Consider the following 250,464-nt stretch of genomic DNA (forward strand, 5'->3'; position numbering starts at 1 on the left):
TGAACGTTCGTTGAAAGAAGTGAAAATGGCTGTGTACAAAAACATGCTTTTATCTACCTTCTTATCTGGGACAGAGTCTAGATCTCAGTACTCCCATTGAGTTGGCTACATTATAAAGCTAACCATACTCTTGCTGGTAAAAGGAAATCAAGCCAGACGACAAATATTTAAGAACTCTCACAATATATTGTTTTATTGACATTAGCAGCATACATTTGGAATATAATAGTAACATTTTTGCGCAACCTTCCCCTTTGGAGATGAATTTCTTTTTTTCAAAAGACACAGATGTTCATAATACAGTTAAGGTAACAATTAAACTGCACAATACTGAAACAAATTTACAGGTACTTTCACCACTCTAGATTTTGTGGTTCAGGTCAGGTGATCAGCACTGAATGTACACATTCAGTTATCATCATCATCATCTTTTAACGTGGCTAATAGATACGAATCATTATAATAACCCATTTTGTTGATTCCATCTAAAAAGACCCCCAAATGTTTCAAGAATTGATCCTGCTTGCAAATGAGCCAGACCAAAATGGAAAGTGGACCTCTCCCAACCTTACAATTAACTGGGACATCAAGGGGCTTAATGTGTGGGAAGAACATCAGAAAGGGATCAATTGACTCACTCAACTAACCATCAGGAGGTGAACCCAAAACATAGTCCTGCGCAAGGTGAAACCATCAAGCCTGTTGTATTGTGGGAACACCCAAACCCAGCCAGGTGGCTTACCCAGAGATCCAACAGAAACAGCAGGCGAAGAAGAACAGCTGAAAAAGCAAGCTTCTGCATTACAGACTCATTGCCCAAATTTGGGAGCACAAAAGGCACCTCTTAAATGCTGGTCGGTTGCAATGGCAACTGCTGCCTGGCAGGCCAAAGAGAAAAGGACTAAGGATGCAATGAAGCCTTGCCAGTAGTAAGGGTTCATGGGATACTGGAGACTTACTTAAGAAACTTGACAAGGGTTGTGTCCCTCAACAATGCTTGGGTGATGACAAAACTCCTGACAAGGAGATTTGACTAGATTAGTGTCTGATTGGGTTAAATGCGTGAACAGAGCCAATGTGAAGGTTTCTCAGTCTATCCTTTCTTTATTTCAGCCTTTCTCAACCTTTTGACCTGGAGGAACTCTTGAAATATTTTTCAGGCCTTGGGGAACCCCTACACATTCAGGCCCAAATATAGGCCAGAAGTTACAAAATTATTATATTTGTTTCATGTGTAGGCTTGTATCTATGCTTTAACAGTGTTCTTAAACTAAAAATAAAGAATGAAGCTTACCTCTTTAATGTGAAGTTGCCTGAATTTAAAGTATTTTTAAATAAATCATGATCTCCCAGGGAACCCTTAGTGACCTCTCGTGGAACCCTAGGGTGCCACAGAACCCTGGTTGAGAAATCCTGCTCTATTTAGAAATATCTTCAATTGCCTTTAATCAGTTTTACTCCCAAGTAAAAGAGCTGCCTTAATTTTCTTCGTATAAGCCTGTCTTGGAAGGGGTTTATACAAAGGGATGTGGTTGTGTTACGTGATTATCTCTCTGTCACTTTCTAGTAGTCATCTCCAACTGAGATGATAGTCTGCATTTTAGATTGTCTTGTTTGAGCCCCAAGTTCACTTTGCCTTTTCATAAACTACACGTCTTTTATTTGTGGGCTATATAAAAATAATATTCAGTTAAGAGCTGCAGTCCATCTTTTTGCCCAGTGAGGAACAGTTCTAAAAAATGGCAAATGCAACTTTCAAATTCAGATTTCCTGCCATGCAGTAATTTTCTGCTTCCTACTGATTTCCTAGTCTTTCTATTTTTGATGGAAAAATACAGTCTTGAGATGTAAATGTTATTAAAATATTGCACACAATAAGTCTCATGGAATACAATCTCATTAGAACAGTGTAACTAAGATTATCAATTACTGAAGTCAGCTTTTTCAGCTTTTAGAATTTAAAAGCTGTTTTAAGTATTGGTGTACAAGATATTGAGGTCCTGCTGATCAAGAGGCAGACCTAAACAATATCTGAATAGAAATAATTTGTAGGCCTATTATAGCAGCCTGTTTACCCACAATAATGTATTTTATCAAAGACACAATTAGGGACCACAGTAAATTTCAGTTAATTACTGTACAATAATATGCAAATATTTTAAGTACTTCTATTTAACAATTGGGTGTAAGGCTGTCAACGGTTCATATTCCATCTCTAAAAGGTGCTTCGGCCTATGCCCAAACAGAGCACTCATCTTGAACATAATAAAACAGCAGTGTCTTTTCTTGAGGTTCGATAGCAGCTTCTGCAGCAACTGTGCAACTCTGGGATAGGGTGTGGCCTCCTTAAGAACTTAGAGACAAGTGCTACCTTCACATTCCCCCATGCTGCGAAACCTCTTTTGGAGATGAATGCCAAAGTGCGCATAGCTCTACTAGTTAAATGTCCACAGAAGGGCACTAATGATATGCAAAAAGATCCCTATGATCTCCTAGTGTGTTGCTGCCCCAAAGGATAGCTTCAGATCTAGATGTCTGAGTCATTCTTGGAAAACCAAAGTATCTCTTCTTCTTGGAGATACAAGAAAAGCTAATTGGCTTTTGGACTGACTAGGGGAATGAACTAAGAAAATGAAACAAAAGGAAGTATGTGAAGCATATTAATAACATTACACATTTCATACAATTTAAGGTTTTAATGTGCCATTATGTCTTTAAATGAAAAATATTAAGTATTATCTTTGCCTGATTATTCAGTATCTTAAGCCTAGAACCCAGACACTGAATATTTGTTACGATGAAAACAGGGACAGTAGAAATGTAAGAGGTGGAGGGACTTGTCCAGGCAATCACCAGGAGGACTAAGTTATATTTACACAATATTATATGAGGTAGATTGATGTACCAGATCTTCCACATTTGATGAAAATGGTGGGACTTAAAGATAACCGAGTGGCTCAGTTTCTGAACAAAACTTTGGAAAACATGCTGCGCACCTGTCATATCCAAGAACCCAACCAGCCATACATCGGTGTGCATGTGTATAAAGTAAATAGAAGTACTTGAGAACAAAGGATTTACACTTGCCACAAGTTGATTCGAATATGTGGCCAATGAAAATGCTATAAACTTGTACACATTATAAATCTGAGCTGTCATCTTCCATATTTGGTAACTTTTCCTACACTAACTCTTTAAAGTTCATTCCTCATCTCTCTTTCCATCCCAGTGTTTCAACATCTCTGTGTTTCTCAGACTTCTAACTACATAAGGTTAATATAAGATAACAGAATCTTGAGATGCTAGATAGATTGCACCACCACAGGTGAGAGATGCCATTCTGAATGTGTCCCACATGGAGAGGAACTAGAGCATGCAGGAGAAAATCCTTCCCCAAACAACATCTGTCTGCAAGAAAATTAGTTTTCACAAAAATGTGACCCTTGCACTACCATCTGCAGTCTGAAAGTTGAGCAGTTTGTCTTACCACCTCACAGTTTCTAACAACCAAGCGTCATATAGCATGCTTGGGACTGACCTCTGTCTGAGACATGGGGAGTGCTGCCAGTCAGCATAATTGAGTAATATCATGAGTGGCTGGTTTGAGTCAGATGGAAACAGATGAAATGTTTGCCACTGACTTCTTCCAGGCTATTTTCAATTTCCCAATCCAGCTTAGAATTCTGGTATTTCCTATACAGTATACCATCCAAGTACTAACAAGGCACAGTTCTTAACTTTATTTAAAAGGCTCATCAACAAATCAACATTGATTTTGTTGTGCAAAGGAAGCTCTGAGCACAAGATGACTCCTTTTCTGTCAGGGACATAATCTTTTAGTCAGTTCTCCTATACAGGAGAGTAAAATGAAATACCAAGTAAAATGAATAACCTTCACAAGATAAATGGATCTAATATTAGACACATGCGACAATAACATTTCTATGTGGGCTGTGCCTATGGAGTCATAGTGACATCTCTATAGCCAGGAAATCTATAAGCTTATGAATCTATTTGGGAACCCACCAATAACTTAAATCCAGAGCTGAAAGGTGCTTTTTCCAACTTCTGCATAACTATCATTTAACAGTGCAGGATATATTCAAAATAATACTCACACACAGTGATGTGTTTTACCTCCAGCTGACAAAAGCTGTAGTAAAAATTGGCTAAAACATCAATCCTATCCTGGAAGCTCAATTCCCCCACCCCATCATATGCCTTTTCTGCCCTGACAGTAAAAACCCGACAGACCTTGGTTTCTCCCTTTTTCCTTCATAGACCTACTTCCTCCATGCTTTTAGGAAGCTGCCTAGTCAGTTCATTATTATTCAGTCTTGTTAAACCTAGAAGCTTGAACACTTTTATTAGACAGTAGGTCACTTTGTATTTGATGGGATTTATGCCCACAAATGAGAGCGCCAGTTTGGTGTAGTGGTTAAGGAATCAGGCTAGAAACCAGGAGACCATGAGTTCTAGTCCCATCTTAGGCACAAAGCCAGCTGGGTGACCTTGGGCCAGTCACTCTCTTAGCCCTAGGAAGCAGGCAAGGGCAAACCACTTCTGAAAAACCTTGCCAAGAAAACTGCTGGGACTTGTCCAGGCAGTCACCAGGAGTCAAAAACTGACTCAAAGACACACACACAAAAAATGCTCATAAACACAATTGTACAACATGGAAAAATTAATAAAGAGAATCCAGAATCTACCATAGTTTTTAAGTTCAGCGTATAATTTCTCTGTTCTTTCTATCTCCCTCATTCTCTCTTTTTATGTACATTGAGAATCTATCATGCATATCATTTCTTATCTACTTAAAGAAAGGGGGGAAAAGGCAACTCCACTATTATAAAACCTATCCTGATTTCCTATCCAATTAGGATGATCAAAGGGAGGTGGTAACTTGCTGAAAATCAAAAATAAGTAAAAATAATATTTCTTTTTAACAAAACTTAGACTGAAGAGGTGTCTGAACTCCTTTTATGAAGATGGAGGGGAATTATGCAGTTCCCAAGGAAGCATGTTCTACAATTTTGGAACAGTTCAACCGGAGGCCCTTTTCTATATGACTGTCAAATAGGCTTCTGAAATGGGTACATTTACAAAAGGGCTTTTCCTGCAGACCTTTGTTCTAAATGGATTTATAAGGAGACAGGTAGTTCCTCAGATAACCAGGTTCTTAAGCCATTTCAGACCTTTAGAGGTTAAAACTAAGAAAATAATGATTCTGTATTACACAACAGACATATTCAGATAGACACCATTGTCACTTCCCGAAGCACTCCTCAAATTCTGAAAACTATTATCACAATGGCCAATTGTCCTCACCAGTCATGAAGCACTCTGGATGAACTGACTAGTAGTTCATCCATCTCACCAGTAGGGGGGTGCAAAAATCTAGCTGGTACCTTGTCCTGCACCTTCTCTTGCCAGGTTTGTTTTCATGGTTAAAAAAAAAAACCACCTCACAAAATAATAAGCCAATCATTAACTGCAATTATGTCCCTCTGCTTTACTGGCACAAGAATCGGATGATGCTATGGTGTTTTTGCAGCACTACAGAAGAGAAGATGGACAAGAATTCCTGCCAATGAGAAAATGTCTCAGCCCCAAGCTCCAACGTTGCCTCATAGAAAACAGATGTCTTACAATTTGCGTTGAGTCCACTGTTGTGGAGAGTATGGAAGACGGCCTTGATGGAAATATGCAAGAACTGTTATCTAAGCAAAAGGGGCCAAAACATTTTTTTTTTAAGTCCGGAGCAACGAGATAACATTTAGAAGCGCTTAGGGAGACACCTGTCTAATTCACTGGAGTATAAGGGAGAGGCGTCTTATGCTCAATCAGACTTGCAAGATCCTGCTATTCTAGCCAATCTCAATAACAGTAATTTAGCCTTCCTGTGGAGTTGATTTCCTGGTCTGGTCTACTTAGTGGGGCTGACAACCTCAGCCAGAAGTAAGTTGGCTTGACCATCTTATTTGTTGGTCTAATTTGTTACTTTCCACAGATGATTCTTGGCAGTTTATAATAACAGCCAATGAGTTAAAATACCCATGGCATAATATTAATTAAATAAAGGTAAAACTTGAATGTGTGTGTGTGTGTGTATGTATATAAATACATTTTAAAAGCCCTATAAAAACAGCCAAACAAATGAGCCAATGAAAAAGTAAATTGCAATAAGCACAATTCAAACACTTTTCTAAGTAACTGTTTTGAGTAATTTACAAAATATTCATGAAGTGGGGCTGATTGTATCTCAGGGAGAAGGTATACAGCAAAGCAGATACAGCCACAGAGAAGCAGCATCTGTGAGTTTCCATTCCTTTTGTCTTGCAAAAATGGGAGACCACTAAATGGCTCTCTGTGGACATCTGCATTGGTGGGTGGAGATACGTTGGAGAAGATGGTGCAGGAGATGCCTCAGAGCCAAACCATGTAGAGATTTAAAGGTCAAAACCAGTATTTTGAAGTGTACTTGGAAGCCAATAGGAAGCCAGTGGAGGGCCAGGAGCACAAATCTAATCTTCTCATGTTGGTGTACAGCCAGCCAGGCAGCCAGACCACTGCATTCTGCACTAGTTGAAGTTTCTGGATGGTTTTCAAAGCCAGTTTCATGTAAAGGGCACTGCAGTAATCAAGTGAATGGTGCTGAGGGCATAAGTCACTGTTGTGAGGTCCTTAGACTGCAACTGGCACACTAACTAAAGCTGGGCAAGGCCCATATGCCATCACAGGAACTCAATGCAATCCAGCATCATCAAAGCCTTACATGAAATTGTCCAACATCCATAAAGCCATTCTACCTTTCCCAAACAATTATATTCCTTAAATCTTAAAGTATTAGGGTAAATAAATATAAATTTACCACTACTTGAAGGAAAGAACATTACAAACTTGCAGGCAATCACGAAAGCAAAATCTGAAGGTTCATGAAAAATGGATAAGCTTTAAATCCAAAATTGTACATACAGAAAATGTTCATTCTGAGAACTAGGGATAACGTCTGGGTCAAAGTTTATGCAGCTTTAAGACTGACTTTTGAATCTGTCAATTCTTGTCAATTCTCCTTACAGCTGGACATCTGTCAATCTAGCGCTTAGGAAGCTGTCAATTCCTAGCCGCTAGATTCTGTAATGTCCAGCTGTAAGTAGAAATTTGACAAAGAGCTGGTGGATGTTCAGCCCTGAAAAATGTCACTATTGTGAGTCAGAACATAAAAGAGCTAAAAGTTGTTGACCTGCCGCATCAGACCATAAATGTTTAGCAAGCACTTTTTAAGAAGTGCTTAAAGCTGGTGCTTTTTTTTTTCAGAAAAAAAACAACTGCATGGGGCAGAAGCTCTAATCCAGTTCAGGACCAGTGTCCAGCACAGAGATCTAATCCTTCCTTCTCTGACCCATTTTCATGCTCAAAAGCTGCTCACTCATTCCTTACCCTCTCCCAAAGGTACTATTTGCAGTAAACAGCAGCTTTGGGGAAAATAACAAGCAAGCTGATTTTTTTTTTTTTACATGACAAGTTGCAGCACTCAGTTCTTTTCAGCTGCCTCCCTAGGAAAGCATATGTCTTTAAAACATATGCCTCCCGTACTGTGTTTAATTCTCATTGCCTAGGGCAGTGTTTCTCAACCTTGGCAGCTTGAAGTTGTGTGGACTACAACTCCCAGAATTCCCCAGCCAGCCTGGCTGGCTTGGGAATTCTGGGAGTTGAAGTCCACACATCCTCAAGTTGCCAAGGCTGAGAAACACCGGTATAGGGTGATCTTGGTTTTCAAAGACAGCCAGTAATTTAGGCATATATTTTGGTTTATTCTTGGGATGCTCAAAGAGCAGAAATCTCTTTTCCTGTGAAACTTCTGCAGATACTCAAATCTTGCAAAAGTGGAATAATCTACTGTTCAACCAATGCAAAAAAATAGAACCTTATTCTAACCCTCTCCTTTCTTCTTGCAAAGACAGTTGGGAGGCCCAGCAGAGTAGGAAATCCTTCCCCCACAGTGCATCTCTGGAGTTGTAATCTTATATGTTGTTGCCTCAGTGTTCTTGACACACAGTCAGATCATTGAAGACTGTTGACTCATGCAGTTGAAGGACCTATACAAGCAGCACCTCTCTCATACTGCAGCTCCACTATATGAATTCCTTGCAGGTGAACAGATCTCATTCATATTTCTACATCTCCCCTGGCTGAAGATTTGCAGAGATGCCAAAAGGTCTTTTGCTGATCTCCTTCCAAGAAATGAATAAGAGAAGTGCATCTTCAGGAAATGCATTCATATCTTTGGCTACCCAAGCAAAGGTTATGTGAATCAGGCTATAGCTATTGCAAAACCCTGAAAGTGTTAAAAGCATCCTTGTCTGTTCTCTATTGTCACCCACAATGGCTTCTGGCTAAACAACTTCTCGGGGATTTGTCACATTTGCAAAGCTAGGGAGAATAACAGAACAAAGGAAATTAATATCTGCAACATTAATTTATCTATCACCATCCATTTAACCCTAGATTTAAACCAAAAGAGAGAAGTCAACGGTCAGCACCCAGTATGACCTAAATAATAAAAGCAGCACACACAGTCACATTATTTTATTTTCTGAAAATGCAGAAAGTGTTTTCAGAGGACAGAATGTGGCACATTCTAATACTAACTGGGGCAGTGATGAGGTTCAGCTCTTCAGCTTCAGGAAATGGAAGTAAAGCCAAATCTTCCTATTTCCCAAGCTCCTTTTCTTAAATTCTCACATAATAACACTTCAAGGAGTCATTGTTGCAGTCACAGTAAACTAGATTATGATATTTTAACAAAAGAAATGAAAGAAGCCAGTTTAGGAGCCCCTCTGAGCAATTATCACAAATTTCTGTTTATGATACTCACTCCCGAAAGCAAGGTAAACACAGACCATTGTTAAAATGCACAACTAAGATGTTGAAAGCAGAACTCAATGAAGCCATCAAAGTTCCCAGGCCCCACAAGTTTAAAACAAACAAAAAAGCTGGATCAATGAATTTCAGCCTTAAGATATTTGCTATTACAAGAAGAAATTAAGTAACAAAAAAGAATTCAACTCAAGTAGGCTTAGATTGCTCACATGTACAGCTTCTGATCTCATGGAGATTTTACAAGCTTCCATCTCCAGAGAAAGTGAACTGCACTTAAGCCCACTGAAGCTGTCGGAAGGAAAACATCACAGCCATGATGGGTCTTCAGGGGCCCCAGAAGGGAACAGAACAGAACAGTTTTATTTCATTAGCCTTTTACATTCTAAACCTGGTTTGGGCAACTCTCCCAACCACACCCAACTTCTTCACAAGACCTGCAATCATTCAGAGGAGAAGGGGGAAGTGGCATAGGAAACTTTAATCAGGTACAGTTCTAAAAATTAGTTTGTGTTAGGGTTGGATATATGTATGTAGGAGGGAATGCATATACATCACAGCATCTAGCCAGCTTTGCCTATCTCCAAAAGTTAAGGGCTTGGTTAGTACTTGGGTGGGAGACCACTAGGACATCCCAGGTGGTTTGCACCAACCAATAGACATACAAACAAGCAAATCCTGTTTTGTTTCCCATGTTTTCAGATATTACCTTCCGAGGACTGTTTCTGGATTCCCCATATATCTGCTAATTTATAAATGTATTTTAAAAAGAAGGGATATGACTCTTTCCAAGGGTCTAAGGACAGAGTCTGGCTTTCAGAGCAAAACAGACCTTAGCAAGTCTCATTTTCTGACAGGGAGGTTGCTGTGAAAGAATATAAAAAGCTTGCACCAAAGCAAGTGAAATTACGTATCACAAAGTAACACAACAGAAAATAATTTTTCAAGCAAGTATGTTGCCCTTGTAGATTTTCTTGTGGAAACCAAACACGTTCAGCTGGCAAAGGATATAGATTTTCTTAAAAAGGTATTTCACATCTTAAGAGATCTATGTTTGGACTATTCGAAAAGCCCTATATAACAATCAAAACCAGTTTCTGTTCCAAGTCAAACAACAGCAACAATCTGCCAACTGCTTTTGTAAGTAAGCACACAGCTGCTAGGAGACCTTTATGCAATTCAAATTTATTTATGGTAAGATGGCAGTCTTTTTTCGTTTTAAAGAAAGCAAACCAAGCCTATGCAGGCTAAAACTGTTTGAAAAGAACCTCAGAAACTCCTCCAACTCACCTCCAACAGAACAGAAAAGAAAAATAAGAATTAGAAAAAATCTTATTTTTATAAGATCCTAAAGGAGCATTCTAATATGTGTTCCTACTCACATTCCGAAGTAATACAGACCCACAAGGACAAATTTGCTCTTCAATCATCATTGTATTAGGTACACAGCTTTGGAAAGGGACACATTTATTTACTCACTCACTCACTCACTGATTTACTATACTTGTCTACCACCCATTCCTAGAGGCTTGATTAACAACAATGACTGCCCCCAGTGGACATCCACAAGCAGGACCAAAAGCATTTAACTTGTACAGGCCTGGTTATCTGGTGGGAAATGGTGCAAGACAGAGATAAAATGCAAAGGCCTTTTAAGGAGGAATGAAAGACCTGGTAAATCAAAAGGGGTTGGGGACCACTTCATATGGACAAACGTAACTTTTGCCACCTACAGCCTGGCATCCAACTTGGTGCCCAGGTGCTAATATGCCTGGTACTCCCCTTGGCACACACCAGGTTGTCTGCCCCACTTGATGCCAATCCATCCATCCAAAGCTAGCATGCTGCAAAGCACCAGTTTCAAGCATAATCATTTTTTCAATAATTCCTATGTATGTTATTGTATTTCCAGGAAGATCCCACATAGACTCTAACAGCGAGTGATTGCAGAAATACGTCCACGCGTTAGAAAAAAACCTAAGTGTTAGAGAACATTCTGAAAGATTAGAAAATCACAGAGAGCAACCTTAACAATTTGCTTCTTGTGAAAGCTCATTTTCTAATTGGTTGGCTCCACCATTTTGAGAAAGTGCCCACAACATGCTTACAACATTCCAAAGATGCTTTCCAGCCCAGAACAGTTGGGAACCTCTGCCATACAGTAAACAACTTGTGTGTTCCACTAATGTTATGCAATTTGGCTGGACATCCGTTATGCAGGCCCAGTCATGCACCGTCCAAGATATTATAGAAAAAGTGAGCAGTATGTTTTTAGAGAAGTGAACTCTCCTGTTGCCCATAGAGAAGCTTTAGGTAACACTGCAATAGGATTTTACAAAGCAACATCATGAAAAATAGTTCTACTGGTGCTATACATAATCCACTGGCAGCTTGTTATCCATTGCTTCATAAAGGTTCTCGAAATAAAATGGAGGCAATAGTCCAACTGGACATTTTCAAGAATGGAGTTCCTCAAACACAGGGTGGAGGCAGACATCCAGCTCTGACGCATATCTGCGCCTGATGCACTATTAAACCCTCCATATAGCAGAATGATTCAAGCAGCCAAAAAGTCCTCGAGTGAAAGCAACCCTCAGAATAAATGGGCCATCTCAAGTTACCTACAGCCATAGATATTCTTTCATATGATTCCTGCATATCCTAAACTATATCACAGATAATTAGAGTTTCCTGAGTGTGAGAATGACAGCCTTACCAGGAGTGAGTCATATATGGATAAGCAGGAGGGGCTTCTTTTAAAGATGGTGATTTCAACAAAGTTCTGTCGGAAGCCTCTCTCTAGAGTCTAGACAGTAAGCAGTTAATCCAAGGAACAAGGATCTAAGCGCTCTGATTAACACAGTAATTCCAGCCAGGACTTTACTTTCACATGAGATAACTGTAAACATGCAATCTGTGGTGGCAAAATTCTGGTCTTTTCCTTGATACAAAGGGGAGATATGAAGGTTAGGCAAGATGCATCTGTGCACTGTTTTGGTAACTTCTATTCCTTTCATCAGTACAAGAAATAATGGTCACAGCTGCCAAGCTTGGAAGTCCATCTGGACCACAACTAAATGAAGGTCACTTGGGAGCTACTCTTTTAAAAAAAAAAAAGGGAAAAGGGAAGGAAAAGGGCTTATTAAAATTTTCCAGCTCTTCTGATTTTTTGGGAGATCAGCCAATTCTACAAAAGTGGTAATTGACACCATGGTTTCAATTATAAATAAAAAATATGTCAATCCAAATGTTTATCTGCTCTGGACATCTTCATATCCATAATTTCAAGGAGGTATTTTCTGTATCTATGTTTCATATATTTTGAAAATTATCTAGGGCAAGCACTTACACTTACCATGATAATTGTTTTCTTCTCTGCCTAAATTAACTGGTTCTGGAAGAAGTTGTAATTGTTTCCTTAAACTGCACTGTCTTTTATTTATTTTACTGTTTGAAAGAAAGATTTAATTTAATTAATAATATTTATTATAAATAATTATAATTATTTATTAATAAATAAAACAATTAATATAATATTAATTATAATTAATATTAACATCCAATGGACCACATCTCTTCGAATTATGGTCAAAATCCTTCTGTTTGTTTCTAGAATCTCTTGAATCCTACTAAGGGGAAGACAGAAATAGCATAAATATGTCTTCTTTGTCATATGTAAACATGTGTATGAGAGTATGTGTGTGTATAAAACTAGTGAACTCTTTGTGTGCATCTACCGTGTTGACCTATTCATAATGCTTAATGCATCATGTGGCTGTCTGCCTTTTGATGCCAGTTTTGTTAACATGATAAACACTAGTCATATGCACATTACAATTTTGTGTTTGCTTGGAAGAATACCTACCAATCTCTTCCTATTCATGTTTTATTGGGATTAAATTATGATTAGGTCCATATTTTATTGCAGAGTATGAAGAACTGTGGAGTCCTTGGTGCTCTCTGAGCTCAGAGTTACATATATTCTCTTCTATTAGAATATGAAGAAAGCAGGAGAGAGACAATGTTCAATGGCAGTTGGTTGATGAAACATTAAGCCCAGGGCAGGAATGTCCACAGTGTATGGCCATAAAACTGCAGCTGGCATCTGTGATGGTGCAATGGGATGTGATCATGTGATCAAAGTTCCTCGTGGTTTTATGTGTGTCACACATGGAACACATATAAAAACCTGGTGGAGCTGCCATCGCACCATCGCAGATGCCATTGACTTCACCATATTCTGCGGACACTCCTAGTACAGGGTGTGAGAAGCATTAAGGACAGAAGAGATGCAGCAACAGGAGACAGGAGAATAAACATTTTCCCTGGAAACCAAACATGGCAGAGCTGCTTTTCCTATCTTTTCCTTTTTAAGGTAAAGATCAAGGAAAAGTGCTGACTGTCCATGGGAGTCCAGTAGGACTAGTCCAAAGTAATCCTTAGAATTACTAACATTTGAGTCTAAAATGTTTGCACCAGTGAGTATGTTATCATAATATATTTGCAGACACCCTGACTTCACTTTTGTAGCTTTCCTCTGACATTACTGAATAATAAGGCCTATTCTCCTGATGGGGGTGGGCAATTGTTGGTGGCTGGAGGCCACCCTGAATTTTGGGTGTGTGTGTGTGAGAGAGAGAGAGAGAGAGAAAGAGAGAGAGAGAGAATGCTGGATGGAGACATGGTAGTGATGCAAAGAGGGCAGCTGACTGGGATGGATTCATGATCTTCTATTTTGTGGGGGAGTAGGAAAATATTTCTGGAATTTTTTTTTTATTTTGATGTTTTTATTTCCCATTTGGTAGTGACCAACAGTGATACAGTGACAAATTGTGCAGATGTGTTTATTATGGTTTAGTCCCAGGTCTAGATTACTGCCAGACCATATTTGCATAGAAAATGCTATAAATATTTGCAATGTGAACTACAAGAAGCAGGACCAACACTACAATGGTTAATGTATCAACTAATTTTACATTAAAATGCCCCTAAGGCTACTTAGCTTGCAACAAGGATCTCAACATGTTTCACCATTTTTATATTCAGGCTAAACCACATTAGAAATGAAGAAAGATATGCATGGCAAGCAAGAGAAGCATCTATCATTTTGGCACTTGCAGACTAAAAACAAAGGGAAATTAGTGATCTCTAATATAAGAATGTTACTTTCATCCAGTCCTCCCCAGTCTGCTGCCCTCCAGATGTTTTCAACTCCTGTATGACCTCCTGTGTACAAACTGGGAATGATGAGAATGTCATAAAATACAACAGAAGGCTGCAGTAGATGTTCCCAAAGTATCTTTCAACTCATATTCTCTGATTCTATGATCTGAGAAGCACTGGGTTGGGGAAGGGTGATCTAAATATTTCAAGGCATATATGAAGGATTTGAATCATAGGGTTGGAATATATGTTACAGACCATCTACTCCAAACCACTGTTCAGTACTGGATTCACTACAGCATTTCTGGCACATAACCATCCAGCCTCTGTTTTAAGACTTTGGGGAAAGACAACTCATCCCATCATATGGTGTTTTGTTCCACTGTCTGGCTGCTTATACACTCAGAAAGTTCTTAACGTAGTAATGTGTGTCCTATCTACCCAGTAAAGTCCCTAGGAGGTTCCCTTCAATGAGACAAGATCTAGTTCCAGCCTAAGTTAAGCATTTTTACATCTCATGTATATTTATCAGATGTTCTCCAAATGCCTAACCTTGACTAGATCCTATTCCTCACCTGTTAGCAAAAGACGGTTTGCATAGTTTACCACCTCTTCAAAAACCACCTATTCATGGGCATAATAACCCATATATTAGTAAATAAAATATATCTATCACATCCTTTGTATCATTCTTTTCATCCCTAAAGATTCACATATATAAAATTATTTAATTTATAATTACCTTTACAGTATACCCTTTCTGCTTATATAATCACTTAAGATTCTTTTGCTTCTCCTCTGACACAATTTATGGAGAAAATCTATCTATGTGGTTGCTCGGAGTCAAAAACTACTTGATGGCACATAATCAATCATCAGTCTGACACAATACCTGATGAAAACTGTAATATTCTGCTTACTTACTGGAAAATAAGCCCAATGACCCTAAGGGCATTTCCTTTTGAACATATAGGCATGAGATTGTGCTATCGATATATTTGTTAAAGGAAGGCCTGTACCAACAAAGATCTGGATAAACATCCAAGTAACAGGTGCCACAACCCACATTGGAGCATAAAGTGGTAAAGCCAGGTAAAGAAAATATAGATTACTACTTATCAGTGTACACATTTAGAAAAACCAGACCATTTTCTTGCACATCTGTATGCATCTGCAGTTGTTTTACATCCCATCTCTGTTCTTCCCAATGGCCCAATGGAGTTTGTTCATACAAAATGCCCTTAGGAGAGGGCCTGGAAGACACTATTTATAGCCTCCCTCCCTCCCCAACTTTTGCTGAATTAAAATAATCTAAGAATACCTGCCCTTCACCATGGGAAAATGAGCACATAGCTTTTTGTTTAAAAAATCAGCATTAAAAGACTCCTTTTTAAAAAATACTTTTAAAAGAAGAAACTCTGCATCCATACATGTTTAGAATACACTGCAGGGAAAAAAGAAGCTACTACATAGCAGCAGGACTACATTAGATTTTTCGATTTTTCCATGGTGTCCTTGGATAGATAAACCACCCAGTAGACCATGTTAAATGCTCCGAAAGTGACAGGAAACAAAATGCGTGCATATTTGTCTATCTTACTGGTGCCAGAGTTGCAGGCTGATGGAGCAGGAGGAGAACTCAGGCATGGGGATTTTGCGGGTGCTCCCAAAGCATTTGTGGCAGTCTGAATCTGCTCCAGTCTAGATCCAAGTAAATGATGGATGGATGGGGATCCCGTGATGCCCTGCTGGGCAATATAACCCGTTAAAACTGGGGTGGATGGAGGAGCTGAAGGAGTTGCTCTCGCTGAAGCCAACGTTTCTGATATACTAATCCGGCTGAACGGGTTTGGACTTGAAGCTGCAGGTGATCGGGGCATAACGTCCAAAGGCCCCTGGGTTACTGTAGAAGAAGGCATTGAATTGTTTCCTGGGTCAACCCTTTTGGCAGTCTCCAAGTCTGGTTGTACTGTGGTATTTGTTCTTTTCCTCACATTTGAATTTGAGTCTGTACACTGCAGTATTAAAAGAACAAGGTCAGTGGTTTTGGAAATCAATATTCACACAGAAGCCAACAATAACATTCTAGTACCATTTGACTTGATACTATTCTCTTTAACAGCAAACGAGTCAGCATAATTTTGATAACTGAGGAATGGCGCTTGGCTATTAGATGTAAATCTATTGGCTACCATCAAATCTCTTCTTTTTAATATATATGCTGTTCTTTTTTTTTCCAGGCCTATTTTATTTTGCTAATTCATTTATTTCTACGATGTATATAAGTCACCTTATCACAAACAGAGACAAAATAAAAAGTACAAAATCTATGTAAATCAAGCCACAGTTAAACAATGGATGTTGGAACAGGGATTTGCAGGAATCTCAGCTAGGTCACTGATCACTAAAGCCATGTTAACCCCATCCAAATAGGATCTTAGTTCATATATAAACTTAGGTTGGGCAAAGGCAAGTTTCTAACAAAGGGCATTAAATTGTGTCTCTAATAAGACAGATAAATTTCAAAGACACTCAGTTTTGATTCTTGATGCAGAACCTTCAAGAACACACTGTATACCATCCATCCAAAGAGATTAACTATCCTCTAAGAATAACAGTTTTATCTTGATTGGCTCTAGTTTATTGATCCTCGTCTAGCCCATTACTATACAGTCAGGCTTCGATTAAGTGCTTTCACTACCTTATCTGAATCTGATAAAAAGGGGGCATAAATGTATCTATCATCAGCATATTAATAGATCGTATTTTAAATCTTTGGCTGACCTCATTCATGAGTTACATGTAGCTATTAAACAACCTAGAGAAAAAGATGGAATTATACAGGATCTTAAAGTACAAGTGTCATGAAATTAAATCTCCCCATACAATCTTCTAGAGACATGATCCATATGTCGTAAAACCATTGCAAAGTGAAATCTTCATGTACTGCTCACACAATCTATCCAAGAGAATATCATGGGTGAAAATTTCAAACCCATTGAGAAGACCAGGAACAGAATTGCACCAATTCTAGAACAAAAGCTACAGATCAACCCAGATCCAACCTAATTTAAGCACCAAAATCTATTCCTAAGCTACTACTGAATTGGATCTAGAAAATCTATTTTATCTGACAATATTGCTGCCTCCCACAATCAGAGGTATGTTGTGTGTTTGTGCGAATAAGAGAAATGAATAGGATAGTCTAAATGAAGGCAGTCTGATCCTGTAAAGTGATGAACGTGACAGTTTAGGTTTAATGATGAACAAAAGATGTAAAATCTTTGTCAGAGTATGAATTAGTGTCTGTTGTAGATATATATGAAAACAAAAATTCATAAGTTAGTGATAATTGTCTTCATGCTTCAATGTACTATGATAATAAAACAATCAGGAATGTGCCACGGGATTATGTGCCACTGATATCAGCTCTTAGCAAACACATAGATAGATCTTCTCCAGGAGGATCTGTTCCCAACTGTCTTCTAGCAGTGCACGGATTGTCACTATAACTGGGTCCATCCACCTTGCTTCTGGTTGACCTCTTCTCTTTCCTTCCAATTTTCTCAGCATTATAGATTTCTCCAGAGAGCTAGGTCTTCACATAATATGCCCAAAATATGATAAATTGAACCTGGTCATTTGTGTCTTGAGTGAGAATTCTGGGTTGATTTGTTCAATGATCCATTTGTTTGTTGTCTTGGCTCTCCATGGTATTCTCAGGATCTTCTGCAACACCAAAGTTCAAAAGCATCAATACACTTCCTATCCTGCTTCTTCAAAGTCCAACTCTCACTTCTATAGAGTTTCATAGATAATATCATGGCTTGCACTTTTCTGATCTTTGTAGATATAGATACATCACAACATCTGAATGTTTTTTTCAAGGCCTTCATGGTTACTTTACCAAATGCTAGTCTGCAGCATATTTCTTGACTGCTGTTTCTTTACTGTTGAAAGTTTTATCCTGAAAAGCAGAACTATCCACTACTTCAATATCTTCATTGTCAATTCTTTGCCATTTCACTGAAGTGATCATCTGCCCCCAACATCTTCCAATATCAGTCCTGCCCAATAGAGATAGCTGCTTGCTTTAGCTGGGATGCCCTTCACGCCTGGGTGAACCTGTTGGGAATGTCAGCCACACTAGGTAGAAGAGGCCAGGAAATCAACTCCACCTGAAGGCTAAAACGACTTTTATTGAGATTAAAATAACAGAATCTTGCAAGTCTGATTGTATTGTACTTCTCTCCCTTCTAATACTCCAGTGAATTATAGAGGTGTCTGTCTGAGTCACTTCTGAATATTATCTGTCTGTTGCAGACTTAAAATAATTTTAGCCCTTTTTGCCTATGTAAGGGTTCCTGCATATTTTTGTTAAAGTCATCTTCCTTTCTCTCTACAAGGAAGTATATACTCTTGGCATAGACTCGTGGTATTCTTTGTTCATTCCACCCAGGAACACCCCTCCACCACAATAAGGCAGCATAGCAGGACTTGGGGCAAGGGGTGTGGAGAGAGCTGTGGGAGATAGACAGACAGACAGACAATGAATGTTTGGTAAATATCTCCTTAGAAAAAGGTCTGTGTGTTTTGAATATTGTTTTAAGCATATAGTAAACTTACTCCTGCCTACACATGGTAAAGGAATGAATCTAAAAACTGTCAGGCTCCCTTTTCTTGGTTTGCCTGCCATTAGAGGTTTCTACACACTTTAGTTGGCTTCACGCATCCACCACATTCCCAGAGAGAGAACCAACCCGTGTTAGCTTCACATTCCTTTGCTCCAGCCGTTTCTGCCAAGGACGCTCTGCTGCTGATAAGACACCTGGATTGATAATCACTCTGACGAACTGCTGAGGTGGGAGGGGGAAATTTAGGAGTGAGAAACAGCTTGTTTGCAAGACAGGGAGGAGGGATGAGATCAAAGGAGGGAAAGAATCACTTTGAATGTCTTGGCACCAAATCCTCACCTGGAACTTTGGCTACTATCCTGTGTTAATCAGATCCTTAATAAAGAATTATTTAAGCTTTCTGATGGACTGTCTGGAGAATTTCTAAGTTAAGATCTTGGTACTGGGACTGTCACAAAAACATAGTTGATTTGATTGTTTCTGGTAAAAGGCAAAATGGAAAGGTTTTGTCTTCTTTGCCCATCTAAAAGACTCAAATGATATCTTGTTCTATCAACACAGTCACAGAAATCTTGTCACAGTTGTTTGGCATAAAGGTAGGATATAAATGTATAAGTATTGTAATTAACAGCAAGGCCATATCTCTGTAAATGAAAGCATGTTTAATTGACCAAGCGTAATGCAATGGAATATGCTGTTGGCATAATTGGCTGCAAATTGGGCTAAAGTATTGTTCAATATTAGAGCTGTTCAGTTGAATAAAGGCTGTGCAACTCACCTTTTGAAACAAAACCTTGATTCCAGGAAATTAAAAGAGTTCATAATTTCTCTCTTACAAAAAAACTCAATGTTCCATCTGTGTTTCCAACCGCACCTTGCAACTCACTAAGTTGTGATTGCCACTGTGATAAAATGCTGCTCGAGCCCTTTAATTGTAAACAGGCTTTGCCTATTACAAACAGCTGTTCATCAGCAGTGCAAATTTTTGAAAAAGGAAAAAAAAAGGTCCTTTGAGTCTATAATCCTCCACTTGAGCCAGAAAAGAAAGTATTTGATTGCTTTGCATGTATTACTAGTTTATGATTAGCAGACCAATTTTACACTCCACTGAGTCAAATTGCAAATATAATAGGGGCTGAAAATGTGAATCCTAACAAGTGAGATTTACATGGTGGATAAACTGACATATTAATCAGAATTACTAAGACGATAAACATGAGACATATAATTTACCCACTAACAGAAAAAAGAAAACAAGCCTAAAAACACCATTTACACTACCCATATAGATGGTGGTAGTTAGTTTATACTCTTAATGATAGCTTACAGTTAGGTGGGCTGTTTTTATAAAAGGGAGCATTGAAACATGTGGTCCCTACTACTGATTTGATATGGCATAATCCAGTACCAAATATGAGCATAATATCTATTTGCTGAATATGAGACAGCCCCTTATTATATTTTCTACAGCAGCCAGACATGGGTGTCCATAAATATAATATTTTTCCAAATATCTAGTACTCACAAATATCTGTCCTCATGAAAAGAAAAGGATAATGACTTTATAACATCTGCCTGTTCATCCTGTCTGTCTTTCTGTCTATCTGTCACTGAACTGCAAAGGAGAGTGTGAAATTACAAGCAACTTTTAAGGACAGGAAATTAGTTGCGGGTGTTAAGGAGAGATGTTAAGGCATTCATCAAATAATGGTAGCCTTGCCTTCAGAACTAATACAGATATATGCTAAACAGCCATGGAATGTTCAAATAACGTTCTCTGCAAAGTTTCTTCTTTCTTTGTTAATGTTCAGGAAATAACAGTCAACAGCCCTGGAGCCTCAAGAAAGGGGAAGGATGCAAGATAGAATTGATAGAAGAGTGTGTGGGAGGGATGCGGCAAGATATAGCTTTCTCAGAAGAAACCATCTGTGCACAATCAATGTCTGGAATCTTGATCCCAAAGTCCATATATGATATAATCAACCACATCATCCTTACAAAGAAGGAGGCTACAAGTAAAAACTATTATGGAGTGAAGAGAATCATTATAGAAAAAATCAGAGGGCAAAGGAAATAATCCCATAATTTCTCAACTCATACTTCCACATCAACTCAAATTAAGAGGCTGTAACTATAATATTTTTCAAGAAATATAAATTGAAAGAATGTCTTAAAGAATGAATTTGGGCTGCTAATAATGCCCATTCACAAAAGTCAAGATAATTATAGAAAAGGTATCTGCAACTCAAGTGCTTGTTTCAGAACTGGATTTAGTCTCTTGAGACATTTCATATCCTTTTAAATACAAATATGACAGTTTCCTATAAAGCCAGCATCTGAATTTAATTTAATAAAAGTCAAGGGCAATCACTAAATAATGCTAGTTATATTCACAAGAACAAGTAGGGTCAGATCATCTGGAAATGCTGACAAACGTATTTTCCAGATAGCCACATAAGGAACATTTTCAGGGCCAAATCCAGGGGCAATGTGAAATGACTATCTAAATAGCTGCAGGTGACAGAGTATTTCTTTTCTAATAGAGTTGTCAAACAATTTGTTTTGCTCTGATATAGGAGGATTATAGAATGAGGAGGATGGAGAGAAAATAAAGCTTAGTTGTTGCTTCATAAGCAGCAAGTTCTGCCTCCCAAATAACCTAGAGCACTGTTTCTCAACCTTGGCGACTTTAAGACATGTGGACTTCAACTCCCAGAATTCCCTAGCCAGCCATGTTGCCACAGTTGAGAAACACTGGCCTAGAGTGTCTACACAGTAAAAAAAAAAATTGAGATCCCGGATTCTAGCAAACCAAGTTTTGGATGTAGACATTTAATAGCTGTGAAGTCTACTATATGTATCTTTTTAGATCTGTAATAATCAACAGACTTCTATATTCCTCCTAAAATCTCACCTGAATTAGATTGCAGTGAATCCAAATAAAATATTGGCTTGGATCAAGGAAAGGGTCTATCACAATAATTAAAATGACAGGCTTCTATTAGCTTCACATTACACATCATTACATAATGAGGGTGTCCCCATCTCTGTACAAAACAGACAAGAAACCGACACTATGTGAGGAAATACTGAAAGCATAATGTCAAAGGGGGAAGAAGATGCAGAATAGGAGAAGTCAGAGGGACTTAATGTATCCCTAATTCTCTTCTTCGTATTTCTGGACTTGTTTCCTCTAATTTGTATTCCAATTATTACCTCTTTTTCGGTATACATTTTCTTAAGAAAATTCTTCTGAGAGTTTCATTGTGAATCAGGATCAGAGCAAAACACTTCCTTTTCTAATATGCTCCTGATTTTTATTAGCATGATATTTAACTCTGATCATGTGCCCTTCAGAAAGCACATTTGAGAAACCAAGTCCGTTTCCAGAAAACTATGTTTTGCTACTCAAACTGTGGACTCCAAATTAAAGGAGTTGGTTTTTTTTCCAAACCAAAAGTTAGGGGAAATTCAAAACAGCCTGGGATCCAGCCCTGGATTAACCATTAAGCAAAATAAGCACATGCTTAGGACACCAAGGGAAGAGGGTCACCCCAGAGTTTTTTCCCCTAGCTATCATGCCCTTAACTTATTTTATCTTATAAACTTTGGGAGAGTTATTAAAAATCATTTTCAATAAATTCTTGAAGTTGCATTTTCCTCTAATAACAATTTTATTAAAAAGTGTTGAAAATCTGCATTGTTTCTGCTGCCTTAATTATAAGTAAATAATTTGCTTATATTGCTTACTGCTATTTAATGTTAAATATTTTTTAAAGTTTATATTTATTATAGTTGTGGGGCTGGCCTGGAAGAAAACTGAAATTTTAATCTCTTATTTCACCATCAGCACTTACGGAGTCTGGATGTCTTGTCAATTAAGCAATGGAAGGGCTGAGGGGCAACATTGTTGGGCTGTGCATAGGGCCTCAATCCAGCCATGTTGGTATCCAATTATCCTACATGTTATTGAAGCTAAATACCAGGTTTTGACTTGCAAAATCCAGTGCAAAGGGAAATCTTTGTTGCAAAGTGCTAAAATTTTGACTCAAAGACACACACACAAACTGTATCTTTAAAATGGAAAGTTTGTCTTAGATTTGTTGAGAATACTAGTGGGGGAAGACTTTTTATTTTTTGGCTATCTACAATCTTCTTGGGAGAGCTGTCTTACAATTATGATCTTCTTTCTTTCAAATAAATATAGCATGCTTCTGCTTTCTTATTCTGAAATTCATCCTGAGAGAATGGTTTTGAAAGCTGGCGAAGAAACAGATTAAATTATAAACACTGTGCCTGCCAAAGAAGCCACTGAACTTCGAGACTTGGGCAAACATTAGATAAGCATATTTCTGCTCCCTCACATGAGCCATATGTAGGGAAGTAAATTGGAAGTGACAGTATTTGCAGTTTTAGGAAGCAAGACATGGAGAGTGAGGGATAAACAAGAGCAGCTGGGAGGCTGAAGGCAGCTGCCCCGCCATCACCTTGGACGCTCTGACTTCTGAGGCACCATCTGCCTTGATTTGATAGAGGCTTGCCAAACGGTGTGCAACTGGTCAACAAGCAGCAGGCAAAACTAAAGCAAACAAGAGGAACAACTCGGCAGTAGCTTCTGTCCTGGTACCAAAAGGATAGATTTCGTTTTCTCTGTCAGGAAGGCATCACCTTTGCATTAATCTCTGGGGATTACCAGCCAGTGGAGGTGGGGCCTTAAACTGAAGCAAGCAGTGGCTGGGGTGAGAACTAAAAGTAGGTTGAATCTCCTTTTTTCTCTTTTTCTGACACTCCTTTCTCTCTCTTGTTCTTTTTCTCTTCCTGAAATGCTCTTCTCTTCTTTTCCAAATAGCCAGGAATGGAACCCAGAGCTGTTACCAGAAGTCTGAGTTAACCACCTTGCAGGCCCATTGCTGTTGCAGACTGCTGTAGATTGCAGTGACATCATTGGGGGGGAGGGGGGGAAGCAAGCATCTACCACTACAAAATAGCAACCGGTAAAACCAAAAGAGTAATAGAAAGCAGCCAAACTACCATTGGCCCAAGCAAAGTCCTGCATGAAGAATGGAATCTCGATCATTTGGCAAGATTACACCGCTGAAAACGCCAGATGCGTTCTGTTGTGCGTTCCTAGGCTGCATTCATAATGCTGCAGCCTCCCTGCTGGTCTTAATGCTAGATACCATCTGAGTTCAAAGACACAGCTTCTCTCAGAAGTCAGCCTTAGCATATATACTAATGAAACTCCTTCAATCTACCCTCTGCCAGAGACAGAAAAACATCTTGCAGACAGAACTTAGCTGCTGTACCTGAAAAGGGAAATACCATCTCCCCAACAACTCTGAAAAATGGCTGGAATTCCCCCAAGATTTGAGGGTAGGTCCAGAGAAAAGAAGCAAAGGACTTTTGCTTTGAAAGGATACTATTTAGGAAAAAATAGGTACCAAGCTTAGCCAGGATACTGTGTTAGAATTTTGATCTTTATTTGTCAGTGGGTGTTAGTTAAGCATTGCTGTCTTTCATATCGCTCTGCATAAGTAGGCCATTCTGCATAATTCCAGACTGTTTTCCAGAATATTTATTTTTTGGGAAATGAAAATTAGTTTGTAAGTAGAAATATTGTTCTATCTCACTAATTATAGCAGATCAGCACTGTCTTTTCTGCTGAGAACACAGCATGTATTTTTGCAAATCACATTTCATACAGTACAACATATGTTTCAGGTTCTCTTTTTTTAAATATAGTTTTATTTTCTTTCATTCTTATGAGATTAATTTTTCTCCAAAAGTGTGGAAGGAAGAGCCAAAATTTCTAGCCACACAACTCTGTGCTTAGGGCAGAAGGTTGCTATAGAAATTCATTGGGTGGGAGCATTGTACAGTATCTTTCTTGTATATTGGCTTAGGTAGAAGACATCAGGGTAGCACCCACTCAGCAAAGGAGATTTGAGATTTTAGTTCTGAATGAAGTTGCCCTTCCCAAGATAGAACCAGTACATAATTTGAAAGACTACCTGGATATGATGCTCCTGCTCAAAAAGCTGGTGGCATCTGTGGACATAAAGGCCATTGCACAGATTTATCTTGTGGACCAATTACACTGAGAGGCCTTTCTTATGGTCACGAATGCCTTGGTCACCTCGCAGGTGGACTAATGCAATGCGCTTTATATGTGGTTGCCCTTGAAGACTACTTCAGCTTTAGCTGGTCCAGAATGCAGCAGCATGAGCAGTTATGGGGCTGCCAGAATACCCTTTCTGTTACCCAAGCTGCACTGGTTACTAGTAGGCTTCTGTGTGCAATTCAAGATGCTGGTTATCACCTACAAAGCTCTATATGGCAAATGCTCTAATTATTTGAGGAACTGTCTCTTTCATGCTGTTATTGCACATCCTGTAAGATCAGGCAAAGATTTAGATCCCATCCATTAAACATTGTCATTCAACAACAGGAGGCATATCTTCTCTGTCCTCCTCATCCCCAAGACTCAAGTGGTCCTAGCCCTGGTCCCTTGTATGTGAGCTTTGAAGACCTCACTCTTTCTCCAAGGTTCAGGCTGGACTGGGCCATGGACTCCCCCTACAAGGGGTTTTACAGGTTTTTAAGTGATCTTTTTTTTCCAGTGGGATCACTGTCATTCTTCTTTGTTCTGTTTGATGTTTTGTATCTTTGATTTTAATTCTGAATGCCATCAAGAAGTTGGCCATCCTTAGAAATGCAAATAATAAATCAGGACGAGAGGGAGGGTAAAGGTGGAGTCAGCAGCCTATGGGCCCAAGGGTTCAAGTCCACTTTTGGATCACTCAGATCCCTGTCACCATGACTGCTGGACACTGACATCACCACTTTCTCCCATTTTTAACCAGGAAACAGATTAAAATTGTCTTGAAGGCCTCAGATAGGCATATAAGGCTTTAAAAAGCAAGGACACTTCCCCAATCCATCCAAACCAAGCCCTGTCTACATAAATGATGTGAGGTCCTACCACTCTGCAACTCTCAGACCCTCAAAAAGTGTTCCATGTGGCCCGTGATGTTCCAAACATTGTCCACCTAAGTAAAGACACACCACATGGTAAACCGAGACCGGCACTTGGCCATCCAATTGAGCTCTGGCCCATCTCTCCAACCATCTTTCAGCATGCTGTTAGCGGTCGTTTGGCTAGTAATGTGTATTACCGTGGATGTCTCCTCTGCACAACTTTCCTTCTGTACAGGTGCCGCCGAACATTCAGGGATGGATTTTACTCCCTTCCTTTTGGCTTTTTCTATCTGAATGTTTGTGAAATAGTTGACAGCTGCAAATTCAATCAGTGCAGAGAATACAAAGGCAAAGCACACAGCAATGAACCAATCCATGGCAGTGGCATAGGAGACTTTAGGCAAGGAATGCCTGGCGCTGATGCTCAGAGTTGTCATGGTCAACACAGTGGTTATTCCTTGGAAAGAAAAGAAATATAATAAATGTGGTTGTTGCCTTTATGGAATGAAAAAAACCCTAAAGCATAACTTACCTCCAAATGTGAAAAAAACTGAATATGAAGTGTGTCAGTTTATATTCTCCTCCACGAAGGGAGTCAAATGCTTTGAGGCATTTCAACAGAGCAAGTGGCAATACAAACTTGACTTTGGCTGATCTTGAAAAAGCTAAGCAGGTTCAGAGCTACTTGGATGGGAGACCACCAGGATTTCCCAGGGCTGTAGGATATATGGAGAAGTTAAAGAACATTCTTAAAGAGAGCAATGCCAACCACTTCTGCACTGTTGGCAAGAAAACACAGGGACGTGTTCATGTAGCCACCAGGAAGTGAGCTCAACTTGAAGGAGACTTCATTTACTTTTTATTGGAGAGGCAAATCTCCATTTGAAGATTTTATTTTAAAAGCACCAAGGCCAATTAATTCCCCATTTAATGGGGGAAGATGATGAAACAATGGTGTCTCGGGTTATAATGCTTTACACAATTACCAGGGGAAAATACCAGTGAATTCAATAGAATTTATTTCTGAACAAATGCGTATCAGTCAGATTGCAGCACGAAGGTCACAGAGATATTCCTGAAGGTGCTAACATCTGCAGTTTAACAGCACAATAGTTATTTTATATTGTTAAGGAAGCTACAATAATGTGTTGATCTAGAGAATACAGTCACAGTCTGTGTAACCCCTAGATCCATTCTGGCTGCCAGTGACCCTCCTATGACTCTCATAATATTTCATGCTTTTCCTGAAAACAACAAAATAATGGGTGGCACCTACTAAGCCTAAATTAGGTTTAAAGCATTTACCTTGCGTTAATCCTCCCCAACCCCAACTCCCCTCAAATTCCTGACATCACTGTATCCTTACTATTTTCCCTGTGGCTCCCTGAGACCCAGCCATAAGATTGTCTGCTCCTGAATTTAACCATTTATTATTTTGATCTGCCTCTAGGAAATGACAAAGGTCTACAAGACCCCATGGGAACTAGTGCTGAAGGATCAGAACCCACTCTGGATATAATCTCTACACAGCTGTTCTCATTCACTATGAACACTAATGTGGTTGTTTTTTCTTTGGTGTGTTGTGGTTTTTTTTCTGGACGCGCGTGATTTATGATTTGCTTTTTAAAGTGTAAGCTGCCCAGATTTAACCAAATGTTAAAAATAAATAAATAAAATTATGTTGATATTAAGTTGCAGTCATTGCATTGATTCAAGGATACTTGATCATGTGTAGAACGCATCTCTCACTCCAGTTGCAGTCAAGGAGCTACTGAAGGTAAAACTCACTTAAGAGGGTTTTTAAAAAGGATTTTATAATAATCTAAAACATTCTGTTGTAGATAAATGACAAGTGGCTCCACTGCAGAAACTATTTACACATCCCATTTTTTTCACCAAGCTATAAGAAGGACAAACTCAATATTGCTTTAAACTAATGTAAGAGACTATATATTTTAATAAAGCAGCTGAGGAGACAACAATATGTGACTGAACACAGCAATACAACATTTTTCCTGGCAGTTCAGTAATGTAGTTCTAATACAGTAATACAGACCACCCAGTCAAAGAACCTGGCCTGAAATTGCAATGTGAATTAGTATTAAAATCACCTTAGGGAGGCTATCTGCAATTCTGCACCCATGTGCACATGCCCATCCAGAAAGGTCCCTTGGACTACGTAGCCACAGTTTTATCTGTGGCCATAAAGCATCCAATATGGTGCTTTTTTTCCCTCAAAAAAAATGGATTTTAGATGTATAACAACACACAGGGGAAGGGGGAAAATATGAGAGCAGAGAAGAAAAAGGAAGTAATTGCAACAGGAGCTAGATGGATAATGACATGTTTGTCTCAGCTCCTTTTTCTTCTACGTGTAGATTATCTTTTCTATTTCTTGGATTTCTGGCTAGGGGATTCTGGGAATTGGAGTCTACACATCTTAAAGTTGCCAAGTTTGAAAAATTTGGTCTATACTTTGTTCTTCTCTAAACAGTGACAACTGGACTTGAATATTTTAGTGTAGGTGGATGAGGAAACAGATCAGACTGATTTATGAATGAATCTAGTATTCATTTTCTTCTGCAACAGGCACAATTTTAACTGACAAATCTATTAATGTAAGACCTCAGGGTCAGATATTGTTCTCAAACAAAACTCAGAAATAAAGGCCAATGAGGGTGGACAAAAAATACTTCTCCCATATAGAAACAATTCTTCAATTATATCAAGCCATATAGTTTTACAGGTAACCCTCACTTAGCAACAACAATTGGGATCAACAAATCCATTGCTAAGCAATGCAATTGTTAAGGAAGACATCATGTGACAGCAACTTGTGATTTCACTGCTGGCTTCTCCATTGATTCTGCTTGTCAGAAGCCAGCAGTGAAGCTTCCAAATGGCGATCATGTGACTATGGGGATGCTGTGACAGTCGCAGGTCCAAGGACCAGTTGTAAAGTTATCTTTTCAGTGCTGTCATAACTTCGAACAAACATTAAACAGGGGAGTCATTAAGCAAGTACTATCTGTATTCTTTTCCAAAGCTACTTAATACACCACACAGTTGTCATAAGCATGAACAAAGCACAATTGGCTGAGTCCAGTTTCTCCTGTAATTTATTGATGTGTGGGAACTCAACCGAAGCATCATTAAGCTTTGGCCCAACACAGTCATTCCAAAATGACATCTCTATGCCCGTATAACAGGTGGCAGTTTTACTTTTTAATTTTTGTTTAATCCTTTCCTAGTGAATAATGATTAAAAGAAAGAAAGAAAATCTGTCACACAGAAATATGAATTTTGCTTTTTCAAAAAATTCCCCATACAATCCTGCATACAAGCCACGCATACCGAAATGGGTTTTGTGCCTAGTTTGCAAACATTTAAGCAGCAATTAATACATCAGTCCAAAACCTGGGCCCTGTTACTACCTCCTCTTGAAATCCTAACTGTCCTAACAGTCAGGAACCACGCTGAGACAAGGAATAGGTCTCTAGTGTTTTATTACTGCTACATTAGACAGAAAATCCTAACAAACTGAAGAAGCGTGGGAAAAACCCAGACAGATAAACCCCAAAAGTCAAGGCGGGTCTGATCTGTGTCTCTTTGAATGGCTGCTTAACTCCTCAGTACTACGCATGCGTTTTCCCCCCTGGATAGGGGCCCTCTCCTGCTCACCATCAGTACCCATGATACTAACCTCTATACCAGTCTTCCCCAGTCTGACCCTCTTCTGATATCTTCTCCACAAACTCATCATCCTCTGCCAATTGATTGGAGGTAATGAACATTTTCATTCAATGCACTAAGAGAAGACCTGGTTTGCAAAGGTTACTCTGAGTTAATGTCTGGACAGAGATCTGGATTCTGTTAAAAGCCCAATTATGTGTTGCCATAGGAACAGAATAGGTAGAAAGTTGCTTCTTGATGCAAGAAGATATAGAAATACTCTGAGCAGGAAAACCAATCAGAAAAAGGGGTGGTCTTCCCCACTCCCTGGGCTTCCCAGAAAAAGACTAGGTAATTATGTCTTTATGGCTAAAGGGCACAGTGCCATTTGAAGAAGCAAACAAGGAGGTTAAGCATCTGAAGTTAGTGGCTGTCCCAGGTCTCAGCAGACTCAGCATGGAGCAGTGGATTTTGGTGACCCGTTGGAGTGCTTTATCTGTTCCCCTCCTAGGATCAACTTGCATATTTGCAAATATGCACAAACCCACAGCATGTGCACGTGAGACCTCCTTTCCAAGAAAAACCAAGCTGGCGTGATGCTTTCTTTTAGAAGACTCTCAACAGAGATTCCAGAGGGAAATAGTATCTTAAAACTCTTTTATTGCACAACAGTTTTAGTCTGCACACTCCCACAGCTGGTATTTTGTCTCTAAGTACAATTAAGCACAAGATCGTGACCTCACATGAGTATATCAGAATCACCCATCCACCAAACTGGCCTCTAAAAAAAAATCTCAGAGTTCTCTAGTTTGAAGAAGGGGGTGAAATACTTCTTTAACCACAATGGCCATCCCTGTCCTTTTAATTGTTTTACATGTTTGTTTTCTGGAGAAAACCTGTCAAGGGCTGGATGGGTGGAACTCTTAAAAGGAAAAAAAAGCCTCTTTAAAGGCAAATGGATTCAAAACAGCCATTCTTTTTTTGTTATAACAACTTTATTCAATTTCAAAATATATAGTTAAAGTACAAAATAGAAAATACAGGAAGGCAAGAAGATAGAGCTAAAGAGAAAAGAAAAAAACTACAAAAGTGAAGAAACAAAAGATGCTTTCCGACTTCAAACAGCCATTCTTCAGGGTCAAATGTAGTTGGACATCCACAGGCCTCCCTTCTGTGGGAGAAATGCAAAGCAGCAATGAATGCTGAGGAACAGTCCCGGGGGAGATGGAATTTTCCAAACTCAGCTCAAGCTTCTTGCTAGAAAATTTCCATAGAAACTGGAGTATTTTTGTAGTGTTTACACCTCTGAGCACAAAGGCTTGTTAACGTGTTTTAAAAGGCTTACTGTTGTCAGTGTTTTGCTACAGTTGGGTAAACGACCTGCTAATAGGGCATCCGTGGTGCTAACACAGAACAGTAAGACATTTGCAATGTATCTGAAATTATCTTTGACTGCTTTGGGTTTTACTTCTGAGTAACACTGCTGCTGCTGCCTTACTAAGCCACCACAGGAAGCAGAAGCATCTGCAGGGGATGGCTGGAAGTCAAGAGCATGTGCAACTCACATAAAATAAGGGGCAGGCCTTCAATCACAGCCGCCATCTTGAATTCTTTTTTTTTTATCTTCCCCCATGGACGACCCTGATGGGAAGGCTAGGCCCAACTTGCCTAGCCTTGGTAATTCTCCTTCATCTCTCTTACAATAAGCATTAAATCGGATGTGTGTGGGGGACATGCCTAAATTTTATCCCACTATCTTACCTACTTAAGCTTCTCTCTCTCTCTCGTATTTAAAAAAAAAATCAAAAGAAAATTCTGCACCAACTGTTTGACACAGGATGAGGAGAGCGGGCCCATACCTTCTAGAAGTAAGTTTCCCCGAATTCAATGGGGCTTACTTCAGAGGAGGCATGCCTACCCTTGTTATGGACATTTGCACAGCATAAGCAACTTTGGCTGTGCTGAAGCAAAACCAAATACAGTTTTGTTTCCCCACCACCCCCATCTTATCTGTTTCCAACTGAACCAACAAGAAGAGAGACCGATATCCAGGCTTGTAGTATTTAATGCATGTTTATTTCCTTTTAATTTAAAGATTTATATCCTATCTTTCATTGATGAGTTCAAAGCAACATACACAATGCTCCTAATTTTTCCTGTGAGGTAGTTTGAGCTGAGAAAGACTGACTGGCCCAAGAGAGCCAGTGACCTTCAATGGTGGAGCGTGGACTTAAGCCTAGGTTTCTGCAACCCTTGTCCAACCCCTTTGCTTCTACACCAGAAGCTCTCACTTCTGCAAAATGAAATGGTTGTATGGAATTGTTCAATTAACCTATTCATATTCATATTTCTCTTTCCATTAGAAACCATTTTTCCTTCAATTTCTACTTAAGCCTAATCTTTGCCTCCTTTATTAGATTCTTCAAAAGGAGCCATTTATTTCATTCTTGATTAATCCTTCACCAGCCTATGATAAAGCTTTGCTTTAGAAAGCCAATTTCTAGGCAGGCCCTGCTGCTTTGTCAGAAATCCAAATTTTCCCCACAGTTACTTGTGCCTGGCCCTCATGCAGTTTATCTTCTGGGCTTTGCAGTGTCCACTGTAACATCCTCTTTTAAATTGCATTTGAATGCATTTCACTCTAATATCCTGTCATTGATTTTCCTAATTGCTTTTCCAATTTACTATTTGCAAGGCAGAAGGAAAAAGAATAGGGTATCTTGTGAAGTTTCTGGTAGTAGATTCAGGGCCTGCAAGCACACTCCTTATCTTGGTCCTTGGGAGTTGGACTTCTCTTGAGAAAGGCCAAGGCTGACTTTCTGATCAGGGTGACTGCTTCAGTGCAGAAAGGCAATCTTCTCTTTTCAGTGCAATTCAAAGCAGTTCTCTATTCATAGGTAGTTCTGACTGAATTCAACGGGAATTTAAAGGAGAAGGGCACATAAGTTTTGTATCGGCCTCAAACTCCTCAGTGGCCCTCAACTATTTGTGCTGGTTGCCATTCCTGAGTTACAGTAAGGATCTGGTCCTCATCCATGTTTGTTCAAGTCTCTGGGAAGCTACAGGCTAGTTTGGGCCTGCCACAGAAATGAACTCAACATTGCATCACCCCCAAAGCTAAGCAAGGTTAGGCTCACAGGGAAGGCAGTCTTGGGGGAGGGGGGATAAAAGGCCCACACCACTTTATTGTGCCCTCTTTGGCATCTGCCTGAAGCACAGGTATCTCTTTTCCAGGCACCATTCTCAAAAAGACCCTCCGGCAAGATTTCATGAGCAATGATGGATGGAGTTAGAAGAACTCCAGCCACTGCACTATTTTCCATCTAAAACTAATGTATCTCCAGGTACAATGGCAGGGACTTTCTTTTATCTTCTTCCTACTGTGAACTGGTGTGGAAGAATTTAAGCAACCTGATTATCAATGTTTTAGCATAGAGCTCCTGAGCAGAGCCATTAATTAGCAAGCTTTTAGCATAGCTTTACCTCTGCATTAGTGGTTAGATTTCAAGAGTATTGTAGCCAAAAACTGGCTCCCTTAAATAAACCAAATCACTCTGAAGATACAACGTAAATGTATTAAGCATGCAGACAACTACAGCATACACCAAGGTCCCAGCAAAGTGTTGACAGCTCGTTGAGCAGCCTTGAGCAAAAGCAGATCCACACCTTATACAGTGTACCTTCGGCCCACTACATTACAAAGACAAGACAAAGAAAAGGCAGACACAGTGTAAATTACACCATGAAGTTGGGATAATTGATAAAACCATCTAAGTTACCTTCTTATTATTTATTACTTCCTACTAACTCGGTATACTATCTTGAGATATGGCCTTTCCCTGCTGCCACTCAAGGTCAGTTCAACTTGCTGTGAATGTTTTGTACATGTATATTTGGGATGGGGGGGTATCTTATAGTATTGGTAGTGGATGCAGCTCACATGGGGGGGGAGTACCTTATACCACCAAGAAGAAGAAGTTGGTCAGACAATTAGAACTAGTGGAAATATGTGGTTTGACTTTTAACAGATGTGATGCAGCACAGAGAATCTATTTTAAACCTTTTTATTTTTTATAATCAATCTGCAACCAGTCATGTTTATACCCCTGTAATTCCTTGTTGCCCAATTATAGACACCTTATTTTCTCTGTTTCAGCGTCTTGCCCTGAACTGTTACTGAACATGTCCACATGTGCTTGATCTGGCTTTGCAAACCCTTAATTAAATTTTAGAGACTGAAATACTCTTGTGTCATCCTGACTGAGTAGGAAAAATAAACCTCAGCTGGTCCCTGCAGGGCCACATAAGAAGGGAAAGGAAACTTATACCTCAAAAATGGGTTAAATAAATTGAGGAATTTCCCCTCATCATTTTTTCTCCCACTCTGGCGAAGGGGCAGGTCCCTCACTGCTAAAACAGGAGCTCACAGCTGGTTAGTGGTATAACCATCAGCCTGAGAACAAGCCATGGAATTTGCCACCTGCTATTTTTGGCAAGTCAACTTTCTATTGTTTTATGTTCGCTTTAGTAGTTATGCTGTGGTCAGCAATTTATTGTTTCTTGTTAGCATTGGGTTATGGGTTAATCTTATTGTTTGGTTTTAATTCCTCATATGCTGCCCAGAGTCACCCAGGGATGGGTAGCCATATAAATTGTATAAATAAGTAAATAAAGGATCTCTATTGTTTTTGCACTGATGTCTTACCATGGACATTTTATTGCAGCGTACGGTATGTTTTTTCTTGTTTGTCTGGAAAGATTCAGTGGCACACAAATTTTAATAGATGGAAATATAAAGAGAGGGGCCCAGGTTAAGTGTGTGGGCAGCACTGGGATTTTTTGCCTTTGGGAAGGGCATGAGTTGTCGCTTTTCAAACGTACTAAGCCCATTAAATAGCTCATGGTACACTTTTTGTTCATTCTCCCTCTCAAAACAGCAGGAAAGCAGCCACCGATTTTTGGCAATCATGCTGACAAAACGTGGCAGAGAGATCTCTGCAGGCAGCAAAAGGGGAGATAAAGACTTCGTTCTGCCCCAGGGCTACATCTTGACATGAATGGTAAAGGTAATACATGTATTATAACTGCATTTTTAATACCTGGCAGTAGGAGAGGCACTAAAATTCTGGCTTGGATGCCAAAGAGGTGAGAGAGTCCTCTCATTTTTAAATCCAGAGACTTCCCCAGTACCAACAAGCTCCCCAAATATTTCAGACTCTCTTCCTCTATTTGATCCCCCTACCATATTTTTATACACATAAAACTAGCCACACTCCACTGATTATGCCGTACTTGCCAGACTCTAGTCTTTGCATTACTTTGCACTTGGGTGGAAAATATTTATTCAGTTTCTTAGATTTATAGCCTGCCTTTCCTCCAGCATCTCAAGACAGCATACGTAGCACACTCTCTTCCAATATGTCTCAGCAACAACCATGTTGTCAGGAGGGAATGTTGCTTTCTCCCAGGAATATGAAGGAAAAAAAAGGTGTGTGCACGTATGTCTATCCATGATGAATGGGTGCTTATGTGTTGATTTCTCCACTCTCCCCCACCCCACTCGGTCCACGTCCACATGTCCCAGCATCACCCAGTCGACCTCTACCAGTTTTGACTGGGATTGATCTCAACAAGAAGGTCTTCATAGTTAGCACTGGTTTGGGGTTTTTTGGGTCACATTCTAATGCCATATTCTGCTACGGGTAAGGAGCTGGGTTTTCCAGATGGAAAACAGGGAACAGTCATGTTTGTTCTGCACCTCAATGCTTCTGATGCACTTCAGAATATGAAGTGTATCTTCATGTACAGAAACATGAGGAAGAGGACATAGGAACAAAACCTACTATTGAACTGGGGCACAATATGTCTTCCAGAGGATTCTTCTATTTTCAGATCCTCTTCCTCATCACACATCCAGTATAGGTGCTAAAAATTATTTTTTCTATTTTTGTAAGCATCACTTTTCCAGCAAAGGATTACGCTGAGGTATACGATGGCACATCATATATAATCTCCACCAGAACCCAACTTTCTTTCTCACAACAGACCTTGCAAAGTTTCTTAATATTTCTTCCACACGAATGTCGATTTGAAAAAGAGATGGCACAACTGTTTACAGCACATATAAAGTCAATGGTGGAGCTTACCAAAAACAGTTCTGGCAGGAACAGATTCTTTATTAATCCAAAATGACACCTGGGAGAGGATCACAGTCATGATGCATGGAATATACGTCTGTATCATAAAATAGCCCATTTTCCTTCGGAGATGGAAGTGTACTGTCATGACCACATATTCACCTTAAAAAAAAAAAGCAGAAAATCAATACTTTTTGTCCCATATGCCTTATGGGGTGAAAAAAAAAAAATCAAAACCCTGAGTCTAATATGTAACAAGAAAAAAATATATCAGAAAAGAAAATCTCCAGTGATTTCACCTGGAGACATCCTAAAATTACAAGATGCTAAAGTGAAATAGGTCACATCTTGTGTTAAAGCCTTTCTGGAATCCTTAGCTAACTCACTTTTATCTCTGCGAAGGAAATGAGGGATATGAAGTAATCCAGGCATGACAAGCTAAGCCCAAGGAATGGTAACAAATCTTAAAACTAAGAACAAATATGAATCAATCAGTACAGTTTGATATCCCTCAGGTCAGCCTTCCACAAGGTGGTGCCCTCCAAATGCTTTGAAATAAAACTCTCAGGCAGGTCCATCTAATGACAATGGACAATAGGGAAGAAGAAGGTCTGCACCTAAGCTATTTAAAGCTGCAGAAAGGCTGTTTAGGGCTTTAAAAGGCTGCTTGGGGCTTTGTAACTCTTCAGAAAGCCTCTTTGAGGCTTTTTAGATCTTCAAAGAGGCTTAGGGCTTATGGACTGACTTAAGGTAGATCACAGCAGCACTGCCACCATACCAACGTGTAGTCAAGCAAGCCCTTAAAAGCATCTTTGGGCTAAACGTTGGTTCCCCATATGAGACATGGCAAGGGCTTCAATTGAATTTAAGGGATAAAAGTCAGCACACCAAATTGCTAATAATCAGTGCAAGCTGGGAAGATTGTACATTATCCAATTCCCAACAAAACCTTGGCCATCACATTTTGAAACAGCTAAAACATATGCCTTCAGTGACAGTCTCACAGAGCACAGGCTGTCATTACCCCAACAGGACTTCTCATACCATTAGGCCCACCCACATCATTAGATATTTAAATAGTAAAATAACTACTGTATTAACCAATAAATTCCAGGAAAAAAAAATAAAACTTGTTAAAAATCCCCAAATTTGTGGGAAATGAAATGGCACAGTCCAACTTATATAGTCTAATTTTTGAATGGATTACGTTGCAAATATTTCCATTCTCATCCACCATAAACACTCAAAGCAAAACACAGATTGTAAATTAAGCAGTGGTTCCTTTGGTTCCTTTTCCAAATATAGCTGTTCTATCTAAAACAGGAGCGAAACTATTCAGAAGCACATTTTAATAAAATCTTCATCCAGTTTAAGAACATGGGAAGTACCATGAACCAAGTCAAAGCACATAGCTCGATATTGTCTGTACAGATCTTAGTTCAGTATTGTCTAGATAGGTCTAAGCTTAGTATTATCTAGATAAAACTTAGCTCAGAATTGTCTCTATTGACAAGCAATGGCAGTGACATTTCCAACCTTTCCCAGCCAAAAATTGAATCATCTAAAATGTTCTGCATGCAGGACACACACTCTACCATCAATCCTTATCTTCCCTACAAGCATACCAGACAGACATTTTTATAAACCAAAGCAGTATTTTTCATCTGTCTTTATAAATAATGCTAGCAGGCAGCAACACAGATGGATTCAGCATGAAATGTAAATGAAGTTCTATAGTTATGATTTCTGGTGTCCTAAATGGCAAGTATAATGGCAAATGTGTCCAGATACATCAAAATGATCATTGTTGTCATTATTATCACCATCATAAGTCAATGATTATTATTATCATTATAGTAATGATAATAATGATCATGAGTCAGCATGAGAAGAAGGAATAGACAGTGTTTATATGAAATTTAATAGTAGAATGAGCTTTTACAAAGATCATTTGACCTTCACAAGACTTAGCTCTGCCAATAAGTGTCACTGATCCTGTAACATATGAGTCAGCACCCTCTGGGTCATGGCCTATGAGCATCATCACCATCATTACCTGCAGCCATTTTGCACATCTCAGAACTATCTCCAGTGTCATGTCCCCACTCAATGATGCCTTCTCCCATAAGAAAACAGTAAAATGCATTTGCTGGCTATCAAAATGTTGTCTGATCCAAATTCTTCTGTACATGTTTTTATTTTGACTTGTTCACCAACACAGCTAATTAGATTGTGTGTCCCTGATGTATAATTTGGATCCAACCTTTTTTTTCCTGCCTGATCGACCAAGCTGTGAGAGTATTGAGCCCCACGCAACTGAGCAAGTTCAGGGAATCAAGAACTACACAGATTTCAATAAAGTATCTTTAATGCTAATCTGGAAGAAATATAGAACCTTGGAAAGTGTAAGTAAGATCTCCCAACCTCATTTATAGTGAGTTAATCAAGGTGGAGTCTTTTGAATACTTTGCAATGCTTCTGCCCAGATTTCTTCCCACCTGGGCTGAGCTGCTGTTTAAGCTGTCAGCTGCCTCACCAACATCTCTTCATATTCTATGCCTCTTCCATTCCTTTCTTGGTCTCCCATAATATCTCACAGATAGCTGGATGTATCTAGCTACTCTTTTCAGTTTCTACATTGTTTCTCAGGTGCAGTATAGACAAATTACTGCTATGTGCCCTTGTTACAAAGGAAGCTTTGACAAGGCTGTTGACAGAGTAAGGGGACCTATTGAGAAACTGCACAGATCCTGCTCAAACCCAGAGCAAATTCTGTTGAAGCTGGTTTGCACTAGCACAGAATTCATACAAGGAACTGCATGGAGGTCCTCAAAGTGCAGGAGGTTAGCAGACCTCCCGGTGTTGTGTTACATCCACCCCATGCACTTAACAAGAAATGCTACCTGGTAGAAAAAAGTTGCAAAATGATGAAAGGGCACTATCAAGGGCCTGGGGGATGCCAAAACATAAGTTAGGGAAGTTTTCCTAGCAGCAAGTACTCCCTACTAGGCAACATGTATTTCAGGCTCAGTGTCCCAAATGAGAAATGAGATTATTTCACAAAAGAGAATAAATGAGTCAGTCTAGGTAAGGTGCATTTAAAAAAGTGGGATGGCCTCTCTTAGAACTTCCCTGTAGGCTGTCCTAAGGAGTGATTAAATACACCGTAGAAAAATAAAAAGAGTTTTCAAAATATAAATAATTAAGTTTTCTTAGGTGTAACTCATGTTTACATGAATTTCTAGGCTCTTCCAAAGATAACATGGCCTACAAAAGCAAAATAATACTGTAAGTTGCTGGGCAATTGACAATCTCTTTTCATATCCATTCCTACCATCTTTGGCAGGAATGAAAAACAAGTTTATTGAATGTTCAGAGAGCCACTGATGATCAGAATTTGATAAGATAGGAAGCAAGTAGTTCAGCCCTTATCAAGACGCACCTATGAACAATCTAATTTACTTTTTTATTTAATTCTACACATTTAAAATTTCCCTCCCTGCCCCTAAATTCTCAGAGAGCTATTCAGCTCTCTGTGATACTTCCACCCATCTAAAGAAAAGTTGTAAAGAACTTAAGTCTTCTAGTGAACCATCATTCAATATTGGCTGCTATTCAACTTAATTTTAAATCATGAGGATGCAGTTTTAAAGGCACTGGGGTGAGAAGGCTGTTCTTCAAGACAGCCTCAAATACTGAACAGGAAATATGCTAAGATCTGACCAAGATGTTACCCCTTGATAGCTTCTTTGTAGAAAGTCTTTATGAATGATTCCATAAGGGATCAACGACATCTCACCGACTGATAATTTCCAATACATTATGAAAATATTACTTCCTCTTGCTATCAATAATGCCATTCAAAAATATGTCAGATACATCTGCTCCCCCTGCTGCCCAGTTCTGTCATGAGTTACAGGATTTCAGCTGTACCAATAATAGCAAATTTGGTAAGTTTTCATATAACATACCCAACAACCATTAACTAAAAAAAAAAACACCCACAGACCATCAGTGTTGTCACTTCTTTTGCTGTTCTACCTGTTGCTATTTTCTAACATTATTTTAAAAACCATCAGGAACAGTAATAGCTGTTGTGCTTAATACAATTGCTCTAGCAGCATTTTAATATGGATTTATTTGGACCATCTGCATCTTTTTGCCTTATGGTAAGTCACAATGAATTATCAGCACTGACAAGCATGTCGTTGCGAAACCATGTCACTTGCGGCAAACTCCCAGGTTTTTAATTGCATTTTCAACCATTTTCACTTCGCTTCCTGAAGAATTGCACGGCAATAGAACAACTATGTTTATCTAAGCCTTACATCAAGATAAACCTTCTAAAATTTGTTATCTGCTTCTGCATCTCACATTTCTTGCCAAACAAAGCAGCACCACTGTAATGGTGTCCTCAAATTGAAGAATCCTACCTGTGATAGATTTAATTGTGTCTGTAGATGCTGTATGTCCAAGCAGGTCATACTGAACTAAACTGGAAGACTCTTCGGGGACTTCCACTGAATTCTTTGGCCCTTTCGTCCAGGTGTAGATCATTTCACTCTTTGGATACGCATCTGAACAAGATATATTTAGAAGAAATGAATGGACAGGACCTTTGTCTTCAGAACTTATCTTAAAGCCCAGTGAAAGCATTCCTATTGCTTTCAGCTGGCCTCAGCTTTCTTCTTTGACAAAGACATGGGCCTCTGGCTATTCTCTGACCTGTTTCTTACATTAAGAACAAGAAATGGAGCTTTAATACCATAAGTAAAATGCCATAATGCGGACTTACAGCTTCCAAATTTCAGTGGACAGGCATGGCCATCCATTGGGAAATCCACCAACCTCATGGGACACTCAGCACTTATGGTAAGCCTATGGGAGGCACATAAAATTAGTCCTGACATGGTATAGTACATCAGCCATTAACAATTCATGTAAAAGGACAGAACAATAGATAAGGCAGCTACCTCATTGTATAAAGAATGGTGCCATTTCTCATAATTCTAAATAGTTTATTTGGGGCTGTCATGTTATGAGACACAGATTTTTTCCCATTCCGGAAGAAAGTATCTGGGGTCCACACTTTGTTAACCATCAAGTTGTTTAATCTCAGAATTTCAATAGGACCATCATATTTTAATCTCTTGTCCACCCATGTCTGACGAAAGAAAACATCCATCGTGTATTCCTACAGTAATTGGGAAGCAAAACAAATGATGTTATGCATGCATTTCCCCAAGGATAAATCAGTGATAGGAAACTATATATTCCCTAAACACATTCCTGTCAATTCCACAGAACTATGTACTCCTTAATACTTTAATTTTCCACATTAGCTACATAAATAAATTACTAAACATACTAAACCAATCAAAAATAATTACTGTAGTCTAATAGAATGGCAAGAAGCATGCAGTTAAACTTGTTCAGGACTGGAAACAAAACGATAAATTCGCTAACATGTGTTAATGATTTTATGTCTATGCTTTTTTTTCTTTGGACAAATGATTAAAATTTGCACTGGGAATACATGCATATAGCAAACAAAGTTTATTTATTTATTTATTAAATTTATCCCTACCCATCTCTTCCCATTGGAGGAATTCTGGGCGGTTTACAATAAAATAGTCAATTAAAGATGAGCATAAAATATAAATACAATATATAAATATAGAATTACTCTTAATAAATAAATAAATATAAAAATAAGAGTAAAAAAAGTAAAAAAAGTCCAAGTGGCAGAAAAATCTGATACAGCCCGTGTGTGGGAGGAGTGGTCTAAGATAGCCATCCCCATGTAGCTCTATTCCCCTCTCTGCCCCAGGCGAGGTGGCAGAGTCAGGTCTTCAGGTTCCTCCGGAAGGACAGGAGCGAAGGGTCCTGCCTCACCTCCTGGGGCAGTGTGTTCCACAGGGCGGGAGCTACTGCAGATAAGGCCCACTTCCTTGACCCACCAAACGGAGATCTCTTACAGACGGGGTCCACAACATGCCCTCTCTGCATGATTGATGGGACGGGTCGATACCATGGGTAACCTGGTCCCACGCCATGTAGGGCTTTAAAGATGATAACCAATGCCTTGAATTGGACCCAGAAGCAAACTGGTACCCAGTGCAGCTCGCACAGCAGCGGTGTTACATGTGCCCTTCTAGGGGCACCAAAAACAGCCTGTGCAGCTGCATTCTGGACCAGCTGAAGCTTCCAGATACTCTTCAAGGGTAGCCCCATGTAGAGCGCATTGCAATAGTCTGAGAGATAACAAGGGCACGAGTGACTGTCCAAAGGGCCTCCCAATCCAGGAAAGGGTGTAACTGGTGCACAGCACGAAGCTGCTCAAAGATCCTCCTGGCCACGGCTGCTACCTGCTCTTTGAGCAGGAGCCGTGAGTCCAGGAGGACCCCCAGATTATGCACCGGGTCTGTCTGGGGGGGCAGCGCAACCCCATCCAGAACCAAAGATGACAATGTCCCGGATACAGAAGAGCCATTAATCCACAGCCACTCTATCTTCCCAGGGTTCAACCGATTGTTCCCCATCCAGACCCCCACAGCCCCCAGGCACCGAGAGAGGGCAGTCACGGCATCACTTACTTCACCTGGGATGGAGATGTATAATTCGGTATCATCAGCATACTGATGATACCTCATCCCGTGGTGACGGATGATCTCACCCAGTGGTTTCGTGTAGATGTTGGAAAGGAGAGGAGAGAGAACTGAACCCTGCGGCACCCCACAAAGAAGGGGTCAAGGGTTGGATCTCTCACTCCCTATCAACACTGATTGGGAGCAGCCCTAGAGGAAGGAGGTGAACCAGTGCAAAACCACGCCGCCCACCCCCATCTCCCTGAGCCACCCCAAAAGGATACCATGGTCGATGGTATTGAAAGCCGCTGAGAGGTCAAGAAGAGTCACGATGGATGCACTGCCCCCATCCCGCTCCTGCCAGAGATCATCCATAAGTGCAACCAATGCCGTTTCTGTCCCATATCCAGGCCTGAAACCTGACTGAAAGGGGTCTAGATAATCTGTTTCCTCCAGAACCCTCTGGAGTTGCAAAGCCATGCCATGAAAGAAATGTTACTGAATTTCAACCAGTAAAGACATTACTGGGATAAACAAAAAGCAAAAGAACAGATTTTCCACAAAATGACCAGTCTTCTGACTTCGCCATCATTTACGTACAAGATACATATGGGAGTTTGTAAATCTTGCAGAATCATTTTAACTGGGCCCCAAGCATCTGGCATACTGCTTGATAGAGAGGACTATTTCCTTTGTGGCATTTGCAAGGGGGCTCAAAAAAGTCAAGATGATGGCCACAATCACATGATCAAAGCCTTCTCCTTTTTTAATGAATGTCATAAGGGGCTTCAATCATGTGGTTCTGGCCCCCATTTCTACCTCTACCTGGGGATGCCTCTTCACTCTATATAAGTATGTTCATTTAATCATCTCTTTCATTGAGGAAAGCCCTTCAAAGTTGGTTAATTGAAAAAAGTTCAACTAAGTCTTAATCCCTAGCAAATATACATAGCACTGAAACCTTAGTGAAGTAAACCTAGGTCACTGAGCAAAAACACTTTTCCCCAACTAATTGATTCAAATTGTTTTGTGAACCACAGTCATGGTTATGCAATTACTGCAACTTCCCACAAGTGCCAAAACCAAATAAAAATGAAAATGCACAGGGTAGAATTCAATTTCAATAGACGAGAGCATCTGTAGCTCAGGGTTGAACTGTCCTTGGTACTCTCTGAGCTTGGTTGGTTGTTTGCAGATGTTTCATTACCAGACTAGTTGACAGCGCTGATGATGTTACCTAGTCGGGTAATGAAATGTCTGCAAACAAGCAGCCAAGCTCAGAGAGCACCAAGGACTCCACAGAATTCAATTTCTAAAAAATTCAGCTCATCCTTTATTATTCTTTTAAAACTGCTATTGCAAGATAATGCTCACACGTACGTATATAAATAATGCTTGGTGCGATCAGAAAAGCCAGAGGCATTTCTGAACTAAAAATCAAGGAACTGGGACACAGGATCAGTGTCTAGACAGTTTCTTGCCATTCCCAAAGGGACATCATAAATTATGCAAATAAATAAATCAGGCAAGTGGGCTCATTTCACTTCATTATACAGATTATAGCATTCATCATATCCTGACTGAGCTCTTCAGTCAAGCACCCAAGCCCTACCATGGCAAATGTTGAGGTTTTTCCTTTTTTATGGAAAATATGGAAAGACCAGAAGCTGTCACAGCCACATGTAATAAAGCCTGAAAATAAGCTGCTGCTAATCTCTTCTTTTTTGTATGAATAATAGGAGAGTCTCAAAGGGCCTTCACTTAGTCACCCGCTCATTACTGGGTTTCAATTTTTTCCTCCTCAAACCTACCAAAATAATAATAATAATAATAATAATAATAATAATAATAATAATATACCCACACTGTACATACATACCATTTCGACATCAGAAACAGGTCCAAAACTGGTGACATAGATATCTGTTTTGACTTCAGTAACAGGACCTAATGTATAAAAAGAAAGTGAGCAAGGAGAATTGAATTGTTTCACATCAAAAACCAGGAAAAATTATACAGACAAGTAATGCCAAGTCTTACATGAATGATTTGTTAGCCTCATTTTAGGAAAATGAAACGGTAAAATGTGCCAGCTGTATTTACAGATTCCCATATAAAGTGGATTTTCATATACTAACCCTTCATATAATTTCCTTTGTTTATGCAAGTATAATTCATATACAGTTTTGTAATGCACCATTTCCCACTGACATTGGTAAGAGAATATATATGCATGGAAATCTAACTCCACACTACTTCAAACAAGGGATGGTAAAATTTACCACTCTGTTTTTAAAAGATCTCCTTGGGCATATTATTTATTTAACTAAGTTGTACTATCACTGGTTCTGTGTTTAAAAACTGAATTCCATTAGCGTATCAATTAGCAGAAACATTTGAAGTTTTTTAAGTGTACCATGAAACTTCTGTGGGGCATCAATCTCAGAAATCTTTGTTTCTCTGAGACCGAGTTCATCTGCCTTCCCTTTTACTGAAACACAAACACATTACAGGTTAAAACAGGCAAAAAAATTAGTGCCTTAAGACTGCAAAGACAGGTTAGCAGAGTTCAGCATTCACTTAATTAAATCACTAATATTTTTCTGCATCAAGATTTACAAAAATAACTCTTCGCGGATAAGGGGCATCCAAAGGACAGGGTGGGGGTGGGGAGTAAAAAATGTCAAGATGGTAGTTGTGACCACATGATCAAAACACCACATGGGCATCATGTACTCTGGGGATCCCAAGCAAAACCATCTATCAAACAGCAATGGCTCAACTTTTACAGCCTACTCTGAAGCCAATATGAAATGAGTCAAGATAATTTGCTTCCTCCACAATTGCTGGCAGCTGCGAGGTCACCATGTTTTAGAAGGTGAAAGTTGTTGTTATAAAAACAACAAAATGTATATCCTGCTTGTCATCTACCAAACTCAAAATAACTTTCATGCAGTGGCTTCAGCTAAATACTTTTACAGGGCCAGACTTGCTTAGCTTTAGCACTTTGCTTCTAATTTGGTATTTCTTGGGTTTAAAGGAAGTGAGGTATAGGTTATTACAATTAAAAATAGCTATAAAACTGGAGAATGGGTTAAGGTAGCAGAGCATTCTCTGAGCCTCATTGCCTAAATGTCCAGAATTGACTTGTTACTATATTAGTGAATCCACTTTTTTCCCCAAAACCTGTTCCGGTTGTTGGCTTTACTGGACTTCCAATCCTTGCAACAGCATTCAAGATGCTGGTATAAAAGATTACTCTTATTTGAACATTCCTGCATACTTTTCATAAAGGCCAATGTTATTCTCTTAAAGTGTAAAAAGAAAGCAACAAGCAATGGGCAAAATGAAATATGCTGGCTTCTGGCTGTTAACAGAACACAAAACAGAAGTTGGTAAAATTATCCCTTTCTAGGCTGTACATTATGGATAAAAGGACAACTAGGAAGAAAATGAATACACATATACATGTGTACCCACAATACTTTCCCCTTTGGAGGTAAGCAAAGATATACAGATCACAGAAAAGTATGAAATACCAAACCAAAGAAATTACTGGCATGAGATAAAGAATTTAATCTAGTTTATACTAATACCATTGACAATATCCCTCTATAGGTAGTCCTCGTTTAGCGATTGCATCGTTTAGCGACTGTCTGCAGTTACAACCGTGATGAAAAAGTAACTTTGTGACCAGTCCTTGCACATACAACCTTTGCAGGTCTGTAAAGCAAAGGAAAGCTGAAGTAAGATCGTAAAATTGTGATGTTTCACTTAGCAACTGCTTTGCTTAACGACCAAGTTGCTGGTCCCAATTGTGGTCACTAAACGAGGACTACCTCCATTTATTTCTGTCCATGCAAACCATCCTTGCTTCTACCACTTTGCTATACCATTTCATACACTGCCTTTTTTTTTCTATACATTTCTCACCTTTCTCTTTTTCATTAACTCCATTCTGTTATGACTTTTGTCTTTTACTTCCCTTGTAGAGGAACACAGGGATAAAGTTGAGGAATGAATGCAAAAGCCATTAGCAGAACTATTCAGAGATAATAAAAGAGAATGTAAATAACAATATAGCCAGGGAAAGGGGAGAGCATGAGAAAGAGATTCAAAATAACACACACACACCCCTTTGTAATGTATAAGAGGGGCTAGAGGGAAACTCTAGCAGGCCTTCAAGATCCTGTTATTATACCCTACAAGAGTGGAGTTCTCGATTCCTGAGCTGGCCTACCCTGAAGAGCTGACATTCATCTATGGTCAAGTGTTGTAATTCATTCTGGAGGGAAACCATTTACATACATAGGTTTTATTTTAAAATATAGCTGAATGTAAACACTCTTCTACTAATTGGGAAAAAGATTCCATTGAGGTCAATCAAGCTTACCTCTGAGTTGTTACTGGAGAGGATTACATCACCTCAGCAGGTAGCAACACAGAGCTGACCTTGGCCAATGTGGACAAGCTAAGCAGGTTCAAACACAGTAGTTAGTAGTTTGATGTGAGGCCAGCAGGAAATATCAGAGCTGGCGGCTAGACAGGGAAACTGAAATAAAGCACAGGGAAGCCACTCTCATACTGTGGCCAAGAAGGCTTGCACAGACATGTCCACAAAATTATCCAGAATTCAAGAGCACTTAAAAAAAATTACATATTTGGGCAATAAGTGTGTCAAGAGCCTCTGAATACTGGATGTGATAATGTCTGTTCTCTGGTGGACCTTCTGAAGCTCCCTGATTGTACACCATGCTCTAGCACAGTGTTTTTCAACCTTAGCAACTCTAAGATATGTGGACTTCCACTTGCCATGCAAAGGAAATGTTTCAAAGACTTGTTCTTGCTAGGTTCTATCCAGTCATAGCCAACTCCTGATGTCTCTATAGATCAGTGTTTCTCAACCTTGGCAACTTTAAGATGGGTGGACTTTTAACTCCCAGAATTAAAACTCCCATGGCTGGCTGGGGAATTCTGGGAGTTGAAGTCCACCCATCTTAAAGTTGCCAAGGTTGAGAAACACGGCCTAATTATAGAATCAGTGATGAGCACTGTAATGATGGCTAAATGGTAGGGGAGCATTACACACTGCAGCAGGTACTGTCACCAATGAATCACATTATTTCAATGTGAAGAACAATCCAGGGCAAAAATCCAATTATTCTCTCAGTCAGAGAGGAACTCAGCATCATAAGTAAGAGCTCACTAAGGGTAACTACACCTGTCTCTTTCAATTGGATATGTAGCCTAGTTAGAGAAGACTCCCAAGTCTTCTCTGAGGATGACAGTAGCAATATTATGAATAATACTTGAAATTCAGGATGCTGATCAAAATCAGTACACTTTACTGATAATCTTTTCTAGTATGTTTCTTCTTATTTTTAAAAGACTTCTTGACAGCTAGAAGGAGCTGGGTAACCTTGATTGGACTGGGAAGCTATGAAGGTTCAGGCTTGGTTAGTACTTGGATGGGAAACCTACAGGAATTCCATGGCTTAGATTGTATTAGATTATTAAATTAGATTGGGAATTTGAAAAGGCATCCTAGTAAAAGGCAATAGGAAATTATTTCTTTGTTGTTGCTAAGAAAGAATGAATGGATCCATGTAGTCCCCAGGAATTAAGTTTAATTTTAAGGAGACTTTACTTCTCTATATGTTTTAAGAACTGGTGCTGCCTACTGATATAGAAAACCTTCATTATGAATCATGCCCCTGCTATGAACCCCCATAGCAGCCTTAGGAAAGCTACTTTGCATTAGCCTCAGGATCCCCACTTGCAACATGCAGATTATAATATTAGCTTTATTTACAGAATTTTAAAATATTGCATTGGAATTCAGCCTTGTAGTTTCCAAAATTATAGCTGGTCAGAAAATTGAGTTTGGCAAGAGGGAGGTAGTGCGGGTTTAGTTTCACTTCTTTTAATTAGGCAGGAATGTGTATCCTGTCCCTTCACTCATTTCTAAGACAGCTTACATAATAACAGTTTAAAATCAGAAAAATGTGCTCTCAAATCTACATCCATATACAGCAGAGCCACCTTTAACTCCAGACTTAGAAAGGCCCCAAGCAAAACGCAGTCAGGGATCAGATGCTCTCTTCAAGAGCAGTGCTTCTTAACATCACCAATGTTCAGAAGAGTAGATTTCAACTCCTACAATTCCCCTGCCAACAGGTTTAAAATGAAAATTGTTGAGGTTTAGAAATGCTGTTCTAGAGAAAGAGAATTCAATGAAATGGATTGCAGCTCAGAGATGGATTTTTCTTGTACATCTTTGAGAATGGCAGGACCTGAAATAGGATGTGATGGATAATCAAGATCAGGAAGTAAGAGAATCTGTGTGGCTTCCTATATTAGGTAGAATTCCATTATCCTTGATACCTTCATTTAGGTTTAATCTTCATGGTTTCTTTTTAATGTTTAACTCTAGTCATCACTTTGATTATGTGCCATTAAGTTGGTGTTAACTCTTACTGACCACACAGATAGAATGTATCACTTAGTATAGCTTATTCTTAACAGGATTCAGTAGATGGAACTACTTGGTAGCCCTTGTCTGTGTTTTGAAGCTAGGCAAAGTTAGGCCTGATTAGTTTTGCACTGAGAAATTACTAAAAAAATCACAGAAATGTAAGCCAGACTGGAAAGTCAAAAAATATAAGGCAATAGGCAATCACTCTTCTGCTGCTGCCAATGAAATTGCATGATTAAATCCATGTAGTAACCAGGAGTCAAACTCAGCTTATAGGAGGCATTATTTTTACAATATTCAATAATGGAATTAACCTATTCATTACGCACACGCATGCACACACACACACACATGCCCATTATAACAACAAAGGGTTCAGAAGTCCATATAGGCATATATTTGCAGCTTGCTATGAATATTTGATTCTGATTCTGCCAGCTACAAGCAAAACAAAGGTTCACATAGGACAGGTGCTGATGCTGTGCTTCTTGGTGCCTGGAAGTCAAGCTTCTCTGGCATAAGTTCATTTTGGGATGGTACAAACACAAGCAGGAAAGGGAACAGGAATATGTTTTTACCCACACAGGGATGAATGGGTCTTTATTGCTGTTACGCAATTTCTGCAAAATGGATGACTGCTTCTTTAAATGCTTCTGGCTTCCCTTACTAGTTTTCACTTTCATGCCCCTTTTTCTCACAATCTCTTTGGCTACTTATGTTTGGCTGTCCATCTACTTCTCTCCTGGCAAATTCCTTCTGGCACCAGATCTGCTTGATAGCAAGTTCCAACTCTGCCAGGCTGTTGCCTCTCTGTTCTTTGCTTTACAGTTCCAACCTAGAGCCAGTCTGGTCTAGTGGTTAAGGCTCCAGGCTAGAAACCAGGAGACGGGGAGTTCTAGTCCCGCCTTAGGCGTGAAAGCCAGCTAGGTGACTTTGGGCCAGTCATTCTCTCTCAGCCCAACTCACCTCACAGGGTTGTTGTTGTGGAGAAAATAGGAGGAGGAAAGAGTATTAGGTATGTTCCCCGCCTTGAGTTATTTATAAAAATAATAAAGACGGGATAAAAAAATCTAAAACAACACCTTGTTTTCCCTGTAACTTGACTGCTCATAGTGCCTCATATTTTCCTTTGGGCTTCCTGTTGCTCCAATTACTCCTCACTGTTTCATGACTTTTCCCTGGACCCATCTGCAGAAAACTGTATCCTTTCCACACGTACACATATACCAGCAGCAGCTCCTGCAGCTTTACCCAACATGTTAGAACTTTAATATCATAGAAGACAGATAACCCGCTTCTGACAAGCCTTTTCAGTACACAGCAGTCTGTTTCAGAACTATGGTTTGCAAACTGTGATTCCCTAGGGAAACCAAGTTTTCTCAGAAAAGTTCCAGGATTGCTTTGCATAAATATATCTTAGGTGGGTCATGTCCTCTGAAAATTTGTCCATTGTTAGCAATTCTTTCCTCCTGCAGGGAAACATATTGCATCAACAGATGCTAGCCAAGTCTCTCTCTGAGGGAGAGTTGGCACATAGTGACACCGTGCTTTGGCTTAGCATGGGATAGGAATCCAACTGCTGCAACTTTTAAACTGTGGTGGTACAAGTCTTAGTGAGACCTCTAAACCCACTATGACATTTTCAAGAAACTATAGGTAAACATCTAGCACCTTGTGATGAGACTTCCTTGAAAAACCAATACAAGAAAGTTTGAAAGTAACTAGAACATAGACATCTTTCTCACTCCTGACCTAGAAAGGTCATCTGTAGAAATCAGAGGGCAATCTATTTTTTCATTCTTCTTCAACACTTCAGACCTGAAGATAGCAAGAAAGATGGTAACGGGCCAGATTCATGATTGGGACACCTGTCCATGGAGCACAGTGCTAAGAATAGCTTCTGATTTTGGCAAGGTCACTGACCAAGAGACAGATGGTAATAATTCCTGTCACCAACAACCTGCAGAAGGAATCAACTTGCAAATAAATACTTCCATATGGTTTTTGCAGTTCCGACTCATGCACTTTGGTGGGCTGGACAGCTGCCTGAAAGAGCGATCAACCTCATTTCATATCTCACATGCTACTCAGACTTTTATTTTCTGTGCAAGTCTAGAAGAGTGCAAAAATGTATCTATAGGTGGATTTTTGCCATGCATTAGGTAAATGTTATCCTTGATCTGTGAAACCACAGAACCTCAAATCCCTTGCATATTGATTGGCTTATTTTTTTTAAAAAAAGCAGGATGATGGAATAGACCATGTTTTTCAAACTTGGCAACTTTAAGATGTATGGACTTCAACTGCTGGCTGGGGAATTCTGGGAGTTGATGTCCACAAGTCTTAAAGTTGCCAGGTTTGAAAAACACTGGAATAGACCATATTTTAGTCTATTGCAGAAGCTTCTCCTTACAATATGTTCCTACAATGGTTCATATCAAAGCCGGTGTCAGTATTTCACACTATTTATGCTAAGAGAATCCAGAGTTACATCTCTAAATATTTCTGGAAGTAACACCTACTTCACTGTTTATATATCCAAATGAGCTGCAAAATCCTTAGATCCAAAATACAGAAGCAGAACATAGTAATGAGAATGAGTTCAGGAGAGGCCTTCTAATATCTTTGCCAAGTTTGGAACAGAGTTGCTCAGCTTTTTTACTTACAATATCAACATGCTCAAACCAGGCCCTTTAAAATATGCAAAACATTTTAAATATACAGTAAATGGGTTGTTTATTTATGTAACATTTCTGTTGTTCTGCCAAGCATACTGGATTCTATAATCGCAATGCGTAAAATTTAAAGGTATGGATGGATATTAATGTAAAAAAATATTTAAAACCATTTAGTATCATAAACTTGTTTCAGCCACACAATTTGTTCATCTGCCTTCATGCCGGCCCCTCTCTCATGGCCACAATATTTCTGTTTAGGCCTCTGGCCAATTATAATTGCGATCGTGTGTTTTGGAAGTTACAATAATTACCATGTAACTTGATGCTGGTCTGCTGAGACATAAACCTGGTTCTTTTAAATGGGACTTACTTCCAGCTCAGTGAATATAGCATGGCAGCCTAAGGCTATAATACTATGCATATACAGTATGTCCAGGTAAAAGCTCTATTCACTATAATGAGGTTAACATTGTCATTTTAAATATATGTATATCCAAACACATACATTTATAGTTAAATGTACAAAGTATTTTACCGTATATTATTTATCTAGATTGTTCTTTTTCCTTTATTAAGAGGAATCAGCATGTAGATCAGCCTAAACCATGTACAATATGTACCAATTACTCAAAGATCACTGTATATTATTCATTTAGATTGCTTTTTTGCTTTATCAGCATGTAGGTCAGCCTAAACCATGTATAGGACCCACTGGCAATGAAACAGACTGAGTCCACATACTTTTGTCTTAAACTTACCTCCAAAACCAGTATCTGAGAATACAGATTCACCTTTTTGGGTCAAGATGATTTTAATGAACCACCTTCCAATTTTACCCCAACCCTTCACTTGGAGATGACAAAAAACTTTGCAGTCTTTCCATTCCCCCCACCCCCACCCCCTTTTAGGCACCAGAAGTTCAACTATGTGGCAGCACTTAGCTGATGCTGGCTGACTTCAGAAACCTAAGGAGAAATGACCTGGTTGGTACTTGAATTGGAAACTGCTAGGACATTATCATGGATGTAGATTAAATTGGGGACTTGAAAAACATCCTGGAAGTTCACTTCTATTGCTAAGAAAACTACCCAAGCACCTTAGCTCTACTATACAATGAGAGAACAGCAAACTCCAGTGTGAAGTGGACATTAATAAAAGATACTATTGTCTTAAGTTAGGAATGACTTTAAAACTTTCAAATCCCCTTGAAGAGAAGATAAACTTGAAAGCCCTATCAACACTGCATCTTCCAATCAGTAGATGTGAGGAACAGCCACCAAACCCAGCCTGAGAATTCTTCTGTCCATTTATTTTATTATTATTTATTTCTTTATTATTAGATTTGGAGACTCCTTGACTCTCAAACGCCTCTGGGCAACTCACAATACATGAAGAGATAAAACAAACATTAAAAACCCATGTGTGCAGAAGAGCAAAACAACCAAACCTTCCTGAAACAAACAAACAACAAAGGCTCACATTCATCCTAACCCCAAGCCTGGGAGCAGAGTCACATTTTTAACTATTGTGGGGTGGGGGTCATGTGAATGTCCAAGGGAATGCTTTCCAGGGGGCAGGTGACACAACAGAGAAGGCATACTTTCTCAGTCCTGGTAGATGACATTGTTTGAAGGGACCAGGAGCTCTTCCACTCTGCTCCATCTGACTGGATGGGCAGACACTATTGGAGATAGATGGTCTCTGAGATAACCAGGCCCTATGCCATGTAGGGCTTTATAGGGGAAAACCAACAGCACGGATTGCACTCAGAAGCCAGCTGGTAACCAGTGCAGCTCATGAAGCAGGGATGACACATGAACATAGCACGACCCACCCACCACTGCCCATGCTGCTGCATCCTGGACCAGCTGTAGTTTCTGAGTCGTCTTCAAAGGCATCCCCATGTTGGATGCATTGCAGTGATTGAGTCAATAGGTAAAAAATTACTCATAAGTCATGGGTTATAAGTTGAGCAGTAAGTCACAAAGAACAAATGATAGTTGTAGAACAACCATTTGTAGTCATCCGTAACACTAACATCAAATTTCAAATGCTCAAAGTGCTTCATACTTCAGCATTACTTTCACAGACCTGCAAAAGAAACCTCAGTTTAAAGTTTTCATATAGCTGAAAAACGATTGAAATGAGTGAAGTGAAATTTAAATCCCAAAATTTATAACTTCTTTGAAAAGTAAGTTATAAACAGGACTGAGTCTTTCTATTACATTACATGCTTAAATGGGTAGCATTTTCAAAGTTAACAGAAAAGCTATATAAAAATTGTTGTATAAAGAGATATCATAACGCTCACCAACTCTGAATATGAAAAATAGTTGTGTAATTACATTTGTCCCCCTGGAAAAACTTTTATACCTCTTTAAGCACCCAGATGAAAATCAGCAGCTAATAATAATTTCATACATGTTTCTTAGAATGATACTTCTGGATTTTTTAAATTCTTTCTTTACTGTTAAGGGGATTGCTTTTTAATGGAGCATGCTCAGCTTGGTTGGTATTTGCACAACAGCCTTTTTACATGCATGATGTCATTCTGGCATCACTGTGGTTTGCTGCAGATGCTGCTGCTAATACATAACAGAGCTTTGTGTGTTTCTTTTCAATCCCAACCATGTCTAGTCTCCTTTTATGTAGTTTATTTTGCAAAGATAGGAAACCCAAAGCAAAATGAACATTTGCCTGCATAACTCCATTGTCTTCTACAGTTGGTTTCTACATAAGTCAGTGAAGGCACTAAATCACAGTGTGGTTTAGTTGTTCTGCCTCAGTATGTTGCATAAATCTAATAGTAAAGGTAAAGGTTTCCCTTGACATTAAGTCCAGTCGTGTCCCACTCTAGGGGGCGGTGCTCATCTCCGTTTCAAAGCCAAAGAGCCGGCGTTTGTCCGTAGACACTTCTGTGGTCACGTGGCCGGCATGACTACACGGAACGCCATTACCTGCCCGCCGAAGCGGTACCTATTAACCTACTCACATTTGCATGTTTTCAACCTGCTAGGTTGGCAGGAGCTGGGACTGGCAATGGGAGCTCACCCGTCACGCGGGTTCAAACCGCCGACCTTCTGATCGGCAAGCTCAGCAGCTCAGCGGTTTAACCCGCAGCACCACCGCATCTCTATAAAATCTAATAGTTGTTAGTTAAACCAACTCTGAATTAACAAATTAAAGAAGATACTACCATTCTGTAACTGAGCTAAAGAAAACCAGATTTTAGCCAGGCTAATCATATGATCATAGAAGTCAACTGGACGTACAAACACGTGACCACATTCTTGGCTTGAATAAATGAGTGACGCTTCATAATAATGTCAGATTGTAAAGTGGAAGGTAAAAGCACTTCTACTATACACAGATAACCATTTGACGATTTACTGCTGAGACAAAAAACTTTCGGGCTCTATAAGTAACACTATCTGTCCCGGAATCAGGATTTCACCATTGTCTCAACATTCTTGGTTGTCAGTCAATATTTCGTTGCTTTTCATGTCAGTGCTGTGAAAATGACAGGTGAATCTTGCTTTGTATAGGGGAAAAAACCTGTTTGGGCTGCAATTAGAGGCCTTCACTATCTATAAAATTAAACACTGGTTCCAGTTTTTTCTTCAAAGCAGATGGATTAGTCACCTTCTGGGAAACAGTTGCTGTTAGAGAACAACCCCACCCATTATCCTTTAATCACGCTCATATATCAGTTCTTTCTTGACAAACTTTCACTCACTTAAATAATGATCTTAAGGAATGGCTACATCCTAAAAGAGACCCTTGGCTATTTGGCTATGCATAATATTAAAGAATAGCAAGATTCACAGCAAACTTCCATAATTGTTGGTTAATTATGCAGCAAAATAATGGGGCCAGTCCTGAACTAAAGACCATTCTAAGGCCAACTGACCAAGAAGGCTCATGAAGAATTCTAACCTTTGAAGCCGAACCCAACAGTCTATTTGATGGCTGATTATGTTTGCAGGAGCTTAACCAATTATGGTTCATTCAAGAAATTATGGTTAAGAAAATGGTGAGTAAGCATAATGCATCAAACAGGCCAAAGAGTAGACATGTGGGTAAGAAATTAGCATCTGAAAAAAAAAAATGGGGTGGTCATATTTCCAAGACAGTCCTCAAATTGGTGACCTCTAGATGTCTTGGAACTACAACTCCCAGAATCCCAAACTAGCCTGATCCATAGTTACTCATTTCCTCCTGCTACCCTAATCAAACTATGGGCAAGGAGTGTTTATAAATCATTTTTTAAGATTCTATACCCTCTTTCTGGGCAGTCACTGAGGAATCCATTTCACCCCATTTCTCCAATGGAATGAGAAGTTCTCCAGTAATTTCTCTACAGCATTAATTTCTCTTGTCACATTATTCCTTTCCTGTTCCCAAAGTTTTTTTTTTCCTCTATGTCATGGCCACAGAAAACTCATGGTAATTGAGTTTCATCCTTAATTAGCCCTTGGATTTAGCGCTATTCCAAAGCATTTGAGAGAGTGAATCATGGCTGCTACCAAAAAAACAACCACCCAGAAAACAAAAATGGTAGAAAAGGTTGATAACATTCTGTCAGTGTCTAAGGCAGCCTTTCTCAACCTTTTGACTCTGGAGGAACCCTTGTAGTGGCAACGCAGAAGACCACTGTTATTTCAAGGCATTTAAGTGACATATTTTGATTTTCTCCCTCACACAAAGAAGCTTAGAGTTTATTTTGAGTTATACTAATGTTTAGCTGGCTTGTTTTTATCTCTGTTTGGAATGGGGGGGGGGAGCATAAGAGAAACCCCAAGATGGTTTTTGTTAAGCACTAGCTTATCTGTACAGCTTCCCTGGCTCTTCAAAACAGGTGCTTCAGACCCTGGGAACTATCCCATCAAGGCCAGATCCTGCAACCATGGAAACAGGGTTACAAGGCTTTAGGGCCGGACTTTGATAAAAACCTTAGGATTTTTTGTTTGTTTGTTTGTTTGACTTTGGGAGCTTCTGTGCAGACCTGAGCACTGGGTGCTGTGGATATTAAGCCACCCTGGGGTATCTCTGCTGTCCTTATTAGCTCCTAGCAGCCTATGGAGATAGGGTTTCAGCTTGCTTGGTATGTTATGATTCCTTTTTATTTATGCTATGCTTTTTACGCTTCTGTTTAATCTGCCTAAACTGTGTTTCTGGTTAAACTGTGTTTCTGGTTAAATTTGTTTGCTTAAGTTTATAATAAAGCTTAAAAACTCTTTATCCACTGGTGTGCTTAATGTCTCTGGATCTAAAAGAACCAATTGTCTGAGTACCTGATCACTGCTTGGACACGTAATCAATTGATTTTTTAATGTTCTGGTTTAATTCTTAACTGATTTTAAAAAGAACGTATTCCTTTACGCTCAAGTTTCTCCAGTAAAGAGCTATCAGTATTGAATCAGTTCGGAAAACTCAACATTAAAAGAATCTGTCCTAGAATTTGTGTCAGAACTCTTTCCAAAATGAAACAGAACTAAGAAATTAATCACAGGAATCTGCTGACAGGAGACATGTGCAGTAAATCTCATATAATATCTTAAGTCAGAACTCACATATTCCTCTAAAAGAGAGGCTTGTGGGGAAAAAACACCCTACTGATTTAGCAGTTTAACATTTTCTAATTACTTTCTATGGAGGTGTCCAAGGGAAGCTACAATGTTGTCACATTTGTCATGACACCATTGCACAAATGACTATGAATTATGGAATTTGAGTCAGTCGCGCCATACTGTTATAAACCAAATGACAAATAGTATATAATTTGCTCAATTATATTATGTCACATGGAACATCCCTTGGCTCCTGCTTTTATCAAATACTGAGTCTAAATCGATATTGAGATCAAATCAATCTCTATTAAAGGGGGTTTCTCTTTTTAAAATGTATGCTACATTACTCTTGAAATTAGCCAAAAAAACCATTCTTAACTATCTGAATATGGCCCAACTTTAGGACATTTTCAGACAATATGTAACACCTCCCTGATAACCTGGAAAAGTTGATAAATTATGAAAAGTTTGCATCATTCAGGATGTTCTCTCTTCCCAACCTGGGAACAATCCAGATTTCATCACGAAGTTCACTCTGATCTAACCTAGAAAACAAAATGTTACATGACTATTTCTTGCAATAAAGCAGTCAGCCTTAATTTATAACTCACAAGTGGCACAACCAAGCAAAGTGAATATCTTTAAGCTCTGTTAATCTTGACAGGAAAGTTAAGCATATGCTTGACTGTCTCAGTCTGAATCTTTGGCAGGATGATTCCAAGTGTTATCAGTGCAAGTTGAAACACGTTATCTGAGATGGCAATCACATGTTAGCTCCTAGTGCAGTTTTAAAGAGGAAGGAGAAGGACTTGGATCGTACTGGGTTCAAGCCCAGGAAAAGAGACAGGTGGTTTACAGTGTTCTCAACAGGTGCTGCAGGTGCTCTGATTAAACCAGTCTTTCCCAACCTTGGCAGCTTGAAGATGTGTGGACTTCAACTCCCGCAATTCTCCAGCCAGCCATGCTGGATGGGGTATTCTGGGAGTTGAAGTCCACACATCTAGGAAATGTGCCTTTTCTGTTGCAGTGCCTAGCCTTTGGAACCGCATCCCCCCAGACATCTGTATGAATCCCATCCTGATGGCATTCAGAAAGTCTCTGAAACTTGATTTTCTCCTAGGCCTTGGGACAAGGTGATGGTTAAGCCCCTATAGGAGATTTTGTTTGCTATATTTTGCCTTTTGGATGCCTATGAGATGATGATGATGATGATGATGATGATGATGATGATGATGATTGCTTTTTAAAAATTTAAGCTGCCTGGGATCATTTGGAGTTGGGCAGTTTCTACATTGCAATTACACTTAAAAATAAATAAATTTAAACATTTACATCTGCACCCACATGTTTGCCCTGTAAATCTGGATCACAGCACAGCCCTATGTGTGTTGCCTCCCTGCACTGGTATGTGAATATAAGTAGCAACTATCACAGTTCTTTCAGAAAAAGAAGCCAAAAAAAAAAGATCTGTTCAATGAAGCGTTCATGTTTACAGAAGCAAGATCAAATGATATTTAAGGTTCTGTGTTTTCCTCCCAAATGAGTTTACAGTTTTATTTTTATGATGAGCGTAAGCTACAAATCTACTGGTTACTAGCACAGTTTGTTCTTGTTGTTTTAAAATCAATGCTTAAAAATGTTAACAATGTCAACTTCGGGAACAGGGGAAGGAAATTATTCCAATACCAGTATCTCTTCTTTCTACTTATGTCTTGATTTCCTCTGGCTGAGAACCTGCTTTGAAAATGTCTGCTTTTATGTCTCCTAGATACTTCTGAATGGTAGCACTTTCCTGCATTTGACTAGCTCACTCCTGATATTTAATACAGTAGCAGAGATTGTATCAGGAGGTACTGGAAATTTGAGGCGCTATTCTCTATTTATCAGGGAGCAAGCCCTATTGATTAAACATGTATAGAATTGCACCAATGTGGGAGTGAACATGGGAGACAGGAGGAAGAGCCTCAGCCTAGACAACAGTCTGATAAATGAAATCTGAGTCTGAAGGAGGGGTGGGGGTGGAGAGAGCATTTCAGAAGGGACCCTCCCTAGTTTTCGGGAGAGTAAAAGAAAGGGAGGGGACGTGGTGGCGCTGCGGGTTAAACCTCTGAGCTGCCGAGCTTGCCGATCGGAAGGTCGGCGGTTCGAATCTGCGTGACGGGGTGAGCTCCCATTGCTAGTCCCAGCTCCTGCCAACCTAGCAGTTCGAAAACATGCAAATGTGAGTCGATTAATAGGTACCGCTTCAGCAGGCAGGTAACGGCGTTCCATTTAGTCATGCCTGCCACATGACCATGGAAGTGTCTACAGACAAACGCCGGCTCTTCGGCTTTGAAACGGAGATGAGCACCGCCCCCTAGAGTCGGACACGACTGGACTTAATGTCAAGGGAAACCTTTACCTTTACCTTAAAAGAAAGGGAGGGGAGAGGTACTTTCAGACATGCAAGTTTCCATTATTGTAGCCTTACAATAAAGGTAGTATTAGTACTCATGGTTGGTGCTTCTTGTCTGGACTACCTCAAAGGGCTGACAACCATTAAGCTAACCTTTATCATGTTATAGATCTTTGAGTGCTTCCTTATTACACCATATCCCCCACTTTCTCAATTGTGCCTTTATGTTACTATTATATTCTTAAAAGTTATGCGCACCTTGGGAGCCTTACAGCTGAGAAATACGAGAGATAAATATCAGAAATATAAAGAATGAAGTAAAAACCGAGATTGCCAAGTGAATCTGACAGAAAATTCTCTGCTGAAAGATATAACAGCACTAGCTTATCTGCATAGTCCCTGAAATGATTTTGCTTTTTTCCTTGCTGTCCCACCTGCCTGGGGCTAATTTCTTGAATTCCTCTACAGGACTGGCTTACTTCTTTTATATATCTCCTCCTAATCCACCTTTTCTAGCAAAACTTTTGAAACGGTCCCTGATCTCAGTTGTCAAATGCCATGTGAGACATAGGTCATCTGAGGCCCTCCAAAAGTTTTGGACCTCAACTCCCACAAACCCCACTGATGACAAGCGGGGATTATGGTATTTGAAGTACATCAAGAAGTAACCAGCTTGACTACTCCTGGCCTGTTGTAAGGAAGACACAAGATAAACACTTGGGAATATTTGTACCTGAGATGATGACATTGTCTTCTCTTGCTTAATCTGCTTCCATTTTTACTCAGCTGTTACCGCCTGTTCTTTCTCTTAAATCTGTTTTTAGATTGCAGAATCTGAAATCTGTCCTTTGGAAAGTATTTGGTACGGTGCTACATAAATAAACACTAATTTGATTTTGCCACCAGATATATACTATACATTCAGCCACTGACACCTCTCAGATTAATTTAACTGTACGAAACAAGCACATGACGATATACACCTATAATTATGAAGAGAAGCATGCGGAATCATACCGGAATCATCACCATCCAGAATCCAGTTTTTAGAACCAGATCCTCTCATTGTCAATCCTGCATAGCAATATCCCATTTTTTCTGAATCTTTGATGGCCCATGTGGATAATTTCCTACTCATCTGATCTTTGGATAGATGAAGACTTTTTGCCACCCTACACAGTTTAATCTGATCAAAGCCCAGTTATCTGGACTTGAACTCTCCGTAACAAGTACACCAAGCAACATGTGCAAGACAATTCAGAATGTGAATAACACAACCATGTGGTGGGGGCTGACCTTGTTTATCACAGGCACATCAAACAGGATGAGGCCAACCTGCTCAATGTGAATCCAGCAAGAGAAGGTTCCAGTACATTCAGATGACAGAGATTTAAACTTTCTATTTCTTGAACATTTCCCTTGAGTATCCTGCAGTGAAGCACAGGGAGGCAAGCTATAGCATCAGGCAGCATCAAATTAATGCCCAAACTAGGCAGGAATCTAAGTAGTCATGAAACATCGTAAGGGTACCCAAGTGGAGAAAATAGTTTTAAAATGTGTAAATCTTTAAGTAAAAAAGCACAATTAGAAGGAGACAAATAATATTTAAATAGTTGGGTCAGTAGCACTTCCTATTACTCCAAGACCCTGGGCTGTGATTATTAAAGAAAATGTGTATGCCTGAAGTTATTTTAAAAAAGAAGAACTTCTGCTTAGACCACCCTCAACCCAATATAAATTTTAAAGCTTGAGTTGTCTCCGTATCTGATTTTGTTCCCTGTGTAGATGGGACTTCTCTTTCCGACCTCCATATGGGTTAGAATACAACTCACATTCCCAGACTGGCCATTTCCTCGCTAGTGATTTATAGCAATTTATAACACAATATAGCCCTCACTGTGGGGATATAAAGCCTGCCTCATTAATATTACATAGCCATTGACTGAGTTGTAATTTATAGATCTGACAGGCACCAGTTTGTGAATCAGAAACTTTTTCACCCAAATGTAATTTCCACTGAAGTCAGCAGGAATCCTTCTCCAGTCTGGAGAATGGTGCTGTTCCTATGACCCAGTAGCAATTTTTGCTTGCTGTCTCCTTGTTTCCCCCAGACAAGTCCATTTTGAAGCGTCTTCGATGTTGCATCACAAAATGCTTTTAAAATTCTACTCACATTTTCCAAACAAATTTATCCTAAGACACAAAGAATTGCTGGTCCCAAACTATAAATGTAAGCCCCCTTTCCTTTTAGACTCATGAAACAAACATTGACATCTTTCAATTCTGGCTGCATTCCATTCTTCCTGCTAAAGAGGTTTCCCTAACCTAAAAAAGTGCATTCCCTTCTCCAATGAAAAGGCCTCTAGACTACAGTTCCCATAACTCTGAGTTGACCTGAGGATTAGTAGACTTAATCCATCTGGAAGTTATTAGGCTGGAAAAGGCAGTCCTGTCTTAATAGAAGCTGGCAAAGTCAAAGGCATCATTTAGTGATTCACCATCTAAACATCTAGGATAAGCAAATATGTTGATAAGCATAGAACATGCACATTCAAGACAAAAATACATCGAAGACACTAGAAAAGCCAAACTGCATTTGTGGAACCGATTCTCTCTGATGTTTTGATAAGGTTAGCTTTATCTACTCTTCATGTTCTTCACTGGATGGAACAGAAAGCCCAGCCCTCTCAAATCATCTTGAAATAAGCAGATGGTACACAGTTTCTTCCCATTAAGTTTATGCCTGTGGTAGATAACAGGATATATGGAAATTGGCAGCATTGTTGCCTCTGTAGATGAGTCACATGTCTAAACTGAACACTCAAAGAAAGAAACACATTTTTTCAAGGAACAAGCTTAGTTGAAGTCTTCTCACAATGTCAGCTACATAGTTACCCAGGAAGATCTTTTTCATGGCCTCCTCCTACATTTTAACATATACCCAGCTCTAGTGGCAAGGAAATGCTCCAACCAATCCCTCAGCACTTAATCATGAAAGCAGAAGGGCAGTGGGGTGATACTACACAGCTCTTAGCCCTTCTTGGGTCATAACCCTATGTCGTATCTCTTCTATCCATAAACCTGGCCTGGGTGGACGCTGAGTTAGTCACCAAATCAAAACTGTGAATTACAGATGCTGGGGAGTGAGAGTGGCAGAGGAGGAACATCTGCTAGGAAATTGGGAGGAAACCAGGAACTGAGATAGACGACAGATAGAGATTTGTTCAAGATCTCCATATCCATAGAGAGCAGAGATGTTACTAAAAAGGGCAAGGGGTGGGGGGGGGCTATACACTTTCTGCTGCTATAAACTGCGAAATATGAGGTTTCTGAAAGCGAACATGGCTGCCAAAAGCAGATCAGATGCAGGTGCAAGATCTCAAGCCTTGGTTTGTTTATATATTTTCTCCCTGCTGTTGCTACTGGAACCCCAGAATGTGCGGGTGTGTTTTTCACCGCAAAGCAACAGCTGCACTTGCTCTACTTTGACAGAATGTCAAGCAATCGCTGCCCCCAAAGTGGCACCATCCAGACAACCCACTCCCAACTTCTCCCAGCAGCCAGTGGACAAGACCCGCAGAATGGGTTAGTGGGGGGGAGGCTGATGGGGCAGAAGCCGAGAGGAGGAGGGGTATGCCAACCATAGCCGGGAGTCGCTTGCTGTGGTTGGCCCGCCAAGGGGGTGTGAGTTGGAAGAGGAAAAAGTTCCTCCCTGGTGTTAAATGGATGGAATTCAGTTTGATGGAGGAAAGCAACCACCCAGGCATCCAGCCTCAGCAGATGTGCTCTCAATGGTAGGTAGGTGTCTCTGGCATTTCCAGGCACTGAGCAGCAAGTACCGTGACTGTGGGGTGTTCTGGAGGAAGGAACTTGCAGGATCTCTAAGTCTCTTTCCTTCTTTCCCCCTCTTCCTCCCCGCCTTGCTTCCCCTACGCCCCTGTCAAAGCCATCAGATGAGGGGGAGCGGGACAGGAAGAGAAAGGTTCAACCCCGTGCCTGCCCCATCTCGACAAGGGGTGGGGGAGAAATTATGCAAAGGTCATAATTACTTTGGGTTCTGTTTCCAAAGGCGCTGGAGCATCCCTAACGGTAAATTTCCCCCACAGACAAGACACAGAGGCAGGCGCATCACAGACAGCGGGGACCGCACGCAGGAACCATACCCCCAAATCCAGGACGCAGCCTGTTGTCATAGCCATCCAGGAGACGGTCCAGGATGCGCGTAAAATTCTCCGGCCATAATTTCTCTTCCTTTCTGAGCTGTCCCGGGAGCGCGGTGAGACTGGAAGGCGAAGGAGGGAAAGCATGAAGCCAGGGGCGACACAGGCGAAACGGGGAGAGAGAGCGAGGGGAGACCGCCACCATCGGCGGAAGGGGAAGGGTCCTTGCCTCGCTGGTTCGCGCCCACCCCCAGCTCTCTGCCCCCTCCCCACAATCCTGGGCATCAGGCACAGGTGCAAGGAAACCAGGGGAGGCGGAGAAGCGAAGCGGGGACCAGAGCGCTTACCAGGTCGCCCAGCACAGGAAGTGTACGAAGGTGATCGACAGCCCCGAAAACATAGCGACCGCTGGTTCCTTGGCAGAAACCATCTTCGCTTGCCATACTTTAAGCCTGGTTGCGCGTTCCCCCGTCACTAAACGCCTTGTCCAGAGAGGAGAGCACCCAGCCGCTAAAGGAGGAGAGGCGGGGAGGGGGGAGACGAAGGAGCGAGCGGGGCGGGGGGAAGGCGAGGAGGGGCGGCCGATCCCGCCACCGGCACGCACGTTCTTCCAGCCAGGCGCCCGCCTGGACAACGAGTCGGGCGCACGCCGACAGGCAAAGCAGGGAGAAGGAGAGGAGGAGGAGGAGGAGGAGGAAGTAGGGCCCGCTCCGCGAGCCAAGCCCCCGCACAGCCCAAACCTACATCTTGTCGTTCTCCCGGAGCCGAAGGCGAGGCACGTTAGCCCCCGAGCGCGCACGCAAGTTCCTCGTTTGCAAGTCCTTTCCCTTCACTCTTTGGCGGAACCCGCGCTCCCAAACCCCACCTCCTCTGCCTCGGGCCCCCTCCTTCTCCTCCCCGCTCCCGCGACTCCGATTCCTCTCCCCGCCGCCTCATTTTTGCCTCGGTTTAAATTTCTTTGTCCGCTTTAGCGTGGTTGGGAGTTAAAAATCCCCTCCTGGAGTTCGCTGGGCTGATCGGCAAAATCAATCGCGACCTAACAGCCCCCCATTGATGCATCTCCGAGCATATGCAGAGCGCCTTGACCAGTCTCAATCTATTCCCCTCCCACGTTGATAAGGGTGGCCGAGGGAGAAGGTCCCGCTCCTCAGCCACCTCTTCCCCCGCAGCCAAAGGAACAATATAAAGCTAATTATACCTGTCATATATGACATAATAAGGGGAAAGTATGTATTAAATGTGCCTTTAAAAAGCATCTTATTTCCCCCTCATAACCTAATAAACCACCAGCATCAACATCTTGATCTGGGGTTAGGAGGCTTCTTTAAAATTACCAACTCCCAATGATCTTTTCCTTAACCAGGATCAAACACTACTTTAACCAGGATTAGCCTCAGCTAGTTAGGCGTAAATTTTGTTTTCAACATAAAAAGAGAAGAATCATTAACAAAGCTCTCTCCACAGTCTGGTTTCACATCGGCCCACCAAATTTGTCTCCCATCTTCCAGTGCTCCGGATACTACAGACTTCCTTGAATGGAACCCTGGGTGACCACATCTGGCCTGCAGAAGTCCAGTTGACCACAGATGGCAGCAAAAAGAGAGGGAAACATCTAAATGTTTGCTGCCACCTACCCGCCATGCAGATTTCCATAGTCCAGAGAGAGGAGCCATAGTGACATCCTCCCTTTCATTTCTTCAAAGCCTCTACATCCATAATATGCTGAGTTGCTGTCACCTCTCCTGAATGACTGGTTTGCAGAGTCTCTGTTTCTCCTGTTCCTTCCTAGGTGTCCTGTCTGAGATTATGGAGATGAACTCTTCATTGGTCCTGATGATGGGGCGGGGAGGGGGGAAAGAATGTCTAGAACAGTGTTGCTCAACTGTGGCCCATGCTGGCTGGGGAATTCTGGGAGTTGAAGTCCACACATCTTCAAGTGGCCAAGGTTGAGAAACACTGGCCTAGAAGATAGTAAAACCAGAGAGAAAAATAAATGACAGACTGGAGTACAAGGTATTTTTTTTTCCTAGAGGTCATGAAAAGCTGCAGAAAGAAGGGTGTGTATGTGTGTACAAATTAACTGCTCTGTTAAAAACTCTCATCCCACCACTGCATGCAACTGGGTTAATTGTCACTGAGCGCTAAACACAGAGATGTCAAAGGCACAGAAAAGGAAACAACCAGTTATATGTGTGCTGTCAGAATGTTGCTCACCATTATCAAACCAGATTTTGGTGACCCAAATAATTTGTATCACAGTTCCTCCAAGGTATTCAACAACCACTTTTCAAGAGTTCAGAAATATTTATGTTCAATCAGAGCTTGCTGGATTTCTTCAGGCAGAATTCCATTTGACCCAGCTGGTGGAATCAGAAGGCTGCTCTGTATTTTATCTGGGGCACTAAAATGACTACATAGAGATTGAATTTTCACAGTACAATCCCACGCAGGCCCATCCAGAAGTGATAACCCCTGAGTAAAATAGGTCTTACTTTCAAGTAATATGAATAACAGCTTTCTACATCCTGGGGCCTTCTAAACATATTGCTTTACACCAGTTCAGACATCTTAAAGTTGCCAAGTTTGAAAAAAACTGGTTTACACAATAATCAACACTAACCCTTTTTGTTCCAAGATATCTGGAAACTGTACTTTGAGATACTGAACCTACAAGACTGGATTCTAAACTGCCAGTGTATTTCTCTATTACTAACCAGCATACATTAGAAGCTTCGTCTACAACTTTTAGGTTATTAAATTTCTTTCCACCACGAGATATATTCGATTGTCATCAATTCCACTGTGTACTTGAATGTTTCCAAATTTTCTCTGAGGTCTTCCTCTATATGCCTGTTGAAAATCCCTGGGACAGCAAACATTTAGATAATGATGCTGTTTCTGAAATTTAGTTCAACCAGTTCTGTTCAGATTTGGATGGCTTCCATACAGGATTCTTTGTGGATTCCCTGACTGTGCCATGAAAATAAGCAGAATCGTATTATTTATTCATGATTGCAAACTAAGACTGCCAGCCTCCTGGGCCACAGAACCGGATATTCAGTTGTTTGGGATCAGCTTCTGGATGAACTAGGGCCAAATCTGGCAATCTGCAGTCTGGCTTGCTGCAGACTATAAGCACAGAGGTCTCCTGAGAGTGTTCATTCTGGCAAGATGTTGGCAGTTCACTCTGAGGAGGGCTGAGGTGAGCAGTTAGCTCACCATCTGCCACCTTCTCCTCCAAGTAGTTGATACCTATGACTTGCTACAGAGCAAGAGCTCCAAGTGGCAGGAGAGGAATCCTGGTTAGCAGCATTCCTCATTCTCGTCACATGAAACAAAGCAAACGTTTTGCTCGGCCGAATTCCAGAGGGCTCGCTTCAGTTCTTTTTCCTGTTGCTTACTCCAACATACTGTTTCTCTCCCATCTCAGAGACAAAAAAAAAGAACAGCAATTTTCTGGCTTGCTGTCTGTATGCAGGGCTGGCTCCCAGCAGTGTGGCGGTAAATCTGGAAGGGCAGGAATGCACGATGACAAGACCTGCAGACTTGCTGTGCAAAGTGTGCGTGGGTGGGTGGGTGTGGCTGTACATGCAAATTGAACGTAGATCAACAAAATTACTTGGCCAGAAGTTCCAGTGAAAATAGTGGGGTTTTCTTTTGACCACGTAGGTTCGTGGTGAACTTCCACAAAATATCTTGAGGTGCTAAAGTGGATCCTTTCTGTTGTAGTTAGAAATTCAAGTAATACTGCAGGGAAGTCAAAACATTTAAAACATTTCTTTAAAGTAGGAACCCAGTTAAAGAAATGGAGTTAAGTGCCCAACATTGCGTTTTCCTCCTTGATAGGAAAGCGCAATGTTGGGCACTTAACTCCATTTCTTGGAGTGTCTGGATAGAAAAGATACTCAAGCCTCTAGCCCTCTGCTGCCATCTACTGGTTGGCAAGATCTTTGCTGCTTAGATTTGGTAGGCCTACTCTATGGTGATTTGTCAATTCCCATAAAACTTGGAAACCTTATTATCACCTACAGGTAGTCCTCACTTAACAACCATTCATTTAGTGACAGTTTGGACTTACAACAGTGCTGAAAAAAATGACTAACAACCAGTATTCACACTTATGACCATCACAGCATCCCCATGGCCACATGATCACAATTTGGACACTTGGCAACCAGGTCACATTTATGACCGTTGCAGCGTCCCGTGGTCACATGATCGCCATTTTTGACCTTCCCGGACAGCTTCTGGCAAGCAAAATCAATAGGGAACTGTGTGATTCACTTAATGACCACATGGTTTGCTTAATCCCCACAGTGATTCACTTAACGACCGCTGCAAAAAAGGTTCTAAAATTGGGTCAGATTCACTCAATGACCATTTTGCTTAACAACCAAAATTCCAGTCCCAATTGTGGTCTTTAAGCGAGGACTACCTGTAATTGCTAAGGACAATCTGTCAGTTGTTTCTGTTCTGAGAATGTCTAGGATTTGCAGTTGCTTGCTCCTGAAATGAATGCAGACTTCTCCTGCTCATGAATTAGAGCATCGTTTTTGAACTTCCTTTTCTATTACCTCTGTTACGGTTTCTGAATAGCAGGTCAGTCACCATCTCATGTGTTTTGCAATAATTGGAGCACCCCAACCAACGATGGGGCATTCAGATTGAGATGATACAGTGGGTGTCAGCCCTTCAAGATAGACAGGACTAAGATGCCAGGTTATGAATGCTAGTACTACCTTATTCCCCCCTCCCTCCCTTTATCTTCATGAGATCTAGGGAGGGTCACATCTGAGGGGCTTACTCAAACTACATTTCTGGCCCAGACTCAGATTTCACTTATCTGGCCATTGTCTTGGTTGTGGCTCTTCTTCCTCTTCCTCAAGGTTATTCCTACTTCCCATTACATCAGGAGACTCAGATAGGATGTAAGAACCCACAGCCAAAACCAGGTATTTGGCTGTTTTCACAATCACACAAAGCCGTACATTGCTTTACCCATAGTTTGTAAAACAAACAAAAAGTTAGCCAGATTGTCTTGTAGCAAATTATTATCCCTTGTTTATCTGCTTTCTGCTTTTTTTTTTTAATCTCCTTTTTCAGCCTCACTTATCTTGAATGTCTATGCATTGGCTAAAGGCTTGGGTGTAATGAAAAGCAAATGAAGAATAACTTACAGACTATACGTCCTTAATCACACAATAATGCTCCAGCCCTTATTTTTTTATTACAACCAGCAAAACACAGGAAATGCCCCCAAACCCTAGCATTAAATTCTAAATCAGGCTTTAAAGGAAAAAGGAAAGAATTCCCAATCACTCTCCCCTCACAAGAATGGAAGAATTGTAAACCTCTCCACCTGTGTGGTGCTGCCCTTTATTTCACAATATTACTCCATCTCGTACTCTTCAGTGATAAAAACAGCTGCTGGCTACCCATTCTTACCATAAGGCAACAACAAACTGATTTGAAACTGTGGTTGGCTATGCTAAAATAATCCATTGCTTTAATCACAAACCCCATTCACACACACTAAGATAAAACCAAACTGTATTAGGGCTTAGTGTAATGACTGGGACCAGTCATTCTGTTCTCATGGAGCGCAAAGGAAGGTGTACAACTGCATTCGGATCATCACATGCTTTGTCAGTTCAAAGGTGTCTGCATTGCACATAAAAAACAGTCAATCTCACCCTCCTGGGCGCCATTTTTACTTTTCTGACCATAGCATCTGGACACGCCTGTTAGTTGTCCTAGCATCCCCTGGAGTTCAGGACTAAGAATGAGAATTTGAAAACCCTGCTGGATCAGACTTCAAACCCATCTATCTGGTATAAGAGATGATAAAGACCATTGTAATCCATAGACATTATCCCCATTATCCCCAAATGTCTTCTCAAGCACCAAAAATAGATTTGGCAAATCACTTTTCCTTGGGTTGGATTCAGATGACATTGGTATACGAGAAGCAGCAACTTGCTTCTCCTGGTCCCTGGAGTCCTGACGGCGACTGTATCTTGGGCCAGACTGGTCATCCTGTCCAGCACTTTGCTGCAGCGGGTTTGCATGATTGAGATCCTGAGATAGTTTGCTCCCCTTCTCCACAGCTCAAGATCCTGCCACTGAAAGAAATCTACATCCAACTTTCTCCACCACATTTGTAAGAAATCAGACATAGAAAGTTGTGGTGTCGTGAAGTAATGCAACTGAGCATTTTCTATTATTTTTTTCTCTTTATTAGATTTTTTTCAGTACAATAAAAGTATACAAAATTAAAAGAAAATTAAGGGAAAAAAGTATATAGGAAACAAAAAAGAAATAAAATAAAATAAAATAAAATAAAATAAAATAAAATAAAATAAAATAAAATAAAATAAAATAAAATAGAATTGTGACTTCTGACCTTCTTTCTGTTGAGTAATTGCCACCTTATGCTTTCCCTTTCTTCTTTGACCCTTTTTAATCCCCAGTAACTGAAGATGTAAAAGAAGATGAATCATTTAAAAGATGATGAAATTCTTTGAGAAGTCTTCCAGAGCTTTAAAAAGTATGTATTTTAAAAAATTCTCTGTTGAGACAGGTTGCCTCAGTTAATATTGAATGAAGCTACATTCTTCATTTGCAGTGGTGGTTGAAATAAGCAGAGGGCTAAGAATGGATGATTGTAAAGGGCAGGGACCAACGCTGTTGCATCTTTCAACAGTAATCAATTTAAATACAAAACCATGTGGACTTTGGAGCCATAACTGTGCATGAAATTCTCCAAACTGGAGAGGGATGTGGGACAGTTCACTAACATTTGGGGGAGGCTGACATTACCAACAGTTTGAAAGATGACTTCCCTTCCTCCATATACCATTCTTAATTCTCATTTTCTGAGAAATGGATGTTTGTTTATATATTTATCTATTATCAAAAGTGTATGCAGCCCAACTCCCAATGACTCTGTTTAGCAGTGTTTCTCAACCTTGGCAGCTCAGCTTGAAGTTCCACACACCTTCAAGTTGCCAAGGTTGAAAAACACTGCTCTAGATATTAAGTTGGCTTTCCAAGTTAGCTATGGCATTGTTTCATCTGGGCTTTTCTGAAAACTGCAGTTGATACAGAATGCAGCAGTCCATTTGTTGGTGGGGACGACCCACCATAATCAGGTAACACCACAATTACGGGCCTTGATTGGTTTTCAATGGGCTTCTGGGTTCAATTCAAAGTGCTGGTTCTAATCTATAAAGTCCCACATGGCTTGGCTCTTAGATACCTTTGTGACCCCCTTCTCCAACAAGAATTGATCTTCCCAGTATATACATCCTGGAAGAAGCTGTTTGTGGTTCCTTACTTCCCTGAGATGAAGAAGACAGAGCACAGAAATCATGCTTTGGGGTGATGGCTCCTATCCTGAGAGAACAAGGAGAACAACTTTGCTCTGAAAACTAGATTATGTTCTTTTTTTTTAACTATCCAAAATTTAGTTAAAGCAGAGCTTTTCCGGAGGGCATTTGGGGAATAATTGGGGTGAATCTCTAGTGTTTTTGCTCTGTTACTTTTATTGTTATAATACTGATGTACTTTTACTGTGGGTGTTTTAACAGCTGCTTTGACCAATAGATGTCTCTGTTTCTGTTGTTAACTGCTGGGAGTGCTTCAGGAACCCAGTGGTATAAAAAAAAAACTTAATAAATCAACAATCCCTCTCACCAGGATTTTCGTATTCACTAAAATGTGCTAATGAAGCTGAGAGCCCCGACTGGCAATCATACTTTTTTAGTCGAGGCCATCTTTTTTTTTTTTAAGGACGGTGCTAGAAATGGCTTTGGCCTGTTGCAGGCAAGAGTTTGTGGAAATTGAGGGACAATTGCCAAGTGTTCTGCATGGGGCTGCCCTTGAAAACCACTCAGAAGCTGTAGCAGCATGGGCAATAATGGGCATATCTCATCAGGCCCATGTAACACTTCTGCTCCATAAGCTGCACTGGTGCAATTCAAGGTATTGGTTACTACCTGTGAATCCCTTCATGGTTTAGGGCCTGGTTATTTAAAGGAACGTCTGTCTTCTGTGGCTTCTGCCCAGCTTGTACTATCACGCAGAGTCAGCATGCTCCAGGTCCCATGCTGGGACCTAGGAAGCATGCTTCTCTTTCACTGCACCTCTCCCTGGAACATCATTCCCTCAAGATACATCTGGCCTCCATCCTGGCCACGTTCAAAAAAATACTAAAAACCTGTGTCTTTCCCCAGGCCTTGGGTTAGAGGAGATGGTGGGTCCTGCATGTTTGTCTTTTTATAGTTGCTTTTCTTATGTCATTTGGAGTGGGGGGTTGTTTTAATTGCATTATTGTTTTTACTGTATGCTGCCCAGAACTGTTGTAGAGTTGGGCGGCCTTATAAATTTCTAAACAAAAGTAGAAATAAACTTGAAATAAACTCTGGAGGCCCAAGAGAGTGACACAGTTTCTTATGGGCTCCGATGCTCCCCTGCCATTTGCTTTGTGGTATTACCCGCCTGTGAAGCTTTTATTAGTGACATGGTTCGGTCATTTTACTCTCTGCATTTAGTCCCTTGAGAGGATCCTTTATATTACTTCACTGATTTTAAACCACAGTGAGCCAAATCTTGCTGCATTGGGGATGGTCTTTCTGATTCTCTTTACTGGGGCATGGGCATTTTTCAGCCTTGGGGGTTGTGCTCTTACACAGATCCGTTTGTGGTCCAAATTCAAGTCTTTGAAGATAACTTGACCTTCACCTTCATCTTGGATTTCCTTTAGGATCTTCCAAGGGCCACATACTGTATGAGAAATTTGGAGTTTGAGGCTGTTTGCTCTGGATTCTGTTCATGCAAAGGCTCTGGGAAAGAAGCCCTATATGAAAAATGGGAGGATGCAGATGAATGGAAGGATGCCTCCAGCCTACATCTCCCTCATTCCTTGCTTGCTCCCAGCAAGTCAGGCAATGCTTCTTTCAGCTCCTGTAGCCTGCAGCAACAGAGGCCTGAGCCAGGCTGCCTGGAGAAGTCTTGGGGAGAACTGTTCAGCACAAAATGTTCCCCTTTGGAGGTCTCTAAATTATGATGCAAAGCTGATCATAAATTCCCGTTGCCCTGAGCAACTGTAACAGTCCCTTTGCAGTTCTCACACATTGCTCCAGGGCTGGGGAAAAGTGGTTGGCAGGCATCTCTGAAGGAGGGAAGGGAAAAGATCTGTGAGAGAAGGACCCCAGAGGAATGCCACAGGGCCTGTGTCTGCTCCAGCACTAACCAGCAGAGGTAGCTCCAGCTTTTCCACCCTTCACCTGGCTTTTTTCCCCAACATAAAGGACAGCTTGAAATACCATGTTAAGAACTCATTCATAAATGCGAGCCACCTCCCCAGGAACAAAAGAGGATAACATTTTGAGCTAAAACCATTACTTCTACTACTTGCACAAGCAGCTTTGCCCAGCGTTCACAAAAGGTCACAAGGAGACAATGCCACCCCCCGTTTCACTGCTGAGCCATTAAATCCCAACTGCAGATCCAATGGGAAACCGGCCATCGGACTTCACCAGCCAGCGAAAGTGGGGTGGGATCTGCCTAACACTGAGAAATTGCCCTGCATGGAGAAACCTAGATTTGAAATAATAGCCCTAGCTGAGTTTTCTCCCTCAGAGCTACTTTTTCATACAGTTCTTCTCTTGCTTTCTTTCATAGAGCAGCTCTTGATTATGCAATCTCTACCCCCACCCCAGTATGAACTGGTACATTGCAGAAACCCTTTTATGAACCATTCTTGTGAACTGTGTTGGAAGGGTGTTCATATACTCATGTAGTAGTGAATCAGAGTAAAATGATTCATGGCCACTTCCTTGAAAGTATATCCCCTGGAGACAGGCAAAAAGACCTGTGCTGTAGAAATTTCAACTCATTATTTACCATCTGTGATGATTTCAGTGTCTTAGAACATATCTCCTTATCTCTGGATACCAGAGAAAACTACAGTTTAGGCAGGGATTTATTTAAGCACCATAAGATAGCAAGGCATCTCCAACTTCCTACGGAAGCTTTGCCTCGCTTTCGATTTAGTTTGCTTCAGATAAAACGAATTGCCAGGGAAATCAGAAGAGGGAGCAACTTGAGGAGGACCAACAATGGCTTAGGTAAGTACGTAGATAAAACACATAACACACTGTGGTATAGTGGCAAAGGGGTTTTTGGGTGGAAAAACGGGAGGAGGGAAGGTTGCATATGCCACCCTTGGCTCTTGAAGGCAAGGTGGGACAGAAATCTAATAAAAGAAACAAATAAGCTACTCTTGGGCCATTAGATGAGGTTTACCTTCTCAAGATTCATGTCCTGGACTTTCCTTTCTGACCTCATAGAAAATTTTGAGTGACCCATTTCAGAAGACTATCTTGTCAAGCAACCACAGATACCTGTTTAAAAGAATCTGAATCTAGAAAAATCTGAATTTAGAAGAATCCATAGGCCAGTTTCTCAGAAATTTTAATTTGAAACCAACATTTAGATTATTAGACAAATAGACGCACACAGATCATTTGAGATACACGCTGTATTTGTATGCCAAATGCTAAATCCAGTACGTTCCCTTATGGTTTAAATTTAATAATATACAGGTAGTCCTCACTTAGCGACTGCTCATTCAGCATTCATTCAAAGTTACAGCAGTGCTGAAAAAGTAGGTCTATGACCAGTCCTTGAAGTTGCGGCTGTTGCAGTGTCCCCATGATCAAATGATCACAATTTGGGCACTTGGCAACCAGCATGCATTTATGACAGTCACAGCATCCCGTGGTCACATGATCGCCACTTGCGACCTTCGAAGCCGGCTTCCAACAAGCAAAGTCAGTGGGGGAGCCGGCAAGAAGTTGCAAGTTGCAGTCACATGACATTGCACTTACTGACCATGGGTGATTTGTTTAAGGACCGCAGCCAGAACTTATAGCATAAGTTGGCATGGTCCCATTATGTTTCACTTTACAACCATGTCGCTTAGCGACAGAGTTGCTGGTCCCAATTGCGGTCACTTAGTGAGGACCACCTGTATTAAAGGACTGAGTTAGCTGTGTGTTAATGTTGTATGGATCTTCTTCCTTTTTAAAATTTTAGTTCATTTTACCCCTATTGCATGTATTTTTCTCCTTTTTGATCATTAAACTCACTAAATCCATCCATCCATCCATCCAGGATATTTTAATTATATTAGAATAGCCTCATAATCTTATTCAGATTATTCTTGTTGCTTTGGTGACTACTGTTGTTCGATGTAGTACAGACATAATGAAACCCTGAGCGTTTGTAAAAGAATTCATAAACCTTACAACAAATCTGAAGAGGTGGATGGCATGTCTGACTATAAGGGTTGTCAGCCAGTGGAACAGACTGCCACAGGAAGTGGTGAGTTCTCCTTTGCTAGAGATCTTCCAACAGAGGCTGCATCTGCTCTAATGAAGGCTGCACTGAGTGGGGGTTGGACTAGAAGACCTCTAAAGTCCTTTCAAAGTTTACAGTTCTATGTATTTGCTGGGCAGAATCAGTAGGCCTGTGTGTCTTTTTCATTCTTCTGTTCCCCCCTATAAGTGTTCCCTCCTCATTATCTCGGGGATTCTATAGTTGGGGATATTTATTTGTTTTTAGATGTATATACTGCCTTTCCTTCAGGACCTCAAGGTGGCATACATATGTACCACTCCTTCCTCCTATTTTCCCCTACAACAACAACCTTGTGAGGTAGGCTGGGCTGAGGTGGGGGGAGACTGACTTCTGGTTATCCAGAGTCCTCTGAGGCTGATGGTGGATTTGAACCTGGGTCTCTACAGTAGCAGTCTATCATCTCAACCAGCTACACTGACTTCTGAGTTCCCGACCCCAAGTGAAGCAGCTGCGTAATGTTGTCATCACAACATTTTGGCAGTAAGCACGTGGAAAATTAAAAGAAATCATAGCAATATCCTTTGTCTAAAGAAAAGGAATGTCATAGGCCCTTTCTCAGCATTTCTTAAGGTGGGCAAGTTAATTGGGTATTGTATTCTACAGACAATAGATGGCTATCCTAAAGATTTAAGCAAAGCTCAAAGGATGAGTTCAGTTTTCCATGAATAATTCTGGAGACAGGATTAATAAGCCCATAAATCAACTGGTCACAACTTTTCCCACAGTGATAAGACTTCCTGTATTTTCCAGATATCATCTACATAATTTGGCACCTGTAAATTAAATTCAGGCTTCCCTTTTATCCTTTTTGTTCTGATGACAATTTTAAAAAAAAAATCATGCATATGTAGCCATTTTAGAAGTGGGGGAATTTGAGTGCGTTGCTGTTACATCAGAGTTATTCTTAGCTTCAAGTCCTAAAATAAAGACTTGAATTTACATTTGAACTTCAGACTAGTGAAAAGAAATCATACTGCAACATTAAGTTACAATCCAACGCTTTATCTCTACCTTTCCTTTCCCTGTGGGTTCAGAATGAAATTTATGTACATTCCAGTGAAGGAGTATTGACTGAATCCCTTCTAACCCACTGCAATGAATAGCTACTATAAACCAGAACTCCAGTCATTTCTATGACAATAAACAGGGTCAGCCTGTTTAATTAAGCAATACCATGTAAGTGATCATTATTTATTTCTGCCTTTTTAATATATAACTCAAGGCAGTGAGTGTATACCTAATACTCCTTTCTCCTATTTGCCCCTCAACAACCCTGTGAGGTATATTGGACTGAGAGAGAGGGACTGGCCCAAAGTCACCCAGCCAGATTTTATGCCTGAGGCTAGAACTCACAGTCTCCCGGTTTCTAGCCTGGCGGCTTAACCGCTAGACCAAACTGGCTCGAGGTTGCAACTATAAAGCAAAGAATAGAGAGGCAACAGCCTGGCAGAGATAAAGAGCTGCTAGGCAGGGCTGAGCTAAGCTATCTCAGCCCCATTCAGCAGTTCTTTGCAAAGGGGCTGCTTTGGACTTTTTTTTTTTTCTTTTCCACACAGGCTGGGCATGTCATCAGCAGTGGGAGCAGGAAGCCAGCAAAGGTCAGCCGGGGTGGTGGAGCGCAGGGGGCAGGGGTCTTGGAGTGCAGGGTGTCAAGGGCTGGGAATGGACTGGGGTGGCCGCAGCGTCCTGGGGTGTGGCAAGCAGCCTCAGAGCAGCACTGTTCTGGGGCTGCTTGCTGCCCTGCAAGGCGGGGTGCAGGGTGGGCAAAAGGGCAGAGATGGAGGGGAGATAGGCAGGTGGGGGGAGTTGGAGACAGTCCCTTACCTTGCTGAGGCTCAGGGCTGGGAGGGACCAAGCCCAGAATGGCTTGGATTGGGGTGGGTGCTCAACTAACAGCCGGTAAAATTTGCTTAACAACCGCAAAAGGAATTGCCAGGATTGCTGTTGCTAAGTGATGCGGTCAGGTGACATCTCACTTTACGAACTCATCGCTTACCAATGGAAATTCCAGGCCCAATTACCATCGTTGAGGGGGGACTACCTGTACAGTATGAATAAATGATAGATTGATAGATAGATAGATAGATAGATAGATAGATAGATAGATAGATAGATAGATAGATAGATAGATAGATAGATAGATAGATAGATAGATCAGCCAGCCAGCCAGCCAGCCAGCCAGCCAGCCAGCCAGCCAGCCAGCCAGCCAGCCAGCCAGCCAGCAGGAACATGACTGTATTTAGATGTAACTCATCCATACCACAAACAACAGAATTCAAGTTGTGCAAGGTTACTTTATAGAAGTAATCAGTGTCCACCAATGGGACCACATGTTGCTGCCTTTGTTCATACGCTTATGAAACATGTGAAAGGTGAAAGGTCCCCTGTGCAAGCACTGAGTCACGTCCGACCCTTTGGGGGGACGCCGCTTTCGCGACGTTTTTCTTGGCAGACTATAGTGGGGTGCTTTGCCATTGCCTTTCCCAGTCGTCACCTTCCCCAGCAAACTGGGTGCTCATGTTACTGACCTTGGAAGGATGGAAGGGTAAGCCGGCTACCCGAGAGAGAATTCAGCTTCCGCTGGGATCGAACTCGGGTCACAGGGAGAGCTTCGGTTGCAATACTGCTGCCTACCACCCTGCGCCACACGAGGCTGAAACATGTTATGAAACATACCAGTACTTATTATTTGTTGTTGTGGTTCAGTTGTTCAGTCATGTCCGACCCTTCATGACCCCATGGATCAGAGCACGCCAGGCCTTCCTGTCCTCCACTGTCCCCCGGAGTTTGCTCAAATTCATGTTCCTTGCATCGCTGATGCTATCTCACCATCTCACCCTCTGCCGCCCCCTCCTCCTTTTGCCTTCAGTCTTTCCCAGCATCAGGGTCTTTTCCAGTGAGTCCTCTCTTCGCAGTAGGTGGCCAATTGAGCGACTCCTCTTTGTTGGATTAGAACCAGAGAGACCCACATTCTTGTCATCCTCAACTATGGAAACTCCCTGGGTGACTTTGGGCCAGTCCCTCTCTCTCCACCCAACTTATCCTCGCAGGGTTGTTGTTGCAGGGAAAAATGGGAGGAGGACGTCCTATGTATTGGACTCCTGGAGGAAAAGCAGGATAAAAATCTAATAACCATTAAAAAATATCAACCCTATACAATCCTCCCAACAAAAGGACATTTTTGGGTACTCCTAATGTCTTCCCAAAGATCCCCAACGTTTTTGTTTACGATGATCAAACAGATAGTTTTACCAAATATGTAAATGCTGATGGCTTTTAATGCTATAGAAGAAAGTGTAAAGAGAGGCAGAAAGATAGCACATCCTACATTTATTTCTGCATTATATACCCCTGTAAAATGCTTGAAAGAGTTATATGTTGAAAGTATATTCAAGAGTCGGATGTATAAAAACATCTGGATAAAGGAAGATTTGCTTCCTTATTGGAGCATTCTTACAGCAAAGCTATAAAAAGAGAATTGGAGCAGATGAAAAAAATACCATTTACTGAACCAGAAGTGTAGGGAGGGAGTCATTGGGTCTATTGGTATATTTTAGCTTTTTCCCTCTTATATTTCACAATGTAACCTGTTTGAAAGAAAGAGAAGTAATGATATATTACTAAAAAATAATGCCTGAATACATTGACAGAATATCTTTCCCTAAGATCTGTGGTTGTTCCTACAGATCTTTGCTTGTTGTCCAAATCAAGCTTAGTTTGGAACGGCACCATTCCTCATTCTGGAGAGACAGGAAATTCAATTTATAACAGAATGGATGCTTTGACAACGGATATAAATATTTGACATCTTAGGTAGAAAAAAATGTCCATAGCTCCAAATAGGCCATACAGATCAAATGTCTATGCACTTCAGTGAACCAGAAAAAGATCAGCAATTCAACGTTTAGAACTGAGCTTATAAACTGTAACTTCATTTGGCAAACACCAAGTAGTGGTATGCTTGATTCCCAAAAGACAGGCATCCAATCTGCTCTTGATTACCATCTGCTGGTTACTGCAGAGAGCAATGTTTGCAAATACCTCTCTAAAAAGAACTCCATTACAATGTCCCAACTGGAAGCAAAACAGCTATATCTCATTTTAAGCTATGGTAGTCAGCAAACAATACCAGGGTAATCTGGTGGTCCCCTGGGACTAGTTTCCATCTTATGCTCAATCCTCGTTTTTCCTATACCTAATAATTCTAAACCAGGAACACAACCACAATCATATCCAGTCCCACCCACCTGAGCCCCATGTGTGGTTCCCGAAGCCCCTTCAGAATTTACCTCTAGATTGTAATGTTTAACTGTATAGAAATGTAATCTTAATGTACACACTTCCCCTAAAAATCCAAACACCAAAATGAACACAAATAAACAATGAAAACAATACAGTGAAACTTTGGCAAAGGTGGATTTATTGTAACAATGTACAACTAAAAGGTTCTTTACACCTCCTCTGGACTCTGTCTGCACCTCTCCAAAGGAGGTACACCTCACAGTCTGGGAAAGAGCAGATTGGATGCCTGTCTTTTGGGAATCAAACTTACCACTACTTGGTGTTTGCCATGATTAAATATATGTAAATTATCATATTAAAGATATTCAGTTAATTTAATACAAGGATTTGTAGGTTAAATTCAAGTGTGTTTAGAGCATCATAGGCCAAGTATCTCACTCAGGTTCCCTCTCCCCAAAACAATGATGCAGTCATGATCTAAACCAGGGTTTCTCAAACTGTGTGGTGTACCTCCCTTGGAGAGGTGCAAACAGAGTCCAGAGGAGGTGTGAAGAAACTTTTAGTAGTACATTGTTACAATAAATCCACCTTTGCCAAAGTTTCATTGTATTGTTTTCATTGTTTTCATTGTTTATTTTTGTTCATTCTGGTGTTTGGATTTTTAGGGCAAATGTGTACATTAAGATTACATTAAAAGGAGGTGTGATGGCAAAAAAATTAGGAACCCCTGATCTAAACCATTGTAAAAGTAAAAAGTTCATCTTGGGGGTGGCTAGTATTATAGATCTCTCCTCAACGAATAAGATCTTCACCTCTTGGATTTTATATCTATTTTCTATTTATTTATTGGTCTATTTATATTATGATTTATATGTTTTTAATTCTGATTTTATTGTAAACCGCCCAGAGTCCCCTTTTCAGGAGAGATGGAAGGTGATAGAAATTTGAAGAATAAATAAATAAAATAAATAAATAAAACCTGAATGGCATGTTGGGATGAGATATGACATCACTGAGATGGACATCTGCTGGACCTCCAGGGGAGGCACGGCAAACTGAAGATGTCTCCATGAAAGCAGAGCCAATGACTGCAGCAAAGACCAAAGAACTGATAAGTAGACCAGCTTTTTGGAACCTCTCTCAATAAGGAGAGGATGGGGGATTGCCCACATGTGCTCTAGACAGCTGGTCCTCATGAGGAGACTGCAGGACAGTGGTTCTCCATGGGTTTGAGTGCCAGGAGATGAAGGGATTAGCCATCTTCCTCACAACTGTGGCAGAGCCTTTTAAAGGACACTGAGGTCGCAAGCCTCACTTTTTAATCACTTTCAGAAATTGCCTATTAACCATGTTAAAGCTATTAGAGACCTTCAGAACAACAAGTTTGAAAAGTCACTGGGTGAGTTTAGCTTCAACTCTGAACAAAAGAAAAATTAGTTACAAGCTTAAGAACTTAAAGAATTTGAAATAAACAGCAAAAAGCTAAATAAGATTTTGATCTAAGAAAGTTACAAATGCATTAAGGGTCCAGTTAAATTTGGAATATTTACTTTTACTATAAGATTTTGGAATTAATTGTAAAAATAAATAGCTTCTAGTGGGAACCAGAGTTAGTTTGGCTATCTTGGTTCATAACAAAGATAAGCAACTTTATTCTAGAAACTGGACACTAGAGGAGACTAAAAATTCTAAGTAGAAGGGAAAAAAATATAAGCCAGCTTTTGGTGTTGGTTAACTGGGACTTACAAAATGTCACAAAACATAACATTGGAAATATTAAAGAAGATCTTTGAAGAGTGGAGCCAGAAATTAGTGTCTACAATATCAACAGTGCTGGTAATGATGTCTGATTCTATGGATAGACTATGTCCAAAAGATCTTATTGAAGAAATGACAGATGTAGAACAAATTTTATTTGACAAGATAGAGATGGTATCGAAAGTAGATTTACAGCTGACAGGCCAAGAGAATGACTTAGAAAAAGATGTTTCACTGGATCTACAAAATAAATGGTTTTAAAATTCAGAAGGGAAATACAAATGATAAACCAAGAGAGTGACCTGGACATTTTTTTCCTATTGGATTTACAAAAGAGGTTTGTTAAAACCTTGAAGAATTCTATATGACAGGACAAAGAAGAAATGAAGAGAAATCAAATCTACATCAATACTTGAATGAACTAAAGGTTAAGACTGTTAGAAGTAAAAGGAAGGAATATAAAGTTGGTTTATTTTATCAAGGTTAAAATAAGGCATTTATTTGCAAAGTTCTGGTAACTGTTTATGGACTTTTTGCTGACACCAGGACTGAAAAGTTGATATTTTATGGATTTGCTAACAGATAAGGGATGGGATATGGGATGAAGAGATATCTGTTTGTAACCTTATACAGGGTGAAGAGTTACTAAAGTTGTCTATACTTGTAATGAAGGTTGGAAGGCACTTCTTTATGTATTTCTTTTCTTTTTCTTTATCATATTCTCTCCTTTCTCCTTTTCTTCTTTCTTCCACTTTTTCTTCTTTTTTCTTTAAGTTTAGTTTGTATTTGTTTTTATTATTGTATTCAAAATCCTTAATAAAATTATATGCAAAAAGGGAGAGAGAGAGATTGGCCATCTGCTCATTTATAATAGTTTTAAAGAAGATGTACCAGCTTCGTTTTCACTTCCGTAAATCTGCAGAAGTGGGGTGTATGATCAGATTGGGATATTATGTAGCTATTGTTGTCAGGCAGTAGCTGGACATACCTTCCTTGGAACAGGACCAAGGTGAAGAACCCGGTGTCCAAGGAACTATGGAACTAGCAGTGAAGAACTTGTGGCAGGGCTTACTACTCCCAGTCCTGTTACAGAGGACACTGACCTAGAACTGGAGGCAAGATCTCTACAATCCCTGAGAATGCTGGTGGTTACAGGTGGGGAGGCAGAAGTTAGTCAGATAAAGAGTGACCACTAGCAGAAGAAGAGTCCTAATGAGAGCTGAAGCTTTGCAAAAGCAAACTCTAGCAAATCAAGGTTGCTTCATTACAGCTGAGACTCGGTGGAGAGTGCAGAAGATCTGAGGTTAAGGCTGGGTCAAAGTTGCTGAGACAACTTTGACAATAGCCTTACTTTTAAGATGCATATCTTGTACCTCACTACCTTGATCCTCAGACTGGACACCTTTCAGCCTTGAGGCTGGATATAGATGACTTCCTGGAATCTTGACATTTGGCCTGACGAGAACTATTGCCAGCCTCTTGCAACTCTGATGAACAGCTGAGGACCAATTTATGACTTCATGACTGAATATGATAGTAAGTGGACATGATTTTATGACTACCCTATTCACTGCCAGAGCCTCGTTAGGCTGTGAAAATGCTGCAGATAAAGTAAGCTTGTAAAATAAGTTCACCCTTAAAAAAAAACACCTAATAGTGACTTCTGAATACAACTAAAGTTCCATTCAGACCAAAAACAAATACAAATGGGGAAGAGAGACTGGAGCAATACATTAAGGCATATTGCCATTGTAAATGGAAAAAACAAATAACCAGAATTATCAATCATGATGCATAAGCACTCATACTTTTAAATCACAGATAATACTGAAATTCCCACACATGCAAATTCATGAGTTTGCTTTCTTTATCATACTATGGAGTGACCAAGAACAGAAGGCAACATATACTGATGCAAATGGATCAACGAAGCATTTTGATGAGATAATTAGCCTTGACTTAGCCTCACCATAATGCTCCGAATTTGCAAGTCATCCCCAATGTAGAACAAGGGTGGCCTTATATAAATGTGATGAATGAATGAATGAATGAATGAATGAATGAATGAATGAATGCTGCACATTGTTTGGTCACTGAAATTTGCAATCTGTAGACTGGGAGATAAGAAATGTGATGGAAGTCAGCCTTTCCTATTGGAAAATAAAGGTAGGAAGACACAAAGACAAATGCACATTCCTCCCTACCAGACAAGGTGAGGCTCCAAAAATTCTAGGATTTGCTAAGTAACCCATTTCTTTGCATCCTTCTGATGTGCCACTGCTAGAGTGGCACGAGAACAGTAGAAAAAGTCTCCTGGGACACTAGTAGAATTCCCTCTATATAAATTAAGACTTGAAGTATCTGGTTCCAGGTAACAAAACTGATGGAAGAGAAATCATCTGTCCAAGATACTAGGCAAACATACCACTTTTTGTTGTTTATTCATTCAGTCGCTTCCGACTCTTCGTGACTTCATGGACCAGCCCACGCCAGAGCTTCCTGTCAGTCGTTGCCACCCCCAGCTCCCCCGGGAACGAGTCCGTCTCCTCTAGAATATCATCCATCCACCTTGCCCTTGGTTGGCCCCTCTTCCTTTTGCCCTCCACTCTCCCTAGCATCAGCATCTTCTCCAGGGTGTCCTGTCTTCTCATTATGTGGCCAAAGTATTTCAGTTTTGCCTTTAATATCATTCCCTCAAGTGAGCAGTCTGGCTTTATTTCCTGGAGGATGGATTGGTTTGATCTTCTTGCAGTCCAAGGCACTCTCAGAATTTTCCTCCAACACCACAGTTCAAAAGCATCGATCTTCCTTCTCTCAGCCTTCCTTATGGTCCAGCTCTCGCAGCCATATGTTACTACTGGGAATACCATTGCTTTGACTATGCGGGCCTTTATTGTCAGCGTGATGTCTGTGCTCTTAACTATTTTATTGAGATTTGTCATTGCTCTTCTCCCAAGGATTAAACATACCACTTTACATGGGTCTGAACCTTGTAGGGCAACATAGCGCAACATATTGTTAGACCATACTTTAAGCAGCAAATTCTAATACAGTAGCATACATTAAAAATATAACCATAAAATGTTAATAAACCACCAGGACACAATAAAAACCATGAATAATAAAATCAAATAAAACTCATTAATACCCCTAAAACTATAATAATAAACATTGATAAAATTTGTAAGCCCCAGCACTTAAAATATTGTGCCACAGTTTGAAAAACTGATTCGATTATACTTAAATCCCATAACAAGGCAAGTGAAAGCCCATAAAATGGCTGTACTGTCCTTGAATTTCTGTGCTCTCCTGGTGACCATACTGTATGGCTTTGAATTATTTTTAATGTTTGTACAGCTGTGTAATTTTTTTTTTTTTTTTTGGTACAGTTCATATTTTAATTGTAAGCCACCCAGAGTCATGAATATGAGATGGGTGGCTATATAAATTGAATAAATAATAAAGAACTTCCATTCCAGATCTTAAAGTTGGGAACAAATTGGTTTGGGTGAAGGTTGTCCCACCCTTTATTTAACACACATTATTCTCTCTGTCTCTCTTTAAAAGAAAAGGCAATACATGAGCCACTATATTCCCAGAAGGAAATATATATATTCCAATAGAAGAGAATATCTGTAGTTCAGGGTTGAACTGTGGAGTCCATGGTGCTCTCTGAACTTGGTTGTTTTCCTGCAGACGTTTCATTACCCAACTAGGTAACGTCATCAGTGCGAGTGAGTGTGGGGTTTGCTTCCTGTTTATATACAGTAGCTTGCCCTGCCAGTGTTTTGAGACAATAAAAAAGCAAATACCCAGTTAAGGAGCTACCAAGGAGAAAACCAAACACCCACCAACATTGGCAGGGAGCAAACCCCAAACTCACTAGCACTGATGATGTTACCTAGTTGGGTAATGAAATGTCTGCAAGCAAACAACCAAGCTCAGAGAGTACCAAGAACTCCATAATATATATGTTAAATTCTACATCCCAAGAGCTGACTTTCATATTACTTATGATACAGTGTAGAAATTACCTGATCAGGTCATCCGAGGAATTCATCCCAGACATTGATTGGTCATTAGAATTTCCACCCTTGGAAGCTATTCCCATGCATCTAAAAAATCTACATTTGGGTGAATCCACTTTGTCTTCCACAGGTTGACAGAGATTAAAGGACAGATCCATCCAAGGGGTTCCAGCCCTGTGAGTATCCCCAAGCATTAAGATTCCAGATACAGTTTGCATAGATAAGTCTGAAAGATAAGTCTGATTATCATAGTCATTGATTTAGCTAATGTTTTATTTCAATCAACAGCTGATTTCTCTTAATCATTTCTACTGGATTTTTTAAATAAATGTACTGCTAAATTGGTCAAACTAAAATCTAGAAGATGGAAAGATGAATTGTCTTTGTCATTTTCATCCTCGTCATTCTGTAATTTATTAATTAATAATTGATACTACTCTAGAAAACTGTTGAGATTTTAGCTGACAGAAGAAAGACAATAAACTCAAAGAAGGATCCAACTAGATTAATTTCTCCATAGTTTGCTGCATTGGGACACTCCATCTGACCCTGGGCTAGGCAAATCCCTTACTCTATGAAACTTCAAGACATAATAATGTAATCCATGGTAGATGAAATAACTCGACCCCAAAAGGTAAATTCACCTGGGTAATCATTTAACATTGTCAATTTACAGTGTGAACACTAAAAGTCAAAGTCTGATTACAGTAGAATAGTCAGTAAAATTGGGTTTTGATCCTTACATAAATGTGATAGTAGAAAAGTATGACACCATATTCTAAGGAAAAACCCTCCATTAAAGACCTGTCATGTTTTCCTAGGCATGCCTTTAGGTTGCCTAAAACAAGGTGCATGGGGGAAAGCAGGGGGGATAAATTTAGCTCTAAAGACTTCCACTTTTCCTTAAATTGTCACTAAGGATGTAGGCACACATTAACCAGTATTAGAGAAAGAAGGAAAAACTTTAGCAACTAAGCCATTGACTCAGAGGTTTTGCTTAGCATTGTTGTTGTTTATTCGTTTAGTCGCTTCCGACTCTTCGTGACTTCATGGACCAGCCCACGCCAGAGCTTCCTGTCGGTCGTCAACACCCCCAGCTCCCCCAGGGACGAGTCCGTCACCTCTAGAATATCATCCATCCATCTTGCCCTTGGTCGGCCCCTCTTCCTTTTGCCTTCCACTCTCCCCAGCATCAGCATCTTCTCCAGGGTGTCCTGTCTTCTCATTATGTGGCCAAAGTATTTCAGTTTTGCCTTTAATATCATTCCCTCAAGTGAGCAGTCTGGCTTTATTTCCTGGAGGATGGACTGGTTGGATCTTCTTGCAGTCCAAGGCACTCTCAGAATTTTCCTCCAACACCACAGTTCAAAAGCATCGATCTTCCTTTGCTCAGCCTTCCTTATGGTCCAGCTCTCGCAGCCATATGTTACTACAGGGAACACCATTGCTTTAACTATGCGGGCCTTTGTTGTCAGTGTGATGTCTCTGCTCTTAACTATTTTATCGAGATTTGTCATTGCTCTTCTTCCAAGGATTAAGCGTCTTCTGATTTCCTGACTGCAGTCAGCATCTGCAGTAATCTTTGCACCTAGGAATACAAAGTCTTTCACTGCTTCTACATTTTCTCCCTCTATTTGCCAGTTATCAATCAAGCTGGTTGCCATAATCTTGGTTTTTTTTTAGGTTTAGCTGCAAACCAGCTTTTGCACTTTCTTCTTTCACCTTCATCATAAGGCTCCTCAGTTCCTCTTCACTTTCAGCCATCAAAGTGGTATCATCTGCATATCTGAGATTGTTAATGTTTCTTCCAGCGATTTTAACTCCAGCCTTGGATTCCTCAAGGCCAGCTTGTCGCATGATGTGTTCTGCATACAAGTTGAATAGGTAGGGTGAGAGTATACAGCCCTGCCGTACTCCTTTCCCAATCTTAAACCAGTCTGTTGTTCCGTGGTCTGTTCTTACTGTTGCTACTTGGTCGTTATACAGATTCTTCAGGAGGCATACAAGATGACTTGGTATCCCCATACCACTAAGAACTTGCCACAATTTGTTATGGTCCACACAGTCAAAGGCTTTAGAATAGTCAATAAAACAGAAATAGATGTTTTTCTGAAACTCCCTGGCTTTTTCCATTATCCAGCGGATATTGGCAATTTGGTCTCTAGTTCCTCTGCCTTTTCTAAACCCAGCTTGTACATCTGGCAACTCTCGCTCCATGAACTGCTGAAGTCTACCTTGCAGGATCTTGAGCATTACCTTACTGGCATGTGAAATGAGTGCCACTGTTCAATAGTTTGAACATTCTTTAGTGTTTCCCTTTTTTGGTATGGGGATATAAGTTGATTTTCTCCAGTCTGATGGCCATTCTTGTGTTTTCCAAATTTGCTGGCATATAGCATGCATTACCTTGACAGCATCATCTTGCAAGATTTTGAACAGTTCAGCTGGGATGCCGTCGTCTCCTGTTGCCTTGTTATTAGCAATGCTTCTTAAGGCCCACTCAACCTCACTCTTCAGGATGTCTGGCTCTAGCTCACCGACCACACCGTCAAAGCTATCCCCGATATTGTTATCCTTCCTATACAGGTTTTCTGTATATTCTTGCCACCTTTTCTTGATCTCTTCTTCTTCTGTTAGGTCCTTGCCATCTTTGTTTTTGATCATACCCATTTTGGCCTGGAATTTACCTCCAATGTTTCTAATTTTCTGGAAGAGGTCTCTTGTCCTTCCTATTCTATTGTCGTCTTCCACTTCCGCGCATTGCTTGTTTAAAAATAATTCCTTATCTCTTCTGGCTAACCTCTGGAATTTTGCATTTAATTGGGCATATCTCCCCCTATCACTGTTGCCTTTTGCTTTCCTTCTTTCTTGGGCTACTTCTAGTGTCTCAGCAGACAGCCATTTTGCCTTCTTGGTTTTCTCTTTCTTTGGGATGTATTTTGTTGCCGCCTCCTGAACAATGCTGTCAACTTCTGTCCAGAGTTCTTCCGGGACCCTATCTACTAAGTCCAGTCTCTTAAATCTATTCTTCACCTCCACTGCATATTCCTTAGGAATATTAGTGAGCTCATATCTAGCTGATCTGTGGGTCTTCCCTAATCTCTTTAGTCTGATCCTAAATTGTGCAAGAAGAAGTTCGTGATCGGAACTACAGTCAGCTCCAGGCCTTGTTTTTACCGACTGAACAGATGTCCACCACCTTTGGCTGCAAAGGATGTAATCAATCTGATTTCGGTGTTGTCCATCTGGTGAAGTCCATGTATAAAGCCGTCTCTTAGGTTGTTGGAAGAGAGTGTTTGTTATGCAGAGTGAATTGTCTTGGCAAAATTCTATCAGCCTGTGTCCTGCTTCGTTTTGTTCTCCCAGGCCATACTTACCTGTAATTCGAGGTGTCATTTGACTGCCCACCTTAGCATTCCAGTCTCCTGTGATGAAAATAACATCTCTTTTAGGCGTGTTGTCCAGTAGGTGCTGCAGATCCTCATAGAACTGCTCTACTTCAGCTTCTTCAGCATTTGTGGTTGGGGCGTATATTTGGATCACTGTGATGTTAGATGGCTTGCCCTGAATTCGAATTGAGATCATTCTGTCGTTTTTTGGGTTGTATCCAAGCACTGCTTTAGCCACTTTACTATTAATTATGAAGGCTACTCCATTTCTTCTGTGGTCCTCTTGTCCGCAGTAGTAGATCTGGTGGTCATTTGATGTGAAGTGGCCCATTCCAGTCCATTTCAGTTCACTGACGCCCAGAATGTCTATCTTTAATCTTGACATCTCACCAATAACCACATCCAATTTGCCCTGGCTCATAGATCTTACATTCCAGGTTCCGATGGTGTGTTGATCCTTAGAACATCGGATTCGCCGTTCACCACCAGCACCGTCGGCCGCTAGCCGTCCTTTCGGCTTTGAGCTAGCTGCGTCATCACGTCTGGGGCTAGTTGAGCTCATCCTCTGTTCCTCCCCAGTAGCATTTTGACCATCTTCCGACCTGGGGGTCTCATCTTCCGATGGTATACCGACATATCTCTGGTTGTACTGATCCATTTAGTTTTCACGGCAAGAATACTGAGGTGGGTTGCCATTACCTTCCCCAGGGATCGCATTTAGTCTGACCTCTCTGTCATGACCTTCCCGTCTTGGGTGGCCCTTCACGGTTTAGCTCATGGCATCATTGAGGTGCTCAAGCTCCGGCACCACGACAAGGTAACGATCCTTTGCTTAGCATTAGTTACCGGTAATTTAAGTGATATAAATTTGCATTGGCCCCCACAACTTCTTATTCCTCTGGCCCTTCAGATTTTAAAATCAAAAGCTCTTCTGTTAAGGCCCATCCAGAAGCCCTGTTTCCTATAGAATAACTGTATCGACATTGGAAGCATAATCAATAATAGAAAAGTCTTGTATTTTGCATTCCAACCCACAATGTTCAGTTTAAAACTGAAATACTACCTGTTGAGAGTCAGTATGCCATGTTACTGGATTCTGTTTTGAGCTTGTATGGTGCCACATTTCTTTGGCTCAAATGCAGATCTTCTCCAGGAGGTCCTTATTTATGACAGCTGGAGAAATTTCCCCTTGATCATGAATAGTTAGTTATACATACTTGTAAAATTGTGAATTTCCCTTACTAACTATGGATTTCAATCATTTGAAAAAGATTGGAGTTTTAATCAGGGAGTGATGAAACTGTTTACCCCTATTGGCCTTCAGCTACCTGTTGGAACTGTGACATATTCATCGGTGTCATGCCTTACTGAAGATTAACGAAGTTCTGTTCCAGAGGAGGCCACTTAGTATGATTATTTCTCTTAATGATAGTATCTTCTTCCACTGAGTTTTCTTTGTTTACATGAATTTGAGCATGTTCTTCTGTACTTACTGGAACCACACCACTATAATCTTCCATTTGGTTAGTCTGGGGGGCTGACATAATAATTTTGTTTTTCTTATCAAATGTTTTAATCAGTGTTTGGACTAAAATATCCTTCTGTGGGAATTTGCTAATTGGTTTGGCCGAGGGCACCATTGGTTTAAATTAGATTGCTGCAGTACAGATTACTGATAGCAAATATTTCAATTTCTCTAGTTTAGAGATAATTTCTGCTTGAGCTTTTGATAGTCTGGGTTTTATAATAATTTATCAGACTCTCCTCCCACTCCTTCACTGAAACTTTTTTTTAAATAGATATCAAGTTTCTGTTTGCCAGATGAATAGCTTACGGACACAGTAGGAGAGGTTGGTTTCTTTGTATTTTTATAGACATTATCTGTGTTAATTCCTCTGCCAGGAGTGGCACTGTTGTTTACATAAGTGTATCACGGGGCATTTTGCAAAAAAGAGTGGGTTTGATTGTCCGTGAAAACCCAGAATTGCATTGTTTAGAATTTAAGAATAGATCTTCTAATGTTAATTAATATTCAAGGAATTATGTCAAAAGGTTAAAATAATTATCTGACACCCTTAAAATTAGCCAGCTAGGTTACTTCTTCTCAACAGATATGATATATATGACATCTGAGAAGTTGGTTGAGTGAGCAAATTTGACCTCTGTGGTATTGCCTCTCTGGGGGGAATGCTCAAGGTCTGGATCAGTAGACATGGGGGCTAGACTTTGAGGTCCTCACTTGGTGGGACACTATGACTTAACTCCTTCCATAATAGAAAACACCACCTTTGTTTTCTCTTCTCTCTTGCTTCCCCCATTAGCCAACTCCTTGGGGAAAACCTCTGACAGCTTCTCCTGATAGCTTTGCATGAACAGTTCAAACATTTGTTTGTGACAATCATCTATTCATCTAGTGGTTGAGTAAAGTTATGTTACCATCAGGGTCCTTCAACAAGCACTTCTTAGCTATAATATATAGTTTGATACCTGCTCTCAGATCTCCCTTTATGTAATTCCTTTAACAGATTTGGAATTTCTTGTAAATGATTCATGGTTATCTCCCTTCTCCAGCATTGTAGAATCCAGCAAATCAAGTACTGGTATCCTAATTCCCAAAGTTTCATCTTCCTTCTGACTGAGCTTTTCTTAGTGTCAGTATCAAATATTGCAGAATAATTGACATAGTCAGCAGCTGTGTTTTACCTGTGCTGTGCTTGAGTGATAGTGGCTTGTCAGTTTTTAGCTGTTTTGATCAGTTAATAGACGCTTGTTCTGGCCTTGTTCTGGGTGTCTTTTATTTATTTTCATTTTTGCTTCCCAGACTGTCAGACAGGAGAACTATTTAGAGAAAATTAAAACAGCCACCTGTAAAACTGTCCTGTCATCCACCTCCTAGGTGGCCCAAGACATCAGGAAAAACTAGATAGAAAAAAATATATAAAAGAAACAAGATGGCTGGTGAGAGGAGCCCAGAAAAAGCACTTCCCCTGTTGCTATCTTGGTAAAGCTCAGCCTTTTAGGAAGGCCCTGTTTCAGGTTCTAAACTGATATTCCACTGTGCCAGGGATCTGCTGATTAAAAGCATTATCCTGCTAATGGAAAGTACAAGAACTGCAGGCATGGACTGAAAATGAAAAACTAGTCACTGAAGAATAGTTAGGATTCCAAGAACGATCGTAGATCGTTGTATAATCTTCTACCATCTCTTACAGTAATATAGAATATCCCCAGAAGCACCCTTTATGCAGTAGTTATTGATTTCAAACCCACCTTTAATTCAGTTCCAAGGCCTAAATATTGGGAGAAGTTGGGAAACTCGTCTAATGACCACTGTGTGATTCCAGTAATCAAATGCCGTCATCACAATGTCTCGCTTGGAATAAGATCAGTCCATCCCTTTGCCAACATCAAGAAGCATAAAACAAGAGTGTATTTTGGCTCTATTACTGATTAATCTCCATATTAATGACTTAGTTGAACAATATGCTAGCTACATCCACCACCTGCCAGGACAAATAATCTGAGATAAGCACTGCAGGCATTTGACAAATGGAGCATTAATTATCAGCGAAGGACTCTTGGTCTTTCCAAAAACAGCAGCCACCAAAAAAATTGTTGGTCCATTAATGGAGTCAAAATTGTACAGGTCCAAAGTTTCATATACCTCAGGATTATTTTCCACTGTATTGGATCCGAAAACGCAGGCCATATTTGTAGCCCAACGACCATAACACAGTGTTGCTGTAATTCTGATCTCTCTCCCTCTCTCTGCTTTTTGGTCTAGAGCCACTCAGTTTATTCCAGTAGTTTTAAATCTTTAGACAAAAGAGTAGCACACATCTTATGTGGAGCTCAGTTTGGATCACATGCCAATTTATACCTTCTGGAATTAATCCATGCTAAATTCTTAAAGACAATATTCAAGCTCTTAATTGTATTTTCAATGTTATTTTGGCACTCTAGGCTGAGTTTTTAAAAGTAGAGGTGAGGATCTGGATCACAGTTTTAAACTGTTGGCTAAATTAAATTTAATCTCCTTGGGTTTGAGTTCCCTTATATTAATATTGTAGAGTCTCATCAATATTCTTGATGTTTTCTTTTGGAGGTTAGGCTCCAACTGAATGGTTTTTCTCCAGAGGCACTCTTGACCCTAGGGTTAGAGAGTGCCAGACCCATGGTTCAGCTCAGAATAAGGGATATGGATGACCAGCTGGATGTGTCACTGTTTCCGAGTCACTTTAATTTGGATGGACTCAACTGTTCCCTGAAGCCAGCAGATGATCTATTGAATCAATAGAGCATGTCCTGTTAAGCTGTGTATTTAAAAGGTATACTCCGTTTTTGCATCACACTGATTTTATAGTTTTCCCAGTGTTATGTCATGATCCACTTTTTTTGCTTGCCCATTTGGATCGAGCGAGGCATATAAAAGTGTCCAAATGTGGTGTAGCTGCCTTTAGGATTAGGGAAGAATTGGCGTAAGACAGCTTCTTTCTTTTTGAGTGTATATTGGAGGTAAATTTATTTTATTTGGGGGCTATTTTGTGCTAATTTAAGCCAGCATGCATCTACAGTATGTACGCGTGATCGGGTTATTCACCAAAATAAAGGGATTTGTTTTGTATTGCATTAGAAACCGGTGTTGGTTTAGGGAGGGTTGCCTAATCTGGACAATGATCTTTTCATATGGCAGCTACCATCCAGTAGGAGTGCAGCCTATTCTGGTTCTGGTTCTGGTTCTGGTTCTGATTCAGGAGGAGGAGGGGAGGGAAGGAGGAGATGGTTCTCGGAAAGGGAATGTCCTTTTCTATAACTCTTAGGCCTGGATTTTCATGCATTCAAAGTGGGGTTCATTAATAGTGAATCACGTGAGAGTGGTAGCAGTGAATCTACCTCTGAAAAACAGTGAAAAAGGGACAGGCAGCGGGGTTGCAAATGCAGAAACCCTCTGTTGTCCCACACTTTAATTCTGAAAACAAACAGTTAACCAAATGGTTGTGTTGGCTCATCTGTTATTCAGCTGCTATCTTACCTTGTGCATTAAAAAAAAAAGTTAACTGGCTTTAAAAAAAAGTCATAAGGAGCAGGAATCAAGAATTTGAAGGGTCTGTTAAAACACCAATTAACACTTCCATGTAATTTCCAAGCAAAACAGTTTAAAACAAGAAATGTAGCATCATTTTTGAAAGGCCAAGGGAGCTGGGGAAGATCCTCCAAAAAAATGCTGTTCTAGAAAATGGTGGCAATGACAGAGAAGACCTGACTCCATGGTCCCCACAAATGACACTTTGGTAGGGACCCAAAGGAAACCTTCTCCTTCAGAAGTTAAGGGATGGACAGATACCACAGCAGGAAATCCCAAAGATGCATAGGTAGATCTTTAAAGGGTACAACCAGCATATTGAATTGTACCTGACAACGGGCTAGAAACCAAAAGGCTGTGAGTTCTAGTCCCACCTTAGGCATGGAAGCCAGCTGGGTGACCTTGGGCCAGTCACTCTCTCTCAGCCCAAGAGCCAATCAGGTGTGGTATGAGAGTTCTAGTCCCGCCTTAGGCATGAAAGCCAGCTGGGTGACCTTGGGCCAGTCACTCTCTCTCAGCCCAAGAGCCAATCAGGTGTGGTATGAGAGTTCTAGTCCCGCCTTAGGCATGAAAGCCAGCTGGGTGACCTTGGGCCAGTCACTCTCTCTCAGCCCAATCCACCTCACAGCGTTGTTGTTGTGGGGAAAAGAGGAGGAGGAAGGAATAATAGGGATGTTCCCCGCCTTGAGTTATTTATAAAAATAATAAAGGCAGGATAAAAATTAATTAATTAAATAAACAAACAAACAAACTGATGACTAATGCAGCTCTCAAAGCAATGGTATTGCATGGGCAAACGGATTGGTGTCTATACCTGTTTGAGCCACTTCAAACTAAACCAGCTGAACTTTTGGGTAGTCTTCAAGGGCAGCCCCATGTAGAGTACATTGCCATAGTCCAAATGAGATTGAATGAGATTGAGTGACAGTGATCTCCTGAGTGATTAGGAGTGGCCAGTGCCATGAGCTGTGATCTTAGGTGATCCCAAGACCTGGCTGTCCCTTTCTTGCTACTTGTCCAACAATGTCTAATGCAGCCATCTTTTCAGAATAATCTTTGCCTAGAAATGCTGCTTTAGCCCGAAAATTTGAATGAGCTGAATATTTGAATAACTGGACTTGGGCACTAACTGCACATCTTGTTGATAACAAATTCCATTAAGCTCAGTGGAAGATCTTTCAAATAAACAGGTTTAGATAAGGATGGAAGTTATTCTTCATATCTTTTCATATCTTGCTTATTATCACCCTCACCCGTAGGGGAAACATACTTCAATTGCTGGTATTTGACAAGTTTCAATGCACTCTCATTAATCAGCTGTGATTCCCTAAGGACCATCCTCATCTTTAATGTAGTAAGAAAGCCAATAACATGCTGATGCAATTAAGAAGCACCAGACTGTTAATTTAACGTTGCATAAAGTAATGATATAGCACGGTTCTGAGCAGATCTTCCAACGTGCTCACGATTTCCAGCAAAGCTTTGAGTACCAAAATGCTCTGTCATGGAGCTAAAACAGATTAAAGAAGAATTAAGTAGTCTTCAATAATTGGGCTGTGGTTAATAAATTAGACCCCAGGCTGCCATTTCCACATAGAGTTAGAAATGTGGCACATGGAGGGGCTGACTCATTTGGACCAACATGCCTAGAAAAAAGGCAGGCGTTGGATGATGGTGCTAGAAAGACAAAAGCCTTCTTGCCCCCCGCCCCCCCCAGAAAAAGAATCTTGCAGGAGCCGAGAATTAAGGACACATTAAGTATAAAGCTAAGTCCTGGGTCTCCAGTATGACACACTGGCACAGTGTGTCTGTGGATATCTCCTCTGGTGCCCACCAGACTCAGGGCTCCATCACATTTGATGCTTCAAATTACTAACAAAACTGGTAGGCTAGCATGTCACAAAGCAGTTTTTGTTACAAGACCCCTTTTATTATAGGGGTTTCCATGTCCACAGATTAACTCGTCTGCCGAGGGATCTTTGTGCTGTTTTCATGAAACACTGCAGAAGATTCTGGTGATGTTAGCCAGGTATGTTGGATCCCACCGCAACTAAGGACAGCCCAGAACATGTGAACATACGTTTCGAAGAAAGGCTTGGTAGAGCAGATAGAGAACATGAGTGTTTTGATTATCATAGGTCAGATTACGGATTACAAATCCAACTCTCTTGCAGTGGGAGACAGATGCATATAAAACTCATGATTTTTTGTAAAATGGAAAATGCAGCCACCAATTCCCACTGGCCAAATGAGTCCCCATCCCACAATCAACATTATGACAAAATATCCAGGACAAGACATTCAATTTTTGCTGTTATCCACTGCAGCAAAGAGCTACCTGAAAAACCATAGAATATGGCGAAGTGTCAGTGCCAATGCTGTGGAGTGGAGTGGAGTGATCTTCTCAGGGATAAGGCTAGCCCCCTCCTTGTTGCCTTCAGAAGGTTGTTAAAAACTGGACTTTTCCAGACAGGGTTCCAGTGATGCCCATCTAATGCCCCAACCCTGTTGGCCTTCAGGGAAGCGGTGAAGACCTGGCTTTCCCCCCAGGCACTGGGCAAGGGTGTTCATAGAGCTGCCACAGGATGGCTGATGGATGGATGTGAGTTTTCATCAGGGCCTCCACATGGTTTATTGTTGTAAATGTTTGTTTTACTATACTGTGCGGTTATTTTGTTCACTGCCCAGAGTTCCTTTCAGTAGATGGGCAGCCATAAAGTTTTGTTAAATAAATAAATAATACTTCTATACCTATCTTTTAATGTTAGGGTATGTGGTTGTTGATTTTATGAGTTTCTTTCTTAGTTTATTTTTGTTTTAATCTTACCATGGATGTTTTAATCTTTTCCTTTGCATATCTTGTATACTGTTAAGAGCTGTGAGACTGGGACAGGATATAAATTCAATCAGTCAATTGAGCTGTAGGACTGTAGCTGAAGGGGACTGGACAACGGAGTGTCTTGACACATACAGGAAGAGATGCTTTTCATGGTGTCCAGCCACCACTGGACACAATGTAAAGCACTCGATCTTCTAAGGTGCCTAAAACCACTTCCCTCTGAATCTTCTAGTCACTTTAGATTCTGAAATTCTGGGCCAGTTTCAAGTTGGAGGGAGCCTCTAACCCCAAGTCGCTTACAGTGGGCCATTTTGTCCATCCTTATCTGGTTACGGCCAGGGTCATAAGACAGGGAGCTGCATTTAGCTTCCAATTAAATTTCCCACAGTGCAGTGCTCTAAGCCATTGCAGAAAATGTAAATGTTTGATAGATTTTCTTGGAGTACCAGGCTGGAGAAAAGCAACAGAGGAGCTCAGAGTATGTTCAGCTGAGTCTCTTTCTTTTTTATGGTAATTTTATTAAAAATTACATTTGCGACAATGCAAATGCAAACTAAAGAGAGAGAAAAGAATTAAAAGAAAAAAATAGAAGGTGCAGAAAAGAAAATAATAGAAAATAAAGAAAAAATAAGGATATAGTAAAGAAAGAAAAGAAATATATAAAGAAGTGACTTCATCCTTCATCACAAGTATAAATGGTTTTAGTGACTTGCCACCTTCTCTTACAATGCAACAAATTATCTCTTCTTCCCATATCCCATCACTTATTTATAAACAGTTAAAGCCTCGTCATTTCAGTTCTGATGTCAGCAATAACAATACATCTATTTTAACCTTGATCAAATAAACCAAATTTATTTTCCTTCCTTTTACTTTTAACCATCTTGATCTTTAGCCCCTTCAAATAATGTCCTAGAATTTGATTTCTTTTCATTTTTTTTCTTTGTCCCTTCTCACAAAATTCTTCAAAGCTTTAACAAGCCTCTTTTGTAAATCCAATATAGGAAAATTATCCAGGTCATTCTCTTGGTTTTTGTATATCCCTTTTAATTATTAAGACATCAGCCAGTTTCTTTTGTATGTCCAGCATAGCATCTTTTAATGTATCATTCTTGTAGCCTGTCATTTTAAAATTCATTTTCAGATCAGTCTCAATCTTGTCAGGTAAAACTCATTCCTCTTCCATAACATCTTTTAAACACACTCTAGCTAGCTGAAAAGCAGTTAAAAAGCCATTTTCAAAAGTGATTAGAAAAGGAAGTATGCAAACCCAGTGTCCTTTTGAAGGCGCCAATCATGGTTTGATCAAGATGGCTGTTCCTTCATCTCCCAGAGCTCTAAACCTGCCAGAGACTGCTGTCTTGTGGTCTCCTCACAAGGAGGAACCGTCTAGAGCACTTGTAGGTGATCTCAAGTCCTCTCCTTGTCCGGAGAGGAATTATGAAGAGCCTGTCTACTTGCCGGCTGTTCATCTGCCGTGGTTGTCGGCTCCACTTTTAGTAGAGCCATCTTCAGTTTGCCATTTCTTCCCTGGAAGTCCCATATGTTCAGTTGAGTCTCAACAGCTTTCCAAGGATGCCAAAGAAGCTAGAGTAGAAATTTTAAAAATGGTGCTTCCTAATTTAAGGATGTGTGGACTAAAACAATTATTTTAAATTTACACAGTAACTTGAAGCTGTTGAGCATCCTACAAATGCTTGATTTATCATGCAGAACTTGCTCAAATACAGTTCTGTGAAAATATTCTAAGAGGTATTCTGCTGGGAGATATCCTAAGGGGCTGGTATAAACTTTGAATTGTGCATTATGTATTATTAAATAAATCTGTTCCAAGGTAAAGCCTAAAAGCAAAAAAACATCAAGCTTTGTCTTGTTCTTTGCAGCCAACTCTCCTACATGACTCTGTAAATGATTAGCAACTTGTTACTGAGTGCATAAATAAAACACATTTATCTTGGAAGAGCCTTTTGTTTATTTTTTAATTTTTTAAAAGGTATCAGTTTCCCTGTTTCCATAAAAATCTTCAAATGTTTTATACATAATTTTGAACATTTTAAATTAAGGTTTAACTTTTTAAAAATTAGACATCACAACAGAATTCAGTCCTTTCTACTCAGAACCAAGAGGTAGGATAGAGTTCTTGGAGGGTGCCCTATAGTGAGGAGATAAAATGAAACTATATGTGTGAATGAATCATAGAATCAAAAAGCTGAAAGGTACATCAAGGTCACTTAGCCCAACTTCTGTCAATGCAGGAAATTCATTGGGTGAACTAGTATTGCTATTGAGCCACTACACGTAGTCCTAGCTTAGCAACCATTCATTCAGCGACTGTTTGAAGTTATGATGGTGCTGAATGAGGGGACTTAAGACTGGCCCTTGAAGTTGCGGCCATTGCAGCATCCCCATGGTCATGTGATTGTGATTCAGGCGCTTGGCAACTGGCGTGCAATTATGATGGTCTCAGCATCCTGCAGTCACATGATCGCCATTTGCAACCTTCACTGCTACCGACAAGCAAAGTCAATGGGGAAGCCAGCAGGAAGTTGCAAGTTGCAGTCACATGACATCAAGCTTAATGACTGTGCATGATTTGCTTAATGACCGCCACTGGAACTGCTGGAACTGCCATTGTAAGTTGGCGTGGTCATGTGATTCTTCGATTTACCACCACATAGCTTATGACAGAGTTGCCAGTCCCAATAGTGGTCAGTGAGGATTATGTTAGCAGATTGCTAGGAAAGCCTTTGGCCCAGGAGAGATCAGAAAAGTCACACACCAGGCATTTCTATAAAAATAATTTTATTTACAGAAAACAAACATATTTAAAGGCTGTTTGCTGAGAGGAGAGATTTTTCTCAGCTGCATACTCTCTGCAAGCCTACACAGAAGGGAAACTGAAACTAAAACAAGTTCAGGCAAGTTCCTCCCTTAGGCAATGCAACCATTAACACGTGAAAAGGGGACAATTAAATTCAACCTCTTCACCTGGCCAAAATGATTAGTTACCATAGTAACCTTAATCTGTAGTTGTTGTTTATTCATTCAGTCGCTTCCGACTCTTCGTGACTTCATGGACCAGCCCACGCCAGAGCTTCCTGTCGGTCGTCAACACCCCCAGCTCCCCCAGGGATGAGTCCGTCACCTCTAGAATATCATCCATCCACCTTGCCCTTGGTCGGCCCCTCTTCCTTTTGCCCTCCACTCTTCCTAGCATCAGCATCTTCTCCAGGGTGTCCTGTCTTCTCATTATGTGGCCAAAGTATTTCAGTTTTGCCTTTAATATCATTCCCTCAAGTGAGCAGTCTGGCTTTATTTTCTGGAGGATGGATTGGTTTGATCTTCTTGCAGTCCAAGGCACTCTCAGAATTTTCCTCCAACACCACAGTTCAAAAGCATCGATCTTCCTTCTCTCAGCCTTCCTTATGGTCCAGCTCTCGCAGCCATATGTTACTACGGGGAACACCATTGCTTTAACAATGCAGACCTTTGTTGTCAGTGTGATGTCTCTGCTCTTAACTATTTTATCGAGATTTGTCATTGCTCTTCTCCCAAGGATTAAGCGTCTTCTGATTTCCTGACTGCAGTCAGCATCTGCAGTAATCTTCGCACCTAGAAATACAAAGTCTTTCACTGCTTCTACATTTTCTCCCTCTATTTGCCAGTTATCGATCAAGCTGGTTGCCATAATCTTGGTTTTTTTGAGGTTTAGTTGCAAGCCACTTTTTATACTACAGAATAAGATGCAAACCAATTTTCTTTGACAACTCTGTATGTCTTTCCATTCACATTATTTTAACATTATCTCCCCTTTGGCTTAACAGAAAGCTACCATCCTTCTTCCTGTGTATTTCCAAACCTAGGTAATTTGTTACAGTTCCAAGGCTTTTTAATGTGAAATGGCTTTTCATGCAGGCTTCAAAATCAAGCCTTTGTTTTTCTGATGGTGTGAACAGCAGCAAATCATCAACATAAATGCACAGATACATACAGCCTTGTTTGTCTTTCTTCATATATACACATGGATCTGCTTTCCTTTTTCAAAACCAAAATTCTGCAGTTTTTCATCTAATTTTTGGTTCCAGGATCTAGCAGCTTGTTTTAACCCATAGATTGACTTCTGCAGTTCACAGACTAGATTCTCCCCTTTTTCATAGCCAGGGGGTTGCTGCATGTATAATTTGTGGTCTAAATCACCATAGAGAAATGCCTCATCTTTATGTTTTAAGATGTAGATAAATGTGTATCTTGAGAAATCATCAATGATGGTCATTGCATACCTTGCTTGCCCAAGACTTGGAGCAAAAGGACCAATCATGTCAGAGTGTACAATTTCCAAAGGTCTAGTTGTAACTCTGTCACTGTGCTTACTCACAGGAGCTTTTAGTGTTTTGCATTCTTTGCAAACTACACAGTCTAAGTATTTATCACAGGGTTTTATCTTTAGGTCAGCACACAGCTGTGGCATTTGTGCTATATACTTGAAATTAGCATGACCAAATCTCCTGTGCATCAGGTGTACACATTGGTCATGATATGGAGTGTTGCCAACTGCAGCCTTGCAGCCTTGGCTTCCTTGCATTTTTCACAATGTACAAGGTGTCTTTTAATATACCAGTAGCACACAATTTTCCATTTTTACGTATCTCACAACCATTTTTCTTAAATGTTATGATATACCCTGTTGCAGCCAATTGTGCCACAGATAAAAGGTTTGATTGTAAATTTGGCACATACAACACACCTTTTACAGTTTCTCCCAAGCAGGATAAATACAAGTCACCTTGTCTCATAATTTTGGTCACAGACCCATCAGCCAAAGATACACTTTGTCTTTCAGTTTTAGACAGTGACACAAAAGAGCTTTTACAATTACATAAATGACAATTGGCCCCAGAATCTAACACCCATACATCAGAATTACCCTTCTCAGCAACCTGTGCAATTTGGGTTGTCTGAAGAGCCTTCTTCTGTGTTGCCCTTGTGTTCTTCTCTGTCTTTCTACTCTTGGGTCTCATGGCACAGTCTTTCTGCAAATGTCCAGCTGAACCACAAGTGAAGCATCGTTGGCTGGCTAGCGCTGTGGCCTCAGCTTCCTTTCCCTTCTTTTCCCTTGTTTTCTGATACTGCAGCTTTCCAGAAGAGATGGTGGGGGGATCTTTCCTCTCTCTTCTCCCATCCAGTGAGTAAGCGCTGTGTAACATACGATGGGGTGAGGTCTGCTTCAGGCATAGCCTCCAGGGTACAAATCAGCATGTCCCACGTTTCATTCAGTGAGGACAGGAGGATATAGGATTTTGTGAGAGGTGTAAATTCCATTCCTCTCTCCTGCAACTCAACAAACAGCTGCTGAATATGATGCAGGTGCTCAGGAAGGCTTTCTCCTTCTGCAAGGTAGGCTCTATACAGCTTTTTCATCAGGGTAACTTTACTCCCTGCTGTTGCCTTTACATATAAGTCTCTCAAAGCATCCCAAAGTTGCTTTGCAGACTGCATACCTCGCACATGGACTAGCTGATTGTCCTCAACTCCCAGGATAATGGTGGCTCTAGCCCGCTCATCCTGTCTAAGCCATTCAGCACTGGGATTTTGGGGGGTTTGCTCACCAATTGGCAGCCAAAGACTCTCTCTGCGAAGATACATCTCCATCTTCAGGGCTCAATTCAAATAGTTGGTCTCTGATAGGTGCTCCAGAGGCATTGCTGAGGGCTGGGAGGTAGCCATGGCTTCTTCCTTCTTTTGCAAGTCACCTCAGCTGGCTTCTTTGTCCTGTAGATGGGCAGTTACTGGAAAATCTCCAGGTGGCTCCAAAGAAAATCTTCACAGGTCTTTGCTACTTGCCTTTAAATTGTGCATGAGGTGTGGAGCTGATCTCTCTATTCTCTTTAGGGTTTTACTGGGCTTACTGGGTTTACTGGGCTGCTTACTGGGCCCATAACCTGTTAGCAGATTGCTAGGAAAGCCTTTGGCCCAGGAGAGATCAGAAAAGTCACACACCAGGCATCTCTATAAAAATAATTTTATTTACAGAAAGCAAACATATTTACAGGCTCTCAGTGAGAGCTGCTTAACTCTCTACATGCCTACACAGAAGGGAAACTGAAACTAAAACAAGTTCAGGCAAGTTCCTCCCTTAGGCAATGCAACCGTTAACACATGAAAAGGGGATAATTAAATTCAACCTCTTCACCCGGCCAAAATGATTAGTTACCATAGTAACCTTAATCTGTAGTAGAAAAACATATTAACATATTATCTGTATGTGGCACAGAAACTAAACTTTTTTATGACACAGAAGCAGAACAAATTAAAAACTGTATGATAAAATGGATGCAAATTTTAAAGAAATTGCCACAACACAACAATGGGAAGAATTGCCATTCTTCGATTTTTCAAATCCATAAAATTTATTCCAAGCTATCTAAAAAAAGAATTGGTACAAAATGCTTTACAGATGGTACACACTCCATCAATAATTTCCAAGATAGATAAATCATACAGTAATAAATGTTGGAAATTCCATGAAACAGAAGGAACATTTTACCACATGTGGTAGACATGTCAAAAAAAACCCAAAGTACTGGGAAGATATACTTAGTACAATGCAGAACATTTTGGAAATTAAATTTGAAAAGGAATCACAACTTTTTTACTAGATATAATCCCGGAATACATCAACATGCAATATCATAATTTACTGAGATACATGCTTATAGCAGTGAAAATAAATTTTTGCCCAACTTTGGAAGAAAGATGCAATTCTGATGATAACCAATTGGGAACTTAAACTTGGAGAATATGCAGCAATGGCAAAATTAACAGCATATATTCATAACAGAAGTTTAACACATTCCATCAAGAACGGTTCTTATATAAAAAATATATTGTGCAGCATGGCAAATATAAACTCATACAGCATGGCTCCTAAGGGGGCCTAAATGCTCACAAACACCACAAATTCGTAGAGGCACAAAAGGAGGGAAGTTAGCCACCAAATAGTTTCTTTTAACTTTTTTCTTCTGTTGTTTATTTTTTGTTTGTTTGTTTCTTTATTCTTTCAATGTGCACAAACAAGAATAAGTAACAATACAGTGGAGACCTTAGTATTAAGTATTAAGCTTAAGATAGAAACCTTTATTATATAACAATTTTATGTATTTTTGCAGTTGTTTATTAAGGCCTCATTTAGTTTAGGTTAAACTTTAAACTATCCTATGCGTATTAACAGTAGCATTTTGAAATCATAATTATTATTGATATAAACTTTTTTTTCTTTATCTTTAAAGAGATGAGTTATCTAAACATCAGGGTGTTAATAATCTCCAGTCAACACTGTACAGTATAAATAACACTGTACCCAAATAATATACTGTACTACTTGTGTTTTATAGTAATACAATAAAACAACAAAAAAAGAAAAAAAGAAAAAAAGTGTTTAATGTTCAGGGCCTTCGGGGTGGGTGGGGGAGCAAAGGGAAGCATTAAACACAATATTACTGTCCAAAAGGGACATATTAGGATGTTTGCCCTGGAGAGAGAAAACAACTTATTGTTACTCAGATTGAAAACAGGTTTGGGAGGTAAGCTTTAGGAAATTTTAATTTGATCCACCAATCCATCCTGCTTTACACAGTAAGGGGTTTTCTACAAAGCAATACATTTCATAGGTAATTGCATATTACAGAAGCTAGTATTATATAATACATGTGTGTGAAAGGTCCCCTGTGCAAGCACCAAGTCACGTCTGGCCCTCTGGGGGGACGCTGCTTTCGTGGCGTTTTCTTGGCAGACGATAGCGGGGTGGTTTGCCATTGCCTTTCCCAGTCGTCACCTTCCCCAGCAAGCTGCGTGCTCATGTTACCGACCTTGGAAGGATGGGAGGCTGAGTCGACCTGAGCCAGCTACCCGACAGAGAATCCAGCTCCTGCTGGGATCGAACCCAGGTTGTGGGGAGAGTTTCGGTTGCAATACTGCCGCCTACCACCCTGCGCCATATGAGGCTAGTCATGACGATACAGAATATTGCCTTGAAAATATGCTGGTGGTTTGCAGTTTATCAGCCTAAAGTTAGGGAAAAGATTCGTAACAGACACTGTATATTGATAATGTTATAATGCATATAACAAGATCATGTTGCTTTGTATGTTTTATCTTGTGATGTCTATAATTGTAATGGTATGTGGGAATGACCTTGGGAGACAGGGTAACAAGACATAGCTAAGGAAATGGTCAGATAAAAGGCAGCTTAGCTCCCAGCAGGAATGTGAGCAGGGCAAGAGGCTCAGAAGAGACCCTCCCTAGTTTTTGGGGATGTAAAGGGGTCATGGAGGGGAGGGGGAGAAGTACTTTCAGACTTGCAAGACTCTGTTAATGTGACCTCACAATAAAGTAGAATTAGCTCACCTGGTCATGTTTCCTGTCTGGTCTTCCTAGTAAGGCTGACAGTAATAGAGCCAGTTTGGTCTACTGGTTAACACACCAGGCTAGAAATCAGGAGACCGTGAGTTGTAATCCCACCTTAGGCACAAAGCCAGCTGGATGACCTTGGGCCAGTCACTGTCTCTCAGCCCTAGGAAGGAGGCAATGGCAAGCCACTTTTGAAATCTTGCCAAGAAAACTGCAGGGACTAGTCCAGGCAGTCGCCAGGAATCAAAAACTGACTTGGAGGCATACACACATACAAAATGTCTGTAATACACATTGATACTGCTTTCTCTCCCCAATCCCACAAACATCTGCTTGTCCTGAGTACGAGGAACAAAAGCTATTGCCCTGTTCCAAGTTGCTACAGGATCTGCAATAACAAAAATGCCCTTCCCTACTCTATGCCAAAGGATATAAGGATGTTGGAGACCAGGCAGGTGTAGTGGGAGAGTCTAGTTTGAGAAATCTGAATTCCTCTGTTGCTTAAATCACAATGGCCCTGGGGACTGGAAGAGGAGAGGTATGCCTGCATTGGCCTAAAGCAGTCAGTAGGACCTGGGCAGATCTAACCCACTAGAGGTGCCCTGGCTTACACCTCTGTAGCATAGAAAATGGAAACTATCAGAACATATGGCAGATGTTTTGGGACGAGAAGGAAAACATTAACTCTAGAACATCTAAAGATGATTTAAGGCTGCCTCAGTTATGGGCTGGGGATCAGATGGAAACGATGCCATGAACACATTGCAGTATAAGAGGTTGCCATGCAAGTTTCTCCCACAGTTAGATGCAAGGAAGGAAACATTCCTCATCTCTTGATGCAGTTTTACTCCTCATTATCTCCAGGCTGTATTGATGGTGGTTCTTTGGGGAGATGCTGCATCTGTACACTGAGAATGTCATATATTTTAATCTTGTAGGAACTGTTGGGGCAGCTTTATATTAAGAAACTAAGAAGAAACTTTGAGTGTTCCTCTGTTTTGGCATATTTAAGTCTGGGAGAGGAGAGATGGGCATAGAAATAATTAGGACAAGGAAGGTAGGCAAAGACGTTTGGTGAGCAAAGACAAATAGGCAAGGAAGATAGATGGCCTACAAAGCTTTGGTGTTCTGGCTCAATCGGCAGGTGAATTGAGCAAGATTTGATGTTGATTTTTGGTACAGTTTGAGGCACTTCAGCTCTTACTCTTAACAAGAAGTGAGGAAAAAACTGGAAAGAAAGAACATTCTCAGTGGGACTTTGTCTTTTATTATTATTTCTGATATTCCAAACCAAGCACTAGCATTCCAAAAGAAGAGGAAAGAACATTTTGAAACTAAGATTGAAGGAACCACATCTACGTTTTGTCAGGATTGTACCGAACCCACAATTAGATAGAAAGTTTTCCGTTAAATACATATGCTCAGAACGCACAGATACTGTGGAGCAAAGGCTTGAAGTCAAAACATCTGAATCTCCACTCACTTTGAGTTCTGGCCTACCCATCATTGGCACAGGAACAGGTTTCCATGGAGGCATTTTATCATACCTGCCTATGTGAAAATGCAAATAGTATTATTTATTTCTGATTTTTCCTTCTGAGCGTTTGTGTTTTGGATCCAGTATGCATTTCAAAGCTAGTATTCCTCCTCCTTTTAAACCAATAATACATGATTTTTGCCTGTTTCCTATAAACTGTGAAAGCCTTTACAACTTGAGGTAGCCGTATCTTACTACACCTACACCTTGGGGTTAACTGGGTCCAAATCTTTCCTCCCAAAAAATGTAAGATGTTGAAGTTAGGCTATCTAGAGTTCCCAAATGTTTCTTCTATGACCTGTATTAGACATGTTGCTGCTCAGGAACCAAAGGTATGGTGAGCAGTAGAGTGGAGAACTTTTTCCTCTGTGGAATATTAACTGTCTGAAAAAAAGACAACAATGTCTCCTTTAGCCAAGAACATCCTTGTTCTTTCCCTGAAATTACTTGAAGAAAGAAGAATAGATTGTTTTCTTCAAGGAGCTATTCTCCCTCTCCAGATCCTGAGAGGACAATAAGACCTTTCCAAGGACAACAGAAAAAGAGACTACTTTTCTAGGTAGCACTGTTTAAAATTAGATACGATACTTTATACTTTTCATACAAAGCCTATAATACATAAGTAGCCATTCCAGGAAGGAGCTGTGTTAAGCTTTTGCAGCAAAAGCAAAGCATCTTGTAGCTCCTTCAGCACCAAGGCATCTGTTTTTGTGGATCAAGTCGACTTCCTCGGATGGATGGAATATAGTCTAGAGAAAAGAGTATTATATGTACACAGTTGCAGAAAAGAATGGGGAGGGGAGGGGAGAGGGAAAGAAATACTAAGAGGAGAGAAGAGAAACAGTGAAAATTCCCTATAGGGACCTTTAACAAATGTGCTAGGTGCAACACAAAGATTCTGGTATTTACTTGATAATTAACATTTGTCGTGTGATAAGAAACCTTGTTCTATGCTTAATCTGCGAGAAGTGGAAATGTCCTCTGTGTTCTCAGGGCTTCAGTGCATTGTGCATGGCTGAATCCCTTAGAGGAGGAAAGGGTAATGCTTGGCCCTCTTTATGTGTTGGATTATAGCACCCATCATCCATAATGGGGGGAGATGGACGGTGGCAAAATTTGACAAATAAGTAAAATAAAAATAAATTACTGCTTGTGTTGGTTGGGAATGATGGGAGTTGATGTATGACATCGTCAGGAGACCATATATTGTCCACCTTTGCTGCAGTGAGCGGTTAGGATGCGCACGGTCTGAACAGTAACATCAAGGCTATGATTCATCTGTTGAAATTAAGAAAATCTGGACTGGCTCAGAAGCTGTCATCTTAAACTAAACGTAGCTCTTTTCATAGGAAGAGTGAAAGTAAATAATTAAGTAAATTAGATCAGTTATAAACAAAACTATTTTTATAGTCATCTAAGATTTCCGAAGATGCTATTTAATATGAGCATCTTAAACAAGTGAATAACGATGTCAAATTCAAATGTTGTCCAATATCAAACAATCTTCCCTACCGCAGAAATTAAAACACGGTGTTTGCATTCTACTCTGGCTTCTCAGCAGCAAATTCATTCTACCCATTTAAGTAAGTCACATCTTAAAAGATGCAAGTCTTTGTTGCAGAAACTAGTGTAAGGTTTTCACTTAAAACTCCCTCTTCTCAACAGAACGCATTAAATGCATTAGCCCTTCATATTTTTAACCTACAGGAGCAAACAAGGTGCCACAGAGAGAATCAGAAGACGATGGACAATGCCAGTAATTTGTGCCCAGCATCTGGTATTCAACTGTATACTGTCTTCTCTCTGAATTTTGATGGAGGTGTATAAATTCTGTCACCTTGCAGTGCAATCATTATTCTGCCATTTCAACTTCTGCGTTGGGAGAGACAGGGAGGTAAGCAAACACACCAGTGGGGGCAACCTGTGGTCATGGATCATTGGAGCATCTGGTTTCCTGGCAAGATTAGTGCACTTCTTATCAATTCCCTCTTCATTAGCATTCCACCCACATGTGAAAGCAGAATGCATTAACCTTTCCAAGAGATACGCGGCTCCTCCATAATTTGAAAAAACCTACAGCAGAATAAAAAATAAGCAGGAAATCCTACCTTGCTGGCTCTGCACTTGTCCCATACCACCAAAGAGATATGACTTTTAAGCTATACAGGTGGTCCTCGCTTAATGACCACAATTGGGACTGGAATATCGGTTGCTAAGCACAGTGGTCATTAAGCGGATCCAACCCAATTTTATGACCTTTTTTGCGGTGGTCCTTAAGCAAATCACTGTGGGTATTAAGCGAAGCACATGGTCATTAAGCAAATCACGCAGTTCCCCATTGATTTTGCTTGCCAGAAGCTGGCCAGGAAGGTTGAAAATGGTGATTGCTGGGCACTGCAATGGTCATAAATGCAAACCGGCTGCCAAGTACCCAAATTGTTATCACATGACTGCAGGGACACAGTGCAACATTCATAAGTGTGAGCATCTGTCGCTGTTAAATTCCTCAATTTCATCCATGACATCCCCAGCCAGATGACACATTATAGAGCTCATATTTTCCACAATGTCCTGAATGCCTTGCATAAAAACTTGGTATGAATCAGAAAGAATCTGTTTAAAATCTCGGTGGAAGTCAGAGAAAGTCTGTTTAAAATCCTCCATGTCTCATGCAGTGGATTATGACACCTCCTAGGAGCTTAACCAGTGAAAGTCAAAGATAGGAAGGAATTCCAGGATGTGTTTACATAAACTAAAGTGTGATATGCAGACAATTCCCCAGGGAAAGTAGAAGCAGAAAACTAAAAGTTCAAAACAGCTGATTCAACATGTAGGAAAATGCTAATATCTTCAAATTTAGTACAAAAATAACAACAGGGAGACAATTATTTACTCTCAATCCTCCTGAATATTTGGAGGGAAGACAAACCAAAACTTGTAAGAATTTTTTTTAAAAAAAATTAATCCCAAAAATAATGATAAGCATCAGGATAAGCACCTTGCTGTAGAAAGCCTCTCTTAGGGTATACGTACTTAAAAATATATAAATTGGGTGATTTAGAAATGGGGTGGGTGGTCTTAGTGTCCCTTTAAGGCTACAGCATGGCTTGGAAAATGGTGATGTCCCAGCCTCCCGGCTGTTCTTACCAGTCGAGCGTGAATGCTGCTTGTGATCCTCTGGCTGCAAGCAGCTGTCCAGAGGACAGATGGGGTGATTCCAGGTGTTTTCCTTTTTCCAGAAAAACACTCCTGGGCTTCAGGAAAAACCTGCCTGAGCCCAAAAAAACTGCCACATTGTCAGTTCTGCCTGCTGAGCCCGTGGGCACAGGTGTTCAGTCCTCCATGTCCCCACCGGAAGTCTGACATGTTTCATTTTCTATAAATCAGTGTTTTTCAAACTTGACAATTTTAAGATACGTGGACTTCAACTCCCAGAATTTCCCAGGGTGAGGAATTCTGGAAGTTGAAGTCCACATATCTTAAAGTTGCCAAGTTTGAAAAACATGGCTATAAATGAAGCCTGGCTACTCATTCAACAAATGCTTGGAAAGGGAGACTTATTATTGTGGCAGAGATAAGGAGAAGTACACTGTTACTCAAGAGAGGTATCCATCAAGTGAGACCTTCTAATTGTGACCTGTCCTTTCAATGGAGATTAAAAAACACAGGACTCACACTCTCTCACACGTCTTTCAGTGGCATGATTGAAGCGGGTGAACAAGCAAGAAATAGTAACTGCTCCTACTGGTTTGCAGGCTCTGCAGGTTGGATTAGACCCATGGTGCAACCTAGAGGAGAAGAGGGAGCAAATAGCTTCATCTACCATTTGCCTAGTGCAAGGGACAAGGCAGATCATGAAAGGAGCTCTCATTTGCTCCCTTGAATTCTGCCTCCAGAATGTATAATTACATATAATTTATGTATTTAAAAAATCACGATTTATTTAAAAATATATTTCAAATTCAGGCAACTTCACGTTAAAGAGGCCAGTGCAGGGAGCAAGGTTCTGCGCTGCAGCAATGAAGATACAACACATCAACAGAGGCCAACCTTCATTATTGTCTTGTATACAATAGTATTTTTTTTATAATCTTATCTACATATGCAACATAGTCGTAATGTAGTTTTTCATGTTTTGTATCTAATACACTCTTGAAAAATTCTATATTCTCAAATAGTTAAAATGGGCTACATCCTAGACCATGCATATAGAGTTAGATAGGTAATTAGCATATTTTAACGGATTTTAATATATATTTTTATTATATGTTGTTATATATAATGTTAACATACATACATACATACATATATATATAATTTAAAATAATATAATACAATATAAAGATATGTTAATATCTTAAGCGTGACTATGTTTGTCTTACAGAATAACACTACTGTATTGGTCTATGACCATAATAAAGATTTATCATATCATATCATATCATATCATCATATCATATATCATTAAAGAGGCAACTTTCATTCTTTTAGTTTAAGAACACTGTTAATGAGTATATACAGGCCTACCCATGAAACAAATATAATACTTTTTTAACTGCTGGCCTATATTTGAGCCCGAAAGTTTGGGGGTTGCCCAAGGTCTGAAAAATATTTCAAAGGTTCCTCCAGGGTCAAAAGGTTGAGAAAGGCTGGTTTAATGTATAATGGTCAGGAAGATGCCCCAGGAAGTAAACCAGCCGGATAACCTCCCAGGAGTGTTGGGGGGTGGGGAGTTGAAAAAGTCAAGATGTAAAAAAGAGGGATTCATTCATGTAGTCACAGATATAATCATAACCTTTTTGATCCCCTCCTGCAGATCCCCCAGTCCCTGCTGTGTTCTTCTCTTCCTGGCAATACAGATTAGGCCAGCAATGTCAGCTGTCTACCCTTTCCCTTTGTATTTTCTACTCACGTATGACTTCATGTCTTTTGAGAGATGTTGCAAGATGGATTGAGGAGTAGACAAGTGTCCACCCAGGACCTCTGCCTGTGTCCTTCTGCACTGGGTGGTTCAAAGCAGTGGGAGGGAACAAGCCATGAATGAATGGCCGCTTCCCGCATTCTCCTGGGTGGTGGGATGGGTAACTGGCTCAATTCCACCATCCCAATACTCAGAACAGGAGTGCAGGTAAAGGCCATTTCCACAGTAATGCTTTGTAGCATCACCCAGCTTTTGCAGTGACAAAATAACACTATCTTCCTTAGCGACATATGCCCCAGTGATGGCTCGGTGATGCTGGAAGATGCTATAAATCACCAGGGTGCCAAGGACCAAAGTGTTGCTGTTCTGCACCCCGCCCCCGCCCACCACACAATGAGTGTATGGGCAGGGTACCATCTCCTGTTGTAGGTGCAAACGTTCCTGCTGTTGAAACTGAGGGAAGGTAGAAGCAATGGCTGAGAGCACTCAGGGGACTCTGCCGTATCTGGGGGGAGTCAAGTTGCTTAAGTCCCCTCATCCTTTTCTTTAAAGCAGTGTTTCTCAACCTTGGCAGCTTGAAGATGTGTGGACTTCAACTCCCAGAATTCCCCAGCCAGCCATTCTGGGAGTGAAGTCCACACATCTTCAAGCTGCCAAGGGTGAGAAACACTGCTTTAAAGGAACCGTAGGAAGGAAGGTAGATTGCCATTTAGGACAGCTTTGCTTCCCTCCTACTGTATCAGGTGGCAGCCCCCGCCCATCTCGTTTGGTCTCCAAACTTAAGCAGCCTTGGATCTGATTAGTAGTTGGATGGGAGACAGGAGGAGAAAAGTAGCTTGGAAGAAGCTAAGGGTGGGCTTTGGTCCTACCTATGGCGATATAAACTACGAGCGACGAAATGGAGATTGCGTCACCCAGCCGTACCTGTGGCGATATAACGCGGCCCGTTGCACTCTAAGCTCCCCTTTCCCCGACCAGCGGTGGGGACGGGAGAGGCACCCACGGAGGGAGGGACGGAGGGAGGGCGCTCTACCTCGTTGCTGCCCAGCTGCAATGGGCTTCAAGGGGGCGGCCTTCACCTTCTGCCCCGGCCAAGCCAGGCTGGGCCGAAGCGCTTTTGGCTCTGAGCGTCTCGCCCTTCGCAGACCAAGCCGGGCCCTCCAGCGCGGCTCACTTGACCGGCCTGGTGGCCGAGGCTAACCGGGATCTTCAGATTTTGGGCCAGTGCCGCGCATGCGTCGCGCTCTTATCGGCGGCGGCGGCGGCGCCCTGCCTGTGGCTTGAAAGTTGCATTCCTTGAATCTTCGCGGGCGGGGCGGGGAGTGAGAAGGGGGGAGGGGATAAAAAAGAGGCATCCACTGTTCACCCGGAGGAAGGAATGTGGGCAGTTCAGCTCCGAGAGGGCGCGGGGATTTTTGTCTTCCCGGTGATGATAGCCGTGGTCTCCTATGCTAAGAGGTGAGGTTGGGCGCTTGGGCACAAGTAGGCGCGTGTGTGGGGTGGGTGTCTCTCTGTGTGTATCTATGTCTCTCTCTCCGTGTGTCGGCGCGCCCGTGTGTGGTGCAGGATGCATCCCCTTCCTTCCCGAGCCCCCCTGAATGAATTCGGTCCCCTCCCGGGAGGCAGGATAAAAAGATTGTGGCGCGCGGGGGGGGGGGGTGCCTCCGTCCTCGTCCTCGTCCTGAATCCCTTTCTATCTGCCTTGTTCAGCGTGAACGAGCCCAGCAACATGTCCTACGTGAAAGAGACGGTGGACCGATTGCTCAAAGGATACGACATTCGCTTGAGGCCGGATTTTGGAGGTAATTCTCCCCTGATTTGTTTACAACGGGCGACAACGCGGGTGCGCTGCCTTAGCTTCGGGGGCGGCGCACGAGGGGTGGTAAGAATGTTAATCAGCCTCCCTCCGAAGTAGCTCGTCCAGTCCCAGGAGTAGAAGAGAAAGGCTCCCTCGAGTCGAACTCAGATACAGGTCACCGTTTGTCTGGCAACCATTCGGAAGTGGTTTGCCATTACCTTCTTCCGGGATGTTTTTTTTTCTTTTTTTCAATTACTTAATCCAGGTTACAAGCTTGGGATTGCCTTGTGGTCTCCTATCCATCTACTTGTCCAGGCCAGACCCTGCTTAGGTTTGTTAAACCAGCCAGGATTGGCAAGGGGCTGCTGCCTACTATCCCAAAGATATCTTATTTTTTGTTTCCCCCCTTCTCTTTCTTTCACACACACACTTAAGGTGTGCAAGTTCAGAACCCAATGTGTTGGGCGAAGATTGGCTCTGTTGCCAGTTTTTACACCAGTGACTGGATTTGTTAGCTTTTGGCTTTCACAGAAGTCTTAAACAAACCAAACACTAGTCCTTGAGTGCAACATATGGGCACAAGTATGCCCCCCTCTCGAAAAAAGGCTGTAAATGCAGATTCCAATTCATTTGCTAGCTGGCCATTAAAAAAAAATCACAACAAATAATCTATTTCGGTTTCCAGGTTCTCCTGTTGATGTTGGGATGAGAATAGAGATCGCCAGTATAGACATGGTCTCTGAAGTCAACATGGTGAGTACTTCTTTGAAAAAGAGAAGGATGAGCTGTAGGAGCGAGGAAGAGCCTCTTAGCAGAACACTTTCTGCAAAAGTGCAAAAATGTGTTGACTGCAACGCCTGAGGGTCCTATTTGTTTGGGTGCTGAAGAAATCCACACTCTGTGTGTGTGTGTGTGTGTGTTTGGGATGGGGGAGCTTGGATGCTGCCTTCTTTACCATGCCACCTCTAAAGTGCAGAAGGGCGCCATCTGCCGAGCGCCGCGGCTCGGCAGCGGAGTTTCAGCACGTTGGACAGCGACCAGCTCGCGCTGGTGTTTTTACTCGCTCGCTCGTTCGCTCTTGGAATCGGCTGGATATTGAGCTATATCCGGGAATGGCTAGACATTATGGCCGGGTACAATAGAAAGGTGAAAACCAAAGCAAGGCTTAGGAAGAAAGGGGAAAAAATGGGGGGCATGAATCTCATATGGTTAGATATGCATTGAATAGCTCTCTGTATTCCTGCGTCTACAGCCATTGCAGCAATTTAGCTATTAAAATCCAGATGAGATCTGGGGTGAGATGGGGATGTTAAGAATTCACATGTATTTTATTTCAAGTTCTCAGTTTTAAGGCTGGGTCCGTATGTTTTAGAGAATTAATTCCTGGCATTCTTCACTGAGAGGCTAAATCGTGGGGTCTGTGCTTTGTATAATAAATCTACTGGCTTCTCGACTTTCCAAGCAGCTGCATTGCTGCCTCTTACTGAAGCCTGTTGATCCCTCCCATCCCCACCTCCTGCTTGTCCGTGTTTTGACTGCCTCTTATGCAGATGCAGTAATTGAGGACTGCTTAGGCTGAATATCAGTGCTGAGCTGAGGACTTCCCCCCAAGGAATTAAAATAACGTCAGGAATTAAGCATGTCGTCTTGCACATTCTTATTCAAGATACCAGCCTTTGAGATGGGTAACCTCTAGCTGAAAAGGATATGCCCCTTGCTGGTTTGAGAAAGTGAGAGTAATGCTTTATTTATTTACAGAGTAAATTTATATACTACACCTAGTCCTCGTTTAGCAACTGACTCATTTAGAGACCATTTGCAGTTATGACGGTGATGAAAAAGCAACTTTGCGACCAGTCCTTGGACTTACAACCTTGGCAGGTTGTAAAGCAAAGGAAACCTGAAGGAAGATCCTAAGCACAGTCACAGTCACATGATTTTCACCTAGCGACCATTTTGTTTAACAGCCAAGTTCCTGGAGGTCACTAAATGAGGACTACCTGTATTTTACACACACATTCTTAGAACAAAAACATCCCACTGTACTTGATGTTAGATGGGCCTATGATAGGCAGCTCAAATAGGAACCTGGTGTTGTGTACCTTCCATTCATTTCAGTTTTCCTCTTTGAGCGAGTATTTTTATATATGCCACCCTGATTCATAGGACTCAGAATACCTTATATTTCATTCTTACAGTAAAAGGGTTAGGATATAAAAATGATAGGATAAAATATCAAAACTAGAGTAAAGAATAATAGTAGAAAGTTACTAAGAAAAGAACTAAGGCCACTGAGAACAAAAGCTTCCCAGGACAGCCCCAGTGGATTCTAACTTATACTAGCTCTCCTTCCAAGGGTTTCCTTAAAAATCAAGTTTTAATTCCTTCCCTAAAACCCATCAGGGTGGGGGTTAGGCTGATCTCATGCAGTAAAATATTCCAAAGAAGCGGGTCTGATTTATTTATTTGTTTGTTTATTTGCTGTTTTACCTTTATATCCTGCTGCAATCAAATGGGTCTCTTGGCAGTTTACAAGATATATAGGAAACAACTAAAACCCCAACATAAACCTAATTAAACATGTCTAAAATGAATAAATCCACAACACTATCAAACATAATAGACCAAAGCCATACACCCTTGGGTTGAACTGAAAATGTGCCTGTTTAAATTTTGATGGCCAATTCTTGCTAGTATTTTCTGAACACTGAATTCATTCAAGATGATCTTTGGTTTGCATGGTTGCTGATGTAAAGATACACATACTCTTCCCTTGCATTTTCCTTTTATTCATTCAGACTTCCCATCTTTTCTTGTTTCTACATGCAGAAGGATAATGCTGGAACAAGAAGCTTTTGCTACATGCTTCCTACCTTTTCAAAAGTTGTTCCTATAGCACAGCTCTGCTTTAGCCTCTTCTTCATGTCCACAGACATGCAAGTTATGTGTTGTATTCCCTGCACATCCCTAATGCTGCAGCACAGACTTTTTAAATCACAAGCATTTCAAAGTAAGATTATTCTTGGGTTCAGGCCTAGGTGCTGTAATAGGTAGCCTGTTTTATTACCTTTGCTGCAGTAACCTCCAGCATTTTTGTGATGATGAGCTGATTAAGAGAGAAATGGTTACAGTGAGCATATTTATTTTCCTCAATAGAATTATGATTACCCAAGGACCATACTTAAAATGCCTGCTTTCCAAGGGTGAAAATTATGATTTATCTACAAAGGCCAGGATTGCCAAACTGGACAATCTGTTCTTTCCAACAAAACACTATAAATAATGTTTGGTCTAGTCTGACATGATTTTGTATTATCTTCCTTGCCTGAGCATGTGATTGCAAAGTAAATTAATGTAGGCCCTAGCCAAGTTAAAGGCCTTGTTACAAATGGTGCCTATGAATATCTAGACATTTTGAAGAGCTTATTAATCTGACTGGGAGTTGAAGTGTACCCAGAATGTCATTATGTGATTCTTAAGAGCTATGTGGGATTTATTTTCATTGCTTGTCCCAGCAATATTTTGCCTAGATCTCAAGGAGAACATGACTCATAACATGTCTAACCTATACGATGCTTTCACATTTCTTCAGACCTTGGTAAGGTGATATCAACGTTCTTTGTAGTGTCTCATAATGAGCTCACCCTATGGCAGTTAAATTGGTCTAAATGGCCCATAACCCTGCAGCTAGCAGAGTTAGCAGACTGGATTTATTGCAGATATGTAAAGAGTGCCACTTTTGCTAAAGTTGGATTCAGTGTGATGTGAGGCAAAACCAGTTTTTTCCCTTATTTTCAAGCAAAGTTTTTCTCTCCTTTGCTGTTACATATTCCTGGAGCATTCCAATATTACTCTAAATACACCTGCCTTTGTTACTGGATACATCTGAAGTGTGTATACCAGTCTTTAGAATTTCATACACCTGGCCTCAAAGATAGAGCTTAAAGATAGTAGATAGTACTGGTAGATGCGCAGATCTTTTAGAAAGGATTGTGTTGTGTCAGCCTATTGAGGTAGGCTAGCACTAGTAATAGACACTCAAGGATTCCAGGAATGCTACTTCATTGTTGTAGGGTATAATAATAGATTCTTGAAAGCCTGCTAGAGTTTACCTCTTCCCCCTCCTATACCAAAGAGGATCAAGGTGGGGTTATTCTGAGTTTCTTCCTCAAGCTTTCCTCTTTCCTAGGATTGCACACTGTTCTTCCTTTAGTAGCTCATCTGTACCTTCATCAAGATTATCTTCACATTCCTTTACACCGCAAGATCCAAGAGTGCTTTTAACAGTTCTGACACATTCCTAGCATTCCCAACCTGCCCAGTTATCAAGTATGTGTGTATGGGAGTTGCAGTCCAACCCATCTGAAGAGTACCCAGTTGGGACAGGTTGATTTAAATATTGCTGAGAGTGTCCCTTTTTTCTGAAATTGCCCCATCTGTCATGAAATGGCATTGTATCTAGCTTGCATTTCTATAGCATGTTCTGGATCTGTATAACACACAACAAGAAGATACCCGAGTGCAGGAATGAAACAAGAAAGCCACACTGACCTCCCATAGATGAGTCAATAAGATTTTGCGGCAATAAGCAGCCAAACTGCAGTGAAATTGGCAGAAATTGAAACCATCTGGGAGTGGTGGCATGCTAAAATTATGGATGGCAATGTTGAATAGCTGCCATGCTGTAACAGTGCTTCAGTGGAAAAGAAACATTAAGGAATCCCTTCAGGAAAATCCTTCCTAGATTTTGGATCAGAGGAATGGAAAATGTAGGGATCTGATCCAAAAGGCGAGGGTGAAGGAATTTGTGGGATGACAGGCAATAACTTTTCTCTTTGCCACATGCTGAGTGGAGTGAATCTCTCCACTTAGACTATGTCTTATTTAATTGCTTATTATGTAGTTCACAATGTCATAGATGGGCTTTCTAAGAATTGCTGTGACCCATAGGTGGCTAGTCAACCACTCTGCTATAATTTATGATGTATCCTCCTGATAATTGCAGATAATCCAGACTGGCACATTCCTCTTTTCTGCTTCTATGAAGATGTGGTTTCTTTAGAAAGGTATTACTTTAACACATTCAAGTATCATTTGTATAAGGAGGTTGAACTTGCCTGCACCAACTAACTTTCCAGACACCTAATCCATTCTTCAACTATTTTTCTTCACCACGCTCTCCATAAACTCCAGCTCTTCTCTCTCTGAGTTGCTCCTGCTTCTCATTTCATCCTGGTTAAAATCTACCTCAAGTAGCCACACTGGCTGTGCCATTCTTGTCTTTAACTCTGTGGGGTTTTTTGCAGCCCCCTCTTAAATTAGCCCACCTTTTGGTTAGTCTCTGATCAGTCCTATTCTTTTTGGTGTTGTATCTTCTCCCCATCATTATCTTGTCATTGTCCACACCATCTAACTTGATCCCATTAACATGTATGGCGTTTAGAGTAATCCAAGTAACAGTGAATCAATTGCCTCAAGTGCTTAGCCCAAACAGAAAAGAAATGTGGCAGAATGGGAAGGGACAAGAAGAGATGAACATGCTGAAATGTAATTATACAGAGAGATGTGATAGCATGTCATGTTTGCCTGAAATACAAGATGGCCATCACAGCCCTTCAGTCTTTCTCCAGCCTAGATGTGAAGAATTTCACTTCTTTTATCTTCCCTTTGCCTTCATTCCTCCAACTCCCTTTTCTCCACCTCACTTGCCTGGTTTTTTGGTAGTTGTCTAGCTGTGGCAGCAAATTGGAAGGGTAACTAGGTTTTTCTCATCCTGTCTAGAACCCAGCATGCCATTATGCAATATCAGTAGCCTTAGGAAAACAACTTTGCCCAGGCCTACCTGCATCTAGCACAATTGTGCAGCCTTTTACAGTTTCTGGAGAAGGGAAGGAAGATGACAGCTTCCTCTCTCTCTCATTTTCTCCAACTGCCACTAGTTCAGCAGGAATTTGGGATGCGCGTGAAGGGAATTATACCCCCCGGGACAGTTAGAACTCTGTACACAGTTTGGATCACTTTGTTTCAAAAATAATATGGTATAGATGGGGAAGGTCCAGAAAGGGCAACAGAAATTATCTAGAGGCTGAAGCAATTTGGCAAAGTGTGAGGCTCTTTAGCTTAGGAAAAACCTAAGGGGGACAAGATAGAGGTGCAAAAATTGTCATTGCATAGAGGGCAAATGGTCAGGGAGAAGTTTGTGGGACAGTTTTTCTGTCATACCTGGAACTAGGGACATTTGATAAAGCCTGAAATGAGTGGTGGCTCTGAGATGTTAATAGGAAGTATTTCTCTGCACAGCTAAGTTTCATTGCTAGACTATGTAGGGATGGCCATCAATTTGAACTGCTGGAAAAGGAGTTTACACAGACTCATAGAAGATAAGGTTATTAATAGCTACTAGTCATTTGAGCTATATTTTACCTACAGTGCTGGAAAATATAGGTGGGAGAGTACGTACTGCACAAGGTCTGGCTTGTGGGTCCTCATGCCCTACGGTGGATCATCAGAGGTGCAAAATATCAATCAGACGAATCTTTTATTTGGTCATAATGGCTCTTACATTTTTGTGCTCATCATGAGTAGACAGGCAGATGGAGATTTAGGACCTGCCCTAAATAGAAAGGGATATGTGAGGAGTGAGTTCCAGTACTCAAAATGATGGCTCCGAAATGTTACAAACATTTATCCAATTTGGTGGGATGTAGCTTGACTTATTTTGATCCATTCCAGTTTACTTCTTAGTTAGGCTTAGTTTTGAATTTTTGTTATCCATTCCACTGTATATCATCTTCAGCCTCTGTACATCTTGGTTCTCAGCCTTGTTTCTACTTTCAGAGGGCAGATCCATAAAAGTTCTTCTCCATGCATGGAAATTCCCTTTTTACCCTAGACTTTTGGGATGACATAACAGTGGTGGTGATGCCATGATAAAAGCATCAGCATGGCTTAAATAGACAGCATTTCCCCTGCCCTGCCAGTCTTGGTTTTGCTATGTTTTTTCCACTGGTACTCGAAACATTTCCTTGCAAACCCTTTTGAAAATATAAAGAACATTGCCACTGTAAGAACTGTTCTTTTAAAGGGCATAATGTTTCCCACAAGAGCTGTGAAACCTCCAGAAGTTGTATTCAAGTGAGAATGTATTTGCTGACTTGTAACTGAAATTGGCATGGTAGAAGCAGATGCCAAGGAAACTAATGAGAGCAACAGTGGATTGTGTATATCTTCTGAAATACATGTTCCTGTATGCATCTAACGGAGTGGATATAAAGAGATATTGAAACATAGATTAAATTCTTAAGAACACATTTAGAGTTAGAATGGAGACGATGGTCAAAACATTACAACCTTTTTTTCCCCTCTTAAACAGAAGCTAAAATTTAGAAGCCACAAGGAGTTAACTCTCAGTTTGCATTGAGTTTGTGAAACAAGCTGATGCCACGAGATCAGCTATGAACAACAGAAAACGTTTAAGTACCATTGGGGCCCTTGCCTATTTTTTCTTGCCATGGTTGAAAAGCAGATTCCGCTAAGGAACAATTTGTATCCAATATTCAGACAGCGTACTGGGAAGAAGATCAAAAATTCCTTCTGGGTCCATCTGGGCTTTGAGCACTTAGCTCATAATGTGAAAGTGAAAGGTCCCCTGTGCAAGCACTGAGGTGGGTTGCCATTGCCTTCCCCAGTCGTCACCTTCCCCAGCAAGCCGGGTGCTCATTTTACCAACCTCAGAAGGATGGGAGGCTGAGTCGACCTGAGCCAGCTACCCGAGAGAGAATCCAGCTTCCGCTGGGATCGAACCCAGGTTGTGGGGAGGGTTTTCGGTTGCAATACTGCCACCTCCCACTCTGCACCACACGAGGCTCATAAACGTCATAAACATTTGGTTTAAATCTTTTAGGAATCAAGATCCTTATGGTTGTGAATTACGAATGCCCCTTTTTTCTGACAGGCCCATAACCTTTAATAGCTACAGAAGGGGCAGAAATTATATGGTCTCAAGGCCAAGAGTTACTGTACCTGTGGCATGTGGGCATTGCAGACGTGTGAGAATTTGATTTTTGGCAAGTCCTTTCTAAGTGCATGCATTTCTTTTTAATGGAGTAGACTGAATGAGAGATGTTGTGTCTTTGGATATGGAGAAAGTGAAATTGACTGAGCCCATCCCTGTTACATATCCTATCCTGGTGTTTAAACTATGTCTATAGATTAGGGATGCTGTAGTGGTGGATTGCTGCACTGGGCAGGGAGTTAGAGTAGATGACCTCCAACTCCTTCCAACTTTTCCATTTATGATTCTATAAATAGTTAACAATAGACCGCAAATACAGAGCACTTCTGTGCTTTGGAATAGCTGTTGCTGTTTTGTTTTGATTTGATTGGTAGGCTGACTTTCTTCCCGTAGGGTTCTCAAGCACAGCAACACATGAATCTGTAATATCTGAGGGGATGTCAAACCCTGCATACATGCTGTTGACTGTTGTGTAACTGTAGCAAACTTAGAGAGTGATATCCTTAGACAGCTTTGAAGAGGCATTGAGAAGCGAGAGTCCAAACAGTTTTCCTGATCTTTGTACATGGTAGCACACATGTATGGCGTGCAGGTGTATCCATGGCAACTTCTCTTTCTGTATCAAATGTTGAGCTGCTCGTTAACTACTGAATAAACTGGTGGAGTATCTAACTGGAAACTTCCCATGTTTCTGGTTCAACCTTGCAGTAGAAAACCGGAAGAAAATTATGAGGCTATACCCCTTTTGTGGGTATTCTACATGCTTGCCACACAAGCTGGGAGGTAATGTAAGTCCAGTTGTTCAATGATTTATTGAGCCCTCTATTACGGCATATGAAACCTAAAAAATCCTTCTGCATGGACATGCTCTTGTCCCCCAAAGTAGTTTCTAAATTCAAAGTCAGTCCATGAGAAGTGCAGAAGTTATTTCCTGCTGTACCAGTCTGTACCTCCAGCCTAAGCTATCATTATAGATATGAGATTAGGACTCCATTCTTCATGCACCCTGAAACTGATGAGGGATCTTTCGGTTCTCCGAAATCATATTTTGGCACAGCGTAAGTTCATAGCAATGTAACTGAATTTCAGTTTAACAAACCTACTGTGAAACTTAGAGGTGAAGATGACATTTGTTTATCAATAGCAGAGGTTTAACTATAACAACATTTATTAGATTCTGTCAGAATGTGATATCTATCAAAATTATCTGCACATGGTTAATTACTTAACAATATTATGGATTAAAGTTTCCCTAATCTCTCCCCCGTACCACTAATCTGGGGAAAGGGAATCCTCTAGGATGAATGTGACAAGTGTGCTAATGCATACAGCGGAAGTATCTGATGAAGGGAAGGGGGTTACTCGATATACTAATAAAAGAAGGGGCTAAACAGGAGGGAGCTGCTATAGGAAAAGCATATAGATTTGATTCTTTGGAATTGGCTTGTACTAGTTCAGAAACAGCTCCTAAATCAACTGTTATATTTGACAATAAATGTACATTTTATTTTATTTATTTTTAATACAATGCAAATTTATTTCATAAGCAAATTAATTTTTTTAAGAATTATTAATGTATATGGGCACCTATCTCATCATAGTGGCTCTGGGCAGCAAACAGCGCTTAAAACAAAAAATGCAAACAACATTAAAAAGTTCAATACCTATAATAGCAACCGAGGTAAAACTAACCTGCCACAAGTCAACAACTTCATGGGCTTCAGCCAGTAGTCCAAACCCCATGCCTGGGAACACAACCAGGTCTTCTGTGTTTGTACAACAGGAAAGAAAATAAAAAATAACCATGGGGATAACAGTGGGGTCAATCAGCTAATCAGAGTCAGACCTGGTTAATACTTGGATGGGAAACCACTGGGGACATCCTAGAGCTGTGGGCTAGATTTGGAAGTAAAAAGAAAAAAACAATCCCCCATAGCATTCTCTCCTCCCTTCCCACCCACCCACCCCCAACAATCTGGTGAGGTAGGTGGGGCTGAGAGGTAGCAGCTGTCCCAAAGTCATCTAGTGAGCAGTCACTGATGATAAATACCAAAAAAATTTCCCTCCACGAACGATTTTGCCCTTGTCACTACTGTGCCATAGAGGATGTGCAGCATGTCCTGTTGCATCGTAATTTCTACTTCAGCTTGTGTGATGCACTAATTCAGCCCTTCATAAAGAAACTCTCAGGGAGAGACGACCAGTGATATGTTCTAGCAGATCATAAGACCACCATTACCCACAATATAACTAAATTTTGCCTCGCTGCCATGGGAGTGAAGCAGCAAATACTGGCCAATAAAATTGCATTTCTTTGATACCCGCAAAATTTTATCCTCTTGTTCCCTTTCCTCTTTAACTTTTTAAACATCTTTTAATTGTTATTTTTCTATGATGTATGTAGAACCTTACATATGTGTGTGTATATGTATGCACGCTGGTCAGATCTGGTGAACTTCCATGGCTGAGGGTAGACTTGAAGCTGGGTCTCCCTAGTATTAGTTCAACATCTTAATGACTATGCCACTTTGGCATAAGGTATTCCATCCTGCAATTTCTCTTGGCTGTATTCCTGTACTCACTATGCATCATCTTTCCCAACCCATAAACTGCACTGACTGACACCAAAGAGAGAACACTGAACCTTAGAATGATTCAGAGACAACTGGCCATTCAAAATGTTTCAAATTCAAGCTGTTTTGAATTCGAAGGCCAGTTTCAAGCCCAGAACATTTCAGGAGCGATGCGCTCTGTTTTGATTTCGAAATGCTTTCAGAATAATTTGAAAGAATCCCATTTTCTCCTTGGTACCTCTGTCTTGCACTGGAAATGGCACATTTTGCCTCTGATGTAGAGCTGTGTTTCTCAACCTTGCTGGCTGGGGAATTTTAGATGTTTGAAATCCACACACCTGAAAGTGGCCAAGGTTGAGGAACACTGATATAGCGTGTTTCAAATGCAGAACAGATCAAATTGGAACCATTTAGCACACCCCTAGAACTGTGGAGCTCTTGAAAGAGGACACTTCAAGTGATGGCCTCCAGGAGAAGGAGTTTTGTCTACTCTTTCCCTTAGCCTATGATCTCCGCTGAGCTTAATGCACAGCAAGCACAGCAGAGCTAGACTCAAAAGGGAGAAAAGTTCAACTTGTCAAGTTTCCCCATTGTTGTGCCCCAAATACCATATGGCAGGAGTTTGATAACTATGCATTACAACCCCCCTAGGCGTTTGCAAGCAAATTAGAGGATGTTTTTTTTTTTTAAGTTCTGAAGACAAAGTGAGAGCACTATTAAAACTTTTTCCAAAGAAGTTTTTGGATGTCTTCCTGTGGGTGGAGTTCAACATTTTTAATCTGTTATCTTGAATTTCTAAGGTAAAGGTAAAGGTTTCCCTTGACATAAAGTCCAGTCGAATCCGACTCTAGGGGGCGGTGCTCATCTCCGTTTCTAAGCCTTGGAGCCGGCGTTGTCCCTAGGGACACTTCCGGGTCATGTGGCCAGCATGACGACTCGGAACGCCGTTACCTTCCCGCCGAAGCGGTACCAATTCATCTACTCACATTTGCATGTTTTCGAACTGCTTGGTGAGCAGGAGCTGGGACGAGCAACGGGAGCTCACCCCGCTGCGCGGTTTCGAACCGCCGACCTTCCGATCGGCAGCTCAGCGGTTTAACCCGCAGCGCCACCGCGTCCCTCTGAATTTCTAAACTTTCAAACTATTTTGTTGGGTTGTAAAGCAAAAGCTAAAAAAATCAATTTAGTGCTGACACTAAAGAAATGTAACATACATCACATTTCTTTTAGCAACTGGTATCTGTATTTCTTGCCCAACCTTAATGCCAATGAAATAACTAGCTTTATTCATGAGAGGTGTCATACATATCCATTTATCATTATGGGGATTTGGTGTAAGAGCAAATGAAGAAGACACTTTGGTTTAAGATCTGGCTTTGGTCAATGCTTGGGTAAGAGATCATCTGGAAATACTATTTATGCTCCTTTGAGTTTCAGGATGGAAAAAGGTAGGATATAAAGCTACTGATCCAGAAACTAACAAAATCTTTTTAGCTGAGAAGTATACTGTGACAGAAGGAAAGATGGAGCTGATTGTCTTTCTTGCTTCAACCTTTCCAATGTGGTGCACACCAGATATTTTAGACTACAACTTCCTGGCTATTGGCCATGATGACTGATGCTAATGGAAGCTGGAGTCCTCCTTACGAATCCTAATCCTGCCTAAGAAAGCTGGACTTGGGATTTTCAAAAATGCAATTTACTCTTCCTTAAAAAAAAAAAAAAACCAGGCTAGTTACGGCTTCATAATCACAATGAATTCATCTCACCGTTGTTGTTTTTTAGTATTCCTGAATACAAACTCACCCAGTTCTGGGTCCATCCACTTTCTTTAAGTGTATTTGCTGCATCTTCTGTTAGTTTGATTCATGTGAACTGTCCTTATGCACCACCACTAAAATAAATAATGGATTCACCATATACTTGTTCAATCTTTTTGAATGCTATCTCTCTGCCTCATCTTTGTTCCTCTTTCTGGACTTCTTTTTGATGATCTTTATAAAGGGACAGAGAGCAAAACTCCCTGTTGTGACTGAGCAACTCTTTTCTACATAGGAAGATGCTATTTTTCTGAAAGGAAGATCCAGATATTCATTTGTATTCTCAGTAACTCTGGTTCAGTTGCTTGCTTCCCAAACATAATGAATCTCCACCTCTTGAGAATAATAATAATAATTAAAAAAAGATAGGATTTTTTAAATGTAAATAGCCATCATTTAAACAACCAAGATGAGACACCATTAGAACCTGGACTACTTACTGGGTTTCTTCATAACTATTATGAGTCACCAACTGTTGCCATGGGAACAGCTATCTTACATGACACCGTCTGTCTCAGAAATACAAAAATAACTGCATAGAAAATATTCATTTATGCCCATTGCATTTTCCAGCATTCTCCCTGTTTTAGAATCCATCTTCCTAGAATCAATGTATTCCACTAACACTTGTGGAATTGATTGTATAGATTGACATAACTTACTAAGTGGGCTTTTTAATAAGTGGCATGCTATCTGTTTGTTTCAAACAAGATGAAAAAGAAGAGGCATGGGTCTAAGTAAAGACATTAAGTGAAAAGCATAACAACATGAGTGCCATGCAACAGAAAGATGACTAGTTTTGGGAAAACTCATTTTTGAAATTTTGGCCAGTAATTGAAATGCACACAAGGGTTTAAAAAACAAAAACAAATGAGAGATGTGAGGAAACCCATCCAGATTGGGATCTGGAAAGGACGTGGTGCTTTCAGCTTTAACTTGTTGCAGCTCCAGTCTGAGTAGGGAGAACACCAGCGTCACGACAGGAACTCTTCTTGGCTCCACTGAGAAACTGGGGTCAATTTAGTTCAGTTTATGGAGTTTAGTAGAAGTCATTGACAACCAAGCTTGACTCCTAAATCCCTTTCTGCAGAGTTACATTTTTTCTGTTTTTTGGTTCCATCATGAAGTAACAGGATGATAAGAGGGATGCAGAGTAACCTTGCTAGAATCTGGCTCTTATTGGCTTATAAAGTGAAATATGGAATGCTTGATTACAAACACTGAGAGTTAAAATCCATCTCTTTCTGTTAGTCATAGAGGTAGCATTAGCAATATTACTACAACTTAGGTCACAAATGTACATTCACTTATCTTTAAGATCTACTGAATATAAGATGATTGTGGAGTCCTTGGTATTCTCTGAGCTTGGTTGCTTTCTTGCAGATGTATCATTGCCTGGCTAGGCAACACCTTCAGGGCACCAGTCAGGCAATGAAACTTCTGCAAGAAAACAACCAAACTCAGAGAACACCAAGGACTCCACAGTTCAACCATAAGCTACAGATATTCTCTTTGCTTGTATAAGATGACTTTATGCTGTGTTCAGGTAGACCTGCACAGAGTTGTAATGTAAGTCAGTCTTTAATTGCACACATAATTGCAGTCATCCTTTAAGCAGTCTTCTCAAATACTTCAGCAATATTATCCCTACCAGTTGGGATAATACACAAAGAGTTGATGCAGTAAATTCCTTTATGAAGAAGCAAAATTGACTAATGGTCTTTCAAAATCCTTTGTCCTAACAACCAGGAAACACACTGAGACAAGGAACTGGTCTCTAATATTTATTGCTAGTACTTAACAGGAATCCTAACAAACTGAAGAAGCGTGGGGAAAACCCAGCCATATAACCCCCAAGGGTTAAGGCGGTCCCGATCTGTGTCTCTTTGAATGGCTGAACAATTCATCAGTGCTACGCATGCGCTTGACAGTCTGGATGGGAGCCCCCTGCTCACCATCCTTACTCATGACATCCTTCACCTATGTGTGGAGAAATCGGATGAGCAATTTCTTCAAGTTTGTTCAGGGGGAGAAGAAGTTGTCCCACAGATTATTAAGGGTAGAGCTTCCTCTTAGTAGTGACCAGGGCATCCACAAGTTCTCATTACTTTGGTTAGGACAACAAAAGCAGGGTCATGGCATCATGGTCCAAGTTCCAGCCCTTGTGGGTGCAATGTCACAACCCATAAAAAAAAGGGCAAGGCTTATGTCCTTGCCATACTGCTTTTGTTGGTCTGATACCACCACTACCAACACCCTTGCTCCCCCTTCAATAATAAAAGCAATTTTGAAAAAGCCTCATGGAGAAATTTGCTCCTGATATCTCCCCTTGGGATTCAGCAGAAACACAGGTAGCTAAGAAGACTGCAGATTGCTGGAGGAAGCCTACAGAATGAGAAACATAACACTCACATGTATATCCTGGCCATCTCACACTGATAGAAGCACACCAATGCCATATTCTGTCTGTGAGTTTTTCTGAAATTCTTTTCTCCTTTGAAATAGTTTTTAAGGCACTTTTATTTTTCATCAAACAAAATTTCTCTGTCCAGGACTAGTTTGTGATATGCACTTCAAATATAAAATTAGCATAATAGGCCCCCAAGGTGCTCCCTGCCTGGGTTTTTAATATATCCTACATTCTTTACTTTCTCTCTACCTCACTCTCTTTTTTCCCATCAGAGCCATTCTTTTTCATGTTGATTTATCTCATTCTGGCCATAGCTGTACTTTAATTCCAGATACATAAATGTTGGAGCCATTGTTCATAGTATTTTTTTTATTCTCCTTCCCTTCCTCCTCCATTTGAATAAGTTGTTATGCAATTTATTTGTACATTACCCCTCCAAACCCCCTATAGGCTTTAAAACTTCAAAAATGTTACCATGAAGGCTTGTAAACATTTTACTGTAAAAAAATAAATAAAATTATTCTAAAATATTCTTGAGGGAACTTTCAAACAGGTTAATATTTCACATAAAAGAGTCTAGTCCTTTGAATAACTTCTTCTTTCATTGAACTTCAGAAATTGACTTCTGAATAAATCCATTTATGATCCCGTTGAAAGAACTGAAATAGAAATCAATACTTTTGTTTAAAAAAACAGACAACTGTTCCTTACAAACTCCAAGATGGTAGAATCTCTTCAGAGTGAGAATTGTTCCCCCCCTAGCAACTTACAACATCTTCTAGAGGCATCCAGTCATTGTTGTGCCAACAAATAGCAATAAAACAAGCTTTATATCACTTCAGTGATGGGCAGGTGATGCTATGAAGCCATTATAGCTCACTGGGGAGGAAATGGCCATATAGAATGGCAGAACTGGTGTGATAATATGGAACGTTACCAATATGGTTGGCTCTCCTTGTTCAAAAAACAGCCTTCAATAAATAATAAATTGATACTAGCAAAAAAAATGATATATTCTATGACCGTCAATTTTAACCAAGCTTTCTTAAATGCTAAAGTTGAGCGTTATAAAAAGAATTTTAGATAGTTAGGGCCTTTTTCACCTGTTAGGGCTCTCTCAACATATGGCACTCTATTAAGAATTTTAATATCTAGGATTTGAGGGAGAAGATGGAACCAACTGAAGGAATACATCAACCAAAGGTTGTGCACTGTTCTAATTGTTTTATTCTGTTTCTTAATTCCAGCTTGCAGCAAACTTTCAAAAACTTGCTCACCTATCAATAAAAACAAGCTCCACAATTTTCTTTGCTAAGTATTATCCCCTTCCCTTAATGTTTTAGGGTAAGAAAGTTGATACTGCATTAGTGCATCAACATGTAACTTTATGTGTTAATATTTGTAAATCCAAAACATGATCTATTAGAATTTCCAGTTACAATTTAGAATTAACAACCTCAGTATGGGCATCTCTTGGGGTAGCAAGTGAGAAAGTACATATTGTGATGTTGTGCTGTAAACCCCACTTCTTTCGTTCTTGTGTCACAACATCACACCCAATTCTGAATGGGCACAGCTTGCATCATGATATCATGTTTTGTCATTCTGAGAAAATCTGAGCTCACTGCAGGCACCCTGAGCTATAACATATTTGCAGATCATGCTCTGCAAGAGGAATGAAGGAATCATTTCCATGTGGCTGAATCCAAAACTACTCCAAACTCACTTTCCAAAACCCTCAATGTCCAGGTATTCTCCCAAAGAACCTGGTCTGATCTGTATAAAGGACAGCTGATTTTCAATGCGATAGAAAAGGCTATGAAAAAATGTAGCCTTGTAAGTCACTGGCAGGAGATTCCAAGGTGGAGCAGAAGTTTCTTGTTAACTTTTGGAAACAACAATAATTTAGAGATTATTGTACAGCATACTGTCATTGTTTCACCGGTAGCACAATGAAAGTGAGATTTCAGAAGGATGCTTAATATGATGTTTAATAAATGGCACTCTAAAAACCAGAACGTACCCCAGAGTTTTATTGGGGAATTGCATATGGCAATGGAAACAAACAGTTATAGAGGTCTATTTCATTATATACTGGAAACAGTAATGCTGGAGAAGTTAGATCAATCCCCTTTGAATGAGCTACATGGATAAATAGTTGGAATAAGGCCCCCAAAGTTGATTTTCCTCAACTTTCTATAAGGAGACAAAGCCAACCAACCAATATGCTTTCCAACTGATCAATAAAGGAATTCTGAAAGTAGCCTCCAGTTGATACCCTGTCCACTCTCCTCCTCCTAGCTTCACATGTCCTTCTTTCCTCAGTAGAAACATTTCTTTTTTCAAAAAATCAGATCATCAGCTGCAAAGCCACCTCCAAACCAGGTGTGAGGAAACAGCGGGAAGGACGAAGAGCCCAGGAGCCAGGAGGCAAGAATTTACAGCATATATAGCTCTATATTAAAAGGCACTGACCTTCCCAGAGCACTAGACACAATGCAGTGGTTAATTAGCACAAACAGTCCCAATGGGAGAGGCTGTGGGTTAGTCCAGCTTTAACCCCTTTGCATACATCATAGCAGCAGAATAGATGGACGGAGATGATGTATCCCACAAATATGACCATCTCAAGGTTCAGAATAGTGTCAGTTCTTTTGCACATTATCGGTTTGGTTTTCCCAACTCATCTTCACATAGTACAAGTTAGACATCTGAGACCCTGACCACAAAGTGAAAACTTTGATCTGAGGCTTTGCATAGCAAGAAAGATGTAGTATGTGAAAGGAGGATTTTAAAAAAAAAAAACTACCGCTAGTAATTCAAAAGAAGTTGTATATAACTTTCAAAAGCTGGAAGAGGTCAAGAATTGGTCAGAGCTGGCAGTAGATGAAGCCTGACAGGCATGAAGCACAATGAATTGAGAAAACAACCAAACAAATCTTTATTTCAGTTAAAAACCAACACAAGAGAACATCAAACTACAGAAGTCTAACAATGGCAGGCATTTCAGCAGTAAATGAAGTCTAATATTGCTAACATAATGATGTAAAGCATTCCTTCTCTAAATTCTGTAAGTAAAATTATAGTTCTGCAAAGCAATCTAAGTAATAAAATACAGACTGTAAAGTCTAATAATGTACAATGATTAATAGCAAGTCTAAACATTAAATTATATGTCTAAAATGAATCAAAAATTCAGTGTCAGTTTAATGTAGAAGAAATTTTATTACAACCAAAGACCAACTTAGATAAAATGGTTGATTTTGCCACAAAGCAATGATGCAAAGAAACCAGTAAATCATTTATTAAAGGAGGAGGAGGAGGAGGATTAGCAGCAGCAGCCTGAATCAATTCACTGCAGGATGAAGACCTCTTCATTGAAGGTTATGGACTGTAATCTGCCACAGTGGTCAAGAGTATATTGGTAGACAGATTTTTTTTCAGCTTCCTAGTCTACAGTTGTAAGCGGGTGACCAGCCCAGAATCACCTAGTGGCCTTCTGTTTCTTAAGGGAAGACTAGAATTCAGGTTTCCCTTATCCCTGTACAGTACGCCAATGGAGATGGATGATGATGATGGATGGATGGATGGATGGATGGATGGATGGATGGATGATAGATCGATCGATCTCCACATAGTGTAATTGTACTTGTACACATAGACATTTGCAAGCTAAAAGTACTCCTAGAAGACAAGAAACAAGTTACATTATGATCAACCAACTGGCTCAGTTGTTATCTCATGTCACACTCTACATGTTATCCCCTTTTTTGCACATCAGACTGTAACAGACTCTGACAACAATATACAACAGGGAAGGTGTGATATACTTTTTTTTAGATTTTTTTTTATTCCACCTTTATTATTTTTATAAATAACTCAAGGTGGTGAGCATATCTAATAATCCTTCCTCCTCCTATTTTCCCCACAACAACAACCCTGTGAAGTGAGTTGGGATGAGGCATTGTGACTGGCCCAAAGTCACCCAGCCAGCTTTCATGCCTAAGGTGGGACTAGAACTCACAGTCTCCTGGTTTCTAGCCTGGTCCCTTATCCACTAGACCACACTGTCTCTCTTGCTGTTGAACCATTATAGGTAAAACATGGCTTTCATTTTCTGAGACTCCCAGTCCACAGCAGCAGATATATTCTGCGTAAGAAATGTTTCAAAATCCACCTGAAGGAAGCATATCCAATCTTCTTTTAGTAAATGATTTCAAGTGTTTTGGAACTAGCAAGAGAAAAAGAAACTGGTAGTTCTGCTTGGAGTTATGTCCCTCCCTTCCAATTGTGAGCATAATTTTTGCTGGTAGGGTTGTGTCCCCACTTCGTAGCCCTCAAGCCACTGTGTTTTGCTCATGACCCAAGTGAAACAGACATTCTAGGGAGAGTCCAAAGGAGTGAAACTTGAGGTATGATCTGGATCCACATAAATGAGAAGTTCTCAGAAAATATGCATGAGACCAAATGGGAAGACTTTATTTTTCAGCCAGTGGTTGACTTTGCTAGGCAAGCTCTTGTTCCATCCTTTGAAGACCAACCTCCAGCCATATTTGAGATGCATCTAGGCAACTGTAAAATTGCTCTCAGGATCAGGAACTTAGTTGCTACTGATTCAAGTGATCTATAATTGCAATAAGAGCCAAGTTTGCACTGTAGAAAAACTGTGCCTTTGGGTTTTCCCAAAACAATTTTATGGCAGCAGGTACCAACCCACATCTTCTTTGTGGGGGAAATTTTCCAGATAGCTGCTGAGCATCTCTGAGCTTCCATCCTGCATGTTCTCTTGGGGCTTTCTTGCTATCAGAGGAATAAAATACACTCCATGATACTTTATTTTATAAAGTACCTCTTGCGCCTGTTGACAAGCAAGTAATGCAACTTAGCCCTTTTGGCAAAGTCCATTACTTTCGTCTTCTAGTGATTTATTTGCAGGAAATCCTTTCTGCAGAATTGCACAAGAGTCCTCAGGGCTGATTTCAGAGTGCAACAAAAATACCATATCATCAGCGTACAAAAAGATTGGGATGCTTTCTCTACCAACCTGGGCAGGTGGTCGTGTGCTTTATCTAGTCTTGGCTAGGGTATTAATACTGATTTATAGTAAAGACAGAAGCTGCAACCTGAACTCCTCCATCCTTCCTAATGTTTCTTTTTCTTTATTTTTCTGGGCAAGCTTTTTGTTTGTTCCCTGGGGAATATATCTAGAGGGCTTATTTCTCACATGGCATGAACTTTTTCTTCCAATACCCTTTTCCTAATTTCAAAACAGCACTGTCAGTTTGGAATTCACACAAAGATTTATCTTATTCTTTCTCCTTTGTGTCTTAGCAATTGTACCAGAACACTCCAAAGCATTTGGAATCTCTTTATTTAAATCCAACAAATCTGTAGCACTTAACAAAACAATTCTGTGCAGGCCAATCCTCCCCCACCTCCATAAGTATCACATCCAAGTGCCACAGTTGATGGGCATCCTCTGAGGCTAGACTGAAACAAAACTTGGAGATGTTGATCTTTAAAATGTCTTTAACTAAAACCAGAGATGGTAACAATTTAGCAATTGTGAATTTAAACACGCAGGTTTTAATCAACTCAGCAAATCCCTTTCCTCCCTTTTCTACTTTATGGTTAGTCTAAAACGTCTTTGGCTTCTGATAAGTCACATCCCAATGTACTGGCAACTAGAAAGTTAGGATTAGCAGCTTTGTGTGTGTGTGTGTGTGTGTGTGTGTGCTCTATAGATCCAGGAAATGCTGCAGACTTGTAGCCGGGAAGCTCAGTCTCTACTGCTTCATTTTTAACATGATGTGTTTGATTTGGGAAATTTAAATTGTATCACTTGGCAAGGATCAATTTGCTTTCCCTTCATTTTGCATAGATGTCAGAGTGAAGGGAGTGCCAAGGAAGAAAGAATGATTTCCAGGTGCCTGGACTCATTAGCTTAGAGGGGAGTGAGTTTGAACACCTGCCCAGGAAATAGAGAAAAAAGAAGATGGGCAAGGTGTAAGAAAAAGCTCAGTGTGAATGTTGGTTCTGACTTTTGCAACAGTGATTTACCTTCTGCGTGACATTCTGAATGATGTGCTTCAGTGGTTTTCTCTAGCTGAGAAGAGGGAGGGTGATTCCTTTTAAAAGGGCAAGTTTCAAATGGCAAGTCAACTTTCAGCTTTGCAAAGCATCTGTCTAATGATAGCCCATTGTGATAATCTAATGCATTAAATATATATTTTACGGCCTCTATGGGGGAAAAAAAGGTCTCCCAAAACATCCCAAATCAAACTGTTTATAGGTTTAATGTTATACAAATCATGGCAGGGAGAATCATACCTTCATCTCAGCATTGTGAGTAGCAAGAAGGAGAAAATATTTTTTCAAAAGAGATAATAGACCAAGGTTGTGCTGAAACATTTATACTTCAAAGTGTATTTATTTGTTAGGTTTATATCCCACCTTTTGTGGAGGAGCTCAAGGCAGCATGCAGAGTGCCCCCTCTTCCCATTTTTTCACCAACAGTCCTCTGAGGTAGGTTGGGCTGAAAGAGAGTGTCTGACCCAAAGTCATCTTTGGAGCTTCTCTGGCTAACAGTGGACTTAAACCTGGGTCTCCAGTGCCAGTCCAGCATCTTAACTACAATAGCGTACTCCTACTTTTGTTAATTATGTGTTGTCCTGTAGGAAGTTGCTTCAGACTCAACAAAATTCACATCACGAGAACCACTAATCCTGATTCATTGACCCACTTTGCATTCCTACAAAGTGAGAAAATTCTAATACAGAATTCATTGCCAAGGCTAGAAACACAGAATATACATCTTAAATACTGACCGTATTGACCAGGGATTTGCTAATGCTGTCTGCTTGGCCAAAGGAGGAAAAGCTAGTATGTCATGAAACCTTGCTAATCCTCACTCAGAGCTCATGAATGTCAAATACTTCTTTGAAAAAGTGGATGAGAATGACATTCCCCAAATCATGATTTTTTTCCCTGCAATTAATGTGGTTCTATTACGTTCTGTTAGAACCTTTACTTAAGGAGATTCAGTGTTAGAGACTGACTGTATGAACTATTTTGTGGGAACAGGGTCATAGGTAGCACCTGTAACACTCCTGAGGCTTTATGGCTTTTTGGCTTCAAGCCATCATCCAAGTCAATGTATTTTTTAATGTATCGTGATGACACTACTGGAGAAAAAATGCTTTTGAGGTGCAGGATTGAAGTACTTCAGTAAAAATAAAAGCAGCTTAAGACATGGTATTGTGGCAACATAGAGAGATGGGTGGTTCATTCCCAGACTGATCAAGACTCCGGAAGTTACTGTGTAAACAACCACTTGGAAGCACATTTATAATGAGTGAAAAGATCCATCCATTCTCAGGAAGGGAGTTAAAAGGAAAAGAAAGAAATCTCTTCCTTCAAATACTAAGGGGATCTTGTTAAACAGAACCCTGTGAGAATCACTTTGGGTTTTAGACAAATGCCAAAGAACCTGGCAGAATATAGCATCAGTGAGCTGAGGTATTTTGAGGAGGTTGATTTAATTTCTAAATCTGTAATACCTTTAAAAAAGCAAGTTATTTTAGCCTAATGTATTTCTATTTTAAATGAAGTAATCCAATGTCCACATAATGAGAAGACAGGACAGCCTGGAGAAGATGCTGATGCTAGGGAAAGTGGAAGGCAAAAGGGCCGACAAAGGGCAAGATGGATGGATGATATTCTAGAGGTGACGGACTGGTCCCTGGGGTAGCTGGGGGTCGTGACGACAAACAGGAAGCTCTGACGTGGGCTGGTCCATGAAGTCACAAAGAGTCGGAAACAACTAAATGAATAAACAACAACAATCCAATGTCATTTTTATGATGTAAAATATAAATTTAAAATAGGAAATTGAATAAATGACATATAACATAAAAGGAAATCAAGTAGTTTTAGGGAAGACAGCATTTGGATTATTCCTTTTTTCAGAATCAAGTGGAGCCTTTGAGATCTACTCTGATGCTTAAGGGTTCTTAAATTATGGATATGATGCTCTCATGATGCAATTGCATGCTGCTGTATGCTGTAAGCATTTGTGGGAAGGAACTACTATCAGTTTCAGTGATGCTTAACAAAATAATTTAAGAGACAGAATTATGAAGTACTATGAATTATAACCACTCTGTTGTGAAGACTGAGAACAAAAAAATAGATGTGGAGTCAATGGAACAGATGAGATGCAAGCTGATTATTGTCATTCATGTTGTAGGGCTATCAGGCCAGACTGCAAACATCTACATGACCACCACATGGCACCAGAGAGATATATCTATTAGCCATCTGGAATTTTGCCTTCCAGATCTAGTAGTCCAAACATCAATGAATGCTTGCCCTTCATTCTGTGGTAGAAATCCCAAAGGCCACATTTTGCCAGGACATTGCAGTAGGAGCTGGTTCTTGTGTGACTGAGTTTTGTGGCTCAATTTTCATCTGGGGCTGCATTGTGTGTCTGCTCAAAATGTTCCAGGGTTCTCTGCAATATACATAGTAAGCAAAATATCGTTGGTTGAAGGTCTGAATTTAACCAAAAAGCAAGCCATGTGGTTTTATCTCCAAAGATTTCCCTTGTACCTTTCACACATCTCTGTGCACGACAATAAAACATCCATGAGGCTCTCTGTCGTTAGGCTGTTTGCTGCAACACAATTAAAACAGATACTCTGAATTTTGCAAAGACTGTTTTCAGTACTGGCTATGCTTTGGGGGGACATTCCTACGCCACAAAATAGGTTGCTTGCTAAGGGATGGCTGATGTCGCCCATTAGAAGATGATACAAATGAATTTTCTGAATAATTATTACAGGAAGCATTCAAGAACTATTATAAACATGACCATGTCAATGAAGGAGGGAGAATTGTGCTTCTTCACTGTATGGGTTATAGAAATGCCAGGACTCAAGTTCTCAGTCGTTTCTGTTTTTATTAATTGATTGAGATAAACTGTCCATAAAATGTAAAAGAATGTGTATCTGGCCTTGGGAAAGAGGAAGGGAACAACGAACCATTTGGAATAGAAATAGAAAAAACAACTCAGAGAAAATGGAAAGAGTGAGAAAGAAACTCAAAATACACCCTCCCCCTCCGATTTTGTTTGGTATAAGATAGAGCAGAGAAAAACTCTGGCAGGCTTTCAAGTTTCTGTTATTATGCCCTACTATTACAAGGAACACTCTGGAATCCTTACTGCTTTCATTTCTTGGCCTTGCCTACCTCAAAGAGCTGACAGAAGATAAAGCAAGATAGGTATATATTAAAAAGTTCATCTTGTAACCCAAGCTCCGCAAACTGATGAATACTCTACAGCCTCCTGTATTTCTTAGTTTTCTTTCTTATAAATCATCAAGCAGATCACACAATCACAGAGTTGGAAGGGATCTTTGACTGCTCAGCGTTGGGTCCATTAGAGCAGTGTTTCTCAATCTTGGCAATTTTAAGATGTGTGGACTCCAACTCCCAGAATTCTCTAGCCATCCAGCCTCTGTTGGAAGACTTCCATGAGGAACTCATCATCATGTGGCAGCCTGTTCCTCTGGCCGACAGCATGTACATCCAGGAAGTTCTTCTGGACATCTAGCATGAATGTACTTCCCTGTAGTTTTAATGTATTGGTCAGCTAGGAAATCTTCTTGATTGCATCAGTGCGCATTAAAAAGACATAGGCATTCTTGGTAGATGGTGCTGCTTCTATCATAGGTAGCCACATTTACTACAATAAAAAAGAAGATGAGCTGGATGAGCTGAGCTCTGATGGATTTATTGCCCCCATATAGGTTTGGAAAGGAAGCATAGTTTGCTAATTTCATCTGCTGTATAGAAATACACACTAATTGATGGATTAACTCTCAATCGGCCATAGCTAGCAGGGGTGTCCTCCGTTTAGGACATCCATGGTTTTCAAATCAAATCGAAATCGAAACTTTGCCAAATTCCACAATATATCAGCTGTGGACTTCTTGTGCTAAAACAGAACTGGAATGAATGCATAATATGAGAGGGAACAGTGACGCATCAAACATCAGTTTCTATTCAGATAGCTATAGCAACAACTGCAAATAGAGTTTGTATGGAAAGGACATGTGTTAGTCAAAATGAGGCTTGGCTTTAGATATATAAATGCCCATTTCTTGCTTTCAAGTCACTGGGGCTTCTAATAGAACAGTTTCAAAATAAATGGATCTTCTAGGATCACCAGGGAGTAGTTCTCCTACAGGCCTACATGATGTAAACAGAATCTTACCCCATAGCTAGAAGAGCATAAAGAGTGTGTATTTTTCTTTACTATTTCTAAGAAGAGCGACAAACTCATTTTGTTGTTGTTGTGGCACATAGTGCCAACCAAAGCAAATGTACCCCATGCTGAGAGATACAGGAAAAAAAAGTCTCTTCCATACTATCTGTTTCACACAAGATGGCACAATTAGGGTGATCTAGGCAGTTTCTGAATCATTCAACCACCTGGGAGCTAGGAAGGTGGGTTCAGCCACTAGATCAGCCCACCTGATATAGTCATATGTTCATTTAATATCTTTTTGGGATAGTGTATTAATATATATTACTAGATTTTTAATTACAATTTTATTGAAGTTTTTAATAGCAATAGTAAAAATGCAAACTAAACTCTGAAATAAAAATAAAGAGAGAATAGCAAGTGTGAAGAAAGAAGAAAAGAAGAGGAAAAAAGAAGAAAAGAAAAATATTTAAAGAAGTGACTTCTGATCTTCATCACAAGTACAAACTTAGTAATTCTTCACCCCCTATAAAGTTGCATGCACATATCTCCTCTTCCCATAAACCATCCCTTAATTGTATGCAAATCCATAAGTCATTAACATTTTGGTCCTGGTGTCAGCAGAAAGTCCATTTATAGATAACCTTGGTCAAACCAAGCAACTTTGTACTCTTTCCTTTTCCTTCTAACAGTCTTGGTCTTTAATTCATTCAGATGTTGTAGGGTTTGATCTCTCTTCAAATTTTATTTTTCCCATCTCAAAAGCTTTTTCAAGGCTTTAGCAAACCACTTTTATAAATTCAGTAAGGAGGCATTATCCAGGTCATTCTCTTGGCTTGTCATTTGCATTGCTGTATATTACTAGATCTATGGGAAAATCTTTAAATGTTAAAGGTGTTAATGCAGGGTTTCTCAACCAGGGTTCTGTGGCACCCTAGGGTTCTGCAAGAGGTCACTAAGGGTTCCCTGGGAGATCACGATTTCTTTAAAACTTATTTCAAATTCGGGCAACTTCACATTAAAGAGGTAAGTTTCATTCTTTTTTTTTAGTTTAAGCACACTGTTAACGCATTTATACAGGCCTACACATAAAAACAAATATAATAGTTTTGTAACTTCTGGTCTATATTTGAGCCTGAATGAGCAGGGGTTCCCTGAGGCCTGAAACATATTTCAAGGGTTCCTCCAGGGTCAACAGTTTGAGAAAGGCTGTGTTAATGTAATGTTGAATTATATACCAAAGCTTTGGAATTTGACTATTTATCGGGAATTGCGGTTGTATCGAGCATGGGGGGTGGCAAAAAGAATTATATTCAGAAATTGGAAAAGTGATATTATTCCAGATATCAAGGAATCATTGTTAGAAATGTGTGGTTTATCTGTTTTAGAAAAGGCAATGTTTTCTACCAATCAAAGGATGCAGCAATACGTGTTACTATGGCAGACATTCTGCGATATCTTATAAAAATATCTTGTATTGTTCATATTATAGAAGTGAATTCATTGGTAAACCAGGGACTATTGATAAGTATACTGTAAAAGATAGATTTTTTTCTTTTCCTTCTTAGTTTGTACTTTTAATTTTTTAAAAGCCTCTTTTTAAGAATAAAGATTGTTTTGTTTCAAAAAATAAAGGTATTAATTTTTTTTAAAAAAGATAATCCCTTCCCTTGTGATACAACCTCAGAACACATTTCTGTGCAAGTCTATTAAGTCCCGCTGATTTTAAAGGACAACTTTTGTAAGCGAATGAGAATCACTGTCTTGCTAGAAAGCCTTGATGATCTCAACAGTACTTAATTCTGAGTTACGTTAGTACCTAAGACTGAGATGCACATTTCTTAAAGAGTTCTATTTTCTTTCAAAGTTATAAAACAGGGAAGTCTGTATAATCCTATATTGCATAGAAATCCATTCACCTATTTAGAGTTAGGAGACTGTTTTTATAATCCATTATTGACCAATTTCAACCTACAGTATAGTCACAAACTCTCTGAGATTTGCCAAGCCCGCCTGGTTATTTCAGTCATACAGTATTATGTATATTATTTTATTTTTTTATAATTATTTTTATAATTATTATATACATTATTATATAAAATTATTTTATAAGTATTATTACACCTTCTTAGATTGATGGCTGAAAATTATACAAAGATGATCAACATCCCTTCATTCACCTACAAAGAAGGGATGTTTTATTTATTTATTATTCAAATTTAATTACAACATAATATAATTATGTTATTATCTTGTCTTTTTTCTCTTTAAGGTGATTGGCACCATTTATTTAGGAAATTAGATCAAGAAACAAAGTATGGGGTTGATGTTCTGAAAAGGGGAAGTATGGTGTGTCTTCCCGGACTTATAATACACAAATGCTCAGACCCACAGTTACCCCACCCAGACAAGAAAACTTTTTGAAAGCTTGGATCTATGTTTTCCAAGCACTCAGATTTTCTGCCCAGATGCAAGACCCCCATCTGCTGGTAAAAAATGGGCAGTACACCGCTAGTTAGGCTAACAGTGAAGAAAGTAAGATTTGATACCATAGAGATGACTGAAGTGGGGTTATCTGGGCAACTGCCAGTATTCATGGTGGCTTCTGCCTTGGTTCCCTCTTATTTTCCCCATCAAATTGGTGTTCCAAGAACATTTAGGCCGCTGGTTCTAGGCTCCATTTTAATATCCCACAATGCATCTCAGTGTAGATCTGGGACATTGTGGGAACTTAAAAGCAAAGTCCCTTCAAACCAGGAAGAGGTTCTGATTGCCACCACAAAAGCTTATGCCCTAATAAGCAGTGACCTGCTGGATCAGACCCCTGGCTGATCTAGTCCAGCAGTCTGTTCTCATAGTGGTCAACCAACTGCACAAAGAAGCCCACTAGTCTCACAGTAGATGGCCTTCAAAGGCAGTCATGCTGACATCAAGGCTAATAGCCATTGATCCCCATGACTTCCAAGAATTGGCCCAACCTTTTTTGGAGCCAACACCACATCTTGGGGTAAGTTGGTTAGTCTTGAAGGTGCTACCAAACTTTATATCTGTGTAGGCTGCAGAATTACACTAAGCCCTATTAAGGATTAATGTTTCTTCTGTCATATCAACAATCTTCCTGAAATAGCTTTTGGGTTTTTTATGACCACAACATATGAATGAGCCATATACATAAGAGAGATGTTCCAACAAGCCATTCTGTTGAACATTATGACTGAATCCACCCCAAAACTATTATTCAAGCCTAAATTCTGGACATCCTATGGAGCCTTCCATGTTACTTCTTTACACTCTGTATTTCCTCCCTGTGTGGTAGATTTAGTAAGAGATATACTCTGGGATCTGGGCCCTTGCTAATTCACACAAAATGTATTCTCTTTGGAATGTATTATTAAAAGAACATGAACATTGCTTCCTAAAATTAGCTGCTTTCCTACTGCATCATAAGTTTAGCCTCAATTCTAGAATTGCTTTGCCAAGCCTAGCCAGAAAAAGCATGAACGTGTCTGTGGGTATATACACATACATACCGTCCTGTGAATGGTCCCGGGGATTTGGGGTAAATTGAGCAATTCAATGTTTGTGTAACAGTTCATTAAATTAAATACTAACCTTAGATTATTGCCCTAACTGTAATTTCAAGGAGCGTGCTCAAAATAATGAGGCCTGACCAGCACAAACTAATGTGGCACTCTAATTTTCCCTTACATGTATATGGAAACTAAGGTAACACAATCTAAAATTGTAGCAGCCTTTTTACTGTCACAACTTTATTGCTGATTCATTTTCAGTTTGTGATCAGCTGTAATCCTGAGCTCCTTTGAATATATGTTAATACCAACCTTGGTTATGCCCATTTGATATCTGTTTCTTTGGCTGTTTTGCCTAAATACTGAACTGAACCATTGTCTGTTGAATTTCATTTTCCTGGCTTCAGCCCAGTTTTTCATGTCACCAACTCTTTCATCCAAGCAACTCATAAAACTGTTGGAATATGATGAGTCCACACCACAGACCTATATGACACTGTTTGAATGCTTTCTCCAGTAAGATGAAGAACCATTATTTAGCACTCTTTGGTGTGCAGACCAGCTGTGAACCCACATGATGGTATTATTGGCTAGTCTACATTATCTAAATTGTTGCTAACACCGAATCACATCCATAGCATTCCTAGATGTCAACTTGTGTGGGTGTGTGTCAAGACTAAATATATATAGAAAAATCCAACTACTACTAATCACTTCCCTGAAAGATGGTTAACCTTGTTGCCCTATCTGTCTCTGTTTAGTATTACCTCTTTTTTTATTATGCTCTGCTGTTATTCCATTTTTAATGGAAGCACATGGGGAAACATTCCATTCAAATCCTTATGGAAAGCTTCATAGTTTTGGCCACATTCATTGTATCCCATCGATGACAGGTCTGTTTCCTCCCAATGATCAGGAATGCTGCTATACTAGAATGGTAGTACACATCTCTAAATTTAAGCCTGAAACTTAATTGTTTCAGATTCACCTAATTCAGATTCTAATGCTGAGAACTCATCTCAGCAAAGGTTACTGTTTTTCTTCCAAATATAGTTAAAAAGAAAGCTGCATACAGAAATTATTCATAAACTTTGCTACAATTAAATTAAGGCCTCAGTGTGAGATCTAACTAAGAAAGCAGATATAAGCTACCTAGGGGTACAGTAAATTCCACAAAAGATTTTCTCTCTTTCCTGGTTTAGATGCTTTCAGAAGAAGTAAGCAATCCTTAAGACAATGGCATTTAAATGGGATTGTAGCCAGCACAATTATCAATGGGATGCTGTCATGCGCTGCCTACCTCTGAATAACATTCAGACGCTGGTTTGCAAAGCAGGTTCTGGTTTATTTCAGGTTAGGTACAACGTTGGTAGAAAAAAGCTGAGAGTGACAGGAGCGCGCCGGTGCGGGGTTTAAATACCCCGCGCCGGTCAGCGCCCCCTCGCTCACGGTCACGTCACCCCCCTTTGTCCCATGCGTTGCCCTGCCATTGGTTGAGGGTTTCCAGGATCGCCCATCCTCAGGTTTCCATTCTTCTGCTGATTGCTTTCAGCTGGGCGATCCCCGTTGTATTGTCGCTGATGGCTTGGGTGGCTCCGTGATTAGTTTAGCTATTGTTTGTTAGCCGTTAGTCGTTGTGGGTTGATGGCTACTTAACTTGTGCCCCTTCACTTATTTCCTTGTCATTGTCATGAGTGCCATTGCGCTGATGACTTTAGCTCAACGGCACTCATGACATACTGCCCCCTTTCCGAATAGTGTTCTCCCTCGGGTTTCTGGGTTTTCCCCGTGGAGCTGTCAAAACGCCACATTTTTTTTTTTTTTTTTTTTTCAAAGTTCCCGCCGGAGTAGTTGTCGCCCCTCCCTTTGCTCCTCCCTCTACCACGTGCCTTCCCAGGGTGTGTCCATGGTGCGCATGCTCGGGTTCTGACCTGGCGTGCGCATGCTCCAACCACACCCTGTTTGTTTGGCTCAGTTCGGCGAGGCGAGAGGCGTGGCTGGTCGGGTGCTGCTCAGCTCCAGGTAGGGCCCTTCTTTTCTTATTTAGAGTGCGTCGCCTTTGTTGTGTCTCCTGGGCGTTGCCCCCAGGTTGCCCTGTTGACTTGCTTGCCACTCCCCCGCGGCCGGGGGGCGGGGGGAGGGTGCTGGCGATCGTTTGTCACCACCCCGTGGGCCCGGGGCGGGGGGAGTGAGTCCCGGGGGGGGGAAGGTCCACCCAAGTCGCGGGCTTGGGGGGGGCCCTTTCCCTTGGGGCACGGGAGGCGGGGGGGGGCCTGCGGGGGGGGGGTTGGATTTGCTGACCTTGGTTGCGGTTTGTCGGGGTATGCCCGGTGAAATGCTCTGGTCAGGTCAGGCGCGTTAACGTTGTGCGCCGCCACCCATTCCGGGTGGGGGAAGTGTTTCCACCTGACCAGATAGTGTAGAGTTCCTCGTTGCTTGCGGGAGTCGAGGATGTCCCTGATCTCGAAGTGGTGTTGCCCGTCGATCATTAGCGGTGCGGGCTGTGGCGTGCTTGGGTGCCATCGGGAGGTGGTTGCCGGTTTTAGGAGGCTGGTATGGAACACCGGGTGGAGTCTCCGGAGGTTGTGTGGCAGGTCCAGGCGTATTGCTACCGGGTTCACTATTTGCGTGACTCGGAACGGCCCGATGTACTTAGGCCCCAGTTTTTTCGAGGGTTGGGTTGACTTTAGGAACTTGGTGGAGAGATAGGCCATATCTCCCGCCTGGAACGGCGGTTGTTGGCGCCGGTGTTTGTCGGCCTGCTCTTTGTAAGCAGCCTGTGCCTCCTTTAGCGCCGCCGTGATTACTGGCCATGCTTCCGCGATCTTCCGTCCCCAGTCGCTGGCGTCCACCTGGGGTTCCGGGGGTTGAGGTAGCTCCGGTATGGGGACAAAGTCGCGCCCCGAGACCACTTCGAACGGGGTTTTCCCCGTGCTCGTGTGGACGGCGTTGTTGTATGCGACTTCGGCGAACGGGAGCAGTTCAGCCCAGTCGTCTTGGTGGTAGTTCGTATATGATCGTATAAATTGCTCTAAGGTGGCATTAAGAACCTCAGTGGCTCCGTCCGTCTGCGGATGCCAAGCCGTAGATAGGGCCTGTTGGGTCCCCGTCAGCTTCAGGAAGGCCCGCCAGAATTTGGAGGTGAACTGTGTGCCCCTGTCGGTCACCACACGTGCGGGACATCCGTGTAGCCTGTACACGTGGATGAGGAAGAGTTTGGCTAGTTGTTGTGAGGATGGGACCGACGTGCAGGGGATGAAGTGGGCCTGCTTTGAGAAGTAGTCCTTCACCACCCAAATGGCCGTTTTCTTCTGGCTGGGTGGGAGGTCCACTATAAAATCCATAGAGATTTCCTCCCATGGGCGGGAGGGTTCTGCCACTCGTTGCAATAGCCCCGCGGGTTTGCCTGGTGCCCGTTTGGCCCTAGCGCACGTTGGGCAGGACGCCACGTAGGTTTTTACGTCTCGCCTGAGCGCGGGCCACCAGAATTGGCGCCGTGTTAGGTGTAGGGTCTTGAGGAACCCAAAGTGTCCCGCTTGCTTGGCGTCGTGTGACCTATGCAAGATCGCCTGGCGTTGCGAGTCCGGGACGTAGATTCTGCCTTCCCCCCATGCCAGGTCTTGCGCCATCGTTACCTTGTCGGGGTTTGCCAGGAACCAGGGGTCGGTTTTGAGGGCGGCGGCGAGGTCCGTGCGCATTCCCCCTGGTAGTTGCGGTTGGCTTCTTTCCGTCGCCGGTTGTCCCGCCGTCGGCTGCGCCGTAGCGTCGAGTTGCCTCCGTGCGCCGCTTCGGGTGGTCACGGCCATTCCCAGTTGCGAGGCGGATAGGACCGTCCCAATGGTGTCTGGGGCGGGCTCTTCGTCTTGGGGCAGCCGGGAGAGGGCGTCGGCCAGGAAGTTCTTCTTGCCCGGCATGAACTTCAGCTGGAAATCAAAGCGGCTGAAGAATTGGGCCCATCGGACCTGTTTTGGGCTAAGGCGTCTAGGCGTTCGTAGGGCCTCGAGGTTCCGGTGGTCCGTCCAGACCTCGAATGGTTGGGTGGCTCCCTCGAGTAGGTGACGCCATGTCTCTAGTGCCGATTTCACCGCGAAGGCTTCTTTCTCCCAGACGTGCCATCGCCTCTCTGTCTCGGAGAACTTCCTTGACAGGTAGGCGCATGGTTTCAGGAGCCCCGTGGAGTCTTTTTGTAGCAGGATGGCTCCCAGGGAGAAGTCTGAGGCGTCGGCTTGGACCACGAACGGCCGTTCTGGGTCCGGGTGTGCGAGGATTGGCTCCGTCGTGAACAGCGCTTTCAGCTTGTCGAATGCGGTCTGGCACGCGGGAGTCCAATTCAGCACTGTGCCTGGGTTCTTGGCGCGTCGGGTGTCCCCCACCCCTTTGGTTTTGAGGAGGTCCGTTAAGGGGAGGGCTATCTCAGCGAACCCCCGGGCGAAGGACCTGTAGAAATTCGCGAATCCCAGGAAGCTCTGTAGTTGCCGTCTGTTGCGGGGCCGCTCCCAGTTTAGCACCGCTTCGACTTTTGCGGGGTCCATTTCGATGCCGTCCCCGGAGATTCGATACCCCAAATAGTCTAGGCGCTCTTTGTGAAACTCGCACTTTGTAGGCTTTGCGTAGAGCTGCGCCCTTCTGAGCTTGTCGAGGACTTGCCTGACTAAGGTTACGTGTTCCTCGTGTGTTTTTGTGTAAATGAGGACGTCGTCGATGTAGACCAGGACCCCTTTAAACAGGTGTTCATGCAGTACCTCATTGATGAGCTGCATGAACACCCCAGGGGCCCCCGCGAGTCCGAAGGGCAGTACCTTGTACTGGAAGGCGCCTAGGGGGCAGTTAAACGCCGTCTTCCATTCGTCCCCCTCCCTGATTCGGATGCGATAGTACGCTTCGCGAAGGTCCAATTTGGAAAAGACTTTGCCCGTGGAGAGGTGGGCGAGCATGTCCTTTACCAGGGGTAAGGGGTATTTGTTGGACAGGGAAGCCGCGTTTAGGCCCCGGTAGTCGGTGCAGAGCCGTAGGGTCCCGTCTTTCTTCTCCCGGAATAAGACGGGGGCTCCGACCGGTGAGCATGCTGGCTCTATGAATCCCCTGTCTAGGTTTTTATCGATGAACTCCCGGAGGGTTGCCATCTCCTTCGGGGTCATCGAATAGATCTTTGGTCTAGGTAGGGGGACGTCGGGCAGTAGGTCGATCCGGCAATCCGTCTTGCGGTGGGGGGGTAGTTGGTCTGCCTCTGCCTCTCCGAAGACCTCGGAGAAGTCGGCGTATTGTTCTGGTAGGTCTGCTGTGGTAGCGGCGTTGTCTTGTGTGGTCGCCTCCGCTCGTCCTACCGTGGGGTTGCTTTTGCCAGCTGGTGCTGGTGCTCGATACTCGCCGTCGCCGAATGTGAAGGTGCGGGTCGCCCAGTTGATCCGCGGGTTGTTTTTCGCGAGCCATGGCATCCCCAGGACTGCAATGGGCCGTCCGATGGGCGTGACTACGAACGATGTGCGCTCGGTGTGAGTGCCCATTTGCAGGGTGACCGGCTCGGTTTGTAGCGTGGCTGGTTTCCCTCCCGCTGTAGAGCCGTCCAGCTGGTGGAATGCCAGCGGCGTGGGGAGGGGGAAGCAGCGGAGGTCGAGTTTGGCAACTAGGTCGGGGTGGATGAGGTTTTTTGAGCACCCCGAGTCCACTAGTGCCGCGGCCGTGGTGGCTCCGTTGCCGGCAGAGAGTTGGATTGCTGCCAATATTACGGAGCTTTTGTCGTTTCGTTGAGGTGGTCCGCGTTGCTGTCCCACCGCCTGCCTTGCCACGCGTCTCAGAGCAGGTGGGGAGCATTTCCCGCCGGCTGGTCGGGGTCGGTATTGTCCTCTTCCCCCCAGTGCGCGTCCCAGCCCTCTTCCGGTGTCGCTGTGGCCACGGTCATTCGGCGGTGAGGGGGCGGCCCCGGGTTGGGTGGTTTGGGGCTAATTTTCGGGGCGGGCTTGGGCGCGCTGGTCGGCGGTCGGTTGGCGAAGCAATCCGCCGTCTTGTGCCCTAATTTGCCACACCTCCCGCAGGGCTCCCGGTTGAACCTCTTTTTTGAGTATATGGGGCCGGCCATCCCCCCGTGTGGTGCGGGTACCTTTTTCCCGACATAGTTTGTGTCTTCCGTGGTTGTCATAAGGAAGGTGCGGTGCGCGTGTTCGGCTCTCCCCGCGAGGTGGATCCACCCGTGTAACGTTTCTGGGTCGTCGCGGTAGAGGGCCCATTGGAGAACGTCGCGGTTGAGCCCCCTTTTGAAGATTTCCAGCAGGGTGGTCTCAGACCAGTCGCAGACCTTTCCCGCGAGGGCTTTGAACTCCAGGGCGTAGTCAGGGACCGTGCGTGTGCCCTGTTTAAGTCTCTGGAGTGCGCTTTTCGCCCGTACTTTAGCTAGGGGGTCTTCGAAGTAGTTTTTCATCTCTTTGATGAAAGCAGGGAAGGTGGCGAGGGCGGGGGAGCTGGACTCGTACAGTTGGACGTACCAGTCCGCCGCCCTGTCTTGGAGTTTGATCGCCACGGCGGCGATCTTGTCGGCCTCGGAGTCATAGGAGTGTCCGTGCCTCCCCATGAACTCCCTAGCGTTGGTGATGAAAAACGAGAGCTTTGAGGGGGTCCCATCGAAGAAGATGGGGAAGTCCTTTGGGGCCCGGGCGTTTTGTGCGGCCCCGCCTCTCGCTTCCTGGGGTGTGGTGTCGGCCGCCTGTGCCGTCTGCTGGCTCTCCGCTGGCCCGTGTGGGTTCGGTGCTTCGCTCGGGGTGTGGGCTTGTGCGGGGACGTCGTTGGGTGGCGTGGGGGGCATAAGCGCCTGGAGCATGGTCCGGAGTTCCGTCAGCTGAGCCCGCATGGCCGCGAGTTCAGCTCGTGCCTCCTCGTCCACAGCCCGCGCCGCCGCTGGGGCCGGTTCCGTTGGCGCGTCCTCGGGGGTGGGTTGCCGGTGGGGTTCATCGTCCCTCCGCCGCGGGTCCGCTTCCTCCTCCGTCTGATGGGTGTCTCCGTCGTCCTCCTCCGTGTTGAGCACCGTGGGGCTGTCGCTCCACGCCCGTTGCTGGGGTGCGATGTGGGGCGCGGGGTCCTCCGCTGGTTTCGGAAGTCGTGCTGCTCCCTCCCGCGGTCGGGTTGCCTCCGTCGCCATCTCCCCTTGGGGTTGGAGCTGAGGCTCGGGTCGGGTGGGGTGGGCGTCCATGGCTCCGGGAGTCCGCGGTGCCTCTGGCCTCGGTCGGTCCTCCTCTGTCTCTTGCCGCGCGGCTCGCCCTCCTTGCCCGCGCCGTTCCGGCCTCATCTTGCTGGTCTTCTCGCCGTCTACTCCTCCCTCGGCTCGTTGTCGTCCGGTGGGGCTCGGCGAGGCTGAGTTTATGACTCTCAGCTTTATGTCATGCGCTGCCTACCTCTGAATAACATTCAGACGCTGGTTTGCAAAGCAGGTTCTGGTTTATTTCAGGTTAGGTACAACGTTGGTAGAAAAAAGCTGAGAGTGACAGGAGCGCGCCGGTGCGGGGTTTAAATACCCCGCGCCGGTCAGCGCCCCCTCGCTCACGGTCACGTCACCCCCCTTTGTCCCATGCGTTGCCCTGCCATTGGTTGAGGGTTTCCAGGATCGCCCATCCTCAGGTTTCCATTCTTCTGCTGATTGCTTTCAGCTGGGCGATCCCCGTTGTATTGTCGCTGATGGCTTGGGTGGCTCCGTGATTAGTTTAGCTATTGTTTGTTAGCCGTTAGTCGTTGTGGGTTGATGGCTACTTAACTTGTGCCCCTTCACTTATTTCCTTGTCATTGTCATGAGTGCCATTGCGCTGATGACTTTAGCTCAACGGCACTCATGACAGATGCAGAGACTGTTACTGACAGGACCCTTTCCAAAGTACCCTCAACAGCCAACCAAAAAATCTACCTATTAACTACAGTAGGATCTTCAAATCTAATCTATACAGAGTGCTGATTATCTGAATTTTTGAAGCCATTTGCCCGCGTTTTATACTTATCTCCTAATATTCTATCAATTCGTTCATCCTTCTGAGGTACTTGCCTACTGAACTGCTGAGGTGTAGGCATGAACATATACTTGTAATTGCAAGATAAATGTCAGCCTAGCAAGGTAGTCCAGACAAGAAGCACACCCAGAAGTACTAGCTCTAATTATTCTGTAAGGTGACATTAACGGAATCTTGCAAGTCTGAAAGTATTTATCCCCTCCTGTCAGCCCTCCCAGGTAAACAAGACAGGAAACACAACTAGATGAGCTAATTCTACTTTATTGTAAGGCCACATTAACAGAATCTACAGTAGCAAGCCTGAAAGAACAAACCTCCCACCCTCCCTATTTACCACCTGAGTAGTTAGGGCAGATCCTTCCTAAGTTTCTTTCTCTGCCCATTACTCTGTTGTGGGCTCCTTTCTCTTTTATCTGACAATTCCCTAGGTGATATGTCTTCCCCCATCTTCCAAGATCATCCTCACATTCCATCACATCTTTCCTCATACTCTCTGGAAAACTAGGGAGGCTCCTTTCTGAAACATTTCACATGCCATCCCCCTTCTGTGGGCTAAGACATCTTTTACCTGCTGGTTGTCCCATCTGCAGCTCTCCCTCCTGTCTCCCAAGGTCATTCCCACATACCATTACATGCTCTTTGCCTTTAAGGAGAGAGTGCCTTCTCCATAGAGAGCTATCAGTATGTAGCTGAAGAAATTGATCTTGGCTGCTCTCAGTAGGGGTAGATCTGAATGCTACTAGGATGGGTGACTGCAGAGTAGACCTGAAAGTCAAAAAAAAGAAAGAAATCCTGACAGAAGACAATGGCAAACTATCTCCATACTGATGCCAAGAGGATGTGGCTGTAGGAGTCAAGCCCAACGTGAAGGAGACTTTGATCTCTGTAAAAGAGGTCATATGGCCACTACATTCCTGATGCCATAGGCTGGACTTCTTTGAAATGGCCCTCTTTCTCAGCCCACCTTTCCTCCCAGGGTGATGTTGAAGGGAAAAATTGGAAGCAAGAATGCTATGGAATAAAGGTGGGGTAGAAATCTAACAAATAAAAACATGTGGGTGTGCGCAGATACATACATGAAGGCAGCATGGAAGGAAGGATTATCTCATATCCTTCAGTGAGTCAAGCAACCTAAGGCTCCTAAAGCCCCTTTTCTGCCCCTAGAGAATTCTAACCATGATTTCTAAATATTGGCCCTACGGTCCCTAATATTTTCAAGCAGGAAACACACAGAAATTAATGTAAACCCAGGTTTACAAAGCCCCAAGCTTTCAAACTCTCCTGAAAACAGAAGCTCCCTTGAGAAAATTCTGGTCCCATCCCAATGGGTGACCCAAAGTTGCACTTGGCATCATTGTCCTGTGGCCCTCCCCTTCCAAAAAGAATAAGGGTGGTCATCTATCAGAAGGTTGCCTATATCTGCCCTGGAGAGTGTTCAAGAAGTGGGGTTGATTGAGGAAAAGCACAGATGGGCCCACTTCAGGCATCACCCATACAAATAGCTTGGGTGATAAACTTCAGGGTATAAACCACTCCCATCTAGCCTTGTTATTAAATCACAAGGGTCCTGTTTGAGTAGGTCATTCATTTCTCCATTTCTATTGTAGAGCATTAAATGGACAGTGGGGGCAGTACTCACCCATTTCTCCATGACTATTGAACTCTCTGGGCCTTTTCCTTGAAGCACGTTGAATTTAATCTTTTGCTCCTTTTCTTCCTCACTTGAAAATTCAGGCAGCATCTTTCGCCTGACTTTTTTGATAGGACATTTTTCTTTAATGATTTCGCCTTAAGGTCACCATAGCAATTAAAGTAAGGAAAGCAAGGAAAGGAATTGGCTTTGGAATCACACCATTTGAACGTGCATTTATTCTTCCTGAAAGCAAAACATGAACTCCTACAGTGCTACTGAAAACTTGCATCTTTTCTTTCTTGTTTCAGCACAGTTCCATTTTTCCATCTGATTCGTTCTTTTGAAAACAAGCAGTATCTTCATTGTGAGCTTCCCTCTGTCAATAACTGGCTTATGTAAGACATCAGCCAGTCAACTGATGATAATACTGAATTATTAAGGCTGTGCAGTGCTTCAGAGCTGAAGACAAAAAGCTGTGGCAGGACACTCCAGCGGGCACTCACGTAGCGCTGATCTGCAATTTTTTAAAGCAGCCGCATCTTTTCATGGAACTGCAGAGCTGCCCTCCGGGGAAAAGTTGCAGAGTTGTTGGATTAAGTTGAGCCTACTTGCCTTCAAATTATAGTAGTCCACTATAATCAGTTGGTGAAGCAATTTGAGAATAAAATTAAGTGCTTCCATTCCAAATTAGGTGCCACAATTATTGCAGAATCTGTTGACTTTATGGTGGTGCCCTTTGGTTAGAATTTGTAGAACTGTTTTTTTTTAATTATTATTATTATTATTATAGAGGAAGAACGTGTATAAGACATTCATTGAAGTTAGGACAATGACCTGTTTTTTACAGTAGACCTTATCCAGCATGGCTGTTAAGCTCCAGGAAGGAGGGTTTAATTGGGTGATTCAGAGAGTGGTCAGTGCTTTTTTTACTTATGTTCACTGCCTTGAAGGACCCTGAGATTTTAGGCAGTTGTCATCCAGTTGTAATATCTTTTCCTTGGGCAAGATGCTGGAGATAGCCATACAACTACAAGCATATGTGGAAAAATCTGATTATCTCTTCCATTTCTGTCTGGCTTCAGGGCTGAATATAGCACTGAAATAATCATAGTGGCCCTAATTGATTACCTTTTGTTGTTTATTCGTTTATTCGTTTAGTCGCTTCCGACTCTTCGTGACTTCATGGACCAGCCCACGCCAGAGCTTCCTGTCGGTCGTCAACACCCCCAGCTCCCCCAGGGACGAGTCCGTCACCTCTAGAATATCATCCATCCATCTTGCCTTTGGTCGGCCCCTCTTCCTTTTGCCCTCCACTCTCCCTAGCATCAGCATCTTCTCCAGGGTGTCCTGTCTTCTCATTATGTGGCCAAAGTATTTCAGTTTTGCCTTTAATATCATTCCCTCAAGTGAGCAGTCTGGCTTTATTTCCTGGAGGATGGACTGGTTGGATCTTCTTGCAGTCCAAGGCACTCTCAGAATTTTCCTCCACACCACAGTTCAAAAGCATCGATCTTCCTTCGCTCAGCCTTCCTTATGGTCCAGCTCTCGCAGCCATTACCTTTACAGGAGAGAAATGTGTGGTGGGGGGGAGGCTGCTATTATATTGATTCTCCGGCATTCTCCATGACCTTTGACACCATTGATCATGGGACATTGCATGACCAGATCAGTGAGTTGGGTACCAAGGTCAGTTTTATGGTGATTCCATTCCTCTCTGAAGGGCAACCACCAGAGAGTCCCCAAGGCATGAATTACAGGCTCCCAAAGAGTTTTCTTCACTCTCCTCTGCTCTTCAGTATCTATATGAAGCAATTTCATCTGGAGACAATGTACTGTATTGTAAGTAGGCTAGACGCTCAGCTCTATGTCTTTATATCAGTCAAGCTGTGCAAGGGCTTAATAGTTGCCTGGAGGCAATAATATGCCCAGTGTTGGCTTTGGGGACTACTCACACACTGCCTTACCTCTGCACATGCTACATTCTGCTCCTTGTGAGTCCATGCTGTGAATTTATCAGGCTGCCTTTGTCAGGCTTCCCACATTAGCAGCCCATAGGTCAGCCCACCCGGCCAGGACCTTCCTGCTAAATTCAGTTTAAGATATCATGATGATTTCTCTATTAGATAAGTACCTGAGAGACCCTGTATTGGTTTATGGATATCTCTTCCAAGTTTGGTCCCAGAATATGGAAGGTTTGGCAGGTTGACTCCTTGAATATCTCATTTGTATGTTCCATTCTCTTAGCATGGTAATATCCCAATGTTTTAAGTTGCACCCCTTCATGTTCTTTGAGTAAGCTAGGTACATGAAACTTAAGAATTAGACCAGGTTTCATTCTTCGTTGTTTTATTTTCTTAGCTGGATAAGCAATTATAAACTTGAGCATCTAAAGTTTGATAAGCAATTATGAACTTTAGCATACTAATCTAAGAGAAGAGAGAAGGGAAAGAAGCATGGGACAATGGCTCTGAAAATGTTTATAAGGTGGAGTCTCTTCCTTTTTTGCATTCTAATGTTATTACTTTTGGTTGCACTGTGTCCGACCTTCAGAAGCAAGGTAAGGTAGATGAGGGGCTAGAAAAAGCAGGTACCAATGGGCTGATTCATCCCAGGGGGCCAGGTGTCTTCTTCCTTTCCTGTTCTGTGTGCATCTTTCCTTTTAAAGCTTCTTTTTGAGTAACAACACTATGATTCAAATCTGTTCTTCCCATTGGTCCTATGCTCCACTTCTCTTTTTGTCATCTTCTTTGAAATTCCATACTTCTATATCTGTGTGAACATCTCTACTACCAACTGTTTGTGCTCAGTTATTTGCTTTCAACTTTAGGTTAGGTGGTTAGCTAGTAACCTATCATGTACCTGCAAAATCTAAAGAAGGAACATGGGGAAGAGTAAGATCTGTTATGGGCCTTAGGTACTTTTGCAAAATTATGTCAAAGCAAAACAAAAATCAATGGTTCTGACATGGTTTCTGTCATTGAATATAGCTAGATATGGGCCAAAAACAGAAGCTGAATCCAGATAGGGTAGAGATACTGTGCATAGGTAATTTTCAGTCCCAAAATTAGGAAGGTGACTTTTTCTGAATAAGTTAGCAGTCACTTCGAAGGAACAGATGGATATTTTACAGGGTTCTACTTGATTCCATTTCTCACTAGAAATCCAGGTGGCAACCTCTTAAGTAAGGGTTGTACTCAGCCTCAGTTGGTCTACCAGCTATGACACATAGCCAAGAATAGCATAGCCCTAATAACTTTATAACTGCATTACTGCAATGCATACTAGTTGGTGATATTTTGAAGACTTCCCAAAACATAGCAGCATGGTTGTTAAATGGGGTAGTTAAGTCTACACAACTGGTCCTGAAAGCACTGTCCACCTATGAGCTACTGCACTGATATTAATCTTTAAAGCTGGAGTTAAATGTAATAATTCCTCTATCCCAGTGAATCTCCGGATTGTGAGTCTGTAACCAATTCATCCCCAGCCCAATAAGGATATTCAAAGAAGAAGTTAAATATAATTATAAAGTATCCTAGTGTTCGTTATGGGTGAAGGAGAACCGTATATTCAGCATTCAGAGCAGAATGTAAAAATCTTGTGTGTTTGATCTCTAAATGCATCAGAGGTTCAACTGCTGAGTGGGCCAGGTAAATTTTTGCACAATAATCTTGTCAATAAAACTGGCTGTAGCTCTAGAGCCCAGTCAGGAAGAAAAGGGCATACTGGAGTATTTTGAGAGCATAGAATTACAGGTAAGGTAAAATATGGTCATCTGGAATCATATGGCTGAGTTTCCATTAATTGCCTGATGGCCCCCTTTCTCAGCTCTTGACATAATTCACTGGTTTTGTTTCCAGAGAATTATGACTTGGATGATTGGACACTTACCAGCAAAATGGCTTTTTATTCCACAAGTATGACACTTCACAACTGATACATGGCAAGAGGGTTTAGCAGAGCAGGCAAGTGCACAGTGCCCCAAATTTCTACAATAGAATCAAAGACCAAGTGTAGTAGGTTCCTGTAACAGGTAGTAGGTTCCTGTAACAGACAGCAGAGGTCTTTTTGCACCAGTTGTATTGGTTCTGTTCCAAAAGGGTCTGAGGATTGGGGGAGAAAGAGGGAAACAGTACAAAAAAGGTATAAAAAATCCTCTCTTTCCCACCCCCAACTGTCTCAATTCTTGAAGCCTTCTATCTATCCAGGCAGTGTTAGAATTGGTCCTCTACAGTGTCCAACGTGCCTTGTCAAACTAGCTTATCCTACAGTTCATTAGATACGCCTTATTTAAAATGGTCCGTTAAAGCCACTTTGTTCCAGCCCATATCTCTAGAATAAAGTTGAAAATCTGCTAGATACATCTGTACTTTCGGTTTTCATTGATGCACTCTGCAAATTTCATGATTAGCTCCAGCTCTTTTACTAGAATCATCAAATGCAGTTTCAGCATGAAATTGGCATAATAATCTAAAACTGAATCATTATTGTCTATGATGGGAATTGCCCATTTTGATAGCTCCATCTGTCAGGAGTCCAAGGATAAAGCTCACCCAAGAACTTTCCATGGGAAATCCTGCCAGTTTCAGGAAATATGTAAGTTTCATTGAGTGATGAAAGCATTGAACTTCTCCAGCACTTATTAGACCATGAACATAGAAGTGAAGCTGCACAACTGTGGAAACAGGGATAGCTGGAAGTGGTTTGGCATCAGCAGCAGCCAACTGCTATGCCTGACCTAACTATGGCATCATTTGAGTAATTGCTTATGCTAACTGATTAATCTGGAGAGCAAACCCTAGTTCTTGTGTAGACTTTTAAAAAAGGCCGCAAAGCTCTATTAAAGGTAATTGAACTAATGAAAATGTTGTAGAGTCATAATTGCCTAACAGTAGGGGTGGCTCAAGCTGGGCCTGTAGAACAATGCCATCTCTGATCCTACTGCTGTTTCTAAAGTAAAAATATAATGGAACTATTAGTTTCCATGATTTAAAGATTATACTTCTGATGCAGCCTAAAACTGTAATTGCCCTTTTGGCAATTATATCACACTGCTGACTCATTCAGTTTGTTTTTTGTTGTTGTTATTTTTCTATTATTTTATTTTATTATTGGTTATGATTTTTTTATTATTATTTTGCTATTTTGCTATTCCAAGATATTATTACCAAGACTTGTGCAGTTGATTTTTTTTTCGTAAGTGAGGAATGATATTAAAGGCAAAACTGAAATACTTTGGCCACATAATAAGAAGATAGGACACCCTGGAAAAGATGCTGATGCTCGGGAGAGTGGAGGGCAAAAGGAAGAGGGGCCGACCAAGGGCAAGGTGGATGGATGATATTCTAGAGGTGACGGACTCGTCCCGGGGGAGCTGGGGGTGTTGACGACTGACAGGAAGCTCTGGCGTGGGCTGGTCCATGAAGTCACGAAGAGTCGGAAGCGACTAAATGAATAAACAACATATTTCATTCTGTTATTTTGATCTTATTGACCACCAGAGGCCATAGAAATTGAAATAATTAGCAGAGAATTCCATTCCTTGTTTCTGCTCTGCTTTCCCTGGTTGGAAGTTGGACGATCTTGGCTATCCCTTTCAGATTTTTCCTCCAGAATGAACAAAATAATGCCCTTTTCCCTTTTCTCCTCTGTGAGGACAGAAAGTTCAGAGATGCATGTTTTAATCAGAGTATGTATATTTTGTTAATAAAACTAGTCTGGTTCTAGAAATTAGAAGTGGTGTGTTCCCTATTTCAGAGTATAAATCAGTACAGATCCTGTGTCCCAGAGTGTCAATTTATAGCATTTCTTCTGACGTTAAGTTTTCATAGCTAAGCTAAAAATAATATGAATTTCTTTATAAAGAAGCAAGCAAACGAAAACAGTGGATTATTTTAATATTTGGATCCAGCCTCCCCCTGACAAAGAAGTTTAATGAAATGCAGTAACGGAGGGAGTCAACATTTGAATCAACTGAGTAATATTTGAGAGTCAGCAAAGTGGTACCAAACCTCTGTTTAGGTGTAAGAACTCATAGGATGAGCTGTTCTTTGTAAGAACAAAGTAACATGAACTTTTCTAAAACAGTGGCAGCAGCAGCAGTAATAACACAAGAGAAAAAGTATAATTCCAAAAATCCTGCATCTTTTCTCAAAATTTTGCTATGTCTTTTTATAATGGGTCTGCTTTTTCTAGATGTTATTCCACATGTTTTTGTTTTGCCCATGCAAGTCAATTGAGGGCATGAATCTTGCTTTGGATTAAGATTTGAAGTAAGGCGGGCAACTTCTGATTCAGTCTGAGTCAAAGTCGGCTCTTTCCTAAAATTCTGATCTGGAACAGAATCTTATGGCACTGATTACAGTGGTATTATTAATAATGCCATTTCCATAATTCAAATTATATCTTGAGAGTATGTTAGCACAATGTATAATACCTGATAGCTGATGGGATGCATACTGTTAACGTTGATACTGTTAACGTTGGTGTTATGAGTAGCCAGCCTTCTTTTACAAGACTAAAGTCTCCTTGTCAGATATCTGAATCAACTCCTCAGTCTCAAGCAGAATCACTTGAGTTTCAGCACATATGAAACAAACCCTCCCTTTCTGGTATTAAGAGAAAAAGCTTTCTCCTTTTAAAATCAAGCAAAGTTGTTGGATAAGAAGCTGGAAACTGGTGGAATTTAGCAACTGCCCTTAGCCTCAGATTTAAACTAGAATTTGGAGGAAGCAGGATTTTCCAGGTAAAAAAACTAGCACAGAGATCATGTCAATTTCAGAGTCATTTATTTCCAGAAGGAGTAGGGAAAAGATAGCTAAGAATTGTACTAAGTGTACATTCTTTTATGTGTCTACTAGTTCATGCCTTCTTGTTTCTGGTATTTATGTTCTTGTTGCAAAACATATAGGAGGAGTAAATGAGTAAAGAAGAAGACAATAACCAAGAAAGTTGTGGTTGGATGGACTTGATGAGATCCTGAAGGATAGAGGTGTGAAGCTTAAAAAAACAAGAGGGACAGGGTGGAAGGAAGGATGGTTTGTAAGGATAGAAAGGTATGGAGAGGAATAGAGAATGGTGGTGTTGCAACTTGTTTTAGCTACATTTTCTTACCTCATTCCTTTAATTTCTTCGGCATAACATTTCTTACATCTTGGCACAGCCTGCATTCTGCAAAAAAGAATACAGTAGGGATGCATGTTGTAATTTGAACCATCCTGCTTTGGCACACATTTGCTCTGCCATGAGTAGACAAATGATTACTTATAATTCTGCCATTTATCCATTCCAGTTTAGCTAAAAATAATTGTATTGAGCAAACCTGATACAAATCTTACAGATTTCCCTGATGTAGTTTCCATTTCATAAGACTTCTAACAACAAGCATTACTGATTAAAATCATCAGCCTGAATACTTGAGATCCGTAACTATTGCTTAAAAATGTATTTTTGGAAGGACAAACCAGAAATGCCACTAGAAGACCAGTATGTAGAGGGCAAGGAAATGTTGAATGGTTAGAATAAAAAAAAACTTACTGTGATAATGAAGCAGCACTAACACTGCAATTCTTTGTAAGTTTATGGAGTTTTCTATTACATAGTCAAGACTTGAGCAATGTCTCTTCACAGCGAAAAATAAGGATTTTATGCTACAGTTATGTGTTACGTCCAAACTGTAGTGTTAATTTGAGTTTAGGGAATCAAGCCATCTTTGAGTCATTATTTACAATCCAAGCAATCCAAGCATAAGCAATCCATATAGCATCAACCGGTCTAAGTATGTCTCATTAGACCCTTGAGACTCATCCATCTTTTCCTATCAACCATTAGCTGATCAGTCAGTAAAGTTTAATTGTTTTTGCAGTGCATTAGGCATACCCGGGCACCAGACCTTATCAGACCTGAGGGGAAGTGCTTTCATCTAGTTTCTTTCTGCCCCCACAAATGTGATGTGCTCAAAGCTGTTGTTTTATCAAGATCTCTGAAGTGGGGTGAGAGGAGGGATGCCCTGTCCATTACCAAGAGAAAGTGGTTTCAATCCTTAAAGACAAAAGCTGGCCCATCCATGCACTAAGCGAAAGCTGGTATTTACTGTAGTTCTTATTTGGTTGAATAAGGAAAGCTTTAAATCACTTTATTATGATGATACCAGTGAAGGAAAGGTAGTCTTGAATCCAAGAAGTCTTCCAACTGTTCTGAATCCATTTTAAAATGCACCCAAGATTGGTTCAGGCCCTTTGGACTATTTTCAGATCTCCTTGGATTTCCAGACACTATTAAAACAGCCTTACCTATCTGTTTGGGTATCTAGAACTCAGAGGAAAACACCAACCAATCAGAGTGTGCTATTTTTGTTACTAGGGGAGCACAGAGAACTGTCAGCCCAACAATGCTGTCTTGTTGTTACCTTGTCACACTCTCTGAGACTGCTTTCTAATCTCACTTTTGTTCCTACCCAGGTCAAGAATAGAGCTTTCTGGGCCCCAAGTTAAAAACCCCTCAGATAGGGGCCCTTGCCAACATTAGGCATCAATGAGTGGCTTTGTCCAAGGAGCGCACAAGTTGCTCCCAGGAGAAATTGTAGCAGAGTTGGCTCCATGCGGATCTCACATCTCGTTCTGCCATCTAGTGGTCACCCTAATCAGTATAAAGGTAGTCCTCAATTAATGATAGCAATTGGGACTGGAATTTCTGTCGCTAAGCGATGCGGTCATAAAGTGCAATGTCACATGACCGCATCACTTAGTGATGGCAATCTTGGCACTCCCCCTCGCCATTGTTAAGCAAGGATCTTGGGTTGTTGAGTGAGTCCCAGGTGGCTTGCAAGCAGGCTGGCAGGCAAGTAAGGCGCGATGCATGGCATGTGTGAGATGGGGCCAGAGGTGGCTGCTGCTGGGCAGGGGAGGGTGCGAATGCCTTACTGGGGTGACTTGCAACCTTCCCTTCCGGCTTCCCCATAGACTTTGCCTGTGGGAAACTGGCAGGGAAGTTCACAAATGGTGATCATGTGACTGCAGGACGCTGTAATCGTCATAAGTGCAAGCCGGTTGCCAAGCACCCAGATCGTGATCACGTGACTGCAGGGGTGCTGTGATGGCCAGAACTTTGAGGACCAATCATAAGTCTCCTTTTTCAGTGCTGTCGTAACTTTGAATGGTCTCTGAACAAACGGTCAGTAAGCAAGGACTACCTGTACTGAAGATCCTGCATTTGCCACACTATCTCCACCTATCATGCCACATTTGCCTAGGTTTCTCTAAGGGGACATGCCAGCTCTTCATCAAACCATGACCAGGTTTGGTTTTTAAAAGACTGAAGGCCCAGGTGGAGCCCCCTGTGCCTGTAGATCCAATGGTGGCTACCAAGCCTGTCTCAGCAATATTTATATCGCTGTCTTGTCCTATGCTTGTTATGGAGGTAAGCCTTCAGTGCCTTCAAAACTGCTAACAAGGGTGCACCAACAACTCTGCATTTAAGCTTCTTTTGTTAACCATGGCAGCACACTCCCAGGGGGGCATTTCAAGAGATGTGAGGCAGGACAAGCGAAGAATCTTCTCCAATGAGAGCACAGATATTCCTGGAAGCAGTAGGCAGTGAAACAAGCAGCCCTGCTGCCTTAGCAGGCACAGGAATGTATTGGGGTTGCCTGCACTTACACCCTTTCCAAAGACAGATGCTGATAGGGAGGACCAAGGGGAGGCCTGAGGATGGGATTTAAGTATGTCACAGCAACATTTGTATAACCATGGCATTGCACACCTGTCACTCTGCAGACACCGCTCTCCACAATTAGGACATCACATGATCAAGCAGCATCATTAACTTACTCCATTACAGTTCTTGGATTGGGCCTTGTGCAGAAGCCTCCTGCTGCATGTACGTTCTCATCCTCTGGCTGACTGTTACATCTGAATGCAGCTAATATATCACTCACTACTTCAGGTGCTGGAGATTGCATTTTAAGGAATACTTTTATTCTGTTTGTGTCTCAGTAAACTTTTACTTCATCTAGAGTATTTTTCAATCCTTTTAAAACTCCTGGTAGATATTACAGGTATTGCTACTGTCTGGCTCGTGGGTTTCAACAGGGGACACTATACTGAAGAATTCCTTGAACCAATCCTTCCAGAGGCAACTGATACTTTAGAGAAGAAACTTTGATTTGAAAATAATCCTCTATGAACACTGCCAGGAATTCCAAGCAGCGTGTGGCTCCTATAAATAACTGTATTTCTGGAGATAGTGTAAAAGGGGGAAAAAAACTAGTATAATTGTTCAGCTGGAAGACCCTGTTTATAGAAAAGGTGTGCGATCACATAAGCATACTCTTTTCCCCACAAGACTTATCAATGTGTCCTTTTAAACTGAATTCTGTTTTGTTTATTAAATCCATTGCCAGGACTAGCTTTAAAGTAGAGGCAGAAGTTAATTGTATTTCAGACTGTGGTCTTCTCTGCATAACTAATTTAATGGATTAACCTGTCCATTAATATCTATACCAGTAATTATAGTTTGCAGAAATCTTGTATACATCTGTCAAAGTCCTTCCTACTGCCTTTTCATATAGTTTGATTGTGAATTAAATTTAAATTGCTCTTCTAGTCTACTGCAGTGTGGGTTAAATGCAACACATTTACCAACTCATCAAAGGGTCTTGCTTTTCAAGACGTAATTGATTTCTCATTAAATCCTAGGTGCAAATCCCTAGTTTACAGTTGCTGGCTGTGTTATTTGTTTCTTTTTAAATTTATCTGCTATTACATTCAGCATGAGAATAAGGGATCTGTATTTCACAGTGTTTTTCCCAGGTCTACAGCTGTTGATTAAACTGTGAAAGAATCCCCTTAACAGCTAGAATAAACTGGCACCTTTCCATTGTTCCATTCACAGAACACAACTGTAATAATCTCCAGTACATCACTGGATATATATGACCTATGGACATAAAGCAATATCTTAGGGTTGTTTTTTTTTAACGAAAACAATGTGGTTCCAGTTACACTGTTTTACAAAAGTGCCAGGAAGGGCCATCTAAAATCAGCAAAGCCAGAAGTGTTGCTCTGCCCATTACTAAACAATCATGCTTTGAAATCAAATCTCCTGTTTTAATTTTATGATTTTAAAAAATATGCTGCTCTATAATTAATACCTCAGCCTAGTTCTAAACAGTTAGGTCATTCCCCCTTCAGTCATCCAACCACCGATATGCCAAAATAACAGTAGAGGAAACCAGTTTTGGATTATTTCACCAGTGCCTGGGAGATACTATCAATATGTCATAAATCAATCATGGAGAAAACGGCTGTGGTCCGAACAGTGTTACTTCTGTCTGATATATCATTTCAGTGTATCGCTGGGTTTATCCCATTGGGAAAAAAGACCCATACGAAAAAAACAGCACACTAAGCTGAAACTGTGTTATCTTATGTCTGATTTTCTATATAGTATGCCTGATTTATTTTTATATAGAGGACCATTCATAAGAATACATGGACAGCCCTGCTTAATCACACCAAAAACCTATCAGTGAGCATCTTATGATCTATAGTTGCAAAAGCACCCATCTGGTTGTATTCAGTAGAAACCGGCATTCAGAGATGGGGTGCCTCTGGACGCGCATATTGCCACCATGACTAGCGGCTGTTGATAGCTTTACCCACCATGAATTTCTCTAATCCCCATCTAAGTTGGTGACCATCACTACATCAGCATCCCAGGAATCTGAAATGTATGGAGTATTGGCTCATCTCCTGTGTACGATCAAGAAGAATGCATTAAAAAATAGAACTATCTAAAACAATATGTTGTTTATTCATTTAGTCGCTTCCGACTCTTCGTGACTTCATGGACCAGCCCACGCCAGAGCTTCCTGTCGGTCGTCAACACCCCCAGCTCCCCCAGCGACGAATCCGTCACCTCTAGAATATCATCCATCCACCTTGCCCTTGGTCGGCCCCTCTTCCTTTTGCCCTCCACTCTCCCTAGCATCAGCATCTTCTCCAGGGTGTCCTGTCTTCTCATGATGTGGCCAAAGTATTTCAGTTTTGCCTTTAATATCATTCCCTCAAGTGAGCAGTCTGGCTTTATTTCCTGGAGGATGGACTGGTTTGACCTTCTTGCAGTCCAAGGCACTCTCAGAATTTTCCTCCAACACCACAGTTCAAAAGCATCGATCTTCCTTCTCTCAGCCTTCCTTATGGTCCAGCTCTCGCAGCCATATGTTACTATGGGGAACACCATTGCTTTAACTATGCAGACCTTTGTTGTCAGTGTGATGTCTCTGCTCTTAACTATTTTATCGAGATTGGTCATTGCTCTTCTCCCAAGGATTAAGCGTCTTCTGATTTCCTGACTGCAGTCAGCATCTGCAGTAATCTTCGCACCTAGAAATACAAAGTCTTTCACTGCTTCTACATTTTCTCCCTCTATTTGCCAGTTATCAATCAAGCTGGTTGCCATAAACTTGTTTTTTTTTTTTGAGGTTTAGTTGCAAGCCAGCTTTTGCACTTTCTTCTTTCACCTTCATCATAAAGCTCCTCAGTTCCTCTTCGCTTTCAGCCATCAAAGTGGTATCATCTGCATATCTGAGATTGTTAATGTTTCTTCCAGCAATTTTAACTCCAGCCTTGGATTCCTCAAGCCCAGCATGTTGCATGATGTGTTCTGCGTACAAGTTGAATAGGTAGGGTGAGAGTATACAGCCCTGCTGTACTCCTTTCCCAATCTTAAACCAGTCCGTTGTTCCGTGGTGTGTTCTTACTGTTGCTACTTGGTCGTTATACAGATTCTTCAGGAGGTATACAAGATGACTTGGTATCCCCATATCGCTAAGAACTTGCCACAATTTGTTCTGGTCCACACAGTCAAAGGCTTTAGAAGAGTCAATAAAACAGAAATAGATGTTTTTCTGAAACTCCCTGGCTTTTTCCATTATCCAGCAGATATTGGCAATTTGGTCCCTAGTTCCCCTGCCTTTTCTAAACCCAGCTTGTACATCTGGCAATTCTCGCTCCATGAATTGCTGAAGTCTACCTTGCAGGATCTTGAGCATTACCTTACTGGCATGTGAAATGAGTGTCACTGTTCGATAGTTTGAACATTCTTTAGTGTTTCCCTTTTTTGGTATGGGGATATAAGTTGATTTTTTCCAGTCTGATGGCCATTCTTGTGTTTTCCAAATTTGCTGGCATATAGCATGCATTACCTTGACAGCATCATCTTGCAAGATTTTGAACAGTTCAGCTGGGATGCTGTCGTCTCCTGCTGCCTTGTTATTAGCAATGCTTCTTAAGGCCCATTCAACCTCACTCTTCAGGATGTCTGGCTCTAGCTCACTGACCACACCATCAAAGCTATCCCCAATATTGTTATCCTTCCTATACAGGTCTTCTGTATATTCTTGCCACCTTTTCTTGATCTCTTCTTCTTCTGTTAGATCCTTGCCATCTTTGTTTTTGATCATACCCATTTTGGCCTGGAATTTACCTCCGATGGTTCTAATTTTCTGGAAGAGGTCTCTTGTCCTTCCTATTCTATTGTCTTCTTCCACTTCCACGCATTGCTTGTTTAAAAATAATTCCTTATCTCTTCTGGCTAACCTCTGGAATTTTGCATTTAATTGGGCATATCTCTCCCTATCACTGTTGCCTTTTGCTTTCCTTCTTTCTTGGGCTACTTCTAGTGTCTCAGCAGACAGCCATTTTGCCTTCTTGGTTTTCTCTTTCTTTGGGATGTATTTTGTTGCTGCCTCCTGAACAATGTTGCGAACTTCTGTCCATAGTTCTTCCGGGACCCTATCTACTAAGTCCAGTCCCTTAAGTCTATTCTTCACCTCCACTGCATATTCCTTAGGAATATTAGTGAGCTCATATCTAGCTGATCTGTGGGTCTTCCCTAAGCTCTTTAGTCTGATCCTAAATTGTGGAAGAAGAAGTTCATGATCTGAACTACAGTCAGCTCCAGGCCTTGTTTTTACTGACTGTACAGATGTCTGCCACCTTTGGCTGCAAAGGATGTAGTCAATCTGATTTCAGTGTTGTCCATCTGGGGAAGTCCACGTATAAAGCCATCTCTTAGGTTGCTGGAAGAGAGTGTTTGTTATGCAGAGTGAGTTGTCTTGGCAAAATTCTATCAGCCTATGTCCTGCTTCGTTTTGTTCTCCCAGGCCATGCTTACCTGTAATTCCAGGTGTCATTTGACTGCCCACCTTAGCATTCCAGTCTCCCATGGTGAAAATAACATCTCTTTTAGGCGTGTTGTCCAGTAGGTGCTGCAGATCCTCATAGAACTGCTCTACTTCAGCTTCTTCAGCAGCTGTGGTTGGGGCATATATTTGGATCACTGTGATGTTAGATGGCTTGCCCTGAATTCGAATTGAGATCATTCTGTCGTTTTTTGGATTGTATCCAAGCACTGCTTTAGCCACTTTACTATTAATTATGAAGGCTACTCCATTTCTTCTGTGGTCCTCTTGTCCACAGTAGTAGATCTGGTGGTCATTTGATGTGAAGTGGCCCATTCCAGTCCATTTCAGTTCACTGACGCCCAAAATGTCTATCTTTAATCTTGACATCTTCCCAATAACCACATCCAATTTGCCCTGGCTCATAGATCTTACATTCCAGGTTCCAATGGTGCATTGATCCTTAGAACATCGGATTCGCCGTTCACCACCAGCACCATCAGCCGCTAGCCGTCCTTTCGGCTTTGAGCTAGCTGCGTCATCACGTCTGGGGCTAGTTGAACTCATCCTCTGTTCCTCCCCAGTAGCATTTTGACCATCTTCTGACCTGGGGGTCTCATCTTCCGATGGTATACCGACATATCTCTGGTTGTACTGATCCATTTAGTTTTCACGGCAAGAATACTGGGGTGGGTTGCCATTACCTTCCCCAGGGATCACATTTAGTCTGACCTCTCTGTCATGACCTTCCCATCTTGGGTGGCCCTTCACGGTTTAGCTCATGGCATCATTGAGGTGCTCAAGCTCCAGCACCACGACAAGGTAACGATCCTTTGCTGAAAACAATATAACAGCAGTATAAAAACTACATAAATCAATGCTAAAATTGACATAGAAAATGAGCAAGCTAAAAATCAGGAGGAGCAGTCATAATGGCAATAAGTAAAGAATAAAATCACAGTATTAACAGAAAACTGAAGATCTAAAACTCCATAAAGATTCATAAATGCCTGGGGAACAAAAGAAAATACTTTCTTTCGGCATTGGAAGGACCATCACATAGGTGCCAGTGAAGAGGACATTCTGGAGAGGGTGTTCCACAGATGGAGCATCACCAGTGAAAAGGCCTTTCCCTCACAGGGTAGAGGACCTGGAGAATGGCCTCGAGATCTCAAAGGAGAGTTTAGAGAAGATTATCCTTCAGGCAGCACAGCCCCAACCCTTAAGGCTACCAGAAACAGACTGGTAGCCAGTGCAGATGGTGGAATGCTGATGCAGTGGGATGGTATTGGCCAGGCCCTGTTAGCAGTGGAGCTGCCCAATTTTGAACCAATTGAAGTGGCTGGAGCATTTGGAAAGGCAATGCCAGTATAACACTGCGCATTAGCCCCAGACAGGAGAATGCCAGGGTATGGATCACTCCTGCAAAGCTCTTTCTGCCTAGCTAAGGATGTATGTTAGACAAATATGTAAGTAGCATATTGGCCAAACTTAGTTACTCCAACCCCACAAGGGCCACTTGAACCTGCTAGTTAGTGCAGTAAAGTTATTATGCTTACATATTCTTTGTCTCTGACTTTTATTAGAAATCTGCTTATTACCTACCATGTCATTCTAGAACTGTCTTTCACTGATATCCACATAAGCTACAGCTCCATAACTTCCCGGTGGGATTGGAAAGTTGTCTTCTGAATACCAGTTGCCATAGCAACTGATAATAATGGAAGTTATAATAGCCTAGCACAGTTTTGCTGAAGGGCCCTGTCAGATTTTTATGCATTTGGTTTATTCTTAGAAATATGACACATCGTAGTAGGTTTAACATTTGTTGTGTAAGTTACCAGCACTGGAAATAAGCCATACTTGAGACATAACCACATTAGAGTTTCTTCCTTGCTTTCAAGCATTGCTTGCAGCTTTTAAAATAGTAATGTTAAGCCACCAAACAAAACATAAGGTGAGGAATCTCCAGTAATATACTCTAATATACTTTTGGACATTGGATAAAAACAGTAAATTTGGGCCAAAGTCACAACGCAAGGAACGCTGATTTTCAATCAATACGTGTATCTTTATTTGCCATCTCTAGGCAATAACAGGCCTAGATTACAAAAAAAAACCTTTTTACAGGGCATGTAATTCAAATCTCTTTTTTTCCTCCTTTGATGTAAGGGCAGAAGCTCCCAATTTTAAGCCTAGGAAAAGAATGGCCAAGAGTCTGTTGACTTGAAAGGGCGGGAGGAACATGGTTAAGATTCAAACTCTGAGGCTTGATTTCCATGTTCTGCTGAAGGCAGATCTTCTGCATATATACGACTTCTTTCTTGTCTGCAATGAAGCCATTTTTCTAAGCCATGCTGAGTCAGTAAGTCTTCTGCTATTGCCATGACTGGGGGCAAATCAGACACTTAGTTGTTTCAAAATGCATCATGTCCTGTGGAGTGGTCCATAAAACGAGCTTAAGTGCAAAATGGGATTGGTTTTGCCTTTGGGGATCAAGAAGCTTCTGAAATTGTGAGTTGACTTTATTGAATATGTTTTGGCTCAGGAGAGGGACCAAGGAGAGTAAAAATCATGTAAATTCAGTGACCTCATACAATGGAAAATAGGGAATCTGTGCCCTTTAAAATTTATACAGGAAGAGATCACTTATGACAAGCAGGCCTTATCCCTTGTTCTCCACACTCCCGCCCCCCATTATGACACAGAAAACTCTGCTGGCTGAGTCTGTGCCCTGATGAATATGCAGGATTCCTGCCCATTAGTGCAACTGGCCCCTCCGCTAGTTCTGTCAAGGTTAGACCAGGAGGCAAAGGTTCAGGGCCTCACTCAGTATAATGAACAATAGAACCTCTAACACAGCAGGGATAGACTACACCCTTTGAAAAAAGGAAGCTGCTACAGCTGTGCGTTGCTTCAGATTCAATTTCAGAATCTGCAGAGTCACAAATATGCAGTAGCCCTTGTCACTGCATCTTTCGGGGGGATTGCATGGCTGCCCTCTGGAGCTGCTACATGATCCTCAGAAAAGATATAGCTGCTTCTCTATTGTTCTAGCTCCCCTCTTGCTCAACTGCCTATTCCATCACTCTTCCCCTACTCCATTACCTGCTCCATTGCCTCTCCTTTGCCTATTCCGTTACCCTTCTCTGCTTTTGTTCTGTCACTGTTCCTCTGCTCCATCTTTTGCACCACCAGGCTCCCCCTATTCTGTTGTCTGCTCCATCATCCATCTCCTGTTCCATCACCTACTCCATTGGGGTGGACACTCCCAGGAGGCTGTTGACAAGCATTTGCAGAGAGACTCTTCCATACACCTCTGCTGTACCAGCTTCCTGTCTTTTGGGGCATTTAACTACCTATGCAGATAAGGAAGCTTCATAATGTTTGACAAGTGCTTCTCATCAGATTACTCCTGCTGCTCAAGCCAAAATGGGCATGGATGGAAGTTGCTAATCAGAGGGAAGTGAGCGTGCCCACAGCAAACAAAAACAGGCCAAAGTGTTGCAGACAGGTACAGGCAGGTACCGTGTGCACTCTAGAACATCTTTTTGGAACTGAACCTGAAGCACTGCACAGCCCTGGAAGTCACACACATTGTCCTTTAAGCACCTCATGTAGAACCATGATGAGCAGCCTTATGAGCAACCTTTACCATTGTAGGTAGTGTTTCATCTCCTTGGGTCTCTCACATGACTAGATGAATTGAGATTGTAATTAAGGCCTTGCAGCAATTCCCACGGCTTCATGACATAGTTCTGTAAAAGATATTACTTGGGTGCATGGCAAGGTCCAGATTATGATACCACTTTATGAGGTCCCTGCTCCCACTGGCTCTGTGGTTGACATTGACCAACTTTTAAAGAAAATGATCTATTTCTGTTCATGGCTCTGTAGTTATGGAACAGTCTCAAAGGGTGACATTGACATTCTTGTAAAGCTACCATGTTAATATCTGAAGACTTTCTTGTGGAGTAAATTTCACTGAACTTATTGGGACATCTTCTGCATAGATATTCATAAGACTGTGAATATAAAGCTCCCAGCCTTTACAATATATACCTTTGGTAATCATAGTTTTAATACAGTACATACAGATTTTACTTGCCCTTCTAAGTTTATGTTTTAAACTTTACAAACTCACTTAAAGACTGTACAAAAGAACAGTTAATTTTAAAAAAAATTAAAAGGGAAAATCTCAGAATATTCTCCATAATAAAGTGAATAAAAATTTTGCAAGAACTGAACTCAGAACATGTTCCGGATCATATACTTATTTTTCTGAATTTAGAAAACTAATAAATTGGAAGAGGCTAAGCCAGATTCTTGCCCATTGCTAGCTTGTTTGTTTGTTGAGCTTTTCCCAACCTTTTTCTTGTAGATACCAGACCACAGTCCCTAATTAGCAGCTCCATGATGGGGAGAGCCTGTATTGATATTCTGAACTGTAGGGGCTTTCAAATATATAACTCGAGAGATTCAATCCCAGGAGTAAGAATTTTAATAATTCACAAAAAGAGTGAAAAATTGTTTCTTTGAATTTGATGAGATTGAGATTGAGGTTGATTAAGATTCTTCTGTAGTGACTTAATCGTTCACTCCAGACATTCATTGGCTGTCTCATAAGTGTTTATAATTGTTTTGAATCTTTGACACATGATGTGTTTTGCTTCTGGCAATAAGAAGTATTAAAGTATCCAGTTTTCAACAGCAGGTACAGGCCTACATTGCCTTTGATACATTCCGTTATTTCTCAAAGCAGCTCTTTTGGCTCATACTTGCAGGCTTTCATGCATCCTGATGCTTCTTTGTTACTTCTTCATCTTTACTTGTGCTCAGTTATGGGGAGAGGAAACATGCTCAGACTTAAGGCTGGGAGCATTGGTACAGGTGAATACTGATATCCAGGCTAAGCCTGGATAATACCTTAAAAAAATCAATGAATGTGTCAAGCATTATAGAATTAGCTTTCAAGTGTTTGGGGAAATTCATCTGGTAGGAGTTTGATATGAGACAGTCTTGGCATGAAAGCATAAAAGATGGATGGCAGTGCATCGAATATCAAATTAGGGATGAGAGGCAAGCTCAGAATGGCATCTTTATTTAAACTCAAGGAGGGCTACTGATATTGAACCACATCAAATGAAATCACTGGATTCCAGGTTGTGGAAAACAAGTCAAAGGATCTGTTCATCACTGAAGCATCCATTTTAAAGAAAATCTATCCATTCTTTGGTCTTTTCCTGGATGCCAAAAGTTAATCAAAATGCATTGCTTTCTCTGAATACCTCCTTCTCCAAAACTCACCAAAGTTATTTAGTTTCATATCATGCACTGACTGAAGTCAAGGAAGTATTGGCCACAGCATCAATTAGATTGGGTAATTCTAGCTTTACTGATGGTGCCAGATAGATGTTTCCTCCAGGCTCATTAACTGCTTTATGACAATTATTTTTTACATTCGTTCAGAAACATATTGTGAAATACTTAATCTGTCTGGTGTGATGCAAGATGAAAAAGGACATACTGGTAAAAGGCAAAAGATTTATATGATCTGAAGAGAAACCAGAGTACTGGGGCTTCCAGAGGAAGAAATGGCAGACTGAAGATGGCGCCAAAAAAGACAGCTCCGCAATTACCAGGGCAGAATGAGTAGACTGGCTCTTCAGTACTTCCTTTCCAGACAAGGAGAGGACTTGAGATCACCCACAAGTGCTCCAGAGAGTTGCTCCTCATGAGGAGACCGCAAAATAGTGGTCTCTGATGGGTTTAGAGCTCTGGGAGATGAGGGAACAACCATCTTGCTCAAACTGCGGTCAGTGCCTTTGAAAGAACACTTAAGTTTGCATACTTCCTTTTCTAAACACTTTCAGAAAAGCTTCTGATTTTCAGTCCAGTTGAATATTTTTAATAGGCTGTTATACCAACTGTTAATGTAACTGACCATAAACAATAGTAATGTAAATAGACAGCAGGAGAGACTGTGGTGGCAGGGTCTGTGCTGTGGACTGACTTCTGGGCTGGGGTGTGATGGTACAGGCAGACGGATAAGGTTTGAAAGGGGATCATTATAAAGATTTACATGATTTGTAGTAACTGTTAGATCTGTAGCTGGCACAACAAACATCATTGGGCCATGGGAGGGCAGAATGTTAATGTGTTCTACAAATTCCCTAACTTGCCAATGTGACCTACTCAACTAACCCAGAAGGGTTTAGGTTTAGCTCCAAATAGACAGTCTTGTGTAGGTCTAAAAAAATTTAGAGAGCCAGAGAGCCAGTTTGGTCCAGTGGTTAAGGGTCCAGGCTAGAAACCAGGAGGCTGTGAGTTCTAGTCCCCACTCAGGCATGAAAGCTGGCTGGGTGACCTTGGGCCAGTCGCTCTCTCTCAGCCCAACTCACCTCACAGGGTTGTTGTTGTGGGGAAAATAGGAGGAGGAAGGAGTATTTGGTATGTTCGCTGCCTTAAGTTATTTATAAAAATAAGAAAGGCAGGATAGAAAATAAATCAATAAAATAAAAATAAAATGAATTCCCTGTGTTGTGTGAATTTCTTACCTAGAGATTAGCTGATTCTCCCCCTTTCTGAGATTGACAGCCTTCTAGAAATTTCAACCTCTGTGGTGGTTTTCACATACATATCCCTCATGGCCATATTGAAAGGCAGCTAAATAAATAAATAGGGGCAGAACATGGAGGAGTAAGATCCCTCGAGTGCCTACCACACAGAATCACATGCAAGCGAGATGGGTGGCTATATAAATTTATTAAATAAATAAAATAAACCCTATTTCCAACCACTGTAGATTTTTGCTTTTCTCTCTCTCTCTTGAGTGCAAAAAAAAAAGTAAAAGTCAGAAAGCAGGGAGGGCAGAAACACCTCTGAGCCTTTTTGCAGCAGCTGGGAAGATTGAAAAAAATGGTTGCCACATTTCAGACCCAGCCATCTTGCATGCTGTCAGAAAGCACTGGTAAGTCAGTTGGGGAGGGAACAGCTGAGTCATTTGTGTGGTGCAAACATAACCACAAAGCACCAACTGTGTTGTCTGGGGACTGATGCTCATACAGCATTTACCTCTGATGAGGTCCTCCAGAGATAAGACTTGTGACAGACTTGCAGTCAAAATTAGTCATATATATATAAATATAAATATATATTTTCATTCATTTTCAAGATGATTCAAAAGTAGTGCATGACAACTAAAGAGACTAAGCAGGTTTTTTTTTAAATCCATCTATAATGGGGGGAGGGAGAGAGAAAACAATAACCAAATGATAATACAGAAAAAAAATGAAATCAAGCAGAAAATAATTAAAACATAGAGGAAAAAAAACATAGGGAAAAAGCATTAAATATTAAAGTGATTTAAGTATACAACGGTTCTTGTCAGCCCTATGAGGCAGGCCAGATCAGGAAACTGGCTCCACTGGACTTCCGGGGGGATGCATGTGAACTGATGTCTCTGCGAAAATGGAGCCAGTGAGTAGACTGGCTCTTCAGAACCTCTCCAGACAAGGAGAGGATGGGAGATTGCTCGCATGTGCTCTGGGCAGCTGCTCCTCATGAGGAGACTGCAGGACAACGGTATTTGGTGGACTTGAGTGGTGGGAGACAAAGGGATTAGTCATCTTGCTTGCAACTTCAGTGGAGCCCTTTAAAGGACACTTAGTTCGCCAGCCTCACTTTCTAATCACTTTTGGAAATTGCCTATTAATCATCTTAAAGCTGTTAGAAACTTGAAAAGTCACCAGATTAATATTAACTTCAACTCTGAACTAAAGAAAAATTAGTTACAAGCTTAAGAACTTAAAGAATTTGAAATAAACAGCAAAAAGCTAAATAAGATTTTGATCTAAGAAAGTTATAAACTGATTAAGGGTCCAGTTAAATTTGGAATATTGACTTTTACTATAGGTTTTGGAATCAACTATAAAAAAATAAATAGCTTCTTGTGAGAACCAGATTTATATTGGCTATCTCAGGTTATTGTAAATCATAACTAAGATAAACTGTAAGTAATTGTAAATCATAACAAAGATATAAGCGACTTTATGATTTTAGAAACTGGACCCTAGAGGTGACTAAAGATTCTAAGTAGCAAGAAAAATAATATAAGCCACCTTTTGGTGTTGGTTAACTGGGACTTACAAAGTGACACAAAATGTCATAACATTAGAAATATTAAAGGAAATCTTTGAAGAATGGAGCCAGAAATTAGTTTCTACAATATCAACAGTGCCAGTAATGATGTCTAACTCTATGGATAGACAATGTCCAAAAGATGTTAATGAGGGAATGACAGATGTGGAACAAATTTTGTCTGACAAGACAGAGAAAGTACCAAAAGTGGAACTACAAATGACAGGCCAAGAGAATTATTTGGTAAAGGATGCTTTATTGGATATACAAAAGAAAACAGCTGAAGTTTTAAAAATTAAAGGGAAAATACAAATGACAAACCAAGAGAATGACCTGAAAAATGTTTTCTTATTGGATCTACAAAAGAGGCTTGTTAAAGCCTTGAAGAAGTCAGTATAATGGGATAAGAGCCAGTTTGGTCTAGTGGTTAAGGCAACGGGCTAGAAACCAGGAGACGGAGAGTTCTAGTCTCACCTTAGGCATGAAAGCCAGCTGGGTGACCTTGGGCCAGTCCCTCTCTCTCAGCCCAACTCACCTCACAAGGTTGCTGTTGTGGGGAAAAGAGGAGGAGGAAGGAGTATTAGGTATGTTCACCGTATTGAGTTATTTATAAAAATAATAAAGGGATAGGTAAAGGTAAAGGTTTCCCTTGACATTAAGTCCAGTCGTGTCCGACTCTAGGGGGCGGTGTTCATCTCCGTTTCAAAGCCGAAGAGCCGGCGTTTGTCCGTAGACTCTTCTGTGGTCATGTGGCCGGCATGACTACACAGAACACCGTTACCTGCCCGCCGAAGCAGTACCTATTAATCTACTCACATTTGCATGTTTTCGAACTGCTAGGTTGGCAGGAGCTGGGACTAGCAACGGGCGCTCACCCCGTCACGCGGATTCGAACCGCCGACCTTCCAATCAGCAAGCTCAGCAGCTCAGCGGTTTAACCCGCAGCGCCACCGCATCCCTATAATAAAGGGATAGACAATAAATAAATAATAATGAAGAAGAAGAAGAATTGAAGAGAAATCAAATCCTTCGACAATATTTGAATGAATTAAAGATTAAGACTCTTAGAAGTAAAAGGAAGGAATATAAAGTTGATTTATTTGATCAAGGTTAAAATAAGACATTGTTTTTGCAAAGTTCTGGCAACCTTTTATGGACTTTTGCTGACATCAGGATTGAAAAGTTGATGTTTTATCAATTTGCTTATAGATAAGGGATGGGATATGGGATGAAGAGATACCTGTTTATAACCTTATAGGGGGTGAAGAAATTTGTCTATACTTGTTGTAATGAAGGTTGGAAGTCACTTTTTTATATATTTCTTTTCTTTTTCTTATTTCTTTTCTCTTGTTTCTTTTTCTTTTTTCTTGCACTTTTTATTCTTTCTATTCTCTTTTCTTTCTTTAAGTTTAGTTTGTATTAGTTTTTACTGTTGTAATCAAAATCCTTAAAAATACACACACACACACGCATACATACATACATAAAACTGGCTCTACTGAAAGACTAGAACTAAGCTTTATTAGCAGTGTTTCTCAACCTGGGCAACTTGAAGAGGTGTGGACTTCAACTTCCAGAATTTCCCAAGCCAGCAGAATTCTGGGAGTTGAAGTCCACACCTCTTCAAGTTGCCCAGGTTGAGAAACACTGAGCTGTAATAACAGAACCTTGCAAGTCTGCTTGTGTTGTAAATTCCCTCCTTCTTATACCCCACTGAGTCAGGGAAGAGCCAGACTGAGCCTCTTCCTAATACTGTCACCTTTCCCAGGGCTTAAGGAACGTTTCTGCGCTTGTTGTTTCTATAACGGCTTCTGAATATTCCCTTCAAGGCCATCTCCATGGTCCTCTACAGGGCTCAAACAACAAATTAAACCTCCCCCCCCATTCACTCCATTCTGAAGGCATGTGACATATCTGGCCTCTTTCCATTCCAGTTGTGGATTGCCTTTACTGATCAGGGTTTACATATAAAAATCTGCTCAACTCAGATAGAGACCAAAAGTCCTGACACAGTATAAGCAACGGGGCCAGCAACATCACCTCATAATACACTTGACTCATGCATATCAGTGAGAGGTGAAGAGAACAAGGAAGACATTAAGTCTAGGCAACGCCTTGTTCCCAGATCTTTTTTGAATCTTGAATGGGTTATTTTAACGCAACATTAATTGCACAAATACCTCCATAGACGTAGATACCTGGCCAGGCAAAACCTTTATCAGAAAGAGTTTTTATTTTGTATATCATGCTGCATAGTGCAATTGCAAACTGCAGCTTTAGAAAGGTCATGCGATCCTGAAGTAAAATACAAAGGCAAATGCAAGGCGAGATCCAATAACAGGCATTTTCTTAAAACAAGCTTTTGGACTTCAGGTTGAGAATGACTCACTAATATGTCATCAGTAATTTTTCACAAAAAAATTGTGGGTTTTGATTTTTTTTCTTTAAATGTTGCCATTGGGTCTCACATAATTTGCAAATGATTTGTTTTTTGAACAATACCTGCAGAGTCTAACTAACGCTTTTCCCAGCAAATATAGAGTTTAGTATAGGCATTGTATACCACAGGTTTCCCCCTTTTATACATTTTTAATGAAAGGCCTTCTGGTCACCCATTTCTTGTGTTTTCTTTCCTATTTTGGCTTCTAATTGCCATCCCCACTGGGCAAGCTGGCACAGAGCAGATGCAACATCAAGTGAGGGTGGCAAGACCCGAGGAAGCCCCCATAGCCGCCATATGGCACTAGCATCTCACAAGCAATTAGAAAGCTTGTCATGATTGCTTTGCAAGCCAACTTTCCAGGGACGAAGACCCCATATCATTGTAGTAAGTGACCTTATCATTTGTAATTTACATTCCACTGGGCTTAGATTTACACTTCATCCTTCTGGACTACTACACACATCTATTTAAATATACATATTGAAGAAGAAAGTCTAGATAAGCTTTTTTCACTCTTGTGGTAAGATTCTGGCCATGAGTGAGAGCCACTATAACTAGAAACAAAATAAAATATTTGAGGATTTGCTGTATATTCTGCAACAATAATACTGAATTCTATCACCTTTGTAGAAAAAGTATAACGATCACACAGCAGCCCAACTGCACAAGGAAGAAGTGGAAATTCTTTCTTTTGGGGTGAACAACGTTATGCAAAGTACAGAAAATGAGCAAGAAATAATTTAAACACATAAGATAAAAAGGGGGAGAATGACCCACACTCACATATACATGTCTGGTTAAAGCATTTGTGTTTGCTTAGGCATTTTAAATTAATTATGTTTATTCTATCCATCCTTCCATACACACCCATCATGCTATTTCTTTTCAGATTAAGCATAATTATGCATTTAACTATACAAGCTTGACAAACGCATTGACTGACATAAACGCATTTAATATACATTAAATATATTCTTCAGTCTATTATGTTTAAGTATAAATGTAGTTTCTTGTTTTTCTTTTGGTGTGTATAAGTGAAAAATTAAACTGCAAATGTTTTCATTCAAACCCATAGCAATCTAGATGATAGCAGTTCATAGTTTCTGACATAGTACGTTTTAGGCTTTTCATTGATCATTTCACCTGTATCTTTGCTTCCCTGCATAATTCGTCAACTCCATTCCACAAGTCAGACCACCTGAAGATAAGCATGGTTTTAAAGTTGGAGGAATAAACATCAATGCAAGTCATCCTCAACTTATGTCCATTCATTGAGTAACAGTTCGAAGTTATGATGGCACTGAAAAAAGTGACTTACGACCAGTCCTCAGACTTGCAACCTGCAGTCACATGATCAGAATTCAGGCACTTGGCAACTGGCATGTATTTATGACAGTTGCAGCATTCCAAGGTCATATGGTTGTCATTTGCGACTTTCCCAGTCAGCTTCTGACAAGCAAAGTCAATGGGGGAAGCCTGATTCACTTAAAGACCACATGATTCACTTAATGGCCATGGTGATTTGCTTAATGACAACAAAAAAGGTCATAAAATCCGGCGAGACTCACTTAACAACTCCCTCACTTAGGAGGGAAAGTTCCAGTCCCAATTGTGGTCATAAGTTGAGGACTACCTGTAATCTGCACTGTGCTGATGTCACTACTCTGATAGTTGGAAATGCAAATGATCTGCAAGCTCTAGTAATGAAAATCAAAGAGGATAATGAAAAAAAATGGGACTAACATTAAACATAAAGACCAAACTATTGATAGCAGCAAGAATTGACACTGAAGAGACTGAAGTCATGGAAAGCTTCTGCCTTTTGTTGATTATTAACAGTAAAAGAACCAGCAGTCCAGAAATATGCCACAGACTAGCCCTTGGTGTGGAAGCAATGAAGGCCTTGAAAAAGACGTTCAGGTTCTGTGATATGTCTACATCTACAAAGATCAGAATCATGCAGGCAAAGGTTTTCCTTGTTACACTGTATGGAAATGAAAGGATAGAAAGACTATTGATTATAGAAGACCCCTGAAAATACCATGGATAGCCAAGAAATCAAACAAATGGATCATAGAATCAATCCAGTTCTGGATAAAATTACAATTGATAAGGTCACTTAAGGCACAAATGACCAGGCTCAAATTATCATATTTTGGGCACTTTGTGCAAAGACCTAGCTCTCTTGGGAAGTCTGTAAACCTGGGAAAGGTGAAAGGGAAGAGGAGAAGAGCAGCAAGGTGGACAGACTTGATTACAGTGCTGTTAGATGCACAGTTGGAGGACCTGAATGACTAATTTGCAGAGCAGTCATCCTAGAGAAGTTCTATCTATGTGGTTGCTAAGAGTCAATCCTGACTTGGTAGTCCATAATCAAAACCTTCTGCTGCTGAGACACAGAGAGATACAAGTTAGGACTGTGAAAGCTTTTGAAAAAAGAGGCTTCAGAAAGTATATTAATGGGAGTGAAATTTCCCTTTTCTAAACATTAAAATACACTCGTGTGATAGATATGGGTTGTAATGAAATAGCCCCTATTTTTAGGTGACTAAAAAACACCTCCAGGTGAGATCTCATCACATGACACGATAATTTTTGAAAAAGAATTCCATAGTTGATGTGGAGAGTTGCCACATAGTTGGTATCTCTTGCCTGGAGCATTTCAAAACCTTAATTCCATTGTGGGTCATTGCCGCAAGGAAGACGTTTGTTCGTGTGTGGGTGTGTGTTCTGAGTACGACATCCACAATGCAACCACAACCTGTAGGAGATTGGTAACATTAATGTGCTTGATATTCTTAACTACTTTATCCCATAGGATTCAAGAGGGCTTAAGCAAAACAAATTGTCTATGGACTGGGTTATAATGTTTAGATTGACCTGAAGATGAAGCATGAGGTCAAGCCAATTTTCAAAGTAGTGTGCAACATTGCCATTAAAGTACACAAAGTAAGTATACAGGAAAATGGGTAAAAGGTTAGTTTAGTTTACATCAACAAGGTAATGTAAACAATACCTTTTTTCCCTTGAATCTTAATAAGTGATGAACATGTCTGGATCAATAGCTTCATTAAAAATGGGGCTGCTTAAAGAATTGCATTTTGCAACTAACTTGGTCTTCACTTCCTACTTTTGAAGGATCAGTGTGGTGTAATAGTTAAGTGTTGGACTAGGATCAGGACACCCAGGTTTAAGTCAGCCCTCAGCCATGGAAGCTCACTGGGTGAAGCTCCCTCAAAGGGGAGAGAGTGCTGTGAATATTGAGCAAGTGGCATCAGTGGACATCAGTGGGGCAGTGGCATTAGTGGGGAGTGGAGATGTCAAAAAAAGGCAAGATGCCAGTTGGAGCCATGCAGTCAATATTCACAACACTTGCTGTGAAGAAAGGCAAGATATAAATGTATAATGATTATAAAATCAAATCTTAATGATAGCTATATTATTAACTGCTATTCCTTTTTTTTTCTTTGTTTCCAGGACTATACACTAACTATGTATTTCCAACAATCCTGGAGGGATAAAAGATTATCGTACTCTGGAATACCTTTGAATCTAACTTTAGATAACAGAGTGGCTGATTATCTCTGGGTTCCAGACACATACTTCCTGAATGACAAGAAATCCTTTGTTCATGGAGTTACTGTGAAAAATCGAATGATTAGGCTACATCCAGATGGAACCGTTCTTTATGGTTTGCGGTAGGTTACATTTAATTGTATTTTGAAGCTGCTTCTTGGAATGGATTTTTTTCATAAGGGCTGGCATACTGGATGAATTTTCAGGCACATACACAAAAAAACTATTTTCTTTCAACCTGTTCAGGGATTTTACCCAAACACACGCTCCTGCCTAGTTTTATCCAGCTAGTGGTTGCTCTGAAAATCATAATCAAGATATGAAAATGTGTTCCTGCACAAAGATCAAGGGAAAATCCAGGGTGTACTTATTTGGTGAAAATGGAAACAAACTCCCGGTGTGAGTCAGGCTGACGGTTACAGTCAGTGGCATCAGTGGGGAGTGGGGGGGGGTGTCAAAAAAGGCAAGATGCCAGTTGGAGCCGTGCAGTCAAGGCCCTGCCCCTTTTCGATGACAGTCAATATTGCTGCATTTAAAAAGAAGGGCTTCAATTGTATGGTCATGTCCACCATCTTGCTTTTTTTGACCTCCCTCCCCCTGGAACATCACTAAATGCACCCAGCCTTTCAGATCTGCTATTGGACCACATGTTCAAAATAGGGTATAGCTTGGGCAGAGTCACATTGGAAAATGAGATCATTTGGGGTAGGATCGAATCAGTAAGTTCTAACAAGTTTTGTTATTGCTATGTTATTTCTCCTGTAAATGCCACTATATTCCATCTACTGCACGTATGATTAATAAAAGATCATTATCATCATCATCATAACTATCACCAAGAAGTTACATAAATATGATTATCATAATTATCATTACGATCATTGCAACTCTGCTTAGCTGATTGATGAGCTGAAGAAAAAAACAACCAAGAATCAATACTAATATAGTCTTGTTTTTTTCCCCTTTGTTCTTATTATTGCCATCATTATAAATCAATTTAACTCGTTGCCAGGATAAATTTTTAAAATAACACTCTCCGTTGTAAAGCCAGTTTGCAATTTAATTGGTAAATTAGACATCCCAAAAATAAGCTAAGAAGTTGGAGCAACTCAGACAAATTCACTATTTGTAAATTTTAAAACACAGACCTAGGGAACAGCGATGTCTGAAGCAGGGAGGTAAAGGGAGTCAGACTGATTGAAATAGTGTCCCAGTATTGTCACACAGACCCCACTTCTTTTGTAGATGCATTGTGACATCATATATATGTATGAAAGGGGTGGAGCTTGTGACATAACACAGCAATACTTCATTGGTCAGTCTAAACAAAGCAACAAACACCTGCAGATGCCCACTATTTAAATATGGTGATTTGGGGGTATCTGATGATTGAGGACTCTGCTGAAAATTAACAGTAGCTTGGAAGTAGCTTGGAAGCAACTGAATTGTCTGCAGATTCCCTATAAGTTGCCTGTCCTGTTGTAGCTACTCAGAAATATTGCTATTGTTTTTGTACAGAATACCTGAAGCAACGGATTGGCTGCCAAGCCAAATCCAACTTTTGGGTTTTGGCTCTTTCCATGTTTTCAACTGGAAACACCAGTATCTTCTTGGAAGATCCTAGATATATCAAGAGCTGCCTTTCTAGGAGTGTTTAGAGCAGTGTTTCTCAACCTTGGCAACTTTAAGACGTGTGGACTTCAACTTCATGGCTGGCTGGGGAATTCTGGGAGTTGAAGTCCACACAGTTGCCAAGGTTGAGAAACACTGGTTTAAAGACAAACAAATTACTCATACAAAGAAGAAAATCTAATTCAGAAAAATGCTTGGAGGAAAGATGAGCTGTCTGTGATTTAATGGGGGATGAGGGAGAGATAAGTAGCTCAATTTAGCTGGACTTATTTCTGAGTAACCAATCATAGGACTGGGCTGTGTGCACAAAATCCCAAGCATGTTGACTTCCTCTGTAGGATTTATGCTTAAGGACCAGCTCTCAGACACTTAGATTTATGGAAATATATCTGTATATGGAAGGAAGGCATAATGGTGTACTGAAATCAACTCAAAGCATAGCCCCGCACAAAATGGGTTGTGCTGCTATTAATTTTGTTCCAGACCACTTAATTCCTTTGTGAGTGATGCAAGCTAAATCTGTCATTAAATCTCCCTCGAGGAGCTTCCGGTGTAGCTAAATAACTTTTGCTAGGGGTGGGGTGTGGATTTGTATTTAGCCGTGAAAGAGAAAATGAGGCACCCATGAGGAGGTGGCTGATAAATTCCAGAATGTGGTTATCATTTGTTAAACAGACCATAAAAAAAATGTCTAGTTCTAATTAACTTCCCGGCTACTGCTCCTTTCCATCAAGTTGACTGCTGAGAAGCAGCTGAGAAGCCACTGTCTGCTTCAAGAGAGTTTTGGACCCAACAAAATGTTTGGGGAAGGGTTTGACTGTTGCTTTGCTGTAGCATGCTCTGCTTTGTCAGACAGGAATCTCTTCATCGGTTTTGCTAATGTAAGGCATCATCTTGGGTAGATAAAACTGTGCAGAAGTATGGCAAGACAGACATTTTTGAATCTTCAACGTGTACAGTTGTTCACATGGGTAGTTCATATGCTTCCATTCTTCATTCACAGACATTAGAAGGAGGTGCACTGAGAATGAACTTCCAGCCCTAGGGAGAACGTGGGACTGATCGGCCAGGATCATAATGATAGTAAAGTCTGGATGGGATGGAACAGCTAGGATGGAACAGCTAGGAAACGCCTATTTCAAATCTCTTGAACAGATTTTGAAGTCTGAGAAGGAAAAAGGAGTATTTCAAAACATCACTACAAATTTAATACAGATGGGCCAAGGGTCTTTTAAACTCTTTAGTTTTGCATTCCAGAAAAAAGAGGTGCAAACAATTCACACAGAGAAGCAAACAGTTCATTCATAAATGAGGGTGGGAGTTTTGCTTACTTGGTTTCCAGGATTCTGTATCCTAAACCCTTTTTTTCCTGGCATTAAACCTGATTAATTAAGGTACTGCTGTTTAGATGCTTGACATCTCTTCCAGCCATGACCTTGTGAGAACTTCTTAGAAAGCCATTTTCTTTAGCCTTCTCAGCATCCCACTCCCACCTACTATGTGTGGTTAAAATTTACCTTCCTTGTAAGAATGCATACTCTTGTTAGCATTTGCCTTTTTGTTGTTGTTGAATCTGCTTTTTTCTTTTTTGCCTTCATGACTCTACCAGGTTGCTAAAAATTACTTGCTATCACTTTTCCTAAACAAACACATTAAAAATCCCATTTGTATTGAGGAAAGAGGAGAGATGGTCTTGTAACAACAGTCGATCTAGTCTAGCTATCCATCCATTCCTCTGTCTGGATTGCTGCCAAGAACCTGGAAATACAAAATATATCTTTAAACCAACCTCACAGGCTGATTGTTCTGGGGAAAAATTGGAGAAGGGAGCTTTGGCTTGGACCTCCTGGAATGAAGGCAAGATAAAAATCTAAGAGTTTGTTTTTTTATTGATGACATAGATTTCATACCACCAATTCCCAAGACCCTGAGCAGTTTTACAATAGTAAACATTAAAAACATAAAACAAAGCCAAAAGAAAAAAGAAAGAAAACGTTAATCATAAGAATCAATTCTTCTCGAGCCAGAACCCAGCAACCAAACCCACATAAAAATGTTAACTGCGGTCACCATAAAATCTCATATAACAGTGGTGAAAATAATAAGCCTAAGTAAATAAATAAATTCTGATTTTTCATTTGGTGCTGTGCTGGGAGGCAATAAATCAATGAGGGAATGACATAGACTCTTGTCTGGTTATCGTACAAGAACTGTTTGTTTTCTCTCTCTCCACACAGTAGATCCACAATTTCATTCTTGTTCGGTACCTTCTAAAAGATCACCAAAATTGGGCAAGGGAATTTTATGTTCTCTATTTCCCCCCAATTTTTTATTTCTGCCCAGTTCAGTGTTAAATTGGTGGGGAACTAAAATTTGAATGTCCCAAGTTGTTTTCTCCATTGGAGGCCAAAACACTTCTCCATTCCTCCCTGGTGAAAGAAGCTAGCTAGGCCACCAGTATTGACCGCCAGTGAGGGTAGGAGAGGGTCTTCATTGTACTCTAGGGCAACAATAGCATTTTAAGCGTGCTGAGATGGCTACATAATTTATACACCGTTGTACAACACTGTATGTACCAACTGCAGAAATGCTAAAGGGCAAAAAGAATTTGAGTTTGCAAGGAAAGCTAAAATCAACACAGCATTTATGGCTAGGTCAATAGTAAGAAACAAAAAGGGATGATCTGGACTTCTGCTTTGAGAAGATGGCAGGAGGAACACGGATGATGGGAAATGAGCAGAGTTCCTCAATTCCTATTTTGCTTCCCTCTACAGGGAACTGTGTTCTGAAGGAAAGGACTAAAGCAGAACAAATTAGAAGAATGTAGCAACCCAAAGTAATCAAAGAGCTAGTTAGGAAGTACCTGGCTGCCATGAATGTCTTTAAGTCCCCAGGACCAGATCAGTTACATCCAAGAGTCTTGAAGGAATCTGCAGAGGCAATCTCAGAGCCCCTTTCTGTTTTCTTTAAGAAATCATGGAGGATGGATGTAGCACCAGAGGATTGGAAAAGGGCATATTTTGTTCCTGTCTTCAAAAAGGAATATAGATAACTATAGAATAGTCATCTTGATTCTAATACTGGGCAAAACTATTTATTAAGCAGTTGGTTGATGAGCATTTTAAAAAGGATGCTTTGCTTAGTAGGACCCAGTCTAGGCTTATCAACAGCAATTCATCCCAAACTATTCAATTCTCTTGGTTTGATAGAGCAACCAATTTAGTTGACCAGCAGAATGTGGATATAATATACCTCAATTTTAGCATCGCATTTGCAAAATCTCACATGAGGAATGTTGGAGGAAAATTCTGAGAGTGCCTTGGACTGCAAGAAGATCCAACCAGTCCATCCTCCAGGAAATAAAGCCAGACTGCTCACTTGAGGGCATGATATTAAAGGCAAAACTGAAATACTTTGGCCACATAATGAGAAGACAGGACACTCTGGAGAAGATGCTGATGCTGGGGAGAGTGGAGGGCAAAAGGAAGAGGGGCCGACCAAGGGCAAGATGGATGGATGATATTCTAGAGGTGACGGACTCGTCCCTGGGGGAGCTGGGGGTGTTGACGACCGACAGGAAGCTCTGGCGTGGGCTGGTCCATGAAGTCACGAAGAGTCAGAAGCGACTAAACGAATAAACAACAACAACACATGAGGAAGTGTTGAATGGCATATTGCAGAGCTCTGCCTACCCCCTGCATGTTCAACATACTTATAAATATTTAGATGACAGTGAAGGAGAATTTCCCCAGGAGTCGGTTTGAACTGGAGATCAGGAGACAATTACATTGAAGCAGAACTTGGGTCATTAACACAATCAGTAATAGAGATAGAATAGAGAAGCCCAAAGAGGGTAGAGTTACAAGCCCTCATTATAGACTTACGCAAATTAATATTTTATTTGTTGTTCATAGCCATTACTCTTGCTGTTCGATATGGCATTCAATGTGATTGATAAGGTTAACCTTACTGATTCAATATGCATATTGAAATGTGTAATAAGGGAGGAGAGCGTGAGGTTAAAAGGGATCTTTTGGATTAAACAAAGGGCTCTAAGAATTGATGTTTTTTTAGCATAGCCACTATCTAGAAACATTGAGTTTCAAGTGTTAATTATTAATTCTTTGTAGCCAGGTCTGCATTCCTGAAGTTTCATTTCATTTCATTTACCTTGTTAACACTTGTTACACTGAGTGTGCCTGAGAACTCTTAACGCCTGATTGATCTAGCAATACTCTTTCATGCAAAAATTATGTGTGAGTTAGGGTTCTAAGCTGGACCCCCAAATTTTCTCCCTTGAGAGTTAGAACATATGATTATCACATTTGCAGATGACACAAAAATGGGGTGGTGGTGGTAGCAAACACCTTAGAAGACACTATTCAGATTCAGAAGGATCGTGACAACCTGGAACGGTGGATAAAACCCAGCACTATGAGCCTTGACTGTGACAGATGCAAAACCCTTCATCTGGATAGGAAAAATCAAAGGCAAGAATATAGGATGGAAGGTTCATACTGGTCAGCAGCACATATGAAAAAGGTATCTGGGTCTTAGTGGCTCACAAACTGAGCATGAGCTAGCAATGTGATGTACTGTAGCTGTGAAAAAAGCAGTGCAATCCCAAGCTGCATCAGTAGAAGTATAGTGTCAAAATCAAGAAAACTCTTTTCCAGGGAAAAATAGGTCTTATACTCCTCTTAGTATAAGTGCATACTAAATAAAAATATTAAAAATAATACTGCTACTAAATCATTATTCCACTTTATTCTGTACTGGTCAGACCACAACTGGCATATTATGTCCAGTTTGAGGTACCACATTTCAGGAACTGACAATTTATCGAGACTCTGACAAATCGGAGCATGTCCAAAGGAGAGTAATCAAGATGATTAGGGCCTGGAAGGGAAACATATGAGGAAGTGTTAGAGATGCTGGTTATCTTTAGCCTGGGGAAGAGAGGACTCCGGGAAGGCATGAGAGCTGTTTGTCTGCCCAAGAAGATCAGACAGGATTGGCATGCTCTGGGTCCCATTATTAAACAGTGCCATCTGGCAGGACCCAGGAAGTGTGCATTCTCTGTTGAAGCATCCCCATTGAGATCCAGATGGCTCTCACCCTGCTGGCCTTCAAAAAGGCCTTGAAGACCTGGCTGTTTCCAGGCCAGAATTTTGTGTGATCCATCAATATCTATTAACACATGTGACATGAGTTCTGACCCTGGTGCCACAGGGGTTGTGTCTCTTCTTGTGTGCCACGCATCTTTTCTGGCTTTTTGTGTTGTTTATTTGTTTAGTCGCTTCCGACTCTTCGTGACTTCATGGACCAGCCCACGCCAGAGCTTCCTGTCGGTCGTCAACACCCCCAGCTCCCTCAGGGACGATTCCGTCACCTCTAGAATATCATCCATCCACCTTGCCCTTGGTCGGCCCCTCTTCCTTTTGCCTTCCACTCTCCCCAGCATCAGCATCCTCTCCAGGGTGTCCTGTCTTCTCATTATGTGGCCAAAGTATTTCAATTTTGCCTTTAATATCATTCCCTCCAGTGAGCAGTCTGGCTTTATTTCCTGGAGGATGGACTGGTTTGATCTTCTTGCAGTCCAAGGCACTCTCAGAATTTTCCTCCAACACCACAGTTCAAAAGCATCGATCTTCCTTCGCTCAGCCTTCCTTATGGTCCAGCTCTCGCAGCCATATGTTACTACGGGGAACACCATTGCTTTAACTATGCGGACCTTTGTTGTCAGTGTGATGTCTCTGCTCTTAACTATTTTATCGAGATTTGTCATTGCTCTTCTCCCAAGGATTAAGCGTCTTCTGATTTCCTGACTGCAGTCAGCATCTGCAGTAATCTTCGCACCTAGGAATACAAAGTCTTTCACTGCTTCTACATTTTCTCCCTCTATTTGCCAGTTATCAATCAAGCTGGTTGCCATAATCTTGGTTTTTTTGAGGTTTAGCTGCAAACCAGCTTTTGCACTTTCTTCTTTCACCTTCATCATAAGGCTCCTCAGTTCCTCTTCGCTTTCAGCCATCAAAGTGGTATCATCTGCATATCTGAGATTGTTAATGTTTCTTCCAGAGATTTTAACTCCAGCCTTGGATTCCTCAAGGCCAGCTTGTCGCATGATGTGTTCTGCATACAAGTTGAATAGGTAGGGTGAGAGGATACAGCCCTGCCGTACTCCTTTCCCAATCTTAAACCAGTCCGTTGTTCCGTGGTCTGTTCTTACTGTTGCTACTTGGTCGTTATACAGATTCTTCAGGAGGCAGACAAGATGACTTGGTATCCCCATACCACTAAGAACTTGCCACAATTTGTTATGGTCCACACAGTCAAAGGCTTTAGAATAGTCAATAAAACAGAAATAGATGTTTTTCTGAAACTCCCTGGCTTTTTCCATTATCCAGCGGATATTGGCAATTTGGTCTCTAGTTCCTCTGCCTTTTCTAAACCCAGCTTGTACATCTGGCAATTCTCGCTCCATGAACTGCTGAAGTCTACCTTGCAGGATCTTGAGCATTACCTTACTGGCATGTGAAATGAGTGCCACTGTTCGATAGTTTGAACATTCTTTAGTGTTTCCCTTTTTTGGTATGGGGATATAAGTTGATTTTTTCCAGTCTGATGGCCATTCTTGTGTTTTCCAAATTTGCTGGCATATAGCATGCATTACCTTGACAGCATCATCTTGCAAGATTTTGAACAGTTCAGCTGGGATGCCGTCGTCTCCTGTTGCCTTGTTATTAGCAATGCTTCTTAAGGCCCATTCAACCTCACTCTTCAGGATGTCTGGCTCTAGCTCACTGACCACACCATCAAAGCTATCCCCGATATTGTTATCCTTCCTATACAGGTCTTCTGTATATTCTTGCCACCTTTTCTTGATCTCTTTTTCTTCTGTTAGGTCCTTGCCATCTTTGTTTTTGATCATACCCATTTTTGCCTGGAATTTACCTCCGATGTTTCTAATTTTCTGGAAGAGGTCTCTTGTCCTTCCTATTCTATTGTCTTCTTCCACTTCCGCGCATTGCTTGTTTAAAAATAATTCCTTATCTCTTCTGGCTAACCTCTGGAATTTTGCATTTAATTGGGCATATCTCCCCCTATCACTGTTGCCTTTTGCTTTCCTTCTTTCTTGGGCTACTTCTAGTGTCTCAGCAGACAGCCATTTTGCCTTCTTGGTTTTCTCTTTCTTTGGGATGTATTTTGTTGCTGCCTCCTGAACAATGCTGCCAACTTCTGTCCAGAGTTCTTCCGGGACCCTATCTACTAAGTCCAGTCCCTTAAATCTATTCTTCACCTCCACTGCATATTCCTTAGGAATATTAGTGAGCTCATATCTAGCTGATCTGTGGGTCTTCCCTAATCTCTTTAGTCTGATCCTAAATTGTGCAAGAAGAAGTTCGTGATCTGAACTACAGTCAGCTCCAGGCCTTGTTTTTACCGACTGTACAGATGTCCGCCACCTTTGGCTGCAAAGGATGTAGTCAATCTGATTTCGGTGTTGTCCATCTGGTGAAGTCCATGTATAAAGCCGTCTCTTAGGTTGCTGGAAGAGAGTGTTTGTTATGCAGAGTGAATTGTCTTGGCAAAATTCTATCAGCCTATGTCCTGCTTCATTTTGTTCTCCCAGGCCATACTTACCTGTAATTCGAGGTGTCATTTGACTGCCCACCTTAGCATTCCAGTCTCCTGTGATGAAAATAACATCTCTTTGAGGCGTGTTGTCCAGAAGGTGCTGCAGATCCTCATAGAACTGCTCTACTTCAGCTTCTTCAGCATTTGTGGTTGGGGCGTATATTTGGATCACTGTGATGTTAGATGGCTTGCCCTGAATTCGAATTGAGATCATTCTGTCGTTTTTTGGGTTGTATCCAAGCACTGCTTTAGCCACTTTACTATTAATTATGAAGGCTACTCCATTTCTTCTGTGGTCCTCTTGTCCACAGTAGTAGATCTGGTGGTCATTTGATGTGAAGTGGCCCATTCCAGTCCATTTCAGTTCACTGACGCCCAGAATGTCTATCTTTAATCTTGACATCTCACCAATAACCACATCCAATTTGCCCTGGCTCATAGATCTTACATTCCAGGTTCCAATGGTGTGTTGATCCTTAGAACATCGGATTCGCCGTTCACCACCAGCACCGTCGGCCGCTAGCCGTCCTTTCGGCTTTGAGCTAGCTGCGTCATCACGTCTGGGGCTAGTTGAGCTCATCCTCTGTTCCTCCCCAGTAGCATTTTGACCATCTTCCGACCTGGGGGTCTCACCTTCCGATGGTATACCGACATATCTCTGGTTGTACTGATCCATTTAGTTTTCACGGCAAGAATACTGGGGTGGGTTGCCATTACCTTCCCCAGGGATCGCATTTAGTCTGACCTCTCTGTCATGACCTTCCCGTCTTGGGTGGCCCTTCACGGTTTAGCTCATGGCATCACTGAGGTGCTCAAGCTCCAGCACCACGACAAGGTAACGATCCTTTGCTGAAGTTCTGGCTTTTTACTGTTAATATTTCTTTGGCTGTTTTTAATGTTGTTAACTATCCAGGATGGTTGTAAATGAGGGCCATGTAAATAAACTAGTTTAACTAGACAAGACTAAAACAAAACAAAATCAGAAGGGCTGTAATACAAACAACAGGGCAGATTTGTTAAAAGTTGTTCCAGGAGACAAGGAACAAGGGGCTTAAATTACAAGGATGAAGATTTTAGTTGGGGATCAGGAAGAAAATTCTAAGGGTAAAAGCTGTTCAACAATGGAACAGCAGGCTTCAGAAGCTGACGGCCAACTTCCCAGTAATGTGTGTCCTTAATTCTTACTACCTTATTGCTGAACTGAAAGGTGGACAAACTTAATTGAAAAGTAGAGGAACATTATCTTAAGAATGAGAAATGTGACTCCTTTCCTTAGCGAAGAACCACACTGGTAATCTGTGCAATTATACTTGTAAATACTATTATTTTATCTTTATAGCTTTTACACTAGGAACGCTTTCAAATTTTGGTCACTGCACCTGAATTCCCCAGCTGTAGGGGAAAACAAAAAATAGGCATAGCTTATAACCACTGAAATCCAGGTTACTTGTTTTTACTTAATGTACCTTAGTGATGTCAACAGCATGCCAGCTAATTGCATGCAAATTGCAAATCCTTTTTATGATACAAGTTTAATTACCATCCCTTCATCTTTATTTCAGCAAGACTGCAACAGAGTTTTTAAAATTTCAAACAGTGCTTTTAATAATAAGTTCCAGAGCCACAATCCTCAAGCCACAAAGTTTGGCCTAAATCTACTCAAACAAATGGGTCTTCATCAAATTGGGAAATTTGAGAATGCCAAACAGGTTAAAGAAAAGCATTCGTTTTCTGCAAACAACATGACCTTTTCTCTAGGGGGAGCATAAACCTGCTGAGAAAATATAATGCATGTTTGTGTTTTCTTTTTCTAACAAGCTGCATCTCAAGATACAATTGTTCCTGCTCTAGCCACTCAGAGGAAGTCTTTGCATCTTTCTTTAGTAAAAACCCACAGGGTCAAATCAGATTCAGACTACATATAACCAAGGACAATGAAGTAATTCTATTGTCAACACAAATAATAGTGTTGTTGTCAGATGCCACATGGTTTCTAAAAATACTCACTGCCCTAAATACTGAAGTAGCCTTAATAGAAACCTCTCTTCCATCTAAGAAGTTATGATTCATTCTACTGGTGATGGCAATAAAGCTGTCCCATTTTCCTAAACTAGCTTATTCTTTTGAGGTACATGAAATTCTTCCATGCAAACCTTTGGAATGCCATACTGACTGTTAATATGTTTTCTACTACAGATTAAGGTTACTATGGTAACTAATCATTTTGGCCAGGTGAAGAGGTTGAATTTAATTGTCCCCTTTTCACGTGTTAATGGTTGCATTGCCTAAGGGAGGAACTTGCCTGAACTTGTTTTAGTTTCAGTTTCCCTTCTGTGTAGGCTTGCAGAGAGTATGCAGCTGAGAAAAATCTCTCCTCTCAGCAAACAGCCTTTAAATATGTTTGTTTTCTGTAAATAAAATTATTTTTATAGAAATGCCTGGTGTGTGACTTTTCTGATCTCTCCTGGGCCAAATGCTTTCTAGCACTCTGCCAACACTGACTTGGGTGTAGACCGTAAAGGACTTGTGTCAAAAGTGTTGAGTTTGAGATAACACAAAATGGTCTGAAAATGTGCCACTTAATACTTCAGGCACAACTGATGATGCCACCTTGGCTCAAATGGGAACCAATCCACAAAATGAAAGCTGTGGTCATAATCCAGCCAGAGTTCAGCAAACACAGGACCTTTGAAAACAGTGAATTCAGGCATGTCTGATTGATGCAGTCAGGTACCTTCTAGGCTTTGGATGAAAGGTGGCACAAAAGAATTTGGAAATACCAGTTGCAGATATGTGACAATGTGGACATCTTGCAATTTTGCTTTAACTTCAGAGCCACCCCAGTACTCTAAAGCTAGTAGCAAGCTAAGTGCAGCAAAATCAAGACTGTGTCCCCACTTGCACCTAATTATATCACAAGCATGCTGCAGCAACATCACTTTTTAAATCTATCTCTGTGATGTTGCCTTTATCTCCTTACCAGCCCATACACAAAACACGTTAACTGGGGTTTGAGGAGTATCCCCCCACCCACACACGTACACACTTATTCTTATGCCATCCAAAGCCAGCCTGAAGGTGTGTAATATCTGTTTGCCAGTCATTGCCTTGGAAGGAAATCAGAGGATTAGCTGGGACTGTGAAGAGAGGTAATAGAAGCAAAATAGGAATTTATCTCTTTATTTATTTCAAAGACATATAGTTGCCCATCCTATGTACCATAACCCTGGGCAGCTTACAAACGAATGGTAATGGGATGTCAAATGTCATGTTAGTAGCGTTTTCTGCTGACTCAAGGATGAACATAAAGCATTCCTCCCCAGTAGTGGAGAAGGACCCCAATTCTGAAGCATTTGATTTTTCTGGATAATATTTTCCTACCCCTACCCCTTCCTATCCTTTCCAGCAATGTTAGGGTGCAGAAGTCATAGGGAGAGGAGTTTAAGCCAGAAAGCCACAGAGTGAGAGATTGCAGGAAGGCTGGAGTGTTGGAAGGCAAAGTAGAGTCAGTTGGCATCTTATCTCATGAACAGCAACTTAGCTCAGGTGGAAAGGAATCTGAGAGGAAGCGTTTTAGATCCTTCAAGGAGACTCTGCCTTAATTAAGGGTGGGAAATTCCTATGATGGTTTCTGAGATTCTGTATTTAACCCAGATTAGGAGGAAAGGTGCCTTCCTGAAGACTGTGTATTTATTTATTCTTTCTTTCATCTTGCCCAGATCAGTGGGACTTATCCCAGAGGCCCCATAAGAAAGTTGAATGGTCGGTAAAGATCTTCCCTTTTTCTCCTGTTCTCTATTGCAAATTAAAAAAAAATCTTTTTAGTGTCTGTTGAGTACATCTGAAAGGCATGAACAATTACAAAACAACACCCCCAAAGAATTAGATATAGTATAATCCTTCTATGTTGGTTTGTAGTAACTGTGTAATTCTTAGATGACTAGAGTTATGACTGTTATTATTTGCTTCTAGCACTTTTCCACAACAGATTAAACTTTTTTTTAAAAAGGCCAAGGTACCGTATATAGTTTTGGACTGATAAATTGCTACAGCCCCTCATATTCATCAAGAGAAGCTAGATTGTCTCACACACTCACTGCCCAATGTTTTATGATTTTGGTTTTCCTTTCCTTAGCTCCCAGAATTCTCCAACCAATATGTATATTGTTGAGAATTCTGGGACTTTATCTCTATACATCTAAGAGTTGCCAAGCTTGGAAGTGGTAAACCAGTGTATAAACTGCAAGCAGTGTATGGGAGTGATAAGAGTTGGAAATCCATCAACGTCTATGAAGTCACTCACTCTGCACCCCTTAACAAGAATCTTACACACATTAAACATTATTTGTCCTTTTATTGCTGTAAAACTATAAACAGGGCAACATTGTAGGGCAAAACTCAGACTTCCATTCATTGCATCAAAGAGGAGGATGAAGGAAGAGAATGGTCAAAGCTGTGTTTTCTTCCAGTCTTAGAGAATCTTTACTGTCCAGGCTTAAGCATCATTATTCAAAAATATGTCTCAGTATCATCACTGTGACATACTCTATAGGAAGAGTGTTTTGGATTGCAGCCTTACAGAATCGGATACCATTTTTGAATGAAGATCTGAAAAGCTTACTATGGGATACAGGAAAAAAAAGTGTTCACCAGATGTAAATTATCCCTCCATAGGCAAAAGGTATGGCCATGCAACTCATTCATCAAGGCATCTTGAAGGTTTCTCCTGGATCTGTTCCTGTCACAAAGGCCTCAAAGCTGTCACACCAAGCTTTGGAGCGGTTGTGACAGCTTCTCAGATTGAGGTGAGCAAATGCCTCATCAAATGATTTGCACAGACCTAATAAGTGGTAATAAACAACAGAGAGCAACTACTTTTTAAAAATGACACACTAAAATTCAACTGTGTTTCATCTGTTTGGTGCAAATTTAAAACAATAGTCCAGGCTTTAAACTTTTTCTCTGGGTACTTTTTATAATTGCCATTTCCCACTCTGGGCTTTAAAAAACAATTCCCAGAAAATGTGTAGTTGACAGCGCAACTATGTTGGAAGGGTTTGCAATAAATTTTCTTCTCATTCCCTGACAACTTTTATTACAGTACCTTGTTTGTAATAAATTTTATATTGTTGTATTTATGGCTCCACTATGGGAAAGATCACTATGCAGAGCTTGCTCCAGTAAGTCTTTAACCCAATATGTTACTGGAAATTCGGAGAGAGTAAAATTTTATCCCGGCTTGTGCTTTAAGATAGGAAAGCAAGCTAGTTTCATTGAAACTGGTTTAAGAATCGATTTTTAAAAAGTTTTATCAATAGGCTATAATGAAGGACTATCAAATGACTGCAGATGCTTCATTTTAAGACAGAATGGGATAGCAAATTGGTGGTAGATGTTTTGGAGGACATAAGCGGTGCTGAGTTTCAGCAGGATACGTTCATGGTTTTCACCAAATAATTTTTTAGATTGTTCCTCCTGCACCAGGGACATCCAAAGAGGGGAAGTCAAAAAGTCAAGATGGCAGTAGTAACCATGCAATCAAAGCCCTGTCTGTTTTTTACACACGTCACACAATACTCATAAAAAATGAACAGAACTCTGCCACCAACTGGACCTTTTTGACACAACACGTCCCTTTCTGGATTCCCCTGCCTTCACTTCTATCAAGGATGAGGAAAAGACAGTGACCTAATTATCCACCAAAAAGTCCAATGACTCACCAATGCAAAATGTCCTATTCCAACTTAAAAATAGACACCATAACTAAAAATCATTCTGTGTGTTGTTTTGGGGCTGCCAAACTGGATAGAACACTAAGGAAGACCCATTGAATGGCTCCAGAGCAGGGCTGCAACTAGGGTCTGTGTCACCCGGGGCAAACATGGATTCCATGCCCATTTTGCCCCCCCCCCCAGCACAGCACCCAGGGCACATGCCCCGCTTGCCCCCTCCCAGTTGCAGCCCTGCTCCAGAGGGGTGGTGTAGACTTGCTATCTCTAATCACTGGGTTTGGTTGGGCACAGGTAGGGCTGATACAAGTAGCTGGCAAGCTTGGCCACTCTCTGATGCCTGATGGGTTCGAGGCTCACACATTGGCAAACACTGGCTTCTTGGCAAGATTGTGCCAAGTTGCTAGCAAAACTTAGTGCTGATAAGAGAGACAACAGAAGCAGGCTAGCACAGTGAGATGCAGTGTCACCAAATTATACAAGCAATGCAGAAAGAGATCAGCAAAGAGAGACTGGCACAAGTAGCCTTGCTATCCCCCTATTCTTAAAAAACATTAAACATTTAGGCCACTGCCAATAAGCATTAGCTTGGCATCAACTCACTCATTGTCAAGAGACTTTAATCTGCCCCAAGCACAGTTGGTTGATTGACTGATTGTTCCTTGTAACCCATCCCAATCACAGAGGACCTGGGCAATACAGTGACATACGAAACAGAAGTCTAACACCAAACCATTAAAAGAAGCCTCTAACCAACATGAGTAAGTAAAATAAATAAGTAAAATAAAAATAACCAACTTTAAGAATGGCTTGTTTTATTATTCTAAGAATTCTAATTTCTGCATTATTGTTGTTGTTGTTGTTGTTGTTATTTTGTATGCTATCCTGAGCCATGATGGGAATTGGCAGTGTTCAAATACTCTGAATAAACAAATGGCCTTGCAACTCCAGGGGAACTTCTGTCCATGTAGTGAGTCCATCTCACTATTCCACCAGCCCTTAGTGATCTCCACAGATGGAAAAAAATCACAACACTGCATATTGCCTAGAACAACTTTAGAAAAAGTAAAAAACTGAACCACTCGGTGCTTCACAAACCTGTGAAACTCTTCCTAGTGTCCTGATTTAATCTCCTGGATCTAAGTGGATCTCCACCTCAGTTTGCGAATCTGCTTCAGTGAAGTGATTTACCAAAACTTGGTTGAACTGAGGTACTTTGTAAGCCATAGTTTCTAACTCTGTTTTCTATAGTTGCCTCAGAGAAAGTTCTGTTGCCAGAGACATCACTTTTTCCTGTGGTTATCTCTAGGATGGCAAATTTAAGGAGGGGGAGACATAAATGGTGAGACTCAATAGAGGGTTGATCATTTGCTAATCCAAACACAGCAATTGGGACCAGCATAGTCCATTTAGGACTATACTTTCATGCTACAAAATTCTTTGGCGTTATCAATGCCTTATGTTACTGCTGTGGTTAAAGTTATTTCAATTTTACTGAGGATATTTTAGTGGGTTTCTATATTGTGGTAACCTATGATGAGGTAGAAAACATTTAGCAGCATATAGCTTTAATAAAGAAGGAGAAGGAGGTGGTTATTATTTCATATGTGCCCAGGAAGTCATGCAAAATGTTCTCTGATCTGAATTATATTATTTTTCATTTTATTAAATTATGACCATAAACTAGCAAAATTAGAGTGATCTACTTATTGCCCTAAGACATTCATTACCTGCTTTTCATAGAGAGGTTTATATAGGAAATAAGTTCACTTTTTAGAAAAATCAGCCAGTATTTGAGATTCAAAGACATTTGTTTCACCTGTGTTTTGCTATTCCTAATTCCTGGCTCATTTTCATTGCTTATTTTCACTGGCAAGACCTGCTGTTTGCGGAAGAAAAGTCAAAGATAGTCTCTTAGGCTATAAACGAAGTTTCGGTAGAAATATCTGTAACGACACTTGTCAGAAGCTCGACCTGAAATGGCTTCCTTTCTATTCTGAAAACACTAGTGGTGTATCAGCCAGGGCTGTGAGAGCCAGTTTGGTCTAGTGGCTAAGGTGCGGGGCTAGAAACCAGGAGTCTGTGAGTTCTAGTCCTGCCTTAGGCATGAAAGCCGGCTGAGTGACCTTGGTCCAGTCTCTCAGCCCAACTCGGTGCAATGTAGACTAGCCTCCTCGTGGTGCACCCTGGGCAACGTGACTTGTCATGGCTAAATAGTCTACACATCTGGCTGCTGGACCTCACAAGGATTTCCCAGCAAGAAAAAAAGCAGCATGAACGCTGAACTGCTATGCCGTACGATCTTTAAAAAAGCTGGGGCTGTAGGCCACTAATTCCCACCTCTCTTTGTAGGCACTCGTGATTATAAGCAAATGCACACACAGTGGGCTTTTACTTGCTCCCCTTGACTAGATACGGAATTGGTATAAATTGCAGTTGTGTGCACGGTTCTCCATCAGGAGCTAGAAGCTATAGATAAACTTTCTCTGGGTATAATCTGTTTGAAGAGTAAGTGTTTGGTTCTCCCTTCAGAAAATTGTCCCAAGTGGGTTACATAAATAGACACATAAAATAAAAGTAATGCTAGGGACAGAACCCATGTGCAGCCTCCCCAAAAAAGCAACAATGAAAAATCAACATAGAAACTAAAACATATTAAAAGAATTGGGAGGATAAACAGGTTCTTACTTAGGGTTATGATGACCTCAGTGCTTGTCCCTCTCTCTAATGCCATAGCTGGAATGTGTGGCTTTTGCCCTTACATGTGCCAATCCATGATGCTACTGGCAGCTATCAAAGTGTAGAGATTAATAAGGAGTCCACGTTTCACGTTATAGAGAATGCAACTAATTACTTAAAAATGGCTATCTGATGTTCTATTATGTAAACTCTACTAACTTTGCATCCTGCTTGGAGAGACAAGTTGATGGAAGCAGTTTCAAGGAGCAACAGCAAGTTTCTTGGGGTAATTATTAAGGTGTTGAACTAGGACTGGGGAGGCCCAGGTTCAGGTCCATCTTCAGCCATGCAAGCTCACTGGACAACCCTGGGCCATTCAATCTTTATCAGACCAACCTGTCTTCTATAGTTGTGGAGGAAAAAAATTGCAGGGGAGAGAACTCCTGGAGGAAGCTCCTCCTGAAGGAAAGGTAGGGTATAAATTTAACAAAATAAATAGAATATTGGTCATTCTAGCCCAACATTATCTACCTAAAGTAAGCAAACTCTTTTGAGAATGAGCTTTTTTTTCATTCTTTTTCTAGGAACAATGGCCACAGGAGAAATAGTGATAGAATGATCTCAATAGAGAAGGCACAGCTGAGACTTGCAAAGTTTGGGGATGTGGGTAAAACTGTCACTGGTGCAATAAGGCTCCTGGAAACTAAATACTCTTATTTTCCTTAGCTTCTTATCTGAATTTGTCTGGAGAACATTTTACAAAATTGTTCTCCAGACAATCTAAGAGATCTCTGGGGCCATAAATTGAATGCCTGGTCTACAAAATTTTGTAGACTCTTCCTGTATTGATTCACTTGGTAAGCTCCTGTAAATGGCTACTCTGCTAATTTGGGCTTATTGCAGAGGAAGAGTAGTAAAGGTACTTCAAGGTTTTATGGAATAATTTCTACAGTCCTACCAGGGATGGACCTTAGACATCTACATGCAAAGCCAGTGATTTGCAATTGAGCTAAAGCAGTCCCTCTCAGAAGAACCACGGGTTGCCTTGTGGTTCTAGGAAGGTTGACAAAAGTGTACTAACAGACATTGGTTGTCCACAAGAAGCTGCTTTATGCTGAGTCAAACTTTTGATCCATATACTTTAGTATTGTCCATTGTCAGCCCTTTTCATGGAGATACCAAGGACTGAACTTGAGCACTAAACGTGCTCTCTACTTCTGAGCAACAACAAAGGACTACAGAAAATTCATCCTCTCCACCCCAGCAGGAAGCTCACAGAGGATAATCAATTTGGATTCAGTGAGATTTAAATTCCAGTTAAAAACTCACCTTCCTTTCTGGACTTATCTAATTCCTCTCTTTTCTCTTTATTTTCTGTATATTCCACTTATTTAGATTGTCAGCCTAATGGCAGAGTTTTATGTCTTTATTTTGTTTCTGTACAGTACCTCCTGTAATTAATATAGCAGGCACTTTATAAGTAAATAATGGAATTGCATTTTTATATTAAATTACATCTTTCTATTATTAATTTACATCATTAAGGTTCCATATGAAGGGCATTTACTGTTCCAGTATTGCTAACATTAGTATTTTCTGCTACTGATCTGTTTATAATTACTGTTCTATTGTTGTTTTGTATTTATCTTGTGGCAACTTGAAACTGAGTGTTCTCAGACTTTGCTCCTACATTGTAGAATTTACTCCATGTCTACCTTTTTTAGTCTTTCAAGACACCTTTAAAAATACATTCATTTATCATTTTCAGTACTTTAAAAGGACTTTCATATTAATCTTTCGTTGCTGTTAATCTGTTGTTTTGTTTCAGTGGATTGAAATGATTTCAGTTTAAATATGAGTTCTGAACTACTTAGGGAAGGTGAAAGAAAAATAAACTTACAGTATCATCAATATTGTTATTATTCAGTGTTTTGCCAAATGTATCACAAGTGCCCTGTTTTGCAGATTCTTCCTGTATTGATTCACTTGGTAAACTCCCATAAATGGCTATTGTGCTAATTTGGGCTTAACAGATAACAAATCATAAAGTTGCAGAGGAAGAGGAGTAAATTTATTTAGCACGCATCTATAAGTGAATGCAGTACAGACATAGAATAAAAATAGCAATTCATACTATAACATATTAATCAGTTGTCAAATCACAATGTAAAATAAGGGGCCTCTAGACTAGTAGGCCCATAATATAATAATATCAACATATATGCATTTAAATTAACTGGATGTGTGAGTCTGTGAACCTCTGTGTCTGTGTATGTGTACTGTATGTATGTACTTTTTAATAGCATCATAAGGATGCAAAGAAAAAAGCATTTTAGCACTTTAAGAGATCTGACTCTAAGTATAATTTTGGTGGGGATCAATTCCAGAGAACCAGATCTAGGTGAGAAAAAGCTTTCAACCATGGCTATTCTAGTATGCTGGAGAACCAGTTGACACTAACACAGAAATTGGAACTACTGCCCAGACTCACGAATCAGTAGCAAATCTTCAGAAAAAAAGGGGGATGCCCCTCTGCAGAGCATGATGTGTTAACACCAGAGATTTACATGGTATCATTCACAAATGCCCAGGTGCTGTGAAGATTGATGGAAAAAAGAGATAAGGGTGAAAAAAAGGAGTCCAATATAATTCTAACAGCAGCATTCTGGTCATAACTGGAGGGTAAAATGAGGTCTTGGATAACCTGGAAACTTGCTGTTACAATAATCCAAGCATGACACAACAGAGCATGAACCCACTGGTTGGCCATATTGGTTGTAAGGAACCAACAGATCCTGTGTAGATTCATTAAATAGAAAGTACATATATGGACAGTTTTTTCTATGAAAGGAAGGCTTTCAAGGCAGTCTAACATCGATATGGGCATCTGGGTTCCTCACAACCAAGGAGATCCACAGCTGTCAGCTTTAGTATTCAACAAAAATGTGGAGCCTAAATGCAAAATATCTGGCCAACTTTTGACCAACTGTTTGACATAAAGATCCTTTCTGAACTATACTTCCTCTTTCTTCCCCTGTCCTTACTTGTTTAGGATTACTACCACAGCTGCCTGTATGATGGATTTACGCAGATATCCTTTGGATGAACAAAACTGCACACTGGAAATTGAAAGCTGTAAGTTGTCTTACTGTTCCCAACTGATATGTAAAATTACAATTTTACTTGGAAATAGATCACACTATGAAGAAGCATACCATGTTCTGACTTTGTTTCCAGCATTTAAAAAATCCCTGTCAACATTACTGGCATTTTCTCAACTTTAATGAAGTCATTTATAGCCACTCTTGCATAATTTGAGGCCTTGTCTAAATGTTATGGTCAAGGACTTAGTTAATGGTTTTGCCAACCTGCTATTAATTTTTTTTAAAACTTTGGAAATATCATGTTGCCTCTTTATCATACCTATAAATAGCTTTCTCATTATGATACTATATATATAAATTAATTACTCTTCCTGAATCAGTATAACTCTCTATAATCAGTTAAATGTATCTATATAATTGCAACAATATTATTTAATGTTATTAGGCTAGCAAGCTTTAATTTGCAGATTGATGTACCAACCTTGATTAATCTGAGGATACCCATTTTACATGGGGGCAAAAGCTTTGAACTGATTTTATAAGAACATTTTAGTTCTAATTATATCCATGAAAATATGAAGGATATTGGTCGTGTGAAACAAACAGCCTTTATTAAAAAGTCATTTATTCTGAAGCAAATGCATTTAACTATAAGTACTTGAATAATTTGATGGAAGAAAGGTGGCTAATTAACTAAAATTGATTTAGTTGATGGTTGATCAATTAAAACAATTAGGGCTGTCAGTGAATCTATAGACAATTATTTCATTAGTATTCAGTAGCAAAAAGTCTGCTTGGCAGCCTGTTGAGCAGGCATGTCAAGAAATAGCAGAGATTCTAAGAATGCTCTTTATTGTTGTAGGATAGAATAACAGAATCTTGAAAGTTGACAGAGTTTATCTCTGCCCCTTCTCATACCAAACAAAATCAAGGCAGGATTGAGTTTCTGCCTCACACATTCTTCTTTCCCAGGACTGAGTAATCTTTTCTGAACTTCCTTTTTTTTAATAAGAATTTTATTAAGTTTAAAGCAAAGATAAAAACTACAAAAAAGAAAAAAACTACAAAAAGAAAAAGAAAAAGAAACTAAAAAGTGTGACACACAAGAAGAAAAGATTTTAAAGATTACATAAAGAATTAACTTCTGACTTTTAACAGCAAGGATATATAGCAATTTTCATAATCAAACCCTTACTCTGTATCAAACCAAAATCACATTATTTCTATAAATCATTCCATTAGCACATTATGAAAATCACTAAATACAATTGTTCCCTCCCCTTATATTAAAAGAAAAAGAAATATATAAACCTCCTAATCAACTTCCTCCCCCAAAGACAACATTTACTTAATTATTTCCTTCCTACCACTATTCTATACATTTCTGTCTACTATAATAGAAATCAAACTAAAAAAACTTATAAATTGTCTACTTTTATAATTAACAATACTATGACAATCTTAACCCTATTAACCCTAAAACCAAACAATTATTATTATACCTTATAAATCTTAATAAATCATTAAGAAGAAATAAAAACAAGCAAACCTTAAAAGCAATCCAGTTAATCTTAATCCAAATCATTAAAAAAAATAAAATCATACCAACTTAAAAGCAGTCCAAATAAACATTCTTAAATTTACCCCACTTCAAAATATACCAGAGCATTTACATATCTCCATAATGCACACAAGGCATTTTTCAAAAAAAAAAGTCAAACAGCCCAACTGTCACCCTTAGAAACTCAGGCTTTTCAGCAGAAAACCTCCCACAGAGCAAAGTCTCTTCTTTCCCATAACATTCCACCAGAAAAACAATTCCATTTGTGATTTGTGATTCAGTCTGTCCTTTTAACTCCTTCAGCACCAGAATCTGGTCATCATCATCCAGCACAACAAAAGCTTCAATTTCACTGTCGGTAGAAACATCTCCATCTTCACTAGAATCAACTTTTTCTACAACCTCCTCAGCCAGATGAAACATTTTAAAGCTGATATTTTCTACAATGTCCTGAATATCTTGCATAATAGCTTGACAGGAACCAGAGAAATCTGTTTGATCTCACAACAAAGCCCTGAGAATGTCTGCTTAAAATCCTCCATGTTACAGGCAGTAGATTATGGTGCTCCCTAGATACTTAACTGGCAAAAGTAAGAGTTAATAGAAGATTTCCGGCAATGTTTACAAAAGTAAAAGTGATAAGGGGCAACTTCCCAGAAAAAGTAGCAACAGAAAGCTGAGGATTCAAAACAGCAGATTCAACGTGTAGAGAAAAATCAAATTCTTCAAATTCAATACAAAAATAATAGCAGGGATCCACTTATTTATTCTCAGCCCCCCTTAATATTTAAATGGGGAAACAAGCCAAAACTTAGAAAGATTTTTAAAAATTAATCCAAAAAAATAATGATAAGCACCAAGAGAGATAGCTTCTCCTTGCTATCTCTTTAAGTCTCTCTTGGGGTACATAAACTTCACATCAAATTATCCATTCAGTCATATCCAGCCCTTGGCGATTCCATAAGCCAGCTCTCTCCATGATTTCTGATCTTGTACAGCTTCTTTCACTTGCTTCATATTTTGGCTTGTGTCTGCCTTGATTACATCCAACCAGCGCGTTCTTTGGCATCCTCGTCGTCTTTTGCCACTGACTGTTCCAAGCATGACACCTTTCTCCACCGATGTTGATCTCATGACATGACCAAAGTAATTAAGTCTAAGTTTTGTTATTTTTCCTTCTAGTGGCATGACTGGTTTTATACACGTCAACACTTCTTTATTTGTTATCTTTGCAGTCCAAGGGATGCGCAAGAGCCTCCTCCAACACCATAGTTCAAACAAATCAATTTTCCTTCTATCCAACTTTTTCATCGCCCAACTTTCACAGCCATATGTAATTATGGGGAACACAATAGTGTGAACTAGTCTACACTTAGTCATCAAGCTGATATCCTTGTTTTTCCAAATTTGATTCATACTCATCATTGCTGTGTGACCCAGCATGATCTGGCATTTAATTTCTTGGCTGCATTCACCATTTTGATTGACCAGTGATCCTAAAAAGGTGAATTCCACCTCCTCTCCATCAATTACTATTCTGATGTTTCCATTCCTTGCAGTTGTCATGAGTTTGGTCTTTCTGATATTCAGAAAGAGGCCAAACCTCTCACTTTCTTCTTTGAGCCTCATGATTAGGTGCTTTAGGCCTTCCTGGGTTTCTGAGAGGATGGCTGTATCATCCACATATTGAAGGTTATTGATGATTCTTCCACCAATTTTTACCCCAATTTTTGATTCATTTAGTTCCAGTTTCCTGATGATCACTTTGCTGTACAAGTTGAATAAGAAAGGTGACAGAATGCAACCTTGTCACACACCTTTCTCGATCTTGAACCAATTAGTGTCCCCATATTGAGTTCATACAGTGGCTTCCTGATAAACATACAGTGATTTTACCAACTTCACCAAATGTAGTGGCACCCCAAGGTCTGCTAGGGCTCTCCATAGTTTGTCATGGTCAACACAATCAAAAGCTTTCCTGTAGTTGATGAAGCACATATAAATGTTCTTTTGAAATTTGTGACATTTGTCCATTATCCATCATATGTTTGCAGTGTGATCACGGGTGCCACGACCCCATCTGAACCAGCTTGGACATCTGGCAGTTCCCTTTCGATGATTGGAGCCAGGCGTTGTATGATTTTTCAGTAGAATTTTGCTAGCATGAGATATGGAAGCAACAGTGCAGTAGTTGAAACACTCCTTTGAATCCCCCTTTTTTGGCAATGGAATAAACACTGATTGTTTCCAGTTGTGTGGCCATGTGTTTGGTTTCCCAAATTTTCTGGCACAAAGCTCTGATAACTGCAGTTGGTACTGGTCTTAGCAATTCTGCAGGGATGTTATCAACTCCTGGGGCCTTGTTGTTTGGCAGTTGGTTCATTGCCCACTTGACTTCTTCATCAAGGATGGCTGGTTCTAATTCTGTTTCCTTATCCTCCTCTCTTTGATGTTGCTCCTCTATATAGATGGGCGGTGATCAATTTGATTAATAAATAAATAAATAAAATATTAGTAGCATACAGCTCTTCCGCATATTCTCACCATTATTCTTGACATCTTGTTGGTCAGACAATTCCTTCCCTTGCTTATCTTTGTTGATACCTTTGCGAGCCTTGAACGGTGCCCGAATCTTTTTGATTAGCGCAGAAGCATTCCTGGTGTGTCCTTTTTTATAATCTTCCTCTAATTGTTTGCAACACTTCTCACAGTAAACTTCACTTTCTTTGCTCCCCTTTGGAAATCAGCATTCAGTCTTCTTACTTCTTCATGATTGTCCATTGCTTTATCTGCCTTTCTCCTCTCTGCTATTCGAATGGTATTCTCTGAGAGCCATCTACACCTTTTCTCTGCCTTCTTGCATGGTATGTAATCATCTGCTGTGCCAATGATAAGTGATTTAACTTCTTGCCATCAGGCATTTTCTCAGCAGTGTCTAGAACTTCAAACCTATTTTCAACTTCAATTGCATATGTGGAAGGAATTTTGGTGACATCAAACTTTTTTGGTGGCGTTGTCCTCTTGATGTTACATAAACTTAAAAAAATATAAATTGGGTGATTTAGAAATGGGGTGGCTTGACTTAGTGTCCCTTTAAGGCTACAGCGTGGTTTGGAAATGTTGATGTCCCAGCCTCCCGGCATCTCTTACCAGATTATTGCTAACACTGTTCACGATCATCTGGCTGTGAAGTGCTGTTCTGGAGTACAAATGGGATGATTCCAAGTGTTTTCTGTCCATGAAAATGCTCTAGGACTTCAGAGCCCATAAAAAAGCCATGTTGTCAAATCTGCCCGCGGAGCTCGCAGGCACAGCTGTTCAGATGGCCATGTCCCCACTGGAAGTTCCTCTTTTCTGAACTTCTTTTTCCTTTAATAGTTCATTTATCTCTTCCTCATTTCCAGGCCTACATTCCCTTACACTGCCAAACTTGATGGCCAAAGAGGGATTTGGGTTCCTCCTTGTTTACTGGTCCCACTTCTCTACCCATAATAATTTGGTTGTATTAAAAGCCTTGGTGACAGATTCGATGGGGAGCAGAGGGCACCATCTCATGTCATTTCATCTGTCACTCAAATCAGGAGTTAATATGTACAGTCCTGTACAACCACATTGATATTTTTCTCCATGACAATCTGTCCCTAATCTGGTCCTTCAGGTCTTCCTTTTTATTATAATTTTATTCAATTTCAAAAAGAAGATAAATTATAAGGAAACAAAAAAAAAGTAGAAAAAGCAAAAATCAAGGAAAAAGAAAGATTAGGAGTGTAGAAAGAAAAAAGAAAAAGAAAGAAAGTAGAAAAAGACTTCCGATTTTCTACGGTACAGATACAAATATAGAATACATTAACCTCTTCTTCTAAAATTAAAAATAGAACACAGCATTTCTATAGTCACATACAATTCTAATCATCAAATCCCAAAATCAAAGTTTTGTTTCTTTCAGTTTCAAGCAAAAAGTCCAAAAGTGGTTTCCAAGCAGAAACAAAGCTAGACAAAATCTTTTCTTTAATCAAAGTTGTCAGCACCATTTCAGCCAATTCCATTAACTTCACCATCCATTCCTACATTGTAGGTAAGTCCTTCCACCTCTGTGCCTATAAAAGTCTCACTGCTGTTATCATATATAAGAACAAAATCCCATATTTTCTTTCAATCTGTTTATCCATCAAACCTAGAAGGAAAACCTCTGGTTTCAATTGTACATTCTCTTTAAGAATTCTCTGAATTAAACTACATATCTGATCCCAATATTCCTTGGCTTTCTTACAGATCCACCAAAGATGATAAAAAGTACCTTCACAATGGTTGCATTTCCAACATATATTTGACACTCCCTTATACATCTTTGACAATTTACCAGGTGTTAAATACCAACAATACATTATTTTATAAAAGTTCTCTTTCAAATTTTAATTCAATGTAAATTTCATCTCTTTACTCCACATGTTCTCCCATTGATCAAGCATTATATAATATCCATTTTTGCCCATTTAATCATATAGTCTTTAACATTTCATCTTCCATATTCATTTTTGATAAAAGTTTATACATCTTAGCAATAACATGTTCATCATTAGTACAAATCCAATCAAAGTCAGTTTTCTCATTTGTAAACTCATAATTCTTCTTGTCCAAGTTAAATCTTCCTATCAACTAAGCATAAGCAAACCATTAACAGATGATCCTTCAGGTCTTCCAACAATGGGAAAGGACTTTAGAGGTCTTCTAATTCAACCCCTTGACCTCAGCAGGAATCCTCAGAGAATTCTGGACAAATGGCTGGCCAACTTTAGCTTGGGTAATAGAGCTCCCATGATTCCAGGAGAGAGGCTGTTCTACGGCTTAATCAATCTTTGTGTGTTTAAACTGATTTCCAGGGGAAGCCCTCAATATATCTAATTTTACAAAGTGGAATTTAATTTAATTAGTTTTACATCCTGGTTGGTTACTTCCACATGCATGCATTTGGCTGTAATAGCAGGTTGGAGATTTGGAATCACAGCTCATTAGCTGGAATATTATTAGACTGCCACAAATAGGTGTTCTTACACGCATGTGATGAAATGCCTAACAGACCTTGGGAACACAGAGGAGACAGCAAGACAATTAAGGGAGGAAACAGGGCCTTTACAAAAAAAGACTATTGAGTCCAGAGGAGGGGAAATGTGAGAAAGAGATTCAGAGTTACTTCATATTAATTAATGCAGAACTATTCTGGTAGGTATTCGAGATGCTGTTATGTTTGTTAAACATATGTATATGGCCACCTATCTACCAAAAGGAATTCTGGGCAGTGAACAAGAATAAAAACATGATTGATTGATTGATTGATTGATTATTTGCCATCAAGTTGTTTTCAACTCCTAGCAACCACATAGATAGATTTTCTCCATGAAAATACAATACAGTCATTAAAACCCATTAAATCAAAAAAGGCAATGTTGAGCCCCCAGTAAAGCTCAAACAATAGACCAAACATCCCAAGCTAACCTCATTAACATGCTGTCTAGTTCTAGCGGTACAGGCAGAAACCATCAGGGATAGACAGTCTAAAAGTAACCTGGCCCCATCCATGTAGGGCTTTAAAGGTGACAGCCAGCACCTTGAATTGTAGCCAGAAGACTACTAGTAACCAGTGCACGCTCACAGCAGCAGCACTGTTACATGGGTGTACCACAGTGTGCCCACTACTGCTGTGCCACTACATTCTGGACCAGCTTCAGCTTCTGAATCCTCTTCAAGTGCAGCCCCATGTACACCACATTGCAGAAGTCCAATTGGGAGGTGACTAAGATATGAATGACCATGTACAGTGCTTCCCGATCTAGAAAGGGCACAACTGCTGCACAAAATGTATTTGTGCAAAGGCTTTCCTGGCCACAGTTGCCACCTGCTCTCTGAACAGGAGTCCAGAAGGACCCCCAGTTTGCATACCGACTCTGACAGAGGGAGTCATAGTTAAAGATGGCAAATCACTAGACTTGGGGGGCCACAGAACCCACAGCCACATTACCCTACTAGCAATAAATATCTTTCTAGAAATTTCATTGCTTCTTGTTTCCCGAGTTTGCCAGCCTCACAGAACTTGACAAGAAGGCTAGTGACTTATCAAGACAAATGCTTTTAACCTGCCTTGAATGAATGAGGTCTTCATAAATTACTTGTATAGTGATTTACATTGGCCAAAGACCCAGGAAATAAGAGTTTAACTTGCATAAACCCACTGTAGTAGGATGGTATTTCTAAGAGCTAGCTTATTTCTTAGAGTGGTTGTGAGGATAAAATGAAGAGGAGGCAACCCTGTCAACCACTCTGAGCTTCAAAGAGGAAAGGCAAAATTAAAATGCAAACCTTAATGAGTAGAAATGCAAAAATTGGACTTGGGGTGGGAGTTATCACATATCATGCTATGTTCATCTCTCTAAATACCAAACTGTGCATGCCTGAATAAGCTATTTTTTTTATTTGTGTTGTCTTGACCAGTATCCCTCTGTATAGAGCTGTTTTAACATTCTTGTCATCTTTTACTCATACAGTATATTATCAGCCTTCATCTCTTACTCTAAAATATAGAACGTTCATTGCTGAATACTAATTGCCAATGTAAAACGCTAAATATCACATTGTGAGCATTTAGTGGGTGACACTATAAAATTGGCTCCCACATTAAATAAGGGATTGTGGGAGGAATAGAAAATGTCTTATTAAGGTTTTTGCTTTTTTCTTTAAACAGTCTGCTGTTAACAGGTTTTTTTTCCTCTCTCTCTCTTTCTCTCTGAACAAATTGGTATGGTCTTAAATGTACATTACTTTGAAACAGAAATAGGGGCTAGTTTTAAGAGGCATTACTATAAATCAATGCAAAACATTCCAGCAGGCTCCCTGGCTGCAGTCAGACAAGATGCTTAGCTGGGTTAGCGAATTAATTCATTTTCTAGATTAACTCAATCCATTGAACCATAACCTAGCCAACAGGACTCAATTCACATAATACACAGACCCACAAAAGCCTTAACCAAAGTTAACACTAACCAAGCTTAGTGTGTTGTATGAATGCAACTATAAACCTTTAAATAGCCTGTATGCATATTGTGTGGCCACAGCCTCTTATGTATAGACTTATTTTTTTCAAAAACCACAAGTAGAAGGAGTGTGCCAAAAGCCTCCTTGCTAGTTGCCTGCATTTATAAGGCTGATCACAACTGAGATCTGATCTTGGGCTAAAGCTATCCCCAAGTTCTACTTTCCCTAATACCATCATCCCTTTCCCCAGAAGGACAGTCTCTTGTATTCTCCCCCTTGTCTTCTGATTCCTGAAATCCCTACAGGAAGCAGAGATCCCTTATGTTAATCGTATCAGCCCTTCCATGTGGTTACTGTTTCTCATGACACAGCTGCAGCATGGCAAATGTTTTAAACTGTTCAGCATGAGAAGCTGATTACCATGCAGATCAAGCTATTGTCAAAAGGCCATTGCAAGTCTCTGAAAATGAATGCTGAAAAAATGGAAACCTGTTTGATATAAACGGTGTGTGTGTGCCTTCATGTTAGTGTTAACTCCTAGTAATGCCTGTACTAGTCCCTGCAGTTTTCTTGACAACTTTTTTGGAAATGGTTTGCCATGGTCTTCTTCTTCCCCCCAGGCCGAGAAAGAGTGACTGGCCCAAAGTCACTCAGCTGGATTCATGCCTAAGGCATGCGTAGAGCTCGTGATGTCCTAATTTCTAGCCTGATGCCTTAACCACAACACCAGACTGTTATAAACTACTGGATATACAGTAAATGGCTTACTTTGGCTTCTGTCACACCCGCTTCTTGTTCAAAAGAATATCTATAGTGTTCCTTAATACACTTTGTTGCTGCTCAGTTACCTGTAATATCAATGAAATTCTTTCACCTTGGGATGAAGGCTGTTGAATGAAGCCATAGGCATATAGAACAAACCGCATACAATTAAAAAAAAAAGGACAAAAAAGCTGTGTTGCAATGTCACCATGCAAACCATAACCTTTTGTACCTGCATTCTGACATCGGACACAAGCACGTCAACCACAGGGCTTGCATTGTGATTTCATCAGACATGTTTCATCTTTGCCCCCTTTGACCATTCTGTGGCCATCAGGGGTGTCCACAGGGTGGGGTCAAGATAGTAGCCATGACTACACAATCAAAGTCCCATATCATTCTTATGTACGACACATATACTGTAAAAAAGGAGAGGGATTAGATCGTGCAGTTAGGGACGGCATCTTGACTTTTCTGACACATGAACATACCTGGCTTGGGCTTTCATAATGTTCACAAGTTCTGACAATCAAAACAAATCTTCAGGGAAAACCCCTGATTTGTTCCCAGGTCTGTTGAATAGACAGTCTGCTTTGATAGCTGTTTGTTGTTAATTTGTTTAGTCGCTTCCGACTCTTCATGACTTCATGGACCAGCCCACGCCAGAACTTCCTGTCAGTCGTCAACACCCCCAGCTCCCCCAGGGACGAGTCCGTCACCTCTAGAATACCATCCATCCACCTTGCCCTTGGTCGGCCCCTCTTCCTTTTGCCCTCCACTCTCCCTAGCATCAGCTTCTTCTCCAGGGTGTCCTGTCTTCTCATTATGTGGCCAAAGTATTTCAGTTTTGCCTTTAATATCATTCCCTCAAGTGAGCAGTCTGGCTTTATTTCCTGGAGGATGGACTGGTTTGATCTTCTTGCAGTCCAAGGCACTCTCAGAATTTTCCTCCAACACCACAGTTCAAAAGCATCTATCTTCCTTCTCTCAAATTCCGTCATGCAGGCATTGTGAGTTTTGTCGTTTCACGTTTTTAGGAAAAAGGAAGAAAGAAAAGGCTACTTGGTGATAACGGATTCATCTTTGTATTGTTTGCCTTTGGCCCAGCTTGCGCATTCATTGGGTTTCTGCCAATGTGTGAACAGCTGTTGAAGATCAGAGTCGAGCAAAGGATGCTTAAAGATTTTACTGTCTGCTGGTTAAGTCAGAGAAGCATTTTGTTAATTCATTTCTTATTCTGATAGAAACTCCATTTTGTATTTTTGTACTTCACTTTAATTCAAATACTTAGTGAATTCAGTATGTGCCCTCCATTTAGATTCCCTCTATAGCAAGGGATATAATTTCCCTTTCTAATTAATTGCAGATTAGCATTATTTCCAAACCCAGGGAAACTATGTTAAGCCTTATTTTGGCTTCCTAGAAGGAATAAGAAAATCATGGTTTATTAATCTGGTTTGTTTTAAGATTCAGTATAGTTAGGGTTGAAATGAGATATTAAACAGCTATTAAGTGAAAATAAAACAAATGTTACCAATGACAGTGGAAGAAAAGTGATGAGAAGACCACAAACAAGGTTAATCTAGGCTTTTTCCTCTAATGCAAAATCCTAGGGTGGTGAATTTTTTTTCTGAAGAAGCCATCACCCACATTGGGAAAAGGCCCATTCTCTTGTAGAGTGCTTATACCTTAAAACATTAGTGTGACTTTTTCCTAGCTTCTCATCTACTGTCAGTTGGGGTTGCTGTTAGGAATAGAGAAATATAGAATGTGGTTAAATCAGGACTATTACATAGTAAAGCAAGACCTAAACATTAAGTGTGTTTGCCACCCATTCTGTTTGTAGATCATGTCATACCACCTTTGAATCACTCTGAATCCAACACAGTGATTTTAAACCAATTAAAAGTTTTGGTGCAAATTTAAGGTGACCACATCCTACAGATAACATTGATCTACCTTCTTAGGGTAAATGCAGAAAGTCACAGCTCAACAGCTAGTCAGTTTTTTTGGATTTTCTATTGTTTCAGTCTACCCTGCCCTGGTGTCTGGTTCTGGATACCATATTCAAAAAAGACAGAGACATGAGCAAATTCAGAGTAGGGCTTGCAAAATGGTGACAGGTCTAGAAACCAAGTGCTATGAGGATTGGTTAAAAGATCTAGGTATGTTTAGCTAACAGAAGAGATTGTTGAGGGACAATTTGATAGCACCTATTCAAATACCTGAAAGGTTGTCATCCAGAAAAGGGGATGGATTTATTCTCTATTGTCCTGAGGGCAGGACAGAACCAATGGGTGTAAACTACAAGGAAGCAGGTTCAAGGCTGGACACTAGAAAGAATGTCTTGATTGTATGAGCTCTCAGCCACTGGAACAAAGTCTCACATGAACTGGTGAGTTCTCCTTTGGTAGAGCTTTTGAAGCTGGGTGGTCACCTGTCAGAGAAGTTCTGGTGGATCCTGCATTGAGTAGGGGGTTAGACCAGATGATCTCTAAGATCACTTCCAACTTCATCATTCTGTATTTCTATGACTAAATATTCCACCCCACTAAAGACTTTGCATTAGGCCTGGATCTATAATCAAATCAAACCAGCTTCTGTAAATACCCATTGTGCCAGCCAATGTGTTTTTATCCTTAGATGAAACTCTTAGGGGGTTTTTTTCCTGTCATTGATCTTTGTATGGAATGAATTAACATGAAACTCCTTTTCAGGCAGCAAGCTTGAGTAATGTTATAGTCACATGTGGGATAAGTGAAAAATAGGTATGAAAAATAAGCAAACCAGAAACTTGAACCTGCAGGGATTTCTTGGGGATGGAAAAAAGCCAGCAGTGTGTTATACTGTAACAGGGAGCACAGAAGCATCCTGACAGTTGTGACTGCCCTCTTCAGCAGCTGTTTGGACACAGTCACATCCTGCTTTGCTGGAGAAATTGCTAAGAGTAGCTACACATGTGTGCTATATATGAAAAATCTTGTTTTGCAAACTTTTCTTCTTACAAACATCACCAGCTATTTCTAAGTGGTGATTACAGAAGAAAACTTCTATAAAGCGATGGGAGAATTTTCAAAAGCTCTTGGTCTCAGTCTTGATTTCGTAGCTTCACATTTATCTACGTCTACCATATCTCTTCTTTAATTTTGTTAAAATGCAGCTGGATCATTTAAATACATACAGAGAACGTGCAGATACAGGGTTGCTTTGGCTTATCTCGGAGAAAAATTATGATCCAATCCTTTGGAATTATACAAGAGCAGAGCTTCTCTGCTGGCCCTTCTCCTACAAAACCCAACCACCTTGCTTAGGTTGTTACTGAAATGAATTAATGTGCAAATGTGATTCATAAATATTTCAGTGTAGAAGAACTATATATTTATGGATTTGGCTTACGTATCGCCTCACTCCAGAGGCTCCTGGCAATATGCAAAGTAATCACAGTATACCATAAAATGGCAATGTAATATAATAAAAAATAATAATAAAAGCTCTAAGCAATGACAAACAATAATGGCACAGATCTTTCTTCAGCTGCTTAATCTAGATTTAATTAATTATAGTTAATACATTTATTATTTAATAATAATAAATAGACTCTCCAAAGGCCTTCTAAAAAAACTGGTTTGATCTATTGTCTGAGAGGCCATGAGAGTGGGGGCCGTTCTTGCCCTGGGAAGTAAGCTGTTCCAAAAAAGGAACAGCTATCAAAAATGCATGCCTTTGTGCCCCTTCCTGTCATTAGTCTGACAGGAGGGGACCTTCAGCAGGGGGTCTCTATTCTCCAGGCCAGAATTTACTTGGTGAAGCTTAAGTGGTGTCTAAGATACTCAGGTCCTGAGCCATGCATGTGAAACCTTGATTTAAATCAACCTCCTAACTTTTGCTCTTCAGTTTACTTTCTACCAGGTGATGCTTCATTCCAGAAGAATTATAGAATGTGCTACAAGCAGTGGTGGCCACAACTTGGTCAGCTTTCATATGGAATTAGGCAGATTCATGGACAATACTGCTATCAATTACTGCTTGGTCCTGAATGCCTATATATTAGTCCAATCTGATTACTAGTACCAGAATCCAGGAAAGATGTGGAGAAAGACGCTGTTGAGCCTGGCTTTCCATGGACACCTTGGATGGCCACAGTTGGAAATTGGATGCTAGACTAGAAAGCCATTTCATCTGAGCTAGCATGGCTCTTCTTAGGTTTTAAAAGTTAAAACAAATTTCAGAAATGCCCCTTCCTTCCTTCTCAAAAAAAATATCTATGTAAGAGATAATAATGTTCAAGGTCACATTCTAGAATCAATTTAAATATTTCATGTTAAAGCTATACGAGGACAAGACAATGACTGAGGTATATTTCCCAGATTTGCTGCAATCTTTTATGGGAAGAATGAACTACTTAATCATTTTCAGGTTGCCATAATGCCCTGTGTTTATTTATTCAGCTCATCACATTTCCTCCATGTCATAGCTCAGTAATAGCAAACAAGAATGCTTTTCAAGTCAACAAGGTTTTATGTAATTTTTCTTGCTATGTAAACTCTTAAGATACGGCCTTACAATTTTTCTTTATCATTATAGTTAGACATTTTTCTATTGAAAGCTTTGCCCCTTAAACATCACCTTCAGAATACTAAAGGAAGGTGTTCTTTTCCCAAAGAAAGGAAACCTCAAATAAGATCCCATTATTTTGAAATTGTGTGATTGGGCTTCCAAGGCTCTGTTGTATGTAGCACAATTCTATATGTATGTATATTTCCTATGCATGCTAAACTAGACAGAAGTCCTGTAGAAGTCCTGTAAACTCAGTAGAATTTACTTCTGATTAGACATTGATAGAATTATGTTACTAATCTAAATGACACACTGTGCAGTAAACTAAGTCTACTGTACTAAGCAGAACTTACTTCCAGAGAAATAAACCTAGGATTGCTGTCTTGCTGAAATGTGCTATTCTGTTTTAATTTATTGATCTGGTTTAAATCACTTAACTTTCTAATATTCAGCAGCTCTATGTTGCATTTGATAGAAGACTGGAGAAACATCTGTAAAATCTTTTAACTCTTGAATCTCTGCTTTTTAAAATGAGAATTTAGTATGTACTATAAAAAGGAACATTAAAATTAATATGTAGCATTAAATGGAACAAAAGTGGCTTGTTTAAAAGAAAAAAGACAGTCCTTATGGCAATGTATCATTGTAGTCTGGATTTATTGACACACAGCTCTGGAATATTTACAGTGCTATAATTCGGATTATGTCTCTAATGTTCTGTCTCCTTTGCAATTTTTTTAGAAAGAAAATCAAACTGCAAAATACTTAGCTGACAAACTAACACGCTTGTTTCTATGTCTCCAACTGGTAGATGGATACACGACCGACGATATTGAATTCTACTGGAACGGAGGGGAATCTGCTGTAAGCGGAGTTAATAAAATCGAGCTCCCTCAATTCTCGATTATTGATTACAAGATGATCTCAAAAAGAGTAGTGTTTGCAACAGGTAAGCACTAAGCATCTGCAAACATACCCTGGAAACATTAGTAGAAGACAAATGCATTTCTGACATCACTTGTTCATTTATTCATTTTTTTTTAAACAGGGGCTTATCCCCGTCTCTCACTGAGCTTTCGACTGAAAAGAAATATCGGCTATTTCATTCTACAAACCTACATGCCTTCTACGCTGATTACAATTCTGTCATGGGTATCCTTCTGGATCAACTATGATGCATCTGCTGCAAGAGTTGCACTGGGTAATTTATTTCTTGGACCGTGCTATTGTTGGAAAATTATTGTGGGTAATTTCCTCTTTACTTTGCACCCAGCACCCTCCCAGCCAATCCTTGTATCCAGGTCAGAGCAAGCATAGAGGTCACACAGTTCAGCTAGCAAAAAAAATATAGCCTGATATTTATTTATTAAATATTAGCAAAGATCAAAACATGGTTTACTTGCAAAAATGGGACAAAAGGTGGGTAAAAGCAGGGGGAGAGGGACATTAACAATAAGCAAAAGGCGTTAATATCAACTATCTAAGAGAGCCAGTGAGGCATAGTGGTTAAGGCACCAGGCTACAAACAAAGAGACTGTGGTTTCTGGTCCCATCTTGGGCACAAAGCCAGCTGGGTGACCTTGGGCCAGTCACTCTCTCTCAGCCCTAGGAAGTAGGCACGTGCAAACCACTTCTGAAATCTTGGCAAGAAAACTGCAGGGACTTGTCCAGGCAATCACTAGGAGTCAACACTGACTTGAAGGCACACACAAAAAAAACAATGTACATTATCTATGTCTTCCTGTCAAAAGGCACAGAAGTTTCCAGTGTCTCTGGAAGCAATACTGGGGGTAATTAGCATGGATAATCCCAAAAGGAGTGGCCTTTGCTTGTTCCAGCTTTAACCCTTTTATATATGTAACAGCAGCAGCATAGAGATGGAAAGTAGGGCACCGGGTTATCTGTCCTTTATTCTGCACAAAGGAAACAATTTGATGGATGGGGATGATGTATCCAACATTCCCCTTCTCATTAGCTCCATACACTAATTTGTGCACTGTAATTGGTCAGATCATGCATCATTTCATGCTCTGAGTCCCAATGCTTCTCTCTACCCAAGGAAGTGGTCCCAGGGCTGTAGCTTGGTAAATTCGTTTACCACTGCATCATCTGTTGGGCACTATAAAAGTTTTACTTGCTAATTTTCTTGCATGTCCTTCATATAGTGTAGTTTAACATTTATATATTTCATATGGGATCTAGACTGCTTTGTGTCTGCAGCTCTGATACATCCCCTATGGTCCTCAAGTAATGTGGCTGGGATTGATTCTTTGATCTTGAAGTCTACTAGTAGTTTGTTTAGCCAAACTGATTCAAAGAAGATCAAACAAAGATGGAAGGAGCATCCTGAAATTTGGTACAGAAAGGTGTCAACATCCAACATACCATAGAAGGTATTCCTTATATACAGATGCCATGCCTTGCAGGCAGTGGTTTTCCCTATGTCACTCTATGGAAGCCAAAGCTGAAAAAGCAGGATAGAAAGAGTATTGATGCTTTTGAACTTTAGTGTTGGAGGAGACTCCTAAGAATACCATGGACAGCCAAGAAAGCAAAGAAATGGATCATAAAATCAATCCAACATCTCACTCAAGGCACAAACACACAGGCTTAAATTATCACATTTTGTACACATTATGTGAAGAACCAAGAAGGAAAAAGATGAGGATGACCATCAGCCAGGTGGATAGACTCGATTATAGTGGCAAATGGTGTACCATTGGAAGACCTAAAGGGCTTGGTTGGGGACAGATCATCCTGAAGAAAGTCTCTCAATGTGGTCACTAAGAGTCAACACCAACTTGATGGCACATAATCAGGTAATCATATCCTGCAGGCTGGGAAAACATAGTGGAGCAGATTTATCCTGAAAGGCCAGACGCTTTGCAGCATCTGCCAGAACTATATAGGTTTAACTTGCAAACTTCTATACAAAATCTTGACTCATGCATATCTCTCACTTCAAAAGACTTTCCTAGGAACATGTGTTCCTACATCAAATATCCACATTCTAACCTGGTGAAATGTGGTTGCAGAGAACTTAATATAACTTAAGAACTAGCACACACCCTGCAATTTATGAAGTGATAAAATATAAAACATTGCAAAAAGAAATTAACTCCAATAATTAATACCTGCAATGTGTTGCAAAACTTTGCCACAGTGTGGAGCCAACGTGGCACATGGAATATTGTTACCGCACGTGGTACTTAGGCTTCTGCTGCCCTTAGAAAGGAACAAACTCCTAGCCTTTCCCAATGTCCCAAAGTCTCAAAGGTCTCACCCGTTCACTGTGGCAAGTCTTGAGGGCTGTAGTTCCCAAATCTGATTGATACAATGGAAAAGATGCTAAAAGATTTAGAAAACTAGAGCAATGTACAAATGGCTCAGAAAGCATGGTGGGATACATGTGTTATGAACTCTTTAAAATGTGGTATCTTCAGAAGTGAAGGATGTCCTTCTAAGGTAACTCTTTCCTTCTCTGTAGGAATCACCACTGTGCTGACAATGACCACCATTAGCACTCATCTCAGGGAAACCCTTCCCAAAATCCCATATGTGAAGGCAATTGACATCTACCTTATGGGCTGCTTTGTGTTTGTGTTCCTTGCCTTACTGGAATACGCATTTGTCAACTACACATTCTTTGGCAAAGGCCCTCAGCATCAGAAGAAAGCGGCAGAAAAAGCCACCAACGAGAGGAAGAAAGTGGAGATGAATAAAGTTCAGGTAACCAATTCCCTGAAAGTTGATATAGTAGTTTCCTATTTATCTGGACAAGCGTTGTTGAAGCAGAAGACCATAACACTCTTTACAAGCTAATATCTTAGTGAACACGTGTTGTAAATATGCTTTTAAAGTGTTCTAGTCCCCCTGCTTGGGGAGATCATTGGGAAAACACTTTTCAAATCAGTCAGTGTGACAAGAATGTGCCTCAGAACATATTCAGAGTATTCAATAGTTCATCCCTTCAGTAATCAGTATAAGACCTTCAATGGTCAGCTATTTCAATACCAATATTTATTGTTTATAAATATCTGTCTCTCACAATTAGCCTAGAAATGTATGTGTCCTCCATGCATCCAGATACAGACCAATGCAAAGCCCTTTAAAATTAATGTGGAAAAACTGTTGATCAATAGGGCTTCCATTGATTATCTGTTTTTATTGTATTGTGGACGTTGGTGTGAGAGATCATTTTTTTTAGAAATGCAGTATCAAAGTAAAGTAAGTAAAGAACTAAGTAAGAACTAATATATGTGCATCCATATACAGTATGTATTAATACAAATGGAATGTGTAGGTGGTAGGAATGTGATCTTGGAAGCACCTTTTGGTTATCTGTAAGGTAAAGGTAAAGGTTTCCCTTGACGTAAAGTCCAGTCGAGTCCGACTCTAGGGGGCGGTGCTCATCTCCGTTTCTAAGCCTTGGAGCCGGCGTTGTCCATAGGACACTTCCGGGTCATGTGGCCAGCATGACTCACGGAACGCCGTTACCTTCCCGCCGAAGCGGTACCAATTAATCTACTCACATTTGCATGTTTTCGAACTGCTTGGTGTGCAGGAGCTGGGACGAGCAACGGGAGCTCACCCCGCCGCGCGGTTTCGAACCGCCGACCTTCCGATCGACAGCTCAGCGGTTTAACCCGCAGCGCCACCGCGTCCCTTATTTGGTTATCTGTAGTTTCCTTTAAATAACCCATATCCGCTTTTATCCCTGTCCATCCTTCTTTTTCCTTTCCTAACTAATATAAGGTATCTGCTGTTTGGGATTGGAAAATAGTTCTGAGGTTTGGCTCTGTTGGTTCCAAGGACAGAATAGTGCATGCTAGCTGAACCAAATCCTTCATAGAAGAACGGGTTTTCCTAGGTTTTATTTACACATGATACTTCTTGACTGACTGGCCTAAAAATAGGAAGGTGATTGCTCTTTGAAGAATGAAAGTCATCCTTTGGGGTCATTTGAGTCACTAGAATAATAATTGCCCCATGGTTTCTTGGCCTCGGGGTCATTTAGCAATTAATTTTTTTGTTTAGCAACTCTGTCTTCATTTTAGGACATCTTGCATTGTTGATGTGCAGTTCAGAAGCCCAGATTGCCTTCTCAGTTAACTCCAACTGACATGGAAAGTTAGAATAGGACAAGGAGTAGAATAAGCAGAGATACAGATGATCTCTCCCTCCTTCTGTTAGAAGAAATGAGTTCATTTGTTAGCCATCACTATAAGCTCTTTCTTATGGGTGGTAAAAGCTACAAAATGAACAGCCCAATGATTTATGCAATCAGGTGGTTGAAATGATTTAGAAATTCATTTAAAAACGTAGCGGCCTTGTTCGTAATGCTTTAAATTAAAGCAGTAATTCATTCATTCTTGCCTTGTAATAAGCTACCAGAGTACAAGTCTTTCAACTGAAGGGGGCCCTATGAATCATCAGTTTAAGCCATTAGTGCTCATGAGTTATTTGTCTTTAAAACACCGAAGAAATAATAAACAATATTAATGATCTTTACACTCCTCTTGCAGGTGACCGTATAACAACATTTGGAAGTCTTTAATTTAATGATTTGAATGCTTGGTAATTAACACTTTATTGATTTGTTTGTTTGTTTACAATTCCGATTTCTACGGCTGCTCCAAGCCAGTTCTGGGCAGTGTACAATTTTAACTGGTATAATATGTAGAAAGCAACAGAAATCCAGAAAGAGCATCATGTAATAGGGAGGAATATGCAACACTGCCATAACCAACAATATACATCAAATGGACACACTAATAAGCTATCCCAGAGCTTGGTGAAAAAGCCCAGTTTTTAAAAAATGTTTGAAGTCTTGGAGGGTCTGAATCTCCAGGAAGATGCTCTTCCAGGTGCCACAACAGAGAAGGTATCCTTCCTGGGTGTCATCAGATGACTTTGCTTAATGGATGGGACATGAAGAACACCCAACCTGTCACATCTTATGGAGTGGGCAGAAATAATGCAAGAGGGACAGTCCCTCAGATATCCAGATGAGTGTGTATGCATTTTAGCCGCATGAGATATTGGTATTACCTACTTTTAGGTAAAAGCATTTCCTTGTTGCTTTTACCCCCAGCATCAGACATTGCAGTATTCGGTGCCACCGGTCATGGAAATCCCATAACCCATTTAATACTTTTTAAAAGCTTGAGGGTGTCTCTCTCTGTTTTGTGACTGTGGATTTCAATCTATTTCTACATTCAGGGAATTCCTTTTCACCTGATTTCTCTACCACAGAGTTCCTGAAAAGCATTCTGAGAAACATTTGAGGAGGCAGAGTCTGGTCTTGTGGATGACTGCCAGAGGCATCCAGAGGGTTCATCGCTTTTGTCATATTGACAAAAGCAGTGTCACACGGCACAACACAACCTCTGTTTCAATTGCCTGCCACAAGGCATGAACAAAAGAAGGGGAGTTTGCATTACATCAGGATGGCACTGTCTTTGTCATTTGCCAGCCCACGCCCCCACCCCAGCCACCCTGTGGATGCCACTGAGCACATCCCAGGCTTATTGGGTGCCATCATTGCCCCACTTCAACAGAGAACACCTATTCTGTAGTGACAGTCTATTGCAAGAAACTGTCCTCGGTGATACCCATCACAGACTGTCCGTCCTCCTCTTCCTGATTTTTCTCATCAAGCAATAGCTTTTACTCTGGAAATCACCATGGTAAAAAGTGCTGTATTAGTTTCTTAGACTTTACAGGTAGTCCTCGTTTAGTGACTGCCTCGCCATTGGCAGTTACAATGGTGATGAAAATATAACTTTACAACCAGTCCTCACATTTATGACCTTCGTAGGTGGGTTAAGCAAAGGAAAGCTGAAGTAAAATTGTAAGCACAGTTGCGGTTTCACTTAGTGACCACTTTGCTTAACAACCGAGTTGCTGGTCCTATCTCTGGTCCCTAAACAAGGACTTCCTGTACAAACAGAGATCTGGCCAGGGGTATCTGCAGTGTACATGATGCACATAAAAACAGGCGAAACTTTGATCACACCGTAGTAGTTGCCATGTTGACTTTTTTTACCACGCCCTGCAGACATCCCTAGATTTGCCCATGGTTGGAGCTGGCCCTGTCATCAGGGAGACTGAGGCAGCCACTTCAGGCATCAATTCTAGGTGTCACAAAAGGCCAGCATACTGGTAGTTATTTCTACTTTGTTATTACTGTGTTTTTTCTTGCCAGTGATGGAAAGAGGTTTCGTTCAATTTGTTGTTCTGGCATATCAAAATAACTAGCCTTGATGGGTGTGTATGTGGGTGTGTGGGTGTGCATACACAGAGGGCAGCTTGCTTCGCAGCCTCAGCCAGCAAAATGTTGTGGTTCTGCCCTGCCTGAAATCACATCGTAATGACTGAGCCAAGCCTGCCTGAATCCACCACACCCTTCTCCATGTTTGCCATCACAACGTTTCTTTCATTGCACATTCCTGCCTAGCAATGAATTCTTAGATGGTAATTTGGCAGGCACGATGCGATTACTGTGACCTGGTGTCATTTCCTGGAAAAACAGGGAGAATACAGGTGAATCTTAGAGACTCTGCAATTTTAACCACTGTCAGGGCAGTTGTGCTGAACTGATGGGAATAACTTCTTGTATCATAAGAAGGACATCCCCATAGTAACTCACCTTCTTGTCACCCATTGGTATCTGGGACAAGCCACAGGGATGTCATTTGCATCATGACATCTCCATATCAGTGTCTTGAATTATGTGATTTGTATATTTTGTGTTATAATATCAAGGTGCATGTAGCATCACTAGTCCCTCCTATGGACACTCATGTTCCCCCCAATTTATCTCTGGCACCTTCCTGATGTACATCCCTGGATGCTGTGAAGTCAGTGTGAAATAGGCAATAAAGCGTGTTGCCATTGCCAGAAATGAAAGAGCAGATTCAAACTGAAATAAAATGACAAAACTTCAGGGATACAGACCAAGATTCTGTTTCAGCAAACTCCTTCAATATTCCCTGAACAGGCTGGCATTGGGAAAAATCCAGACTTGGTGCTCCCTAGAGTAGACCACTTGGAATCTGTAGGGCTGAAGTTAGTTTTGGCTACTCTGAGTTTCACTGAAAGCAATCAGACTATTCCCAAATAAACAGCACAATTTTTGAATTGTTAACAAGACATTCACTAAAAGGAATGGACTTTCCTATTCTTTTTTTTGGGGGGGGGGGTTGTCATTCATTCTTGGGTGGGCTGTTGTTTCAGCTAACTTGCAGGAATGCAAAGGGCCCTAGCGATATAGAGGCGCTCTCTAAAGTCTACCCCTCCTTTAGATTGACACCTGTGGGAATATCCTTCTTACTACCTTGGAAATGAGAAACGAAGTCAGCAGCTCCGATGTGCTTGCGAGTTTGAATGACCCAAGAGCCACCATGTACTCCTATGACAGTGCCAGCATCCATTACCGGAGACCAGCAACTATGAAAGACCTCAACAGCAGAAGCACCTTGGACAGACACACAGTCCGCCAAAAGGGGCGGCTACGGAGAAGAGCATCGCAGCTCAGAGTCAAAATCCCAGATTTGACTGATGTTAATTCCATAGACAAGTGGTCCAGAATGGTCTTTCCTATCACCTTCATTCTTTTTAATGTCGTCTACTGGCTTTATTACGTGCACTGAGTTACTCTGTGATCCCTTCCCCCAGTCATCCCACACACCATTTCGCCCTCTCCACTTTCTGCCGACCTTAAGGAAATTTCACAGTACAGTGTCCAGCCATTCAGTGGGCTAGGGTGTCCTTTCGCTCACCTCCCCCAAATGAAACCCTGTTTACTCCAAAAAAAAACAACACAAGAGTATCTCTTTGAATATCTTACCATTCTTTTAGATCTGCTTTCAAAGAGCAATGACGTTGAAGACACAAGTGCTTTTCTCCTGTTTTGTTTAAGACTATTTCTGGTAATCTTTCCTTTCCTTTCTTTCTTAACATTGAAAAGGCGAAATGAAATTCTGTCTAATTCAAACCTCCTCCAAAAATCGGTGTCCAACGGCATCACAGTAGTATTTGCCAGAAACAAAGTTCAAACATCTGTCTGCAAAGCAAGACAGATTACAGCTTCAATGCTATGCACATTGACTAAGAAGCAGACCCACCTGCACAACTCCTGAGTAAACACACATAGGTTTGCAGTGCATGTCTTTTATTATGAATAAGCTACCAGAACAATAAATGATTTTGCAGCGAAAAAAAAGTACACGGGTATTTAGAGATCTACCGACATTAATGGGGCAGAATTAGAGCTGCATTGTTAAATAAATTCATCTGTTAATTTGTAAATTTCAAACGTTTTTATAAATTAAAATGTGCTCCTGCTGAAACAGGTAGCATATATTTTTCAAATGATTAATGCTTTTAATACACATCTTTAAATATTGGGGATGGTAAGAAATAGCTTAGAAGGAACTTGGTTTTCCTCACACAGAGAATAAAAGTTCATCTCTTGAAAAGTGGTATGTGCTGTGATGAATTAAAGGATTTCCTTCAAACAAAAAGTATTATTTTCTTCAGAATTATTCCTTTATTCATATGCACATCTACACAGCTTTAATTAATATTTGATTAAAATTCACCCATTCAGTCAATAAAGACACCTTTAAGCAGTGACAGTCCTAGAAAGAATATATAATATGTGTCTTAGTATCTTGGCCAGCGGCAAGTCTACAATAGTTACAAAGCTTTACTGTAATGTATTGATGTAACATAATACGTTAAGTTTTGCTGGAAAAAAAGGATGTTCCCTTCCACTTCCATTAAAGGCTGCTTTAAACCTGCATCAGGTTATCACTTTAACCATCATCCCCCTATCCCAGGAATCTTGAGAATTATTGTTTAGGGGGAGGGAAAGACACTGAGAATTCTTTATGGGTTACTTTTGCCAGTTAATAGAAATTAAAGTCCCACGGGGAAAGCTATGCTATGGCATAAGCTTGCTTTAAGAGCCAAGGTGGATGTATCTCTAGTCACATCATTGGTTCTTGTATATCTTATTTAGTAGGGACCAGCCCTAAGGTGGCCAGACCAGGATCATGCAACCTTGAAAGCTCCTCTCTGACTGTGATTGCTAAAAAACAAACAAACCCACCAATGGCACAATTTCCTTTTATTTTGAGTTGGGAAAAGTTGAAATCCGACAAATGGGCTCACCCTTGTTAAAAAAAAGGAGGGGGAGGCTGCCAATTTCCTCCAAACCTGGCTATATGTGTGATTTGAACCAATCTACTTCATGGCCTGCAGTCCTTGTCCCAAAATATTAAATATTGGTTGGTGCCTCTTGGACACCAAAAGTTGGCCCACTCCTATGGTAAGGGATGGGGTGAGAAAAGAGGAACTTAAATATTGTCCTTCTTGCGATTGTGATCCAGATAAATAGCCTATTACCCTACAACTGCTGTTTTCAGGAAAGCTGCCCTTAGTATCCATGGAGGTTTCTTCCTGATGCAAGTAGTAGACATGGGAAAAATAACCCGAACTGAAACCATGATGTAATGGAGATAATAAAAGCCTCCATCCATCACTCCGCCTTTGGATAATAGCCTCTGCTTTTGAGTTAAGGGGGTAAAGCATGCCAGAGTCAAGTAATTAATAGCATAGCAATTAAAACTCTTTGATATAAGTACGTCCATACCCCAGGGTAGGACCGCCAGATCTGGCCTGCAAACATCACTATGATCGCTAGATGGCAGAGATGGCAATCTCTTTGTTGCCATCTACAGGTGCTCTGGATTTTTGCAGCACTGATCAGAAAGCCCCAAAATGCATGAAAGAGGAATAGAGTAACTTGAGTAATACAAGGTCCGTTACAAGTATGAGCAGGACCTGGTCCTGAAAATGTGAGGAGAGAACTAAAAAATTCACTGGTACAGTATAGATCTCCTCCCTCCCACCCCAACTTAGATGAGTGAGCAAGTTCATAGGGATGTATTTTGATTACATCATCTTACAATGTCCCCAACAACAGAGGCATTAGAACGGCACAATTTTGTGTTGACTGTACCTTAGAGATCATGTTCTTTAATTTTCCTGGGGATAACAAAGCTCCTTTTTAATTTAGCTACACTGGTAATGTGTGGCCACAGGCAAAAAGCCTTAAACTATATTCATTATATATCATCATCAGATTTTCTCTCTCTCTCTCCCCCTTTGAAAATAATTTAGAATATCCTTTGGACCTCAAGTAAACACAACCCTCCTTTGCTGTGAAAGCAGTATCACTTTTTTTAGACTACCACCCAAGTCTGAAAAAAAGAGGGCACAGCTTTAAGAGTCCAATAACCAACAATAGCTGCTTTGAAGAATAACGGAGAGGTGCTGTGCTCAGTGAGGTCCAAAGCACTTCTTTCAAATTGTTTTTGAAGAGCACACAGCTGTAATATCACCACTGTATAGACACACAGAGACACATGCCAGTGTGTGTGTGCATGATGTTATATCACGCAGGGAGTGGTCCATTATACTCATGAGTACTAGATTTGGGTGATTTTCAAAAAAAATTAACATTGCTTATCTAATGACAACATTCTGCAAAACCTCATGTGCGCATTGCTTCCGTTGTACATGGAAATTGCTTTTCAGACAGCAAACTGCACCCTTTGAACCTTCTTCCCACAGTATGGCTGTGCAACTGAACCTTCAAGGAACAGAAAATGTGAATGTTCTATCACTGCTGGGCAAGAAGGCCTATAATTTGACTCCCCTTCCCCGCCACACATTTTCCTGTCCTCACAATCTTCAAACAGAAAGTGATAAACTGTGTCACCTTGCAAATTCTGTCTCCTTTGTCCTTGTTCTGCTTCCACATTATTTTTTCCCCCCTTAATTAGAAAAATGGGTTAAAAGCAGCTGGAGTGGTTCCATTGCAGATGCTAAACCAGGGCTTCTATGGAAGTTGAACTTTCTGGAGAATTAGCAGAACAGAAATACTTTTTCATATATACGTGTGCGCATGTGTGTGCGTGTGTATAACCAAAAACTTTTTACAATATGAAACAACCCTATACATTATTAAGTATAATTTTCTGTAAGCTGTAGAGACAATCTGCTTTCCTTGTTAGATAGTTTGGTGGCAAATTTCACTGTAGCTCAAATCCCTGCCCATCTTTTTTAAAGAGGGAGCTAACATGCATGAATAAAAGTGTATCACATCTAACTTTTCCTGCGCAATGAGGGATGATCATAACTGATCAAATGTGAGAGGGTGGGTGAAGTGTGGGGTGTGAACCATCTCTTCAAGATTCAGTTCACACTTTTGATAATGTCACCTAGCAATTAGACCACATCAGTTACACTCAGTGAATTTAGTGTCCCGAAGTGCCCTTAGTGTGAAACCTTGTATTTATCATATCACTGAAAACTCAGGACAGAGAACCAATACAAAGCTTTGACTTAGTCTGTAATTATATAGCATATAGAGAACTGGAAATGGAAACATTAGCATATAATTATTTGCTGAAAAATTACCTTCAAAGCATCTGTTGCAAAACTTGATATGACACAGTACAGCTGGCACACACACACGGGTTTCCATTTATTTGTTTGTTTATTTGTTTATTGCCTTTGAGTCATTATTGACTCCTCACGACTGCTGGATAAGTCCCTGCAGTTTTCTTGGTAAAGTTTTCCAGAAGTGTTTTGCCATTGTCTCCTTCCTGGGACTGAGAGAGAGTGACTGGCCCAAGGTCACCCAACTGATTTTGTGCCCAAGGTGGGACTAGAACTAATGGTCTCCCGGTTTCTAGCCTGGTGCCTTAACCACTACACCAAACTGGCTCTCTTTATTTCTTATAATGACTCCCAATGAACAATGGTCAGCCCAGAAGAGGAGTGATTAGGTTGCTGATTCTCACATATACAACCCCATTACTAGGTGTGGTAAAGTGGAATTGTTGACTGAAATAAGTCAAGAAAGTTCATGTGAAATAAAACTTTCCATTCCAAACTAATCTTAGGCTGCAGTTCCTTGCCAACACAGTTTGTAATGAGCAGTATTCAAACCCTGTTAGATTTGCTACTCAGTCTTCATTTAAGGAAGTAGGTAGAGCAGCTAATGTATCTCTGGAGCAGTGTTTGTCAATCTCAGCAACTTCAAGGTGTGTGGCCTTCAACTCCCAGAATTCTCCAGCCAGCTGAGATTGACAAACACTGTTTGTTTGTTTGAAGTTGCTGAGATTGACAAACACTGCTCTAGAAGGTAGGAATAACACAAGACACTGGTAATGTTAATTCATGCAGGAAAAATATCTGTAGAGTTAAAAGGCAAAGAAGGGAAGCAGTTACAGTAGAGAGTGTATTAGTATGGAAGACTTTAACCTCTTCCTTGCCAATTTAACATATTTTAAGCAGTATGGTGTGGTGCCCTATTGTAATCCTAAATATATGTTGTGGGTGTGTGCATGTGTGTGCGCATATAAGCTCTATTTTCCTCTGCTCAAAAAACAGGCAATATGAAAAGGGAATAATTGTGCTATCAAATGTCAGTCCAAAATTCTCATATAAGCCAACTCTCATTTTCATAAGTTACTGTAATCCTAAATTCACTTACTTAAGTGAAAGCAAGCTGTGCTGAATAGAGTAGAAAGTATTTCTAAATAAACATACTCAAGATAAATCTATGGGCTGGATCTATCCCAAAGGAAACCAGACTTCTATTGGCTGTTAGAAAAATAATTTAGCTAAGAAGGGCATGTATTAATAAAATAAAGTTTAGAATTTAAATGGAAATTACACAAAACATTTCCCAATGGTCCAAGCTCAAGAGAGTGATACAGGAACAGCCAAGTAACTTGCCATTCCTCCTGCATTTATGTACCATGCTGCACAGTTAGGCTTTTAAAACTTACTCTTATTTGAGTATGGATTTAGTCCCACGTATTCTGTGATAAGTGCAGAAACGTTATCCTAGCTGGAATCTGATGTGTATGGCATTGAATATAAAACTAGCCACTGCTCCTGCTCATACAATTTTCAGATGTTGAGGTTCTGTACCTCACGGGTACACAAGGATCACAGATGTCAGTACACACACAACACAACATATATACAACATTGAGCATATAGAATACTATCAAGGCTTTTGGAATCTCAACAGAGTTATCATTTGATACAAAAAGGCAATTTTACAGTTACTAATTGTGGGTGGGTAGTATAGTTGGACTAGGGTAATTGTCATCCACCTATTAAAAGATGTGATCTCCATCAAAAGTTGCCAGCTTTTGTGTAATTGAGGCTGTAATCCCACTAGCACATCTCATTCAGAACGCAACACAGCAGGATTTCCTACTGTGTGCTATCCGTGGGAATGGGTGAAAAGGGCAAAACAAAATTGTTCTTAAGAAACAAAGTAAGTAATGAATATGACTATCTTGTGTTCTATTTGCTCATTTGGATGATCCTCCTAAAAATGATAGATGTCTATATATAATACTTTTCCAGTAAGTCTTTTATTAAAAAAAGACAGAGAGAAAACCTCAGTTTAGGTAATGCAATGTAGCCATTAGCAAATAAGCTGTCTGTCTGGATTTGGTGGCCCCAGAAAAATTAAAGTAAAAGCTAACCGAAAAAGGGGACCTTTTGGACAGTATTGACTGAAATAGATACCTCCGATGTGACTTAATCTTCATAAAGCCAAGAGTTAAACTATCAGTTTTATTTCTGTTCAGTTGCTCCTCAAGTGCCATCTTACAAGTCCTCTGCTGCTTTTTCCAACCTAAATGTCTCAGGGCATTTGAAGTTTCACTAGTAGTAGTATCTTCTTTCTTTATCGTTTATTCTGTAAGTGTTATCCTAATATCCTTACAGCTAAAGAAGTACCCAAAGTGCAGAGAGTTTCTTTGAAGGTGAACTAAGTTTAGTTAAAAGAATTTGCTCACACTGTGCCTATGCCATCGCTCTTGAGAGTGGTATTGAAATCCATGAAATATGAATCCATGCTTGTTACAAAAGTGCCTTGTTCAAATAAGCCTTGACTGAATTCCCTTTTGATTGAGCCAAACTTTTTATACAGAAGTGTGTCCCCTCTCACTGTTCTATCAAACTGTATATGTAAATACTTAATATTATGATTAGATAAAAAATTTATTCACTGCCATGTGCTGTCAGCATGGGAAGTATACGCAAATAACAGGATACATTTGGGGTGATGGTTAGGAGGTAGCTCAGTAAGAAACTGAGTCAGGATCAACTTCCTTGACATTCATAAAAATTGGTCCCAAATTTCAGTTCAAGTCTCTTTTTTAAAGTCTGATTTCCAAAAATATTTTAGAAGCACTCCAAACATGCGTCCATAGGATAGCTCTATTAGGCAGCAATCCTATGTGCACTTCACAAAACCCTGTCCTAAATTTCTTTAATGGATATTTATTTATTTATTTATTTTATCAAATTTGTCACCGCCCATCTCCTCCGAACGGAGGGACTCTGGGCAGTTTACAACATAAAACTATCATTATATAATAAAATTCCAATATAAAATATAGACTAAAACCAATTTAATACACTCATAAACTGCACCTATATCCAAATGCTGATGTGTTTTCTGCCACTATGATTCCTGAAACTGGTCATCATCAAAAACTGACCCCAACGAGTTGTTCTCCCAGCTCATTAAACCCGGGTGCACTTGTCAAAGCCTAGTAAGTGAGTTGGCACTAAACAGAAACTAATGGAACAAATAGCTCCATTTTCATTCACGTTAACCTCTGGCCCTGGGAAATCTGGATAAAATATCACCTGTCAAGCTAAAGAGATCAATTGGAACTAATGGCTTGCCTCATAAGAATATTATTGCATGACAATGAGAGGCCTTTCTACCGCCATCACTCTTCTTTGTCACTTCTGAAGAGCTAATGCCACCCTAAGATTAAAAGCAAAGTGGCACCAAATTTAAATGAATCCATCAATGTGCATGATGGATATGGCCATGGACACATTTTAGTCATTCCTGCAGCCCCAGTTAATTATTTATTTAACCAAGCAAATGTGTCTTTCAGTCAGACAGACTCCGGCTGCAGGTAATGTAATACTCTCAGAACATGGATGGAATTCCTATCAACCTTGGGTGTGAATTTAATGGGGAACAAAAGCCATCTATGTCCATCCACCACCTTTTGACAATAAGGCAGCCTGCTCAGTTCCTTTTCTGGATCCATGTTCTGTAGAATATCGATGTTCCCAAACAGTGTGAAAGTGTTCCTTAAGTATAGGCATTGGAGTCAGTGGGATGAGCAAAGGGTCAGGCAATGAAACATGTGCTGTGATGTCATGACACACATTTCAGCCTTTTCACATTTGTGTTGGATGCCTGTGCCCGTAAGCTGGAAAAAAAAATCATTAGAAGGCTTTTGGATGGACAGGGCAGAATATAAACTTCTAAATGAAAAAAACATTGAAAGTCCTATTGTCTTTTTTTCAACAGAACTTTGTGCAAGTAGACATTCAGCACTTACTACCTGACAGCCAAGTATCAAAACAGACTAAATGTTTTGATTTTCTTTAATAAACCTCAGTCTAGCAATTGATGAAATACACCATCATCTGCAAAGTTATACTTCTTCATCTGATCTACCTAGAATATCCTGTGATTTTATCTGATATTTACTCCCAATATGAAATCTTGCAAATGAATATATTTTAGCATCTAATTTTGTAAGAAGGATAATTTTGCAATGCTGACAAATGTAGATCAGAAATCTCTTGCATTTATGTCATTTACCTAATATAAACCCAACAAATTATCACTACTTAAAGTCTATGTAATATTGCTTAATGGTTGTGGTAATGCAGTACTTCCATGTCTGAAATTACTCTTCTATTAAATAAAAAAAGAACAAGACATGATGAATATGTGGAAGTGCAGCTCAGTAAGATGACTAAATCACTATATTAACTTGAGATCCATCAAGGCTATACTGGCTGGAAACAAAACTAGAATTTATCATAACTCATGGTGGATTATTATATGTGTCTATGGAAACTGTAATCAGCCTGCTAGATGGCAAGTTATGCAAAGTTACTGAAATGTATTTATTTATTGGCATTATTTGTATATCATTGACTCCACATTGACTCTCAGCACAAAAAAAAAATACACAATTCAAAAGCCATTAAATCAATAACACAAAATCCATCTGCATCCCAATTAAGCAATCTCTCGGTTATAAAAATCCTCAGTAATCTTCCATTAAAAATTACTCATAAATACATTCCTCTGTCAGGTACCACCATTTAATTAAGCTGTCAGCACCTCCTGCCTAAATGTGTAGCTATCCTTGTGACCATCTCATTGTATTTACATAGGGCGAGGATTTTCATAGAATTCTCTTTCCTTCTGTTGGTATATTACCATTGGTGCCTTCAGGTGCCAATGAATTAAGCCTGGTGGGTTGATCATATACAGAACTTCCCCAGAAACCTGGAAGAAAAAAATGGAAAAACTCTATAATCATTTTGCCTATTATATAAAAGTTTTCTATTGCCACTGACTTAAATCACAACTTACTATGACAATGGATAAGCAAAAGCAACATATCTGAACTCCACAGGCTTTTAGCCACAAGAATAATGAAACAATGCCCAATATAAATTTTAGTTATATTGTATGGTTATTGTTATTGCTAGCCACTGAGTGTCTTGAGAGAGTCAGCAGCACAGAGTTCTAATAACTTGTCAGTTGTCCACTAGTGTTTAGGATTGCATCTTCCCTCAAAGAACAACAGCTGGTAACAAACTGATGCTGCCCAATATGATGGCCCAAATCTATGGTTCGTTGCTTGAAACCTATAACAAAACCTGTAAGATTTATTTTCCTCAAGAGCGTTTCACAATGATTACTAAATTGTCATTGTCCAAGATGACATGGGAATCTAAATCTTCTGCCAACCTGTTGAAAACTATGGTATTTCTGACTTTTTCCAAAACAGAAGACTGAGGCTCTATGCAGGGGGGTCTGCAGCCACCTAAGATGTCATCAAAATGACAAAACAGGCATTGCAATGTCATGTAACATCGTGCAATGTCATGAGGCAAATTCTGCCCCTGTGCAACACTGCGATGCAAGTAGGGAACAGAGTTGCGGTTGGGAATCATGTTTTGTGTTTCATCATTTGCCCCCCTCTCCCCTGTTCATGGACACTTGTAGTTCAGAAAGAAATTAGATGCAAAGATGAGGACTCAACTAAATCTTGAGAAGTGGCTCTTTCCCCAAGCCCTGGGATAGTTGGAGATAGAAGATAGTGGTGTGGGTTGCATTGAAGGAGATGGGTTCTGGGGCCAGGTGTTTGTTTCTGCTTTCATTGTTTTTTTGCTGTTATTGTTTTATGATGTTTGGTTTTATATGACTGTTGTGAGCCGCCCAGAGTTGTGGGTTTAAGATGGGTGACCATTCAAGTCTTTTAAGTAAGTAAGAAAGTAGGTTGTGGATGGAATTATGCTTCTCTTGAAAGTGCCATTTAATACAGTACTCTAGAAGTGATTTTCAAGTATAGCTTGCCTCCAGGTAGCAGCTATGGCAAAAACTGCATCCACATTCTATTATTCCTGAGCCAATTGGGTCTAGCAATAGTTAAATATGCCTTGGTTCTTTCATGATCACACCTTAAAACAGTTTAGCTTCTGGCAGTTTGTTTTGCTTTAACCCTTTCTAGGTCCAACGATATGTAGGGACAATTGCTTTAAAGATGCTCCCTGCCCCCGACTTCACAGCAGCAGCAACTGCACCAGGAGTCAAAAAAGGCAAGATGGTGGTTGCAGCAATGCAATCAAAGCCCCTCCCCTTTGTTGCAGACACACGTAAAGGAGTGGAGCTTCAATTCCGCTACTTCAGCGCCATCTGTAGCTCCCAAATACAGGGATTTTGTACAGCCACACAAACTTTAGAAAAGGAATGAAAAACCAGGTTTTTAAAATTCTTTTTAGCAGTATATTGCAGTGCTTTGACTATGTATTTTGTTTTAATTGTGTTTTTTAAATTTTATTTCTGCTTGTTTAATTTGGTTGCTTTTAACTTATTTTGTATTTTTGTTGTTGTTGTTAACTACATTGCCTGTCCTGTTTGCGCAGAAAGGTGGGTCATAAATGAAATTAATTAATACATCAGTGGCACTATTAGAGCTATCACTGTGTCTTGCCCTAAGCAATTATTTTTCATTTAATAAAAAGAAGTTTTGAATACAATTCCACAATTACAACATCTCCCTTATAAATGTAAAGAAATTCTTTATATTCCTGGCTCATGGCAATCTCATGTATAAGATCTTCGAGAAGTGTTTTAATGAAACCATCCATTTTGAAATGCTAAATAAATTTTTCATGACAACTTAAAAACACAGATACAGATTTCAATTCTGTTATTGCTTGTAGATAAAATCAAAATATTTTTGAACCATTCTTTTGACATGGTTTGGAATAGCTTTTACACAACTGTAATTTATGGGAACCAGTTGCTTGAAGGGATCACCTTAAATGTTTATTTTCCAAACTGAAAGGAAAGATTTCTAGGAAATATGAAAATAAACAGAATGCCAAGGAGGAGAAATAGACTTATTTTTTATGATTAACTTTTCTACTTTGTATAAATAAATGCTGCATTTTCCAATTCAAATTCCTGATCTGTTAGAGCTATGTGAATTTCTGTATATGCTTTTTACACATTCAAACCTGGATGTTTGTTTTGTGTTTTGTGTAACAGTTTGTGTATTATATTTGTTAGGGTAGTTCTTTATTGTTTATAAATGCATGTTTGAGGAGGATGTTGCACATCTGTAAAAAAAAAAGCCCACTTAATGTAGCATTAGTGTTGTTTGCTGTCAACACAAATGTTTAGATGTTTTTCCAAACTGTTCTCTTGGACTAGACTGTACATTTTATATGTTTCAAAACTCTGTAAAGCCCACAATACTGTGATTATTTACACATGCTGATTCAACTGATCTATCTACTCAATCAACAAGAATGAATCCCATGCAAGGCCATTATTCCTGCTCATTTCACATCATTGGGGCCAATTTCAGCTGGGAACAGGGTGCCATTGGCCAGTTTAAAAATTAAGCTGCAAAAAAAACAAAAAAAAGTATGTTAAGGGCACTTATTACCATTTTCTTTAGAATCACAACAGTTACAGTAGCACTCCCATAGCTTCCATCCTTGTGTTTAATCAAGGATGGTAATGTTTCTGAGCTTCAAACATTTCCGCCTGTGTGTGCGCAAATGTCAGTGAGTTGGCTTCTTCTGGAACCATCTGTGAGCAAAACACCTCATCCCCCTTGTTTTCCTGATTAGGTGCTCCTTCACACCCAACATCCTTCATTAAGTTGCACTCAGAATTTTGCAGCCTTAATTCAAGTAAATCACATAAAACGTTCTTTAGATGACCAACCTAAACTAAAGATTATAGCAAGGACTTGCCAGCAACAGAAAGGATTATGGCATTAAATAAAATTGTGAGAAGTGCTTTGTCATAAAGCATCTAATGTCCATAGCTAAATTGGTTAAATACTCAAATGCCCCAAAACTACATATCTACACACTGACCCGAATAGAAGTATCAGTCCAAGATGGAAATAACCTCACCACTCTTCATGAATGAACTATTTGTTATGAAAGTGTAGGTAAACTTGAGCACTCTCTTATCATTAACCGATTGCAAAGTGAGGGGTTTACTCTTCTGTTTAATCAACAACAGCTTTATTGTCCACTTTGTTCCTATCAGTGTTCCAAATACCAGATTACCGTTGATGAATCACGTAGACTTTTCCAAACAGTCTTGCAACTAAAACAAGGCCTTTGTAAAGATACTCATTTGTATTTTACATGACTATTGTTTTGTAAATAAGCAAATTGAATCTTAAAGTGACAGACAGCACACACCTGTTTACCGCGTTACAACAATGTCTTTCCTCAGGGTACATTTAGCCTAGATTATCCTCCCAACAACCCCATGAGAAAAACCAGGTTGATAGTAACTTTCTCTAGACCAGCTAGTGAGCTTGGTGTCCAGTTGCAGATTGGAGCCCAGGCCTCACCAGTATTCAGCCCTACCTTGAAAAATGACAAAATCTGCATTAAATTTGGAAGTCAACAAGCACCCCTGGTTGGTAGCCATGCAACGTCTACTTAAAATATTTGAGAATCATTTTTCTGATCTAACCTGCTATATCACAGAAGTATATTCCCATTTGGGCCATTTGTATATCAATGTATGTTATCTTTTTTCCAGCGACATAGGTACATTTCTTTTAAATATTTCATCGGCCGTCATCACTTAGAAACTTCAGTATCCCTAGTCCCACCGTTTCTCCCTTTCCCAATTATTCTATTCTTGCTTTTTCATAAGGTTTGATTTTACTTTTCTGTATTTTAAGAGACAATGCCGAATCAAAGCATAATGAGAACGATGTTCATTACTGCAATATGAAAGCAGCTACTGGCCTCCTGTTTCTTATGCTATATTTATTTCTACTTTCCTGTTAAATGCTGCAGCAGCTAGAAGATAAAAAACAGCAACACAAAGATGAATTAAAAGAGAGTAGCATTATCTACCTTTTACCATTAAGCCATTTTTCATAGCTTCTGAAAGTGTAATACATGTAAATTTAGTCGATGTATTCCTAGTAACCAAATAAACATTTTTAAAATAGCTTTCAATTGTAGTGACTTACTTTCTATACACCCAAGATGATAGTTTGAGGTTTTATATGAATGGGGACTTCAAACATTTGTTATAAATCTAAATATACAGAATATATTATGTCTAAGTTGCTTGCCTCCCTTTTTTTAATAACTAGTTTATGGCAACTCTCACAGAAAAGGCTTTTACACCAGTTCTGGCTTTGTCACATTTCAATGTTATGGATAATTTTCCTGGTTCAAAAACACTCTTCGAAATACTGGCACTTAAATACTGGTGGGGCATTATGTTAATATGCAACTGTCTTCTCAATTACATACTAAAAACTGTTCACACTTTTATATGTTGGGGCTACACCACCCTTTTCTGGCTGTATAAAATGTAGGGGGCATTTCACAAATGTATAATTCTAGTCCCCATGACAAACCAGTATAAATAAAAATAGCTTACTAAAGGTAGGGCACTTGCTGTATATTCAGACCTGTTTGATCACCAAGGAGATCAGAACTTGAACTTGAGCAGTTACATGACCGCAGCATTGAAAGATTGCATTATGTTGGGTGGTGCAAGAGTGGAGACAATTCATAGTTCAGGGTTGGATTGTTGGCATTCTCTGTGTTTCATTATATTCTTCAATAACGTCATCAATGCCAAGTGGGGAAGGTAAGGTTTGATGTTTGTTGATATACAACAGCTTACCCAGCTAGCTGGGCATTTTTTTCTATTCATTCTTGTTCATCTAGTGTTGGGTCCCTCTTATGTGGTTATTGGTTAAAAGTACCTAACAAGGGTGATTAGATTGACAGAAACTTTCAAAACCTTGCAGTTAGTTTGACAGAAAAAGGCCTGTTTATATGGCTATGGACCCATAAAAAACAGTTTCTTTACTTAAGTATCAGCCCAGATCATTACTGTTCACTGAAATAGTTTAAAATTATTTAGGGTCTTCCTTTTTTCTAATTCCTCCTGTGGTTCCAAGTTCTTGTTTTTCCTGCAATTCCATTTCAACTGTCTTATATTTTGAGTACATTGTTAATTCACAATATAAGCACCATGCATCTACCTACCATAAAAGGCTAGGGAAATCATGGTATCACCAAAGACAGGCCTGGAGAGTAAAACTGTGATTGCTGTTGTCCAACACCCAGCTTTTCAGAACCCCAACTATCCTCAAATGTTTAGTCAAGTCAGGCTCTAGACAAATTGATTTTAGTAATTATGATATCAACAGATGGATTTGCTGTTCACTAGCCTAGCCAAAAGACAAAACATATCCATATAAAACAAGAGACAGATTCATTTAAGAAATTTATTTATAGCCTTTTACAAACATTTACTGCATTTTGCTTTCAAGAGGGAATAGTATGTTAACATTTACATTTCCACAAGTAGAATTATGTAAGCTTGGATTTAACAATAGCAGCGGATGTTACGTGGGCTTGAGTTTTGCAATAATCATTTTGTTGCTATTCTGTAGCTCAAACTTAAAATATCTCATGACCAAAAGAACACATCTAAATTTGATCCACCCAGAAATAGAATAATAAATCTGGTCTAATCAGACAGAACTAAGATACAACATTGCATCAATTCTGTGACATACTTGACAGCTTATGTTCCATTCATTTCAGATATACCCAGTTATAAAAGTATTGATTTCTCCCACATACAAGTATTACTCTAATGTCAAAAGTCTACTTGACATGGATGGGAGTGCTCATAATGCCACCTTCAATCTGATATGCTTAATTAAGTGGATATGCTCCTTTGTATTTGAGGACAGAGCTGAATTTGGACTAGAAAACATTGTCCCTATGCAATTCAGAAGCAAAGGTATTTTGCTTGTAAGTATGACAACCACATGGTAATCCTAATAACTTTAAATAAATCCCAAATTGGAAAAAGAAATTTCACACTAAGTATTTTGACACAACTTCTGCTATTGTAAGACATCCAGTGAATTTTCAGCACCTTCAGTTCTTCAAAACTTTTCAGACATAACTGTAACAATCCAAGAAAGCTTTGTTCCACTGCACATTTCTGCGACTTAATTGTAAATGTACTTAATTGATTTTGGTCTAAAGCAGATTATCAGTCTGATTCTTGATAAGCTTGTGATTAAAATTCCTCATCTTCTTTTATGTGCTGACCTTAGCATCACAGAAAAACATTTCCTTTTGTATTTTAGAATAAATGTCCTGTTTTTCATGACTGGGAGGCTCTGAGGTTGCTTGGAATCATTTTAGTTGTAAAACAACCTTCAAGAATGAAAAAGGTAGAAACAATTAAATGACAACAGCTTATTCAAATCTTCTATAATGTTTTAAACTTTACTGTGTATACATTATTGACCTTGTGTCTTCTCAACCAAGTCAGACCATGAAAACCCAACAGTTTCCATGCAGCTATGGGACTGGCTACCAATCTCCTCCCATAAGAAAAACGGTAAACTTTCATTTGCCTAATGAAACAGAAGTACCTCCTGAACATCCCCAAAGATCAAATAAAACTGGGACATAACACATGACCAGAAAAGCAATTTCAATCAAGATTAGAATTATCACCTAGTTTTGGGTGAAAGCATCCTGTATCTGCTGCTAGGTTGGATTTTTCCCACTGCCAAGATATTCTTCTTTAGAAACAGGAAAACCCAGTTCCATAGGTCTTTGGTACCCTACACCAGGGTTCCTCAACCGTGGCAACTCTAAGCTGTGTGGACTTCAACTCCCAGAATTCCCAAGCCAGCTTTGCTTTCAACTCTGGGAGCTGAAGTCCGCACAGCTTAGAGTTGCCAAGGTTGAGGAACTGTCATGAGTAAGGATGGCGAGCAGGGGGCTCCCATCCAGACTGTCAAGCGCATGCGTAGCCCTGAGGAATTGGTCAGCCATTCAAAGAGACACAGATCGGGACCGCCTTAACCTTTGGGGTTTATATGTCTGGGTTTTCCCACGCTTCTTCAGTTTGTTAGGATTCCTGTTAAGTACTAGCAATAAATATTAGAGACCAGTTCCTTGTCTCAGCGTGTTTCCTGGCTGTTAGGACAGGAACCGTGCCCTACACTATGGCGGAATATGGAGCACTGGTTAGACTTCCTTATAAGTAGAATACAATTTTTTTTTTAAATCTTCCACTATATTCTTATCTTATCCAAAGTCTATCCCACCAAAGATGAAGTACTAACTGGGCAACAGGACTGTGGTAAAAGGAGCCATGGGCAATATGGCTGTGCATGCACAGACATATTCAGAGTTGGACACAGTCTTTGAAGCAGCTATTCTGGGCCATCTGGAGGACAGAGCAGCTTTAATGATTCAAGACAGGATTCTGTGCTTGTGCAATGTGCTTTGGGATGCACTCCTGTATGCTCTGCACAGCCTGGTTGTACAATGACATCTGCGGTACTAGGCAAAAAGGCTCTAATGACCAGCATCACTAGCTTTGCCAGAGGAACCAATTTGGCCATTTCATGTTTTAAGCAAGAAGACACACCTTGTTTGCCGCTTCCAGTGCGTTTATTAGAGTCTGTAACTCTTCTTTATTCATTTCAACAGAGAGAAACTTGACGTCACCACTGTCAGACAAATCCAGATCAAGGTTTAAAAGTGGCATCTGGAGCGTGGACAACTTATCGCTAGAAAGCGCAAGCTGTATAGGGAAGCAAAACAAAATGCAGTTAGGAACAGCTTTGTATCAGAATTCATGGAAGATAAAACTCGGCAACACTTTTCCTCTTTTTAACTTTATAACATGATAGTTGAAAGGAACCTAGACTAAGCGTAAATGGGAACCTTCATTTGCACTCAGAAAGAAAACATGAAATTTTAAACAGCTCCTCTTTTTTCTGAGTTTAAGTATGTTGTGCCTATGAATCTTCTTCAGTACCAACTTCAGCTGCAGATCCTATTCCCTTGGAGCTTTAAGGCAGAATCAAGGTGTGAATCAGTTGCCTTTTATTTCCTATCATAAATGAGGAACATAATACTGGAGATATAAGTAAGCCTAAGGGAAAAGAAAAATTATTAGCTTTTCAAGAGGTTACATATAATTCTGAGCGGTATCTTGCTCCTTTTTTTTCCAATTCTGCAAAACACAGATCTCTGCTAAGATTTAAAAAAATGAAATGTATATACAAACTTCCAGAAAGAGTACAGTTGATACTACAATTAAGCAAGTAAAAACATGTAACAGTAATTATTCTTCTGAACAAATGATTACTTTGTAGCCAGATGTTCTGCAAACAACTGGTTGCACTATTCTCCTCCGTGTTGACAAAACTACTATCACAAGACATAGCCTTTTCTGTCACTTTTTAAGATTTCTTCCTTAACCTAACCAGGAAATGCTAGTCTGAGATTCATATAAAGCTCAGGGGAAAATCAGAAGTGCTGGCATGCTTTTATTAGAAAAATAGCAACCTAACAACTACTACACTGCTAGAGAGTAAGAAGATCCTACAGCAGATCACATTTAAAGGGCAAACTTCAGTGGTTATTGGTAACATGTGGAATCTTGGGAACATGCTGCAGGTGCATTCACAAAATGGCTGTCCATTTGGGCATGGCCAGTCATAACATACTCATTTTCCTGAATGCTCAATGTTAAGGCCATCCTTTCTAGTCACCTTGGACACTCCTTATTATTTTGGGGGTTTGCCTGAAAAGGTGGGAACGATTTCAAACAAAGCTGTAGTCTAAGAATGCCAACTTACCCTTTATGAGGCATAGAGATGTTCTTGAAAATCAAGATGATGCTAGATTTCCTATTTATTTTTAGCTGAAAGAATTTTTAAAAGGCCTCCCAGGGAAGACATTCACAGGCATAACACCCATGTTCAATATATTAAATAGATCATTCCTACACTGCACAGTACAGCTTTTCTTCAACGTGCCCCTTTCCAGATGTGTTGGAACTGCAGGCTGGGAATAATTCCAGGTGAGTACAATCTGAGCACATCTGGATGGTTTTCAGTTGAACAAGGTTTTCCTCTTAAGTACCTTCAGACAAAACAGATTCTTATGGGTGATATTTCATTTCACTTTGTTACTAGCAGAGGATATATTTGCACCATACAGTATTACATATTCATGTGTTCTAATTTACCAAATATCATTAAGAAGGCATAAGCTAATTTTGTTTATTATCACAGTCTGTTATTTTTAGCACATGGAATTTTATTGGTCACATTTTTCGGCACCTTCTCCACCAGAAACTGTGAACTACTTCCTTCTCCTCTTGTCTTTCTTTCCAGACCAGCTTCATCGTGACAAACAGCTGTTGTAGCTGTTCCTCAAATGCAAAACCTTTTCCTTCCTTTTGCACTCTGAAGACCCAGGTAAAATTAAAAGTACCCATGGATGGCCTATATGGTACCTCTGTACAAGCTGTGGTATTATTTATAAAACAAAAGTAAATTAGCATGCTATATTAATGGACATGCTACATAAATATCCCCTTTTTCCCCCATAGTCAAACGTATCTGAGCTTAAATACTGCATTAGGGAAAAAAGAAATCAACACAGCATCTAATCCACCATAATATCCATCTACAGAGATATTACGTATCACTGCTCACAAATTTTATTTCTGAATAAAGAAGCACAGGATTGTCCATCTAAGTTTTCTTTGAAAAAAACAGTTAAAAGTGTGCACTTTAACACATCTTATGTTTAAGGCAAAAAGAAGACATTGAAATCTAAAATACTTTAGTATGCCCAAACAGCAATGTATATTTAGAAGTCTGAACAGAGAAAAGCCGATTGCAATTGTGGAGTCCTTGGTGCTCTCTGAGCCTGGTTGTTTTCTTACAGACGTTTCATTACCCGACTAGGCAACATCTTCAGTGCGAGAAGGGAGGGGGGGTTTGCTCTCTGTTTATATACAGTGGCTTGCCCTGTCAGTGTTGGTGTTGTTCTCTTCTTGGGAGTTCCTTGATTGGGCTGTTGTTTGCTGCTTGGTTGTTTGTCTCAGCTGGTAGTTCCTTGGTCGGGGTATTGTATGCTGCTTGATAGTTTGTCTGATGTTAATCCTGGTGTTAATCCCTGCTTATCTGGGTGTTGATTGCTAGGAAGGAGGTATTCAGGTCTTTTTGTTTCCTTTTTTAGCTTTTTTGTTCTCTCTTTTAATGGTGTGTAAATGTTGTTTATCTCTATGTGCCAGTTGATGGCTGACTTGTCTGAATACCAAGCTTCCAGGCATTCCCTGGCTTATAAACAATACCCTAATCAAGAAACTACCAACTCAAACAATCAAGCAGTAAATGACAGCCGAATGAAGGAACTCCCAAGGAGAAAACCACACCCCCACCAACACTGGCAGGGCAAGCTACTGTATATAAACAGGGAGCAAACCCCACCCTCACTTGCACTGGTGATGTTGCCTAGTTGGGCAATGAAACGTCTGCAAGAAATCAACCAAACTCAGAAAACACCAAGGATTCCACAGTTCAACCCTGAGCTACAAATATTCTCTTCTATTGGTACCAATTACAATTTTCAGGCAGAAATCTTTTATCACCTACACAGAAATAAGAACCATTAGACTTGGACTTTTTTTTTTAACAGCTACATAAAGCTGCCCAATTTGACTACTTACTGTAACTATTAATGTTACTAATTAATTTTATCAGATAATGCATATTTACTTGCTGAAATATGCTGGTCTATGACAATAATAAAGATTTGATTTGACTACTTCCTGAAAAACATCCATAGAATGATACAGCAGTGATTGCTTTTCATCACTAACTGCCAGGCACAATAAGACTTAATAGCCATGCACATCTGGGCTTTAAAAATCTGAACAACCACCAGATGATTGCAGAGAATTAAAGTATAATGTATCTTTTTGTCACCATTTGGTGGTCATCTGCATTTTTGCAGCCCAAATATGGCAGCCTTAGACTTCAGAAAGGTTGGATTTCTGAAAACCAGGATTGTCTCAATACAAAGCAGTTGCTACTTACTGTACATTTCTAATGAATGTTTTTACACCTGATTTTACCTAGTTAATATACGTGCAATTTTTTACCAACTGTTCATTTTTATGAAGGCCCAGTGTTTTATACATTCCTCTATATAATCAGCCTTCTCTGATTTCTCTCTGCTTTCTTCTATTTGTTTTTCATTGATACCTACATTGCAAGCCTTGGACAAACTGTGTAAAGGGTTTCAGTTAGTGGATGCAAATGGGTAAATAATAATAGATACCACTTTCCCTGAATCCCTGCTATGGAAGGACAACTCCCTTCCCCATATCCCATCTGGCAGTGTTTCTTATTATGTTCAGACCCTGCACAGTCATTCAGTCACCTATCCACCCAGCTGTTTTATAGCCCCAAGGAGGCTCTTCCTATTGCAGGAAGATAATTGCTAGTCATACATGGGCTTCACTGCCAACCCATTTTTATTGGTGTTTCTCTCAGTCTCTCATCTAAGAACTGCACCAATGTGGAACTTTCAGTCTCATTCCACATCCTAACAGGCATGCAACATGATTTCCATGCACGGCCTACAGACTTAGAAGGCTTAGAAATTCCCAAGTTAAACAAAAAGCACTTCAACTATATCATCTTCATTTGAAAACAAATGAAGAGCAAAGGATCTTTCTTTTGTTTTTGTTGAACTTTGCTTCGGAAGCTTTTACAAACCAATCTTTAATTTAAGTCCCATCTTCTATGTTCTCAGATTCTTGGATTCCTTAAACATTATACAAACAAGAATGGAAATGTTCATCTAACCTTTAGCTGCCAGTCAAAATTCAGGAGCTGTGTAGAACAAATGGCATTTGTTTTTTCAATCAAGGCATGCCTGATATCAGGTTTTCTGCCTTTCAAACAAGTCAGCACTGCTCTTTGAGTGTCAGAATTTAACTCGGCCAATGGCCAAACAGCCTACAAAGAAAAGACAGCAATTAGCTGCAAAAGAGCAAAGATCAAATGGGCACATTTGTAATCCAATAAAAACTAGACTACTCTAGTGCAGTTGTGAAACACACATGTACTACCTTTGCCTGGAACTGCTCCCACTGCTTGAAGGAGCAGGCAGCTGACCTGCTGCAAAAATTCACATGTTCTATGCAAGATCTCATATTGCTCTCTTGCTTTCATTTAGTCCTATGCTTCAAAGCTGTCACCCAGAAGATCCCAAAAGAGCGGAGCGTTACCCCAAGGATCCACATTTGATTTCAGCTGTAGAAATTTAACTAAGTGCTTCACTCTCCCCACCAAAAGACATGGGCCAGAGATGCTTCAGCTTGATTGTATCAAGCCCCTGCAATTTTCCCAGGTCATCTATAGTGATGGTGAGATAATATGGGCTTATCGTTTAACAATGAAAAGACAAACACTACCCACTTGTTGCTTTTTTCATTTGTTATTAAATTCTTGAAAGGTTTATATTTACGAATATATTTAGTCCTTATACATCCATCTGCTTTCCTCCAGAAACAGCACCGTGGTCATTTAATGGCTATTTTTCCAGAGAGACTAGACAGGAAGGGAACTCTTAGCTAAAAGATGCCTTCACTTTAAAACCAATGAAAAGCAAACTCGACTCAAAAATCCATAAAATCTACTGAAATGAAGGAAGGAAAAAAAATAAGTCGCTTTTAAACACAGGCAGGTGGACCTGCAAGCATCTGTTGCACTGAACTCCCATCTCCAAAGACAAGATCTCCAGCCAACTAAGTTCTCCTCCACATACAAAGCTTTGCTTACAACGTTCCTACTAAGTTTTTGTCTATTAAATAATTTTGACTTAACTAGCAGAATTAAGACTCTCTTTTTAAAGCCACAGGCCTTTATACCTCTTCATCAGAAAGGTCTTTTCCAACTGTTCTCCTGAAGTATGATGCAGTTTGTTCTAGAACCTCCATCCATTCTGTCAAATTCCAAATAGTGTTATAGTCCTGATACTGAGGGAAAACATGGCCGCATAGCCCATCAATGACTTTGTGAAAGAACTGGAAGAAATTAGCATAAACAAGACTTGACGACATGATTTCTTAAGTGCCATGACTCAATGGAAGCAATGCATGCGTCACTCTTCTTTTTGTTTCGGTACAAAAATAATTCCATGGCAATCATAATCATAAGAAACAATAACAAAGTTATTTTACTGTTCAGTGTTGGATAACTTTTAAATCAACAAGATAGCCACTCCTGAGCCAGTAATAAAATAATTAAAAATAAAGACAGGCTCCTTTAGAGCTTCTGACTGTGTGTCTCCTTTTCCACAAAGGCAGGCCATTTTGCTCAGGTTAGCAAATGAAACACCCAATAAAAACTTCCCTGTATAAAAAAGATGAGCTGCAACCTTTGCAGATCATCTGTTCCCTACATACCATGCACAAGTCCATATGCATCTCTTTCTAGCCCTTTCAGATGCCCCCAGCATATGGACTTGTGTACATCTGAAAACAAATATACAGAAGGCAAACTGAGAGAGGTGCTACTTCATTTTAACGAACCATGCAGTATTATGGAAATTTTTGGAAAATCCTATTTATTGCCCCAAGAGAAGGCAATAGTGGAAGAGGAAAAAGTGAGGCATGGAAAAAAATGGCTGGCAGTGTTCAGTGGGAATCAGAGTTACAACAAAAAATTAGTATCAATCTTTAAAGTCCCATTTAGTGCAGCCCTCAGTCAGTCAATGCCCTAAATCAGTATCAAATTCCATGAACTGTGCAGGCCCCACCATGAACATGTTTAACATAACAACCTCTTTCACTTTGGCGGGGCCCATCCCATGGAATAAAATGCTGCTGGAGCAGAGATTGCCCAATCTCCTCTATTTTATGGGGCATTTATAACTTTCCTCTTTACCCAGATCTTTTACATGTTACATACATAAGCTTGTTAAGTCAGCCAGAGATACTGGAAAGGGCAGGATATAAGAGCTGGGGAGTTGGGAAGCTTTATAAATTTGATAAAATAAATCAACATATAAATAAAATGTAACCTTTTCTTCCAACTATATTTTTGTTGTGCCAAGCAACTGAGGACCAGAAGGGAAAGATTAGAAAGAATAGAGAGTTATTAATCATACAGAGGTGGAAGGGGCCACGTAAGCCATGAAGGACACAGAAAAATGGCTTTTTTTTTTCTTACTCTCAGAGTTCTGTCGGGACAAATGTTACATGGTCTCTTGTCTTGGTTTTAGGGAGTTCCTGTGTGTACAAACAACACACTTAACAAAATTAGGTAAAGACTCAGCAGCTGCATTCACCCAACACACTAAACATGGCTAATATTAACCTCGGTTAGCAATTTCATGGATGAATACGTTGCATGAACTATGCATGTTTGGTGAGTCCACAATTCAGTGTATTGGGCAAAACCAGAGTTTCGGTTAATCCCATAACCAGCGTTCATGTGTTGTGTGAACACAGCCCCCATGCCCAAAAGTGCTGCTGCAAAGATAAAATTGGAGAGAGCTAATTCCATCGCGCAGAAGGAAAAGGAGGATACAAATGCAGCAAATGAACCAGCCAATTAAATCAGGGGATGCTCCTGTCAAGGGCTATCGATCAAGATAGACCTTCCAGGGAGAGAATAGGTATAGTGCCCTACTACGCATGTGTAAAACAGCTCACACGCGCGAAGGGCAGCTAGTTTCGAGCGTTCTGTGCCCGAACCAAGGGGAGGTGTCCCAGAGGAGGAGTGGGGGGAGAGAAGGTGCTGCGGTGATCCGGGTCCTGGTCGGGCATGTGACCAATCCCGGAAAAGAGCATAAAGCCCCTCCCCTCATCCAGCGCTCACCTTCGCTGTGTCGGCCGCCGGCAATTTCTCCAAGAGCTTCATCTTCCCCGCGCACGCGTCCCTGAGGCTGCTTCCCTCGACATTTCCGCCTCGCGCCACATCCGGAGAGAGCCACTTCACTCCCCCCTCCCTTTCCGTTTTGAAAAGGGCGTCGCGCGCATGCGCGGTGCCCTTGTCCTTCTGCGGGGAAAGAGTGCGTGGACCTGCGTCTGCAGAGCACCTGCGAATAGTTGCAGACTTTTTGCAGACGCGGGTTTGGCGTTGCTGTTAACCGGGCAGGGCTGGGCGTATTTTTTTTTTCTTGCGGCACCCGGTTCTGCTCACGTAGGAAGAACTTCATCCCAGCTTTATGACTCCAAGGCACTTGATTTATCACACGTGTTACGCGTCTCCCATTGTACCCGTGCCAGCGTTGTTGCTCAAAGCCCCACTTCGACGGCTTCACTTTTTTTTTTTTCCAGGGTAATGGGAGGTCTGTGCTATTTGCAATGGAGCAAGCCCTAAAGCAGGTCAGATAGGAGTAAAGTTCGTCCTTTTAAACACAATAGCTTTGAAAAGGTCGGTGAATGCGCGCTCCCACGGGAAAGAAAAATGCGCAAACTCACGTTAGGAAAAGCTAAGCAAACCTGCTTAGGACTTAACAGAAAAGCACAAAGTATTTTCAGAGTTATAAACTAACTTGGGAAGAAAAAATCCTCAGCAAGCAAAGAAGTTCCTCCATTTTGTTGCCAGCAAAGCTGTGTGGCTGCATCGCCAAAAGTTAAGCTTCATTCGTCCCACGACTCTTCCTAGTTTTTGCGAATTGCATCTACAACAGTATAAGGGACAATGTCATGTTCGTTTGTCACTCAGTACCACCAAAAAGTAAAAAATAACAGTGAAGGGGGCTTGGATTGTGTACCAGTTAATATTGAATCCTTTTTTCGTGGCAGTTTCAAAATACTACCAGTAGATATGTTTATATGCATATTACCTCATGTCTTGACAGCTTCTTTCCTTCTCCCATCCTTTATTACAGAAAGATCCTACCTTTTAGTGAGGATTCTGATCTAATAGCTTGGAATACCATGAAGAGTTGGAAGAAGCTGAAAAAATGAGTATTAGAATAGTCAAGCAAGGAAACCTAATATTTGAGGGAGTTTTTGTTTAGAAAAAAAATGAGAAAAGGAGACATAACAGATTTATGTTCAGGCTCTGAATGAAGGCTTAGTAGGAATAAAATACAACCAAAGATGCTGGGTGGAATTCAGGAGAAATAATGAGAAATCAGAAGCTAATTCAGATACATAAATCTGTAGTCTTCCTGTGTATGGGAATTGGAGTTGTGAATAAAATGGAGGACGAAGTAGTTGAGGGGGAAGAAAATGTTAAAATCAATAGTAATTGCACAATGAAGAAAATAATTTGAAATAAAAACCACAGGAGAAAGCACTTCGTTACAAGAACAACCAGAAATTCTTAATTAAAAGTTACCATCATAAGCATAATAACTATTACAAGAGGAGCACATAATATCAGCTTGCATCTTATTTAGTGATGGTGATGCATAAATAAATGTAAATAAATACTTACATACGATTCATAGACAAATACAGTCCCTGCCTGCAGACCTAGAATCTATCTTAAGATTTTCATTATGAGAATAAAGCTGCTCCTTAATTCAGCTGAAGCTCCATTTTCCTACATCTCAAGTGTTGAATTATTCCATTCAGCAATATTTTCCAGTCTATTTTTAAAAGCAGTTTATAAAATGGCCCTTCAGGTATCCTGATCCTAGTCCATTTAGGGCTTTAGATAATAAACAGCCCTTGAAGAAGTTTCAGGGATGAACAAACTACTGCTGAAGATGGTATTGAAAAGGCGTATTGTGTGCCTGGTAACTTTCTGTACAAAAATTTCAGAGCAGTCTTCTATATTTGTTTCCAGATATTCTATAAAGGTAGTCTCAGGTAGTATGCATTCAAATCCAATTGATTTGAAGTGTGACAGGCATAGCTTGAAAAAAATCTGCATCTACTCAGTTCAATAAAAGATAAGGCCCTTTAGACACAGGTTTCAGTGGAAAGCATTATGTGCTTAAAATATATATATGAGAAGTCATGCAGAATCATACCAAAGGGTTACCTAGTTCAGTTTTCTGTTCCAGAGTGGCTAACCAGGTGTCACCTTATATAAAGGGTATAAAGAGAAGAAATTCAGCAATATTCTTGCATTTGCATTCCCCGGCAATTGGCATGGAAAAGAATGCTATCTTTTTTTACTGGAAATAAAATTAAAATGGCTGACTGTAATAGATGACCATAACTATATATGGTCTTACTCTCCATGAATCAGTGTAATTTTTAAAATCCTTTCACTTGATAGTATTGACAGTTGGGTGGACTTGCCTATAATTTTAAACAGATTCATCACTATTTGTTCCATTTCGCTTTTGCTGAACCTGTATACCAGGGTTTCCCAACCTTAGCACTTTTAAGATGTGTGGACTTCAACTCCCAGAATTCCCCAGCCAGCAAAGGAATTTTCTTCTCTGGCATCCCATTTCATCTGTGGTATTTGGGGGTAGGGGGGAGACAACACTTGGGGACCAGCTGGGTATGCTTCTCCCTCAAGTCTTCCATGGATATATGAACACATGGGTTATAAAGATAAAAATAGAATCCATATTCAAAGACCTCTAACTTTGTATATTTAAGAATCTATAGTGCAAGCATACCCAGAAAGGTTTAAATGTTAAATGAGCGCAGCAGTACTTCTCTTCCCAGTCACTTAGGCAAAGTAGAAATATTCCAGAGGATTAGTCACACAATTGTAATTTGCACCCTCTGCCAAAAGATCATATTCAAAAAGACAGCTCATCACCCATTTTCTTATTGCACCAGCCAGGAAAAGGAAAGCTAGAACAAGCCTGTATTGCTCCCAACCCATGGAGTTCTCTGAGTACAAACTGTCAATGGGCAGGCCCTAATCCAGACACAAAGCCTAGCAGTGTCTTTGGTGGGGAATCTCATCTGTCACTCATGGTCTGAGTCTATCCCATTGTTGGGCTCATCCCCCAACTGTTTCACCAGACTGCCAGAGCTCTATCTCTTGATGTGGAAGAGTAGAGGAGCAATGGAAGAGGGATACGGAAATCTGGTAACAGGGCAGCCATACTGTGCAGGAGATGTGTTTTGGATGAAAGGTGGAGAACAGCGGGGTTCCTCTTGCTTCATTGCCCAGAGAGCTAGAGGCTGTGTGGTAGACTGCTGGCAGGAGAAGGGTAGGTGACCATGGAAAACGAAGACAGGGGTGTTTGCCTCATGTGGCATCACAGCAGGACAGGGAAAGAGTGGGTCAACTTCAGGCACATTAGAGCAAACAACTCGCCTTTGAAACACTTCTGGAACACTGTGCTTGGAGAGAGATCAGAAAAACTGTAATTGACGCTGATTTCTCAAGGTCCAGGGAATTGACAAGCACCATCTCCTCCTCCTCTGATACCCTGGATATGATGGGGAAAAGACTCTTTCTGCTGCAAAGCACAAAAACCTGTCTTGGGGATCCTGAAGGCCACCCCTAGGATAAATGTGGAGCTCTGCAACATGTGAAGAGAAGACGACATATGCTTAGGGTGGGGTGAGGTAAGCAGGCCCTAGTGATTGGGGGAGGATACAAAATGATAAATACATGCAAACATAATGTACATGGCAGAGCTTTGATAATGCTGCCATTTTGACTTTTTTGACCATACCCTGCCAACACCCATGACAATGAAGCAGGTAAAACTGTCCCACAGCAGTAGCTTTGGTATATCTTTCAGGCAGAAACCTAGGAGACCAATAAAACCAATTCAGAGGAAACCCCGCAACCAAGAAGAGTTGGATTGCATTCTACATGCATTCCATTTCGATTTTCCTGCTTCAAGCAAAAAAAAAAAAGGGGGGGGACTTGGGCCAACTTTCATTCCAAACTTTTGCCATGGACAATGTGAAGCACCAGAAGCAAACTGGGATGAAAAGAACGTGGTTCTGTATTAGTGCCATGAAGTATAGTTGGA

At 40.6% G+C, this 250,464-nt stretch overlaps 3 protein-coding genes across 4 annotated transcripts; 1 reads left to right on the plus strand and 2 right to left on the minus strand.

Annotated features, from left to right (window-relative positions):
* Positions 1 to 15,524: 15,524 nt before the first annotated feature.
* GABRA4 (gamma-aminobutyric acid type A receptor subunit alpha4) lies at positions 15,525 to 63,759 on the minus strand. The gene is made up of 9 exons (XM_063309646.1): positions 63,677 to 63,759; positions 63,333 to 63,451; positions 43,931 to 43,998; positions 40,438 to 40,658; positions 40,260 to 40,342; positions 39,898 to 40,041; positions 35,474 to 35,626; positions 25,853 to 26,112; positions 15,525 to 16,058 (listed from the first exon to the last, which is right to left on the minus strand). Exons 1-9 carry the CDS (start codon positions 63,757 to 63,759, stop codon positions 15,525 to 15,527), a joined length of 1,665 nt encoding a protein of 554 aa, XP_063165716.1.
* A 48,570-nt stretch (positions 63,760 to 112,329) lies between these two features.
* On the plus strand, positions 112,330 to 222,671 carry GABRB1 (gamma-aminobutyric acid type A receptor subunit beta1). Of its 2 annotated transcripts, none has more exons than XM_063309654.1 (9): positions 112,330 to 112,414; positions 112,667 to 112,758; positions 113,440 to 113,507; positions 179,228 to 179,448; positions 200,060 to 200,142; positions 214,829 to 214,966; positions 215,066 to 215,218; positions 217,505 to 217,746; positions 222,324 to 222,671. In XM_063309654.1, the coding sequence occupies exons 1-9, from the start codon at positions 112,335 to 112,337 to the stop codon at positions 222,669 to 222,671; spliced, it is 1,425 nt and encodes a 474-aa protein (XP_063165724.1). In that variant the 5' UTR covers positions 112,330 to 112,334. The 2 variants fall into 2 exon arrangements, with proteins under 2 accessions (XP_063165724.1, XP_063165725.1); XM_063309655.1 differs by having other exon boundaries at positions 217,505 to 217,740.
* A 14,293-nt stretch (positions 222,672 to 236,964) lies between these two features.
* COMMD8 (COMM domain containing 8) lies at positions 236,965 to 246,531 on the minus strand. Its single transcript, XM_063310352.1, has 5 exons — positions 246,426 to 246,531; positions 244,472 to 244,627; positions 243,405 to 243,557; positions 239,159 to 239,314; positions 236,965 to 237,927 (listed from the first exon to the last, which is right to left on the minus strand). The coding sequence occupies exons 1-5, from the start codon at positions 246,465 to 246,467 to the stop codon at positions 237,907 to 237,909; spliced, it is 528 nt and encodes a 175-aa protein (XP_063166422.1). The 5' UTR covers positions 246,468 to 246,531; the 3' UTR covers positions 236,965 to 237,906.
* Positions 246,532 to 250,464: the final 3,933 nt, after the last annotated feature.

Source organism: Candoia aspera, chromosome 8 (genome assembly GCF_035149785.1).
Source record: "Candoia aspera isolate rCanAsp1 chromosome 8, rCanAsp1.hap2, whole genome shotgun sequence".
Taxonomy (NCBI): domain Eukaryota; kingdom Metazoa; phylum Chordata; class Lepidosauria; order Squamata; family Boidae; genus Candoia; species Candoia aspera.

Excerpts from the sequence above, each read along its gene's own strand:
- COMMD8 (XM_063310352.1), bottom strand. The coding sequence starts at position 246,467 with ATGAAGCTCTTGGAGAAATTGCCGGCGGCCGACACAGCGAAG. Across the intron at positions 244,628-246,425 it reads CGGCGGCCGACACAGCGAAG|TTCTTTCACAAAGTCATTGA; the intron begins GTGAGCGCTGGA and ends AATTTCTTCCAG. Across the intron at positions 239,315-243,404 it reads ATTTTGACTGGCAGCTAAAG|CTTGCGCTTTCTAGCGATAA; the intron begins GTTAGATGAACA and ends TTCCCTATACAG.
- GABRB1 (XM_063309654.1), top strand. The coding sequence starts at position 112,335 with ATGTGGGCAGTTCAGCTCCGAGAGGGCGCGGGGATTTTTGTCTTCCCG. Across the intron at positions 112,759-113,439 it reads CTTGAGGCCGGATTTTGGAG|GTTCTCCTGTTGATGTTGGG; the intron begins GTAATTCTCCCC and ends TTCGGTTTCCAG. Across the intron at positions 113,508-179,227 it reads TGGTCTCTGAAGTCAACATG|GACTATACACTAACTATGTA; the intron begins GTGAGTACTTCT and ends CTTTGTTTCCAG.
- GABRA4 (XM_063309646.1), bottom strand. The coding sequence starts at position 63,759 with ATGGTTTCTGCCAAGGAACCAGCGGTCGCTATGTTTTCGGGGCTGTCG. Across the intron at positions 26,113-35,473 it reads TCCTGCCAGAACTGTTTTTG|GAATAACCACTGTGTTGACC; the intron begins GTAAGCTCCACC and ends TTTCTTTCCAAG. Across the intron at positions 16,059-25,852 it reads GTGCAGAGGAGACATCCACG|TGTACAGACTCAAATTCAAA; the intron begins GTAATACACATT and ends TTAATACTGCAG.